General features: G+C 37.5%; 2 protein-coding genes across 4 annotated transcripts; one reads left to right on the top strand and one right to left on the bottom strand.

The window, feature by feature from the left end:
* Nucleotides 1-78,572: 78,572 nt before the first annotated feature.
* On the top strand, nt 78,573-191,860 carry SEMA3C (semaphorin 3C). The gene is made up of 18 exons (XM_021528831.3): nt 78,573-78,859; nt 81,900-82,040; nt 143,289-143,449; nt 145,803-145,865; nt 147,195-147,314; nt 151,134-151,224; nt 154,975-155,094; nt 156,856-156,998; nt 158,995-159,109; nt 161,347-161,416; nt 164,053-164,197; nt 168,864-169,086; nt 179,457-179,545; nt 181,671-181,712; nt 182,989-183,146; nt 186,442-186,509; nt 189,344-189,474; nt 191,333-191,860. The coding sequence occupies exons 2-18, from the start codon at nt 81,938-81,940 to the stop codon at nt 191,744-191,746; spliced, it is 2,256 nt and encodes a 751-aa protein (XP_021384506.1). The 5' UTR covers nt 78,573-78,859; nt 81,900-81,937; the 3' UTR covers nt 191,747-191,860.
* A 23,852-nt stretch (nt 191,861-215,712) lies between these two features.
* CD36 (CD36 molecule (CD36 blood group)) lies at nt 215,713-245,479 on the bottom strand. Of its 3 annotated transcripts, none has more exons than XM_021528833.2 (14): nt 245,394-245,479; nt 237,338-237,573; nt 229,500-229,660; nt 227,367-227,511; nt 226,045-226,227; nt 225,823-225,914; nt 225,343-225,389; nt 223,013-223,082; nt 221,209-221,396; nt 220,273-220,391; nt 218,929-219,002; nt 218,139-218,193; nt 217,769-217,933; nt 215,713-217,151 (listed from the first exon to the last, which is right to left on the bottom strand). In XM_021528833.2, the coding sequence occupies exons 2-13, from the start codon at nt 237,455-237,457 to the stop codon at nt 217,769-217,771; spliced, it is 1,419 nt and encodes a 472-aa protein (XP_021384508.1). In that variant the 5' UTR covers nt 237,458-237,573; nt 245,394-245,479; the 3' UTR covers nt 215,713-217,151. The 3 variants fall into 3 exon arrangements, with proteins under 3 accessions (XP_021384508.1, XP_021384507.1, XP_021384509.1); XM_021528832.2 differs by lacking the exon at nt 245,394-245,479 and adding an exon at nt 241,010-241,207; XM_021528834.2 differs by lacking the exon at nt 245,394-245,479 and adding an exon at nt 241,010-241,207 and having other exon boundaries at nt 237,338-237,570.
* Between the last annotated feature and the right edge of the window lie 42,879 nt (nt 245,480-288,358).

The raw sequence follows: 288,358 nt of genomic DNA, 5'->3' as shown, positions 1-288,358 counted from the left end.
ATTTGTGTGGCAGCACTCAAAGATGTTCTTTTGGTAGCAGCTCCTTTAGCTCCAGCAGAATGGTCCGCAGATGAATGAACAGAAATTTGTGACTTCTGCAGTTTCCTGACATATTTTTTTAACCATGTCTTCTTATAAACAAATGCTCAAATTGTAACTGTTGGTATGACAAATTTTACAGTAAGTCTGTTTAAAGTGTGCACTAATCAATGTAAAACAAAGGATATCTTTCTAAGTTCTTGTATATAGAACTTCATTGGTTTAATTGTATTCTAATCTTATTAGCCAAAATTATCATTTTTATAGCAGAAAACATAAAAAGAAAATTAATTGATTCAAACCTCAAGATGTTCCAATGTCTTGTCTGGTTCTCTTAATTTTTCTTTTCTTTCAGTTTAGGAAGTTGAGGTACACAAAATGCAGGATAGCAAGCAATGGATGAGACGCCTAAACACAGATAGTGCTGTGAGAATTTCAGAAAGGGCAGGCATCTAAGATCTTGAAAATTCCACTATTTAATAGTATAATTTAAATGTCTTTTGTTTCCATAGTTATGTTTTACAGGGTCATTTGGTTTTTGTCCCTAATAGTGAGGAGAGGTAGTAAAAAAAGTGGACTCAAAGGCAGGAAAATACATTTCTTATTTTTCCACTATATATTTTAATAAAAGAACAGAAACACTAATTCTATTCTGGTCCTTACTCATTCAGAATGCTACCATACTTGTTTCTTAAAATGAGATGTTTATGTGCATGTATACATATAGGTATCTGTTTCAAAAACTGTATGTGAAGTCACTTTCACCATTTTTAATACCTCTGCAGAAGTAAATGGCAAATGTAGGAAAAGGTAGAATCAATAATTTTTTGTTAACAAAGTATTACATTCGTGCTTTTCTGTTTTACCTTTACATCACCTTTCTGGATGCAAAGAACTACAAGAGACTGTCTTATCAATGCCCATAAATGGGTTTTTCTTGACTATTTTGATGTAAATTTGCTAGTAACATAAAGCTATATCTAGAACCAAAGTTAACTCTAAATTTGACTAGAATTAAGTATTTATTGATTGATTTTTAACTGTGGCAGTTGGACCTCTTGTGTAAGAATCTGTGGCTGTTTGACTCTTTTCTGGAACACTTAGTGCCTTCACTGGCCGAATGTTAAATGCCAGGAAACAGCTACAGATGTAGATCTGTGCCTCTGCAGTATGAACCATCATGTCACATGAATGAGGAGAGAAATATCAGCAATCTAGACAGCTGCTTTGTTACTTTCCTTGCCTCATTCACAGGTTACAATCCAGAGTGTGGTATCAACTCACTGAATAGCATTTTTAAACAGCACTGTGTAACTTATCCTATTTCCATGTGTGCAGCAAAAAAGTCTGGAGTCATGTTTCTTTTTTTAATTTCATGTTCCTTATGGGTTGCTTCCAACTTGGGATATCCTATGATTCTATGACTTTACAGCAATATTTTTCAGTTGAAAAAGTAATTTGAGCCTGGATAGGTTTCAAAAAGATATAGAAAACACATATAAGTTTGACATAGAACTCACAGGGGAAGGTTCTGCAGTCTGTAGCATGCAGGAGATGATATTGCACCTGTAAACATAGCACAAATAAAGCAGTCTCACTCTTCTGTCCTTGCTGCAATCACCTCTAGGCTCTAAGCTGCAGATGAAATGCAGCAGGAGTGGAGAATACATATTTTATGATGGCAACATATAATTATCTAATTTATGCTGTATCAGGTCCTCTTAGTAGGACCTGCCTTTAAAAAAATTCAGAATTAGAGTTAACTGTCAGCAAGGGAGTTAGTCAACATGCACAAATGTAAAGATCTGAATGAATGGAACATTTCCAACAGTGTGTAAAGTAAACATAAGTTCTACATATGATAACCTTTTCTCCATTCTGCATTCATGTTTGAGGAAAATAGTTGTTAAACTCCATTAAAAATTTATTTATAAAATGTAGGACATTTTTCATACCAATTAACTCTTCTGCAGCAAACGAGTAGGGAGACAACCCAGCTAATTAATAGAGACCAGAGAGAATATGCACACAGAACACATGCATGCCAGAAAGCAAACCACCCTTTTTAAACTAGGGAAAATTGCTGTCTGGACACTTAGTTTTTGACTGAAGCAGGTGTACTTTGAAAATACTAAAATAGTCTGCTTTTTTCTTTTTAAATGTCACACTGCTGCATTTTCCTTATTTTAATGATAATACTGCACACAAATTGCACCAATTAGTATCCATTAATATCCACCTCTGCTGTCACTAGTATGTGCCTTATTCATAGCCTGTGTCAGTTCTCTTGACTATTGATTGGCATAGGTTACCCTGAAAGACCTCACAAGCAGCTGAAATCAGAGTCTGTAGTTCCTTCCCTGATTTTGAATCCTTTTACTAGCCACAGAGCATATGGCCACTTTTCCAACTTGCAGCTATGTAAATCTCAAGCATACGCCAGTAATTTCTTTTGAAATTGTGTTGTCTGTAAAAAATTGGGCTAATTCAGCAATCAGGGAGCAGTGAGTCTATACTATTGCCTGTTTCTGGACCAAACTACCCATGCCTTGTGATTTTTTCTGACTGGAGCATGTCTTTTTCTCTTGCTCAATATGTTGGTTTTTCTCCCTTCTTCATCTCCCTCTCCCTGAAGCTACTGCTTCCCATTCACTTTTTCAACAGTGACTCTTTTGCCTGACCCACTTATGTTAATTCTTTAGGCATAATGTGTGTTGTACAGAACCATGGGTAATTACATCTTTACAAAGTTTTTATAATTGCAGATTTCCTTTTGTAGCAGTTTTCTGTTTATATCTTGAAACATATCAGTGATTTTATAAAGGATATTTGGGTTGGTTTTGGGGTTTTCTTGGTGTGTAATAATTACATTTACTTTATATTTGTGATCAATATAGAAAATGAGATAAAGAAATAAAAGGATGTATGTAATACTTATTTGTATGCCCTCCGAGAGCTTTGCTTTCTCTCTTCTCCAGAGCCTTTACCAATCCCAGCTTTATTTCAAGCAGGCTTCCCTGAAGTGCCATAAAGAGAGCTGCTTTTTAAATCTGGGTAGATAAAACACATAAATCATAAATGCTTCTGCAGACATTCACCCAATGAGCACGGAGTTTTGCATGGGGAAGTAATTGGAATGGAGAGCTGGCCAGGTCAAGTGGAGAGATCCCTTCCAAGTCTCTAATGACATCATCATATTAATATAGGGGACCTTGGAGAGATCCTGGCTTGAGTTTAAAGTCTGGGGGTCTTGCAAGGTTTTGGGGAGAAGACAATGATGAAATCATCAGACAAGCTCTCATTTCAAAATTTTAGCTGGAAATATGTTTTTAAGAGTCCAGCTTATTTCTCAAGGTCAAATCCTGCTGTGCATGATGTTAGATCCCTTAAAACACAGCAGCAACAAAAAATTCACTGGAGAAATTGTCCAGCCTTATTGGTAGGACAGGACATACCTATAGTGTCAGCTTTGAGCAAATGAATTGGTTAGCCAAGGTTTCATAAAAAGAGGAAAGGAAAAGCTGTTCACAGCCCTGACTCTCTCCTGACACCATCTACTCCTTCTGTCCCTTTCACATTGTCCTGGCTTGTAAGATAAGCATGTATTCTATTTGCTGTCTGTTGGAGGTTGGGCAGGTTTTTTGTCTCTTCCAAGAACAATGTCTCCCTCCGGGGAGAATCTTCTGTTAATGGCCATTAATGACTCACTGCATGACTGGTAAAGTTACATCATCCCACTGTGAGATGCTCCACCCAGAGGGAGGAGCCAAGCAGCCCTACCTGCATAAAATCAGCACTTTTTGGGACATCAGAGCAGCCCCTTTGCTGGTTTCCCAGAGGAGCAGCTTCTTCCCCGCTGGATCCCCAAGGGAAGACCAGGCCCATCTACTCCATCACCAGACCTTCAGATAAAACTCCACCCTCCTACAGATCACTCCTTCAGCAGCATTTCATCTGCCACTCCAAGAGGAGCAGACACCATTTAACTGGACTGCTACCAACACCCTGACTCCTCAGGGTGTCAGGTTTCTGACTCTATCAGTAGTTTTGTTTGTACTAATTAAATTTTTTTATTTAGTTTTTTTTTTCTCCTAGTAAAGAACTGTTATTCCCATTCCCATATCTTTGCCTGAGAGTCTTTTAATTTTGAAATTGTGGTAGTTCAGAGGGAGGAGGTTTACCTTTTCCATTTCACAGGAGGCTCTTGCCTTCCTTCACAGAATCCTGTCTTTTCAAACCAAGACACCCATCCCAAAGAAAGAGGAGAGATTTGCCTGTATTGCTGAATGAGTTTCTAAGCATCCTTCTCTGTTTTCACTACCAGCACAGTGTGTGCTGTGACTCTGCAGCTGGCCAGGCAGCTCTGATCTGGCAACAGCACATTTATGTTGTGCAGCATCCTGACAGAGGAGACTGATCCTAGCCTAGGGAAAAATGTAGGGTATAGAAACACACTTATATTTTCATATGTCTGCTGACAGCAAGACTTAATTTTTCTTTCCTGTGTGAAATCATCAGATTCATAAGCATGAAAATGAAATGCCAATATGTTTATAATTTTTAACTCTCTTCATGGTATTAGGCAATGTCTAGACACACAAAAAAACATAACACAAAACCCCTCTTTTACAGTGGCTAGTTCTGAAATTTCAGTAATAGCTTTAACAAAATGTAAGATCTAATAGCTTTTTTGAGGGCTGCACTATTAAGCTTCCACTAGCTGATGGCAAGTAAAGTTGTGCTACTGCATCTTCTAAAGGTATTAATTTACAAATCAATTGTAGCGATTTTCAGTCAGCAAGTTTAAAATTAGACACATAAATATATTGTTACAAATGCCATGTGTTTAATCTGTAGGGGAGTTAAAAAAGAAGAGCAGCTGAATGAAGCAATTACAAAGGATCTTCTAAATTGAGAGGGGGGAAGAGATGGGATGATAAAAAGGCATTTGAAATTTAATATCAGAGGGGAAATATATTTAAATCTATCTCTATATATGTGCATATATGTATCTATATAGATATAGATGATATAGCTTTAGACAGATAAAGATATAGATGGCTCGCACATTAATAATGCACACATAACAGTGCTGGAAAAACAAATCCTGAACTGAAAATGAGTCTCTGATAAATAACTATTCTCTATTGCTGTTATGAGCTTGAGAAATCTGAGGTTCAAAAATAATTTTGAATAAGGAAGGAAATCCAGTATATATTTAAACACATATTGGCTTAGAAATTACTAGTATGTGACTACTAATGAGTCCACTAAAAAAAAAAAAAAAAAAAAAATCTTGATTTCCTGGTAACCCTCTGAGGAAAGGGAAAGTCTTTAACAGAACAAGAGTATTATGAAATTATTTAGATTTAATAGAAGAGTGCTTCCATCTGCAACTGTAACATTTGTATCCATGCTACAGTGACTCAACATCTCATGGTTTTACATTAAACCTAAATTAATGTAACAGTTATAAAAAAAAAAAAAAAAAGGCAAATAAAGGAGGTGGTTTTGGCTTTTCCTTCTGCAAAATTCAGTATCTGATGAAGCATCTGATGTATATACATGAGTGAAAGTATGTCAGAGAATGAACAAATGCTACATCCAAAATTTAAAATGTTTGCTCTTTTTTCCCAAAATCATCAAGATTTTTGAAAGAGCCTGGGTTAGGGGGCTCCTTAAGGCCATCTGCTTTCCTCTAGCAGAGCCCAAAGCTGCTGTAGTCCTACCCAGCCCTGTGCTCTGAGGGATTGTGCATCAGCTGGGAGATGACAAACAGGCTCATGTACACCTTCATTTGTCTCAGTATAAAGAATGGGGAATTGGCTGGCTGCCTAGAATATCTTCATAGGGAAAAGAACATGGATAATTTTTGTTTGTAGATCTGACCATGGGAAATAAATACTCTGGGAGACGACAGAAGACATCGTATGACAAAAGACAGACTGCACAGTGTTGGAATATCACAAGATGGCCATAAATATTTCCTTTCAAAAATAAATTAAATAAAAAATAACAAACTAATTAATAAATAATAGATTAATGAAGCATTCACAGCCTACACCTTATTCAATACCACTTTTGCTTTGCATTTCCTGATATTTGCAAAGATTTAGGATAAAAGTGGTAAAATGTAAAATCATCTACACATAGTTTTTAAAATGCATTTGATTCACCACTGAGAAGTTTCACAGAGAGAGAAAATCTCATAGAATAGAGATGTCATTGGTCTTCATAATTTCTTCAAACTAAAGATGATTCTGAAACATTTACTTCTCATTATTTTTTTCCCCAGAAATGGTCCCTCTGAGCAATTAGATTTCTTTAGCCTTTCCTGAGCACAATATTATATGTAGCCATGTATAATGCAGCACTGTTTGCCTAACCTCTCCTCGTCTACTGCTCTTGCATTTTTATTGGAAAGCTTCCAAAAATTTCTGTTAAAAACTGTGCACAACGAGATCAAGAGAACACTTGAGCTTTGTTGGACTACTGGTTGGAAGGCATGCATGAATTGCATTCCCTGTATAAAAACATGTTAAATATGAAATTAAATAAAACAGAATTCACGATGACAGTACACAGTCACTCAGCTGAATCTCAAAGGTCACAAAATCACAGGAACAGAGAAATTGCCAATGCCCCAAGTACAAAAGAAACACAGAGTACTGTCAATGAGTAATTCTTGGTCCACATTTTTCTGAAGAACATTAAAGACAGAAAGATAAAAAACAGAAAGTTAGAACTTGTGTATGGACAAATATATCGAAGAAATAAAAGTTAATGTTTTAGGAAAATTGGAAAATTTAAAATTGATTACTTAGATGTTTGCTATGGGTCCGGATGGATTATTCAATGAAATGCTAGAGAGCAACATATTAAAATAAAGGTTGGGCTAGAATTATTGAATGTTGTAATAAATTTCATCTTTCATCATACTCAATCTGTTATTAAAAATAATAGATGATAGGTTATTAATCATAAATGAAAAATGAAATGTTCAGCCACTCTGAAAATATCCAAATTTACCATTTTATCGACAGATACCACTGTTCTTAGGCATCCTTGAAAAATTACAAAGTATCCACCAGAAAAGAAGAGAGAGAAGATTCTTCTGATTTAATTCAGCTGTCTAAAAGTTAAGCATCTATTCTAGTCTTGTTCAGGATCAGAGGTCCCACAGAACACTGAAACAGGCTTCCTAAAAAGGCTGACAGCCATCTAAGATTATCCATATAAATAATTATCTGGAGCTAGTCATGGAGATTATATGGTTAATTTAGCTGGCACAGTTAACTTAAATATGTCCAGAATAAAGAAATGAATGCAACCCAGCTAAATATTTGACCTCTCTGTCTCTACTAAGTCAATGAATTCAGGGTATCCTCATCTTTCATCAGAGTGTAATAAATAGGGTATTTCAGTGGCCAGTGCTGCTACATTATCTATTGTAATCTGCTAGCTCACAGAATCTGTTCCTGTTTTCTCATATAATCACAATTCAAATATAAATATTGATTCCTCACCAGGGGTATAGTTTCCTAATATGATGAGGCAAGAAAATAAACTCATCATCTTCTTGAGAACTTAGAAAAGGAAGAAATAAGCTATAGAGTTTTGTACATTTCACTTTGAAACAACAATGGTAAGAAGTTGGAAATCTGTCCAAAAGACCAATATAGTAGTCTAGACAGGAAATATTTAGGGCATGAACCAATATTTTGGCCCTTGATAAAGTAAAAATCTGAATTGTTGCTTTACTAAGCTTATTTAATGTGAATGATTTGGCAACTGGACCAGTAAGAGTAGCGACATTTAGCCTAATGTGAACTCACAGATTCTTAAAGATGAAACATGAATTAGGTGTGAAGAAATGAGTTTGAGAAACTGTCTTTGACATTGCTGGAGCCAGGATTTCCCCTGTGAGTAGAAGCAATGCCACATTCTTACAGAAGCATTATACATCTGCTTACACTCATTTTACACAGGTGTGAACTGATTAGAGTTGGATTCATAAGCATTTTCTAGGAAAAAATATACACTCAGCATTGCTTTGTAAATTTGGATTCATCTTGTTAAGAAATAAATTGTTGTTTCAATACCCTAAAATACTACTTGAAGTAATTTTCTAGCTGAGTTTCTTAGAAATTTGAGATGCTTTTAAAAGCTAGAAGTTGAAAAAAACATTTGTTCTTCCCAAACAGAATGTCTTAACATATTTTAAATTAATCTTCCATTCTTTTGCTTTGTTAGAAATCTCAAACCACCTGTTTTTTTTTTCCAGAACAAAAAGTTTGTAGAGTTTGAAACTGACTATGAATCTCCTAAACAATGTTTTTTCTTTTCCAAGAGTTATACCAGACATAAAGTATCAGAAATATCTGGCTTATAATAGAAACCTAAAATTTCCTCAACTTCTTTTCTTTATTTTTATTCTATGAACTAAATGAAGTTGCAGTTAGAAATGTATAGATTTTTTTTTTATATATGGAATTGGAACAGAATGTGCAGAAAATACCAAATGAAACTTTTGAAAGTAGTTTAACTTAACGTCATGAGCACTATTATACATTACTTATTTAGCATTTAATGTATCCTACTCACATAGGACCAAAATACATTTTCTGAGGAAAGGTCACAGTGAAAGCAGTTTCTAAACAGAGGTTTTATAGTTAAAGATTAATTGGATATTGGTCAGAAAGTTCTAAGAAAACACTCCTGTGCATGTGCATACATCTGTGCAAATAACAGCCTTGCAACAGCTACTGGAAGACCCTGCTTGACTAAAGGCCCAGAAAGTGGGTCTGGTTTCCAAGGTGGCAGATGTGGAACCGTGGCACAGATGAGCCCTCCCAGCACAGGATGTCCCTGGGTGACTGCTGAGGCACATCAGACAGGAGAGGAGGACTCTCAGCATCTCTCACCCTTAAGCCCAATACTTTCTATTAATAGTGGAGTATTTCTCTTAAAACCACAGCAAATAAGAGCAGCTCCATACTCATTGATACTCGATCTCGGCAGTGAGAGCGGCAGCGATTCCATCTCGCTGCGGTGTGAGCGTGTGGTCGAGTTTCAGTTGTGGCATGTGAGCTGTGCTAGAGCCCACCATATGGTGCTGGGGCTGCTTTTGTGGAGCTGCAGGAGAACAGATGATACTTGATCTGATCCTGAGTCTGCCAGGACAAAATTACCCTATCAAAATATTTTTAACAAATTTAAAACAGCGCTCTGAACTTGTACCAGTTCTGCACTTGATGATGTGTGGCTTCAGCTCTTTCAGTTGATTACTGGAAGCTGCAAAACCATCTTAATATTCTTTGAGGGGCTATTTCATTATTTGGAAGAGCAAACTCACTGCTGCTGGGTTTCATGTGTAAAAATGCATAAAAAGATGTTTTCATTATAGAACTGAAAATGAGAGAACACTCTTGACCTAGTTAAGCTACATTTTCATAAAAGAAAAAATCAAATGAGGACATCCCACTAGATATATAACCAAAGTGAGAAATTCAGATTTGAAACCTAGATCTCATTTCTTAAATGACATGGCTTTCAAAACTACACCAGATCTCCCAGAGATTAGAGAGGAATTTACATTTGGTTTTGGGTCTATCTCCTTGTAGAGAATTTAGGAAAAATAACCAAATTAATATTTTCTTGTTTGCCTGATGTTTCTTCTTTTTGCTTTTGTGCTTCAATAAGGATGGCAGAATGAGAATGTGGAAGCATCAAACTATACCTGCAGCCACGAAGCCCATGGATAAAATCTCCTCAACCTGGGATTTCCAGACAAAAGAGAAATTTTGATTTCTTTTGTCTGACCCCTCAAGCCCATTGAATGTTTTTTTCATTTCAAAACATTTCAATCAGTGCTCAATGGAGAATGGGAAATTATGTTGGATTTCAGATCTGTAATTCCTGAGAAACTCAGGGACAGATCACATCCAGGGTAGGTGAAATATCTTCAGAACACATCTCTTTTAAAACAGCCCAAGTCATTAAAGGTTGTTTTTTATTATTTCTAAACATATCTACTAATTTCCTTCACTCAGTTATTCTGGTGTTTGTCTATTTTATAAGAAAGCCCTTTTTAATCAGTTTCCGAAAGAACATAGCTGCCAAACCTGTATAGATGCTGATCATTTGTTTCCACTTCTTCCTCTTCTCCATCTTGTTTATTTAAATACTTTAATGAGCTTGATTTTAGGATCTACATATTTCCATGTGGGTCAGCAAGACAGAATTACTTCTCAGATCATGCACTGAAGAGTCTAGACCACTGAGTATGGTGATAATGTCTCTGAAATCTAATCCCACTTTTGTTCTGTCAAGTCTTGCATGGCTGACAGCAACTCAGCAGTGACGAAAGGTCAATGTGGAAGGCAAAGACTTAAAAATTCTAAGTCTCATTTGTCTGGAAGCCATGGAAGTCTTATTTCTTTTCCAGTATTTACAAATAAGAAGGCCTGCTAAAGAAACCTGCTTTACAAAAGATCCATATTCATTCCCCTGTAAAAATACAATTCTGGATTAAAACTGAAATAAATAAATAACTTATCAAGACATAGGTTAAAACTGACAGCCAAAAAATTTTGTTACTGTGGCCAGACATGGTTTGAGGTAAAGTCCTTGGCTCTGGGTAATGTACACATTGTACTGCACTACTGGTGGCCTCTGTGCTTATTTTGCTCTAGAGAAATAAACATGCTGTATCTTGCCTGTTCTGTAATGCATTGACAGGAAATTACAGCACTCTTAGTTGTGGGATCCATTTTGCCAGTGAGTGTCTTTTGTAGTAGTGTGGAAGCTCCTTTCATTCCCCTCTTTTTCACCCTTGTGTTGAGGAAAAATTGTGAGGTCAGAAAAATCAGAAAAATAATATTCTGCGACAGCTATGTGCAAGAAACAGATGCAAGAGACCCATAAATATGCACAGAATTCCCCTCCCTATAAAACCTAGGGCAATATTAGCTGTTTCAGGAGCAAACCTGAAACTAGACAATGTTTCAGTTTGCACCAGCAGGTATTCAGAGAGGTTTGGTAGGGTTTGTACTTGGTTCTTTAATCCTGATCATTTGTATAAGCTCTATGGAGATCCTCAGAGTTGAAGAGATACAAAAAGGGATGCACATGTTCCTTCTGCTGATTACCCTGGAAGGTGGGTACTCACCCAAGGACAGACACTGCACAGTGGTTGCTCCTGTAAGGTCTTTCATAACAGGTTTATTTTCTTTGCAGGATATGGAAGTTGGTTTGATTCCCAAGATCTCTTACAAAAGGCTTTGTCAGTGCACTCAGGCTTTTGGCAGAACGATATACTTCTAACTAACTGGAAATAAATAAATATATGAACTCGTATTTTCCTGTTACCCACAGAATAATTATTACACAGAATACTCAGATAAAATATATCCTTTCACATTTTGTTTTCATTTCTATTTCTTTCACACTATATTTTGAACCATGATGAAGACAAATAATAGAATTTTGCAAAGTGTAATAGCTGCACTAAAATCAGGATAATGTCACGGTGCATTTCAGTCATTTGTTCAGAAAAAATATTAATGTTTTTTCCTCTTCTTGTGGATGTTTAATTTGGGAATTATTTTTTTAATTGTTATAAATTATCCTGTTAAATAAAGAACATCACTGGTTCAAACAAATCATGATGGTATTACATCTTCTTAATTAGAACAAATCACTGGTCTCAATTCAAAACGAATGTGAACATCAAGAATAAACCAATCTTTTATTCCTCACTCATCTTTACGTTCCGGAACACATCTGGTCTAGTTTAAATGCATCTTCAGTGCTTAAAAGGGCGGAATCTTGTCAGTAAGGTCTTCAAGTTCCCAGCCTGTCTTTTGCTACAAAGCTTGGAGCAAGCTATGATTCTGTAATGAACTTCATGGGAGAAAGTCCTACTGAGATGCTGCTAAAGGAATCATGAGATGTTAAAGGAATCATCTGCAAGGGGCAGATATGCACGGGGTGGACACCAAGATATTGGCAAAACAAGAACATGCTGTGTCCACTGCTCTCCTGTGCAATGAGGAGACCTGCGGCTCCTGCCCCCTGTGCAGGGTCAAGAGTTGGACTTCCATCATCCTGATGGGTCCTTTCCAACTCAGCTTATTCCATGAATCTGCCATTGATTCCATGATTCTCTTCCATAGCTGGCTGGATTGGGGCTCAGTTGCTACAAGACCATGTACAAAGCAATTTGCTTTCAACCAGTTTAGTGGAGAGCCTTATGGAGCACACCTGAACAACATAGGATTTTAATTTCTTTTTAATAGAGGACTGAGGCATAAGATTAGAAGGAAAATTAAGCCTCAGAAAGACTCTTTTAACAGATAAGAGTTTAAGATGATGATGAGATGAGACACAATTGTATCAATAAGGATTTTCAGGCATCTGAGAGGTGTGGACAATGAAGTCTTCTGGAAACAGCAAGATTAATCTGCAGTGAAGAAAATGTGAAAACAACATGACATGGAGTGAGACGTGTTTTCTAAGGAGAGTAAGACAATTATTCTATAAGTAAATACATTTATACCTCCTATAAAAAACAAAGAAAGTAAAAAAAGGAGGTAAAAGAGGCAGATGTGTTCTACCTGAGAATGAATAGCAATACACAGGGTGCATTTTCAGGAGAAACAAAACATAGAAACAAAAAGAATAAACCAAAGTCAGGTAGTGGAATCTGACTAAATGCAAAATAAAGACGAAAGAAATCAAAATCAAACCTGCCACATTTTTTGGATGGGAAACTATCTGACACAAGGCTTCTGTGTAGGAACAGCAAGGCTTGAAAATTTGAGGGTAGAGAGAGTAGAGAGATAAGTAGATAAATATGTTCTTACATAGACAGAGAGACAAGTAGGCAGATGGAAGGCCTCTGTTCTTTTATTTTCAATCACTAGCAATACTGCTTCAATGGAGGGTTTGTGGAGTCACTTTCTTCATGGGAAACTATATGCCTGTAAAATGGAACAGATTAATTTAAATAAAAAGACATGCAAGATGTTTATTTAACTAAAATAGATGAAATGTGTCATTTTATTCCTTCTGCTAGTACTGAAACATATGGACTTTCCTGAATAAAACCTCCTTTGGGGCAATCAAGGTCAGCTATAAGTTCTCATATAAATACACAAATGTTTACCACAAATCATTTCCCTCAAATATTTCAAACTAAATGATTCTTCCACTAGAAACACCTATTCATCTATTACTAGTTTGATCCTAAACTTCAGTAGTGAAGACTTTATGGATGAAAGCAAGGCTTGATTAGTTAAATAGGAAAGAGGTACTATATCTATATTATATTCTGACTAGAAAAAATATTCTGTATAATATAAACAACAGGCAGGAAATATGCAGGACCACACACGTGAAAATTATGAAAATAAAATTAACAGGATAATACTTAATACTCTGCATGATATACTGTTGTTCCAGGCCACACAGCTTGATCACTTGACCTTTATAGGTGGCTCTGATTATCCAAAATAGCCAGGATTGACTACCTAGAGACTTTAGTGCAACCAAGGAGGGAGGGTGAAAACAAAGCTACACAAGGAATGCTGGTCCTGAATTGTTGCATTGCTCAATTGGGCTTTGCATGTGGTCTTGCAGCCAAACTTAAATTGAGAGTCAACGTTAAAGGCTCTGTCTATGAAGATTGCATTGTGTCTTTCATTGTTTCACTACTTTTTACGAACAGGTGAAAATTGAGAAGCCATCAGATACTGAGGAAAAAAAAAAAAACACAAATTAAAAATTAAGGAAGGTCTTACATTTTCCTGTACATGAAATTCCAGTGAAAAATAGACTTTGAAAACTGTATTGTAATTAACAAAAGTGCTATGTATCTACTGCATCTTTAATTGTTATACTGATGATCAAAGTTTCTCTTTCCCAGAGGATAAGGAGGCTTTTTGGAAGCTTTGACAAGTACAGGACATTCAGTGGACCTCATTTGACTTAGCAAAGATTATGCATATATTTATAGCTCTATTGAAATTTCATTGCAGAGCTCTATGGTGTCTATAATAAATTCCAAATACTCAGTGACAAAATGAAAAAATGTATGCACTACCTTCTTTATCCAGACAACTTCTAGCAATACTTTTTAGGCAATTGAGGATGATATATATCGGCATTTATGACAAGTTTTATTCCTTATAGACTGACATACACTGGAGGTTATAATTTGATCCAGAATTGGAAAACATAAGCTATATTAAAATTACTTAATTATTTTCTTACTGGAATGCCTGGATCTTATTTTAAACCATTTCCTTTCTGATATATTCTAGCAAATAAATAATTGATCTCCTTTCAAATTATAGACTCAGTCTCTACCATGAATAGATTCATTTACCTTAAACACTCAGTGGGCTCATGGTTGAGGAAGGAACCAATTACTCTCTGTGTTTTGCTTCTCAACATGGAAGCTGAAAAAGCCATGCTCTGATCTCTTACTAACTGTTAGTTAAAAATGGATGAGCTTTAGGCCAGAGCTTTTAGGTCTGAGATCCTTGTAACATGAAAGGCAGCTGAGTGCGCAGTTGTATTTGGATGATGTAATGTGTGCAGCCAAGTCCCTTCCATCTCCCAAAGTCAGGCTCTGGAAACCTTTTGTAGCAGCTGATCTTAATCTGAAACACTTTCATACTCAGTGGTATTACATGGGAATGTGATATTCAGAGATACTGAACCCTTTACATTCACCTTTACAGCCTCTGCATGCTGCAGCACAGAGATTATCCTGGCAAACACCTGAAGAACAGGCAGAGGACTGTAGGATAGGCATGCCTTCTTTAACCAATGCCACAGTCAATTGCCAAAACATCAAGCAGATCAATAGACTGTAACACTCTGTATCCTGCACAGATATGCTCTCAACCATTTGAAATACATTGCTTGAATTGCATCACAGATAATAATCAGCTGTTAGCCATTCATAAACAACATAAAAAATAATATAAAGCATGAGGGATTTTAAATAATAAACATAACATAAAACAGAACAAGCTCAAAATGCAACTGTAGACATATGTTGTTTTTCCCATTCAGTGTACAGAGGTATTTCTGAAATTGTCAGGATGCCAACCACCCTAAAATGAGCCACCACCAGTAGCAATGTTTAAGCACTGATGGTTTAGAGGGTTGCTTTGATCCCATCAGACTCTGTTATTTTGCTGTCCTAATATGATCCCTCATCTTGAGCTTCATTTGAATTGGTTGAGGCTTATTGATTTCTTGATAGAAATATTTTAACTTAGACACTGCTGATCCCAGCATATCAGTTGTCAGACCCACTGAGATAAAGCTCATACATTGTACTGAACTGTGGGTTGAGTGTAGGCTTTGCTTTGGAGTGGTGGTTCAGTCAGTATTGCCTTGTACGTGGTGAACCACAAAGCTGAGCTGTGTTACTCTTGCCTTCTTTTCAGTGTGTGGTTCCACATGCAGGACACATTGGGGTTGGTCTGTGTGAGGAAGACTGGCAATGTGGAAAGAATGAAAAAAACCATCTTTACTCATGGTTTAAGATGCATTCTGAAACCATTCCTAGGCATAACAGACTAATCCAAAGGAGTATGGATATTATCAAGTAAAAAAGAATGAGCATTTAAGAAGCAGTTAGAATCCTTAAACCCAGTGCTTTACAGTCTCTTCCCCCCAAGTCATTTAGGTTGAGTTATGGGGACTTTTGACCCCATAAGTTCCCAGAGTAGTGGTACAACACAGACTCTTTGCTGCCTTTGCAGCCCTACTACTTCAGGGCAAGGTTCATCACTTTTCCCTCACTCAAGTGTTAAATAAGTTCTTGGTCTAACAAGCTCCCAGTCATATGAATAGAATCACAGTATCACTGAAGTTGGAAAAGACATATAAAATCAACAAGTCCAACACTTAATCCAGCACTGACAAGTCCACTACTAGACCATGTCTCTAGAGTGTTTTTAAATATTTCAGAAAAGGGTGAATCTTCCACTTCCCTGAGTTCCAGTGCCTGACTACCCTTCCAGTGAAGACATTTTTCCTGATATCCAATCTTTGGAGCAACTTGAGGCTTTTTCCTTTTCTCATTATGAGATATGTGAGGTCAGGAAGTGAAATGGGGATGCAGCTTCCTCCAGTAAAGCCTGTGCCAAAGTCAGGCTCTGTATTCAGTTCCTGTGTGTGTACAGCTCCCAGCTGTATCCATCAAGAGTCAAATCACAAGTGTTGCCCAAATTATGGCCTTTTGACTGGGAAAGTAGATAACTAGGAAAGATACATGTTGTGCCTGAGCTGCTCCTAAAAGTCAGAATTACATCTGTCCTCTGGTGGCTGCACAGAACGGGGGGGCACAGCTTAGGAGTGATGCCAGCATGCCCCAGCACCACATGCTCCCAAGCATCACTGGCAGCACTGCAGGGGAAGCAGCACTGCAGCTTGAAACAGCAGCCTATGCAGACATGCCCAGAGGCTGACAGTAAATATTTGGAAGCACAGCTCTTAGGGAGAGCCCACAGTTTTGTGGCTGAAGTGTGAAGGGAGAAAAGTTTCCTTGAAGCAAAATCTCATTCCAGTTCTGGAAAGCTGTGAATTCCCTAGGGAAGTTACAACTGCTTTGAGGAAGCAGGCAGAAAAAAAAAAAAAAAAAAAAAAATTATGAAGTAAGAAAAACCAGATTATCAGTAGTGAAGAAATCCTTATGAGAGGTCGTTTATTAGAGAAAGAGGAAGAAACGAGATCAGAATCATGATCTTAACAAGATCCAGTCCAGGGTGGTACTTCTTAATGGAAAACTTCTGACACATCACAAGGGGAAACAGCCTGAATCTCAGCTTTCCAAAGGCCCTCATGTGATTTTGATTTTAGAGTACGAAAAGTGCTGAACCCAAATGGTAGGACATCTGCTCTGTAAAATCTATGAAAGTGTTTTCAGTCTCCACTCATCTCTCATTTGCCATGAATTTCTTCATAGTTTGTAACATTTCTTCTAATTTCTTCACCTCTATTCTCATATATTCATGTTAATGTAAAGTTCTAAAAAAATGTTTCTTTTACTAGTAGTGGTAATTATTTACTAGATAATCACAAATTTTCCATCATCTCATATCCAGGTCAACACTGTTATGAAACAATGTCTGCTGTTAACTTACACACAACATAATTCACATTTCTGAGACAAAATTTGCTATGTCCTTAAATAACATACAGCATAACAATATCTGCTGACTGGTGACCAGGCAGTTAAATTTTCATTCTTTATTGCAGATCCAAAAGTGATGACATGAAGGAGGCTCTCACATTAATTTCAGCATCCAACTTGTGTCTGAGCCCAGTCATATGCATCTGCACTCGTTATATGCTTATGTTTTTGATGCTGTAGATGAAATATGCATATGCCAAAATTTGTATCAAAATCATAAATCATGCTGCCCATATGTGCTAGCTGTATGTAGAAGTTACTAGATGCATCTTTTATCAGCAATTTTCTGATGGGATCATCAGTTTTTATTTCATAGCATGGTTGTAGTTGTGACTTTAATGGAAAAAACCCAGCATTAACCTCCACTTTAGTATCTTCCGTTGAGTTATCTTTGCAGCAGTCTCTGGGCAGATCTGAGACTTCTACCAACAGGTGGTTTTGCTCTGCAGACCCCTGGCACTGGTACAAACCCTCTCTTCTGTTCCTGTCCTGTCCTTCCCTGCCACTACATCCTCTGCTTTAGTTACTCTGGGACCAGATACCTACAGAAATGACAATTAAAAAGGTGTCATTTAACAGGACAAGCAAGCAGTGTGTGTCTGTGAGGCCAATAGATGGATATTACTTGACTCTGCAGCAGGGTAAATCAGTGATATGCCACGGGGTGAGTGGAGAAAGTGGGAATATAGGAAGCAGCAGAAGAATCCAGCCCAGAGCATCTGTGGCTGTGTTTGTGTAACAGCCAATGACTGCCAACTATAAGGGACTGTAAATTTTCTGAGACAATCTAATTAAGGCCAAGCCTCAATAAAGTCCATGAAAAACAAAACAAAAAACCCAGCTCAGTGCCTCTCAACCCTTCCCCAGGAGGAGGGGAGGGGAAAGGGAATGAAAAAGAACTGAGTGTTGTGACTGATTCTGAGCAATATCTTTCCAGCAGAGCAAAAACAGCTTTTACAGAAGGCATTGTGATATTTTTTTTGGAAAAAATTGCGAGGGCATGTCTGCCTTATAGTCAGAGACACATAACACCTTGATTGGAAGGAATACTCCCAGGATTTGCTTTGTACCTCAGGGAATTACTGTAAAATAAATGAAAAATTGCACTTTTGACACAGGGTGCTTGAAAACAACCATCAGAAATTGCACCGTAGCAATGATGGGATGGTGTAGCTTAGACAAATTGATTGTGCAGTTTCAGTTCATGGTTTTTATATGTTGTCAACTTACTTTTTCTAAGTATAATAATATATTTTTGCTGCCTAAAAATTTCATATAGAAAAATAAAGAAAACACAAGGCTGCATTTATCAGATTTCTTGCATCAACCGCAGTCAAAGTGTTTGGCCTAATTTATTCTAAACCATCAACATATAAGAAAGCATCTGTTTACCAGCTGGCTTAGTAGCTGCCCAAACTAATCAGAATGACCTCAGCTGGAATAGGCTGACCTCCATCAAGCTGAAGAATTGATTACTCTTGTGCATACATATTCTGCAGTGGTTTTGAACTATAGCCTAGAAACTGATCTTCTGCCTTCTGCACCATATTAGTTCCATACATTGTTTAGGAATGTTGCTACTTTTCTTACTTTCTAAACCTACATTTTTAAGCATAAAATAATGGTCAGTTTTCTTATTAGGAAAGTAATGTTCCTATAATATGTTCTTCTATGAAGGGGGAAAAATAGCATCTAACTTTATCCTTTAGTTATTATTGCTACAGTATAGAGATCTTTTAACTATAGTAGTAAACGTGATATTAGGCAAGGTGGAGAGAAGCTTTTGCAGCATCTGCCTTGGGATTTATAACAGCAGTGTTTTGTTCTGTCAAACTGTTCTTTCAGTAGGTGTAGAGGTTCACATTCCAGGTGTATGTTATTTCCTCCTTGATACAGAAAAGAATGGAAATAAAAGCAGGATAGAGCTCACCTTTGTGCTAACATATAAATCCTTACTTACACAGTGATAATAAATGGGAAAACAGTGACTAGTAAATTTAGAGTTTTAAATATGTCTAAGACTCTAACATCAGCTCCTATTCAGGTACCTTTTGCGTAGTGGCTGCTTCCAAACGCTGATCCAATTACTCAAAGTTGTAAAAACTTTTAGTCTTAAGGACAAGTTAGTACAGGGTCCTTTGTCCTGAAAACATTGACCAACTATATTATTAGCTTCTGGAGACTGATTCAGTTATGAGTAACCTCATACCTCCCCTCTCTCTCACCACTGCACATTTGACTGAATATTTTGCAATGTTAAATGACCTCAAAAGTTACAGAGTCACAATTTCCATCCATACATGTGAAACATACAGAGAGTTAGAAAATTTCAGTTTTGCCTTTCAGTCCCTTTAAACACATGTCTCAGTGGAAAAACATTGCAAATTTGATTGCAAAAAAAAAGCTGCAATAGAATATTTTCAACCCAGTTTAGACAGGAAACTCCTATTATATAAAGTATAAAAGAGGGGAGAGGTTCAGACTGTGCTTGTCTCAGTAACCACCATCATGTGCTTATATTGCTGAAATAAGTAAGGCCATCATATACAAGCCACTTGGGTTTCGTTTGAGATATTGGTTTTGTTTTGTTGGCTTTTTTTTTCTTTTTAATTCTTTATTTTGGGTTATACAGTTTTGGTCCTTTTTCATGGAAGAGTTGAAAAAAAGAGGAGAGGAAAAGTATAAAGGATTGAAGAGAAAATCAAGGGAAGGGAGGGAAGGAAAGAGAAAAATAAGGAAAGGGAAGGTAAAACACCTTTCAAGGAATATGTCTTGTTTCAAGCAATGCCTACTTTTATTAATTGGAAACACACTACAACAGTTAAAAGGATCCTGCAACAATGGAGACTCAAAAAAGATAACCAGCTCAAAACGTTGAAAATGAAAACCAGAAGAAAGTTCAGTATTAAAACCTTTGTTGGCTTTAGCTGGACATGAAGTGATCTCTTACACTTCTTTCAGTTAATCCTGACTCCCTAAAGATTCCTTAGGCTTTGCTGGATAGAGGTTCAGCCACTCAGTGACTTAATGCTGAATCCTGCTGTATGTAGTCATGGTTAGAAAATCTCCACTGGTGGAAATTGCTTCTAAACAAGGGCAACTCCTTTTTAATTTATTGTTTAAATCTAATCACATGGTTTCCTGCCTTGCACATCTGGTCTTAGACAGATCTGGAAATGTTAGCTTTTTACATTGTTAACCCCACCCTCTAGTGTTGTAAAGACTTGATCCAAATCCCAGTCAGCATCTTTTCTACTGACTACAGTGGAACTGGATCAGTCCCCCACTGAATTGCTGCCTCCAGTGAATTGGAGGTTAAGAAAAAAAGATTTGATGAAAAAATCTGTGCTTTTTTGTGCTGGTAAGACACCAGGCATCCTTAATCAAAGAACTAGCATTACTTTTGTCACAGAAGTCTTCATTTGTCCCTTGGTGTTCATTAACTTATCTCTGTCTTCTGAGGCTCTCAATTGCTGCTAAAATATGATTAACTTAGGATATAAACAACAGACTTGATGCTTTTATTATGTGTCATTCTATGTTTGACTTGTTTGTCTCATACACAGATTTATCTTATCAATGCATTCCCCTTTAAAGGGCTCCCGAACTCCATCATAGTTGAGTAAAGTCAGTTTATGGAAGGCAAAGAAAGAAAGAAGAATTATGTTTCCTGATGCTCTCAGTTGTATAACATGACCATAATAATACACTATTAGTTCAGGATACATTTAGATTGAAAACCTAAGTCATTTATGCTCACTCAGAAGAAGAGTGAGAGTTGTAGCGAGTGCCACAGTTTCTATGTGTTCTCCTACCATGACACCACCTTTTAAAATATGGAGTAGTCTGCTTTTAGGAACAAGCAGATCAGTATGAGCAGCATCCCACTGGATTAGGACTCATGTTTGGTTGGTTTCTAGGTAGTTTCTGTTCCTAGGGCAAGTATTCAAGGCTGAGAAAAGGAACAGGGAGAGAAAGTGCTACATCCCTACAGAATTTTTCCCATGAAAGATAGATACAGCCTGAATGAATGAATATCAGTATAGAGTTAAAACCAGAGTTAAAACCAACAAGCATAAAGTTAGCACTGCTCCCAACTCACCTGAACAGGAAAAAAAATAAAGGGAAAAAAAAAAAAAAGCAGCAAAGTCTAATTTTTCTTTTTTTTTTTTTTGTGCAATAACTTGATCATGTTTTAAAGTAAAATTCTATGTGTTCATATTGCAGAGACCACATATGTCCCATTTGTAAACCATTCAGCATGGTAGTATCTTGTACTATGGCACAAAAATTAATTTCATGTTTTCCTGGGCTAGGGTTCAGAAAGAGTTTGTCTTTGAGGCTCTATCAGTTCCAAAACTTTGTGGCCACATGACACAAAGGACTGATACAAAATAAACCCATTCTGCTGGTTTAGATTTATTCAAAACATTTTGGAGGATTAACCAGGGAGCTATCTGCTGGGCCAGAGAGCATCTGTTCTCACGCAGCCAGCGTTCTAGTTGGTTTGGTTTGCACATGTTCTGAGTCACATTTGTGTGTGGAGTGCACTGGAATTGTCCCACAGTGCAATCAAGGATTGTGGGGTTGCAGTAGTGAGCGGGCTGCTCACTATCATGGCACAGCTATCTTTGAACAGTTTTGCTTCTCCAGCACCACCAGCAAGTATTTCCTTTTTTTACTTGCCAGTAAACATTCCATGCTCACAAAGTGTATCAGAAGCATCACAGGCTGTTCACAAAGGCCTTTGAGCAAAGAGATACAGTGAGGCAAATAACAGCCACTTCTGAGATACGTGACTTCATAAATTTGCTTATTTTTACCTTTAAGACTGTCTGTGACTTGACCTTGATAAATGAACTGTACAATTTTTGATCCTAGTCCATACTATAAAATATTTAGTTTACATCATTTGCCACATATTCATTCACCCTCTTGTTATCTCTGGCTGGAACTAAGAGTTACAATTTTCTTCTACATAAAGAGGATCAGAAATATAGGATATTTTCCAAAACTCACTTAAATCATTGAACATCTTCCTACTGACATCAGTGAGCCTATAGACTCTGGAAACTAGAGAGCAGGGCAGAGGACACACAACCTTCCACACACAGACCTCAAACAGGACTGTGAGCAAGTGCAATCTCAACCAGCTGTGTCTGTGAGGGTGAAATGAGTTTTAGTTGCATGAGATTCATTTGTTTGTTTTCCTGAACTTTTTTGTTTTTCTAAAAAAATTCAGCTTGAAACTCCTCCTCAGGTGCCAAGAAAGAGCACTCAGCTGTTTTTATAACAGTACTCAAGACTTCACAGAAACTACTGACTCACATTCATACCAGTAAAAAGTTTTTAAATATTGCACCAGGGACTAAGAAGGAAAAATGTGTTGCAGTTCTGGTGATTCAAGCAAAGATTTCATAGCTACACATCATTAACACTATAAAATGATCTGTTTCATTTATTTTTTCATTTATATTTCTCTCATATCTCCTTTGTCAGATCTCTGGAGTTTTTTTCTTTCTATTCCCTATACTGTTGAAAATGGAAAAGAATAATTTTGTAATTACTTATTCACCTGAATGCAAGTTTTAGATCTTAAAGAAGTGAAAAAGCTTAAGTGAGGTTTTTTTTTTTTTTTGCTCATGCTTATCTCAGTCTATTGTATGGCAAATTTTCACAGGTATTTCAAAGCAAAGAATAAAAAATCAGTGTTAAAAAGATGACTACATGAAGGAAAACTAAGCAATTTTGAAGAAACACAGTAACATTCTAAGAAATGTATAAAATAGATTGACTATTATATGGTTTGTCTAGGATGCCAAAATTTTATTTCAGTTCTCAGGTCTTGATATTTTAGTGGATTTCCTTTATTCTTACTATTCATACATATATTTATATCATGAAGTAGTGTGTCATAGGGAAAGCAATGCAGAAATTATTACCGCAGCATTCAAACAAGGAGTGATATAAAGACACAGTTTCTAAAATAACAAGAGTCATAATTTATTAATTCAGGAAGATCTTTGGTCTCATGTAGATGTTTCTATTTTGAGACAAGATGATGCTGCTCTGGGATCTACAGTATGGTGCCCTGTGGCTTCTGCCCTACTGACTCAATTTGCTTGGGCATCCATGGAAAACACTACCTGTGTCCACAGCAGAAATTACAAGTTATATTTGCAGGAAACCTGAGGTTCTTCAATATGTTTTATCTAGGAAAAAAAAAGCCAAAACCCACTTGTGGTACACAAAGCCCCATGTAAAAAATTGCCCTTATTATCTATCAAGATAAAAAATTAGTTTTCCATGTTATTTTTCAGGTTTAGGTCACACAGATTCTTATTTCCTTGACTCTTCATATTCTGTTACAGTTTTCCCTCTACCATTTCCTTTGTGTTCTTCTACAAGGGAATTCATGCAAATGGCATGATTCCAATTGATTCCTGTAAGTTCACAGCTCTACTGGTGATGTCACAGCCTGTGCCCTGTTGAATGCCTAACAAAATTTGAAGACACTACTTTCTTTGCAAAGCAATTTTTTTTGTACTACTGGTATGTTAGCTACTATTTTATTCTCTTTGAATAATTGTTCATTTAAGCATTGATCTTAAGGCAGCAATCCTCTCCGAGTGTGGAAGGTGCACTGAACAGGAGTTACAGAACAGTCCTTTAAAAAATTCACAGAATCACAGAATCACAGAATAATGAGGTTGGAAGAGACCTCTAAGATCATCAAATCCAACCTATGCCCTAACACCTCAACTAGACTTTAGCACCAAGTGCCATGTCCAGTCTTTTTTTAAACATATCCAGAGATGGTGATTCCACCACCTCCCTAGGAAGACAATTCCAGTACTTTATTATTCTTTCAGTGAAAAATTCTTTCCTAATATCCAACCTAAACCTTCCCTGACGTAGCTTGAGGCTGCATCCTCCTATTCTGCCAGTTGCTGCCCGGTGGAAGAGACCGACCCCCACCTGTCTGCAACCTCCCTTCAGGAGTTATAGAGAGCAATAAGGTCACCTCTGAGCCTCCTCTTCTCCAGGCTAAACAACCCCAGCTCCTTCAAATGTTCCTCATAGGGCTTGTGTTCCAAGTCCCTCACCAGCCTTGTTTCCCTCCTCATATCTGAGGAGGGAGACAAGTATGGACATATCTGATCAAGAGTAATTTCCAAAAGCCTGAGATGTAACTTGTTTTAAAGTCTGGGAAATAAGCACTTCCTTCTAAGAGACTGTTGGAGCTCTTGCTTACCTAGTTGGAATTTGCCTGTCTCTCTTGCTCATTTTAGGTAAGTAGAAATCCACCTAATAGTCTCTGTTTATTGTTTCATGCCAGCTTTGGAGGCTGAATTAATGCAAATCGCTTTCTTTCCCGCCTCAAGATGCTTTTTCCAATTTTCATATCACACCTTTCCAGCTGATCCAACCAATACATAACTGTTTGTGTGGCTGTGCTGCAAATTACATTACTCCAATGATCCAGTTTAAAAACAACTTTAGCCTCAATTGTATTAAGCTTTTTTGGTACTGAAGCCAAACTATTTTGAATAGAAGCATTTTGTGAGCAATGGCTTGACCTTTGTGCTTTCCATGTGAAGTCCAGCATGTGTCTGAATTACTTTTCTGGTTAAAGAAATACATTAATAACTTACATTTTCAATACTCTGGACTTTAATTTCTTCAGATACTTGGAAAGAAAAACAAAAACTTTGTGGAAGAATAATTTGGTTCATATTGCTCTTGATGACCACATCAGAGTCGGTAGAATCATGATAAATATCTGTCCATAGCCTTCTTGAAAGGGTTGTTAATTTTCTGCATAAATCCTAATCAGAAAAAGACCCATTAATTAGTAGATTGAAAAAAACAAAATGCAGAGTAGGATGCCTTTAAATGTGTGCCAGAGTGAACATGCCCTTTAGGGGGCAAATAGTGCTGAAGCTTCAGTCACAGCACAGGGTGCAGTGGGGCTGGTAACCAGCGTGGCTGAGGCTGCACAGGCCAAGCAGGGAGACCACAGGCCTGTGCCAGCACCTCGGACATCAGAAACACCATAATCATGGATATAGTATGCTTTTCACCTTTTTGAAAAGATTAAAGCTGAAAAATCAGTGCTAGAATTCTTTATGCCCTTCTAGTCTGGCTGACAGAGAGCAGTGGGTCCTGATCACCGTGTTCCTCGAGTCTGCAATCTGCTGCCTGGCTTCTGCCATATGACTGATTTTGTGCATGTTACATGCAGCACCTGCTGCTCTCTCTAGTGCTTTGGGGAAAGCCAGGAAAACTGAACACACATTTTTTCCTCATGACTTCATATTAACTAAAATCCTGTGACATACAAAACTTGGGGTTGTTACAAGCTCTGCTTCTGAGTAATAACCTCTCCCTCTCTCAAGGGGAGATAAAAGTTTGAGCTCAAAACCAGGGCTCCAACTACATCCTAATCTGATTTTTTTGTCACTGACCTATGAAAAAAATGATGCTTGTTTGCAATATATCAGAATTGTCACATTTATGCATGGGCTTTTTTTTTTTTTAAACAGTGATTATAAGCTGCCCAACACTCATGTTAGGGTCTAGAAATAGTGTCTGGAAATACTCCATGGAAGAGCAAACATTTTGACAATCCATAAGTGTCTTGCAGATAATAAGTATATTAAATTTTTATTTTGTTTATACTGACAAAAATTGATAGTAACAGGAAATAGATAATGTAATAAACCATGGCTTTGTTATATAGACAAGAAAGAATATTATAGTTCTATTATCTGGCCTTTCAAAGACAAGACTAATACTGTTTGCAATCAGAAACGTGTGTCATCAGCATCATTGTGGTCAGATTAGAGAATCTGTGATGCCCAATTTGTAAGGCCACAAATCAGCATGGATAAGAGTTCTAGTGCAAAAGAACAGCTACAGTAGAAAAGCCTAAGGAAAAGAAAAACATACTTTGGATTCACAAAGCTTGTGTGGACTTTTATTTTTCTTCCTGTTTCTCATACATGCATAAAACCTAGTTTTCATTAGCAGTGGTTAAACCAACAGTCATGATGATAAGCTTCAATGATCTCAAGGATAAAGAGACAAAAGATTTCTTTCCACTTCTGTCCCTCATTGGCCCAAGTGTAGGGCTGATCCTGATGATTTCTGCAGTATTGTATGTAGAGTTCTGTATACATATTCTCAAACCTTGGAGCTATGAGCTCCAAATGAGTGTATGAATATTATGGGGGAGGAAGACAGATTTAATCATCACGTCTCTAAAAGTTCAGTGTGAGAACTGGATGTAAGATCACGCAATAAATCCACTGAGTTAGAAACTAGAAAAAAAAGGGATTTGCCTTTTTGACAAACATGACACTGACCCAGTGTCTTGCTTTGAAAAGACAGATGTCTGCTAAGGAAGCCACAAGCCTCCCCTGAAATGGAAAATTTAAACCCCCTCCCTCCAAATTATTAGAATTTTGAAATTAAAAGGCTCTCAGGAAAAGATATGGGAATAGGAATAACAGTTCTTTACTAGGAAAACTAAAAAATAAAAATGTAATAGTACAAATATCAACAAAAAAGCACTGCCAGAGTCAGAACAGGAGCTGACAGCCTGTGGGTCAGGGCTGCAGCAGTTCCATTGAATGGTGGCTCAGCCCTCCTGCAGTGCCAGCTGTGGCTCTGTTGAGCAGGGATCCTGTGCAAGGGTGGAGTTTTCCTCTGAAGGTCCAGTGGTGGTGCAGCTGGGCCTGGTCTTCCTCTGGGAATCCAGCGAAGAAGAAAGCTGCTCCTCTGGGAATGCAGTGGGAAAAAGGCTGCCACAGTGTCCCAAAATCTCAGATTCTATACAGTTAGGAATGCTTGGCTCCTCCCTCTGGGCACAGCATCTCCCAACGGAATTTTTATCAGCCGCAAAGTGGCACTCACTGGCCCATTAACAGCAGATGTCACCACAGAGGGAGAATTGGTTTGTGGAAGAGGTAAAGAAAACTGCCCAATTAACATAACTGCCCCACCTCTAACAGATGGCAAATAGAGTACACTCATTATCTTGCCATCCAGGACTCCCAGCTATGGGTTGAATCCATCTATTCCATGAGAAGTCTTCTTGTCAGTGAGGCCAGAGCATGGCTGGCTCAGGGGCACAATGGGGACCCTGTCTAGCTAACAGCAGCAGCCCATCCCCACCCCTCCTTGGGGACAGGAGCTGGAGCTCTTCCACTGCCAGAGGCTCAGTGAAGCTGTACCTACTGGGTGTTTGCAGTTTCCACTTCTGCTACAGCAGGTAACCTCCACTCAGCATCACTGAAATGAGCCTGTATCCCTGGGGTCTGCACTGGTAACAACATCACCTCTTGCAGCAGAATTAGGAACAAATTTTGAGTTGGAATTAGCAGCATGGTCCACCTCATAAATTGTAGTATTGACACCAAGAGATTACAACCAAATGCATAAAAAATGCAAGAAAAGGGCACAACAAATGTTCAGGAACAACTGTGTAGCTCCTCAGAGTAACAAATTCAGTGGCCAGGATGTCCTGCCTATCAGCTTTTCCCTCTCCTTTAATTCTGCACAGCATTTCTAAATGTACTCCACTACATCCCTGTGTGCACCACCATCACCATTAAAAAGTCAGCATTTCTCAGCAATGCCACCAATCTAATGCATCATATTCCTTTCTCTGGGAATGACATAATTGCTGAATGGCTGCACTAAAGTAGTTTGCTTTTTCTTTTTTTATGGCAGCTACTATAATTTCAGTTCTACCCTTGATGTGTTTTAAAAGACCTAGCAAAGACAGATATTTTATGTGTTTAGCATATTTCTAATTTACCAAGCTAATATTAAATTTCATTTATATGAAAGATAAATGAATTATTGTGTCCAAGAGACTAATAAAATCTCTTCATTTGCTTTCTAAATTACAGAATTTGCTCCAAAATAAGTTTTAATGGAAACGGATAACACCAGATTAAAACATGTTTCTATGCATGCAGATACTCAGCACCTTCCTTTGGAGTGCAGCTCATCACTGAACTGGCCATGATGCAGATTCTCTGTGCCTTCCATAAAAGTGCTTTTCTCTTGCAGAATTCAGTGTGCAGTTTTATGCCCAGGCAGTTTCACTTTTGAAAACACAGTTCTTCTAACACAAAGTCAGTGATTTGGAGTGAATTATCACACTGAAAACTACATTCAAAGATTATATCCTCTGAAAGATATTGTCATCTGTTTTCAGTAAAACTTATTTTGGAGCAAATTCTGGTAGGGAATTAAAGTACAAGCACAGTTTTCATAAATTCTGTATTTTAATGATAAATTTGCTCTTCAAAATATTTAGGGAAAGAAAGTCTGATTATAAAACTTTTTCTTTCTAGACTCTCCTGTCTTTATCTGGTTATACAGTTCATAGAATAAATAACCAACCTTTTTTCGAAACGTTTTTAATTTATAGGCTGTGGGTTTAGTTTGGAAGAATGTGTTACTTTTAGAAATCAGAAGCTGAAGTCTGCAAGACATTCTTTGTCCAGCTCTGTGTAATATGAAAGACTTAGACCTTAATGTGGTGCAAACACCAGGAGAAGAAAGAAACCCCAGTAAAGGTCCATGAAATCTACACAGAAATCCCTACACGTGCATGAAAAGGCCTCACAAATTGATGCAGATGCTTCAAGACTAAATGATTAACTGCAGAATCACATTCAAAAATAAATTACAGGCAATAGATATAGGCCCAAAAAGGCCTGCTCCACAGGGAAATAATTTTCTCTGTTCATTGTCACTTCATATTACCCATCCATCACTTGGTCACCAGTTTCAGCTATTCACTCGCTGCCAAGTCTATTTTCAAGTTTCCACATTCCTTCTGTGTCATTGCATCTTCCCTTTCTCCAGGAACACTCTGGCGCTGCGTCCGCTGCCTCTCCCGGCTCCAGGGTCAAATGTAAAATGTGTTTGGGGTCTTGAGGGAGTGGGGTGGTTTCTTGGGGCTTTTTCAAGCCATATTTTTTGTCTTTTGTGCTTGCACAGCTGCTCTATTACTTCACCCAAGAAAAGCTGGTGTCTCAAACAAGAGTGTGAAGTTTCTGTGCATCCCTTGTGGCCTTTGGGTGGGATGACACCAGCTACTGTCACCTTCTTTGGGTGCTAATTATTCCCTTTACACTGGCTCACAGTAGGATATAAGTGCTCTTTCTTTTTTTCCTTATTTTGTTATTTTTTCTCTTTTTTTTTCTTTTTTTTTTTTTTTTTCTCCCAGGAGAAGGGAATATTTTCTGTCTTATGTTTATCGTGAATTTCTGGCCAAAATCCTGTTCCAGCTTACCGTCATGCATCTGGAATTTTTCCACCATGTTGAAACGAAATGTAACTTTCTTCTCTGCCCTCTTCAGGAAGCTCCTATGAAAAACCCTGTGCAATATTATTGTATTGGTTGGGACACCATTAAATGGTTGGGAGAGCAATTTCTAGGAGAGTAATTTCTTTTGTGTTACCTGTAGTAGAAGCACAATGTAAAATTATTTTTAAATAAAATACCAAGGACTGAACTTACATCTACTGCCCTGGCCATACCCATTTCACAAAATTTTTTAAGCCTTTTTTTCTTGTGAGATTGCAGAATAAAGAGCACCCTTCTTTTTCACTGAGTACTTCCTTGACTGTTTCTGTGCTCTTCATTCTGCTTTCTTGCTGTTTGGTATCCTCAGAAAATAGGTACAGCCCTGCCCAAAAATATTCCTTCTTTTTCTATGCAGGGAAAATAATGAATCTCAAACTTTTTCTTGTTTCCCAATATATTCATACACAGATCTTCAAACACATTTTTTTCCTCTCTTCTGCAGCAGTTGGGTGGGTGAGGTTTTTCTAATTTTTTTTAATCACATTGCAATTTATTTCTGAGTCCACTTCCTGCTGCCTTTTTAAAATATATATATTTGTCAATTGTGTTGTGACATTTTGTTATTATTAACATTTGGGGGAAAAGAAACAAGATTCAAGTACATCCTCAATTAAACTTCAGCAATTATGGCGTTTTCATTAGTGTTTTCAGTGATAGCAGTCACATAAAATTTTAACTGTAAGAGGAAGTCCTGGCTGTTTCACAGCAGCATCAGTAAAAATGTAGAACAAAATCCCAGAGGATTTTTCTTTAATTCCTTTGATATCACCACTAACATTGTGGCTTGATGTAACTGATGCCTCAGGTTTTAGCTTTTCTATTTTTCAGATTCTGCACTGCTTTAGTGTGCAGTTCTGAGCTTCATGTAAGGAGATGGTGAGCTCTCTTCACAGAGCAGGGGGACAAAACAATTCCTTCTCTAGCTGGGGACCAAGGACAAATGATCCAAATCTCAGTGCTCGCCTTTGCCTTTTCCCTTCCTACCAGAGCTGAAGGGCCACAACCAAACTCCTGTGATCACACAGCCATGGACACCATCCCAGGTCAGCTGCAGTGCTCAGGACAAAGGTACTGAAAGGAAAACAGCTTGCTTTGAATTTACCCAAAATTTTCCTTTTACCTGGGATGTTCACAGACGGCCTCTTCACCCAGAAACCAGGGAACCATAAAGCCTTGCTTTTCCCACCCCTACCTGTCTGAGTAACTTTCTGCTCTGCTTTCTGCCTGACTGAGGGCTGCCTGAGAAATACACAGCTATTAGAACATGGACCCATAAAAATGAGCAAATAAAGAAAAGGAACATTGCTTCCTGTTACTGTGTTGTAGATTTTTTTCCCCTGTGCCTATAAACAATTTAATTTCCCTGTTACCAGCCCTCATACCAACCCTTTTGCTCTACAACTTGTCTCAATTTAGGACACAGCTGTCTCTAGTCTGTGGGCTAAATTCTAAACTAACAGATTTTAATAAAATAACTCACTCTGTTTCCACCAGTAAATAATCAAAAGCAGTCAAGCAACAAATCTCATGGCTTGGGCTAATTCTCTCAGTTGTCCTTGCTACCTACCATTGTCTGGTTCTTGGCTTCAGTTTTCTGTTCTGTTTGTCTTTCTTGAAGGACCACTTGTTTCCATACTTTTTTCTTGTTTTGGTCTTCTTCACTCATCACCTTTTTCCCACTACCTGTCGCTACTTTTACATCCGAGTATTGCAACCATTTATTTCAATTTCTAACCATAATAAAACCTGTCAATTCAAATCAGTCTGGATGCTTTTAAACAATTGCAACCCCACAGTGACAGATAACATTAATTAAGTCATTAAGCTATGCTAGAAATACTATCCAAGAAAATTAAGCTGTTATGGCTTCTATCTCCCTAAATATTAAAGCTGCAATTCATTTTTTTTTTCTTTGTTTGTTTTGGTTTGGTTTTGGTTGTCTAAATTGTTGGGGTTTTTTTTTCCCTTTTTTTTATGGAGAGATTATTAAATGTATAATACTCATTTGTTTGTCATGCTCTGCTACTTGAGTCATTGTACAAAGGCACTTCAGCTGTTTGATATATTCCATCCATCATTTGGACAGTGAGAAATAACCTCTCAACCCCTAAAGTGGTTGCTCCACGCAACTGGAATTCACAATGCAGGGAATGTTCATTGTATCAACTGGCCCTGATGTGGTTTACAGTATGTCAACACTTTGTGCTGTGTTTATCAATTGCATGTCAGAAGCAATTGAGGTTCAACAAAAGAGAAGAGGAATATGCAAGTTTTACAGCTGATTTATGAAATTGCATGGTCCAGGAGAAAAAAAATAAAAAAAAATAAAAATAAAAAAAAAAAAAAAAAACACCAAAAAAACACCAAAACCCCTTTGAAAAATCAGCCCAAACAGATGAGTTTTACATGAGCTGACTTCACCCTAACTGGCTTTAGAGGAGAGGAGAAAAATGTTTATCTGTATCTCCTTCTCCCTAATGGCACTTAGTGCAACCATGCTTCTCAAGCACACTGACTGGGGTAATGTGAGGTTTAAAGTAGTTTTAGTAATCCTCTGTAGCTTGAATAAAAGTAATTTTTGTTCTGACAGCCAAATTAAGAAATTTCTGATTCAAGCAGTGAGTTCTCAAGGTCCATTATTTCAAATGTAAAGAAACAAAGATGTCAGGATAGGCTGAATTTGAAATTTGTGGCCTAAATAAATTCAGACCTGACCTTACAGCACTTATTTTAATTCCTAAATATAAGGTCAGTCATGAGAAAAGACATGATGAGTGTAAGCTTGAAATAAATGGAGGAGTGACACAAAATTAATTTCAGAATTTACTTTCTGGTTTTCATTTTTGTCATAATTTTCTTTTTAAATTTCTTTGTATTTAACCTGAAAGCCTCTTTTTTCCTGTTTTAATATCTCTTTCTATGAAAGATGAAGGAGTCACATAAAGTGATTTAAATGTGTCCTTTTCTTATTTCGCCGTGCTGGTTTGAAATTCATGATGCAGCCCAGGAATTCATGTTGACATTTCACAATCACTCTTTATTGGTTTTTTTTTTTTAGTAAATGTGAAAACAATTTTTTTTCTCTGTATTTCTGTATAAATCCTCGAAATTATGTATGTAAATATGATTTTGCAAGACAATTTGTATTGTGGAACTATTTTTCAGGCATCCTGGAGAAAAATAACAGAGCAGAGGAGACTATTTATTTGAAGCACGGACCACTGAAACAGCAGAGAGAAGGAAGAGTAAGGCAACACTGAAAGCAGATAGCATGCAGTCTGCAGGCCAAAATCATGATTTGTTAACCTATAACTCAGGAAGAAGACAAAGAAAGGAACTATGGTTTATGACTAGCTGCCAAGAGACAACTGAGTATGTGCTTATGCAATAAATTCTGTATTAATTCTCTGTAGGTAGAAGACTTTTTTCCTCCTTTATTTTCTCCTCCAGCAGGAAAATTGGATAAGCACAAGCATATTAATGCTGGTGAGCCTATTACTTCTTCTGCGTTTATATAAAGCTGCTGTTCTGATCTTTGCAGGTGTATTTATTGTTTAGTAGAACAGGATCTATATGCAGAGAAATAACATCTCATATGTACATCACTGGCAAATCTCATCTACCTAAAGCTGTTTCCAATGTAAGTAAGTAATATATTATATTAGAGATGCATTTTGTTTTGTTTTCTTTAAAAAGCACCTGAAGATTAAGCTTCAAATCACGCTGTTTGTTTTCTATGTGTGAGTTTATTACAAAAAATATTTTCAAATACTTTTGCTGTGCAAAAAAACACCCTGGAGATGAGAGGTACTATAGGATCTGCCACAGCAGAAAGGATAATGAAATTAATCTCACCTGCAGGCTAAGGAGTGGAAAGTAAAAACACAACATTTTTTGAAAAGTGGGTTAAGATATCAAAATTAAATTGTAACAGTATATAAATGTATTATATGAATTAGTTCCACTAGTTGGGAAAATGTCAAAGTCTTCTTATCAGGAAAGCAAATACTTTCCTGAACCAACCCACACTTCAGGGAAAATGTTACTCAAACAGATTATCTGCCTGAGCACCATCCCTAGAGCTCCTTGAATCCTCTCGGTAAAAGGTTTTTACCTGTGGCATTTGTCCATCTCTGAAAAATTAATATTTCAACTAGATCATATACTAAAAAGAGTAAAATAATGGCTTTTACCTAATTTGATGCCAGCCAAAACCAGCATTATCTATTTTCTGATTAAATCAGAGCAATTTAGGCAGTTGGGGAGCAAGAACCAATAATCACCTTAACCACACCTCCCTGAATGGGGCATTAAAAAAGCACCAAAAAGAAGTTCCATGAAAAATATATTTTTATCTGCAAAAAGAAAAATATAATAAAATAACAGTGAAGTAATTAAATTTTCACTGGAGACAGAACAAAAATTTTAATGTCTGGGATGTTCAAAAAATTCCATTCCTCTTTCTCTGGTTTATAATTTACTATTTGAATGCTTACATTTGATATAGCAATGACAATAGCCATCCTGTGTTTAAAATAATTTGAGACTTTTTTCTTGCATCTCAACTTTTTGAAACCATCCATTCCATCAGAATGACATCTTCAGTTCCATTTCTTAGAAAAATCTTCCTAAGTTTCCTCACCATAAAAAACAGAGAAATTTAAAAATAAAGCTTAAAACTTATAAACCAATGGAAGCATTTCAGAAGAGTATTTTGGGATTTTTGGTTTTTTTCTGTTGCTGTTGTTGTTGTTGTTGCTTTTATCATGCATTTATTTATTAACAGGCCCATCTTATGATTTTAGAAGAGGAATATGTTTTCCATCAGCGTGGAATTGGGTCAGCCTGTCTGAATCTCACTGCAGGATCATGGTCTAGGGTTTGTCTATGGAGAGAAGGCACAACAGAGGGAGGCAGAGTAGAACCCCCACTACTCATTAACCCCCTACTTAGGGACTTCCTGAGTCTGGGATAAAGCTGCCATATTTTGGAGTAATTTACTGCACTCAGATGACCAGTACAAGGAAACCTGTTAACAGATCTCCTTTTCAAGACTGAGATGGAGATTTATTGAATCCCTTGCCCTCACTCACAATCCAGTGTTCTGGGCATGATAATAAGCTAATATAATTAATTTACATTATGATCATTTGTTTGAATAAAAGTTTTTTCTGGTCAGTAAGCAACCAAAAGAATTAACAATCACATTTTTCATTATTTTTCCTCTTCACTACAGTCATATTTTATATGAAATCTGTTTATACTTCATGCTTAAGGACCTGGGAGACATACTGAATGGTGTTAAAGAAAATTATTTTTAAATAATTTTCCATATTCCAATTTCCATTTTCATTCTTTCAAGCAAATTCAGTGATCATAGAAAAACAAACAAACCAATGCTGAAGGCAAGCAAAATACTGCTGCTGAAGTTGTTTTGATTTTTTGTTTTTAATTTGGCCTTTGTTACCTTGAAAATTCTTTTTACGAAATTATCGACTACATTTTAAATATTGTAAAAGAATAATATTAAATATTTGGATTCTAAATGCTGATATGAATATTGTGCAGGTTTTGTCACAGAAAGAAGCACGTATCCATGGGCCAGGAGCATTACAGCAGAATCATTAAGGTGCCACAGAACCAAAACATGTGTCATTCCAAATACTCTCCCAGCATTTCCCCTAAATATTAATGGGTCCCTTCCTGAGGAGTCAGAGGCAGCCAGACACGATGCCCTCCTAATCTTAGGAAATACCCCAATGCTGAAATTTGGCTTGAACAGCTCCTGGCCCCTGCTTAGATGGGCTTGAATCAGAACAAAGGTCCAACTGCTGCCATCCCATGGCTGCCTCACATCTTTCCACTCACAGAGCAAATTTAAGCACCTTATTCAAGGTCACAAGCAGAAATGCAGACTTGTTCTTGAAGAGAGTGTAAGTCAACCTCTTGCAAAATCAAGGGAGGGGAGGTTTGACCTTAGTTCATTTAGGTGCTTCAGGCTGTGCTCTCTGTCCAGTGGTCATTTAAAGTACATATTTTGCTTTCTACAGGGTGTATTGAATTATAGCTAATACAGCTGTTCAATATTTTGTTACTGGTTACTATAATGGAAGAAAATATTTTCACAAAAAATACATCTTTGCCTTTTAAAAATGTTTTAAGTAAGCAAAACAATGTGGTAGTTTAAGGATAAAAATACTTTTCATTTATATTTTAATTTCCTTCCTTCCTTCCTTCCTTCCTTCCTTCCTTCCTTCCTTCCTTCCTTCCTTCCTTCCTTCCTTCCTTCCCTTCCTTTAATAAGAATTCATTTTTATTTTGTTAAAGCCTAACTCTGATTACAGTCTATGTAATTTTTGCTTTCCCTTATCAATTAACCTTTGAAATCCCTGTGGAGAGATTATGGAGGGTCCTTTCCCTACTGAACTGCCTACTTGCCTCTGCCTCCTGTGCACCTGTGATGCCATAAATTAGTCACAGATGGCCTGCTAGGATATAATCACTGCCATTTGTCATGGAGTTGATAGCTGTATCACTTTCTCTTGCTCTGCAGAATCTACTTGACAGGTCAAAACTTCTACCTCTGTGGGTTCTATTAGGAAAAGAAAGAAAAAGGTTCAAAGGCCAAGCCCTACCAGGACTCCAACCCCTTGAAAAGGTGTAACAAATCTCTGATGCCCAAAATCTAATATGTGCTGGGTGTGGAAATTTTTATGCCATAACCGTGAACCCTCAGAGATTTCCAACCTACCTCTGTTCTCTAGCTACCCAGAACAAGGTAAAACACAAAAATGAATATTTTCTAAATCACATAGCCATAATGAGGAGTCTTTTGCCACATTCTCCCTTCTGTCAGGTTTGATTTTTTTTTTCTCTTCCCTGAAATAATGGCCTAGGACCACGTCAGGAGAAAAGGATTTCCTTGTCTTTGTAATAACCTATTGGTTGTGGTGTTCCCCCAAGAAGTCAGTAAGATAAGTGGTGTGTTCTCTTTTTCCTTCTCTTACTAGCACACAGGAACCTCTCTTAGCTCTTCCAGGAGGACTTAGTTAATTTTCCAGGAAAGGGCCACAAGCAGCCACCCCCTCTTATGGTGCTGATGGGTGCTGCCATGTGGGAAACACCTCAAGACAAAGAGGTGAAGAGGCAGCCTGATTGCACAGCTGCTGGTGGGCTTGTGACCCTGGCAGATCCTTTCCCTAGGTGATCGCTCTGCCATTAATGGCCTGGGGAGCAGGAAAGGAAGGAACTGAAACCTGAGAGTAGATCCTAAAAAGTCTTAGTGTGAAACAAGCTTTGTCTGTCTATCCTGAGGTACTGCAGGTCCTGTACAGACTTTCAAACAAGCTTCCTGGCTACAGCAGTTCTTTGTTCTTGGACCTACTTGTTGATTCTTTTCCGCAGTAAACCTTTTTTTATATCAGCCTAATTGTAATAGCAATTTTAAAACTAGATAAATTCTTTAGCCTTGTAATTTGCTTTTACATAAACTTGCCTAGTAAAATAAGCATTTTATAAACAGCAATAATCTAAGGGTGTTCTGCCCACCTCAGTTATTTTCATTGGAGAAGTAGCAAATGATCAGGTTTTCATATGATGCTTTAACAGCAATCAGATGAATCTTGGAACCCAAAACCAGAGACAAGCTTTTAAGGAGTGTGACAATAAACATTTGGATGCTCACCTTGGAGTATTTCCTAGGGAGCAATGTCTGAAAATCATAAAACCTTACAATCCAAGCCTGTATTTCCTGGTTTTCAGACTTTAACTGCTAGGTCATGCTTCTGATATCACCTTTGCCTCTCAATCTTGAATCTCAAACATTTTAGGAAAAAAGAATAATAAAATTCATCTTATGAAACAAATCAAATTTGCTGCACCCAAATAAACCAGTATTTGACTTAGAACTGGCACAAAACTGACATAAAGAGATTTTGGGACTTGATATCACACTTTGTCCTTACAAAGTTTATAATAATGTAAAACAATAGATAGCAGCTGCTGCTTGTTTATAGGGCAGGCTGTTCTTGGGGCAGTACTGTGTGTTGTGTAGCACAAGAACAGTCACTTCATTATTCTCCTACAGGATCCTCTACTGAAATAGCTTTGGGTTTTTTTCAGATAAATTTTCATTGATCATAAATGTTTTACTTTGCTACAGTTATACTTTGTACAAACAAACCATTTCCTTCAACTAAAGGAAGCCAGATTCCTACACACTGCATGTGTCCAAACCACCATCAAGTACCAAAACCATTATGTTACATATTTCAGTGTTCTACTGAGTATGTGAATGCTCAATAAAAAAAAAAAAAAAAAAAAAAAAGAAGGAAGAAAAAAGAAAAAACCAAAACAAAAACCCCACCAAAATCAAAACAAAAACAATAACACATCAAAACAAACAAAAACCCCCACCAAAATAAACAAAAACAAACAAACAAACAAACAATTCTGTCAGCTCTACTGCTATATATACACTGTAACATGGTAAATACAGACTTTCCTGAGGAAATAGAAGTCCATGGAAGCATTCTCAGACAAATTTAGGAATAACGTGAATATTTTGAAGTCTGACTTACACAATAACGAGGATTTTCATCTTTTCTTAGCCCTTTCCCTTTACTTCTCCTCTCCATCTTTTACTATATAAAGCTATTTTAAATTGTTTTGAAAATTATTGTGAATGGAACTGAAATAGTTTTAATCATATTTTACAGCAATTAACTTCAGGGACACAATTTAAGAATAGTCTTATTGAAATTGACAAGGAATTATTAAGCTTAGAAAATACTTTTAAAACCATTTAGTCCAAGAGTTAATCCAGCACTACCAAGTCACCACTTAATCCTATGTCCTTAGGTGCCACATCTTCGCATCCTTTAAGTATCTCCAGGATGGGAGACTCAACCACTTTCCTGGGCAGCCTGTTCCTGTGCTTGACAAACCTTTTGGTTAAGAATTTTTTCCTAATATCCCATCTAAACCTCCCCTGGTCCAACTTGAGGCCATTTCCTCTTTTTCATTGCTTGTTACTCGGGAGACAGACCCCTACCTTACTATAACTTCCTTTCAGATACTTGTAGACAGCCACAGTTTGTTGGTAACACATAAAAATACCATTGCAGCACAGTGACACACTGTCAGCCCAGTGCCATACTCCTTTTTAATTCTACCTTCATTTTGCATGTAGAAAAATTGTTGCCTATTACTTATGGTCGCTTTTTTTTTTTTTCCTTAGGAGTTTACTGGCTTGTTCTGAGAGCCACAGCTTCAAACTAAATAGAGATGATTTATTTTGGTGAGGTTCCAAGTAGGTGAATTTCATTGTCATATTTTTGGTCAACATAAACCAAAGCAGAACAGAGAGGAATCTGAGCATATTTAATCACAAAGTGCTGTCGTGCTGCTGAGGAAAGTCATAAACAGTTGACTCCAAGCTGGGAACATCGTGCCAAACATTTGGATCTGGAACAGGACTGTACGTTCCACCAGTGTGCTGCAACAGGGAGAGCATTAACACAGGCAGTTCAGTACATGTAGAAAAATGTTTCAGAAACTAAAGAGGTCAGGACAGGGAGGGTGGAATGGGCCTGGAGGGTATTGTACATCCAGAAGAGAAGAAAATACTATGTTTCCAAATGTGGGACAAAACTGAGTAAAATTATTTGCTATATAATCCATTAAGAAAAGAAGAAAGTCAAAGAATTCCCAAGGGATATTTTTTTTCCCCAGTCATACTCAAAATAAGTAGTTTTGAGTGACAGACAACTGAATCCACTACAATCAGCATATTCCTTCCTTGCTGGCAAGAAGATCAAACTGAGGACTGTTCGGGCACTGTATGCCCATCATGTTACTAAAACTTTTGCTAAGCACAGGAAGGAAATGATACTGCTTTGATGTTACTTTTGGCTTCCAGTCTCAGGATTTGGACAAAAAAGACTGAAATAATACTTTAACCTGCTTATAGGGATCCAAACCCATCTCTCTCAGCAAAGTGCCCTAATCACTCTGTGGTTTAGGGAAGGAAGCACACTCCACATGCCTACTGCTGAAATTGCTCCAGGATTCACTGGTGGAGGGAGAAGAACTAGAAGAGGCAGATGGAAAACAGATTGTATTCCTGTGGTAAGGCATTAACCTTGGAGAAACACAGTCCCTCTGCTAATGTTTGTGCTATCAGGGTGTGGGTGGAATGCATGTCTCCTTCCAGGCTGCAGTCCCAACATCTGGGATCCCAGCCCAGGTCAGCTCAGTACCATAACTGAGAGAGTTTTGTGCTGAGTTCAACTACCAAGTTTCGCACCTTAAACACTGAATCTCACTTTCTCACAAGCTGTCTGCCTTTGGCTACGTTTTGACCTTTCACTTTCAGCAGGTAAGATGAAGTCTGCTCTAAACATCACCTTTCCCATATGAACTGTCAGAGGATTTGTGCTGAGCAGACAGACAAGCCTGGATTTGAGTCTTCTGGGGATGAAGTGGGAGTGCAGCTGCAACCCTGCACTAAATAATTTCTGCTTAAGAACAAGTTCTGGGTCATCATCCTAATATCTCCAACTCTCCCCAGGCTGTGACTGGAGGGTCAGTGAGTTTAATTCAGGATTTTGTCTTGTTTGGGGGCCAGGCTGACACTCTTCAGGGCACCATGCTACCTTCCACAGAGATGCCTGTATCTGTACCCTATGCCTTGTGCTTTAATCCATCACTCATTCAGCACTTATGCATAATTCTTGATTAAACATGTTCCTGTGCCATGAATTTAATTTTTCTTAGCCTTCAGATCTTCATGAATTGATTTGTACTGCTAAATTTCACCTTATTTCTAGCTTTAAAACATGACTTTCCTTCACTTTTGCTGCTTCTGCAGCTACTCCGGTTTTGGCCAACTCTTAGTCCAATACGTTCAAATTTATGCAGGTGGCCTTAAATCTATTTAAATTAGTAAATGAATGAAATGTAAATCAAAATCAACAGACACTTCCCCTTAGCATACTGTATGTTTTCTCTTATCAGACTGTTTAAATTATAGAATGTCTGGTCTATGTCTTTTTCTATTTCTTCAGCAGCACTTAGAACAAGTAAACAGGGACATTCAGCAAAATCTAATCCAAACAGAGCACTCCTTGATTTACTCCAAAACTACATATTAGAATAAAGACAAGTCTATATTTTCTTAAATCTCTGTTTTGACTAGTAAGCAATGACTCTACAGGCCAAATTCCCCTTCCTTCAATTAGAGTTGCATATTGTTTTTTCATTCAAACGACCACACACAAATTGCTCTGGTCTAGTGCCCAGATAGCACACAGATTTCTTGTAGCAATTCATTTAAGAAAGTTGATTTCTGTATTTTATATCTTTTATATCTATATCTTGCTTATTAGCTGAGAAATTAGCTGTGCCTTTTTTCTATGTAAAATGTGTTTTTCCAAGGGTATATTGTTGTTCCAAACTTCTACATTTAAAAAAAATTTTTCCTTTTTTTTTCCTCTTAAGAGTTATTAAATATAATCTTATACTTTCAACAATTTAGATTAAGTTTTTTAGTTGCTTGATTATTTTTCACCAAATTTCTGTCCTCTTCTAAGTCAAAACCTTTGGATAGATGAAAATCATCATTTATCAGCTTAAGCAGAAACAAAATCCAGAAAATTAATGTCAAATCAGGTATGTTTTGTGATAATATCAAATTTGCTCAGTCAGAAAACTGCCTGTTAAATACTTGATAGTACATGCAAAATCTCATTTAAACTTCAGCCAATCTGTTTTGTTTGAATTGAAAATTCAAATAGTTTTATTTTGGAAAAATGGCACCACTTCATAGGAAACATATAAGTCAATGTACATTAGTGTAGGACTTGAGTTTCTTTGGTTGTTAACATCTGCATATGCTCTAGGACACAAGACTTTTAAGCCCCAGCACTGTTTCTCTTTTGCCTCTATAATCTGCATGATGCTGACTGACACCTCATGACTTTCAGCCACAGTCTAAATTTCCTCCTTAATTTGATTACTCCATAATGAACCATAGCTAGTTCAGCAGAGAACACAGAATCTCCATTCTATTTAGTGCAAATGTTAATTTATCCATCCAAATAAATGACAGAAATAATCCTCACAACTTGGAAGTATGTGTTAGTATTACATGTCTTCTTGCTAGTATTTGATTTACATGTTGTTAGTTCAGAGAAATCCTGTATCTCTCACATATAACTATAAAAACTGGGGATGTTGCCTAGGGTTTGCAGAGTAAACAATATACACAGTGTTTTCCCCTGCTGTACACACCCTGTAACTTAACTATATCCCAAACATGCTGCAATCATTTAAAGAATATGTGTCTCGGCTTTCATTCAAAAACCTTTTGAGCCTGAAAACCATACATCTGTAAATCTGAGTCAGAACCATTTCAACCTATTTTATTGAGGCCAAAGGGAAGACAGAGGAGTGACAATTATCTAATGTTGCCTTTTCTGACCCCAGCAGAATCTGTGGGAGTTTTCCCACTGAGTTCATGAAGTTGAAATTTTGACCTGGGTTAATTCCAACCTTTGAAGAGCAGAGGGTGAACAGCACCTGCAATCTCTTTTATATGATTATTAAGATATGGGGAAACAAGTATTCCTTCCCAAAATAAAAGCCCATCTCTGGCATCTTTTTGAGGCACCCTTATGACTCAGATGGAAAAAGAAATCTGAATTACCCCAAAGACAACAAAAGGAATTGTATTCTGAAAAAGTGATATGTCTAGTGTGTTTTACTTCATTTCATCTGATGTAAAACTCAACCACAGTAAGAAACATCTGTCAGCATCCCACAAATTATGACTGCTCAAAAAAAGTGAGGCAGAGTACTTTTTCTCCAAGATTTTCCATATCTTTCTTCTTCCTGAAAAAATTTGCCATGATGTAGGCAACTCAATGATATAATTGCCCAGTAAAGTCCATTGAAATTCATGGCTGTGGTTTCAGTTCATGCCCATAGGGTATGAGCTCATACTGCTATGAACAAGAGCAAATTTTAGAGGATCAATTGCAAAATAAAATTCCACTGAATTTCTAAAAATACTTACTCCTCCCTTGCCCTTTTTCTCTTTCTGTACCACAAGACAAATGTAATGGCTTTCTTATCTTTGCCTTCTGCTCCATAGGTACCAGATGCCTTTATATCCCACTGAATGAAATAATTAAATAAATCCCAGAACAGTCATTCTTAACTTTTTTCCTGCCAGTAATGAAATCTTCTCTCATTAAAAAAAATATCTCTGGCTGTGCACCTTGCTGTGATTGGTAGCATGATTTCTGTGTATTCAAAGACAATATTTCGCACAAGTATTAGCACTTGACTTTACATTTGTAAATTAGTAGGTGTTAAGTCTGCAAATATTCCTCCTGGTGTAAGTATTTTATTACTGCTCTCTTTTCTTCTCTTGAAAAAAAACCTCCAATAAAAATTATTTTATATCATTGCTGTATTTCAGCTAGTGTAATTGTTTTCACCTTTTTTTACTGTGGTATTAACCTTCACCCAAATATTTGCATAGCACTAATATTGTACGTAAACTTTAAAAAATGATAAATCTGATTTCATTCCAACCTGAGGGAATTCAAAACCATCCTTATATTTTCTGAAAAGTGTTCTAACAGACATGCTGTTAAGAATATTTGAGCTTTGGTGCTAATAGGGCTCTACAAAACCAGTGATGCAGAACCCAGGGATCCAGAAGAATGACAGCATCCTGGCAATTGCCCTGCAGGAAAATAGATATGTGGACCCCTACCTGGTCGTCAAACTATTTCTACTCTTTTTCTCATAGCTTTTTAAAGTAAAATGCACTTGACACGTAAGATGTGATGTTTGAGATAAAAAGGGAGGGGGAAATTATAAAAAAGATTATGTTCCTAGTCTATCATGTTGGGTAGCTGAGGGTGATCCCTTCAGAGATTCCTTAGTCTCATCCACATTGATTATTCTTAATTTCCTTGCTGGTTTACAACCTAGGTGCCTAGTTTCAAGAATTGTAGCTATTAGTTGTGTTATTTGGATAATTACTCTAGACCTTGATCTCAGTGTTTAATACTGAAATTATTTTAAAAACAGATCTTTCAACATTGTGTGATATATTTTAGCTACAGGTCTGATAAATAGCATGTGATTTCTATTGCCTGGCATTACTTTTAAAATAAAACAGCCTTTTCTTCTTGCAGGGGATGACGACAGATTGCCCCTCTCTAGTTCTTTTAAATTATGCATATGCCTCATTTTAATAATATGTTTATATCTCAGTGACTTTTAATAAATGGTGGCATTGAAACCTTTGTGGACTGAGAGTTTTTCTGGGCCAGAGGTGGAAGATGGACAATAAGGATTTGCTGTTTTGAAGCTGTCGTATATGGGACAGTCTCTAGATTTGCCAAGCTTCATATATTGAATAAAAATGATACATTTACTAGTTAATGTGGTATGTGCCAGGCACCAGAGTTATAAGGCATTAGGTCAGATATAAACACAGGAGTCAAACAGCAAGGCATTGTTCAGAAATAAATTGAGCTGTCTGGCCCTCTTTGGGACAGAACACATTCCCTTAATAAAATATTCAGTAGATTTTACAATTACTCCACAAGAAAATGAACAGCAAGAGAATTAAGCCTTCTGCAAAAAGTTATGCTTCTGATGCAAACTGCAGTTTAACTAGCAATTGATGCAGACATGCACCACACATATTAATCACTAATATAAAAATTAATAGAATTTCTGAAAAGCCTCTTTGGAAAAAGACATTACCACTGAGAGTTAAGTTCAAAGGAATCTAATAGAACTAACTATGCATGAGGACCAAATTTCAGCAGTAATTATGTTTACTTGCTAATTTCTACAAATATTCTCCAGTTTAAATACATCAGGAATAATGTTAGTAATATGACAACATCACCAACAGAACAACAACAATAACATTAATTATAATAACAGTTACAATATTCATTTTCATACTGATAATAATAATACAATTACTGTCTCAAATTCATAAAATAAATCTGAGCTGACTAAAATGACAACTTAATTAAAATGACAACTTAAACATAAAAGTCTCTGACCTTTTATAATTTCTGTCTTTGGTCTGCATTATCCAGTAATTACACAGGAAGAAAATATTGTCAAATAATGAAAAAAAGGTTATTTTAAAATAATTTCCAAGCTGGATTGAGGAACAGTCTTGGAAAGCTTAAGAAAGCCTATTCTCACTGTATTTGCAGTTCAGCTTTTAAATGAGAGATCTAAATAATCAAGCCACCAAAACCTTTGATTTTGTGACATCTCAGGTTGAGAATCACAGTGAAATCATAAATGTGTTAGCATTGGAATGTTATTATCAAAGGTTACTCGTGCTGAAAAAAAAAGAAAGGTACTGGGGACAGTCCAAACCAAAGTTACAATGCTTGAACTAAGAGCCACCATTCTGAAGCCAAAATATGACAATCAAAACAATGTGTTTTAGTTCTAATGCACTCTGGCAAATGCTGAACACATAAGAATTTAGCATCTTCAATTTACCACTATCAAGTTCAAGCACAAAATATTTCAAATCAGAGGAATATACTATTTGTATGTAATTCTGAAGTCAACTATGCTGATGAGCTGTGTTCAGTTTTTAATAATGTGGGTGGATCTGTTTAAATATTAAGTAAAGCCAAACAATCAAAAATTTATATTATATGTCAGCTTATTTCAAAAAGGCAGTTTGTTCTGCTATATACAAAAACAAATCTGAAGAATATGTACCACAATAACAAGTGGATCCTTTCTCTTTTATTAATTCTGACTGCTTTAATCTAACTGGGATATTCGTTTAGAACAGCTGTTCTTGCCTTCCATCTCAGTCTGAAGGCAGAAGTTTAAAGAATTCAACCAGTCCATTCTTTGTGAAGCTCCAAAAGCAGAGCTCAATGCAACTTTTCAAGATTTGAAACATTTGCATCTCTCTAAGCTTTAAAACATAAACAACAGTTACAGATAAACTGCGAGAAACAGACCAAGGGCACCAAATCAAATCTACCATTTCCACTTAGAACCAAACCATATAATCTCTTTAAAAATTTCACCCATCATACTTCTAAAAATGCTTAAACCCCTAATTTTCCTACATGCTGGATGCACAAAACATCTTGATATGGATAGAAAAACATTGCTTTTTAAAAATTCATTTACAGTTTACAGACATGTATTTTTGCATCAAGGTTATCCTTGTATTAGAGTAACTTTTATTTACTTAGAGCAATCCAGGTGGCTTGGATTTATATGTGTATAAAGATAAATATGTATAAATGTGTGTGTGTTTGTGTAGCCTCACACAGATATCCATGCACATGTGTATGTACACATCCTCACACACACCCATCCCTGCAGGTGTTCAAGGCCAGGCTGGATGGGGCTCTGAGCCACCTGGTCTGGGGAATGTCTCTGTCCATGGCACAGGGTTGGAATGAGAAAATCTTAAATGTCCCTTCCAACTCAAACCATTCTACGAGTCTATGATACACATTCATGCACATCTATACATATATCTATATATACACATATATATTTAAACTATTTTTACATATATAGTGAACATATAGAATGGCTTAGGTTGGAAAAGACCTCTAAGACCATTTAGTCCAAGATATTGTTTTATACAACAGTATTGGCACTTTGTGCACAAACATGTGTATATATTTATGGTTTATCTTGATGGTCTTAGAGGTCTTTTCCAACCTAAATGTTTCTGTGATTTTGTAATATATAAATACCCTGCTGTTGATCAGGAAAATGTGTTTTCTGTGAAGGAGAAAACAAAAGACATGGACAGATTTGCTTTCTTCCATTAGCACACATTTCAAAAAAACCAAATACTTTTGCAAATACAAACTTTGGCTTGAACTCTGAATGTCATAGAATTTTTAACAAAGTAGTCAAAACCAAGGATGGAGATGGAATATTCCTTTCCAATCACACTTTTTAAAATCCAAATACTTATTTAAATTCCCTTTTGCATTGTTTATCATTGTTAAATATTTGCACATTGACCTAGGAAAATGTATCTTCTAGATGTGCAGTTTGAATGAAACACAGAAGCTCCAGCAGCAATCTTGAAATTTCAAATTCAAACACCCCAGGGTAAAAAACACTTCCAACAATATTGGCAAGAGTTTAGTTCTCCCTTAGGCTGTCAAAGACATGGTGTGGACGTCCTTTCCCTAACACCTTTAAAAGGGGTCTGTAGCCAACTTGGTTTATATTCCAGCCACCTGAACCAATTACCTTTTTATGCCTTGAACTTTTACAGTTCAACAGTTGCAGAGAGCATTTTGCCTTCATCTCTTCTCACTTGGAGTGTCCATCCCTGCTATTTTCCCACTTCTAAACCTAAAAAAACCCACAAAATGTATTGTTTGTATTGGTACTTCAGAGTTGTTTCTCAAGTTGGCAATGAAACTCTGCTCCAAAGGTCTACAAATGGTTTACAAAAATTCAGTAGGGATGTGAATGAAAGAATTCTGCCAAAAAAAATTCTCACTGCAAAACTGTGGCATCCTTACACAGGAAGGCCAGAAGAGAGCTGCTGTTTCACTAAAACATCCCATATAGTCTTGAAAACATTGAACCCTTGAAGTCTGTTCCAGTGAGGAGGTTCTCCAGTCTGAGGTCATGACTGAGAGTTTTGAATCAGTTTTCCATATCATTCTGGTATGGATAAAAACATTGTTACCCTTTTTGCATTTTAGCAAGTATTTATTACTTCACATCCTGGCACTCAGCTGGAGGAATTAGTCTGGTTCTATTGTTTCCTCTGCTCTGAGTATAACACAGGACTGGCATTGGTCTCCTCCTTCACTGCCAAATCTATAGGCAGCTCCTACAATATTGCACAGACCGATGTATGAAGTATTTGTACTGTAAAATGACCCTTTTCTTCCTGAAACAACTGTGGGTTTTTTGGTTTTGGGTTTTTTTTTTTTTTTTTTTTGACTCCTCTTCACCTTCTTAATCCCTGGTACATAAATACACTTTTGAGGTCTGGAAATCCCATATCTGTCTCAAACTCTAATAGCTCAGACAGAATTTGGAAGATCTTTCAGCTGGCATTCAGTCTATAGGTTTCCCAAATGCTTTCACATTCAGCTCAGCATGAATACGCTTCTTCTTTAACATATTTTCATATGTCTTTCATTAATTTTATTGGAAGACAAAAATCTAAGAATTTGGAATTGAGAGTCAGAAAAAAAAAAAAAAGTCTGTATTACATTGGTTTTATATCCAGAATTCTCTGTATTTGAATCTAAACTGAAAATTAAGATCTACCACAGCTTTTAGTTATAATAGCAAAATTAGTTTATCCATTCAAAATAACTCCTATACTTAAGAGTAAAAAGAAAAATTAGATTCTGTCTCTTGAACATTTTGTGTAAATCAGATATTTTTAAATTATACTCAGATTAAAAAAACCTGAAAACCTGGAACTCAGACTTCAAGTTTATATTATTTATTCCAGCACTAAAACATTAAAACCAAAAAAACCTAGAATGGAATTTGAAATATGTGGAAATCATTTATGTAGAGTCCCCAAATAGTCACTGGAAATATAACAGCATAATTAACAGATTAATGCAAATTTAATAATTTAAATTGACATTCATCTTCTTACTTGGGCAATCTAAACCAAAATGAAGTATTTAAAAATCCAGTATATTTACCTTTTCTAAATCTTGGAAATGACAGGATAGAGTCCTCTCTTGGGAAATTGCTAAGAGGTTTTTGCAGGCCCAAAAGACCCAGTGATTCCTTAAAGTACCAAAAGCTATCTTAGCTTTCATATAAAAATCCTAGCTTTTGTGAAAAATAAAAAAAACTTTGAAGATTTTACTCCTATTAATCATGCAGAAAACAACATGTACCAACTACAAGGAAACACCGTTAATATTTTTTTCTTTCAAAGAAGGAAAACACATACAGAAATTAAATCCTTTCAGTTTTTGTGTTGCACTGTCTTTCTTGTATTCTCTCTTTTTTTAAAATAAATAAGGGTTTGATATTTTGCAATCTCTAATAATATTTGTAGAGATGTGTATGTGTGTCAGTTCTGAACTGACTCCCTGTTTGCACTCCAGCTCCTTCAGAGTGGTGCAGCCTCTGGGAAAAAAATTAAGGGTCCATTTACCAACTATTCCCCTTCTTTGCCCATTTCCAAACCAAACCCACAAAATTTTTTAACAGTTTGTAATGTTTTTAATTTCATTTAAAACATGTGCAATTTTGCTTGCTTTTTCCTCTGAAAGATCCATAAGAAAATAATTGGGAAAAGAGCCTGAAGACAGATATAGTATTGTTTTAGCTCAGCTGTAAGCAACAAAAAGCTAAAAAACTCCTGGATGTATTGGAAGACAAGGTCAGGGACAAGGACAGTGATTCATCTCACATATCTATGCAGATATGTAATAGTTTTCTACACTTTGATAGAGTCACTCTTTCTATGCAGTCAATACCAATAAACAAGGTGGGTGCAGCTCAGATGAGCTTTCTCCTTTATGAAGAGATTAAGTGTTCCTTAAGTTTCTACTCTTCAAAGATTTCAAGCAGACCTTGGTTAACTATCTCAGATGTCAGTCAGGAGGCCACAGCTGTTAGGATAAATCCCATTCAAGCTATCTTCATTTCTTTGAACATATATATTGGTTTCTGTGTCCCTGCAACAAGACTGAACCTATTACTGACAGCTTCAAAATCCCCACATTGCTCTGCAATGTGTAATATGTGTAAACAATTTCCATTAAAGCTTAATTTAAATAGCTTAGTTTAAATCAGCTTCAGTTTGGGTAATCTGTCTTTAAAGGATGGAACTGATTCACAATGTTATATTTTCATTGACCTTAGTGAGGTGAGGATGCCACCCACAGCTTACCTGAGTGATTTTTTAATATATTCCAATTGAACAACAGCTTGCAAGTATAATAAAGAAAATCAACAGTAAGTTGAAACCAACTGTGAGCAAGCAACAAGGTCAAATATTCCAGTTTTAGGGGGGTTAAATCTAAAGAGACCAATGTTTTTATTCCTACCCTCCCTCAATAGGGTCTTTCCTTTTATATGGATTATGCAATTGTTGCTTTTTTTTTCTGTCAACTGACAAGTCAGTCCTCTCCCTCCACTAAAATTAAGGTTGAAACAGGATTACTTTTGTTTGTTTAAAGCAAGGTGGGGATAGAGGTGGGGTGGGGATGGGGGCATGGTGGAGTTTGGGCTGAAATAAATATTTCCCTTGGATCTCTGTTGCATTTACCAGGGTGTCTCAGACTAATTTTTTCTTCTGAGTGTTGAGCTACATTTTCTACCTTCTAGAAAAGTGCCACAGCTGCTACATCATGGGCATTCTGTCTCAGTATTATGAATGTCTTCTTCTGACACATTTTGTCTTGCAAAAATTATGAAATATTTAGAAATAGAAACCATTCTGAGGGAATGCAGTAATGCTTAAGCCAACAAACAATTCCCCTTGGTTTTACATTCTGTTCAAAAGAAAACAGTTTAAAAATGAGAGGCAAGGGAAGAATCAGCTCAAGCAAGTGAAAAGTATAAAGGATAAGGGATTATTCTGAAAGGCTGAAAATCCCTGTTCAAATATCTGCAGGATACTGGAAATACCTGGGAGTCATGAATGAATGGCTTGTATAAAAGATAAAGCATGAAATGCACTGCCTTCAGCACCCCGCTTCCAAAGCTGGCCTTGATTTTATCCAGAAGAAAATATTTGGTAAACTCAGGGTCTGAATAGCTTTGGGACTAATGACATTACATTTTTCAAGAAATGAAGCATTTACAGATGCACAGATGCATGTTCACACTTCTACATACTGTTTCCAGCTTTCATTTGACATTCAGTTGCTGAAATGTGCTACTTAGGCAGATGCTTGACATCCAAAGCTTCCCTTGAGACCTATATTTCATAGTACATCAGATTTTGGCTGGGCCAAATGAAATTTCTGAGATCCAGTTCTTCTGAAGTTTAGAGTTCTCTTTCTAAATGCAGGTAGCCAGAATGGAGTTACCTGAATTAGATGTCTTTTATACAACCCCATCTTACATATATTACTGCTGTACTTAACTGTTCTGGAAGCTTCTGCCAGGCAGTGTTCTTTGGTGCCCCAAGCCAAGTGATGCAGCATGGCTTGAACAGGCTAATACTTTCCCTAAAGCACTCTGGTGAAACCACACTACATAGCACTTGAGGGACACTCATCTTTCTGCCTCCATATGCTCTGTCTGTTCTCCCAATACACATTTACACTACCTGTGGGTTTTCCAGTAAAGAGTGTGTGAAATGACATTAGAGCTGTGTTGCTGAAAATGTGCATGGTTGGAGGCTTGGTGGGATAGTATGAAAAGACAATGTGGCATAAAGGGAGTTGAATGTGTTGCAGCTTAATCTCTGTGGTTTATTGGAGCAGTCTTGGAGCATGTTCTCTTCATAATAAAGCAGGAAAATTGACTAACAGCTTTACAGATTTTCCTAACTCTTTCTTTCCAAATAATATATTTGATGGAATTACTTTGGATTTGTCTGATACTGTGGATCAAGTCAGTTCATTCTTAACTTTATTTAGGATAATATATAGATGACACACAGTCTTGGATTTTTTCAAAGCAACTACATAACTTCACAAATCTTATACAAATTCACATTCTTCCCTATATAGTACCCCTATATGTCTTTGAAGAAGATGTCATCTGACTGCTATTTGACACTCTTAGGTGCTCTTGGAATCATTACAGTACAATTAGTTCCCCTTTCTAACAGTGTGGTTTTGTCTGACATCTATTTCTTATAGAATTATAAACATCAGAAGGAGGTGAGCTTGATAAGAGCATCAGATACCACAGCACAGCACAGCTGTTGACACCTGTACTAAATATATAAACTGCTGTACATACCTGGGAGTTGTGTCCTGAACAATCTAAAGGACCTTGAGTTAATTTGTCCATTTCAAATTATTACCAGTTAAAGACAAAATTGATGTCAAATGAAATCAAACACAGACAGCTCTTCCACTGAGTGAATAAGTACAAATAGCCCTTAACTTCTCTTATAGCATTTTAGAATAGCAAACCACTACTGCTTGAAGTTAAAATATCAAGGAAATTAAAGTATGCGAAGAAGGCCTCCCTTCATTTCCATTTTTGCCTCCACTCTGCCCCCACCTTGTGCAAGAATGGAATAAAGATGTAGACCCAGACTGGAAGAATATCCATACACACCCTGGGAGATTTTGATCTGGCCAGACCCAACCCTTTCCCAATCTCTTGAACTATGAAGATGCAGGAGTTTGTCGTTGCAGCTCGGTGATAACTGCAGAGGCTGAGCAGAGCTCAGCAGGTTTGGTGCAGAGCTGTGCTAGCACAGCTCCCTGACAGATTGGAGCTGGCTCCCATCCACCTACCCTGGAGTACAGACAAAACAAGTTCACATCTCTCTGCACGTGTTCATAAAAGCCAACGCACAGCTGCACAGCCCAAAAGAGGAAGGGAGTGGCTCAGGCTAGAGGCTCACCCTGCTTCCTACACATTCACTGCCTAAAAAAGGAAAGGCAGCTCAATATTCCGGAGGGAAAAAAAAAAAGCTCTGGCTTGACTTGTTTGATGACACAACAGACAGAAAGTTGTGCAAGAAGTTGCATTTCAAAAAGGTATGGAGCTGCACTTCCCTGCACAGAGAGCCAAGGCTAAATGGCACAGCTTATCCTTCAGGGTATGATTCCTGCATTAGCCTTTGAGCCTCTACTAGGTCAGCCAGCTGTGAAAAGAAGGAGAAACTGCTTGGTGAGAAGGGGAAAGTAAAGAAAGGCACTGTGCACATGTATTTGTCTCCATATTTCTCCCATATGAACACTACAATTTTATTTATTTCAGGTAGGAGGGAAAATCTGTTATCAATTTGGTTTTGTGTGTCTTGTCTTTATGAATTCTATTTCATTCCCTGTAATAGTAGAATTTACAATAAAGAGATTTTATTTATTTCAGGTCACCTTCTTGGTCTCAGCTTTAAATTTTTCAGGCAATTTAAAATAAATTCAAATAAAAATAATATTATTGCTATTACTAAAAGAAACACACACAAAATGGCATCTGTGGAACAAACATACAATTTTTTTCCTTCTTGGCTTGTTTAAAAGCTGTAAGAGCTTTTAAAAGTGTGAATGGAGTGAAAATTAAGATCAGCTGCAGAGGGACAGAAAATGACTGAAAGAGCCTAATGTTCATGAGACTACAATTCAATGAAAGACTGGATCAGTGGACAAGGGAATAGCAAATTATGTGTTCTACCTAGACTTTTGTAAGGCCTTTGATAGGGTCCCCCACAGCAGTATTACTTCCAAATTGGCAAGAGAGAGGCTTAATGAATAGAATATTATCAACATAGATTAATAAGGAATTGGGTGCAGGAGCAAATTCAAAGACCTGCAGTCAATGGCTCTGTGTCCAAATGGAGATCAGTAACCAGTGGTGTTCCTTAGGGGGTAATACTGGGTCCAACACTGTTTAATATGCTTATCAGTGATCTACAGAGTGGGACCATGGGCATTCTCAGCAAGTTTGCAGTTGACACCAAGCTGAAGGTTACAGTGGATACTCTGTCATCTGAAACCTCAACAAGCTCAAAAAGGTGGCCTGTGCAAACCTCATGAACTTCAACAAGGCCATGTACAAAGTGCTGCACCTGGTTCAGGGCAATCCCCAGTGACAATATGGCTGGGAGATGGATTTGAGGGTATTGATGGATGAAAAAATTTGACATGAGTTAGCAATGGGCACTTGCAGCCCAGAAAACCAACGATATCCTGGTTTGCATTACAAAAAGTTGTCCAGCAGTTCAAAGGAGGTAATTCTGCCCCTCTATTCTGTTCTTCTGAGGTCCCACCTGAAGTACAGTGTTCAGGTCTGGTGTCCCCAGTATAAGCAACACATGGATGTGTTAAAGCAGATCCAGATGAGAGCCATAAAAATATCAGAGGACTGAAGCACCTCTGTGCTGAAGACAGGTTAAGAGAGTTGGGGTTGTTCAACCTGGAGAGCAGAAGGCTCTGGGGAGACATTAAAGCAGCCCTTAATATATGAGGGCTTATAAGAAAGATGAAGAAAGAGTTTTTACCAGGGTCTCTAGTGGCAGAATGAGGCAAAAAGGTATTTAATCTAAAAAGGGTATATTGAAGTTGGGCATAAGGAAGAAATTCTTTACTGTGAGGGTGGTGAGAAACAGGAATAGGCTGCCCAGGAAAGTTGTTTAAGGACACCTGTTAAGAGCCCATCCCTGGAAGTGTTTAAGGGCAAGTTGGGTGGGGTTTTGAGCAGCCTGACCTAGTGAAAGGTGTCCCTGCCCATTGCAGGGGAGTTGAATGAGATTACTTGTAAGGTCTCTACCAACCCAAACCAGTCTATGATTCTGTTAAAAATGCTGCTCATTAACTTAATAAGGCAGCTTTTGTTCATCAGTAAAGATTTTGTTCCCAGGAACAGGCAATTAAAGTCAGTGCAGTATCTGAGTACAAAAAATTTACTGCAACAATTGGTCATTTTTGTCTCAGTGTCCTTGCATTAATTAAAAAGGTTGTTGTAGGTTCAAAAGTTAGTCACTTGATTTCTTCACAAGATGAGAAATTTGTTTAATATTGTGACTTGATGTCAAATAACAAGGGCTATATATTCTCATCAAGTTGAAGGGGTTTGAAGTTGCAATAATTTACAAATAACTTTCCAAATTTTCTATAAATTATTACAAGATTTATCGCTTATAGTTCCAAGCAAAATGGAATTCCTTCCACTGCTGGACATAATTTATTATCCACAGAGATCTGCAAATACTGAGGAAAGAAAACTTAAAAATAAAAAATGTGCTTGTACTTCTTGAGGTTTAAAACCTCAAAAATTACCAGAAGTAGGGTAAAAAATAAATTATGGAATTTAAAATGTTTTATTGACTTTCTTTACCCATACTTTCTTAGATTTTTCTCTTCCAGTATGTGTGAATGATAATTTTTCTTTTTTTTCTTTTTTTTTTTTCTTTAAATAAAATATATTTTGGACTCTTTTTTATAAATGCGATCTCACTGGGTTTCCAAGAATGCATCATTGGAACCATATATACCACTCACTGTATAAAGGAACATTTATAAAAAAGAGAAATCAACACTATTTCTCTTTTGCCACTACTAGAAGAAAAAGCTTAAATATCCACCACAGGCACAGCACATACTTGAAAGACTTCTTTGTCAGAACAATGACTGTTTCTAAAGGTAAGTTCTTAAGAAAAAGAAATTAGCAACTCAACATTGTTCAGAAGGCTAAAAACAGATGTAGAAAAAATGTAAAAACAAATTTTCAAAGACACAGATTACACAAAGAGCTGATTGTTATTTCTTGCTGTGTCTATGATTGTTGAGGCAATTTTTGCTTGTTTTTGGTTAAGATTTCAATCAGCTATTTTTTTTTAAATTTTGTAGATCATACACCAATTATAATAAGCTCCAGATCTCTGATTTGGAAATAGTTTTCTAAACAAAACAACACAAGCAAAAGACAACACCATTGCAAGACACTCAATAAGCCTGGAGTGATTTAGATCCAGCTACTCTACTACTGTCTGGAGAACAACTGCTATGTTTTCTACTCTGAAATCTCAAAACCAGGGAACCTTTCCTGAACACTTCTTTAAAATGCACTTTTACGTGTACTTTTAGATGTACTTTTACATTAGCTGTTCTCTGCAATAGATTCTAACAACGATTCTGCATGATAAAGGTCAAAGGCTTTGACGGAGGACAACTTGTATTTAGTTTTAATCATATAGAAAATTAGCATATCATTGATAAATCCCTGTTATGTTAATACTGAGAACAGAAGAGTTTTGGAGAGTGTTTACACTAGTGCTAAAAGGTAAAAAACCAGCCAGGATTGAAATGAACCATCAGGTCAAAAAGAAAAAACCTGCTCTTTTGTTTTTATGTTCAACCACAAGGTTTTTTTCTTTCTGCCAGTGTGCATTATAGCTTCCAGACGTCTCAGTGCTGTTCTTTTTCCTCTTGTTGTAGCTCTCTCTACTTGAGTAATGACACACAAAGAAAGATTGGTTTATGGATTAATCTCATGAGACACTGAGCTTGCTATAGAAGATGTTGGGAGGTGGACACAGATTTTCTAGTGTTCATCAATATGAGCTGAGGGAGGATGTTAGATATTAAAATACTTGTGAAAAAAATGAGGGTTCTAGACACATCAGTGAAGATACAGAGAATAGTCAATATATGATCCTAAAATCATATTATGAAAGATCTTGTAACAAAAAAATCAGTTGTAGTATAGGGTTTGTTTTTCCTCGCCTTTTTTAAGTTTCCTTTTCCGTAGTGCATTGGTGCCACTAGGAAGCTCAAAGCAGCCTAGCAACAGTTAGTACACAATGTATGTGTGACAGAAGCTACAAATTCCAGTTGTTATGATTTCTGGGATAAGGCCATGAGAAAGAAAATATGCCCAGATCACTGCTGAGTGAGTATGAAGTGGCTTTTCACAGCTCGGTATGTCAAAAGAGCCAGAATAACCTCTTCAGTCTAGTCAGCTGCATTATAAAAAGGAAAAATAATCCCTATCAGCACCTTTTCCTAGCCCTTAATCACCATACATTATCTTCTACTAAAGAGGCAGCACAGTAATTCAAGCAAACTTTTAGACTTCAGCATATATTTGCATATGATAAACTAGAAATGGTAAAGATTGAGGATTAACTTTGACTAAAGCTATGGTAGCACTTCCCCAGTAAAGCTGCAGATACTGTGAAGCACAGCATTCCTCCACAGGAGAAGTCCTTGGACAGAGAAGTGCAGAGATATTCAGAGCTTCTGAGCACATCCCTGACTAGCAGAACTGTAAAGAGGAGAAGGGGAAAAGGCCCTTCCTCTATTTCAAAGATTTCTGTTTGGCAATCTGCTCAGAGGCAGACACAGCAGTGTGAAGTAGCTGGAGGGGGATGTGAACAGAGAGGCAGGAAAACCCAATCTTTCAGTCACCTACACAAGACATGATCACCAGGTGTAGGTGCAATTCCTCAGATGTCTGAGAACTGCTTCACTTGGTCCTCTGAAAAATGCCCAGATGAGCTCTTCTGCTTACACCTTGATGAGGTTAAGGTGACTTAACAAGTTAGCTTTTTGTCTTCATCTGCTGGAAGAATCATCAGGGGAATCATTCTCACCACCCCACCTGGAAAGGGTGAGGCAAAAAGGCAATTCGAGTCAAAGAGAGAAAGAAGGTACTTTCATTGCATTGCCCCAGACTTGTTAGCAGGATTAGTAGTCAGTAACAACCCAAGAAAAGCACATGGAAGAATACAGACATATGAAGAATAAATTAAAGAATAGTCTCCTAAGAGATATTTGATTCAAATTCCCTGTGCAATAATATATAAACATACTGAGATTAAGCACTTACAGTAGTAAGGATCAAATGCCAAGGTTTATAACACATTTTTGGCAGAGGAATGTGAAAACAAATCAATGCCTGGTGGCCTAAAGATGCCTAGCAGGATGGTTCTATCTTCCAGTGAAATCAGGATAATTCAGAAACTTCTGAAAATCCCATTAAGTGCTTTGGTAGTAGCTCTGTGTGTGTCTACATAGCATCTTAAAATCTCTCAGCTAAATCATCAATCAAAAACCACAAGATAGCAGACAAAATTGATTACAGTTCTCACCACAGTTTCTATTTCATCCAGGAAAAAGAAAAAATCAGAAATATGAAAAATAAAACATTACCATTTTATGAGCTTGTAATGACACAAAGACTTTCACATCTGTTTTTTACAAAAAAAATTATGTACTATACCCCCAAAGGCAAATAAAATACAAAATGGATATACAAAAGCACTGAAGCGCATTCAATATTTTTACAAGTCTGCTTAAGGTTCATTAAACTTAGCTAACATGACAAAGTTCAACAGAAACTTGTAGTGACCCTAATTATTATTAAAAAAAGAGCATGGCCTTTTTTTCTGCTATGAGTGGCAAATATCAACATAGATGTCACTGGTCTTTCCTATTTGTGTCATGGCCAGTCTCCCCACACAGTTACTGGACACCCTGTTTGATGCTGGGCTCAGTCATTTACCCTTCCAAATTCCCAGCCCCAAATAAGAGCACACCACTTGCATCATAGGATCAGTGACTCATGCCATAAAATCAGCTTCCTCTTTATCTGGACATTGAACAACTGGCTTGACCCAAGATGCAACAACTTCTGCAAAAGAAAAAAAAAAAAACAAACCAAAACCCCAGCCATTTCCCTTAAGCATAAAGAGAGCTGGTAATAACAGATGTCAGCTTAAGTGGGTTAACGGGGTCACAGAACCATTTACATTTAGTTTGGTGTGTGAATTTTTGAAGTTATTTGTAGATTTTAATGAAATGCAATTATTGTGCTAGAAAAGGAGGAGACACAATCCCATCAACATTTACACAAACAATAGGTCTCTTAGCTAAGAGAGTTCAAAAATCTCACTCCTTTATGTTGGAAACTGAATTCTTGACTACAAATAAATTTGCTTGTCAAAAGCAAAGGGAGCAAGCAATTTAGAATATGTTGTAGATGTGACCATCAATACTCATTTTAACCTGACTAGACACCAATGCTTCAAATATTCAAACTGATTTTTAATTACTGTTTTTACTTATAAAATCAATTTTATTTTAACTTGCAAAGGTCGTCATTGATGCCAAATCAAATATCCCAGCTATTTCTCCCACTTTTGTCCCCAGACTTAGGTAATGCCCTGCATGTTTTATCTGTGCTCTTCAGCAGACCCATAAATATTCAGGAAACAAATTTCTCTTTTTCTGTTACCATTATGATTTTCCTTTGCTTACACCTGAACAATCCCATTACCTTCATACACATCCTCAGACACAGTTTTGTAATGTTACTGAAGATAATGACCATGACATGCCAACTTATTTATGGAAAAGCAGAAATGTAAATCACACTCCTTTGGAAAACAAAAAGAAACAAATAAACCCCCCTGAAATTATTATTGCAAAGAGATAAGAACACAAAAATCTAATCCCAATGAAAGATAATTATAGGGCTGGACCACCACTTCCATGAAGAGAGGCTGAGAGAGCTGAGCCCATTCAGCCTGGAGAAGGCTCCAGGGAGACCTTGGAGCATCTTCCAGTATCTAAAGGGGGCCCTAAGAGAGGTGGAGAGGGATTTTTACAAGGACATGTGGTGACAGGACAAGGGGGAATGGCTTCAAACTGCAAGACAGCAGGTTCAGATTAGAACTAAGAAGGAAATACTTCACTGTGAGAGTGGGAAGACACTTGACCAAGTTGCCCAGAGAAGTTGTGGATGCTCCATAGGCCAGATGAGATGGGACATTAAACAGTCTGGTCTAGTGGCAGCTGTCCCTGCTCATTGCAGAGATTTGGAACTAGATTTTTAAGGTCCTTTCTAACTCAACCATTTTATGAATACATGATTCTAGAAATATCAAGTATTATATAATTTATTCATATCAACCCAATTCATTCAAACTATGCTCAGAACCATATAATGCTGCAGAAGGATAGTATCAAGTGACAAAGTTTTGTTCTCTATAAAGTGGAAATAAGCACAGATTACAGGTTTTAGCAGTTACTAACCTATTTCTAGAATAGAAGCGGGACTCAATGATATCCTCAGCAAAATAAAACAGGAACTACCAATAATCATTAAGCTTTAAGTTATTGTTGTGATTTTCCATAGTGAGTCAAATACAACCTCCAAAGAGAAATGGGCTTTTAGCAATTTACAGACACCTTGCTGCCAAACATTTCAAAAATTCACATGGTCAAGCATAGAGGTGCATGATAAAACATCTTGAAATATTTTTGCATCTCTACCAGACAGATAGGAATTGAGTGTATAGAACTATAATTTTTCCCCCCAAGAGTTGCCTGGTACAGAGAACTGTCTTTGTCAACAGAAAATTCCAACTTGAAAGTTCAAACCTCTATCAATGCTTGCTGCCAACACTCAAAAGTGAGAAATACAAGAGTTAGGCTCAGCAGTGGAGTAAGGGGGTATTGTAAAACTACTCTTTTTTGTTCATGTTCAACATTCCCAGCACTGGAGCCCAGACTGCCGTGGAAACCTGTGCTGAGTTAGGCAGGGGAAAGCTGCTGGTCTGCTGTCACAGTTGTGGGACAGATCCCCTTCCCCTGCACCATCAGAAATCCACATACATCCCACTGTCTTTGATGCAATTATTAGGCCTGCACCTGGACTTGCTGAGAAATTTTGGCCTGTGAGATCTTAAATGCTATTTTTGTAGTCACAAGGTTCCAGAAGTGGCTTGCATGAAAGAGTACATTTTTTTTAATAATTGTGGCCATCTCCTAATATTTTATTATATCATGGCAGTGTTTGATCTAGAAGACATTTTTTAAATATTCAGATGTTATGTGAAATATGCCTCTTTCCACAGTCCCAACAGATCTCAAAGGCTCTAAAAATCATACCCAGACTTCATTAGGAGTAAACTGACATCATCCCATGGAACTTTCAACTGTACTATCCATAGTCAAGATACTCAGAGCTGCCAATACAGGAGATACAACCCATCATCTGCTAATCTTACACATCCTCTCATGAGCATGTAGAAAAAATCAGCCACTACAAGGCAGGGGAAATGATTTAATTCTTTTTCCCATATAATTATGGGAAAGTTCAATAAATTACTTTCATTTTGATGTGAGAATTCCTACTTTATAATAGATCTTTGTTTTGGCATTCCCTTGCCAAAAACTCATACAGTTTATGAGCTGTATGAAAAAAAAATCCTTATTCGCTCTTACTCAAAATACACAATGTCTATTGTCACAGCCTCTATGCCATTCAGTGGAACCTGTTTATCTGTCTACATATTAGATATATGAGAAAAAAAGCACTGCATGTTTTGATCCCTTATACAGTCAGTGCATTACATTTAATAGTTATCTAGGAGATCTCAGTTCTGTAGCTGTGCTATCATTCTCAGGATTTCTGTTGTGTTGGAATTCAGCCACATACATGGCATGAAACATACATTTTTCTAACTTAGCACACTATTTTCCTGGGAGGAGGTCTGAAAAATATTGTATCCATACCAGACCAGAAGGAAAATGTGGGCACCACTATACACAGTACTTTCAATTAGTTGAAATTTGTCCAGGACCATAGGGCTAATTTCTCTGTTCTTGCTAATCACTAATTTGGCTAAGTGCTAAGCTCAGCAATTTTGCAAGTCTTCAGATGTTGCAGAAGTGTTTTCATTTCTCAAGATGAGACCTTAAATAAATTATATGGTACTTAATAATAGCACATGATCAACTTTATGTCTCATCCAGCTTTATGGATCATCACCAAACTACCAGAAGAGAGTATGATCAATTTAATTATTAGTTTGAAGAAGAGTTACTTATTAATCCTCATTTTCAGAGCTCCCATATGTCTGCTTGCTCTGTGAGTTAATATCTTCAGACATGTCATGCTAGCTTCTATAGCTAAATCAGTCTTCTTAAGACAATAAAATGAAATGCTAGAAAAGTGATCCCTTTCCAAATGAAAAACTTTCTGACAGACACAAGATCTTATCTTCTCTTTAAACCTCCTCTTTTTCTCTAAATTCCATTTAACTAGGAAATCCATAATCTTTCATGGGACCATCATCATGGCAGAATCCCTGTAGGGATGTACCGTTAAGACATTGTTTTCATAACATATAAAATCAGCCACACTGCCCAGTAATGCCTCCAGAAATGTCAACCTGTGGAAACAGCAGGAAAAAGAGAATCAGACCAAGCTGCTATGATATTTTACCCATAATATTCTGTTTGTTTCAATCTACTTTCAGATTTATTAATAAGTGCTCCTTCAATCTATCTGTTAATTCATATAAATGTTTTGCAAACAAAGCATCTTTTGGCAAAGAACTACACAGTCATAAAACCTGTTGCCTGAAGAATCACTGCTTTTTGTTTGTTTTGAAATTCTCTGAGATGGTACTAGACAGGGACCATCTGATGAAGCTTGTACTGGAAAAAAACATGGGTAGATCCCTATCTATCTTCTCGATGGTACTAATTATTTTGCTGATCTTTATCATACTCATAAACTTTCTCTTCTGTAGGTTGAGGAGGTCCAACCTGCTCAGCTGCTGCTTTTGTGAAAGTTGTTTTACATCTTCATTCAACCTTATTGCCCTTGTTCCTTCTTTTTTTGGGATACCAAGGTAAACACATTATAAAACAAGGAATCATGCACTAACTTAATAATGATTTTTTACTTTATTTATTTTCCTAAAAATTCTTCATATTTTATTTACCTTCTTGCCCACTGACAGACTGTGAGCTCTTGTTTCCACAGAATTTTGTATCACTGAGGTTAAAAGAATTATAGAAGTAGTTCAGTGTATTTTAAACTTGTGACTACTAGAAGTCACAATATGCTAAGCTGTCCTAGTAATAGCTGTATGACTTTATAACAGAGATTTCATTGCTGAATTTATCTGTTGTGTTTCAGAGATGGGAGAGATACACTGAGCTGACAAAGGAGTTATCACCTACAGCAGCTCAGGTACTGGAGTACTCATATCTGGCTCTATTGAGGTGTGGCCCTATGAAGAGTATAAGGTAGCATTAAATTTCCCTCTACATCCTGTCTGGTAAAAGATATTTTTCTATGACACATTTGTACAGTATATATGGCATTCCCATTTACAACTGCCTTGGCTGTATTTTCTAGGAAAAGTACCAAGAGCTGGTTTCTACCTCTTTGCCTCAAGACATCTGAGGAAAACAGCAGCACTCTCAGCAGTTTGAAATTCTAGAATGTTCATTGTCTGTTGAAATAAAAGCTCAGCCAAAAACTGTGAGAGAAGCTTAGGAGCTCAATCTAGACAATGCTTCCACATTAACAAGACAGGGGATGTCTTGATGTGACTAATTTCATGGGTGTTGCAGGACTGTGCTGGTAGTCACTGGGTTCCAATGTGCTGCAAATACTGTTTTCTTTATTAGTTGAAGAATGTACTTTTTACAGAAACTTTTTATACCTGAATTCAGAACTTCATTGAAGCAAACTGTAGCCACAGTGCCAAAATCTCCCATTCTATGCTCATATATCTTTTTCCTAGACAATGAAGGCATACATTTATGTCATTTCTCAGAGGTGATTATTCTTTTTTCCTTTCTTATATGAATTAGAATTGAGGAGAAAGAGTAGACACCTGCTCTTGCTGTAAGGGAGAATGGAGATAATTCCTGCACTATCTGAATATTTCACTACCCTGCTTTTAGTTTTTATTGATATAGCTCCTCCAAAGCTCCAAAAAGAGCTTTTGGCAGGAATTACTGTTCCCATGCACAGGGTGTGCAATGTTATCACTCCTTGTTAGGTTCTATTGATTCACTTTGGTTTAAAAGGAACTGAGGATGGATTCTGATCACTTAAAAAGAGATCAGTGACATACTTTCTGCTTTCACAGCTAATAGTGTAACTATTATAGTCAATAGTGTAAAGACTTTTATTCAGGGGCTGAGAATATAGTCCTCAGAAAATGAAATATGAACAGGCAAAATGTAGACTTTGTTTCCAAAGGAGGAAGAAGTTCTGAGTGTTGTAAAAATAAAATAGCTGCATTGAGCAATTTACATTGGCTTATTAAAGTCAGCATTTAAATTGAGGGTGAACGCTTTTAAAGCACCATAAGAAAGAGCAGGAATGCCAGTTGGATAGCTAATTTTAGCTGGAAAACCAGAATAAGGTGTAGTTTGAAGAGGAGATCAAAGAGAGAGACTTATAGAAATTGTATGGTGTACTGGCTACCAGCACAGGAAGTTACCATCAAGGCAACCAAAGTCAAAGACACAGTGCAATTACTTAAAAACACAAATGGATCCAGCATGTTCCTGCTTGGCATTCAGAGCTGCCTCTAACCCTGTAACTCAGGCTGGAAGTGAACTATTAGCAGGAAAAGTAGAGAGAGAAAAATCATAGCAAGCTTTGCAATCTGAATGTCTTTATCTTCATTAGTGAATCTTGTCAGCCTAGTAAATTTATTCCACTACATAAATGATTGAGCAAACCTTACAGTAAACAAAGAGAAAATGGGAAGAGAAGCACACAATATTGCAGAAATGGCTGACTGCTTAAGAGAGACAGGGTTTTGTTCCCCTGTCACATAAAATGTCAGTGGAAAGGTCTCTTGCATCAAGGATAATTATTTTTTCCACAATAACTTTTAGATCAGTATGATCATAGAAAAAAAAAGCCTGGAGGATTCACCCTGCCAAGCTACTCTAACCTTCTATAGGACACAGGCCTTGGGATTTTTATTTAATCACTATGTGCAGAGCCCTAACACCAGGACTACAGTTTTAATCTCACAACACATTGAAACAAAACCAGATTTTGATTATTTGTAAGCTTTATGATTGAGTTGATTGCATTTACTGGTAAACAAACATCCGAGAATGAATCATACAATCTTCAAGCAATGATACGATACTGATCAGCATATATGTGATAGTAAAGATACAGGCTGCATCTTTACCTACTTTTTTTCTGAAGTTACAATGAGTCTTGGGATGCTGGTCCATCAGTCATTCAAGGTGGCACATGTAGCGCAAGTTCTGTCTGTGATAGTTTGTACCAAAAGACATTTGCCTGGTTAGATTGCTGTCAGCAGTATTGTTCGTTTGCTGTTTATCCCAGATCTGTTTGCAAACATTGCTGAAAAAGTCAGCCAGGTTTAAAACACCATGTATTCTTGTAATGAAATAAAATAAATCATCATGGTAAGTATTTTTTTCATGTCTAATTGGCATGCCCTCAAGGGCTTTAAAATCTTCCTAGTGCTGTTAAATAACTAAAGGTTTGGTCTTTAACAACTCTTTTTCTGTTCTGGGAAGCACTTAAATGTTGTGAGCCCTCACACTGACTTCAGGAAGATTGCTGGAGTTATTAATCACAAGTCAATTTTTTATTATGGCATCTGTCATTAAATAATGGCAGTATCTGCAGGAAGGACCAAATTTTCTGCAATGGTTGTAAATAAATTGAACACAGACTTGAAGAAAATTCAACTGGCCCTTGGCAAACTGGAGCACCCTTAGGATGCCAGTGCTGTAGGTGATGCAGTTACTCATGAGTATTTTGGTCAAAGGGAGGCATGCAATTTGGGAGATTTCAGGTACACATTTTATCCTGCCCTATTTCCTTGTTTTAGGTTCCATATAGCCTCCTTTTCATTTCCTTATTTTCTCTGCCTTGGAAGAGTTCTCCTTCAGTAGGACATACAAACATTTGTTTTTTTCCAAAGGCTCAAAAAATGCCACATTCACTTCCAAACCTATGTCTCTTCTCAGACAGCAGTGCAGTGCAGTGCTGCCAAATCCAAACTTGTGGGCTAGTTTCCTTGTTTAACAAAGGTAACCTGAAACTCTGTAAATCTTGTATAAAGCTAACATCTGCATTTATTCAGCTGAAAATTACATGCACAAGGTTAGCTCCTAGCTGGTGTAAACAAGGACAGCTCTGAAGTTGCTGAGCATTGCATCCACTTACACAATCTAAACATATGGTATATATTCATCAGTTCACCTCCCTAACAAAAGTTTGGCCAGATTGCCATTGAGGTATTCATTCATGGAGTACTCATATATGCTCTTGTGCTGTGAAAAGCAGTCCTCAATTTTAAATTCAAAGACATATTTAAAAATGACTCTCAGAAAGTTTAACTATCTGCTGCAGCTGCCTTTTTGTGTACAGATTGTGCAATTCAGTTGGCTCCTTCTCTCCTGCTTCATGCCCATTTACTCTTGGATTCAGAAATCTCCCATTGCTGTTTGTATATGAAAGTGAAAATCTTGTTTCCCCTGTCCCACACACTGTCCTAAGCTTTGCTTCACAGACTCTAGCCATGATCAAAATTGATCAAAGTTTGACACCTAAATCCTGGCTTAAAGGCAAAGAGCAAACAGGACTAGAAAATAGGACAGACAAAGTGGATCAAATGGCAGGACTGACTACATAAAAGACAGTCACAAAAACAGGGGCAGATTATTCTTTCTATAGCATAGTGGAAGGACAAAGGGTGATCAAGGAAAGGATGGACTAAAACTGCAACAAGGAAACTCCAGACTTAGACATGAGGAAAAATCTTTGCTACAAGGGTGCCTATGAGAACCCCCCTGAGCAGGCTTCCAGGTGACTGAAAATCAGTCCTTGGAGATTTTCAAGAGCTGATGGCATAAGGAGCAACGTGATCCTACTTTGAGGATTTAACACTGGAGTTAGTCCCGTGTTTAAAGTGGATTGACTGAGATTAAATCCTTGCAAACCTAAATCATGCCACGACTCCACACTTTAGTTAAATTCACTTTTTATGTGACAAAAGCTGTCAACAAGACAATTCCAGTGACTGCAGATGAGTATTACTGTGCTAATTTACAAAGAAAGCCATGCACTCCTTTATCACAGATTATATTATGTATGATATAATATAGTAGGATACAATGATATAATATATAGTATAATTTTTTAATTAGAGCAATCTCTAACAGATAGACAAATGTTTACATGATGCTCTGATAAAACCTACAGCTTCGGCAGACATGAAGAAAGAAAAAACACTTTCAGCTTTTTCCTATAGAGTACAGGTTTACTAATGTAGAGCAACAGCTTTAATAGCTTTGGAGATTTTGTTTCACCCTCAGAGATAAATTTCTAAAGAAAATGTTGACCTTAAAGAAAAGGGGAATGAGACATTATTGAAAGAATTGAATGTTTTAGTGTCTGGGATTCTCTGTATATTTTAAATACCAAAGGATTTGAAATTCTTTTGATTAAAAAGGTAATTTGATCTCAATGTGCTTTTTAGATCTGCAAATGCTAATAAAACATACTTCAATTATAATTCTCTGGAGCTTGTGACGATAACTAGATATTATGTTTATAATGTTTTTCATAAAATGAACTTTTACTCTGAATTCCCTTCGATGCTGTTATTTACAGTTTACCTTTTTACAAATAGCAGCTAAGATGACATAACCTCTAAAAGGAATCTAAGTGATTAAAAAACCCCTCAAACCCAAATTTGTTTGATTCCCTTATACTAAAACGTCCCATATAAAAATGGGTTTTGCTTAGACTGTGTGTGGGTGGGGGGAGTTGCTCACTGAAAGCAGATGATCTGTATACAAATTCTCTGTTTCTGTGCCATAAAAATTACTAACTCCATTTATGGAAATCACAGGTATCTCATGTATTACAATTGGATAAAGGGAACATAAAGCCCCCTTAAAAGTTAAACCACTCTCTTTTGATTGTGACTTACATCACTCTGCACCTGTGTAAACCACCAAACAAGGTGTGAAATAGTCAGCAGAGATTTCAAAATACCTCATTAACAAAGATGCTTTAAAAGATTGTTGTCCAAAAGTAGTTTCTATGATAAGAATATAAAATTAGCATCTTTAAATATTTACAAAGTGACATGTATTTTAAAACCACCTAGGAAATCAACATCCTCCCTAAGATGCAAATAATCTGACAAACTATTCAGAATGAAATATGTATTCAGCAACTTGAGCATAATTTTCTTTTCAAGCACCTTTTGTGAATAGACTTGATTTTTGACAATGTCTTCATTATTCAAAAATATTTTAACCAGTCATCACCCAAAGATGAAGATAAGCATGAATGAGTCCTGCGGCTCTTTCAGAAGGCTCACAAATATCTATTTGCACTTTAAAAGATTTGGGGATTTTTGCATATCAGAACTGTACTTCGAATGCTTACAGACAGAGTTTGAAATATGATAGAAAATACTCTTGATAAATATTCTTTTTTTCCTTGCAGTAACCCCTTCCAAGTTTAGCCAGGTTGCTAACTTCATGTCTTCTCTGGATTTGAAAAGATGTCTCACACAAATACAGCAATGTATGACACTGTCTCTGACAAAGTAAATTTGTATGACATCAAACACACAGGTACACTCTGGTGGATGTTGCTGAAATGGCTTCTTAAAAGCTTTTCAGTTTTCCTTGAGTCATAATGAATTAACTTTCAAAAAACAACTAAAGGCAATATAGCATTAGGTGAAAAAAGCATTGAGAGATAGATCCTTTCTGTAAAGATTCCCATTCAAATAGAGAAGCTGGAGAAAACAAGTAGTGAGGGAGTCTCCTTGTCATCTTTTCTGTGGGAGGTAAAGCCAAGGCACATAGGAAGGGAGGTGAAGTTGTGACACACAGGAATTAGCCATCAAGATCACAGAAGAAATTTAAGAGTTGTACATTTGTATAAGGTTTTTGCAGGGGTGTAGGTTGGGAAAAAGTTTGTTTGCTTTTCCAGAACCACAACAGTGAATAGAAGACACTTATTTATACTCTCATTTTTTTTTACCACACCCAGACTGAATAAAACTAGTTCCATCAACCAGCTAGAAACAGGAGAATGGGACACTTGAGTACAAGTCTGAAGCTTGTAGGAGTCTTCAGCTTTCCTTCAGAACAATAACACAGAAGAGACTGAAGGAAAGTGCATCTGCTGGCCGATGGAAGACGGTGACTCTTGAAGCAATGAAAAATATTTTCTTCAAAGAAAGTAGTAACAGCTCTTTCATAAATGAAAGTTTCATACATGAAACTGCCTGTTTCTGAGACAATTTTAATAAAATGCCTAAAATAACATTTCACAAAGCAGTTGTGAGTTTAAAGGTACTGGAAAAAACCTTGAAATGTGTACCGGAAAAGCACTGAAACTCCCTGAAATCTGCAGCTAATTTGTGTTCCCAGGATGCACAATGTTTTTGATAGAGAATTAAAACTACAGAAGAGGCACACTGCCATTTTATTACAATTATTACCATTAAAAGATATGTAAACCTGCCAGCAGCATAAAGGAGATTCCCTGGCAGAAGGCTCCCTGTTCCCAAGCAGGTACAAACAACAGTGGATACCCATCTCCAGCTGAGTTCCATTTGCCATTTATTGCTTTTGATCTTCAAGTATGTAGGTAACAATTAGAATTACAGCAGTATCAACAAATATCAGAAATAAAAATACAGGAAGAATTTTGGAGGAGCAGCTGCTGGTATGTATGACAAATAAAAATCATACAATATTTTGCAGGCATGTATGGAAATCCACACAAGCAGTTCCACTAGTCATTCCACAGTAGAGGAAGGACAGCACTCCCAAAATCAGCCAGTTGTGGAGATGTATAATTTCAACCTGTTCCAAATAAAGACACCGGCTTGAATGTTGGATTTTACCTGGGCTCTCGTCCATCATTCCAAGTATTTGTTATCTGATGAATTTTACAAAACTCCTGTCATTTTCCCTAAAGCAGAAGAGAGAGAGAAATTAAAAAATCTGAGGTTGTGTAGAATGAAGAATTTAATTTATATGATTTTCATCTCTAACAGCAGGGATTCCAATATTGATATTGAGATATTATTGCCTTGGGGAGTGTATTGAGTTCTTAAAAAGATATGCAGGTGTTAACACAAGTTATTTGTAAGTTCATAACTCAGTGAACTTACTGGCTTCACCAGAATACTATTTTTTGTGCCAACTGCAGTTCTGGCTTTTCAACTCTTAATGTAATGTCCATGCAGTGATGAAGTGGATTGAAATTCAAAGCACATAAATCTTTCCCCTATAGGATTCTTTTGACAGTAATTAATAGGTCTTCATAAAACTGCACAGATGACCAAATTACCAGATTCAGTTCTCCATTTCAGCTACCAGTTTCTGCAAATAACAGATTACTTCTGGATCTCTGCACATTTCTGGTATACACCAATGGAAGAAAAGAATTGACAAGCTGGAGAATACCCAAAACATATCTGAAAGCAATTTGTATTCTGCTTGTCACATTGTTTTTCCTTATAGCTGTAAGTGAAAGGGATTTAAAGGTAGTGATCATGTGATATAGTAATTATTCCAGGAAACAGGACAATGAAATACATCCTTTGTGATGCTAAATAATATTAAATCAGAAAATTATGTTCTGAGAGACTCAGAATTTAAAGGATGCATTAGTGATTGGGTGGATGAGGATGACACAAGAAAATCCTTGTCTAGAGGCATTTTCACTACCTGATAGAAGAGGCACAGGGTGAGATGTTGACAATCTCTGCACAAGACAGCCAGTGTGTGCAGTCCTGACTCCATCTCTGTTCAAGAGCACAAATGCAGCTTGCATGGCAATAGTCTTTCAGGTCTCTGAAAGTTCCACTTAGTGTGTAACTTTTGTTTGTTTCTAATTTCAGAATTAAGATTTACTATTTTTGTGGGAAACAATCCAGCATTCATTGACATTAGCAGAAACCATTACATTTTAGTTTTGGATCTAACTTCTACTCTGAATTTTTTGGTGGGGAGTGGAGAAAAGACAATTCTTTTCCATCCCAAAGTCTTCTGAGATCCATATTTGATATGGCAGATCTCTGTATTCCTCCCATTCTCACAATTTACATCACTCATAAAAAATGTTAGAGGTTCAGGATTACCTTTTTTTTTTTTTTTTTTTTTTTTTCTCACAGCAGGAACTTAAGGATTCATGTCCTTTGTTCCTTTGTCTTATACATATTCTAACTCTTTAACTCCCATTTTACTGGAGGACGTGAAGACATGAAGTGCCTAATGCTAACCCTGCCTTGGCATAATTCCTGAATTGTATCCATAGGTTGAAACACCAACTTTTGGCTTTGTTGTCTTAGGTGGTAATTTCCAGACTGCAAAAGCAGTACTTTGCCTCTTCTTTGGTCTCTTCTTGCATCTTCAGACTATCTAGGAAAAGAACATAGGACAGTGAACTATCACTCTCTCAGTAACTTCTTTAAAGCATTCCTAATTACAGAAGTATTAATATTTTTTACTTCATTGCTTCATGAGTGTGGATAATTACTATTTCCTGTATATATATGTGTGTATACTGAGATGCATTTTCTGGTCTGAAAATGTGCATGAATAATGCCCTCTTATGGCAAAATTTAGAGATTTCCAAAAATTTATTTAGTCTAAGATCATTTACAAGCTAAATTGATGTCCAGAAAAAAACCAAACAAATAAAAAAAACCCCAACCAATCAAAAAAAAAATCCCCAACATCAACCTAGAAAGAAAAAATAATTATAAAGGAAATTACACTGTGCATGATAATACAATCATAATGTGTTACACTAAATTTTCCTTCTTTATGCTTCCTCCTGTTCTCTAATATTTGAGAGGAAAAACCTGTCTGAAAATAGCAGATTTTTAACAATTAGGATAAGGATCCCATATTTGGAACATTTTGATGGGTGATCTTTGTCAGCTGCTAAATTAAATTGGATTACATAAAACAAAGAGCAAGCATGTATTATACATATATTTATTTATATTGGCAACAAAGTATTTAACTGATTTTTGGACATGTTTTTAATATAAGTAAACAGCAAGGAATAAATAGGCAAGAGTGCACTGAAGTATTACTGAAAATATTTGTCTCCAATTTCACAATACTTTGGAAATACATTAAGATAAATTTGAAGTGGCACAAGTAAGTGTTTTAAATGTTAGCAATGGCAAAATGCCAAATAATAAAGTTTTTAATAAATATTTTGTATCAGTACAGTGTTTGTCTTTTGACTTTTTTACTCCTAATTGATTTTGAATAATGGGCAATAAATAAATTTAATTTAAGTTAAAAAGGTGTTACTTTGGAGAAGATACTCTGTACTGGCTGCCATCCAGACTATATATTTTAAATTTTTTAGTCTTTTTGGCTTAAAAAAAACGACTGCTAATTGATTCAAATAAAGATTCAATTAACAGATGTTCTGGAGACATTCATATACAAAGGATAAATATTTAGTGGAATGTTTATGTTGCTCAAGAAAAAAAATAAGCATAGGCTCACTTTAAATTGTAGTTCTCTCAATAAAAGCTAAGAACCAATTTAAAGCAATGGAAAGTTTTCAGTATGATAGCAAATTCTGAGGCTTGGTTGATAATGTGAGACGTAATACTGTATTTTGGGTGCATCAAGTGTTTCTATCAATCCTATGCTAACTTTGAGTAGGCAGCTAATAAAACAATAACAATAAAGTGTATTTCCAATCCATAACGGCCAATAAATACATAGGTCAGAGTCTATGACTGCTTCTAAGTACTTTTTTAACTAATAAAATTTGATTCTAAACTGATGATTTAATGTTATTTTAAATTAACCCATATCCTGGTTGTCCCGAGGCCTAAAAACCATACAAAGAACTGAGCAGACTCCCTTAAACCCCACTGAACACACGTTGCCTTCATCAGCTTCTATCATCCAGGCCAAGAGCTTGTTCAGACCTTTTATGCAACACGTTCTAATGAACAGTGTTCATACCATGAGGTAGCTTTCAAGAAAGGTTTTGATGACTGAGGTATGACAAGTTAATATACTGCAAAAAGCATTTTTTAGAGCCTCTCAAACATCTATTGCACTAACAGTGAGAAAAGGAAAACAGAGCTCCTGTCCCCACGATTCACAAGCATTTGGAGGCACCTGTGACAAAGGTTTGACCTTAGCACAGGCCATAATTCCTGAGACTTCACACAGTCAAGAATACAGCACAGAACAAAATCAAAAGCACAGCTTCAGTTTTATCTTCTTTAGGAGCTTAGTAGTGCAGTGCTATCTGTATAGAATAAAGGACAAAAATGTCGGCATTGCACCTAAAACTTCAGTACAACCCCAGCTGTACCATGCTGATTCCTGAGCCAAATCTTGCCTCACGGCAGACAACACAACAGTCTGTTTGAGAAATGGGGATCAGTCTGCTGGCAGCAAGAATGCATTCCTCAATGCTGTGGTAAAGAATTACGACATGAATCCTATAGAATCTCAATGTTTTCCATTTTGGGGAAGTTAAAGTGTACATTGGATTTACATTAAAATAGCCAGTGCTTCTTTGGTTTCCTCAAGAGTATGGACAAATGGTCATACTGGATTCCTTGAGAGATCTGGTTTAAAATCCCAGCTCTACTGAGAGTAAGGGGAACAAGGCAAAAGGATCAGGCTTGATTTGTAGGAGAGGAGGTATCTCTGAGGCTGATTCCATTCCTCAGCATTCTCTGGTCATATATGCACAGACCCTTGACATTTCCAGGGGACAGCAGGGATTATTCAGATTGCTTCAGTCAATGCTCTGCTTGGCACGCATGCTTCAAACGACAAACTTTTTAATTAGCTTTGCTCTTCTTTCATCTGGAGACACAAGTTCTTTTATGTCTTCTGCATGGCAAGAACTTCCTTATGGAGAGTAAATGGGACAAATGGCCAAGAGGACATGCTTAGGGAAGGACTAGACATACACAGAATAGTCCTTCTGCTCCTCTTCTAAAGGAACAGCCTGCAGATTGCAAACAATATGTAGTCAGCAATTAGATGGTGAATACCATCAGCAAAGATTAGTCTGTGCTTACAGAGAACAAAACAAATCAATGACTGTAAGGTATGCAGTCATTATTCTTGATTTGAAGATGAAGGATGGTGAGAAATAGGACTGTGCTGGCATATTATTTGGGACCAGACTGGGGGTGGTTGGTTTTCTATAAGCAGGCTTGTAGGAGTGTGTTTCAAATCTACAATGAATATGGGAAATAAATTATAAGTCTCCTTTTATTTTTTATTTATTTTTAAAAAAGCGCAGTAATTCACACAAGGCTCTACAAACACTGAAGTAGCTGAATCAATGACAAAAAGATACCTTTCCAAAACTTCCTTCCAATAGAGTGAGAGGACTCCCTTGAGTGATCCCTGTAGATGCAGTAATAGATCAAGTAGCAGACTGTAGAGTGGCATGTGCTGGGAATGGCCATGACACTCAGGGCTATGTCACTGCCCCTTCTATCCTGCAGCAATCCCTTGCCTTCGCTCCCCTCCTATTTCTATTTGTCTGTTTGGATAAAAAGCTCATAACTGCTGCTGCTTTATTTCCCTCTGTGTTTATAGAACTCCTTGCACCATATGACCTTCATTCCAAGTACTTCCAATGCACATATTACAAACTGTTGCCTCCTCTATGCATTTGTGCTTTTTACTATTTGCAGCTTGCTTGGCCTGAAGCCATCCTTGGTGCACCAACAACCCTTTCCTTTCTTTCATTCACATCTTCCTTATACATATTCTTACTCATCAACTTGCAAAATAATGATTACTTGTTTGATTTCTCAAAAACTGAAATGCAGCTTTGTGCAAGAACAGTGATCTGGTTCATTTACTGACCTCATTTAGTCATAGTGGCTAAAAAGTGGAAAATCTGACTACAACACTGTCTTTGCTGTCTACAAACAGCAATAATGTGGTTGCCATACTAAAGAGAGGAAGCTTGAAGGCCTGGTAGCATACCATGAACATGCTCACATTTTGTGTACAGGCACAGAAGCACTTATTTGATTATGACCTTGCCCAAATCACAGTCTCTTCAAGGGCAGAGTTACTATGAAGTGCTGGCTCACTGTCTTCCAGGGAAGCCACTTAGAGAAGGGTTTATTAAATGAGACAGCTGCATTTTTATTAAGCTGAGAGCATGATGCTTTCCTCTGTTCCCATCCAGGTAGTAGTACTTCATTACATGGTTACACCAATCCCGATCCTAAGCACCTCATTTTTCTTAAGCTCTGAAAAGACAAATTATCTCCTTTAAATGGACTTTCACAGAACCTTAAGCATTAAGAATAAAACTGATCACTTCAGTTTGACAGCTCATTGTTAGTTACAAGCCTGCAGTTTTATAAGGCTGTGACCTTGGTGAAGAAGCTTCACTCTTCATGACCAGTCTGACGCTGACCCACCTGAACAAGGCCATTGATAAGTTGGGGCATACTATGTCCAAGGACCTTATGCCATCTCTGATCACACAGTGGTATCACCAGGAGCTTTAACCTTATTATCTTTTAAATCTTTGAACTATTGGTTGTGAAAAAGAATGCAAATTGCTGTTCATATGAGCACACCATCAAAACAAACACCTAATAGCTTTCCCACAACAAAGTGCTGATATATTTCACACTTTCCCTAGTTCTTGTAACTGTAAGAAAGAAAATAAACAATGATGAATTAATTGGATTACCTAATGACCATGCATTTCTTTAAGGTGATTTGACACTCATAAATGAGGGCAGAGAAAATAGATGTTAATAGCATTTTCTCTCATCACTTGGAATTTGGACATTTACTGTACACAGCATTCCTTTGATTTTTAAGGAAGCAATGAATTCCATTTGATGGTTACTTTATTATGCCTTTCCTACATTTTTCTTTATAATAGCTGGCACTTGATCTTGTCTTGATCTGTGCTTGTGTTCAAAGCAGAATCTGGTTATTAAGCCTGTTGATCTTCATATTGGCTAGTTGTTGCCAATCCAGTGAAATTTTTTGATTCTATTCCACTGTGCCACCATTAACCATCCAACTGCCTCTCAGAAGGTTCCTTTCTCCTCTTTACACTTCTCAGTTTCCTGCCTTCTTTTAAACTTGCGTTCCTTCCAGTCCTAATGCCTCCTACAATATATATTCACTTATTCAGGAGCTTAAAATCTAAGGGAGGGGAAACAAATCAAATCAAAACAAAACAGAACAAAAAGGCAAACCCCCAAGCCCATATGTTAAGTAAAAATCAAAATCCACTTGTCTTTCTTATTACTGGCTACAGTTCCTGTTTAGGTCTAAAGCTAAGTTTGAGTCCATTAAGATGACTTGTTTGGGTAAGAAGCAAACACCATGTACAGATACAACAAAATCAGCTCTATTTGTTTTGGCCAGGGGGATTTGCTTGCTCAGATCACATTGCAGGAGTCAGAACTGCTCCAGCTCCGAAGCTGAGCGAGGGCCTGACTCTGTCCTCACATATGTGATGTGACCTGGAATAACTGCCCTTGGTTATAAATCTCACATGCAAGAAATCAGAACCAGAAGCAAATTGTACAACACATCATACACTTTGTGTAATAGAGGAATTATTAAAAATCAGTTGCAAAGCACAGTCCAAGTTACTTGTCCTCATCCCCATGTTAGGCTGTAAAATACACAGGCTGGAAAGCAAGTGTCTTGCATACTTTTCATTTAACTCACAAGGCTGATTCATGCCAGTTAATGCTGAAACCCCACCTCATAATTGGGAGAAGTAATTTCCATTCCATGAGTTTTGCTTGAAGCTAATGTATGCTATTACAAAACACCTAAAGTAAAACTTTAACCATTTCTCTTAGCCCAGCTGTGAAGTTCAAACTGCTTTTTAAAGTTAATTATCATGCTCTGACCTGCACATATGCACATGTTAAATACAAATAAATCAATATAGCAAGCTTGTTCTTGTTTCAATTTGCTTTTTAAAATTAGCATTCTCTGGGTTTGCCTATCAGATATGAGTGTGATGGTATCTCACAGATTAAAGTTTTGCATTTGTCTCTTTGTAGTTCATTTGCTATTTTAAAAGCCCAAAGTCCGTGAGGGAGTGTCGGAAAGCCCCATAATTTTCCTCAGTGTTCCATTTTACCTTTTTATCTCCAATGTAGCTAGTACATGTGAGGAAGTGCAGCTAGCCAGATGGCCCTGCAGTGTCCATACATTCACAAAATCCCTGACAAACACAAGTGACTTAAACTAACGGTGGTGTTGATTCATGTTTGAGCATATTCTTTTTGTTCTCTTTATTTTAAGAAGTATGTGTTTGTGCTTTTATCTAGAAAATCAATACTATAAAGGAAAAAAAAAGTAGACTTTTTCTATTAAGGGAAAAATATTTGGGGAGGACACAATCATCATAAATTCTAGTGTTTGCATTTCATGGTAACATACTTTTGTTTCTCTCTGACTGGTATTGCCATCTATTACACATCTCCCCTAAATCTCCTCAAAGAGAAAGATTTTCATATTTGTTCTGTGGTTTTCTGTGCATTTTCCTTTGAATCACCCTGTGTAGATCACAGCAAGAGGGAGAACACTGGATTGGCTGATTCACTCTGTTGCTTGGCATGACAATCTCTAATTGCACTTAGTTGTGGGGATTTTCCAAAGCAAAAAAGTGACTTCTCTTTTTGCCAGGATGCTGCTGTCCAACAGAGGCATTTGAACATCACCACAATTCAAGGATGAGCAGCATCATGTTCTCAACCACACTGCCTGCCTGTGGAGAGAACTGAGGGCTTGGTTTAAACCATTCTCTGGGACAGCAAGTGTTCACACATTTCTGTGTAGTTTCTTTGTGTTAAGGAGGAGAAGTGTAAGACCACAAATGTTTTTGAGGACTTGTGATCTCAAGAGTTTGGTTCATCTAAAGGTATCAATAAATTAATCTTCAAGACATAATCTGAAGTGGATCAAGCTTTCAAAAATTCTGGATCCATTTATTTTCTGACTTTTCATTTGAGAGGGCAGACCATCCCATATTTTGTATCCTCTGGTGTGGTAAGTGCCATACAATATTGGAATTTCTTGTTTGAAGAAAGTACTAACTGCTAGCCTGGCACTGAAGCCTGGAAATACACTATCTTTGAAATACCTGTGACCCTCCCTCATGCAAAAGAGCATTTACACAAAGTAACCAACAGACAGCTCATAAAGATACCCACATATAAAGACAAAAGTTTATTTAGTCAGGGTGCTGTATTCAGGCTACTCCCTGATCTCTGGCTATAATACCACCACTATGCTTTGGTTAGCGTGGCCAGAGCTGGAAACAAAATTCTAACTCGAGCATGTGCACATTCATTGTGAGTACTTGTTTACTTGTGAACATATTACTGGCTATGGGGGATGTCTCCAAGCGCACCACAGGATGAGCTCCCTCCAAATCCTGCTCTAACAGTGCACTGCTGAGTGACCCACACTGCCTCAACCGGATCAGAGATAATCCCTCTCTCTGCAAAAGTGAAAATCTTCATCCAAATGAAGTTTGCAGCCAGCAGGCCAGAGAAGCACAGAATATGCTTGCAAGAGAGTTTAGGAAAACCTAAGCCAAAACCCAAGTGGTGTTGCTTGGAAAATCCTCGGCTTTAACGGAGTCGACACCTTGGGTAAAATTTTCAGCGTAAGAGCAGAAATCTCACCAGATGGGAAACACTGCTCCGCGTATCTTGGGGAAAACTGAGCTTAAGTAAATGTAGCTCCCAATCTCCGCAAAAAAGCTTCTGAAAGCTGGGGTAAAACACCTGGATCAATCAGGGGGCTGAGTCTAACCACTGCTTTACCACTTCTGTTACTATTCTTCGCTTTTCAAGTTTTAGAGAGAGGAAACAGTTCGAGGGGAGCGGGGGGAAGAGCCCGCTCCGGGGGCTCTGCCTGTCACCCGGCTCCCCGCACGGCAGCCGCCCTCGCTCCCTCCTCACAGTGACACCTACCGGCTCCGGCCCTCCGCATCCCTGCGCTCCGCTGCCCGCCGGGCCGCCCTGCCCCGGCCCCGCCGCCTCCCCGCCTCTGCCCCGGCCCCAGCAGCGCTGCCAGCCCCGGCACCGCCCGCCCGGCGGGGCAGAAACTTTCCCGGCGAGTTTCGCAGCCGCGGCTCGGTGCGCGATGGGGCGGGGGCCGCGGCCGAGCCCCGCGGGCCCGGCGCGGGCGCTGCGCCCCTGCGGCTGCGGGCGGCCCCGCGGCGCTGCCCGGGGCGGGCGGACGGGCCGGGCGGCGGCCGCCGGCGCGCAGGGCGGGGTGTGGCCTCGCCATTATTTATGAGCTCCAGCCCCTATTTGCTCAGCTAATGATGCACCGGCGGCCGCCGAGCCTCGCCTCGCCTCAGCGGCGGCCAGGGCAGGGCAGCGCCTGTAACTGGAAACCAGCGCCGGCACCGCGCGGCCGCTCCATTCACTCCTAGGTGCGGGTTGCGCGCAGGGGAGAAGCGCTCCCTGAGCCTCAGGAGTCCGCTGCCAGGATTATTGACAGAGGAGGCGGGAGTATCTTTGCAACCACCACGAGGAGAGTCTTTCCTCTTTTTTTTTTTTTTAAATTTTCATTTTTTTTTTTTTAAATTTATTTTTCCCTCTACCCTGAGCCAGGTTTGGAATTAAAATGTTCTGGTAGCAGGAGTGGAGTCTATAAACTGATAGAAACCAGATAGAAATCAGTATTGCTGCTGCTTCTGATAGCCGGGTAAGCATAACTTAAAGTTCTCTTTCTTTTCTGTAATAGATGTGAAATGTCTCTGATGGTTGAAATTTGCTGCTGTTCACAGATAGGTAAACCAATGCTTTCCAGATTGGCATAGTCCGTGCTTGGCAGGGTTTTCCTGTCTTTTTTTTTCTCCTTAATTTATTTTCTTTACTTTGCCAAATGATTTTCTCTAAAGGATTTAGGGGTAGGACCCAGGCTGTAGCAGATGACACCTGCACAGCGCTTCCTACAAAGCGGTACTGTACTTTGTAGAAGCCATGCAACATGCTGCCAGCGACCTCCGTGGCAGGAAAACTTCACTATTTCACTCTCGTAGCGGTTGTCTGTTTGTTTACACTTAGACTAGAATGTAAAAACAGCAATGCAACGAGACACTGCTTTTTGTCTGTCCTGTAGGATTCTTTGAAAGTACTTGCAAAGCTTTAGGTCTGTGTGTTGTCAGCAGAGATCATGTGCACTGGACGTGCTGAATATAGTATCATGACTTACTGAGATAAATTCAGAGCTGGGATATAAGCCCAAAGCAAGAGTCAAACCTGCAATGAGCTGTCAGTTACCAGCTCTGTAAATCTCTGAAATTAAACCTATTTCCATTAGGTAACTCACATGTCAGACACCCTGAGGTACCTTTTTGGCGCTATATGCATATATTATTTATGTGTCTAACAGCTGTGTAGGAACCATGCTGTTCAGCACTTGAATCTTATATTTGCCTGTCACTTCTGTGTTAATGGTGAAGATCTGCAATTTGAGCAATGAAATGTAGCAATGTTTCACTCCTCTAACTGATTACACCAGAATTGGCAGGAGGCACGAGAGTGGGAGGGAAAGAGAACTGAAAGGGTTTTTTTTTCTATTATTGTTTCCTACAGTATTATTTAAAGGAAGAAAGCCGCACACTTGTTCTGCACTTGACTTTTTATCTATATTGCAAAGAAAGCACAGTGCTACTACTGTAAAATACTTATCCCATTGCGTCTATTAAATCACATGTTCTGTATGATTGGCTATTTATTTTGGCTTGACAAATTTTATTGGGATTTAATGGCATTTCTCTCTTAGAAGAGGAGTAAGTTAAAGGATATCCCATGGGCAAGTCACAAGGTTTTAAATTTAAAGCCCACTAAGCAGCATTAGAACTAGAGTTTGTGCAGCCTGTTAAAGAATTATTCTTGGCAAAAACTCTGCAACTATCATCTTATTAGTTAACAGACCCTTAGAGATAATTTGGAACTGGGCCAGAATGGATATGCTTTTCCTAGAGACCCGATCTGTAGCTGGCAAATTTCTGACAAGGTTGTTTTTGTCAATTAGCAGAGCTGTAGAATTACTTGATCTCCGTGCATTTCTCAGTTCTCAGAGCAAATGAAGAAGAATTTAGTTTGTGTGGGCTGCAGAGCTCTGCGCTTTCATGCACACTCTCCTTCCCACCCCCAACTTGATGTGAAGTCCTCATGCAAAGAGAATTCTTTCCAAGTGATTTCCAGTGAGTGGACAGGGAATGACAGAGGTGGTAATGGGATACGGGGCTTTTACCGCTAAGTCAGTAGTGTGGATCCAGCCCAAGCTAGTGCTGACCTAAAGTCATCCCTGCCTGACAGCTCATTCCTGCCGTGCTGGGGTGGTTGGAGCTGGTCCTGTAAGGACAGGTGTGAACCTCAGAGGGGCAGGATGAACAAGCCTGTAGAAATATTGGCTTCCACTGGAGGGACTGTAGTGCTGGAGCAGAGCTGAAGTGAAGAATGGTAAGCTGACTGCACAAGTAACAAGTCTCTTCATAAAATAAATGTACAGCCTTTAAGGATATCTTCTAGCTGTAGGGATTGTGTCTTTCAAAGTGCTTCCAGTTGGCATAAAATCAAGTGTATCACCTGAGTGATTAACTAGTAAGTGGTGTCAAGTAGAAGGGCTATTTAAATAAAAAAGAAATATATATATATATAAAAGCAGTGAAGTCAAATTGGCCTAAAATGATGGTGTTATGTATTCTCACTTTTGGAGCTGAGCTGACAAAGTTGTTACTATAGGCAAAATGAAATTTGCACTTCACAGTTTTTGGAGAGATGCAGTTTAGATGTGATACAGATATGCAGTATTCAGCTTCTAACGGTGGCTGGGTTTTTTGGATCTGGTCCAAAGTCCATTTAGAAAAGCCACTTTCATGCAGTGATTCCAGTGACCTCAAGTCCTTCCTGACCTGAGATACTGAGTTCTGGAGTTTTTTCTGATTCTTTGAGATGCTCAGGCCTCTCAGCAGTTAACTCCTCTAAAATGAAGGCTCAACAGAAGTGCAGGAGGAGTAACAGATATATCAGGTGTGGTATCACTGTCCAGCTCTGGGCTTCTTAGTGCCCTGTAGTCAATGAGAGCAGGTGGGTATCGTTAAAGGAGCTAGCCCTAAAAGCAAGCGCTGACTAACAGTTTCAAGTGTGTTGAAATACTTTTGGTTTCACAGTTTTGATGTTAATGACATAGAGTTTCTTTAAAGAAAAACTTGAGGGTGATCAGAGTGCTCAGTTTACTAAAACTTAAAGCTTATTTCCAAGCACCTTTGATTTCAGATGTTTAAATAAAAGAAAAAAAACCCAACCAACAACCCAAACCTCCCCCCTTAACATGAGAGAGAGATGTCTAAAAATATCAGCCAGATTTTTATTCGTGAAACTTTATCTCCTGTCCTTGCTTTGCTCTGCCTTGACATTTAGTATAATTATATTTCCAGCAGGTGGAATTGTCTTCATTTTAAATAAACTGAGTCTAATGCTGTAGTCTACACTAGCCAAAAGTTGGGCTCTCTTGGTTCCTACTAATAGGCAGAGAATTCCTCTTGTGCCAGCACAGAAGACTGCTGGGGAAAACCACTTTCAGATGCACAAAGAAAAAACAAAAGTGCTGTACCTCCTTCACATCAGTAATTATGGCTTCAGCTGAAAGAGGCCTCCAACACAATCTTTCCATATTTTTGTTTTTGCTCTACAAGATTGTATGAGAAGAGTAATGTGATATATCTCTCTTTCAGGTTTCATTTCTTGGATATTAATTTGCAAATCTGAAGACATGGCATTTCTTGCAGTGAACGTGTTGATTGGGATATTTATTTACTTTAGCAGTGTAAAAGGATCTTCCCAGCCTCAAGCAAGGGTGTTCCTAACATTCAATGGTAAGAAGATAAACATTCTTAAACAAATATTATGACTGAATATTTTCTTCATCTCCCTAAATTCAATAACTGAATAGAAACTGGCATTTTGATCGGTGTCCAAATTTTTGGTTTGTTGCTGAGGCACCTGTCAGCCTAAATCTGATTCTCTTACCAGAGTCTACCTATCGCTATAAATGCATAATTAATATATAATTAATAGGCTTTTCTCTTTATTTTGAGTTATTATGACTTACAAACAACTAAAGATTTATTTCTTATCTGTAATTTTGCATGGATAAAATAAAACACATTACACGTGGAGGTTATTAATGATTTGAGTTGCTTTCCTTTTCAGTCAACTGAAACACTCTATATTCTGAAAATGAGGCTGCCTGAAGTTTTACCAAAATAGTTAGCCAGGCACAGAGTCCTTTGAAAAAAATGTCATTCCTTGTGCACTTTGTGCTCTGTGTAGGATGTACATAGCCTGTAGCAATCACTGATGCCTTCATACTGTAAACGAGTGAAGAAAATTATAATTTTCAAAAGAAATTTTCTTTTACTTTTTAAGTGCTGAGCAGTACCTCATAGCTGCAATTATCCCAGTATTACTTTTAATAGTAAAGTAACTTATTCTTCTAGTCTTAAATGCTGATTTTAGCCACGACTTCAGAATGTGTGTGTTCTTCAGCTTACCGTGTCTGTTAAATCTGAGCTGAAACTTTCTGTCACTAGTTATAGAGGCACTGAGTTTCTCCAGCCCTCTGCCTTTTCTCTGATTGTCTTTGAGGCGTGAGGGCTTGCTATTTCCTGCACCAATACTGCTTGCATTGGGTTGGCTTCTGTGGTTCATTAAGGCTGGGATGCCCTGCCGCTGCCTTCGGAATATTCTCTGTGCTCTGAGCAATCTTCAAGAATTGCTTTAAAAATAGTCAGAGCTAGCAAGTATCTTAAACTTCTGCTTGCTACAATGATCAATAACTACGCAAACATGAGTGAGAGATAGCCAGGAGACTGCCAAGTTAGACCTGCAAATACCAACCAGGGTTTGAATAATTATAGTCTACAATAAGGGGCCCTTATCTGATGAGTGCAGTACCTAATAGGTGTAAAATAGCATGGGTCAAGTAAAAGAAATAGTAAGAACTGAGTTCCAAGAGGGAATTCAAATGAAGAAGTAGGGTTAGGAATTTCTTTTCCTTGTTTAAAGTCTGCACTGATTTTAGTGGAGATGGTGCTGCTTTGGCACAACTCAACACAGAAGCTAGTTTGGCTGTGGCTATGTGTTTCGTTGCAGGTTTGCCACAGTTATGTAGAACAGGCTGATTTAGATTGCCACATCATCTCCTTGGTGGCCTTGAAAGTAATCTAAACTTCCCTTGATCTCTGGTATGACCATGAAGTAGGAAGTGTTCATGTTTTGTGGTATTCAACCTTGTGAATGGGAAAGAATTATAATGAGAAGCAAATGGTTTTAACAGAAACTCACGAGCTTTTGTTTCATCACAGGTATCCTGCAAGGCTGAAACAGTGAAGCAGACATAGGGCGAAAGACCCCAAACCTAGGAATTTTAAAAAAGAATTGAATTAAAACCTTAGTTGCTGTGTCCCTGAAAAGAGGTTGTCCCTCCTTCCTTTAGAAGGGGCTATGACAGCTTTATGCTGCAGTGACCCCTTTGTCTTGGTCAGGTTCTTGGGCCCCAAGAGCTCTGTCCCCTGTGCCAGCCCTGGGGACACAGCCTTGCCTCACTAGTTCTGCTGTAGCCCTCCTTGGTTGCCTTGGTTAGAGAGCCTCGCAACACTTTCTGATTTTCCTAAAAGTGACTTTTTACTCTCCCTAATATTTAACAGCCAACCTTTAGAAAAGAAATTACATTTTTAAGTCCTAAATTTTTATTGGGTCTTTTGAAGTCCTAAAAGTAAAAAATGAATTATGTGTTTTTATAATATGAGGAATATGTCTGAAATAAAAAGCTAAGGTTTTGTGTAATATATAAACAGAAGTTTTATTTTTAAACCTGATTTCCAGATGGTAAGAAACAACTTTCATTATGTGAAAAGAGTTTGCAGGTTGTTGTGTATACCAAGGTAATGGCTCCACCTGTAGTATGAGCTTCTGTTTTACAAATATTTACTTATATGAGCAGAGATGTAATAGAAGAAGATGAAACTTTGTATTCGTCTCCATTTAAGTGTGATAAGACACTCTGTTCATAAGCAGCTTCATAACTTTCTGTTTGTAAATCATGTAGAAATACCAAGTTATTTGGCAGTCTCCTTGCCCTGAGAAGCTGTCAGGTTTTATGGAGAATTGTCACTCTTTTAAAGTGCAGCATTTGAAAATAAAACCATAATTAGGACTCCTTATGTTTAAATGACATCAGACAATAAAGACAAGTCATTCAAGCTTAGGATACTTAGTGATATGTTTCAAGTTCTGAATTGGATTTAGCTTGGTGTCTACAATTACATTGCATAAGTTTTGGGGGTAGAGTGTATACAGGAGGAGAAAGTGAGTGATGCTTTTCAAGCTAACCTGCTCCTTCAGGATCAAGTCAATTGAGCTTATTCACATTGCAGCATTTCTCATGGGAAAATCCAGCAAGTATCTTGACCTATTCTGTTTTTAATCAGGAAAGATAAAAATGTGAATAATTTGAATCATGGGCTGCTTTTCTCCTTGCCATCTACTTCATTAAGAATCAAATGTAATTAAAAAGTGCGCTTGGGTAATACCTCAAGAGCCTGATAATAGGGATTTTGCAATTAACTTCAATGGATGAAGGACTGCAACCCTAACTTCTATTTCTGAAATCAAAAGCCTGGCCCCTTGTCTAATTAAAATGTAGTTCATGACTTAGCTGAGGTTGTTAACTGTGCGTATGACGTGAGTGTGGAACTTATTGCTGTCTGCACCCTGAGTGTCTTGGAAATTGTGGTGCTGTATAGAACCCCGAGGCCTGATTGCTGTTGCCTGCAGCTTGTATAGCTGTTTACTCAGCCGAAAGGAGAGGTCAGGCTGGAGCTGAACTGCTGCTTTGCTCAGGTGATCGTGGTTATACAGGGAACTGGCCCTATGGAGAACCAGGCAAAGGGGCTCTCGGTGTGCCTGGAGCAATTTCCTGTGACATGATTGTCCTGTTCATGGTGATGGCTCAAACCACTGGTACTTGTACAGTGTCTGCACTTGAAGAGCCACTGCAGCTGAAGAATAAAAGATGGCCCCAGGCTTTTCTGATTCTGAAATTGCAAAGATGTAAAGCCTGTTGAGCAGCAGGTGCAGCAGTGTTGGGAATCATCTGCTGTGTTATTTTGAGTGTGCAGGAGTGAGGGAACCTGGGTGGGGGAAGCAAAGGAGTCAACATGTCTCCCTGCACTTAGTATACTATTCCCCCTCCTCCTGCCTGTTCTGGCTCCTTGTCCCTGGAATAGGTATTTTTAATCTACTCAAATCACCTATCACAATTTAAAGCCATAGTTTATTTTCTCTTCATAGCACAAAGCTTACCTTATCTGTTTATGAACTATCAAGTGTGGTGCCTGCTGTTTCTCAAGCTCCATGCATTCCTCCTTGTCACTGTACGTTCCTGAACAGATAATTGGGAGCTGTATCCTTCAGTCTTCACAGGGAAAAAGCCTTTGTGAAATCAGTGGGAGTATTATAAGAATAAGGAAGGAGGTACTAGACTCCAGGTTAATAGCAGACTTTGTTTTATTCCAACTCACATTTACTTTTTGGGTTTTGTTGCAGCCCTAAAATGCTGAGCCATACCATTTTAACATCAAATTCTGAATTGATTGAAGCAGATGGAGTACTTGTTTTTTTAAAACTCATTCAAACTCGCACTCACCTAAACCTTCTTTTGGATTTAAATTTATACCGTGATACACAACAAAATGATAATTGCACAATTTGCTGGGAACATTTAATGCATTCCTACCTTAAATGTCTGGTCTAGCAGATATTTCCCATGCATACTCTCCTATTGTCTGCAGTGAAAATTCCATATGAGAAGTGGATCAAGGCTAATTTGCAGACAGTTTTGTTCTTCTCTTTGTTATAAAATTACTAGAACAAGTATAGGAATTTTGAGAAAGTATCAGTCAGATTCATTAATGACAATTAAAGTGCATAAAATGTCACCAGAGCAACTGCAGCACTTATTCAACTGTCAACATATTTTAAAAGATTTAATGCAACCCCTGTGGTTACCCTCAAGGAAAAATAAAGGAACTGAGAACCATTTTCCTTGAGCTCTTGAGCAACAGCAGTACAACTTGTTTTTAAACAATCCCTCATTGTAATGTTAATGTTACCACAGTTAATAAAAGTTCATTTATTATTTGCGGGACTTTGTGCTGATGACAGTCTAGTAGGCAAAGGTTTACGCTAATATAGTTGATTGGATCTTTTTTGGTGTCCATGGAATGAAAGCTATTTACAAAATAAATTAAAGCATTAAAAGAGGGGAAAAAAAAAAAGAGAAGAGATCAATGTTTTAATTTTGTTTACATGCAGGACTTACCCTGAATGTTCATATAGTTGCTTGATTTTCAGCAAATTACGAGTAATATTTTCTCAAAATTAACTGATTTGGGGCTCTCACATCTTCATGGATCTTAAATAATGTTAATTTATAAAGTGCTGAACATCAGTGATGTGAAAATTTCTCCAGTTTGTCTCTCACTGGAGATCTAAAAAACTTTATTTTAATACATCCAACTAAAAATAATATTGTTAAAGGAAGCATTATACAAAACCCTCTGTATTCTTTCTAGAGTTCCATGGTTAAAGACTCTACATCCCAAACGACATTGAATCTGCTTATTTTCACATTCTTGTTCAGTGCCAGTGTCTTTGAGTTGGCTTGTTATTATTGTTGACATGAGTGTACAGGAGAGGATAATTTATTGTTTCTGTATTTAGTTAAATTCTGCTATGTGATTTGACTTCACTTATGAAAATGGTCTTGCAATAAAACTGAAGTCACAGGTGGTGTTTGGTCCAGTTCTGTATTTGTGCTCTAAAATTACTGTAAGTGGTACCCTCATGGGAAAGCACAGATAAGTGTGTCTTCAAGGTGGTTAATTATCAGGCAACAAAGGTGCCTGATGATTAACAAAGGTAGTTAATTACCAGGCAACAAATTATCAGCCTACAAATTTGATCCTACTCTTGGATGAAAAGCTCATCTGAATTTGAAAAAAATTGTGAAGAATTGTTTTTTTCTTGCACTCTAGTGAGTAGATCTATTATCTAAGAGGTGACTTACTTATTTTAATCTCTTTATGTTCTTGAACTCAGTCAATTTGACCTGTATCTGAACCAGCCATGGTTTTGTTTGTTTTTTTTTTAATTTTGGTATGGAAAAATCAAACTTTATCTTAGAACATTTTGACAGATTCTTCACATCTTGGCACTCTCTGCTTGTCATAGAAGAAAGCAGCTTATCTTGGCCAATGCCATTGCTTTGTCATTACAATTCTTTCTTGCATTGCCTGTCCAAGGCAAATGCTGAAGTCCCTACGTAGGCAGTTACATTGCCATTATTCTACAATACTTATTCTTTTTATGTTTAGAAAATGTGATGAGAGAAAAATGGCATAGACATTTCTAATACCCCATTTTTTTCCGGATTGTTTGGGTACCAGTAACAAGAGCCCCTCTGTGAGCCATTTCCGTACTGGATGAGCTCACAGTGCACTTTGATATGTAGAGCTGCACAGGCCTTTGTGTGTATCAGATGTAATTAGTGACGTGACTCACAATAATTACTCATTTTATTGAAGTGTGTTGACTGAGATCCTGCCATGAATAAATACATGGACCAAGAACTTACGCTGTTACTTGAACTGCCTGTTCCCTCAACATGTGTATTTTGTTCTTTTTGGTGATGACTTTTCAGAGTTCTCAGTAACACTGCCTAATAAAAAGACTAGGCACTGTTTCTCAGGGAGTGGTCTTTGTCTTAGGGACTTAGTTTACTGATGCACAGTGCAGCTCCTTAGCTCATCTTGTCTCATCTTACAGTCAGACATCACTGGCTCAGCAGACACCAGGTTAAAAGAAGGCTGTATGTTTTTCCCTGTTGAATTGATTACAGAGGTGGGTCTCAGAGATACAACTGAGTGAAACGTGCTCCATTACCTGAGTGAATCAGGGTGATGTTGTATCTCTCTTAGTGGGAATCAAGATAAATGTGTATTTCCAGGAATGAAGAGAATGACTGTGATTAACAGAGGATTTTACAATTTCTCACTTCCTTTTGTATCTCTAACCTTATTAAATGCAAATGTGGTATTTTCATCATTACTTCATCTGCCACTGACACAGCTTTTCCAGGAAGCAGAAATCCTGGTAGTGAATTAGTGGAGCTAAGACTCAGGTGTAACAATGGAAAGAAGATAGAGAGTGATTGCTCTGCCTCTCCCGTTAAACCTCTCTGGAGCTGGGACCATCATCCCTTTGGAGAGTTCAGCTCTTCATCTTATCTTCGTGAATGAAAGGCTAACTATTCCTCCTTGAGGAGAAGTTTCTTGATTCTTTTGTGTGTAAGGTTGGTGGAGGTTTTGTTTCCTGCTCCTTTGTACAGCAGTATTTGGGATATTTCCAGCTACTACTCTAACCCAGCAGATCAGTTATGCAAAAGTGAGTACTACAAAGCCTCCTCAATTACCACAACTAATACCCCAGATTATACAAAGATTTTTTTTTTTTCAGAAACACAGTACAGATAGTTTTAACTTGTAATCTTAGAAGGCTTGTATTCCAAAGCAGCATTTTGAAGATGTGTCTTACTGCCGTCTTACATCTTAACTACAAGAAGTTAGGGCATGATATTTCATCATTATTGGGAAAGAAAAAGAACAAAATCTAACTCTCCATCAAATTACCTTGATAGAAAAACGTCTCTGGAAAGTATTCCACTAGTACACAACTCCAGTCAGGGCTGACAGGGAGTTGCAGGAAATGCAGGATTTATTGGGAACTCTGTGTGTTGTTGGGAGAAGAGAATTTCAGATCTGGTGTGTGAAGGCCCTCAAATCACCATGAGCTCAGAGACTGGTCTGTGAGCAACTTTCAGGGCTGATCTCTTAATTTGTGATTTAGCCACCATCTCCCAAGTGCTTTATGTAATTTTTAATGACATTGATAATACTGAGGAAGGAAGAACAGTTTTGATTTTGAGTTTTTAAAATTTTTATTTGGGGGCTGTAAGTAAACACTTCATATGAAATACATCCTATTTTTATGAGGATGTTTTATTTCCAGTAAAAATTTCAAATGCAAATAGGATTTTGTGAAATGCAGTTTTTAGTGATAGAATGGAATGAATACACAGACTTTTGAACTGTTCTGCCTAATCTTACACACTTCTCTGGAATAAATTATTACCTCACCAATATTATCTTCTAGAATGTGCATGAGGAGACATCACAATCAGCTGGGACTGCCAAGTTTCTTCATGGAAAAATATGTATATTGGCAGTTGTTCCTATTTAAAAAAAAAAATGAACATGAAATTAAGCTGAATCCAAATTCTTTTAATTACAGGCACTGTTTTCAGCCATTAAGAAGGTCAGAATGGCATTCCAAAATTTAAAAAAAAAAAAGGTTTTAAGAATTACACAGTAAATGTGTGGTGCATTAAAATTCACTTTCAACTGTTGTTTCAACTCTTCTCTCCTTTTAGAATTGCCTTTGCAATTTCACAGTTCTGATACTGCTTTGAAATGGAACTGAAAAACACAAGGTCTAGTAAATCCCTCCCTGACAGTAATACGCTTTCTCAGTTACATGTTCTCCTTATCATTTGTTGCTTTTGTTGCTTAACAATTTTTTCCTGTTGTTTAGAAACATTTCTCCTTACCATTCTTAATGAAAATATATTTATTTTCAAAAGCTTTGAGTTGTGCAGAGTAAATCAATGTGTCAGCTCAGAACCAATTAAATTGGACTAACATTTGTCTTCTTTTAACATCTGTGTAACTCAGGCTGGGTCTCTCAGTCTCCCAGCTCAAAGGAGCTGCAGAGTTAGATTTACAGGCATAAGAGAAATATGCAAGGCAAGCATCTGATCACTTATTTAGCTCAATTGGCTGAGAATGATGAGCTCCATTTCTTTCCTTGTGATGCAAAGTTTTGAACAGCAAAAGGAGAAGTACCATGGTGGATATGCACATCACAATTGATAGTGCAACAGGAAACAGAAAGGGGAAAACAGTAGCAGTAAATGTATTCATTAACATTGAAATAATTAAATATTTTCATTGGAACCTAACACTGATACAGAAACTCCTTGAGAGCTACTGCTCTCAGGAGAGTAGATTTTCCTTATCCTCTGAGATATCCATGGAGCCATAGCCAGCCAGGGAATGAAACACTTGGGTTTTCTTTGGGTCCAGCAGTGTCACACACCTCTTTGGCCTTTCTGGTGCATTTACACATCATGGCAGGTACTTTCTGTGGCCCCCAGGAGCTCCTCCTTGTCTGGAGCAACCAGCCTGCATGCTTCTCATTGCAGTTTTCTGAGACAGTCTCTTTGTGAGTATGTTGAGTGCTCTTACAAGGGAAATATCAAATTAGAGCACAAAAAAGTGAGCCCTTGAATTTTCAGAATGGCACTTTATGGGGGTTTTTAATATCAACCAATTAAGATGTTATTTTCAAGGAGAGGCTTGGCATTTTTTCAAAAATTTACTTCTTGAGGCCTGAAAGGGATTTAGTTGGCATGGAGAAGTGATCCCAGGCTTAGACTTTGTGATGGCTTCAACGTGAACACAGCTGGAATTTGTTAAGCTGATTTGACTAAAAACCCACTTCCTGCCACTGTTGAAAATAATGCACTATTTTTTTTTTTTTTTTACCTAAAGCAGACAAACCTACAGCAAAGACAAAAGAGTTTAAAGCCCCACATGAAGTGTATTATTGTGGCTTGCATTAAGGAACTAAAACAGTGTGTACACAACTATTAAATATGAAAATTAATATGCCTGTAAAGCCATTACCTCTTATTTAGAAACTAACCATCTTTTTAGCTTTGGTAAATCCCTTTAAAATTAGAAGAGTGTCAGCCATTCATTTCTCCAGCAGTAACATTCTTTTACTTATGGATACTTGCAAATGAAAGACTTTTTAGACAAAATTTTGAAAAGTAAAGTAGATAAAGTATCATTTGTTAGTAATTTTTATTCCATGTTTTTTCAAGCTCCCTCTCTACTATTTTCTGATCTCAGGTAAATGTGTTCTTAATTTCACACTAATAGCTGAAAGGCTAAGCTGCATAAAATTGCAAAAATAATTTGAAGCTTTCAGATGCAGTCAGGTGAAAGCTTCTGAGCAGTGCTCAGAAAGTGGAGCTAGGAGAAGAAGACTTAAGAACTTGTGTGGCAGATTGGCCTGCCAGCCAGGTCCAACAAACCACTGACTTTATCTGGTGACATTCTTCCCTTTGAGACATGGGAGAATCTGCTTGCACAGTATGTGCTTCTATAGCTGATTAATTCATCCTCCCCAGTGCTCTGAAGGTGAGCAGTGGGTTCATGAAGCAGCAGCATGGTGCTTACTTACTGAAGAGAAAGCACATGAGTCTTGCTGCATTTTTGTGTATATATGCCCCTGGACTAGTTAGACCAGGCTTTGTGGAAGAAGGGCAAGCACAGGAGTTCAGCATCTCCCCAGCAGCTGGGGAGAGCAGAACGACCACCCTGATGCAGGGGCTTGGAGAAGGATTTTATAGAGGAAAGCTGTGCCAGCTGAATCAATATAGGGGCAGGTTTCATACCTACTGTGGTAATTTACAGACATGTGTTGGATGCGGGAGACAATCTCATAGAAATAATTATGAAAACCCAACCAGCCAATCTTTCTTGAGTTGGATTTTCTTTTGTTGGAGATACAGGAATCTTCCTCAAATTATGATTTATTTTCCATTTATTATTAAAAATGAAAAAGGCGTATTTTATTCCAGATTCTCAGAGTGTCATTGCCAAAGAACTTTCCTTCATAAAAACATTCCAGTTGTATGCAGCACTGCAGTCAAGTGATGAGACCCCTCACTACTATTTTTTTTTTTTAAATATTGTGCTTATATCCAGTGCATTTTTATGAGTACTGGTATTTTGGTATCGATATTAGTGTTGGTACTGGGGTCAAGCACTGAACATCGAATGCTAGTTATGAGGCAGCCTGTCCTTCTCCTTGTATGCTCACTTCCTCTCTTACCTTGTTCTTAAAGAAGTGGAAGAATTCTGCCTGATTTTTTCCAAGAGGCAAGCAGCCGAGTTTATTCTTTTCACTCTGTGTGGTGACTGTAACAGACCTTTGCTTTAAGGTTATTTTCTTTTGCACAAGGGGACAGTGGCAAGGGAAGGGGTTTATGGCTTGCTTGTGGCTATTGAAAGCTTCCCTAGCCAGCTGGAGATCACTTTCAGATTGGGCTGGATGTGAGAGAAAACATTCAACGTCTAAGATCAGCTAAACTTGAGATTGTGTGTAACATCAATAAACCACAGCACTCTGAATAAACAAGGTGGCCACTCAGTGTTTACTGTTCCCTTTGCTTATTTTTCCAGCACTGTGTGTGTGACAGCCCCAACCTGTTTGCTGAGCAGCTTAAAGTGGGTTTTGCTCAAAATAGGTCTAATTCTTAGCTGATAGGTTTAAATTGTATGTGGAAATGTGTTAGAGAGGACTAGGAGATTGTGGGACAATTTTTCTCTAAAAGGCCTTTTAAAGAAAGCAAATGTTTATCAGTGGAGAGTGTGGGAGTGACATAGGAAGCACCAGGAGGTGAAAGAGGCTTGTAGAGATTACGCACAGGCACAAAATACTGCACCCCAGATCTTTAGTATGAGAACATTCAGCCTTAATGTCTGCTCCAGAGGTAATCTCCAGTTCCTTTGAAGCTGACTTCAAATCTGATGTCAGATTTTTTGTTGAAGAAAGTACATGTGTGTTCTCTTTAGGTTGGTTTAGGAGGCAAAATACTATTTTTCACATAAAAATGGAGCATAGTTCTGAACTACTCTGTCATTTATGTGTTAAAGTTTGCTGCAGTCATAGCAATTTATTTGTTTTGATTTGTGAAGGTGGAAGATTGGGGAAAGAGGTTGTTCAGTTTTGGACCCTGCCAGCATAAAAGATTCTGGTGAAATAGGGCCACAAGGCTACAGTGGGTGCTGGAACACACGGTAGGCAGTTTCTTATGGTGGCTTCTGATAGGGAGAGTCAGACTTCTCAGCAGTACACAGTGACATCTGTTTAGTTGATAGGACTTTTTTTCTTTTCTTTATTCTGTTTTTCCTTTTTTCTTTTTTGCTTGGTTAGTTTTGTTCTGTTTTTACTGTTAGCATACTGAGACATTGATGCAGGTTGTACAAGGAGGCAACAGACTCGGTGCTTCTCCAGGTATTTGAAACTCAGCTAGGTGGGATCCTGTGCAAACCCACCTCACCTCAGTAGGTATTCTTGTTTCGAGCAGGATTTTGGCTGACACAACCTTCAGATATCTTTTCCAACCTGCATGTTTTTGTGCTTCTGTGATTTTATCAGAGATCAACAGGTGTGGGTGTTAAGACGTTGGTATCTATTTTGGCAGAGTTTCCAGTACAGCTTATCTATTAAAGTAGTTCTGAAGAAGAAATTTGGCTTCTCTCAAAAAGGTCAGAAATTTGACCCAAATGACCTTGAAAGCCATGAACACTCAGCATCAGGAATTTTTATTTAGGATTTTTTTTTCCTGCAAATTATTGTGCCTGAAGTGTGTGTTTCTAAGACTGAAGCAATTTGCACATTGTGTAAATTGTTTTCTTACAGTAAGAAATAGAATAGATTTTCCTGGTGTGGAGGGGAAAATCATGGGTTGGTCTGATTTGGTTGAATGGTAAAATATAACGATTCCTCTTCTAAGGAATGGCAAAAATCCTAGATATGCAGCATTACATGGAATTATATGAGGACAATGTCATATGATTCTATGTATATTTTCTGTAAATAATCTCCTTTTTTCTCTTGTTTAAGAAAAAGAGATTACCATATTTTTTAACTGAGCTTGTTCATAATACAATGATTAAATCAGTACATTATGATGGAGCATGAAGTATGTAGCTAAATTTATAGTTTAAATAAATTATTTATTTATTTATTTATTACATTCTATTGAACTCGTTTATTACCAAATCAGAATAAAGATAAAATTTTATAAGAAACATTTCTGACCATGTTTACAGTATATGTTTGGTCTCACAACAACTACTTGATCTTGTTCTGGTTCTAGTTTGTTCTCCAAGTTTGTATCCGTGTGTGTGTGTAATGTTACATAGAACAGATAAAGCAGATTTCTACAGTACATGCTGTGTTTGGTGAGGTATATGTGTCTAATTCTGTGAAAATTTTATGTTATCTGATGTATTGCAGGTGTATAGCAAAAAATGTTTGCTAAAATATGATAGAATGGCAAGTCCAGTTAAAAAATTCTGAATTACCTGGCCACATCCTGTTTTGAATGTGAAGCATTTTTAATTTGTCCAAGCTATTGTATTTTCTTTAATTCGAGTGGCTGAATTTACATGCTTAAGCTCTGCTCTTTAGTGGTGTGTGCTCACACATATACAAGCAGCATAGAAAAAAATTAGTAACGTGATATGTACTTCTGAGCTTAAGCTTTTCCAGTCTGCAGTTTATACTGTAATATTTTGAATATTTGACAAATTCATTAGAATTGTATTGATTATTAGCCTGTACAGACATAGGGAAGATTTCTTGAGCCTTTTTGCAAGCCTGTACTGGTCTCTGACTGGCATTATTTATCAAAGTCCCTCTGTTGTTGCTGTCTGCTATAGAATCATGGAATCTTGTGGCTTGGAAGGGACCTCCAGCCAACATCATGCTCAAAACAGATCTGATTAGATCAGGTTGCTTTGAAACAAGTCCACTTAAATTTTTAGTAACTACAGAGGTGGAAATCCCACACTTTAACATCAGTGTTTCAGTAGCATTCCAACAGGTCATTTTACACGTAAGTAAAAGAGTAATTCCCCATCTCTGAATGGTGTTCCATTCAGCAACCAGGTTTAGTGGAAGGTGTCCCTGCCTATGGCAAGGGAGTTGAAATTAGATAATCTTTAAGGTCTGTTCCAACCCAAAACCAGTCCATGGTTGATTTTAGGATTTCCTTTTTTCGTTTGCTTTTTAAAACTGGAGAAACTCAATTCTGTCATCTCTCCATGGCAGCCATGTGGTCTAGAAACTTGTATCATTTTTTTTTGGCTTATTTTTAGTCTTGGAAAGTTACCTTGTCATTCTAATGGTGAGTTGCTCACTTCACTATCTGCTCACCATCTCTTCACCCCTCTCCAAGTTCATCTCTGCATATAAAATGAACAGAATCTGGCTGTGTCTGTTACAATAATTCATAATTCAGCCACTTTAAAACTGTAAGATTCATATATCTCTCTTTGTATATGCTTTCTGACTATTATGTTATTTTGACGTCCATTTGGGAAAGGAAAAGGAGGATTTTGTTGGCCTTGATGTTGTTAAGAGTCAATTATTGAAGTTTTGTTATTTTTTTTCCAAAGAATGTGAGCAAATTGTTTTGAGTGCCTGTGGCAGTTGTTGAATGTTTCTTGAAGCTGGGTTTGATGATATTATGAGGAAATCACCTGCCAGCTGGTTATAGAGGAACTTCTCTATAATTTTCTGGGAACTCCCTTTGATTCCTTCCCATAAATCAATTTCTATATACAGCTTAAAAGGAAAAGCCTGTTTACTAGTTCCCTATTAATTTACATTTTGGGCATTAATTCTTGTCACTGAGGGAAGCCAAAGCAGTGTTTCATTTGGCAATACCAAAATCTCTTGTATTTGAAGAATAAAATAGAATAGATCTCAGTTCACTTCTTTAGATTCTCAGCAGACAAATTCATTCTCAGTGTGGTAAAGTATAGGTGGATTTTGTCTGAAAAGAGATATTAATTTCCATTTGATCTGCCTTAATCCTGAGGATATGGGTTCACATCCTAGAGCTATTGAAAACACGAACTTGATGCTTCCATCAGCTTTCGAAAGCTCTGTGATTGAAGGTCTCAGCAGCTGTTATCTACTATAATAAATGCCAATGATAAAAAAAGACTAGATAAGCTGAGGATTTTTTTTTTTTTGAAGAGCAAATAAAAGCATTTTCTTTCTAAATTAAGTTAGGAAAAAAATCCCTTGATTATTTCTTTATTGATAGAAATTACCAACAAGATTGTTCTTTTCCACAAATGCTGCTTAGGATTTGGGGGGTCACAGTTCATCGCAAAATATTCTGCCTCTGTTTGCCCAGCTGCCACACCTCCTCTGCCTTATCTCCTCCTCTGTGTGAAGAAAGAAAGTAAGGTAAAGGGAATAACAGGTTTAGTGCTGCTCTGCTTGTAGGCCATAATCAATGCAAGTGGTGTTAACAGGATTAAGACTTTTTGCGTCCATGTGTGTATCCCACCCTAGAGGATTGGTACCCTAATATTTAAGCACAGGCAAGATAGAACAATTCCTGGTGTGGTTTTGCCTATATAGTGACATGTATTGGTGATACAAATTACAGGATTTTTTTTAAAGCTTTTTTTTTTTTTTTTTTGGGTGGGTGGAAGGGGTGATGGTGGTAGTTTTTTTTTTTTGTTAGTTTGTTTGTTTTTACTGTTAAGTCAAGGTTGAAACAACTGGGAACTGCTCCTCCAGCATAACCTGGGTAGTCTAGGCAGAATGGACCCTCAGAAGCAAGCCAAAATGCCAAAACCAAAGGAAACTCTTAGGCAGAAAAAGGAAGGATGTTTCTTTACTCTTTCATTCCAACTTCAATTTTATGGATGTTACGCACAAATTAAAGTAAGATTATATTACAGAACTGTGTGTTGCAAAACCTTATGGCACAAAACCTAAAGAAAAAAAAAATCCATATTCATGTCGGATGCATTTTAATTTCAAAATGGTCCACAGAGTTTATGGCCAGAATATCATTTGTATTGCAGCAGTCTTTCTCTAGCTTACATGTTTCAGTTTGGTTTTGGCAAAACAAAAATAAACAGTTAAAAAGACATTTCTCTTTGTGGGGACAAAAAAACCCTTCTGAAGTCCAGTGATGTTACCAAATTTTGTATCACAATCATATTTTCCAGTGGTTGCAATATTTCAATTAGAAATCTACATTTAATCACTCTCCACCCTAAAAGAGGGTGTGCAGTTATGAACACAGTGATACATGCCAGTGTTCAATGATGTCTTTCATTGTAAGAGAGTATTCAGTTTTCTGATGAATGTTAGAATGAAAACAGAATAGATTAAAATCAGTTTCTATGTTTTTATTTTTTTTTATATGTCCAAACAGCATCATGAAGCATTCATCCAGCTCAGAGATTTCAGGGCCATGGATGTGGCTTTGCATTAACAAGGTGGCATTTACATGTCTTAGGACTGGCCTTGCTACTCCTCTTGGCAATGATGAAATGGACACACGTTTGCTACTGTGCCTTCCTCACTGCCCATACCAGTAATTGCCACTTTGTATTATTTATAGAGACTGAGTTGGTTTGCAGTTTTGTTTTTTTCCTGCTTTTCTCTTTAGCCACTATCCAACACAACTGCACCCAAGCCTTTTTTGAGGTTTGTCTGGTGGAAGTAGAATTAAAGATTTTGTGTACTTTGCTGTCTTATGACAACTGGCAGCAACTGAAATGAGGCATGTCAAGTGACTACCACAAAAAGAAGTTAGTAATTTACAAGTTCAGACAAAGGTTGAAGAAACAAACCTTCTCTGTAGTTGTTCTGTCTTGTACAGTCTGCTAATATTTGTGCATTTGAAAATATTTAATTTTCCTAATTGAGAGAATGTTGCACTACAGTTGAGAAGAAAAGGCAAAATCAAAAGCTGAATACTTTCATTTTCAGCAGAGCAGTGCTAATGCTTATGTTTAGTCAGTGAGAAAAACATGGGGGTGGATGAGAAACAATAATTCATTACTGTCTCTCTTGCAAGCAATTAAATATGTCTCATACGTGGCTGATTAAAGCTGCCTTTTTTCCATAATAATAAGATTCATTGGAATCAGGATGAGACTAGGGCCATTTCTCACAACATATCAAACCTTTAGTGGAAGGGAAAAAGTAAAACCCAAATGCCAGCCTTGCCGGGTTGAGTTGGATTATGCAGTCAATATCCATAGCTTGCAATAGATGCAGAGTTACTCTTTCTAGTCTGATGTTGACACCTGTTCATAGCTTGACCTGCTGAATCTTAACCAGTGCACCACATCTGAGAAGTTTCCTCGCATGACAAAAGCATGGGTCAGGAAGCTGCTGATCTGATGTCTTCACAAGTCTAACATAAAGGTTACATGTGAAATCATAGATGCTTTGTGTAACAAAGGGCCCTCCCCATCCTCAGTGTGTCTGCTTTTAAAATAGATATAGAAGGATTTTGGAAAATCAATCTCTGTAATGTCTTTCCCTTTCTATAAAACATATTATTATGTATTTCCAAGCTCCTTAAGATACTACATACTATTTTGCTAGGCTAAAATATACATCGCTCTTACAATTTTTCACACTTGCTGTCTCCTCTGATTTGATTCACATTTTCTCCCTTCTGTATCTAGTTCTCTGTCCAAGTTAAAATGTAAAACAAAGTATAAGAGATGCTTGGGCCCCTGAACACATTGCTGAAAGGTTCGATTTTCTGCACACAAGTGTTCAGAGTATTTCTCACAGAAGAATTGAATAAATTATGGAGATTCCAGTCACAGAACAGTGAATAGTATTGTCAGTTTGCTTAGGAAAAACTAATGAGGTTGTAAAGAAATACTGTCTGCTTTATAAGAGTAAAATTTGACAGCTGGAAAAACAAGGGCAATAGGCTGGTTTCCATTTTCCATTGATTTTAGCCCCCAACATTCAGAAGACTTCCTTTTCTGCAAAACCACATTCACACTGCCTACACATGAACACACAATGGTCTTTTGCTTCAAGCCAGAGGCAGATTAAACTTCATTAGGAGAGTAAGACTTGAGGAAAGTTCAAACTGTAACAGATAGTAATTTGACAAATAAAGAATTAGGGTTTGTTTTACTAAGCCAAAAATAAAGGCCAGAGCGAGGTTCCCATGGCTCTTTTGTGCCTTTAACCACTGGGTAGGAATACCATCCCTTTTCATAGTCTGGTTTACATACTGTATAAGCCTAGCAGACACACACCATGGCTGTTTCAATGCATTTAAGCACTCACTGGAAACATATATATCCTCATTAAATTAAAAAAAGAAAAACCCATAAAGTATTTCCCTTAGAGCAAGAAATGAAAACAGTAACTAGAATATGTGTTCAGAGTTTTCTTAGGTAGATGCACTAGTAGCTCAGCTTAAAATCAACAAGAATGAATGCATTCTATGTCTGAATGAATTTCATTAGCTTTCTGTAGCAACATTAAATTCTCAGCCAAGCATCCCTGTATTTACATATTTACACATGGCCAAGCCTTGTTGTTCTAGGGAAAAAAGGATGGATCATTGCAGGTGAGTGACAGATACTTATGGTAACTGATAGGCTGTGATTTGAGAAGTTTAAGTTCTTCTCACGGAAACTGTGTAGTGGCTAATGTGCAGTGGCACAATCCCATACAAAGGTCTCTGACATCATTATCTGAAAATTTTTGAGTAATATTTATTGGATGAACTTCAACAGACAATCTACCTGCTAAATATTGTACACTGGAATGCGGAATGTGGAAGTAACTGCATGCAAACAATATTACAAAGTGAGGGCTTATACAGAATGATGTGCTGAAATGCCTGGCAAAAACATTATGAGACTGTCTCCTGGACTGGAATGCAAAGGCACTGTGTCTTCGTGTCTGTTCTTGTTCTTGAGATTTTGGTACCTCAGACTGGGAGCTGAAATAACCCTGTCAAATAAACAAATGCTCCAAAAATCATCAGGCTTCTTTAAATATTACCTGGAATTATCTAGGGGAGAATCTTTGAGGACAGGAATAGGACACAAACCTTGGTATTTGTCTTATTCAGGTCTGCAGGGAGGTACAGCTATTATCCTGGAATCTGCACAGAGGAACATTGCCTGGAGAGAAATACTTACATAGTTTACATTCAAAGAACTGAGCTGGCACTATATTTTCTGCATACAATAAAGAGAGGAAAAAAAGTTTTAATTTCCATATTAATTTGGAAGCAAAAAGTTTGAAGTTCCAATTCCAGCATGTTTCTTAAGTAATGTTGTAGGTAGGAGATATAAGCTACTTAATAAACACATACATAAAATTATATATATATATGTCTCTTTTCCGGGTTAGGTAGAGGTGGCTCGTCCACCTGGTCCAGATTAGAATTTGAAGCCCAAATATGGGCAAGACGCAGTATGAAAGATGAACCCCTCCCACCCTGAACCGATTCCACTGTCCACCTAAACCTGCCGGGAAGGGGCTCGTAATCAAGAGGATACAATCGTTCTAGCTTTGCTTACAAAAATATGGACAATCTCTCAGAGGCAACAAGGACTCTGGATGTCAAGGCCTGGGCAAACCTCCCTAGCCTCGATTTAGGGAGGCCCAAGGCTAGAAGTTTCACTTTTCACTCCTCTCTTTAGTCTCTGCCATGATACACAAAAAATAATGCAGAATGAGCTGAATTTGACTGAGAATCTTAAGGGGGTCAGATTAGGTCTGAATTGTAAGTGCAATGTATTGTTTTCATAATCATTATTTTATAGGAGCTGTTAGCTCTGTAAAACAGAGAAATTGTCCTTTCGGGGCAGTTTCTGGATGGTGGAAGACTCGAGCTGTGGCCAACGACTGTTCTGTTCTTCACATACACCAAATGATTCCTGCAGCCTGCTGAAGATGCATTAGCCCCCTGCCCCCAAAATCTTCTCTTTGGTTTTGTTCTGCACAGACTAGATCTCACAGATCAGTAGTTCTCCATCTCCAAAGCTGAATGTTGGGAAACATATACTTTTGAAAGTTTGGTAACACTTTGTCCTGGATTTAGACTGGCTCACAAATGCCGTAGTTAATTTTGTGTGTGTTGCCAGAAGGTACTCCTGTGCATGGAGGTTTTAAGTTCAGTGAGTGAACAAATCTGTCAGTTGTATTGCTAGTGATCCCCAAAAGCTGCATACAGACATACAGGGATGCCTGTGTCCTGGAATGGGTTTCAGCCCTGGTGAATAACTCCTTTAAAACTTTATAAGGTTAATTAAATTGTCGTTTGGTACTTTGTAAGAACGATTTACTTTATGACTTTAAGGAAACTACTTCACTGAAAGCAACTATAAAATGATGAAAACTGAATTAAGTTTTCTAAATTCTTTTTACCAAAGTTAAGGGAAAAAAGAAATATGAGTCATAGTGAAAATTGTACATTTCTTTAAAATAAGGCCTACATTGTAGTCAATATATGTATCAGAACAATCCTGGTGATACTAATTTAAAACCTGTGAAATGCAAGGCAATATGTACTTAGAACCCAATGCTGAAGTGTGTAATTAATAGAAATTGCCTTGTGTTGCAATTAGAATTTGTGCTGACAGTGAAAAATACAGTTTGAAACCACACATTTGGACTGACTCCCTTTTCTCTCTTCGTCATTCAAGTAGACTTCTCAGCTGTGTATGTGGGGGCAGCTGCATTTACCTCTAATGAAATTACAGCAGTAGAGAATTTGGCTTTGTTTCATTAACTTCACTTGTTTCTTCGAGCTTTTATGTCTTGTTCCCTCAAGCAACAGTATAGATATCTATTCAAGATATTTGTGAATTCAGAATACTTTGCATTTTCTGCCTCAGGTAAGGAAGGTATCTAAATCTCTCTCTTTTCCTAGTGTACGCATGTACACACAATATTCTGTCCCTTTATCTACATGTGTAAACATACACACAGGCAACAAAAGGTCACTCTGAAACCCCTGACTTAAGAAATAGATCAAATAAATATTTAAATCCAGTCACAATGAAAAGATATGTTTTAAATCTAGGAAATGTGAAAAACAGAAATATTAGAAATCTTAACCCTCTGATCCACCTCATTTTATTGAAAAAGTGTTTGTTCCAGCACATTTTTGTAGTGCTTTCTCTTGTTCGGTAATGAATATCTTAAGCACAGAAACTTTTTTTCTGAGCTTTTATTTCAGGAGGAAGAATTATTTTCTAACTGTGAGCCTTTGTTTTCTATTTTGTAACTCTCTGTAACAGTGAATTATACTTTTGTGCACCATACTAATCCTATCCAGTTTGAGCACAGAGTACTCACAGAGAAACTGTTGCTGTGTTACTTTACAATATTTTTTACCTTGATGGCCATGCTTGGTTTGTTTGCTTGTTCATGATTTCTTAATGTTCCTTCATAATTCAGTCTCTTTAGTCTCTTGAATACTTACACTGATCCGACTTTGTGCCAGTTCACAATTAGTAATCAGTAATTATAATTAGTAATCAGTGTCTTCACAATTAGTAATACTGAAAAACTTGAAAAGAAAGTTCATTATTCTATGGATAAACTTAGAGTGGTAAAGGGCTGTTCTCTGATGAGATTCTTCCAGGTAGCGTTCAAAGTGATGCTAAATACAAGTCAGAGCATTTTTAATTTATTTCTTGCAGGTGCATATGCTTCCATGGTAATTTAATGTGTGCAAATCCAGACCGACTCCCTTGAAGTTGGTGAATATGCATCACCTTCCTAATTGTGTATTAAGGGATTAGATTTGAGATGGTAGAAGTTCAGTGAGCCAAGTCCATAGGCTCACTCACATATCAGCCGTGAAACAGAACTAGTGAAATAATGGAGCCAAGACTTTGGACAGCTCTATTTACATGCTTATGTGGATGCTGTTTCCTGAAACTTGTCATTTTGTTGTTGACTCACCAGCTGCACAAATGCAAAGGGCTGCACTCTCAACTTTTTAATTTATTCAGGCGCAAGTCTATTCTTGTCTTCTAAAGGACACGTGTGCTGAAGAATAGCAGCATGAATTAGAGACTGTGTTTTTCCAGAGGTTTTCAGACTAATTCATCCTAGATTTTGCCAGTCAGCTTGACTGGAGATGGAAATGCCAAGTTTTACCTGTGAAAGGAAATGATACCTGAAGGTCACTCAGACAATTTCCTAATTGCTACTTGAGACAGGATTGCCCTGTCAGATGTTGGGGGAGGCCCATGTGGAGTTGGATTGCTGGTAAGAGCAGGTGGGGATGCTTCATTAGGCTTCTTATCTCAGGAATTTGTCTCCCCACTTCCCCCAGCAGCACTTAGGTGTCAGAGCAGTCTGCTGCTCACAGAGATCCAAACATAATGCAACAATACTGGAACAGAAGCTTCATGATTTAGGAACTAGACCTGTTAGTGTGTCTCTGTGACTGATATTGTCAGTATTTTGCTGGTGTTGAAATACTGCAGTGTAAGCAGATTTCACCAGATTTATTCATAGAAAATCTGGCTGCCAGTGCTAAACCCTTTCTTTGTACATGCTTCTGCTGGAGGCTTCATTTGAAAGCATGATTTTGGCTTGCATATGAAATTGCGCTCTGAACAGCCTCACACTTAACCAAGAAGGATGTTTAGGTCTGGAATTTTGTGTGAGCCTCAGGCTTGGTTCAGCATTGTTTACTCAGACAATTGTCCCTGGTGCCAGCAGTCCTTATTACACAGCTTTGCAGTCTGCTGCCTCCTCGGCCCTCTCTCAGCATGGACATACTCTGCAGAAAGCAGCCTCAGCATGCCCTGAAAGGAGATGGAAGTGTAGTTCAGCAGTGGAGTCTCTACTGCTGTTGTGCAATATGCATGTAAAATCATCTCCTTATGCTTGTTGTTTACTGTGTAACAGAAATTCAGGAATTTTCAGTTTAAGAAGAAGTTTAGCTGACCCAATTTCTTGGGATGGAGTATAAAAGGGATGTAGAGAAACAAGGAGGCATGAGTGGGCTTTTGTTAAAGAACAGTGGAAAACAAGAAAGACTTACCATGATGCTCTGAAAAAGCTTGTAATTTCTAATATATTATTTTTATAGCAATTGTGTCCATACAAAATAGCACCCAAATATAACAAACAAAATAAGTTAGTATGGGTTGGGTGATTTGTTGTTGTTGTGGTTTTTGGTTTTTGTTTTATTTTTCAGGTGCATAAGATACCTGAAGGCAGTTTTAACTTGCATAGGATTCAAAGGATTGTAACATATGATATATGCAAAATAAGAAGAATTTCTTGTTTGTTCTCTTGCTTTCTTTATGGATAAATGTCTGTGTGCCAGGCAGTAGACAGATCTCAAGTGCAGAATTATTTACGTATGCAAGAGGCAATGGTGTTCAATTAATGATGTTTAAATAATTTGATACTACTGTTCTTTAAGTAGAGTAAATGAATGTAACAAATGTAGGCAGTGCCTTTTGAGCCCATTAGCTTTATCACTTCCTTGAAGGTATGAAAAAATTTGAAGGCAGCATCAGAAAAAATATTAAATAAAATCCAAAATGCTTATATTTTCACTGGGATCATTAGAATTTGTCCTTGGATTTTAAAGCATTTTTCATTGCCTACTTTGAAGAGGTTTTTCATACAAGCCAAAAAACCTGGATGAGAATGTTGTGCAATAATAACCATTTCAGGAGGTTCTGTGTAGGAGAGCCACTGAGTAAACTACAGAAATAGCTTCAAAATCTATGGTAGGAAAATAAGACTCTGCTATCACTTTTCCATGTGTATTAGACATCAGAACTGAAAATCAGGGAAAACAGTCCTAATCTTCAGTTGTATTTTATGTCATTTTCTCTCCTGCTGGTCCCTGTTACTACTTTACACAGTTAAATGCAGATTTTTGTGTAGCAATGCTACAGCAGCTATATTGATCATTCTTCTTGAGCCTGGTTTGATCCTGTGCTTCTCACACTTTGTGACTCAGCCATGCCTGAGCAGGGAATTGTATTTTCCTGGGCTGCTGAGTGTGTGGGTAAATCCGGCCATCCCTGTCCAACCTGCACATCTCCACGAGAGCAGCACGGCTTCCCTCGGGCTGCCACAGCCGGACACGATTCCCAGCTCTGCTCTGTGGGGCTGCTGCCCATGCCAGGCTTGAGCTCTCTTGACTCCTTGCCCAGATGACAGAGCTGCCCTGCGAGCCTCTCCAGGGTCGTGGCTGTCCACATGCAGGGAGCTGAGCAGCCTTCCCACTGCCAGCGGGCAGCTGTGTCTCAGCCGTGTATTTTTGGAAGTCTCTGAACTTTACAGTTAAAGATGTGCCAGAAGTATTTAGGAAAAGTTCAGGAGATGTTGAGCTCTTGAGTGCTTGTTTACTGAGCCTCTGTCCTGACAGAGTTAATAAAACTTAGTTTGACAGTCCTCAACTCAGTTTAAGAGGATAAAGCTTTCAGCTGCAGGTTTGTTTCAGTTACCTTATGGGCTGCAACATGCTTCATAGAAACTCTCAGCATTTAAAAAAAAAAAAATTAAAATATATTTTCAGATTGCCAATAAAGAAAAACTTTTAAGAATATAATACTTCCAGGAATTGATCCTGGAATAATGTGGGCTGAGCAAGCTTTAGCACCACCAGTGCTGCAGTGGCAAACTTTGATCAGCATCAGAGGGAGATGGAGGTTGGAGAAGAAGAGTGGGGAGTGATGGCAGGAGAAAAACAGAAGTGGGCTCTGCTTCAGAATGAGCAGAACCCATCAAGAAAGTACTGAGCTGAATTAAGATGGGAAATAACTATTTTACTTTATTTCTGTCCCCTAGAAAAGAAGTAATGAAAAGCTTTGGTTATTCTGTCATGGTGTCTAATTTAGTTAACCTCAGTAGGCCATTTGCCAGCTTCCATGGAAGGAAGAACTGTTAAATTATGTTAAAAACAAATAAAAATTTCCTGTTGCATCAAGCATTCCACCTTTCCTTTCTGTAATGCTCCTAAGTATTTCCCACGAGGGACTCATTGGCTTGTCAGGGGATTTAGCATTCATGTAACAGTCTAAAAAGATAATTGTCTCATGATTTGCTATTACAGCAGTATTTTGAAGAGATTTGTGGGGAGGGCAAGATTTTGAGGAACAGCACAGTGCCTGCTGTCTTCTCACAATAGGCTTTTTTCTCCCCTCTATGACCACTCATCCTCCTCCTGTGCAAGTTTAGCATCTGTGAAGGGCTTTGAGCGTGCTGATCTTCTACTGTGCCTCTTCCTGCTCTGCATTTCTTTTATGAGTGCTTCAGCTGGAATGTATTTGAAACATCAAACTTTGCCACTTAATGTAATTTGTAAGCCCAAACCAAAAAAGTTTCAATAAATATGACTTTTTATACTGCTAAATGTGGAAGTTTAGTACATTAAGTACTGATCTAATTAATGTGTGGAAGTATTTTGTGTGGGGAAGAGACAGAATATAACTTGAAAAATAATTTCCATTATATTCTACTCTTGTAGCTATTTTAGGGTAGACTTTTGGTGCAAGCTAAAGCAGCTTTCTTTGTGTTCTGACATAAAGCCCATTAAGCATTTCACAGGAAGGCTCTTCTAGATTGCACGGCTGTCCAGCTGTCTGGCCAGACTCTGTACAACAGGTGTTTGGTTATGATCTCACTTACATATATACCAATAGTGTCTGGTGCTGCCTTTCAATACTTGTTTTTACCTCAGAATCTAATAGTTTCAGCTTGATATCACTATTGATTGTAAGTCTAATGATCATGAATGAATGCCTGTACATAATAAACACAGTGGAAGAAGCAATTCTGAAGCTTGTTTGATTTAGAAAAAAGAGGCAGTTCTTAAGACTGAATAATTATTCCTATTTTAAGAATTAAAATCAATAATTTAAAAAATTGCAAAGGCTGCCACCTACTTTTTTCCATCCTTTTCCTTCTAGCCATCAACATGTTTTACCCAGCAGGTCTAACAAACAGCCATATGCTCTCTAGTCTCAAGGGAACTAGTTCCAGCTTGAAAATCAATATGTCACTACTAGGCTGTGGTAATAGATGCTTACAGCAGCAGGTTTATGTAAGCTAATGGTACTCTGTGCAACAGCAGCTCGTTTAGCTGAAAGGGTTGCCTAGTCTCATTCAAATGTTTGGGGCAGCAAAAGATGAATGTCTGTAAAAGCTGATCAAAATGGTAATTTGTTCACTGATGAGCAGCCTGTCTATAGTTGCTATACTGGAGATCCTACCAAGGAATACGGTGTACTCTAGTCCATGAGGTTGTTTCTGCATGGTGTTTTCATATTTGTAAAGACTATCACTACCCTATCAGCCAGAGTGAAATAATATAGCTTAAATTGTTTGGGGTTTTTTTCATGCATGAACATAACCCCTCTGGATTTGGATAAGCTGGAAGAAATCTGGAGAAAACCAAAATTGGTAATATGTTTGTAAAAATCATCAGGGCCTGGATTTAATGTATCTTTTAAAAAGAGAAAGGCCTAAAATTAGGGTTTTTTATAAAAGAATCCTGTCTTCATTTTTCTTGGTGGCTTGTTGTGGAGAACAATGTTGACAGGTCACATGGATCAAAGTTTGTTGAAGCGACTGTTTTTTCTGGTGTGTGCCATTCCAAAGCTGTTGGTGATGTCCGCTTGCTTTGTCAGAAGGGTTATTTACATCACTGTTGCTGATATGTGCTACCTGGTGTCTTTCAGAACAGTTAAAACACTCTTCCAGTGTAGTGTATCACTGCCTCTTTCAAAGCAATTGCAGGCTCAAGCAAATACAGAGGAAACTGCAGACATGTACATTGTTGTAGATGTGTACAAGCTTCCTTTTCATATGCAGTAAGGTAATACTCAGTCTCATTTCTTTATTTTTTTCACCTAAAATATGTATTTGAGTTGTCAAAGGCAGGAGCAGGGTTTTGGCTAGAAAATACAAGTTCATCAAGTCAGCCAAGACTTCTGTCCTCTCATTATGAATGGAGACCAGCAAGATATCCAGAATTCCAGACTTTATCGTGTAGTACATAGCCTATTTTATGAAACCTACTTCTCATTTCCATCAATACCTTTCCAAGATAAGTTGCCTCTCTAGATTTGCTTCCATCTAATTCCAGAAGTCTTGAGGCAGTCCTTTCCACTCATTTTCTATTATTTAGGATAAAGTGACTTGTCTGAATAATTCACATCTACAACGTTGGTTGAGTTCATCTCTTGAATGGAGTGAAATTTTGTGCAGGGGAAAGGAAAGTAACTCCTAATTGTGTTTGTTTAATTTTTGCTTGCATGGTTTGTGGGGGCTTTTTTAAAAAGAGTTGCAACACATAATGCTGTGTATTTCTTAATCTCATGTTCAGACATGGCGTTCCTAGCTTAAATAAGTAGTTAAAAAGAGCTATTTAGGAACTCTTTGTAACTTCTGGGAGCAAGAGCTTTTCTTGTTGAGCCTTTAAAATCTAACTAAGCTGTGTTTTTGTGATGTTGGGTTAACTCTTTCTATTTATTTATTTAAAACTCTTCCAAACTCTTCCAGCAGCTTGTTTTACATATATTTGTAAGCGAAGTTTCATCGAAAGGACATGCGGCCTCTTGTTTGCAAATTTACAGTGCGCATCAAAGGACATTATAAATACACTGAAAATTTCCTCTAGCAAGAAACAAAACCACCTGATTATTTGTGCACTGTGAATGTTTATAGCCTACTTCAAAGATTTTAGTTACCTTAGCTCTGAGCCGTGGAATCTCTCTTGCAATGCATGAGGAGGTCAAGAACTCCTACAGACATACAGACATCAGCCTGGCAGACTAAACCAAATGCAACAGTTCAGCTACACATTAGCACATTTCCTTTTGTCTGAACAATGGTCTGAAGCCCTCAAAAATACAGAGAAAAACCTCACTTTTGGCATATTTTAAAAATCTGATTCACTGTCTCTTAAAGTCAGTTGAAAGATTCCCATGACCTAAACAGAGCTGTGGAGTCTTTTTCCTCAGAGGGAGCCTGTCTGCATTCTCTGATAGGATCCCAGGTTGGATAAAAAGAGAAAAACTGACAAACTGTATTATCAAATATCAGAAAGCATAAGAGCTTGTGAAAGATGAAGCCTTTCCATATATTAGGTCAGCTATTCACACAGCTCCCCCTTCACATCAACCTGGAAGTAGAACTGATGGGTGAGCATGGGTGAGAATCAGACTCATTACAAAAGTCTTCAGAAAACCCAGCTGTGTGAAGAAAACATTACTGAGGGATCACGTCAATCCCTAAAAGACTAGAAAATAGCCAGTCTAAATTTAACTCAGCTGCTTTGTAACCTGTATTGTGAGATTGCCATTCCAGTTTTTTATAGCCTTTATCTTTAGAATTTATGAAGGCCTGAGATAGGATTCCTGGATCTCTCTCATCATTTGCAGAAAGTGCAAATTGGAAGAAAAACATTACAATTCAGTGTTTTTGAGGAAGTTGGGTCTTCTCCTTACCTGTTCCACAGTTTTCATTGACAATTCTAGAGCAGTCAATTAATTAGTGTTTTCAGATGGTCACTAAGTGTTTTTAGCAGGGCTGAGGTTTCTGTTTGATTGTGTAGTGCTAAACACTTAAACTTTTCATTTTCCATCTATAAGTTACTAGACATGCTATAGTAGTAATTTAGTTAAGATTTCTAAGGACACTCAGATGCTAATTTGAGCAGCATTGAAAAACTCCTTTGCAATTAAGAATATTCTTTTCAGGAGAGGTCAGATGATTTCTAGAACTGAGGAATGAAGATGGAAAAAAAGAAAAAAAATTGCTTCAAGGTTATCCAAGGCACTGAAGGAGCTAATTGGAGTACTAAGGAAAAATGTGCTGATATAATTATAGAAACATGTCACAATTCATGGTATTCACAATAACACAGGGGTCAAATTAGATTTTATTCAGGCAGTTTGCATCTCCTGAGTGTTTAAATTTGCAGCATTAGTTTTCTTTCAAAGCAAAGCTGAATTAATTAATAAAAAACTTAACAGCAGTGTTTTGAAAGCATTCTGAATGCTTCATTCCTCTTCTGCTGAAATTTTACAATCATACTCATGTTCATAAAAATCATAAACCATATATGATTTTTGAGGTCATTCAATCCTCTTTCACTGAAGTGGCAGTGGCACTGAGATGACCCTTGTTTGTGAAACCCGGAGGAGAAATCACTTTTTATCCACAGTGCAACCTCCCTCCTGGTGTTATACATTATATTTAGTGAGTGGGTGTTCCCTCCATATCCTGCCTGGCTTCATATTGAAAGGTGAGGTAGAATGTGTAAGATAATTTACTGTAAGCCTGATTCTGAATTGTGCAAGTAATGTAAAGATTTTTATTTATCCTGCAGGTCTTGAAATGAGTAAGAAATGTTGGTGAAAAGTACAATATATGTGTATATTCTGTAGCTGACTGAAAAGGGAGTAAATAAACATATTGCAGTTACAAGTTTAACAGTTTAGTGTGGAGGAAGAGAGGAGACACTGTTCTTAATTCAAGAAGAACAAGTTAAAGGATATTTATCCAAGCTAGATAATTTCAAATGTGTGGCTGATTATCCTAGACAAATTAAAGGGAAGTGTAAGTTCCTCAGTTCCAAGGCTGTGGTTGTAATAACAAATACAACTTTCTAGGAGCTTTCCTGGGTACTGATGCCATGGGGCATGAAACAGCCCAGGTCTCCACTAAAAATTACCTTTGTCTTCAAAACAGGGAATCTGCACCCAAACCATTTGCTAGTAATCATACATCATGGAAATTTCCATCCTTAACCTGGCCTCAGTATTTGGTTGGGGAAGTGCTACCAAGCAAAGGCAAGTCCCTGTTACCACTGTTCAGCACTACAGACTTGTGTCTTCAGTGCTGCTCACATAGCAGAGACTTTCTCTGACTTGCTAAGTGCAGCATGAGTGATTCTTTTCAAGAGCCCTTCAAGGATGATAAAGCCCAAGTGGGCCAGCATGGTGGATCAGCAAATGGGAGGCTGCTCTTTGCAAAGAGGTAAACAGAGGTAAATACTTTTAAAAAGTACTGATAGGTCAATAATAAGGAAACCAAAAAGCTTCCAAGTTGACTAAAATGCTGTAGAATTCAGTTTAAATGCATGGGAAGGATAGAGATGTGGATTGAATTAAACAAAGTAGATTTATAAGGACTAAAGTAGATTTTAGTCTGATCCAGATTGCTTCTTTGATAGAGTATTTGCCTTTATGGATGTAAAAAGTGCATCTGTTACAACTTGACTTGACATCGTCCCATTTCAAATTCATTAAAGTAAACTACAGAAGTAAGGTGTAGATATTAATCTAATGTATTCTTAGTGGGTGAAAAATAATTTAAGAATACTGTTTTGCTGTCAAACTGGAAAGACTTCTGTAGTGTGATTACAAAGTGTCTGTCTGGAACTATCTCTATTACACATTTTTCAGCAGCAGTTTGGATGATGTAATGGAATTTTCACATTTGAACATGAGAGTAAGCTGAGAGAAATTTCAAGATTTTGGAGGATAAGGTCAGAGCTGAAAATAATTTCACTTAATTGAAAAATAGTCTGAAATCAATACATTTAAATTCAACAAGGAAAACTGCAAAGTCTGGGTATGCAATCAAGGAGAGAAAATTAAATGGTCAAATAAAAAAAGGAAGAAAATTGTGCAGCATCACAGAATTGGAGTTAGAACTATTTATCTTGTAGACTGAAAAATAAGCAGCATAAGTATTTCAGATAAATTTGTGGAAATGTCCATATCAGGAGCAGGAGGCAGTTTCTTCACACTGATGAGTGCAGTTTTAGCACTCATTTAGCAAAGATGCAGAGAAAGTGAAGGGAGTCTGGAGGACAGCAGCAGGGCTGATAAGAGGTATAAAAGACATGACCTGCAAGGAAAGCTTGAAATAACTAAGTGTGTTTAGTCTGGAAAGAAGAAGACTCATGGTGTGGGAGAAGGAAACTTGATAAGAGTCTTCAAAACCATTACATCCACAGGGGTTATCAGTTGTTCCCTAGATCCATGGAGGACAAGACAGGCAGCTACTGACTTAATTTGTAGTATTGTAGGGATTCAAAGGAAAAACTTCACTGGGCAGACTTAAACAGAAGTTGTATTGGAAGAATGGGAGTGATGGTCTGCAGAGAATTGCACAAAAAAAAAAGCATTGTGAACCTGTCTACATGTATTGATTCTTCTTCATTTCAGCAGGATGGTATGATAACATTGTGATCCTTACCAACTCTGCTTTTCCATTTTGATTTGGTCCATTTAGCTTTCATGTCTACAGTATAATAAATAAAAAACGCAATTCTTTCCTTTTCTAAAGCATAAATTAGTCAAGTAATTTGCAGTAATCCACAACCTTTAACATTTTTTAAATGAAAACTTACTTCTCCAGTAGTTTTTAAGAAGGAAAAGATGTCAGTGTTTGGTGGTAATTAATTATATATTTTCTCTATATCAGCATTTAATAACTTAATATTTGACATTACTGGTTTATTTCACACATTTCTGTATATTTAATATATTCTATATATTTCCCTAATAGGGTTATCTTGTTTTCATGGTCTTTCCATCACAGTATGCTAGGAATTATAGACTATTTATTTAAAAATGAAATGTCTAGAGGTCAGCATCCACCCAAACTTACAAATAAACCCTTTCCTCCAAAATTGTAGTAGTGGTCATAAATTTTGGCTCCAGTACAGATTTCATTTTTCAAAATGAAAATGAGCAAATCTAAATTTACTGTCTGGGTTCCATAAAATCATACAATATTTTTCCACCAGCTTCAGTGGAAATAAGACATATTTTTAATAGGCTAAAGGTTGCTTCAAAATCCACTTTTCAGTTGCCTTTGCAAAATTGCATATTTCCTGATTCAGCTCTGGGATGGCTGCCATCTCTGATTGATGCCATCATTTGGGTTGTGGTACATAATGTTACAAGCCTGGCATTTCCCACATTTTTCATTCATGTTTCTTCTTTCATAATTTTTCAAGTTTTTTTTTTTTTTTTCTTCCATATCATGCTTTGCTAAATTGAGTCTCCTGTACTGAAGATGTCTATTTCTGGAATCCTTCAAGGGATGCCCCATGTTCCTACCCTAACTTTTACTGAGTAAGAAATTTAAGCAGAATGGTGTAGTATGCTCAAAGCAAATACGGCCCAAGCTATTGGAATGAGCCATATATACCAGAAAGGAAAAATATAAATAAAATTTATGTAAAAAAAAGGTTTTGGTTTTGACATGGCAATTCTCTTGGTTTTGTGGTTTTTTACCTTGCTTTTGTGCATTAGCGTGTTCTTTGTGATCTCAAGCGTGTGCTCACCTTTAGTTGCTGCTCGCTGCTTCTGGAGTGCCTTTGGTCATCAATATTAAATGAACTTTGGTATTGAACTACCACAGATGCATTTGTAAAAGTATGCCTGTCCACCTTCAGCACTGGAAACGAGGTAAAGTGACCTGGGAGCTCTCTGGGCACATTCAGCAAAGGCACCGTGAGGGAAAAGGAAGGAAGCAGAGGCTGGTGAGGATGGAGCCACAGGGCTTTGGGAGGGAATAAAAGTGAGGTAACAAAGGGCAGGAGAGGAAGAGAGTGCAGCATATAAAGGAAGAAATAGAAATTTTGCACCCTGGCTTCTTCTGAAGTTCATTAATTCTGTGGATTCTTTAATCCTTCCTAAAATGAGTAATATTATCAGATTTTAGATCCTAGCAGTATGTATTAGTATTCTGCAAATTAATAAAACAAGCAGCCTCATTTTGCTACATAGTGAATATGATCTTCTGTAAAGTTTGCCATGAATTAAGTAGATGGATCACATTTTCCATCTGGGAAGTGCAAAGGAAAATAGCTTAATTTTGTGTTATTCATCCCTGTTCATCCTTAACTGGGATTAATTAGCTTTGCTGTAGTGGCATTTTGGTAGTCTTTCAAAGCATTTCACTTTTATAAAAAACAAGTCAGCAATAGTTATAAATAGTTTTATTATACAACGATTTGTGAAACTATACTACACATTTGCATCAAACATGAATGTACAACAAAATTTTTAATTGTTTGGTTCAGTGAAGTTGTCTTGAAAGGCCATATAAATATGGCTGGTATTTACCAACTGGTTGCATTTGACTTCTTTGCACATGCAGGTAGTGCCCAGGTGACCTCCCCTGCCAAGAGCTGAGCTAGCCTAGCCTAGATCTGCCAATATTTGAAGAGAGATGTTATAATAATACAAGAGGCATTTAGCCAACCTAAGTCACATATATACAGGATATATTTGTGTGAAAGTGTTGCTGCACCCATATGTCAAACTGAAAAATTACAACTTTTTTGGGCAAGATTGGTTTGAATTAGGGATTTCCACACAGGATGCAGAGGACTGAATAAACAACTGATGAAGCTGATTTTGAAAGAATGAGCCAGGGTGAGCCACCATTCCTCATTGAGGAGCAGTAAAAAGGAAAGACAGGAAAGATTTGAGAGCTTTTGAGAGCTTTCAGGTCAGAACTTGATCTTTTGACAGTTTGTAGTTAGGGTTTGTTTGCTTTTGTTTGGACTGAGCTGTCCCTGCTCACACCTGTGGTAAGCACAGCAGAACTAGAAGCTAGATGTGTTTATCATGTTGGACTGATGTGATTCTCTATGTTGATAAAGAAAAGGAAAGGGCACAGGGAACTAATAATAATTATGTGGCTTTAGCTAGTAGAGGTATAAGGTAAGTGCTACATGTGGTTAAAACATTAGTGAGTTTAAAACAGTGCTGGATCTGCATGAAGGGGAGGCATCCCCAGTGTAAGCTCTAAATGCATTTTTTTGATCAATCACATTTGTGAAGGTCAACCTTACCTCATATGCATGACAAACCCACTTGCCTATTAGCATTTCTTACCAACTATTCCCACAAGGAAAGATGAATATTTGATATGTTGAATGTATGAAGTATCTGCTTTCTGGTGAGATTCCAGCTGTAAAATAATATTTCCGTGGTTAAATATTGGGAACCTAGGAGGAATGCATTTATTAAACTGTTTGAAACAGAAGCTGTAGTTCTGATAACATTATGATGTTCCAGGATGCATCCCTGGAACTGAGAATTGAATGCACTGCTGAAAAGCACTGAAATGTAGGGAAGCTCTGAAGCCTTGCAATTATGAGTGTAGGTGCCAGACTGAAGTTACCCATTATGACTAAACAGGAGAATCTGTAATCCAGAGGCTTCTGTATTGAGAGTGTTCAAGCTCTGTAAAGCACCATCATTTTTTAGTATCTCAGTCCTCTGCTGTGCTCCAGAAAAATCTCAAGGTTTTCACATCAGTAGTGGAAGATTTCTAGATTATGTCAAAAATGATTGTTGCATCAGAAATGCAGCAGGTTAGAGGCCGTGTACTTCCAGGTGGGTTGATGCTTTTAAAAACAGCATAAACATCATAATATAGTGATCTGCATACTATACTCTTAGGGATGGGATGAGTGTTGATTTCTGTCTTCCTGACTTTTAAGCATAGAGGTATGTTGAAACTCCATCAACACAGAATTTAAGGTATTGGCATAATTTTTTGGAAAGGAAAATCACTTGGCAGTAATACAGAATATATGAGGAGGTAGTGCAGCAGGCATGTAAAGACATAGAACTAACTGATAATCTTGGTTGTGCAAGTATTTGAAACTGATTTACTGGAAGGCAGCAATGCCCCTTAGGATTCATGGTTGTTTTCATTACAGCAGGGTTGAATCAAATATGTCTTCAACATTGTTGTGCATAACTTTCTGTTCTCTAGCTGTAAGGTGAAATCTTTCTAAAATGTCCCCATGACTGCAGATGTGCTTTCTGCTCTGCCACACCAGCTCCTCCGCTGTCTAGATTACTTGATACAGGTTTGTAAGTGTTCACTTTTCATACCACTTAACAAAAAAATTGTTCCTTTAAATAACAGTGCCTCATTTGGCTTGTAATTGAAATTGTAGGTAACTATGAGATTACCACCTCCTGAGACAGTAAAATTTTTGATGGCACAGTGTCTCAGTAGACTGGGGAGGTGGGGAGAATGTTTGCTGCACTTCAGAGATGATGGTTTTGTTCACAGCCTGCTGGTTTGGATTAGAGTCAGAGATGAGTTTCCAAGTCAGCATGCATAGCACCCTGCCAGAAAGTTGTTCTTGGAGCTGCTGCTTCTTCGTAAAATGCAGAGGAAACAAAAAAGAAAAAAAAAAAATAGGAAAGGAAAGGAGGAATAGCTACTGGCAGCTTTTAACTCCTACATTTAAGGATGTTGTAGAGACAACAACCAACACTGTCTGGACTTTGATGCATTGAGTCCTGGGTGGGCAGTGCATTTTCTCACTTCTGATTGATTTTGTTGTTAGCACAGCAGTGTTAGAAAAGAAAGGAGAGTTTTCATTGAGACTAGCAGTATAAGCAGTATATTTTTAATATGTGAATGAAGCAGTAGTTCTAGCTTTTATATAAAACATAGTGGAAAGATTATTATATATTTTATAATTTTATAGTTACCTTCAAAAGGAAAAAAAAACTGGTATGGAAATTAAAAAATGTATTTTCCTGCAAGCAGATGAACATTTTTCTGTTTTCTATAAAGAAGGGTGTACAAAACTGTTACACTTACAGGGATTTAGTCAGCCTACACAACACAAGTATGTAAAGAATTTCAACACAGTGGTTGTTTGTAAGATGTTTAAACCTGTTCTACTGACTCAAAAATTTGTATGGTAGCAAGTAATAGTATTTAGCTAATAATATTGCTAATGATACTTAGTAATTATATTTTAATGATGTTTTTCAAGAAGAAAGCATCAAAAGCTTTTCAAGGTACATGATCCAATAGGTAAACTGAAGGATAGAGAAGTTGTCTTGATTGTCCAAGTCCAAGAGATCTATATCATTCCTTTACACATGCCTTTAGGCATGAGCAGGATACAGCACCCCCACTGCTTTTTTGAAAGTGTTACATACCCTAATCAAGATTTTAGTACTTAACCAAGCAAAATTACATTTCTGCTAATTTTGCCTAAATCTGTTTTGGCAGAAGGTTGACCAAGCAGCTGGGGTGCCTCCTGCAGATGGAAGTTCACCTTCCTTCTGCCTAACAAGCTGTGACCAAGTACCCTGTCTTCTGTCTGTGGTTTCTCATCAGTGGGTCAGCATTGACGCCATGTCGCAGACACATTATGAGAATAAAGGCACTGAAAAATTTCACTTGTATTATGATAACCATAAGCATGTAAGGCAGAACAAGAACATCATTTATTATTGTGTATGCCTGGACTTAGAGTAATTTCAGCAGGGATTCAGTAGTGCAAAGTCTGGGTTGGTGCAGTCCACAGAGAGTGCATCATAAAAACTTCATTACCATTATTTGCTTTCATCCTAAGGCTGATGCAGTTATGTTTTATATAAACATCTAAAGGGAATTCAGTTCTAAATTTCACTTTGCTGATAGCTTATCAAATGAGTTCTTGTATACTTGTGCAAAACTTGTTTAGAGCAGCACAGCATGTATTGGAAGAGAGGGAACAGTTTTCAGTTTATTTACTTAGTATTTCATATAGTTCTAACAAAATTTTTAGAGAAAGAATTCTAGAAAATTACCAATTGTAAGGTAACCATATTGATACTGTCCCTGTATCCTTTGTTGTGGAGTTGCACTTTGTCATTTAAAAACTCTACCCTAAGAAATGAAAAAGCATGAAAAGATGATCTTACTCATCCAGATTTTTTACTATTGTGCTTTTTATGAGTTCTACTTCCTCAGTTTGCAACCTTAAATGGAATTACTGTGTTTCCTAATTGTAAACATTTGGCATTACTTCTTATTTTTTTATTTTGTAAATTTTGGCAAAGACTACAGGACCATATATATTTGTGAAATACAGTATACTGTATGCCTGTATTTTGAAATTGCATTTTTTTTTCTAAAAGTACTAGAGGGTGGGGCTCTCAGAAGCAATTACAGCCTGACAGGACAAATCTTACTGAAAGTACGTGTATTGCTAAACCTTTTAGATGGAAAATTCCTTTCATACTTTTCACATTACAACTGTGAAATCTGTGTAATTATTTCAATCAGCAGATATGCAATGTGAATCACAAAGAAAACAAGATCAGAGTAATTTAAGAAAAGCTATAAACATATTCAAAGGGGAACTTTAGCATCTTTTTGATTACAGCAAACATTTTTTTCTTGGAAGCAGCAGAAAGAAAACTAGTGGGGGTTGTTGATGTCAGCAAGTGTGCTCTTTGAAGACTTTGGAGGTGCAAAGCAATGAAAAAAATAAATTCCAATTTAATATAAGAAAGAGAAAGGTAATGTTCCAGAAAACAAAACCTTTTTCTTTCCCACCTGGGTGACAAAGCTACCTATAAAAATGTTCTCTCATGCATTTTGGGTGAGATCTCTTCTCTTGTAGAATGGAGTTTGTGCCATGAGCCAGTGCTGGAGGTGCCCTCTGAACAGAGGAGCCCTGGTGTCCCTGCTTGGAGCTCTGTGATAAGCCTCTGCATCACGGGGAGCCTTGGAGGAGGATAAACTTAGTGCACAGCCATGCTTTGTTTATAAAAATGAGTTGTCCTGGCAGAGAGTGTTAGCAGCCTTAGAACAGAGGCTGTCAGATCTTTTGGTATCTTATTAGCTTTTATCTTCTGTCTGGGGGTTGCGGTGCCTTCTGCTGTGTCCTGGTGTGTACAACACTTAGTTCAGGCATTGTCATAGCTAGAGAGAGGCTTTTGCTATTGTAACATTGGATTTCTTGACTTGGTTAACTTAACCTGGTAATGAAGCCTTTCATGCCATCTGCATCATGTCAGCAAAGTAATCTTCATCTTAGACAGCAGCTGGGCATGGTTTTTCCTGACAGATGGTATCCTGTCATCTCTTTAGCAGCTGTTTGGACGTGGCTGTGTGTCAACGCCACCATGATATAATCATTGTATCCTGTGAAGCAAGCCCAATGTGACCCCTAAGGCACTTGGCATCGTGCTGTTGGTGGCATATTTTGCAAGAATATTTTGAAGAAAGGGTACGGAAACAAGAAATGTGAGCACGTGTCACATATGTCCTTCCTTTGCACACTTATATGGGAAGCGACAAATGTGTTCCAGCACTTTAACAGTAAGTCTTTTGCTGGTTGCAAACCTAAATTTTGGATTTAGAAAGCTATATTGAGTTACTATGAAACCATGCCAGTTTTGCAGTAATGTTACATTGTTCTGGCTTTATTCCACTGATATTGAAGAGAGTCTTTTACATTTAGCATTTAATTGGAGTTCTAGATGGTGTCAACCAGAAAATTTTAAAATCAGTGAGAGAATATTTGTGCAACTGGTGGAAAGCTGTTTTAAGAACATACTTTCTCGCCATTGATATATGTGGTCGTGGTAATTATGATTCAAGGAGGGGATACAAGAATTAACAAAATCAATGCTCTGAAGAAAAATAGCAACAGGATAAATTTTCATGTTGGAATTCAAATGCTTAACCTGGTGGCTACAAGGAGATTCTTTACATTTTTAAACCCCTGTATTGTAAATTCTTAGCCTTAGCCATATGTTATCCATCTGAAAGCTCAGTTCTCTTCTCTGTTTAATGTGCTCTCAATGATAGAGTGTCCTCTTTTTTTTTATTTTTGTTTCCACATATGCATCTTCCACCTAATCACATTACATGCCTTCAGTCTGCCTGTGGCTGAAGTCCCAAGTGTAGCACTAACAGCTGTGACACAGTTCCTCCTATGGCTTGGTGGCTCTCCCTGCAGAAAACTGGGTTGGCAGCCTGAGTCGTGTGTACACACCAAGTGGGCTTCCAAGCCACTTTGGCTACTATCTCAGAGTTTAAAGAATCTCCAGCATGAGTGTTAATTTTGTCCAGATGTAAGTTCTTTTGGTCAAACTGAGTTGTATGTAGGACCTCACCACAGGAATCTCATTTCTGATGCTTCCTTCTTTAACTTTTTCTATGCAGTTAATTGCAAGTATTCTGAATTACCAGTGAGGACTGGCAGGTGACAATTAAGTTTTCTATTTCTGCAGGCCAGTTATATGTGATTTTACTGCCAGGCAATACAGCTTTAGTTAGCTACATGGATGTGACAGAAAAAAACTCATGTGGTCGTTAAATCATTCAATGTTCCTCTGTGTTGATGAAGCATTAAAGAAGCTCAACATATGAATGGAGCACATTTTCAATATAATCAAGTGCACAACAATAGACTTCTAGCTTCCTTGTGCAGTTTTCTCTTTGTTTTTGCTTACACTGAGAAATAATATTCCCAAGATAATTGTGGGCTCTCTGTGCTCAGTAGTTGGGGAGGTTTAATTTGCTATTTTCTGTCTAATTCTTTACAAAGGAGAAGTGAATAATAACAAATATGTCTCTCTGTCATCATTGTTTCCAGTAGATGGTTTAAAAAGGTTTTCAAGACTGATGAGTATGCTTTGTTTTACTTAACTACAGCTTTGAAAGAGCAAAAAAACCTTTTCTAAACATTTAGGTTTCTGACTTTGTGAGGATTCAACTTTTCTTTTGAGCACATTTTGACACATCACTGCCCCTAGATTTTGCAGCTGCTCTGGTTTGCCCAGGGATCCTGCCAGCTGTTGAGACTGTGAAGTTAATGGGAGCTGGACTGGTACCCAGGCACACCCAGCTACATTTTGGCTGGTGGTTCAGTGACTGACCATCAGTACAACCAGATTACAGTTGGATTTTTTGTGCTTTTGGAGGGGCTGTCTCTTATGTGAAATGTTAAACAGAAATCAAGTTACTAAAGTTTGAAGACTCAGACATAAAATGTGAGTCCATATACAGCTGTGTAAAGTCTAAGCCTCTGACTTTTGTGTTTGACCTACCATCTTTTTTTGATTTCAGTATCACTTTAATTCTTATCCTCAAGCTTGAGTGTTGTTTGCTATGTGGTGTGAAAGAGCTGTTCCCTTTAACCTGGAGCTGGTTGTTGAGAGATGTGTTGTCTATACTGTGTTCAGTCTTCTCTGGGCTGTGGTTTAAGGGTTAGGTAAAGTGGTTTGAGATCCTTGGGGCAGTGTTACTGAATGTTTAGTCTTCTTCTACCTTCTGATACCTACTATTTTTGAAATTGCTTTTTATACATGACCTAAAGTTGTAAATCTAATATTCAAAATGGTGTGTTAGAAGGTTGAGAGTATAAACCTGTTTATTTGGAGACATGGTTTATTATGGTCCAGTTTCTGACCTTCCACCAGATTTCCTCATAGAACTATACTAAAGGTAAATTAATAGTGTCCAAATAAATAGTTCACATCCTAGTCTCCTCCTACGTGAGAGTCAAAAGAAAGGATACAAAGTTTCATGCCAAAGCAGTTGACCTAGTCACGGAAAGGTCCTTCTGTCTGATCAAATGGGCCACTCCTACTCAAGATGAAAACTATCAAAAAGTAAGCAATTCCCTTGCTTTTTCCCTGGATATGTGTAGCAAGCAGAAGTAGAGGTGTGATGCTGTGTGCTTACCTTGAGGGAGAAGGAAATAATTTTTTGAGAAAAGAAATTTATTTACCAAATGCAATAATACATATATTTTTTATTTTTATATGCTATATTCTACCACCTTTTTTTTCACCATGAACACTTGATTTATTATTCTAAACATATTAACTAATTGCTATGTGTACATTTTGAAATTTGAATGCTTGCATTGTCTCATAGCTAGATCTGCTGTTAGGCAATTACTGGTATCCAGTCAGACTGGATGAATAGAACTGTTGTACTTAGAAAGCTAAATACTTTATATGTCTTAAAAAATGAATTAAAACTGCTACTATTTAGCCTGCAGGTATAGCTTGTATGACTTAATCCTAGTTGTAACAGATACAAATATATTATGAGTCCATAAACACTGGTGTATTTCTAACTAGGATTTATTATTTCCCTGTGTTAGGCAACAAATGAAGCTTCTGTGAAACATTTGTGCTGGGAAACTTTTATCACAGTTCAGTCAGTTACAGGGATGAGAAGAGCCTCAGTAAAGTCAAGATATAATTTGCCAGTGATAAACACAAGAAGTTTGAAGGCCAACTCTCATGCTGACCGTACTCAGTCGTTTCTGACTGATTTCTTCTTTCTGGACTTAGTTTAATTAAATGTGCATCATTTCACAGTCTTTATGACTTCTTGGAAACAAAGTCTTCTATTGAGTTGCGTTTTTATGCATATAATTTTTCTGTTGTCATTTTTACTATACCTGATAAGGCAGATGCTTTATACAGATGATCCATTCATGTGGCCATCTATTCCTTGGATGTCACAGTTTTCTGGAACAGTGTGTGCCAGGACACACTGGCTGGCTGCTGCACTGGGAAAATAGGCTCTAGGGGCAGAGAGATCAGGCTAGAAGGAGCTCAGGAGTACATTCTGGAAAGCATGCTCCCTTGCAGAAGTCCTTGGCTGCAGCCCCAGCCAGCACATCATGCCTGCCCTCTGCGAGTGCCCTGAGGTGGGAGATGCACCCGTTCACACGACCCCGCCTGTGGAGCCTGCAGTGTCCAGGAACAGAAACTTGGGAGGTCTCTGATGGGCTTGGACCAAGCCCTGTGTCAGACTCAGTGCTGATAATTGACTATCTCTGTGTCTGACATCATGCTTAAGTTCATGTCAAAGAGAGAATCTGAAAAAGTAACTCAGAAAGTTACAGGGCTTCAGGAAGTATAGAACCACTTACAAACAAACTGGAGGTGCTGCCACATTTCCCATGAGACTTCAGCTCTTCTTCTATCAGAATGGTGGAAATCAACATTCAGTAAGATTTGAAGGAAGAAATTCAGTTTTCTTGGAATCTTAGTAACTGGCCTTGTTTTAGAAGAATAGTGAAATTTGTATTTTATTTCATACAGAATGATCTGCTATTATAAGACAAAAATAGGTTGCTAATTTTCATGATTGCTTTATGATTTCTGTATTACCAGTGACTTTGTTTTCTTAAATCGTCAACTCCTGAGCGCCTTTAGCAGAAATTGTCATGAACCAGGTTTAGTTATACTCCTGCTATGTAGGCCAATGTTTTACAAAAATGATTGTATTTGTCTTACTATTTAGATTTCTCCAAGCACTTTTCTGACAACTGTATTTGTTTATTTGTTAAAAAAATTATGTCTCTGAACTTTCGACTTGTGTAATGTTCCTCAAGGCAGTGATATTTGTAAGAGTAATGAAAATTTGCACCTTCCTTTGATGACATGGAAGAGGATAGCAGGGTTAAGTGGAGACCAGCATGTCCTGCTGCTTTCTTCTGATCACATGGCAGCAAACATACATTCCTTTTCACGCTCTGAATTTGCTTTGAAGCACATCTCTGCAATTGGATGTGTCACTGGCTGTTTCAAAAGTTCTTCTACTTTTTGGACCAAAGCCCTTACATTTGGGACATTGGCTCGCCAAGATACTTCTACATGGCCAAAACATATATTTTTTTAGGGAACTTTAGAACTTTTTTCTCTCCGGTTGTTCATCTGGGTTTTTTTTTTTTTCTTCCTATTCTCCCTGTTTTATTTGTTTTCAGGGTGGTGATGAGTTTATTCATTGCAATAGCATTCTAATGCAGTGACATAAATCCCTTGCTAGTAGGAAACAGAAATAACAAATAGCTTCAGTACAAAGCACAGGAAGCATAGAGTAACAAATGTCAAATAAGACAAGTTGGAAGAGTTGTCTGTGCACTTGGATGTTGGTGAAAAGGTGTGGAAGTAAAAAGCCTTTGCTGTTTCATATGCCCTACTTGGAGGCTGTTGTGTGCTGAAAAGTCCATTGCTAGATTGCATGCTTATTTATCTCTAAATATCTCTGTTTGGGAATTTTATTTTCCTTTAAGTTTACAGGAGGAAAGATACTTCTTTTAGCCTACATAAAACTTCATATTGTTCCTCAAAAATTGTCATTAGTAGCAGTTAACTAAGTGAAATATATACCATTAAAACCCAAGGGAGGCATGTTTAGGAGGTAGGAGAAGCAGATGGTCTGAATGATCTCTTAACTCAATTTTCTGTATGTGGGAGGCTAGGAGTGAAGTTTATTAGCGTGGGCTTTATAATAAAAACTTCCTTCTGACAAGTTTTCCAGAGATGAACAACCAGCCCATCCTCCCAGGCCAGTAAAATGTGAACCTCATGGGACTCAATCTCATTAAATGTCTTGGTCACCACACAGCAGAATTTGAACCTGTAAAGAAAAAACAAATTCAGATTGTGTTTGCAGCCATTGTTCTTTCTAGTTAAGCCACAAACCATTAATGGCTGTTTAAAGTAGGGGGTTCTGCATTTTTCTCCTCAAGCATGTGCTGCTTACTTCCTACCCATGCAAATACACAGCCAGAACACTTGGTTCCTCCAGGGCCACTGGAAAGGCTTCAGAGTAGTCAAGTTGCACTGAAGCTCTAAGAAGGGATCCTGTCTCTGCCTCATACAACCTCCTTGGGGATGCCTGTTCCCAAATGATTTGTTCCTCTGAGTAATGAAAGGCCAAGATGCTTCCTTTGATCTAGCAGGATATGAAAGTGAGCCTTGGCAGTAGGTGCCCTTCCCAGTTATGGTCTTGGATGACTTTTGGCGAGTTGCTATCACTGCTCACATTTCTGATTTCTCTTTCAGTTGCTTACAAAGGTCCAGCTGTTTCTGACAGATGTTTGTGTTCAGCCCTATGTTTCTGCTGTGCAGAGTTGCAATTTTACTTTCAATCTGAGGTAAATTGATGCTGACAAATAAATTATCTGATAGATACATTAGCATCTTTGGTTTATGATAAGTATCTTCCCACAATCCCTCTTTGTATCCCTAACCTAGAGGGATTCTTGAGGTCAGCTGCTATTAAACATGTCAAAGCATGGACATGTATTGAGGCAGGAAGAAGAAAAATGTGTGCAATCCAATTTTCAGCTGTATTGAAAATCTTCTTTCTGGAATGGTATTCTCTTCTTGCTCTCTTTCTGGTTTGGTGGGTTTTTTTGGTTTTTTTTTCTCCCATAACTTTCTTATTTCTTGTTGATTATTTCCTCTGCTGGGATAGCAGTACATTATTGTGGCAGCCCAGTGTTTCTGTACAACTAGATAAAATTTATCTTCCTATCTTCCAATAAGACACTGCTCTGTATTTTAAAACATTGAAATAAATATTTTTTATTTGTAATAAATAACCCAATATTTTAGTTTCCTTGCTTTCTCTTTTCACTCGAAAGTGATTGTCATTCTTCACTTTCTTTTTTACCTGAAATTAAAAATTGGTCCAACAGAGCATTTAAAGATGCTTAGTTTGCATTCCTGAGATGTCCTAGTGGAATTTCTTGTATGTTTTCAGTTAAACTCTTAAGTGCTTAATATTTTCCAGAGGAGACCACATTGCAACTGTATCAGGTTAAAACTTGCCCCTATTTTGTTCTTGTACACTTTTTCAATTTTTAGAGATTCCTGCTTTATTTCAATCTTTTAGCCTTGCCCTATGGAAAATCTGGCCACCAGTCTTTCAGTGGAATCTTGTGAATTCCATTGACTGCGAATGATGTAGGGCAGAGGGAAAGATCTAGAAAGGAGGGATCATCTCTCAAAGTGATTATCTCTTTGAAAGGGCACAAAAGGAAGCTGGAAGAAGGAAGTTTTATTAACTGTAGTTACAGTTTGTTACCTTTATATTGCCAATGATTCCTGAAAGAGACATGGATGACCCTGCAGCATTTTCAAATACTTGCAAGAAAATATACATAACCACTGACCTATGGGCCTGGTGTTTGAAGAATGCCCATGATGTTTAGTTCAAGGAATTACAGTTTCCACCTGTTCTGAGATTTCATGGGGAATTGTCACTGTTAGGTGTGACCTTAAGCAGATCAAGCAAACTGACAGCTATTTGTGAACTGGAGTTATCTCTTTGGGTTTTGCTTCACCTCAATAAATCATGGCAGGTTACTTCACATGGAGCTTTAGAGAATCTAAGCTACTCCCCTTCTCGTTTTAACCCTCTGATTTTCCCTCTCAGACTGTTTAGATCTTCTACAAACTAGTGTCCTAAATTCAGTACTTCAGATGCCTACAGCAGAGTGTATGACTCTGCCCAACCTGCCCAATCATCTAATGTACAAACTCACACCTCTTTGGAATTCAGCTTTATTAATGCAAATGGGAGACTAGTGCAAGCCATGCCCCTGCCTTCAGATAACCTGGAATTCTTAACATGGAACTCCTGAGCCACCCTTAATTGCTTATGTTTCCCTGAGTCAGAAAGGGTGATGGAGCCATTTGTTTTTGGAGAATACCCTTGTTTGCCTCCTCCTAGAATGTTTGCAGGTCTGTTGTAACTTTGTGGCATTCCTGACTTTGGGCCTGTGGTGTATGCTGCCATACAAGGTATTTCTGACTTTCTACTGACATTCCTTGCTTAATCATTAGTATTCAAAGCCAGTTGTTACATATCACTTTCCTGTGTTTTGCTTGCCTGCTGATTTGCTCCAGAAGATGATGCTTAGATTACTTGCAATTCCAACAGCCTGAGAGGATTTGGCCTTGGCTTGGGCTGTTACTGTGGTTGAGTGACTCAACAGCAGTGATAAGGTATTTACCCTGCACCTCCCAAGAGATGAAGCAGACTGGAGGCAGCCGAAGTTTACAGTAAAAGCATTGCTCAGTCAGTTCAAAATGCAAACTGAGGACATAAAATCATTCTGCCAGAAGCACTTTTAAAAAACTAATTAAAAAGGAGGTGGTCTTTATATGTACCCCTTTCCAAAGTATTTAAGCCACTATAAAACTTTTTTTTTTTAAATCAATATTGCAGTAAACTGAAGTTACATAATATGCCACACTTGTCCTTTTGCACAGGTATTCAGAGGCTTCTGTCTGTGGCCCCATATTAAGAAGTTGATAATCCAAATAAACAAGACAGACCAAAGCCAGAAGGAGAAGTAGACAGATGTAATGAGGCATTTATGGTTCTTCATCTGTCCAGTAGCAGAGCTCAAGTTAATCTAAGAGGTGTTTGTTACAAGAAATGTGTTGCTTCAATAAGAACCTGGTTGATGCCAGCTACAGGCTGAGTCAATTGACTTTTATGAACTGCTCCCTAAAATTTCAGAGGCAAGACATAGGAAAAATGTGTTGATTTAATAAATTCACAAACTGAGACAAAATAAGTAAGAGCATCATCATCTCTGTCATGAAATGGAATCAGAAATAACACAGCCCTTAGCAAAGTGGGATTTGCTGACATACACACCCACAATAATTGAGTGCTCTTTACCTTGACATAGTGTTGCCTTTTGCCCAACCTGGAAATGACACTGGAGATAATTTTAGTGAGGAGGTAATATAAAAGGTGGTCTTTATTTGAAGGCCTTCAGGAGCAGTTGTGGAAAGATGTCCACAAAAGCCCACCCCTGCCCAGGGGTGAGTATATTTTTTATAGGTTCAGGAAATTAGGGTAACTGATAAAAAGCACCAATTAGGAGGACAAGTGGTGATGCAATTCCCCCCCATGTCGAGCTCCTTCTCTGGAGTGCCCCTTTTGGTACTAGTTGTACTTTTTCCATGAGAATGTCTCTGGAAGAGTTGTTCTCAGCTTTGGTTCCCAGGAAGAACCAGGATAGCACAGAGCCTTGTACCTCCCTGGGCTTGGAGCTCTGGAATTTGTTTTGTCTTTCTGCTTAAGAAAAGACCATGGAAGAATACTGAAAAACTAGTCACTTTTACAATAGACTACAAAGCTACAAATATATGTATGAAGAACACAGAGAACATATAAAAGAAAAAAGGCAAAACCTAAACAGCATCAATATAGCAAAAGAGATGAGATTCTGGGAATATTTTAATATTTGATCTATTCCAGATTGGTAGTGCATATCTTTATGCCCTCATACCTAATCATCATTTATATTCTTATTTTTTCTTCAGTACGGAGGCAAGCTTGTTTAACTACTTGCTTATTTCTGATTAGAATTTTTCCCCAAGGCCATTGACATAGTTTTCTTTGTTCAATTAAATCTAGCTAAGTATTAATATTTCCTGAGTAACAGTATCATTGCAAGCAGAGAAAACAGTTCAAATAAATTGCACTCTATACTCACTTGCTAGGCAGACATCCACACACTAACGTTATTAATTAATGTAATTGATAGGTCTTATTTTAATTACAGTACTACAATAGTTATAAATAACTCTGCAAGAGATTTAAAATGCCCTATGTGAACAACTAAAGGGATTTTTGTTATCAGCTACTTGAAGCAGAATGAAGGAGGGTATGAATAATTTGGGGGCCAAGACACAGAACAAAAGCTGTCTTTCAGCAGCAGCATTTTATAATTTTGAAAAAGAAATGTTATCACTTGGACCTGGGCTCTCTACCATCTCACTTGGTATGCATAAGTTGTTACTAGCTGAAATGATAGTCCTTTACCTTATTAGAGAGCAGGAGAAGGAGAAGCAGAACTAAACCAGTATTAATCACATGATCTGGACAATGATCATTTATCTGTGAGCAGCATCTAAATATGTGCAGCCTGACAGAACCTGCAGACATTTATAATGCAATAATCATTGTATGATTTTTTTTTAACATCTATGAAAAGTCACCTTCTGATTGCTTCTATGAGTAGTTTTTAGGACAAATAATGCAGGTTTGCTTTGGCTTAGTGTATAAAGGGCAGGGGGATACAGAAGACAGTACCTAATATTATAAAAAAATTAATGCAAATTTTAATGCAAATGTATTCAAAGTACAGATATTTTATTGCCCTCCCTTTCTTGCTCTCCTCATATTTCACTTTCTAAGATGATAAATCCAAGAAGTTAATTTGTCACACTCCTGTCTGTGTGATTTTTGTCCCATTTGGAGGTTTTTGATACAATTACATTTGAGTTCACTACAGTTAAAGAGAGTTAACTTTAAATTTAGAATCTTTTTTATTTCAGTGGCCCAAAATCAATAATTGAAACAAACAAACCCTTTACTGTTTTCAGATTTATTTTTTTTTACTGTCTGTCACACTTGTCTCTTGAGGTACCAGGTTGTATTTTAATCATATTGAGGAAGTTCAAATTTGTTATATTCAGGAAATTCTTATGTCATCATGTAAATACTTGATATCCAGTCTGAGTTAATCATCCAGGCTTCTTTTGCAGTCATTAAAGAGAAACAACAACAACAAAAAAAAACAGGAACCTACAGAAAAAGGTTGAAATCAGTAAGAAAGGAGAAAATATTGTTGGTTTGGATGACTTAGGTTCTTGTGTTACTTTCTTTCTCCCTCATTCACCAGAATGTTTCTCCCCAGAGTAGCAATTGATTGTTAAGGTTTCCTTTTTCTCATGGCCAAGGCTGAAGTACTCTGCCTTCATCCTCTTGTCATGTTTCATGTTTTAAGCCTGAAGTAGTTCCTGCATTTGCTGGCACTGCAGGATTTGTGACCATTTCGATTGGTACAAGGAGCACCGAAGGTTGGACTTCTCTGTGTGTACTTTAACTCAAAAGCTGTAAATCATTAATCATTGGCTCTGCATGGTTCTATTTCTAGACAAGCATGCACTGATTTGTCATGATAAAGGGGCAGGCTATCGATAGGCAGTGACAAGTGTGGGACAGCCCACTTTTGAGTAGACTCAGGAATTAGACCTGAGCACTCTCATGTGTGCTTGATCTCTTTCTTGTGGCGCATGGGAAACAGAATGGAGTACTAAAGGGACTATAGTTCCCCAGATTCCAGCATGTTTCCTTTGTTATGAAATGTGTTCAGAATTCTTTTGGAGGACCTATTTTGGAACATAAAATGGCATTGATCTACAGAATTTAACTGTAGAAGAAAGACATGAAAGTAGTTATGACATGACCAAAGCTAGGGTAAAGGAAGTGCAGTGTGGCAGGGAAGTATAACCACAAATTTAATACACCAGTTATGCACCTAAGCTAGCATCTAGGTGGGAATGAAGAGCCTAAATTCAGAATATTAATTCAGGAAAATTCAGCCAATCTCATATTCCGATATTTTCACAGATGTAAACTGTAATATATAAAGAACACTTTTCTTAGTTTCTCTTTGCATTGGCTTGGCTGCCTAAGGTGTATTGGCATGTGGAGCAAAATAATTTCTCTGCCTAAGTTCTTTGGTGAGCATGATATGCATGGTCAGGCCTTACCAACCTGAACCAAATTGTGTCATGGCTGTAAAAAAAACCACAGAAGGATAATTCCTGAAATATTCTCAAAAGTAGATGGATATTTGTGCTTTCCTCAGTTCTGCCTTAGGGTTTCTGTACCAGGAGAGTCTGACTGGTGTTGCCAAACGGAGGATGACATTTCTGAAGATGATTGTCTGTGCTCTAGGTTAGTTTATAATACTAGGACTAGAGCCCAAGCATCTGAACTTCTAGGCAATTTCTCACCCTGAGCTAATATTTTAACTTTTTTTTTTAATTATACCTGCAGCCAACTGGTGAATATGATAAATTTGGAGACATCATTTTTGATAGTTGTTTGGAAAGTTGAGAATTGATTCTTAATGCTTTAATACTATATTTTATGCTAGTGGTTCTGTGTTTGTTTTATTGGTGTTGGGACTTGAAAATTCAGACCGATGCAGTGAAAAATCAGGTCAACAGACACTGGTCAGTGACAATAAAATCCAGTGTTGTGTATAGTGCTTTAATTATCAGGCTAATGATACTCACATAGCAAGAGTCAATTTGATAACTTTTGTAGCACAAATGGAAAAGATCAGTATCACTAGATTTTAGTGTCTTCATTGATAATATTTAGGCATTATAATAGATTGCCATCAAAAATACATAAAAATAAGTTTAAAGTATTTATTCTACACTAAATATACATCTGATGTAAGAGACCCTTTCTTCTTGAAACTTGCAGTGCCAGTAAACCACCCAGTAACCCAGCATAGAACAGAACAGAGCCGAGCAAGAGGAGCAGCTGAGAGATCATTTAACAAAGCTAAAAGTTATTAGAATAAATGTTAGTTTTCATAACCGAGAAGAAGTTTGTAAAAATATAAATATAAAAATATACTGTGAAATTCTATGAAGTTGAAGCTATTTAAGGGAACTAGTCAAAATATGTCTTATATAATAGTGAAAGCCCTATTTAATAAACACCAGCTAAACAACTTAAACCTGTTGAAAATATTTTTCATTCAGTGTGAGTTCAAAAGGTCACTATTTGCATTCCTCCTCACAGCCAAATCTATTCAAGTTAGCATGCCTTTAGTAAACAAATTCTGATTAAAAGCTATTCAGTACTGTCTCTATTTGCTTTGTTACAATCACATTGTAGATATTTTCTTTCTACAGCAATCAAATTCATGACATCTATTTAATGGAGCTAAAATGGATTGTGCATTAGGCAGCATTGTTTTATACAAAAGAGAAAAACTAAAATATATGTACCTGTAAAAAACAGTGATTTAAGTATATTATGCAATAAGCCTAAATTAGCAGGAACTTGAATTAGAATACTACCTTGAACATAAAAATGCCTTTAATTTGTTGGGTTTTTTTTAACAAACACACATTAACTGAACTTAGTAGTAATTCTGAAAGACAGGTAAGTTTTGTTACAAACATATAGCAGATGGTTAAACTGACATAAATGGAGGGCGAGAGATTTGTTCAAGGTCAGAGAGCAAGTGCCCAGGAGTTCATACATATAGTTAGTCCCCTGTTCTGATCATGAAACAAATCTCCTTTGTTCTACATATTTGCACATTACACTTTAAATGAATAGCCATATTATTTTGCTTGTGCTTCCAAAAGTACAGGACATACAGAAGAGACAACAATCTATGATTTTTGCCTTTAAATTAATGCAAATTTTGTTAAAGGATTAAAGGCATGAAGTTATATACTGAGGATATTTGCATCATCCTCTGCTACAGTGAGTAGTTTGCTGTAGAGATGAGGTGATGACTCTGGTTGATTTCTATCCTGTTGCCACTTCCTGTCCTGTACCTGCAGTGTGCTAATTTTAATCTGTTAGGAATCTAAATACCCTTCAGGTTTGGTTTGCTGATTGAATCCTTCCTTCCTAGAACCTCCAGTTTCTATACTGGACCTGTAGGAGACTGACACAGTATTTTATCGAGTACATTGCTCATCTTGACTTCTTTGCCTTTTTATCTGGAAGCAAAGATTTGTCTATTTTTTTCTCTTTGCTGTTGTCCAGCATATCCAAATACATTAATTGCTCAGTTCTGTTAGAGCCTCACATTATCTGAAAGAGCTAGTGTTGTAATCATGAGATGTTTCATAACTGAATGTTGAATATAAACAAGTAGGTTTTATCTATTTTTTTTTCCTATCTGTGTGAATGCAAACAAGAGAATTCTTATATTTTTTTCCCACTTTTGGCCAAGTTCTAAATGGCCATCTTGATGAATAAATATGGCAAGTCTAGTTTAAACATGGAGTGAGTGACAGCAGAAGGTTTATTTATTTTAATGGCTTTCCATTCAAATTAAATATATACAGAAAAGCATAAAAGTTATCTCTTAAATCCAAACCAGAGTTTTGGCTGAGCTTATTAAGTCTGAAGCATCTGGACTTCAAACAAACAAACAAAAAATAAAACTTTTTGCATATGAAATACTTTTGAAATAACTTCATCCAGCTATTTTATTTTCATTTCAAAGGGTTTTTTGTGCATTACAAAGTGCAGTCCAAAAAACAACATGGTCAAATAAGTACCAAACTGCTACCTTCACTTACATATGTAAATCAGAGTTTATGTGACATTTCTAAAGTCAAAAAGGCAGAATACCACAGAACAGGATTTAAAGCTGAGAAGACTCTAATCCACCAGGCTGTGCTCAGCCCACTGAACATGACTTTTATTGTGCACCCAAATACCAGCTGGTGATCACTTGAAGATTGATGGTAGCATGCAGCTCTGGAATGTGCTCCTAAATTCACTCTTTGTGTCAGTCTTCATGGTGCAAAAAAGAGTGAAAAACGTTTGTGTTCTGTCTGTTTAAACAGTACTTGTGCTGCCCACTGAGCATGGCTGCCTGCAGGCTTGGACCACTCCTGCGCCCAGGAGCCAAGAGTAGGGACAGCCACATCCTGTAAATGACAGTGACAGAGCCAAATCCATAGAGAAAAAAACTAAGTTTAAATAAAATAATTTTCATTGCACAAATGCTTGGAAATACTTTATTTTTAAAGTTGACATTTAAACAAAACATACCCCGTGTCTTAATTAATATTGAAAAAATATTGTATTTAATATGAAACTCTTAAGAGTCCATGATGTTCAGCAACATAAGCAGAAAACACTGATGATGAAATTAATAATTTCCAGTTGTGCCCAACCACTGAAGTCCTCTGGGGGATGTGGCCAAATCCCATATTCAATGAAGCAGGTTGGGTCATAACAGTAATTTGGAAAAAAAAAACCCAAAAACACTTAATGTGCAATCTGATGAAACCAAATGGCTGTTCCTCCAATAGGATTGAATGCTTTTAATATACCAGAAAAATCTATTTCAAGAGAAAAAAAGTATTTAAAGATAGGCTTGATCTTTGCTTTTCTCCCAAACCAAACTTTCCTTGGCTTCAGAAAGCATCCCAAACACCCACGTCCAGAAAGCAGCTTGCTTCCTGTCAATGGAAAAGGTTGGGTGGCCTTGCAGCTGCAAAATAAAATTAAATCCAAGAGCTCAAATTAGGCTGCAAGGGGTAGTACACTGGGTACTCTACTAAAGCATACAGAACAACAAATAAATAAAGGCATTAAGAATATTGTGGAAAAGTATTCTACTACTCTAAGATTTCTGTAAATAGAAATAACAATGGAAGATTTGGATAAATGCAGTTGTGACATGACTGTGGAATCGAGCATGGCTGTTGCTTTTGGTGAAATTTGTTATCTCTGATATAATGACCCTTCTGGCATCGTGTTGAACTAGGGGTTCATGGAAGGTTCACTGAGCAGGGGATGCCATTTGTTGACCTCCAGCTGCTTTGTTTTCTCACATAGTCGAGTGAGAATAAGTGTTTCTTTTATCCTTCCCAGATGCAAAGCAGAGCTTGCTAAATAGCTTGACTTGGTATATAGAGATGATTATCTGATATATAGACAAGAATATTTAGACACCAGGTATATGCATCCCACTGACATACAAGAAAACACATCAAAAAAGAAACATTGGTTACCTATTTGTGTGTGATACCCACTATGCCACATACTGCTTTGCTTGATTTTGCTATGGGCAACTTGGCTGTTTTTATGAATATCCCACTAAATTAATTTTTTTTTTAAATATATAAAAATGCTACCATTTAGTTCAGCAGTCAACTGAAACAAATTTATTACTGTAATTGTTTTGAATGGGAAATACTGCCTTCCAAAGTTTCTTCAGCTCATAACTGGGTAAATTTTATATTATTTTAATGAAGAATGAATGAAAGCTAAGCACTGGAATTTAGCTTGATCTCTTAATGCCTGATGTTTGCCGGATAGCTAATCCTAATTTGATTAAATTGATAATAATAATAATGAAAGTGTAACCAAGCCTGCATATACTGAATTGCCATATTTTGTACAGAGTAGTGGTGAGAAGTGACTAGTGAAGATAGGAACAATATGTTCTAAGGAGATCTGTGGATAAAGTAGCATGGTTAAAGTTGCAGTACAGTTGGTAACATCAATAAAGGCAAGGATTATTGCAGCAAGGGCAATAATACCAATTGTAGACATAGAGAGATTTGCTGAATCTCTGGGGAGGTTGCTCTTTGAGAGAGAGAGAAAGGAATATAATGGAAAGGATTCCTGTGCCTTGCCAGAGTGAAGTAGGTTCTTACTTTATTACAGAAACCATAATGAAATTTTTCAGTGGATGAGCTGTGTTTTCTCAATGAGTTTTTATTAGCTCCGGTAACAAATAATTCGGCAGCTTAGTGAAAATGTTCTCAGAGAGAAAATGACTGTATGTGAGCTGATATTAAGAGCTTTTTCAGTCTGAAAAGAAGTTGGGAGACTGCTATCATACTTTCATTATTTCAGGTGTTGATTATTTTGAAACATTTGATAGATTTTCACTACAGATGGCATCACAGCATCAGAGAAAATGTATTAACATCTCAAAACTGCACACTGCTACTCCCCCGTAGCTGTCAGTTTTGCAAAAGCCAAATTCTGTCTTTACTGTCTAAAGACTACCTCGATCTGTCTGCAAAGTACTCACTTAGATTGAACAGAAAGATAAATTTGCAAAGACAGACAATTCTAGTAGTAAATCAACCTACCTTTGACCTAACTTTACTTACACTCTCCCTGTTCCTCTCTTTTCCTTCCCCATAGTCAAAGATGCCTCAGCTGACATCATCTGACCTGTTTGTGGGGAGTAAATAGTCAGGTACTTAAACCTAAGCCTTAAAAGGTTTGCTTTTATCACAAAAGCCTGAATGAGATGCAAAACTAAAGAGAAGTCAGCTCAGACCTTGTTCTACCAGTGGCCAACCCATTAGTGGCAAATAGGATGAAGATGTATGATTTGGAAAAACAGTTCCCAGATCTCATGTTGTTGCCCAGTTCTGATTTGGAGACTATCTCAAGCTTCAATCTTAATTATTTTTTTGGGCAGACAATTACAATAATTCACTTTCTTACATTTTTCATATCTCTCTATAAATTTGTATCAAAGAGTTTCAGTGTCTGCATACAATCAGGGGTTTAGCCGTCCAGTTAGTTTGATCACTACTTGGAACATTTCTGTGTGTGCCTGAGCATCACAGGAAGAAGTACTGCCATTCTTCCAATGCTGTGATTGGTGGCTCACAAGAAAAAAAGAGAAGAGAGAAAAACACAAGAGTTTACAATGAAGAGATATACTTCTCCCATAAGAAGTAAAACTATGTGGAATCTGTCTGACTTCTCCAGGGGTGCGGCTTTTTTTCCTCACTCTGTCTCAAAAATAATGTAATTCTTGGCAACCAAAAGCTTCTCAGTCCTTCATCTGGGAAACAAAATCATCCCTAGTGGCAATGGTAAAGCCACTGTATGCACCCAGGCTGAGCTTCTGCAGCCTTTGGGCAGTGTGGCAAAGGGCCCTTTCTCTCCATGGGTTTTGGAAAGCAACCAGCGGGTAATTCTGTGTAACTGTGTGACTTTGAAGTATGCAGCTCTTGGAGAGCAGCTTTCAAGCTGCAGAGCTGTTGTACACAAGCTTGTTACACACAAGGTTTGGAGGAGACTGGCTCCCATCTGACGTGGATAACTCGGCTGCAGTAATCTTAAAACCAGTTGGCCTGTCTTCATGGCTCTCCATGCTTGCCAAAGTTGTCCGTTTTGTTTTGGGACCAAAAATGAGAACAAGGCCTGGACAGGATAATAATGAGCAGAAAAAAACAAGGTAAGACTTGAAAAATAGGATATCTTCTGCAAAGTTCTGTAGAATGGCAGTATTTGTAGCATCTTCTGAAATAAAGCATGCAAATTGCATTTATATAAAATTATAACTGTACACTACTTGCTAAAAAAAGGAAGTTTAGTTTTCAATGTTACCTATACAGATTTCAGAGGAGTTATTCGAGGTTTACAGTGAGTAAATGGAGGAATAACGTGATGTTATTGTGCCTAGAAGTATCTACAGCCTAGTGAGACTAGATGGCTGGAGGGTGTGGGTGGTCTTGCATAATGCTCAACGAAGGAATCTCAGTACTGGAATATTTGGCAAGACTTAGGATAGCTGTGTAACTGCAGTTTGAAAAACATTGACACATTTTTCCTCTTTGTTTTGGAGTGGGTTTTCTGTTGTGGAATGCGGTATGATTTCACATGACAATATCTGTGAAAATGAAATCATACCCCTTCTTCATAATTTGAAACTTCAATAAAGAGGCATGGAATGTCGTGGGGTGTCTCGGGTTGATAAGTGTGCCACAAAGCCATGTTAATACATTTTGCCACACACGAGTAAGTGGCTTTCTCTTTTCATATGTTTGCTTTTGCTTAGAAAGCACATTCCTTCTGCACAAAACTGGCAGCTGCCCACACCTCAGAGGATCTGCCCCTCCTTTTTCCTTCGAAGTACTAAATAAAAGATGAAAAATTCTGTTACAGATTTCGGTAATTTTAATAAAACAGAATTCTGTCATTAATTATTTCCCTTTTGGTACAACTTTTTTAAAGGCACTGTTAAAAGCCAGTTAATATTCAATTGTGATTTTTTAAAGTCTGTAAGTTACCAGGATTTCAGGAGTTTTGTCTATCTTGCAAATTGTGAAGAAAAAAAAAAAAAGAAAAACCCATCTACTGACATATGTGAATGCTCTGCTTAAGGTCAACTGTTAACTGGTATGTCTTTTCCTATCAACACATGGTCCCCTTCACAAAGAGCTATTGAGTGTTTTACTGCTCCTAATGTATATGTTGAGCTGCTCAAGGTGACAAATTGTTCTTCAGACATGCTAGAGCCACCTCTGGGCCTGATTCTCTGAAGACTTCACCTTGGTGCTCTGATTTCCCTTTATAAAAGACTTCACTATCTCAGTCCAGTAATGTTTAAATTTCACTCTCAACTCACGTAGCAAATAACACCCACAAGTATTCAAGGTGTATATTTAAACCAGATCATATTTAGATATCATTGACATTTCCTTGTTATTTACTCTCATTCCAAATGCAGCAATTAAGTTCCCTTCAAACAGATTATACATTTTAGCTCTGGGCAAAAAAAGGGGTCTGTTTCAGCCTGTACAATCTGAACTCCATTCTTCTCTCTTGTTCAAATGATCTTGTTAATTAGCATGTGATTTTATGAGCACTTGTAAATCTATTTTCTCCCCTTTCACTTTTTTTTAAAAATAAAAATACAATTAAACCCCTTTCAGATGAATTCAGAAGCAAGCAAGTGTGCAAATCTCTGATTTCTAGTTCTTATGAAGTTATTACCTCTTACATAAAAAGCCAGATTTCATTGTAACAGCATTAAAGAAAACAGTAAAAAACTCTCATGCATGAAGAAGAGATAAAGAGATAAAGAAAAGGTCAGAGGTCCATCTGAGCCTTTTTGGGCCCTGTGTGGTTAAGGCACACAGGGGACTGACCAGTAGCACATGTGGCTACTTACGGCTCTTCTGTGAGATGTGTCTCCATTCACAGTGGGATCCGCTTGAGAATGGATGAGGGATGGGTTTTAGTTCGAACACTGCGTGAGCAGTGGCAAAAGGCTTCAGCAGCTCCCTTATCTCAACCCCTTAAGCAGAAGGAATCAATACATATATCTTCAAAGAAAAGGAATATTGACAGTGCAAAGGTGACTCATTCTGAAGTTTTGGAAAGAAATACCCTCGCTTTACTTACTCTCTTTCCATACATGAAATTGAAAAAGTAGTCACTGGTGTTCTCAGACTTGCAGTATTATATCAGGCTATTTCCACAAGTACTGTGTAAACTATGAAAATTATGTATTTATTTCTTCCATGTCTTTACACTAAAAAACCTAAAAATAATGCCACAAAACCAATAATTAAAATTGTTTCATTCTTATGAAATCTGATATTGTTTAACTAAATCTTTTCCAATCATTTCAGCTAAAATGTTACAAAACTGAGAGATTTGTAAATACAAAGTAGAAAGAAAAATATTTAAACTAAAATAAAGTAGACTTTTTCTTCTGGCTGAAGTTTTTTGGGTTTGGGATTTTTTTAAAAGATTTTTTGGTAACTTTGCAAATATGTCAGATATCACATTCTTAAAATGCATAACCATTCCATTCAATGGTAGCAACATTATGCATAGTCTATATATCCAAATTACTTTTTCACCTGTTTAAACATGACCTGTGGGCAAAAGGGGACCATTTCCATTTGATGGTATAAGCAAAAACATTGTTCTACTTAAATACTTGTATTAAAAAAAAAAAAAAAAAGAAGAAAAAAGAAAAGAAAAATAAAAAGAAAATTGTTTTCATTCCAGTTCCTAGAAGGTGAGATTTTACATTGCTGTCTCACATTTGGCATGGGCTGGCATATTTGTTGGCACAAACTCAAGGTTTAATGAGGCTTAAGAGTTTTACAGCCTCTATAATCAGAGGCTAACATTGAGCTTGCTGCTAGATATACACAAGGCATGTGATTTGTGCACCTCACACCCTATGAGAACGTAAAGTAAAACAAATTGCTGACTTCCACATCACTAGGGCTACATAAAATCCATGCCACTTTGGGTGGCAGAGTTTCCCTGGGGAGATGGAGCCCATATTCCTGAGAAGCTGTGTTTGTGCCCATCTCTGAGGTGCTGTGTGTGAATGGGTTGCTATGCTTTACTCCCTGCTTGTTTCTGAAGCACAGACACCAAATCTCTGCTTTTGCTCTGAACTTCCCCATAAACAGGCTTCTGAGATTGAATCCTTATGCCAGCAGGAAAAAGGAAAGCATATTATTTCTTGCACTCTCCCACAGGGGATCCTAAATTAAAAGCTTGACAGACCATCCTAGTCTTGCTGAAAGAAGCCCTGCTAGGCTGAAAATCCAGGGAAGGTAGAGTGCAAGCATGACTGCATGCAGTCTCTCACGTGTCATGGTTTATCCACAGTTTATCAGTGGATTAATTCAGTGCTTTGAACTCAGGCTAGGGGTGCTTGCATACCATAGCTATAGCTTACCAAACCCTGCAACATGAAGGTAATTCTTGATTATATTGATATCATTCTTGATTATGTTGAATATTCAGTAATAAGTGGTTATGCGAGTCTGCAAGAAGGAAGTTATATTTTGGGAAGGTCCTTCTAAAAATTTCATTCATTTCAGTAACAAGTGCATCAAACATCCTTATAAGATGTCAACCAAGGAAGTCACTTAGGATCTTGCCTCTACATGTTAGAGATTATTATATTCCTTAGTTTTGGAGAGTCAGGCTGTTTTCAACATTGTGCTTCTAGTGAATTTGAATTAAGGAGTGAAGAAAGTTTGAGGCTGAGTGATTAAATAAGACATTCATGGGACTACCTGATGGATCTAGCTCATTTAGCTTTATGTAGGCTAGACAATTGGGTTATAATGGGCTGTGTGAGATAACTACACCTCCCTGGATACTGTAATTGTTTTGTTCGGGCAAGAATATTTAGGTTTGTTACAATGGCTTTTGTGATGTCAGTAATAGATATTACACAAATATTTTGTTATTTCTTCTGTGAGAACATGGCTTTAAAAAAAAGAATACTCTTTTTGTGGTGGATTAGAAAGATAATTAAAGAGTAGGACTTAAACTGTCTAATTGTCAGTAAGCTGTGCACTGTGTACAGAGAAAACTCCCAGTCCTTGGGATCTTCCAAATGTGCAGTTCAATAATAAGCATAATTCTGGAAAGGGATTTCACTGAAGCATTTGTTTCTTCATTAAAGCAACCTGTCCTTTAAGATCAGATTTCTTACAGTAGGGATCAAGTTGGTATTGGTTTTATCCCTGAGGAAAGGCAAAATTCACCAACTGATGAAGAAAAACTACAAGCAAAGATTATTTTTGTATCATTAAGGATGAAAGTTGCTTGTATATTGTTTTATTGTCAAATTAAATTTTTAATATTTAGAGACCTGTCTGTAGCATCTTTCTCTATATAGGTTTTTCTGCTTTCAATGTTTAGTTAAGTTCTCAAGGTATGGAATAGAATTTCCCTGAATGTCAGTAAATGTCTACTTCACTTTTTGCCAAAAACTTTTATTTGAGAGAGATGAAAGGGAATGTGAAAGAACTTACAGCATCTTTGCAACCACTGCTTTTTCTAAGCAACAACAACCATGTATTAAATCTTTAAAAAAATCAAATTTTCTTGGGTGATTGTGTGGTAAATTTTGTTGAATGAAAGTAAAATTTAATTAAATTCCCTCCCTACTTGCTTGAGTAGCCCAGAGAGTGTAATAAGCTGTAAGGTTCAGCATTAAAAGAAATAAAACTAATAAATCATTGTGAGAATATTTGTTTCACAGCTTTCCTTCCCCTTATGAGTGGTGTTGAGTTTCCATAGTCTAGTAACCTGACATAAGGTGTTCTTTGCATCAGTAACTTGATGGAGGCAGATTATCTTTCAGGAGCCTTGGAAAGAATAATACCATTTCAAAGTAGTTAAAATTCCAAGAAAATAATGGATTTTGAAAAATTAAAGTTGTGGTTGTTTGAAAGCAGTCATCATGATGATGATGATGATGATGATGATGATGATGATGACCTTTTACATCAGCCATGGTGTTCTCACAGTTAACCACTGTCAGTCAGTGGGGCAGTAAGGAGGGACATCCTGTTGTGCAGTCACTGTGCTCACATTTACCCGTGCTGGGTGGGAAACCATCCCAGTTTATCTGGGCTTTCCTGGTGTATCCAATGTACAGTTAGGAGAAGGTTCAGTTTCACCTTACAGCCTCCAAGGGTTATGGTAAAGTTAATAATGCCCCAGGAAAAGGGATGAGCACGAGTGCCTGAGACTGGTTGGGAGAATTTCAGAGGGCCAAAGGTACTGGTGTTAATGGCACTGTGCTGGTGAGTCTCCCAGGGGCCTGGGACCATCCTAGCTAAAGCTTACAGCGAGGAGTTTTTTAAAGTGAAGAAAAACAGTTTATTTCTCAAGCACTAAAAAAAGACTTCTGAAAGTCCTGTGAACAATTGTCAAATATACTTAAGTTCTTTTTCAGTTTTTTAGGCACAGATTGTAAATCTTGATCGTGTATCTGTTGTGAAGGCACAAGATAAATACTACTTGGGTTTTTTTTCATAAATAAGTGTATGTAGGAAACTCAGCTCCTGAAACCTGTCTCACATCTAAATTAATCAAAACACAATTATCTTTCAGTAACTGGAGATATTTTTCATCTTCCCATGAAAGTAGTTAATTAATTGGAGTTATGTATCATATTTATCAATGCACATTATATTCTGATAAGTGTTCTTTCAGTCATTAGTTCTCTACTAGACAGGTATGAATCCTAGGACTTCAACTTTTGCCTGCTATTAAAAATGGCTCTCCAAGTAATAAAAAAAATAAAATTGCCTTCAACTAAATATGTGTTTTGCAGAAGGTGCATACTTTAGGCACACTTGTTTTTTTTTAATAGAGGACATATCAGAAATTTTTCTGTTTTGAGAGTTTTGTTTTATAAAACATCAGTGTATATATATATATACATATATATATATATATATATATATTTATATATATCAGTATACATTTGTATAAGACATTTACTGTTTTCCATGGGGAATGAGTGAGCAAAAAACTTTGCTTTTAAAAAACCTTTACCAACAGTGACAAGCCATATTGTCCCAGACAAAGTTTGGAACTGAGAACTGTGGGCTCAGATCGTACATTTATGAATATCCATTATAGCAGAGCTCATTTTCATAGAGTCACAAGGAACGCAATTCAATCCTAATATTCATGAAGAAATAAAGCATAATTATATGTTAAATATTTTAACAAAGACAAATTGATTATTAAGTTTTTATTTTTCCACTCTCAGCTCTTGAGAAGTCTCCCTTCTGTAATTACAGAAAAGTAAAATGATCTGACTGGGGCCCAAAATATATTGGCTAAGCAAAGATGGGAAGGCTGAGCTTTCTTGAAGTTAGCAAATATTACTTATATTGCAATTGCTTAAGCTATTCCTGTAACAGGCTTGATCCTGCACTGCTGAGATCAAAGGATGTTTTCACTTCACTTTGTAGAAAAAGGTTTTATGTAGAAAAATAGCTCTCCTCTACAGTTCTGTAAGTTTGGTCCAAGCCCATAAACAAACAACAGAATGAACAGACACATTTAGGCTTGACCAAATAATTTTGTTTTTCTTTTGAGTAAGCCACACATGATGATGAAGAGCAAAGTAAAATTTGACCTTGAAAATGATAAAAACCTATTCTTAGTGAAGCCCCCTGTTAGGAAAAGGAAGTAAAAGGTTCTTATGTAGTTCTCATTGATCTTGTGGGTTTTCTGCAGTCATAAACTTCAGAATGTATTGAATACATTGATCAATTTAATAAATTATGTTCCTTAAAAAGCAAAGCTGTAAATAATAATATCCATTAAAATAAGAATTAATTAGGTGAATGAATAAGAGCACTGCCTGATTTTTATGAGCTATATCTATCTACTTAATGTACAAAATAATTGTATTCAAACTGGTAAAAGAAACTTTGTTTTACCTCAGTCATTGTGTTATTATCTAGTGTTCTAATGAGGCTTTTTCTTCCCTCTCTGGCCCCATTTGTGCCAAAGATGTCTTTATTTAGAAAGAATTGCAGCTGAGAAGCAAAAAAACGTAAGTGAACTTCTTTACTATGCTACTGTTTTTACTATTTCAGAGCTGCAAGAAACTAAGACTTCTGAGTATCACAGGATATCCCACAGCCCCCTGGATTACAGGATATTATTGATGGATGAAGATCAGGATCGGATCTATGTGGGGAGTAAAGATCATATTCTGTCTCTGAATATTAACAATATAAGCCAAGACCCCCTCAGTGTAAGTTCAAGTTTTATTTTGAGAATCTTTGAGATTGCTTTACTCCGTGCCTTTCTTTGTAAGACAAAAAAAATAGCATTTGATTATTTTGCACAGAAGTACATGCCCACACCTTATGGAATTTTTAGTCCTTGTTTTATGTGTAATGTAGATGAAGCTATATGCTGTTCCTCAAGCACTGTTTAAAACTGACCTATGTACTCATTTTGAAGCAATATTTTCTGCTTGGCCTGGCCTCACAAGGAAAATCTGTGTGGTTTGCCACTTTCCATCTCTCTCCAAGATAAGATGGTTCAGAGAATCCTCAAGGTCTCAGGCCACATAGAAAAAAAAACAAGGACAGCATTGTCCTTAACTACATTTTTTTTTTTTTAATGTTTTTTGTCCTAATTACTGAATTATTTTCCAATCTCCTGTTATGTCTGTGTCAGCTCTTGCCCTTTAGTTGGGTAGCTGAGACACTTTATTTGGGGTTTTTGGACACCATGACTCACATCTGCCCCTTGACACCACCTGTTTTCTGGCTTCTCTCACTTACTGAGATGGTGTTTCCCAAGGACTTTGTGTTCCCTCACCAAACAGTAGTAGACAACCTCTGTGTGAAAATAATAATATTATCAAATGCTTACAGATTCCTCTCTTGTCTCCAAAGCCAGTTGAAATTCAGCCTGTCTGCTTTTGAAATAGGTGACCTGCAGAAGTTCTTATGTGCCCGGAAGCTTGGCTGTTGAGCTATTACCTGTCTACAGACTTTGTCTTGCCTGTGTTTAGACAGTCACAGCTACTGCCCTGCCTGAAGGTGTACCATAAAGACCTTGTTCCACCAAATCCATCCAGTCCTTTCATCTGTGAGCTTTATTACTGTACCTCAGAAGGACTGAGGGGCAGCGATACCTGGCTTGCAGCAGGGAAGATAAATGCCTTCCTTAAGAGACAAGGCTTTTAATGTGTCAGGGGAGAGAGGGGGGCCCTGCCAGAGAGTGATTGAGCACAGTTAAATTAGGCTTTGCTCTGAATCGCCCTCTGGACATGCCTGTCCACCTGAATTGATTGTTCAGGGAGCCCGGGGAAGCTCATTCTAACTTACGCATTTAAATTAAATGCCTCTCCTTCAGTGGTGTGAATGCATCCTTCCCTCCTCCTAAAGGTACCCAAATCTCCCTCTGAAATGGGGCTGCCTTCTAGGATCTGAAATACCTTCTGTGACCTTTTTGCTAATTTCCATCTCACAGTGATCCTGCCTTCCTGCTCTGGCAGGAGCTGTGCCCCAGCATGGCACTGTCCCTCCTGTCCTTGGCAGGTTGGGTTAACGCTGTGCTGAGTTTGGTTAGATGAGAGGGCCTCTGTTGCATGAAATATTTTCTGCACTATAAAGCTGTGAGGCATTTCAACAGCTTATGTAGGCCTGGAGAATAAAGAATTAAAAAAATCAACAGAAAGGAAAAACACACAAAGCTTTCTGGCAGTAAATGTGATCACCCAGTATTAGGCTCAGAATGAATCTCTGCAATTCCACAGAGTCTTTCCATTTGTTTATTTAACAACAGATTCACATTGCTGATCTTATATATCTGTAGAAATCCTATATACATATACATTCAAATCCATAATTCTACATATATATATGTGTACATATATACACAGAGCTCTTTTAATGATATTGTTTATATTATCTTGAGGCTAAATGTTATCAGGCTCTGTCACTTACTAGATTTCTGGGGATAAATTTGTAATGGATGTCTTTCCTATTTCAAAATCAAAATAAATAATGGAAGAAGCTCAAAATATTTACAATTTGAGATAAACAGATAAACACTCAGAGATTGAGATATTTCTTGAAAATCTGTCTGAAAGAAATCAATGGGAAATCTTGAGATTTCAGGTAGGTTTTTCCATTATCTAGCCAAACCTTTGATGGTAAAATTGAAAAAATTAAAAAAGAACCTTTCTTTCAATATTTTAGTCTTCTTATTTCTAGTGTGAATAATTTCTACAAGTTCAGTAAAAGTAAAAAAGTAAAGTTGGGTAGCAACTTAGGCAATAGTGGTGGAAAATCCCTCTTACTTAGAAAAAAAAATCTAAATAAATTGATTAATTTGCCTCAAAATTTTGTAATAAGCTTAATATATATCAACCAAAGACCTGGACTTTGATTTTGTTTAGTGCATGCTAAGACCAAGATAGTTTTATTTATCAACAAAAATCCTTTTTTTTTTCTTATAATCAAAGTATAAATTTTATCTAGATATTAATCCATTAGTGTAATTAATCTATTAATCTATTAGGCAGTGAAATTAATTTTTTTAAATTACGTAATAAATATACTACTTGAACAATACTTCTTTCCTTACAGATTTTCTGGCCAGCATCAGCAAACAAGGTTGAAGAGTGCAAAATGGCTGGCAAGGATCCTACAGTAAGTAATATTCCACATGCACACATACACACAAATTAGGTATTTGGCCATAAAGTAAGAGCACCTTGAGTGCAGCCAAAGCAAAATGAAAGAAGTGTTTGATTTTCTTTTGAAATGCTTTACAAGCCAGTCTATAAAGTGAAATTCTGGAAAATCAGGCGATGTAAACAGATTGCACCTCCAGCCTCTGACAGATGGGAGAAGCCATGCAGTGTCTATTTCCTTATCTTTTTTGGTTGTTACTAATCTAACTAGGTAATAGTGCTTTTCCAGATATGTCCTGGGGTGATGCTGCACAGCCTGTTGAGCTGCTCTTTGCAGTGTGGAAGTTCTCTGGCTGGCTGCACCCCCCAGGAGCACACTGTGAGGGTGGGTGGCACCCACTGCCTGCAGTCTGAAGACCCCAGTTGTGCACCAGATATCAGATGATACTGTATGGTGCTGACTCCTGCTGAACCAAAAACGTGACTGCCTTTAAAAGTAAATAAACCTGTGCAGTCTGCTAAACAAGGATTAACTCTACTGGTTTTCATGAAGATGACTGATGGCACAGTTTCCAGCCCTGTGCTCACAAAGCATACGCAGTTCTCACTGTCTTGGATGGGGTTTGCATGATTGAATACGAAAGCAGTTCTGAGATCTGGGTAAGAAAAAACATTCATTTAAAAAATCTGTTTTCAACCTAAAGTGCATTAATACTTGATCACAGTAAAAAATGGAAGAGTTAGATACAAAAGGGAAGGAAAAAACTGTAAATCCAGTACTGTGAACCGTGTGGCCCTTAACATTCTGGTTTGATTTTCATGCTGATTTGAAGATGTTTGTCTTCCATACAAAGCAACAATTGACTGCAAACTTCAGTTTAAAGTTCTGGAAATAAATTGTTTATACAAATAGCAAAATCTGATATTTATACTTGCTTTCTTTTTAATTATCTCCATCTGTGTTGAACAAATCAGGGGGAAAAAGTGACTGTTTCAGAGGTGTCCTTAAGGAAACTTCCTAAGGTTACGCCTTGGTTTCCCATAGAGGTCTTGCTTTTTCTCATGCAAGAGAAACACGTGAATGAAAATTGGCTTGCTGTGTGGAAGTGGGAACACTACGTGGAGTCCTCTATAACTCATCTGTGGTGCTCAATCAGAGAGAGCCCAGTTCCCAGGGCAGGCAAAATGACATGAAAAGAAACAGCTGTCCAAAGCCAGAGACCAACAAACTCAGTAGCTGTTTTCATGATGCTATTAAAATTACACGTCATGTCTGTACTCTCGAGCTCCCAACATCTCCTGACATTTTCCACTGTGGAGTGACTGTTCTCTGTGTTTCCTGCAGCACGGCTGTGGGAACTTTGTGCGCGTGATCCAGTCGTACAACCGCACCCACCTGTACGTCTGCGGCAGCGGCGCCTTCAGCCCCGTCTGCGTCTACGTCAACAGGGGACGCAGGTCTGAGGTAACTCTCTTCTCCTTCTGGCCACTCACTTTGGGGTCCACCTTGCTGGTGTGAAGCAAAATCTCAAGGTTTTGAAAATGCGAGACTCAGTGGTCCCAGCAGAATCAGTGGTTCCTTCACCGATGTTAAGTAGCAGAAGAGCAAAGGTCCATAGTTTTCTGACCTGATACCAGCTGGAAACAAAGCCATGATCAAAAGCCATGCCTCAAATATAATGGCTGTCCAAAATATGATATATTTGTTCAATATATGGACAATATTTGTCCTCTATATATATATATATATGTCCAATATATGATGGTTGTCCACAGTCATACGAAATGCTGGGATACATTTGATAGTACTTTTTATTTGACATTGTCTGGTGAATTAATTCCTGCCATTTGGTGGAAAAATGCCCAAGAAATACTTGAAAGGAAATAGCCAGCAAGATGAAAAGTAAAATACAAAGTCCACTTTTTATAACTTCCATGTGTTACTGGTTCCCTGGAGAAGCCCTTAATTTGGCTAACTATTCAGGTTAGGTTTGCTGGAATTCAGTCTAACACCATTTAGTTGCAATCCCAGTACAGGAACTCTATCTACTGCACAAGTTTTGACCCACTAGATGGTGCCCAGATGAAGCTGGTAAGTTCCTCTTCACTGTAAGATCATACTTTTTCTAGGTAGGTCTCCAGTTTTTCTATATTCAGTTTCATTTAGTATATTTACTGTATAAGTACCAGATGTCTCAGAAGTATATGGTCCAAGTTTCCTGATCTGAAAGTGAAATGTTTGTTTATGTACAAATGTAATAGGCAATAAATTAGGCAACCAGAAGGAAAAAGTCAGGCACTTAAGCAGGAGGCAGCACCTCAATAGCTTTTGGGTCAGATTCATGTCTGCAGGCACAGGGGTGTGCAGTATATTTTCCAGAACAATGTGGAAGCAGATGTGTTGGGAGGGAAGATCAGAGTGTGCTACCTGGAGCTTTTCCATGTGAGGGCAGCTTTAAAAGCTGGGCTGACTTCTTGGGAAGACACTGAGAAATTCATCACTGATTTAATTAGGAGTGGGATGGGAATTCTGGCCGGGACTCAAGATTGCTGCAGGGGTTGCCAGGGAGGTGATTAGTCAATGTTCCTCCAGGTCAGTGTGCATGGTATGAGATCAGTGACTTTTGGTAGATCCCTACCTGGCCCCAGCTTCCTTAACAGAGCATGCACTCAGAATCATTGCACTTTCAGTACTACTAAATTGTCTAAAAGTAGAGATTATAGGCCTGGATTTAAAAGCAGAAGCAAGCAGAACTAAGTAAGTGAATCCACCCTTCTGGTTAAAAAAATTCAGCATTAACTTATTTTGATGTATTATGAAACAAGGATCACCTTTCCCCAGCATTATTCTATTTCTTGAAAAATCATTTAAAGCATGAACGGTGATCTCATTTGTCTTTAATTAATGTAATACTCTTTATCATCTTAAGCTATTGCAGCCCAGAGAAGTTTGAATCTCATTATTTTAGACGGTTTGTAAATGAGATTGGGACAGAGGGGAGGGCAGTAAATGACATCTCCAGATGATGCAAGATGTTAAATTTCTTAAATGAAAAGTAAAGATACATGATTTGGAAAAGCAGAACCTGCTGCACTTAGCCTGTCTGTATAGCTGCATGCCTATGATCAATTGATTAAATAAACTGCTGTTTCAGACGTCTGGAGTCTGAGACACTTGACTGTAGGCACTTCATGCTCAAAACCATTACTGTACAGGCCAACAATAGCATAACAGTTTAAACCCAAGAATTTCCTTCTGAACTCATTGCATATATCTGTGCATGACTAATTGATAGAGCAGAATGAGGAACTATGTAATGCTGATGGGACTAGTGAAAATTCATTTTTTCCTCTGCTTGTGTCATTTCACCTACAATTTGGTACAGTTTTCCATGCACAAAATGTTGTTTTTGCACGTGCAAAATGAGTATTTTACAAAACACATCTGTTTTTCTCTAGAAGCTACAAAGCCTGACAGAGTCATATCCAACAATCATAAGAACTGGGCCTGCTTTACTCTGTTTCCAGGATCCCACATAAGCTCACAAAAATGGGGGTTTCATTGATGAGGCAAAATTTTGTCCCTTCCCCTGAAATAGAGGTTATAAAACAATTAATTTTCTTCTTTGGCACACTTAACACTTTGGTCTTTGGTAATTACTCCCTTAGTCATCCAGATATATTCTAATGTCAATGTAAATGCAAACAGAAGGATGTGTAATCCCTGTGCAAAATAATTATAGACTAAATAGAAGTTTAATATATATGAAAATCAAGTGTAATCCTGGAGCTAGTTTAGTAGAGGAGTAATGGGCATTTTGAATTGGTAAATAGTGGTTTAATATAGTAAACATGGATTAGAATCAAACTGCATAAAATCTAGAAGTGAAAAAGAAACAACAAAGAAACCACCCAAGAAACTTCATACTTATATTTTAGCAATGTTTAGAGAGTTTATTACTGAAACAATAGATAAGATCTCTGAGATTAAATTAGGCAAAACAGAAGAGGGGGGGAAAGAGAGGGAACAATCATATGAAAACTTCCTGCTGCAGCTGTGCATTTGAACTTGGTGTAATCTTCTATTCACTGGTGCCAAACGGCTGCTTCAGGACTTGTGTGGCATCCCCACTCCCCTGTGATTTACATCAACTCTTAAAGGGAATATAAGAAATTGCTGTCCTTTCTCAAATAACTAATTGTTGGCATCTATCTCACAGAAGCCTTTCTTTGGAATTTTTGTCAGCTATGTTTTTCTTTTGAAATGTTTAAGTTCAGTTATTTGTTGTTGTTTTTTTTTTTTCTTGTAATTGTGTCTCTTGGCTTTTTATTGAAGGTTGGAAATTTGTTGTAGGAGCCTAAGAATAAGCTGTTTGGTATCTAGTGTGTGGGAGTCAGTGTGTGTTGGGTCAGCTTCTATCTGCCATTACTGACTGCAGTTTTTAAGGAATGAGCTTGGGCCTGAGCCATTTCTTGCTGAGCACACTGTGCTGGTATTGCTGGGACCAAGAAATGAAGACTTGCACCAAAATGGACAAATTTTCTAAAGATATTCAGATTGTTCGTATTTTAAGCTGTAGTCCAAATAGCTTCTACTTTGCTAAATGTATTCCCTGTTCCCCTGTTCATACCGTACATAACATATAAACAAATCCCTGTACCATGATTTCTTAAAAAAAAAAAAAAAAATAGGAGATTTCAGGCTATGGTAAGAGGTATAGATAAATAATTGATCATTGTGGATTTGGAGGTCTACATGTAATCCAAGAGATGTTATTAAAGAAAATAAGTGTCATTTGGGGAATTTTTTGAGGTCTGAAAGCTCAGTAAAGGCCAAATGATTTATGCTATAATCTAATGACAGTTGTCATAAGATTTATTTTATATGTATTATAGTTCTAGTAGCTTTATTATAATGTCCTAGACAGTTATAAGTACACTAATATATACAGAAAATAAATGATTAATAACTTCAAAGCCACAGAAGCAATCTCCATGGGTATTATTGCAGAGATCAGTCAACCTATCCTTAACAGAGAGAACATTTTTTTGATTCAGTGTCTTGAATTTATAACAAGAGTCTTGGTAATAACCGTGTGTCAGTGTTATCTAACAAGATGATGGAATTCTGAATCGAAGAGTTAAACTGCCAACAATACAGTGAAAGTGCCCAGTGGAGCACTGTTAATAGAGCATTGCTAATGCTGCGAACAGCCAGGCATAAAAACCAGCTTAGATGTAATGGTTTCTGACATGAGAAGTGACACACAAATCTCCTTTGCAGGAACAAATCTTCAAGATCGACTCCAAGTGTGAATCAGGAAAGGGACGCTGTTCTTTCAACCCTAACGTGAATACGGTGTCTGTTATGATCAGTAAGTAAAGAGCCTTAGTAAGTAAGGATACTCCAGGGTGCTGGGGTCTAAACCCATATGGTCATGTGTAGGGTGGGTTGATGGAATGCCCCAAGGGAGCAGAATTCAGCCTCCCAGGACCAGTGCCTTTTGTCCGGCTGATGGGCACAAGGGGTGGGTCCATCCATGTTTCAAGGATTGTGTGTTGAAGTTTAAGGTGTGTGGACAAATGAAATGCAGGAATAAGTTACTGAAAGCGGGAGAGAGACACAAGAAACAAAAGGTTGTCCCTTTTCCAGATGACACATTTTTTCCCAGGAATAGTTTCAGCTTTTCATTACCCTGTCTAGCATTTATGTTTGAATGGTTTCTGACCTTATTCATCCTAAACAGCATTTGTGTCTTATTTAATTATTTTTAAAATCTCAAAGTACCCAGGGAAAGCCTGAAGATTTCAGATGCTTTGAATTTAATTTTTGTTGTCATCACTGCTGTAGAGCCCACCAGCTCTTCATTCTTCAACTGGCTTTATACCCAACCAATTTTTCCATTTCCTTCCATCTGAAAGGCCAGAAAGTGAAACAATAAAGGATTTCTGCTGTGCTTGTTGAGCACCTATGAGAAAATTCAAAGGGGGAATACACTTTGTGCAGCCTAAGTCATCTGTAAAAGATTCTTCTCGTTTTTTCAACCAGGAAGAGCTGAAAATATATACTCAGTGCAACCTGACCTTTACATTTGCAGTATGTTCACACACTTCTAGTGTCAAAGCCCTGATTTTTCAATATGTGTCTGCTCCTTGCTGTACTTTTGGCTATGAAGGGAACAGCAGTTGTGCAGACTTTTGAGACTTTCTTAGTAAATAAAACTTGCTGCACACTGGTACTGTGTATTTCACCCAAGGCTTACAAGAGAACAACATGCCATGTTTCTGCCATTCAGCTTCCTCTGAAATCAATTATATCAATTACATATTGTGTGAGATACTTCCTTTAAAGTCTTTTAGCTATTAAGGAAAACATAATACAGTCTGTCCTACATGGCCTTTTCAAAATATAAATAGCTTTTTTTTTTTTTATTTCTCATTGCATATATATTTAGTACAAAGGATAAGTATATCTATTCACAGAGATGTGAACTGAACACCTTTAGAGAACACATAAATGCTATCTAGACATCTCTCTGAACCTTGGCTGCACTTAACACCTTTATCTCAACTGTGATCTAGGGACACTGTTTACAGACACTCACTGTGTAAAGAAAATGTTTGTTCAAAGTCAGTGATAGATGAGTCCACTGCTACTCATTGCCATTCTGGTATTATTAAGTGAAGTGACTGTTTCCTTTCCTTGTTCCTACTGGATTTTATATAGCAACATTAAAGAAAATTGTTTCTGAAGTATTGTTTATACAGTAAGCTGATTTTTTTTCTACAGTAAATCTGTGGCAGCTTTGTTCATCTTAATAGACTTTTCGTTATCTTCCTTGATCTATGCTATGTCACTAAAGAGACCTTCCCTACAGTTTGACTTCTCTTTTATGGCATAGTCCATCTACGAAGTCTAAATTATTCCACAAAGGTCAAATTCCTTTTAAAAAGAGTCCCCAGGCTGAGTTTTATAGTTTCTGTTGCAAAGTCCAGTCACTTCAAAAACATTAAGATCTAATGAATTAAGGCCTCAGTATCCATGCCAGAAACATGAACATTTTCTAAGTCTCAGCTCATGTTGTAATGAGGGGACTGAGCCAATGTACTGGACTCACCTTTGGGCTGTCTGCAGGAGGAATTCCCTCCTGTTGCTTCAGAAGATAATAAATACCACCATACCAATTAACTTTTCCACAATAAAAGAACCCTTTTTAAATATAGATGCAATTTCTTGACCACTTTGGACATCACTGGCCTAGAATACAGCAGGGAAGCTGATTCACCCTTCAGAAGAAAGTGGGTGCTATAAAAATAAGTTTGAACTTTGTGCAGTTTGCCATCATACAGAGATGCATTTGCACAAAGCAATGAAAAATGTGCTTTGAAGCAGGTTGGCATTACTAGTGTGCAGGATGCTCTCCCCACCAAGACTACAAGATATTTATAAAAGCAGACATACCTTATCAATCCAGTAATTCCTTCCAGTAACAAAGTGAACTCATTGTGCTGTGCAGACCAAATACTGTGTGGAATTTAAGGATTTTACAAGAAGGAAGTGGAACTGATGGATCTCCTCTGATACATGATTAGCAGATAGACAGTAGGAATGCTTAAGATGTAATACCACTGATACGTAATAGGATTAAAATTACATAGTATAGTACTGATGCTGAAATGTGTATATGCACAGGACTGTACATAACATTTAGTGAGAACCATAAACCTGATCTCTTTCAGCCAATTTGTTTCGTAATAGGAAAAAAGTTCTGATGGATTGAGGTGAGGAGGCAAATATACAAAATCACTTACAAATTTGTCCAGATCTAACATCATTCTGTCAATACCTGCTCCAGAAGTAAATGCTTCAGCAACATGGAGCAAATGTATTGCTTAAATCCCCTGTGTAGGAATCTTGTCATCACAGGGAGAGGTGAGAGCAGAAGAGTGGCTGCTGGATGCCCAACCAGGGGTCAGCTCAGGCTCCAGTTAGCAGCAGAAAAGCAAAGGCTGCAGAGTTTTGATCCTCTCATGAGCTTCTCAATACTCTTCCATGCTGATTAGGAACACATACACACACACACACACACACACACACACACACACAGAGCATGAAAATAGCCTCAAGTATTTCTGAGCCTGTGACTCTTGCCAGCTTGACCACACTCCCTGGGTAGTCCAGGACTACAGACAAAAACATCAATCAAAGGACCCAGCTGTACTGGAATGTATTCAGCCACCACTCCCACTCTGAGAGTTAGAGTTTATTTTAGCTACTGTTTTCTACTCTGGGGTTTCATTGTCATTAGTCAGTGGAAATTGCTTGGTTATTCACAGAGAAAATGATAGTATATGTAATTATAATTGTAATTATATATACATATGTTTAGGCACACACACAGACTCAAACAAGCAGAGATAGACATCCTGACTGACGGGCTGAGTTTTAAGCCCTGCACAGGGAGTGGGAGCTCATAGTTCTGTTAATGTAGGAGTTGCATGTCTCATTTTGCTCAAGCATAATGTTCCTATACTTAGAACCAAGTGCACAACAGGCGACAACTGTTGCTCCATGTTACTCTGAGTAAAGTTCAATAATATGATTGTCTGGCCTCTGCAATACTCAAGTCTGCTTGAGGCTGCCTGAGGCAGCCATAACAATGCTGCTGGTAAAAATTGGCACCGATCCACTGACTGCAATAGATGTTGTGCCAGTTTACAGCAGCAATAAATTCAACCCAGTCACTTAAACTACTTTCGTAACAAAAAAAAAAAGTTCTTTGAAGTGCATACTTAAGATATTGAATGAAATACTTTTTGATAACTCTAGCCTTGTGCCAGTGGTCCTTAGCAGTGCAAATGGGGCAACTAAACTTCCTGTCAAGAATAGTTTCCTGTGTATGCAGCTCTGCTATGACATTTAATGGTACAGTTCCATAAAGAAAAATATGATTACTCTCATGCATTCTAGTTTGAGTCTTTGTAAATCAGAGAAAACCTCATTCCCATGACCCACTATTTATATGTATAGATTCCTGTGTAAATAAAGAGCTGATGAATTTAAAATAAACTTTTTTTTTCTCCCAAAAGCCATAACAATTCTCCCTTCATTTCATTCCTTACAGATGAAGAGCTTTTTTCAGGAATGTATATTGATTTCATGGGGACAGATGCAGCCATTTTTCGCAGTCTGACCAGGAGGAATGCAGTGAGAACTGACCAGCACAACTCCAAGTGGCTGAGTGGTGAGATGCCTTTAATTTATCAGAGTTTTAATGGGTGTCACAGAGATTCTGCTTTCCTTTTCCTGCTTAAAACAAAGACCGTATCCTTCAAAGAGCTTGTCTCTGAAGTTAATTTATGAAGAAGACCATGAAGAAATGTGTGTAAATAAAAACTGTAGACAGTGCAGATGTGGAGGGATCCCTGCATGAAGCAAGCTCCTAGATCACCCCACCTGATGGCCTTTTTTGCATTAAGACTGAACCAAGCTTTTTGAGGGCAAGTGTATGAAAACCTTTCTAATGGCAATTGGAGACAGTCTGATTTCTAGAAAAGTGCCTTCACCTCTGATGAATCAGATATTGCCTTAAATCCATGTTTGATTCTAGACCACAACTTCAATTAAGATTCACCACCATTGCATTCAAAATGAGTGCATAACAGTGTCTCACTGTCAGAGAAGTCAATGTGGATCATTGCCACTTATTTCAGTGGTAAGGAATTTGTTATCTAAACACAGTAGAAAAACTAATTTCTGAGTGGAATCACCTCTTTGATTTACTGACATCATTCTCCATCTTTACTGGTAAGAAGACTTCTTCCAGTGAAACAAATTTAAATTAAAATGGTAGTCAACCCTCTGAGAGGAGGTAGCTGTGAAAGGTTATAGACCAAATAACACAGCAGTTACAGTTTTAAAAAGCCTTCAGGTATGTTGAAGTAAAGTTTTGTCTTGATATTTTTTTATGGTGACTTATTCATGTCTGGCTGTGACTACAATGAAGTCACAAGATTTCATTCACAAATTCATTTCACTATGAAAGGGAAACTATGTCTGCTCTCTAATTTTTTTTCTGTTTGTTATACATTCTTACACTTACCTGTGCACCCTAACATGTGCATCCTATAATGAATTAGAGGAAAATTAAATTTTAAAATGCCTAATTTCTGGAAGATCTATGTGTTCAAAACAGGTACTTGAAAGTACCATTTATCTCCATGTTCTTTTAGAGCCAGAGTCATGGCATTTGTTATATTAATTGAGAATAGACTTAGGTGAACAGAACAATGCTGCAGTCCAAAATGAGTTTTCTGTCAGACATTCAACCTTTGTGTCAGATTGTTTCAAACTTTGTACTGCACTTCAGCTGAACAAGCAATCTTGCATGATCATTGAAAAGACAAAGCCTTCATGCAGGAAGAAGGGACACTTCTTCCTTCAGTCAAAGGAGATATTCTGAGGGCTCCTGCACTGTCCATTATATGTTTGCTGTTAAGGTTATAAATTATTTTGTTCTCTCCCTAATTCTCCTTTGTAGTGTTTTGCACGTACATTTGACTATGTTTACCAGCCTCTGATATGAAGTCAGATGCTGCTCAAGCATTTGCCTACCCTCCTCTCCTTTTCTGGGTTACACAAATTGATTTTCTCTCTTACTTGTGAACCTTGTTTGTTACATTCCTAAGCTCTTCCAGCTTACTTTTATATTTTGTCTCAATGAGACTTTCCTTAGGTGGCCCAGGTAACACACTGATTCTTCCTTCTTCTTCAAAGTCTTTGAGTCTCTGCAGTAATCTAATACCATTGCTTCTAGACTGCTCCTCTAAAAATTTGCTCTGTAATAAAGTTTGGCGTTGCAAGCACAAGTGGCTGGCAGCATGGAGCCATTTGCCTGTTGATATTTGGTATATTTAGCACTTCCTTGAAGCAGTCAGTAAATCATTTGTTGCTTATACTGATACATCTTTTGGTTTCATCCTTTTGGTAAACTTTTTCATTTCAGAGCCTATTTTTGTGGATGCTCATGTTATCCCAGATGGCACTGACCCCAATGATGCCAAAATCTACTTCTTCTTCAAAGAAAGACTCACAGACAACAGCGGCAGCACAAAGCAAATTCATTCAATGATTGCAAGAGTATGCCCAGTAAGAACTATTTTGTTTACCAGGTTGCTGGGATAAGCTGCTAGTGTGACATGATGATCTAAAAGACTAAATGTTTGAAAAGCCTTTGATTTGACAAAATTTCCTGTTTCTCTGTCAACACTCATAATTAAGAAGAGCAGTTACTGAACTCACAGCTTATATATATCTCACTATATGTGTAAGAATATGGAAATGTAGAGGTTCAGGGATTTGTGTATTTCTTTGACTGAGTCAAAATAGTTGCCAGTGTTGAATTTTTAGACTTGCTGTCCTTAGCACAAATAAGGCACATTATTTTCTCAATAAAAATGAACTTTAGGCAGTGAAGGCCTACTTCATACACACACAAAATACACATACACTCAAAATGTACACATACACACTCAAAACATTTAAAGCACATCAGAAGTATCAAGCTTTTAAATTGGTGGATTTAACTTTCAAATGCTGTTTTCATTTTGACATCAAAATTTGTCTTTCTGCTTGCTTGTATAGATGCGTGTGTGAGCCTAACTTTAAAAATGTGCACAGGAAATTTAAATTCAGGAGTTGTGGCTATTCCTGGGCAATAATTAATTTTTTTCACAGCACTCCTCATTGTCTCTATTTTGGGTTTTTTTGTATTTCTAATCAACTGTACATGAAAAATGATTGAAACAGCTATTAATATCTCTGGTGAAATATTTTTTTGTTTAAAAAGAGAAAAAATATAATTGCACAATTGCTGCTAGTCTATTCATTCCTTCTTTTAGAAGGCTTCAGGAAGTTCATTATGAGTGTTTATATATTCCCTGTCTTTAATTTGGGTTTTCTTTAGAATTTGATGCTTTGTGATGTTGTGCCTGGGTGTAAAGGTGTTTGTCTTTCTCTGGCAATATGATGAGGCATGTGATTACTTTTATAATCTCCATTCTCTGTATTTTAGTGAGAGTGCCTAAAGGCCTTATTGGGTGTTTTGCAAGAAGACATTTCACACAATTACAGCTGTATTAGGTTTTTTACTGTTATAATGAAGCTCAGATGGTTTTTGAAAGGCTTAAGACTTTTTAGACTTACAGTGAAACCAGTGGCAGAATCCTAAGACCAATTAAAATAAATCTGAGCCAGTCATATTTGTATACGTACCACCATATTCATGTATCAACACCTTTGAGAGTGACAGAATATACTGCCCCCTGAAAAGTCTCCTTATAAGTCACCCTAAATTTTGGATTACCAACTCCAACAGCATCAGTGAAACATGCACAGCACTTACTGAAATCCCATTTCAATAGCTTCTGCATTTTGGTTTTTCTCTTTCCTTGGGTAACATCATGTTAAGCAGCTGGGAGGGCACTGCTCTTACGTAAGGCATTCACCAGCACATTTGGTCAGGATCTGTCACCTCAGGGCTGCATCACCTGGTTTGGCAGTTACAGTTCCCACCCTGAACCATGGAAATTTGTAAAGATCCATGAGTGAGCTGTGAACAAGCCATCTCTGCACCAAGCTAGCTGGACTTGCAACAGTGCATAACCTGCTTACCCACACTAGCCATCATTTTTGAATAGTTTTTAGAGTATCCACCTCATGTGCTAGTGTGCCTTACTAGGTCAGGTGCAGCTATGCTGCTGTCAGGACTAGAAGAAACATCCCTCTATAGAAACATGAGACCTTTTAGAGATAGAATGGACTTTGTCCTGGGTGTCAGTGAGTGATGCAGAGCTCCACAGTTACTTCCAGTCACAACAGCATACACTGCTGATGCACAAAATCTACTGCCCAAGCCCCCAACCCTGCTAGCTCAGCAGAGAAAGTCCACTCAGAAAAGTAGTTTTTGGTTTGTTGTGCATATAGAATGCTTAGATGAGGGGATTTGGCTTAGGTCTATCTATTTTTAATAAATTTACATGTAATTATATAGATAGTGAATTAACCTGACAAAAATGTGGGAAAGTCCAGTAAAATGTTAGTTGTGTTTTATTTCCTATTTTCTGAAAATAATATTCCTTTCCAGAATGACACAGGTGGTCAACGCAGTCTCGTGAACAAGTGGACAACATTCTTGAAAGCAAGACTTGTGTGCTCAGTAATGGATGAAGATGGAACAGAAACATACTTTGATGAATTAGGTATCATTAAAAGCATTCCTTAAAATTTCATCTAAATGTAAAATTGTGTATTTGTGTATTTCTTTGACTGAGTCAGAATAATTTCCAGTGTTGAATTTTCAAACTTGCTGTCCTTAGCACAAGTAAGACACATACCTTGTGCATATGTAATGACTGATTTTCATTCAGTTTCTTAGTCAAGTTGTTAACAGTGAAATCATAGCACTAGAAGTTCATGACAAAATTCCCCTTGCAGTTTTATGACAGCAAAAGAAAAAAATTCTTTGTAAGTCTTTCTGTGTAATTATAAGGTAATTAACGTAATTAATCTTGAATATGTAAACAAATGATAGATGTAAAGAACTAATACTTGGAAGGAAACATCTAAGTTACTCTCTTACTGTTTTGCTACTAGTTTTTTGCAATAGATTACAAATAGAGAGTTTGCAATACAGGGTTTTAACATCCCTTTGAAACTGTTTCTTATACCACTGTGTAACATGCAGCTTTCCATAATGCATTTTTTTCATAATGCATTTTTTCTATTTTTTGATCACAGGGTAGAGTTCTCAGTTTAGTAATTCAAGATAATGCTAATAAATCCTGTTACTGGCACCAGCAATAGCACTATTCATAAGTATAATTTTTCAGGAATCATTCAGTCACATATATTTTTGTTTCAACATGTGAAATACTGTAAATATTCAATGCACAATCTGTACAGCAATCACAAGAGGTTTCTTTTCAAAGTAATTAATAGATGCATATCTTGATGCCTACTTGCCAAACAACATTACCAGAAAGTTTCAAATTCTGTATTGTCCATAGCTGAGGTGCACAAAATCATAGTTCTAAATTCATGTATTGGAAAATTTGGTATGTGCTTTACTATAAATATAAATAATATGAGCAGCTAATGTGCACTGCTACTAGGTCTGCATCTGGTTCTGATATTCCCTCCATTGTATCCTCTCTTGCTATTCTTGATTATTATTCCTGATGCCCACCATAGCAAATGGGGTTTTGAGTCTTTCTGAGTTTATATATTTACAACTTGCTTTAGTTCAAGGTTTCAGTGGAACCTGATTTGGCCTGGGAGCAGATCCTGACTTGCTCTAGCTCAGAATGTGCAAGGTGCTTGGAGGACTGATTTTCTGAAGCTTGCAGTGCCTCAGCAGCTCATCTTTGAGAACTGTGATTAACCAACCCCGTCCTCTTCAACAAGCTGTAGGATAACTGCTTTTAGTTTCTTGTATGACAATATGTAGGGCCATAGTGAATAGGAGACAATGCTCTCAGCATGGGTTCCCAGCACAATTCCCTAGCAAAGAGGAAGAATACAGTCACAGCTGGAAATTCAGAAAACGGGAGAGAGCAAACACATGCTTCTGTTCATGTATAATTCAGGAGACTATAACACTTCCAGTTCTGCATGGCAAAGTCTTTTGCTTTTGACATATTGAAAAGAATATCTAAAAAATTCAGTGGGTTAAATGAAAGAGCCACATGAATTAATGGAAAGCTAAAGAACATATTCTGTGATAAAAAGCTCACACAGTTCAGTCTTTTTTGAGTTGTAAATTAAGTTTAAGAGGTAGCATGATTATAGTTATTAAAAACATTTGTAAGGAGAAACTGTCAGAGATTAAAATAGTTTTCACTGAAGTGAAAAAAAAAATCAGCAGATTGGAGGTAATAGTGGGTAAATTAATTTCATTGACTGGGTGCAGTTTTGCACAGTGCTGTCAATAAATCCCTACACAACAGGAGGCAGGAGGTTTACTTCTCTCTCTTTACTGCAAAGCTGTCTGACATTTGTATCATGTTGAAAATGCTCTAGTGAGGGCACTCCAGTGCATTCTGGACAATAAAACACCTAATTTACCCGTTTTTGATTACATCCATCTATGGGAACTCTTTGTCGTTAGCCTACTGCAACTTTAATGTTTTCCTACTGCTAAACAACCTGCTGAAACAAGATACAGCTGAGAAAAATGTGTGACATAGATCCTGAATGTATTTGAAAATCTTTGCCTTCTGTCTCTATAAGGCTAGAGGGCATGGAGTTAATTTCCAAATTTGCTTCTGAATGTTTAAGTGCTAGATTTATGCATATATGATCTGTTCATGTAGTAAGTCTCCTTTTTCCCATTCAAGTCTGAGATAAAACTACTGTTGAGTTTAGGAGGAATAAAATCATCAATTAAACTGGAAAATAATGTTTTTCTTGCTATTCAAAATGTTTTTCTTTCTTACAGAGGATGTGTTTCTCCTAGAGACAGATAACCCCAGAACAACACTTGTGTATGGAATTTTTACAACATCAAGGTAAACATGGAAATTTGAAAAAGATTACCTGAACTGCCTGATTTTCTGTATGAAAACTGAAACTAATACTTCGTGGATAAGGCTGTGCTGGGAAGTTTTGTTTGTCTGCTGTGGCTGTGGTTTGCATGCAGGATTCTCAGTATTATTGTTGTTGGTATCTATGTCAGAGCTGTGCTTCTTGGACCAAACTGCTTCCTGACATACTGTCAGCTGCCACTGGCAAAACATTTCCTTGGAGGGCCACTTGTCACTGCTCAGCAGTGGAAAGCTAAATGACTTCAATGCTGTGAGCTCATGTGGCATCTGAGAGCACTTAACACCTCCTGAAGGACATCCAGCACCCTGAAGGATCAAACTAGGATATCTTACATGAATTCATACAAATCATTTCCAGTCTCTCAGCTGGCTGATGGTCACAGAGATGGCAAATAACCATACTGGTTTCAGTTGGCTACAAAAGGACACGCTCACGTGGCGTTTGGTCACCTCCTTGCTGCTCCCTGTTTCCAGTTTCCAGTTACTGTGTGGTTTAGAAAGCACTTGCTCAGCTCCCAGGGGTGGTGGAAGTACTAGATATGGCTTACTAGGCTGAAACCCTCCACAAAGACAGACTGACAGGTGGACCAACAGGTTCTTCCACCTCTACCTTTACCTTTTTATTTTTCCTCTTGCCCTCATTATATAGTATTAACAAAGAGTAAAATTGGTTGCTATCCCCTGATTTCTGATATGCTACCCTTTATAATTTAGCTGTTATTTCTTGTGTTCAAAGAAGTCTTCTACATTTTTAAAATTTTAAATTATTTTATTAAAATAGAAAATTATGTAATTTATTATTAATAATTATTTTAATGGCAATTTTTAATTAAAAAAAGTACATTCAGATTTTTTTTTTTCTCCAGGATTTTTTCACTGGGATATAGGGCTCTACTTACTCAAATGTGTAAATATGATAGGAGAATTTAACTGGGAAAAAAAAGCTTCACATAACTTGTAAACTTAGGTGCTGTATATAATTCCTACTTTACAGAAAGAGAAAAGGATGAGCTTATGTTCAGTAGTAAAACCACACTTATCATTAGGTCGGGGGTGCAATATGACTGAACTGGAAACACTTCTGCCTAATTCTGGTAGAATTCTTTTCTCAGTGGAAATAAGATTTGAATCACATGAACATATAATGTGACAAAAAAGAGAAAGCTTCACTTTTTCCTGGCTCTCAAGTTATTTTCTCTCTCTACTGAAGTTTTTGCACATGTATTTCTGTTATTGTGAACCACATGGTCTATTCTTGCTTTGTTTTTGTTCAACTATAGATTGAATATGTTATCTAGTTAAATACAGAAACCATGAAGATTTTTACTCCTTAATAATTCTTGTATCTTCATCTCTGTAGACTTTCAACTCATAACAGTAGCAAGAGAGAAACATCACAGGAAGCAATAATTAGTAGTATTTTTATCTTAATCATACAGAAGGAAACCAATTAATACTGAGATAAATTATTCTAGTGTCATAATATGCTGTAAATCTAACATAAAACATCTGGAAAGAATAAATGCATTTCTCAAAATCTATTAATACCTAGTAAAATTTCCACAAATACCATAATCCATCTAAAAGGTTCATTCTGCTAATCTGTATATAGCTGAGAGCAATATGGATTTCACTTTTACTGTTTAGACACTATGTGTAATGTTTCAGGCTTTTTTTTCTGGAGTGTTTTTTCTTCTTCAATTGAAAACAGTTACTTGGATTATCTTCATCCCACAGTTAACATTAGGCAGATCTCAGACTGTCTGGAGTTTCCACTTTCTAAAATTAAATACCGCAAATCTTGCATGCAGCAAGAGGAAAAATGAGGGAGTATCAATCTGGAAATCTTTCCCCTAGTGCTCTTCATCATGGGGTGATGGAGACCATTCAGGGCTTGTGCTGCCTGGACCTGTGGCTGAATCTAGAACAGTGGGAACAGCACTACTTTGCCTTTTTCTTAGGCAAATCCTCGGGTTCCCCTTAGGAGGCTTCAAACTTGGATCTTCATGAGTCCAGTTTTATGGGTGGATTTGAGGACTGTATAGGAGTAATTCCTTTACAGCTACATCTTTTCCCCATTTTTTGCAAAAAAGCTGGAAACCTATTATAATAATCCAAGCAATTGTAATTGCTCTGGATGTTTTGATTAATATTTTAGCCATGTATTTTAAGAGGCTCATGGAGATCTTGTGGTTATTATACTGGTAGGAGTTCTGGAAACCTGTGCTGAGCTTGGCAGTACAAAGTTTATAAAACTCCTGCCTCACTGAAGTCAGCAATATTTTTGCCACTGATTTAACTGGAGCCAGATTATATTTCCTGTATTTAGCATTAGGAAATCTTCTTATTGCACCAGTAGGGTAGTGCCTGCCTCTCTCTTTTTTGAGTTCACTGTTCAGAAATTTGCTAAATCCTAAGAAGTAGTGGTGTATATTGGTCAGCTAGATTAGTTAATTTAAAACATTTTAAATCCATATAAAAGCAATAAATTGTATAAAATATTACATTAGAGATCTCTTTCATCATTGGACCATGCAAAATTATGGAAAAGCTGTAAAATAGTTGGTAGATTGTAATGCTAACTTCTTCTTGTCTTCTAGCTCCATATTTAAAGGCTCAGCTGTGTGTGTGTATCATCTGTCTGACATCCAGACTGTGTTCAATGGGCCTTTTGCACACAAGGAGGGCCCAAACCACCAGCTGATTCCATATCAGGGCAGAATTCCGTACCCACGGCCTGGCACCGTAAGTACAAAGATGTTTATTCAGTCTTGCCAATGGCTTGTCTTTGTTTAATGCATAAATAAATATTATTTATTCCAGGAGAAAAGTCTGTATGTGACTGTGGCAGTTACAATCCAGGACTATTTTGTTTGCTTTTCAGTTGCCTGCAAATCCAACTGCAAATCATGTAGTGTCTGGAAAGCTTCTAGAAAGAATTAAAAGTCATGTAAAATGTTTGTTGTTTTAAAGGTGATATAAATTTATTCATTAGGTGATAGTCTTGTTTGCATGTGCTTTTCCATTTTGTGTACATTTGAGCAAAATGTAGCTAAATAAACAAGTATGCAAGTGAAACACTGTTAGTATGTTCCACAGCCTGGATCCAAATGTCTGTAAGTCTGTCTTCTGTCTCTGTGAATTTTCTTTAGTTCTCCAGAGTCTTGCATCTTTACTCAGATACTTAGGAGATGTATTAAAAGATTTAGAGTACAAGGTTTCTCGGACTTGTCACTTGACTAAAGTATACCCTGCCAAGTTCTGAATCTTAGATGAGAGACCTAGATATAAAAGCATTTTCTCGCCATTCAGTTCACCATCACCTTCTTTGTGAGAAGGCTTTTTGTATACCTTGCTTTCAGGAATTTATCTTCCAATAAATTCTGTACACAATTAGAGATAGCTCAATTTCCAAGTTGTGTAAAACTATCTCATGAAATATTTTAAATAAAATTGTTGTTTCTTCTTATTTTTCAAATTTATCACATATACAAATTGCTGTTAATGCCCTTTTTTCTTTATTTATTTACTTACTTATTTTAGCTATTCTTAATTTATATTTAGCAGAAATTTAACACCTGGTATTTCAAGCTTTAATAAGGAATGTATGGACTTTCTCTGGAATTGTCTCTGAATCCATATTTGCTAGATGCAGTATTGTCAGTATGGTAGTGTGGGTGTATATTGACTCCTACAGTTTGTCAAGTATGAGAATGAAATAAATATTCAGAGAATCATAAATTATCTCTCAACAACACAGTTATATTTTTTTAGATTAACACTTCGGTGCTTTTCCATTCATCACAGGAAATTAACTTTTGTTTTAATTTTGCCAGTCCCTATGAGAACCTTTAACCATATCACTCTTTCAGTCTGATTTGTCTTTATGCTGAAAAATCTTATTCTTTTTCTCTCTTTTTCTCTCAAACTTGGAATAGCTCAGATACATGGAATAGCTCTCCTTATTCACACAGTTCTTCATGACATTTTAGTGCAGTTTTTGGTGGCTGTAAGAGTTAGGACTTTACATTCTCAGAGCTCTAGAATTAACTAATCAATACCTGACATTTCACTGAGGTCTAATGCTAGCATTAGTCTTTTCTTGCAATTAATTCATAGAGTTCTAATCTCAAGAGTGCATTGAGGCTTTATAAAAATGACCTATTTAAACAGGAAGTTTCACACTCTTGTGATTAGTCACAATTCAAAGTTTCTTGCTGCTTCAGAATGTTTTGTTTGTATGTGTTTCCTCAACCACTGCCATGTTTTTCTTGGTTCACTTCATAGAGGCTTCTGAGGTATTCCAGACGGGCCTAAAGAATTTGGGCAACACAACAAAAAGGGGAAAAAAAATCAGATTTGAATTTAACATGGTGACAGAAATTTTGTACACTTTCCAGATATGGTGGTGAGCTCTGAAACTGAAGATAAATTCTTAGATCATAGCTCACAGAGATTCCTTTAGATGACCATTTCTCATTTTTGGATCGCTGGCATTTGTGCTTCCTCATGATTCAGCCACAACACAGTATCCCTAAGTCATATTTTCTAAGATGAAGTTCCTTTGGCATTGCTTTTATTTCACTGCCAAAGAAACCTCCACTTTTCAATGTGTGCCACGAACTTTATTTTGCACTTATGTCAAAGTATTTGCAAAAATTGGGACATGGGGATTTTTCGCTGCTCAGAATTTGTACTCAAAGAGTTAGCGTGATTAGCCATGTTTGCAGTCTGTGGGGTTTGATCTTCTGTTCTCTAGAATGTACTTTTTTTGTACCTTCTGGGATGCTGGACTAGACAGGGATGCCTTTTTATATGACATGGAAAATCCTACTTTGCAGTTGCCTAAAGAGATATTCATACTAAACCTCTGCCTAGAAATGAATGTTCATCATGTTGCAGTACACTGGATAAACAATGGAAAGGCTTCAGTGTAGCTTCAGTAGGATTAAATGAAGCAATACATTCTTTTGGCCATGATCAACTCAACAGTGTTTGGCTGGCCTTCACTAAATACCAGTGGTTTCTCATTTCTCCACAAGCAAAACTTACTTACGGAAAAAGAAATACATAATTGGCAGGTTGCTACTAAACTCAGTGATGTTTGAGGGTAGTTTCCATTTTTCAGAGTTTACAGAAATAGTTTTTGTACCTACAGCATATTGGACAATATGCTGTAAATAAAAGAATTCTGATAATCAAGTGTAAACGTAAAATTGTGTAGACAAGTTCTTTAATGAGCTGTGAAGGATGCCCATTCAATCCCTTCAGGAAAAGGAGAGTTTATAGGCTTCTTCAATATCATCTTCTGCTTGTCACTGGTTTAGCAAAAACATTAATTGATTAAAGATGTTTGTTAAGGCTTTGCTTGGAACAATGATATAATGTGAGTATTTAGGGTCATGCTGGTGTGAATCATAGCACAGACATTTTTGCAAGAAGTCACAGACAAAAGTCTTATGACTCCAAGTCAATAATGGAAGGGTTGAAAGTATCAGAGAAAGACTTCTAATTGAGCTATGTGAGACAGGAAAGTTTAAGTTGAACTGTTTGTGAAACAGAATCCCTCTTGAAAGGAGCTGGGGTCTGGCAGAGCACTACCAAGTAGAATAATCTTGCTAATGATGAATGCAGTTCTTTTTTAAGTATTTATTGCTAATCTTAACAGATAGTTCCATACATTTTCCAGAATGTGGATGAAGAGAGGATAGAGCAAGCAAGATAATAAGAATTCAACTTTGTGAACAATCCTAGAGCATTAACGTAGAGCATAATTTCTAATGAGAGCCAAAACAAAATCCTTAGGATAAATATGAGCCCAGAAAAATAAATCGGCAAGGATGTCAGATGAGAGAAACAACCCGTGTCTGAGCTGAGTTCTGGTTCTTCTTCCTGGAGGGAACTGACACTATAGCAATTTCTTTTAAAGAGTTCCTACCAGAGCTGTTCTACTTTGTATAAATAATTAACTCCTAATTGAGCCAGAAGATGACTCTAAAGCCTGGGATTCAGCTGAAGTCCCCTCTCTGCTTGTTTCCTGGTATGCCCAATGAATAGTTTACTGGGTGCACAATATGAAATAGCTTTTAGCAGTGAGGGCAGAACAGGCACTCCTGCCTGTGGTTACGGGGATGCCCAGGGAAGTGAAAACCCAAATTCTAACATTGCATCTCATCAGGTAGGTTGAACACATGACTCACATATCCCCAGACAGATTCCAAATCTCTCAGAATATGATTCATTTGATGTAATTTTAGCCATCTAAAAGCAGGGTGCTCAGTCTGAATTACTGACTACAGAGGAAACCTAAGAATAAATGCCGGCCTTTAAGAGTAGAAGTCAGGTGAGGTAAATCTCTCTCCAAGCAACTGGCTATTTTGTGTCTGTGGTTTTGATCAGAAATTCCATCCTAGATGTAAGAATGGCCCTCATCAAAATAAACAAATTTCCATCAAGTGCTTTTTATTGAACAAATCATTTTCCAATTGGGAAAATACTGAGTTGAAACACTTCTGAATATCTCCAATACTCTGAGGAGAGTTTCACTGCTCAAAAATATTGTAAGAGGAAAAAATTAAAGCTCAGTAACAGCAATAAGAAATGAGGTAGTGGTAGCTGAAAAATAAAACCAAGTAAATTAACATAAGTACATGGAGAACTGACATAGCTCTGATTTCTTCACAGTTTCCTTTTAGTTTCAAACTCAGTAGAGTTGAGTTTTCTAAGATGGCTTTTATTTTCTCATGAGGCCCAGAATGCCTCAGGGATGATTATTTAGACGGTTCTTCATTATATTTAAAGAAGCATCCAAAGTATTCATGGACTTCAGTTACTTCTAAGGCATAGAGGATTGTATAGACAACCTTTTTAGATACAAATAAGTTGTTATGGGACTCCCTCAGCAGCTCCATATTATTTCTCTTTCAAATGAAGATGAGTTGCAGGCCCTTTCATCATCTTATAATCAACAAAATGACAAGAGGGATATTGGCCAAATTGCAATTAAGTATCAGATTTTGTCTTCTGCCTTTGTACTAATTCTGTAAAAAAACAGATGACAAAGTTTGTTATCTTCCCATAGCAATCTCTTGGATTTTTTTTTTTTTTTCAGCAGGCAGTTTAGAAGCAAAAAACATTCAGAAATAGGTCCAGAAGCACAGATATTTGCCATCAAGCTGGATTTTGAAAGTGCAAAAACACAGTTTGGTTTATTTTATCAGAAGTGATAAGTGTAGCTATTCAATACTTCATTCCCCTTACTGGAATATACAAAATTTTGGTCAAGTCTGAAGTGGTTTTTTTGAGAATTTCCTTTGTTAATTATCAGTGCATATTTGTAAAAGATCTGGAGATGAAAACTCTCTGAAAGATGGTAAGTCCTGTTCATCATGACTGTGCATGTTTCTTACAGTGTCCAGGAGGAGCCTTCACACCCAATGTGCGGACAACCAAAGAGTTTCCTGATGATGTTGTGACCTTCATTAGGAATCACCCATTGATGTTTAATCCCATTTACCCCATCCACAAGAGGCCATTAATCATCCGGATAGGAGCTGACTACAAGTATACAAAGATTGCTGTGGATCGAGTGAACGCTGCTGATGGGAGATACCACGTCTTGTTTCTTGGAACAGGTAGGACAAATTTGGCAGCATTCATTTTCCTCTGTTGCAATGTTGCAATCAATTCTGATTTTTACAATTTATAGCTTTCAAAAATACTCGTTTAAATGTTTGCAATCTACAGAAATATTATTGAAATCCATGAATTATGCTCTCTTTACTTTCTGTATATTTTTCTTTTTACCATAGACATCATTATGTGCAAGAGGAACAATGTATTGATCTTAATTTTGAGATAAAAAACAACACTGGTATATATTTTATTGGATCTAAATTATAATATTTCTCTTGAATGTGGTTGTCTGCAATATGATTCAAAATTAGATTTTGATGATCTGTAACACAAGAAAAAAAATACCAAAATCTGGCTTTACATTTTTTTTATACTCTCATAATCATTATTTAATATATGCTGTGTAAGCTGCATCTGAAGAAAAGCACAACCTGATCAAGATGTTGCAAAGGCAGAAACAACTCCTTCAGAAAACAGTAGTAATATGGAAATACTTAACAGAGAAAAACAAACAAATGGTTGGAGTCCTAGCAGTAGTGGACACAGAGAGCTTGATGCAAGTATTCTAAAATAATTTCTGTCTAAGGTAACTTGTATTTTGTTTTTACTTACATCAAATTTGAATCAGGTGTTACATGTCTGAAGTCTGCAGGGAACAGGTTGAGTGATTCGTGTGCTGATGAATATTTTTTAAAATATTCTGATATGAATCACACACTTTAGATTGAAGCAGACAAGTAGAGTGGTACTCTGACTAGACCCTAGGACTCACTCACATCTGAAACTCCCACTGGTTTAACAGAGCATTAGAGGTCAATAGGCACAAAGGCTAATCTTTTTTACTTTTTTTACTTTCAAGTAGAACAAAATAAAAGAACTCTAGGAGAACAAATATATGTCTGAACATCAGAAAATGATTACAGAGATGACTTGCATTGCTTTTATGGTTCACATATTATTGGGGCCCTGATTATTTTCTGCTTGTAGAATAACTGTGTCTGCCAACAAACTCACATGAGGCTGGGAATAACCATATCGTTATATTAGATTTAGGAAGTGGGTGCTAAAAAATCTCTTAAGAATGTCAGGCTTCTATAGGGAAAGGATTAAAAGTAACTCTCTTCACTCAGAAAAATCTCTTCAACTATCAAAATCAGCACAGTGCCTATGTGCCAGAGGAGGCCAACTGCACACTGTGCTGTATGTGCAGAAGTGTATCCAGCAAACAGGTTGATGGAAATTATTTTTTTCCTGTATTTGGCTCCTGTTGGAAGTACTGTGCCCTACTGTGGGCTCACCAGTACAAAGAAAACATTGACCTAATGGAGCAAGATCTGTTGAGATCAGACTATGTGATGTGATGTATGAGAAAAAGCTGAAAAAAATGGGTTTATTCAGGGAAAGCTAAGGGGAGACTTTAATGCTGTTAACAGCTATCATATGGGTGGGTACCTAGTGGGAAAAAAACAGATGGGGACTCTTCTCAAGGTGCTCAGTGCCGAGGTGAGGGATTTCACACAAGTTGACATGTGAAACAATGCTAAAATATATAAAGGAAAAGGTTTTTTTGCCATCAGCATGATCAAATAATGGAAAAAGATCCAGAGAGGTTATGAATTCTCCATCTTCAGAGGCTCAAAAGGTTCAAAACCCAACAAACACAGCACTGAGCAGCTGCTCGAATAGGACTTGCTTTGAGTGTGGGATTGCAGCAGATTATCCTACAGGCTACAGGTTTCTGCAGTTCAGTGAAAGGAAAACAAAGCTACTTAGTTCCTGTGAGGTTATGGATGGAGAAAATGAGGAGGGCTAAAGCCCAGCAAGAACTCAGTCTTTTTACTGTTGTAAATGGCAATGTTTCTATAAATACATTAGCACCAAAAAGAGAGTTAAGGACAATTTCCATCCTTTACTGGAAACAGTGAAAAGGCTGAAGTACTTTGCCTCAGTCTTTAGTAGCAAGACCAGTTCTGCAGGCTCCCATCTCCTGAGTTGGAAGACAGGAATAAGAAGCAGAACGAAGCTTCCATAATCCAAGAAGCAGGGGTCAGTGACCTGCTACACCCCTTAGACACCAACGAGTCCTTGGGGCTGGATGGGATCCACCCAAGGTCACTGAGGGAGCTGGCAGAGTGCTCTCCAAACCACTTCCCTTCATTTAGCAGCAGTCCCAGCTAACTGGGGAGGACCCAGCTGATTGAAAGTTATGTGATGCCCATCCACAAGAAGGGCCACAGGGAGGCTGTGGGGAACTACAGACCTGTCAGTCAGACCTCAAGGCTGCAGAAGGTTGTCTCTAAACCTTCTGATCATCTTGAGTACCATCACATGGTGTGTGCAGGACAACCATCAGACCCCGCCAACATGGGTTTGTGAAAGGCAGGTCCTGCCTGACCAGCCTGTGACCTTCTGTGACCAGGTGATCCACACAGTGGGTGAGGGAAAGGCTCTGGCTGTTGTCTGCCTGGACTTCAGGAAAGCCTTTGACACCATTTCCCACAGCATTCTCCTGGAGAAACCGGCTGATCATGGCCTGGATGGGAGCACTGCTCACTGGGGATAAAACTGGCTGGACAGCTGGGCCCAGGGAGTGGAGAGGAGTGGAGCTACATCCAGCTGCTACCTGGTCCCAGCTGGTGTTCCTTCAGGTCTTTCCCAAGCCTAAATGATTCTATGATTCCATGTTTTTCCACCAAACCTTTACCAAGTCTCCATCTGATGCAGAGTGAATAGTTAGTATATGATAAGGCATAGTCAGGGCAATGAATTATTCAAAGAATTTAATAACATTTTGATCTGGGTATTTTTGTTTTCTTGTCTGGAAACTGATAAATGAGCTTTAAGGTATTCTTGACTCTTTCCTAGCTGCAGCTGTTGGAAAATACTAAATTAACCTAAATAGGATAGGGCTTTCTATAAGGTGGGTTCTTCCTCTCCTTTCCCTCTCCCCACCACTAACATAAACCCACAATTTCTGTTTAGTTTAATTAATGCAGATACAATTTTTGACTTTGTGAGCTGTTTGGATATTTTTTCTCCTTTCCTGCAGAAGTCTTCTTCCACTATATAAATATTGAAAGTGTTGATAGAGAGCATCCCTACTCTTGTTATACAACTGCACAAGAAAACTTGGCAAAAGAGAGGTTTTGCTTTACTGTTAGTTTTCTTCTTTGACAAACCACTATGTTTAGTCAAAGTAATAGATTGGTAGACTAGTGCAGATCTTTCAAATGAACATTTTTTTTTTCAATATAGTGCTGCCATTGTTTTAAAATGCTTTGTAAGCAACTAATGTTATTTAGAAGCAAATTCTACTGAAGCTTAGTGGAAAAGATTGAGACATAAGTTCCCAGACCATATAGATTATTAATGTAGCAATGATAGTTAAAGCTAGAAACTATTGAAAAGCTGAAATGTCCTTGAAATCACAAATTGATAGTAAGCATTTTAATAACTCTGCAAGAGGTAAACATTTAGGTAATAGGTAATTTCATTTTATCTTTGATGATCATCTGACTTTTTTTGGGTGATCAATGTGGCCTCATACACCCACACGAGTTGTTGAAAAAGTAAACATATCTCAGGTTGTTCTTATGTTAATCTCCTCTGTGTACCAGCTCAGGACCCCTTATGGATCAGATACAGAAAGTGCAGCTCTTGATACTTTATATATTCATTGCTTTATCTTCTTCATTACACTGGAGACAAGGATCATTTTCTGCTTTCTAGTGAGATGGAGGGCAGGCATTATTCTTCCTGAACAGGGCACAGGACATTAATACCTTCCAAGGTCTTCTTCCAAAGAAATCATTGCAATGCAAGTTACTGCATTTCTTGGCCCTTTAAAATAAAAGTGATCAAGTTTCAGCCACTGAGAGGAGAAACTTGTTTTCTTTATTCTCTGATTTCTGTGAGACTCGGGAGGATTTGATAGAGATATTAAGTGTCAAAAGGAATGTAGAGGGGATTTGCTTTGGTGTCAGTTCATCCCAGCAAATGCAAAAACCACATTGTATAGGAGAATTTCATGTGATAATTTCCTTGGGAGCCTGGAGCCCCACAGCCAGAGATAATGGGACTTGACACCTGGTGACAATTACCCTCAGCTCAAATGATGAGTTACTGCTGCTGAACTGAGATGTTTCCAGCCATGTCTGTCACTGTCAGTGACCTGTCTCATGCTTGAAATCAGAGTGTTTTATGTCTTGCCAGATGCAAAGCACACAAAATGTTTAGCTCTTCCTCTCTTCCTCCTCTATAGCCTTAGTAATAAATCAGTTCCTGAATGCAAGTGAAGAATAACAGAAGTACAGAGCTCCGACAACCCCAGTGGTTTTCATCATGTAGCTGTGGCACAGGAGGGTATAGGCAGCTCTGTAATTTTTTCACCTTGGTGTGAACTAAATGGAGTGTTCCCTTTGCTCCCCCAGACAGAAGTGCTGTGCTCCCAGGGGCTGCTCCATACCCAGAGTTAATGCACTGCTTTTCTCCCTTGCTTACCTGCATAGCAAACAAAACTAAATCCCAGGGACAGACATTGTTCATGTGGCATTCCATGCTTTTCAAATGATTACAATCTCCTGTTTTTCCTATGCTTTTAAACAAAGACTCACAAAGTGCTTCACAAAACTCACTGGTTTTGTTAGGACTTCCCTAAGGGATCTCAGCCCTGTCTGGCGTGAGCTGACTTGGAGTAAGGAGTCTAGACTGGTAGTAAGCAGTGCTGCAAGAGAAAAGTGCTGTCTACCTACCTTGTCTTCCCAAACAGAAACCCAAGATATCATTTATTTGGAAAGAATATAATCACTCATTTGCATATTTGACTAGATCAATGCTGATGGTATTTTTCCTTATGCAATGAGAAATAACATATTCAGTTCAAGAACTTGGGATTAAAGTTCTGTTTCAATTATTCCCTTTCTGTGATGGGGCAGAGTTCTACTGTGATTTGTTTACTTGTTTCAGTTACATCTAAAGAACCTGAGCTTTCAATATTTTGTGTTTATCTTCTGGTAGATTGTTTTCTATGGATTTTAAGACAGCAGTAAAACACCATGTGAACATATTCGTGAGATTAATATTCATTTAATAAGCATGCCACCTACTGCTTGCAGCACAAAATCCTTTGGTCAAAGTACACACAAATTGCACAATCAAAGGATTATTCACAGGGGGTTTTTATTGCTCTTGGTGCTACGAAAATATTTAAATGTCTGGGTCAAACTTGGGTACATTAAGCAGCTATGGGCACCAGTGGGATTTTTTTCAGCTCTTTGCTATCAAGATATGATGTGTTTTTCTGGAAAGAGATCTAAGTTACTGTCATAAAAAGATACTACAGACTGCAGTGTGGCTTATTGAGATGATTAATGTCAGCCACATGCATCTGATGTGGCATGAGGCTGATCAATGTTTCTCATTATCTTTTCTTCTCTGATGAAACATTTGTTTTCAAAGTCTGGATTCAGTAAGTGCCTCCAGAGCATAAGTTTTTAATACTCATTTTCATAGTGTTGTATGATGGCTGTCCTTTTGGAAAACCAACCCTTGCTGACAACAGTAGCCTCCAGTAATGCAATGATCTACAGATTCTAACAGAGATAATCTGGTCAGAAGAGCAGGCTTGCCTCCCATAGTTTTCCTGGCAGCAGCTTTTGAGACTGAGGTGGGGAAGATGATGTTACACAACAGTGGCACAACAGGCATCAGACACAATTTCCTTCTTCCTCTTGGTCACAGTGCCTGAGTCATTCATAACCTTTTGCTGACCTGTTCATCCAAAGCTTTTTCATAGGCTTTTAAGGTGATATGTAAGTTAAGAGGGCATACCTCCACCTGCTTCATTTCCCTTGTTCAGGTTTTATTCAAGAAAGATCTTGAATAAAAAAGCTTGGGCACGCTGTGCCCCAAAAGGTTGACCGAGTGGAGGCTATACAGAAATTTCACACCCAAGTGTGAGCATTTGTATTTGTCTCTTTGTTCTTTGATGCAGCTTGAATTTTATGAAGTTTCACAGAGATATTATGAGCTGGAAAAAAATTGCCCCCATTTGACAGATGAGTGAACTAAGCACAGAGAGGTTAGTGGCCGTGGTGGGAGCTTTGAGTTACAGCAGACACAGAGCGTGGGAACATTGCTGTCAGCCCTGACTGCTAACCTGCCACCCTCTCAGGTGCTCTGCTGAGCCTCAACATTTTCTCAAACAGACAGATTTCAAACATTCTATGAACTTTTTGCTTTCTTTTTTCTTCGTAAGGTTATTTGTATACATCAGGTTCAACTCAGATAAGAGACCAGAAATAATTAGCTGCCATTAGGCTGACAGGTAAAACATGGAGAAAAAGTTTTTAGAGGGTCTCCAGCAGTGTCAGACCCATCAGGGGTGGGGATTACTGAAGGAAGCCTCTCAAAACTCATATCAGAGTAGAAGATGGTGCCTATTGCAGTCATTTTTTTTATTATGTGGAAAATTTTGGGGTTTTATTTGTAGTTCAGTTTGTCCATGTGATGTGGCTCAGGGGTAAATGGGTCCTGGCTCTCTTTGAGGCTCACATTACTGACAGCTGCAGTGTTCACTTAGAACTGGGAAAATAAAAGCTGGTCAAAATTCAGAGAATGAGATTTATACTCAGACTTTCTGATTCAGCCAAAAACCTCTGCATTTTTCATGTCTTTTCATTAAGCTTTGCTTTTTCCATTGCCCATGGAATTAATGTAATCAGGCACAGTCTAACTGGTATTGATGAAATTTAGCTGATTGATATAAATCCAAAATCATGCCTTGCATTATCATAAATATTATTATAATTATGATGATGATGATTTGCCTCTTATGCTTCCATTCCATTTATTGGAATGCCTTCCTTCTTCATTTATTTCCCACTCTGAATACATTCTACACCTTTTTTTTAGCCTGCACTTTCCTCTCTTGATGTTCCCAGTCTCTCAGTCCTGTCAGAGGGAATGTGATCTCAGTGTCATTGTCTCTAATGTCCAGCTGGGACACCTGCATTTGTTAAGCAGATTTAAATGGAAAAGCATTTTGAGTCACTCCTGTCCTCTTGCTGTCAGCTTGAGGAAGAGTCCCTTTTGTTTGTCCATCTCTCCTTGATTTACAGACTGCTGAGCTGATGCAAGGCTGCAGCAAACAGCTCCCAGTGAAGAAATGGGAAAGTGGGAGCAAAAATCTGCCTCTTCATTGCTAGTGGAAGATTGATATTCTAGAGACATAGTAGTTTTTTCATGACTGTGCAAAATCATAGCAATGGAGAACTGTTTTCAAGTGGATTTCAGGAAGAAACAAGTAAATAGTGAAGAAAACCATGTTCATATTTATGAATTTTAGAGGATTACCTTCTAATTCTGTACATTGACCAAACTTGAAAAAATTTCACCTGCACTTGTTTGAAGATCTCTTATGCCTGATTCGCAGCATAAAATCCTATCTGTTGTGAAATGCACTCAGAAACAGCTCAGACACTGCTTTGCACAGTGTCCTGAAGTGCACAGTGCTTCATCCTTTCCTCTGACCCAGGGAATTTAGTTCACTTTTTTGCCATTAGCAGAAATAATCAAACAAGATTTTCAACAAAACTCAAGTATACCATAAGCTTTCTATGTGAACACATGTACATGATTTGATTTGTGTTTGTAGTGGAGACAGCTGCTGAGAAAGAAATAAAAAGTGGGGTTCAGGGACAAATACTTGCTTTTCATTTATTAAGGAAAAGGCTGAGCAGCAGTAGCAAGACTATTTTTAGAAGTAATGGGAGAACTATAGCCTATAAGCTGTGCATTATTGGAAGTGTTTATATATAGGTGTACATATATATATATATATAATTGTATATATATATATACAGATTAATAGAATTCCTTTCTTTAAAAAGAATTATTTAATCATCAGCTTTCTACTGCCTACTTGAGTATTTACTTTAAACATTGTATTAAGTCTTCTTTAAGACAATGGAACATTCCTTTCTACAAGGATTTGTCCATCATGGTACAATACTGAGTCAAAGTAAATGGTAAAATACTGAGTCAAAGGGAATGAATAGGAAAGTAAACAGTCCTTCACTCTGTGTGTTCTTCTGGGGTGTGACAAAAGGGTAGATAGGAACCTGCTTTACAAATAGGAGAGGTTATTAGGACACAAGGACTTGGCGTCAGGCATTATCAGTATTTTCTGTGCCCATGCCCAGGATAAAAATCTCCCCTCAGGTTCTAATTTCAGTTTGGGGCAATGTTTGAGGACTCAAGACAATGTAGGAATTTTAAATGTGTGGCATGTGCTAATGGATCATTGACATAAACCGGTTCTTCAGAGGCCCAGCAGCCTTACATTCCTTTGCAGGTAAGGTCACTGTCAACATGCTTAGTGCCCTGTATATCAGGGTTACAGGTACTTGACACTTTGCAGGCAGCTTCAAAAAAAAAAAAAAAAAAAAAAGCCACAAAAGGCCTGAAATTCCTTCCTGCACTTCTGATTATTTTGTAAGGTGGAGTCTAATGCTAGAGAGAGAGAATTGATAAAAGAATGCAAAGAAGCAGAGGTAGACTGAAGCCATGTACATGTGTGAGTGGGTTTTCCCTAAGTAGGAGAACAAATACACATAAGCCCTTTCTCCTTTCCTCTGAGGGAGGCATCTGCAGCAGTTTAACACTTCAGTGGGTCCTGGCAGTTAGTAAATCTCTCTCAGGTTCTCATAGCTTAGCTAATACTGGCACCCAGGCTAGACCACAGCTGTGCTATAACAAGATTTGGTTTCAGTGAAATTTCTTCAGAAGGAACTATTTTATCATGCCATTGTATAATGAGAATAAATGTCTCAGTGGAAAATTCTCATGCAAAATTCATTCCTAACATGCCCTGAGCATGTACTCTTGATAGCTACACATTTTTAAGTCTTGTCAGCTTTCAGTTTCTCTTTTCCTTATTTTTTTTTAAGACAAAATACTGCAATGTGCTATCTGTGTGTGGTCAAGTGATTAAATATCAATATTCTGGCTTTAAACCTTTTTTTTTTTTGTAGTAATAACAGCAGTAACAACAACAACTAGTGGTAGTAGAAATAGTAATAGTAGTAGTAGTAGTAGTAGTGATGGTGGTGGTGGTGGTGTCTGGCTTCCTTGAGTGAAATAAGAAGATGTAAATTACTTACAGTAATCATCTTACCCTGCAGCTCTACCTATAGAATTTAGTCACTGAGCTTAAAGCAAAAATAAAATTGAACTTTTTCAGCTTACATTGTCTTCATTATGAATTGCCAAACAGGAAACTGAAATTTCCTAATAAATGTAGATACTTGCCTATTTTGTGTTATGCTAATGTTCTATCAACTGCACAACTCTACAGTGCTCTTAAAACTTTTGAAGGCTGAACAGAACCTGTACCATGTGTTCCCATTCCTCAGAATCAGTATGGAGCACATAGATTTATTCTACTCAGTCTAGTTTCTAGGTCTTTTAGTTAAGAGGTATCCTATGTGCTTTTTCCAAGTTAAAATGCTCATTCTTGTGATTATTCCACAGTCTGCCTTTTCTGCCACATCAGAAATACTCCAGTGGCTGTCCCAGCCTGTAAGAGCCTTCACAGATGGACCCCTTCATCACACGTATTCTTTCCACATAAGAAATTTGGAAAACTAATCACAAATTCCCTTTGGGTCTCACTCATCACATCTACCCTGCAAAAATACTGTCATTGCCACATATTTCTACTTACTCCTTTGTTCTGAGTGGATTTGTGAGGCTTGGAACTGTATTTTGAGAGGGAAACCATGCTAAAATATTTTCACCTTGATTTTTCTTTTTATCTTACAGAGCAAAATATTAACTCCTACCAATATATAATGTACTTGATTATTGGTTTTATTTCATTAAAAAAAGCTTTTATCTTAGTGTGTTCTAGGTAGAGTTATTCTTTGGGAGGTTTACCATTCATGTTATCAGTTATCCTAGCATTTTATTATAAGATATGAATATATCATGTCCTGTAGTAGCTTCCTTTTACCTGTTCTTATTGTGTTTTAGTTTAAGATCATTAGGATAAATTCTGCCTCTGTGTGTCTGTACAGGAACAGAATATACTGATTTTGATTGATCTTTTTGTATAGAATGGTAACAGTAATGTTAATAACTCCAATCTTATCATGACATGTTCATATATGAGACTAATACTGTGATAGTATTCCTGTATAAGGAATCATCTCATCATTCTTACTGACTCCAAACCATAGAAATTACTGAACATTTCTTACCTTCCTCTTTGTCATAGTGTTTGCTTAGATGGTTTCCTTTTATAATTTACAAAGGTTAACCTGCTTTTTTATTTCTCCCTGTCTGTATTACATGCTCTCCCCTATTGCAGATCAAGGAACTGTACAGAAAGTTGTTGTTCTACCCACCAACTTCTCTGCAAGTGGAGAACTCATTTTGGAAGAGATGGAGGTTTTTCAGGTTTGGCTTTCTCCTCCTTTTGTTTTTCCAGTGTGTATGTTCACACAAACACTTTGTTCTAACAGACTTTGGCAAGGGCAACTGCGATTTGGTAAAAGATCAAGTAACTGTGCATGCTGTCACTTTGAAAACCACATAAAGATTACAAAACGTTGACTGTTACGAAGGCTAGAGCTAGCTGAAGCCTTTTACATCTCCTGTATTTCAGTTGCCTATTTTTTATGTTGATACACTGACTAGAAGGATTTTGATAATCAGTTTTTTAGGAGATCAGGTTATAATGGCTTCCAGAAGGAGACTTTTATCGTTGGCATCACTTTAGAGGCTGTAGCTGTGTATGGTTGGAATTTCACATTTCTGTACTTTGATTATCTGAAGATCTTCCTAGTTCTCATTTGCAAAATGAAATCAAATTAGCGTTGTTTTTGCTTAACTCCTGTTCTTCAAAGTCACATGCCTCTGGAGTCAAGAAAGCTACAAGTTTAAAAGAACATAAGCTGAAAAGAAACACAAAAACTACAGGGATATAAAGGAATAGGCTCTGTCAATCACTCTGCCATGTAACAATTGTAATAACCTAAACAAAATGTTCTCCCCTCTCAAATATTTGGATGGGCTATTCATTAAACAGTAGTCTTGGGGCAAGTGGTAATATGTGTCTATAAACTTAGTTAAAGATTTTGTCATGGTCTTTATTTTATTAACATAATACAAAAAGGAAAATTTAAGCTTATTTATTGAGGCAGCATTAACAGTTTCCTTAAGAAAAGAAACACTCATAAAGGCATCTGTGTTAACACTCATAAAGGCATAGCTAGTCTTCCTAGGCTTTCATTGAAGACTTCCTGATGAAAAAGATATATGTGATTGATATTATATAAAACACATTCTTCACCAGAAAGTGCAGATTCAATTTACTGAAACATAAATTAATGTTTCAGCATGAAAATAGGTGGGTTAAGAGGAATCTCAGCCTAAGCATAGTTTCTGGGCCTCTATGGACAGACCTTTTTAACCTGAACCCTAAAAACCATGATATCATAACTTCTGCTGTTACAATCTGTGTGGCATCTTGATGCTAGAGACTCTCCAAGAGAGCAGGAATAAAGTCATGGGGCCTGTGCTAGTTAATATCTAGGGTAGCAAAGAGAGATCCTCTTCCAGGGTAAACAAGGAAAGGAGCATGTGGCATCAGGTCCAATGTTGCATTTGACCTGCAGACTCCAAACAGCTCTAAAGCAGCTCTAAAACTTCTCCAAATCTTTGCCAATTCACATGATTCACAGCCAGATTTTCTAGTCCTGACCTCCCTGCTGTGTTGTGGTCATCTGCAATTAATCCTAGCCCACTATTATGGCTTTCCTTTGTGACTGAGCAAATGTTGAATCGTAAAAAAATGCTGAACATTTTTATTGCCATCGATTTTATCACTTGTTTGGATGAACATAACCACTTAAGGCAAGAAAAGTAACAATTCCTTTGCCAGCTCTTTAATATTTGATTTGGACACAGACGTTAATAGACTGCTATGATGACACACAGTAGTATACAGTACTGTCTCTGGGAAAGAAATGTTCAAGAACACTCAGGCCATTTTAAAATAATCTAGTCATTGACAATCTGAATGTATATGTTGCATGGTAACCAAACCATATGCACTGTAGATAATTTGTAAGAAAAGGATTTTTTATTCTTATCTGGATCATGTGGTAAATATTCATGAGCTATTTTATTTATGAGCTATTTTATTTTTTTTTATTTTATTCATGAGCTATTTGATTTTTCCTTATCATCATCATTAAAGAAAAAATGTTTCTTATTACAAAGGTAAAGTAATGACTCCTCTATTTCTGAGATAGCACAGATGCAGGTTAATTGTAAGTGTACAAAAACCTTTTAGATACATGTAATAATAATGTGGTTGAGTTTCAGCAATATATTTTGTGAGACATTGTTTAAATGTCATTTGTTTAGTTCTGAAAATAGCAGTACTTAGTAGGAGTGAGTGCTCCCTTTCCAGGATATAAATATGTATAGTTTTCTTAGATATGACTTAGGTTTTGGTGACTTATAAATATTAATTTTTGGACAGTGTTTGACAGTAGTTTGTAACTCTGTCTTTCAGAGTAATTCTCCTATAACAACAATGAAGATTTCATCTAAAAAGGTAAGGCAAAGTAGAATGCCTGCTTAGTGCTTATTAACTGAGAAGTAAATTGGCTTAGATGTTAGAATATCAGTTCTTGTGGAGCACACTAAATTGTAGGTGAATTTTCCATAACAAGTACAGAAAAAGAGTACAGCACACTGACATTTGCAGGAGCTGTTTATATACCCTTGTACTAAAATAAACCAATTTCTATTCATTAAATATAATTTCTAATTAACTGAAAGTGTTGGGTCTCTTGTTATTTTGATTTACAGTTAAGGAATCAAAAATAAATTCTAAGAGAGGCAATTCACCCTCCCTGTCTTTTTCTCTAAAGTCCCAAATAGAAATTTTTCCTTGGAAGTCTGTCTGATCAGTTAAAAAAGGCAGTGTTGGCTGTTGGGTCCATGGTGCAATTGTGCATGTTTGTTTAGTAGTAATAAACAATAGCAGTAAGAATTATGAAAACAGCTGAGAGGATTTCTGCTGCAATACTTAACACGAAAGCTAAAAATGTGTATTCTATGGTTTTGCAAGAAAGATGTTGCTCAATATTTTACAAAGCTACCACTAAGTAAATATTATTCAATAACTCAATTTCAGTATGCTTTTTCATTTTTGTGACAAGAAGATCAAAGAAATTTCAAGGGGTTTTGTTCAATATTAATTTATATTTTTAGAATGATTAATTGTTTTTTGAGTAAAACAGTCATTTTGGCCCAGATTTTGGTATTGATCTACTCCCTTTGAACTTCTCTTGCAAAAGCTGTGATGTATTGTGAAAGTTCTCTTGGCTTATTTTTCCAGGTATATAAGGCTATCTGAATCTGGCCATAAGCCTCAACATAATCTCTAGGTTTTACATCTTGGAAATGTGCGCACTGGAGGATCAAACCAGGAACTCTGCATAATATTTATTAAAGTGACTGTGTGCAGAGAAAATACTTAGTTCAAAGGCTTGAGCCAATAATCCTCACTGAATAAGAACCAAGTTCCCAAATCTGAGCAATATTAAGCAGCCTGTCTGCCCCAAAACAGAACAATGACACTCAATGTCCAAAAAAACATTAACATTCCCCAGTGTTTCTAGGTGTTTTCTAGCAGGAAGGTGAAAATAATATATGCCTGATCACCTGGGAGATTTCTGTTGATCTTGACTTTATGTGTATTTTTGGCTCCCCTCTTAGTCTTGAGTTAATTCCAAAATTAATTGAAAGGCTTTTTGGTTGTGTTAGCCAGGTCTTGGGTGAAACTCCTCCACATGTGAGCTAAATCTTCCCATTTCCTCCTGCAGCAACAGTTGTATGTGAGCTCAGATGAAGGGGTCACCCAGGTCTCCTTGCATCGCTGCCACATCTACGGGACTGCCTGTGCTGACTGCTGCCTGGCCCGAGACCCATACTGCGCCTGGGATGGCAACTCCTGCTCCAGGTTTTATCCCACAGGAAAAAGGTGAGCAGTAGTAAGCAGCCCAGTGAAGTTCGCAAGGGAAGATGGCTTTTGTTCTGAGTGTTATGATGGGATGGAGAAGTGGGATGTCATTCCTTTCACTAGCATGTACAAATAATACCCCCATAGCTGTTGTGCTTGGAGTTATTCATCACCTAGGACTGTATGCTGCAAGAGTGTATGGTAAAGAGCTTCTTTTCATATTTAAAGTAATTGATGGAAGAAGAAAGAAAAGGAAAAAAAATGGTTCTTAATCATAAATATTAATCTTTCTGTCTCACACACACAAAATCAGTGAGACATTTGTTCCCTTCATTTAAATTCAATTACTTACTATGGATGCAATTATGATAGCCCTAAATACAGCAAAAGATCTCTCAGGCTGTCTGAGGAATAAACTCATTTATATTTTTTTGTTCCTCATTTGCTCCTAAGTGAGAAGAATTATTTTCAGGAAAATTTTAGGCAAATGTGATTTCCATGTAATGCCTGTGGATTTGGGTTTTTTGACATGAGGTTTATTAAAGCAGACAGGGAAAGCAATTTCTGTTTAATTTGCAGCAGAACTAATAGTCCATCTCATAATCTTATGCAAAACAAGAGTCCCTTCCTTCCTCCCAGGGGAAATATTTAATAGCAGAAGGCTGTAGTGAACTCTTGTCTTAATAAGATTTCACTCATATGCAAACAAAGCTACAGAATACACAATGAAGTGTTACTGCAAAGGGAACAATCCTTTCAGATATATGCTTTCTACAACTACCTGGAAGGAGGTTGTAGCCAGCAGGGGTTGGACTCTTCTCTCAGGTGACAAGCAAAAGGACAGGAGGAAACAGCCTCAAGTTTTTCCAGAAGAAATTTAGATTGCATTTTCTAGAATCATAGAATCATGAAATATGCTGGGATGGAAAGGACCATCAGGACCACTGAGTGCAACTCCTGGCCCTGCACAGGACACTCCAGGAATCATACCATGTCCCTGAAAGCATTACCCAAACACTTCTTCAAGGTTTGGTGGTGTGAGCACTTCCCTGGGGAGCCTGTTCCAGTGCCCAGCCACTTTCTGGATGAAGAACTTTTCTTGATATCCAGCCTAAACCTGTGACTGTACTCAGTGTCTGCACCTGAGCTGCAGGTGCAGAAGGCCACACACAGTCACTGGGTTTTACTCCTGTTCCCTCATAGAAGGAGACAGTTGACAGAAACAGGCAAAGCTTAGATCTGCTGATAATAATGTCATGCCCTGGACAATTGTTTTTGTTATTGTAAAGTTTTCTTGATTCATTCTTTGCCTGAGATTACAAGGTAAAGCCCAAACTGGCGACATAGCAATGGGTAGAGTACATGGGGTTGCTAACTGCTTTCCCTGAGAATATTCAGCCACCAGTCTGCAAACTCATTGTTTACTTCCATGGAACAAAGGTCAGAATATGGGGGAGGAAAGAAAAGGAAAATCCCCAAGTCTCAGGCCACCTAACTCCTACAGTAACACAGCTGCTGAAAGGTAAAAGGAGCAGTCAGGTACACCTAGCCTGTGCAGTTTCCAGTTTACTATCCCCTTTATATACACCCACCCAGGGCTATTTCCACTGGGGCTTGCTTTCATGCTGATATTTTGTTTGCAATTTGCTCCTTATGTCAAACCAAAACAAACACCTCTAACTGTATGGAAAAAGATCTGGTTTTCATATGTGAAGGAAATGAGTTGTCTCTTTGTCTAACAAGGGCAAATTATGAAGGAGAAAACATTGGTAATTAGAGCCAAATCCCATTGTCTAGACAGTAGTTTCTGCTGTATGTATTTGCTTATTTGCTTCTTTTGACACTTCTGTCTCCTGTGAATTACTGTAGTTCCTCATGCAACATCAATTTACCCCAAAACACCTTATGGTATTATTTTATCTTCTAACTACCACTTTAAAAAAAAAAAACAATATCTAAATTCTAAGTTTACATTCTCAGAACTGCTTCATGCAAGCAACGTGCTGTCTCTGACAGTGTGGAACAGCTCATGGTAGCACAAAAACTCTGACATTAACTCAGAAATTCTTCATGGCCTCCCTTGACTCATGTATATAGTTCACAAGGGTTAAGACTCCAAGGCATAAAATGAAATATTTTTGATGGTAAACATAAAAACTACTCTTAAAATTTCAGTAATTACTCCTTTGAAACATCACCTTTCAAATATTTCCTTTTCAAACGATGCAGTGAGGGATCAGGTGACAGGGGATTATGGGCTCTCTCTCTTTGTTTGTGCATTACCTGGTATAATGTGGTCATAGATGTGTCACCCTTCACTCAGTTGTACTGGAGCTCCAGGGGATTTTTGTAGTTTTTGATCCTCAGGTGCTTAGTGCATGGTTCAGAATACAGCTGAATATGCCAGCAGTGTCCACTTGCAGCAATCTATCACCAGTGCATTTTTTCTTGAACTTGATAAATACCTTACACAATATTTAGCAATGAAAATAGTATGTCTTAATAATAAAAAATTAATAATAAAAAAAATTTGTGCACCAGCTTTTCATGCACTGAATTCTGTGAGCTGTGACTTGCTAGCTGAGGAGGACTGAAATGCCAGTATTCCCAGTAAGCTCCCCAGGCAGTTTGCTACAGAATCATGATTTTACATCTGTCATCCAGATTATATACTAAATTCTCTATTAAGAAGTATCCTGGTACTTGGTAAGTTTTATTATATTTTGGAAATCGTCACGTCTCTTCAAGTAGAAGACAGAACAGAATCTTTACTCTCCACCATTCTGTATGAGTACTTTAGTCACTCTGCTGTGAAGGTGGCTATAGGCACCAAAAATAAAGTACTTACTAAAATGGAGGTGGGAACATGCCTTTTATCATAATTTTGTGCTGATGTGTCAGATATGAGCAGTATGAATCTTATGCATCTCATTGTTAGCTGCTTGCCTTCATGAAGAGTTCTAGCTGGGGTTTTTGGCTTTGAATGCTAAATATTGTGAGTGAACAGAGGTCTCTTTCATGTATCACCTCCCATCCTTCCATCCTTAAACCTCCACAGCAAAACTGCTTTACCTGCAAAACCTGCACCTGTTTTATAAGCTTCAAGAGATGCTTCACCTAAGCAATATCTTCACACCAACAAGCTTGCCAAGAGTAAAGCATACTCACAGTAGGTCATGAACTATCCCTAACATTTGATCTAGTTAAAAAAAAAAAAAACAAAAAAAAAAAACCACAACAAATCTACAAATTAAAAAGTGGTTATTTTCAGTGTAGCTATCTTGGAATAATATTTTGTTTTTACAAAATATTTCAGGAGGAGCCGTAGACAAGACGTGAGACATGGAAATCCTCTGACTCAGTGCCGAGGTTTCAACCTGAAAGGTACTGTAATTTAGAGATACTCATGCTATATAAAGCACACATGGTTTTCCTTTATATGATTCATTATAACTGACATTATCAGTATGGTTTACTGGAAAAGCATAATTATTTTCCGAGTTTTGTTTTGATTTGGTTTTAGCATCTTTCCTTGCAATTATATGAAACTTGCACATATATGATAAAATGTTGAGCCATGAAATACATAGTTCAGCATATTTGAATTGAGAAGCTGATAGTGTTGGCTAGAAAAAGGTAAAGTTAATTTGAGGACTTTTCTACCTCTGTTTCCCATCAGTCTTTATTAATGCCTTTTCATTTATTTAAGCTTTGGACCTCCAATTTTTTCTGAATATTTGATCCCATACTGAGTTTTGGAGCACACCCTTGAGCAAACAGCAGGATCTAGTTTGACCTGTCTTTTGATTTATATTTGTTCCCTTCTTGTGGGGAAAAAAAATAAATTCCAAATTTCTTTATAGAGTCTGTTATTTCCAGCTCTTTAGTCAGCCTGGCATGGTGAGTATGGCCAGGGGAGCCAAGGCTTTGCCCTCCCAGCCATCACTTTCTCCAGATAGATGGACACCAGTCAAATATGCTCAAAGTCATAGGAGTAAACACGTATATAAAGGAAGCTCAATCTTCTTCAGCCCCATGCATGTCTGAGCTAGGCAATGGCAATGTATGCCATCAGACCAAGTGCACACAGAGAATTATGCTCCTTTCACTTCTATTATGAGCCTGAATTTTGTGGTATATTCTCATCTGTACCACCTGGTGACCAAGTAATAGAGCTGATTGTAAATGTTTTTATTGATGTTTTTCTAATCAGAGAACAATGCCTTAAGAGTTACATGTGAAAGGTTCTGTTAATAAAAATTCTACTGAAATAGTCTCCACTAGTTGTTGGAAGAATCTCCTGAATCAGAAAAGACTACAGAAGTCAGTTGGATGTAGATCACTACTTAAATGAGCCTTTCCCTATGAGTCAGTATTAAGTCATTTATGTGAAGCTGAAGAGATTGAACAGGTAATTCCAAGAGATGGCCCTAGTGTTAGAAAATACACCTGAGCTCTGAGAGAGCCATGTTGAAGCAAGTGAGCTACATGTCTTCCCCTGCAGGCATCTGCTGAGACCTCCCACCCATTGTCTGTCCCAAGGGTGGGTGTCTGCTCCTTCCATGCGGAAAATATGAGAATGCCAACTGTCTGCATTCTGGCCTGAGGGGGGATAATTGTTTCAACCTTGACAGTCTTGTGAAACAGGTTTCTTGTTTTCCAGCCACTTTCGTAATGTAGATATATTTTTAGGTTTATGTATTTTAGCATCTTTGAAAAGGAAGTTTCAGTGGCAGCAGTGGGATATAAGGTAGGTAGATGACAGTTGTTTTCCAGAAAAAAAAAAAAAAAAAGATGAAAGAGCAATTTAGACACTTGCAAAATATAATTAGAGCCATTTATAGCAAAATGACTGTGTTTGGGGAAAAAAATGAAATCTACCTAAAGGACAAAAGAGCAGAGAGCCAAGCAAAGCCAAGGAATCTTCCAAGCTCATAAAGAACCATAATGCTGAATCCAAGTCTTTAAACATGGTAGACCTCTAAGCACATATAAACTTAACATTTTTTGGCACATCGTTATTTTAAAATAAATCATCAAGAACTAAGCAATCTTGTATGTTTCCATTTCAGAACTGTTTAATATTGTTATGTTTGTGTTAGCCCTTATAGCCATTACAGAAATGCATTTTGAATGTTAAGTATTTCCTCATTGTTCTCCTAAAAGTTAGAATTGTTTTTGTACAGCTTCCTAAATGTGCTGAAGGACTAGAACCAGGTAAAGTCTCCTTCCTTCAGAAGAATGGATTTCAATTTCACATATCAGTTGATGAAAGAAACAGAAAACAGTAGGAGATAAAACAGTCTGAGAAAAGCCAGTCTTAGGACTGTGCAAAAACTGAGTCAGATTTTAGACATGCAGGTATTTGCAGTTCTCATATTATTTCAATTAATTTCTATTGCTCCTTTCTCAAAAAAAAAATGTATTTCATATGTGAGAGAAGTTTTTAAATCTGGAGGTGCTTTGTTTTGAGGACAAATATTATGATTTGGACCAAGCAATAAGCATCCAGAAGTTCCTACTGGTGACTGCCAATTATTCATCTGTGGAGACTATAAAGGAACACAACAAGTCTAAGCGATGACATATGCTCAGCACTTGCCCAGGTGTTGCTGGAGTGTTATAAATCTGTCTTTCTCTCTGTTGCTGGCCTGTCTACATATTCATCACATTTCAGGTTGAGAGCCAAGTCCCTTCCTTGTGTTGGAAGAGAAGCAGAGGAGCAGGAGCCCAGCCTGCCCTCTCTCTCCTCCCTGGGATGCTGTGCTCAGCTGGAGTAGCTGGAGCCTCCTTTAAGTTGTGATGCTTTATATAGGTCATACTACCATATTCCCCCAACTCATAAATGGTGAAGTGTGAAGAAATACATTAAATGCTTTATTCTCTTTTGGAGTAGTAGAGAATGAGATAATTTCACAAAAAAAAAAAATATCCCTGAGTTCAGTTAACCCATCAGCAAAGTTTATCAGCCCATAGGTGTCCTAATTTCTCGGAACAGACCATGTCACTCTGAAAACATTGGTATTTAAACCTGAATGTTCTTCTTCACATTTCATTTAATTTTCTTGAAAAAAAGTTCCCCAAAATTACTTCTCTTTGGCCAATATCAGAATCAGTCAGAATTAATTTAATCTATATTGCAAGGAATTCATGTTTTCTTGATCAAATAACCATTCACAGTATCCTGACCTGTTTTCTTTTTCTTTCTTTCTTTCTAGCATACAGAAATGCTGCAGAAATAGTGCAGTATGGAGTAAAAAACAACACCACCTTTCTGGAATGCACACCTAAATCTCCTCAGGCTTCCATTAAATGGCTGCTACAGAAAGACAACGACAGGAGGAAAGAGGTGAGTGATGTGAACAGGAGCTCTGGGAGGATCCTCAGTCAGCGTCACACTCCCTCCCCAGACAAAGGGAGGGAACAGTTTGTGTTTTTATCAGGCAGTCTGGCTACAGTGAAGCTGGAGAATTTGTGTGGATGCAGGACAGTGGCCATCATTTAGTCATAAGAGCACACTCAGTAAAGCTGAGACTTCATCCTCAGCCCCACTGACTTCTGTCAGATCAGAACAGCTACCAGAAAATTAAAGAATCTTTGCTCTGCACCTTACTGATTGCAAACTGAAGGTTTGCAGCACTCAGAAGGTCTTATTGATCTAAGGGAATGGGCACAAAAGGAAGAACTTGTATAAATTTCAGGAAGAAGTCAGCATGCAGTAGCTCCTCTGTGCTATTGAAGAGATAAAAGGCAAAAGTGGGAGAAATGTGAAAGGTTTCTTTAGCAAGAAACTAGTCCAGGCAAAGAACACGTATTGACAAAAGCATTTCCTCACCATGGTGCAATCACATTTTCCATTACTGCACTCTCTGAGGCTCTCAAGTTTCAGCACTGTAATATACAGTATGATTGTTTATGGGGAATGTGCCTTCCTTAAGTAATATAAAAGGGGAAAATCCATTTCAAATCCAAGGCACTTACTATATGAATAAAAAGAAACATCTTTCAAAAGGAACTTTTAAGTAATGTGGTGTCTGTTGATAGGTTATAAATACTGTAAAGTATTATTCTCCTATCAGGTCATTTTATAAAAACAGAGGGGAATTACAAATGTCTCACTGAGTTTTCTAACTATTCAAAGCCATGTCCTGGCAATATGTGCAGTTATTTAACCCATTGCCTCAGCAGAATATCTCCCTTTTTTTTGTTCTTATGTTCAGTAAATATATTAGAATCAATGCAGTTTCATGGTACAACAGGCTGAATAAAGCAATCAAAGTGTTAATTAATTTTCAAGCTCTCAGATGTCTGGAAATCTTCCACAATGTCTACAAAAGTTTACAATAGCAGAATACCATAATAAGTAAATTAGTTCCCAAGAGAACCAAGTATAATGCAAAGTACAGTAGCAAAATAGAAAAACCATTCAGAAAAATACCAGCAGTGGTTTCCATTTATAATGGATTGAACAAGCAATTTTTACTTCATACTGATATGCAAAGGGACATCTGCACATTCATTTATAATTGGATGATAAGAAGCTCTGGTAACTTGCTTTCAGATGATGTGACCATCTCCTGGGATAGTGCAGAGTCTGAAGCCAGAAAGGAAATAGGAGAGTACCTGTGCTCCTGGTTTACATTGAGCCAAGTCCCACTTGAGACCACTGTGGTGATAATTTTTATAGGCTACAGACTCTGCAGAGCAGATAGAGTTGTTCAGCAGGAACCTGCTCAAAGTCAAAATACTTAATGAGAAGCCACCCTAAGTTCAATGCCAAATTAGTCTCCCTGGTCCTGCACCTTTCTTCCACTGAGTCTCAGTAGCAAGTTCTTGATTCTGAAAGAGTGCACTCTCAGGAGTGCAACAGGGCAAATAAAAGTTCAGTTCTTCAACTCTACTATTTGAACATTATGAAAACTTCTATTTCATGTGGTTTTCAGATTTTCATCTTTGTCTACATCCTGATCAAATTTATTCTAACATAAAAAAAAAAATATTTAAGTCATTTTCTTTAGCAAGATTTGCCTTCCTTTAGATAAGCTCCCTTCTAAAGGTAGCAATATTGGTGGTCTCTTGAAGATAATTATATAAAAATGTAGTAACTTTGAGAAAGTCGTGTTTGAAGTGAAGCTTACCAGAAGGTCCAATAGTCTGTTGTTCCATAACCTTCCCTAAAAGGTTCCTTCTGCCTTTTTGCTCTCCAGGTCAAGCTGAACGAGAGGATCATAGCTACCGAGCACGGGCTGCTGATCCGCTCTGTGCAGGACAGCGACCGGGGCCTTTACCACTGCATCGCAACAGAGAACAGCTTCAAGCAGACCTTGGCAAAGATCAATTTCAAGGTGCTGGATTCGGAGGTGGTGGCTGTCATGACTGACAAGTGGTCCCCTTGGACCTGGGCCAGCTCGGTGCGAGCACTGCAGTTCCACCCCAAGGACTTTGTGGGGGCTTTCAGCCACTCCGAGATGCAGATGATTAACCAGTACTGCAAAGACAGCAGGCAGGCAGGTCAGCAGAGGGAAGAATCCCACAAGATGAGAGGGGACTACAGCAAGCTAAAGGCCCTTATCAATAGCCGAAAAAGTAGAAATAGAAGAAATCAATTACCTGGATCTTAATTTTATTTTATAGTAATAGATATTTTTGTCCTCAGTGTAGGGGGCTTATATTTGTCTATTGTGAACAAATTTGTGCAAATCTGATAAAAAATTAAATTAAAATCCAGTAAGCCTCATGAAAGATCTGTCTCCCAATTAAATGCAGTGTAACCTAAGAAAATAACTCAGAGCATTTTCTTTCCTAGATGCTTAGTGACTCTAGGTTGAGCTCTGTCCTAGAAGCAGCACTGGGTATTCATCTTAATCCAGATTCACCTTTAACATCTCAGTATTTAATTACAGCTGAATAGAATTTTTTACAAAATCAGTGCATTGTCTTGCAACTCTGGAACTCTACCAAGTACTCATGGTGAAAGAATCTGGGTTAAGATGCATACTTAGAGTAGGATGGTACTAAGATTTCCTTGCACTGTGTTTAAGAACATGAGTTTCTTCTTGTTTACTGCTCAACATTGGGTTTACAGCTTTCAGTCATCGATCAAATCACGTGAATGCATGCGGATAGGAAGCAAGTAAAGTGTAGTAGAAATGTTTCATTTCCTCAGAGGTCAAATGAAGGAACAAGCAGAAGAAAAACAAAGAATTTATACTTTATCAGAGTAAGCACTGATTATTGTGCATAGTACGAGTTGTAATAAATTAATGAGTTCTGGTATGTAACTTAATATCTCTGCTCATATTGATTTTTATTAAAATAGGGAGTCCTATAACGCTACATAGCTTTATAAGTCGCACAAAGGTAACATGAGAATGTTCACTATACATAAAAATTTGAAAAACACCTAAGTGACTTAGGTATTTTAGCTATTTTTCAAAGGATTACACTCCAATTTCTTTTTGAAGGACAGAATGTAGATATACAGTATAGTGCTTGTTCAGAAATGAAAACTATAGATTATCTTTATTCTGTTCTATGATTAAATTGGAGCTGGTCTGCAATGTGGAAACAAGTCATAAGTGTCTTTGAAAATTTTAAAATATTATTTTTTCAACTGTTTTCTCAAAGTTGCAAATATTTAAACTATAATTTTCTAATTAAACCATTCCCATTTTCCAGTCTTTGTACCCTTATTCTTTTCCATCTTATTTTCCCAATTTGCTCCTATTTTCACTTCTCTGCTAAAAAGAGATGAGGAAAAGAAAAGAAGAAATAAAAAGGAATGAGGGAAAAATAAAACTGAAAAATGGGTTTGGGCCAGAAACCAAAAACTCTAACTTGAGAGGCATGTTCAAGCAGAAATCTGTTGTTTAAGAAGCAGCTGTCAGGTCTACGGAAGCAAGTTTTGTTGAAAATTGGGTGAGTGTGCACCAAGCCATCCTGGGAAATGCAATCACTTTTTATTTTTGAGAAACCCAAATGCCATAAAGAGGGACAGATCATCCACCCTTTGACTATGTAAGAGTGTTCTGGAAGCCACTGAGTCTGTTCAAACAGGGATTAAAAATGTATGAGTACCCTAGAAAAATCATAATTATTTATGCCATTATACAAAAATATAAACTGATGTTCAGCTCAAAACTGAGCTGTGTTTAAATTTTGCTTTTATTATAATAGTGTTGGGGTAACTCTACAGGGCATGGGGAAATACTTCTGGGTGTGTGCCTGTGTGAATTCAGTTTAATGCAATGAAGGTAGCACTGGTATTTATCTGCCATTAGCCGGATTGTCACTTTATCACCACCTCATGAAAGAAAACTGGGAAATTAGCCCTGATCACACCATTTAAACAGTCTCTAAATGCCTTTGATGCTGGTGGGATCTCTTTGAATTTAATTTGTGTGCTTACTGCTAGCATGGCAGTGCCAACCTGCTCATATTTTGCCATCTAGTTAAGTGCTCCCCTTACTCAATGTGTATTTCTGCAATATTTAACCATTAATAACTAAAGCCCTTCTTATGGAAAAGTCAGGAAACTTTCTCTGACCTCCATGAGATTGAATTTTACTCCAAGATCTGGCAAAGTAGGTTCTGGAGAAATCTGGATTTTTTGTTGTTGTCGTTGTTGTTGGGTTTTTTTGGGGTTTTTTTTTTTTTTTTTCCTTTTTTCTTTTTCTTTTTTTTTTTCTTTTTCCCCCAATATGACTGACTTCTGAAGTGTGTAAGTGGCAAACCAAACATCAAGTGCCATGAAATAGATCCACCTCCTGGAATGACACTAGTGCATATTCTCTGTATGCTGCCATGCTCTTCCTATCTCCCCAGCAGATTCACTGTTAGTGTGATACTAATGTGTATTGTGAGGATCATAATTGCTTTCAGATGGAATACAGTGATTAATAGATATTTCAGGGTACAAATTGCCCTTTAAGTGGTTAGGTACAGCGATATTTTAATAGGCCCCCATTAGGCCTCAGAAATTACAGTTACACTGTTTTCTACTAGAATATTGGCAATAAGGGTTTCCATTAAAACAATCAGCATAGCTCAGAGTTTCATATGATTATAAAATAATATTTTTAAAGCTGCTTCATATACCATTGTTATGGTATGACTGTTTAAGGGATTATACTTAAACTAACATTTTTCCTGCTGCATGAGAACTCCAATATATAAATATAATAAGCTTCTGTCAGTGCATAACTGGTCCAAGCTTCCATGCTTTTGGAGCCTTCCCGCATGTATAGAGAAATCAGGAACCAGATGCTCAGCTCCTTGCTGTCCTTACGGCTACTGGGGTTGATATCAGCTGAGTGTTTGGCCTTAAATGTACAGAATAGACAAACTGAAATTTTTGTTTAAGGTAGCCCCTCTACTGTAGGTAACAACAAAACTTAAGACTGTAATATTATTTGTGCTATTTAATACTTCCTATTTTGAGGATTTCTAAATAATGTATATAATTTTATTCCTTAAAAAAATGCAAAAGCAAACTGACTTCTAGGCATAACTTCACCAAATGTAAAGGTATGTTCTCTGCCAAGAACTTCGCTGTGTACTGGTATTTTTTTTTGCCTTTTTATTTTGTGTAGTTTGTAAAGTTTGCTGAAATCTTGACCTAACAATGTGTTCTTTGCAATTGTTGTTACTGTAGATATGCGTGTTTTATTAAGAGAATCTTGGTTTTAAAATTATAGGTATGTGTATAAGTTCCTAGCATGATGAAACTGTCATGACAGTGAATATGCATCATATAGTGTGTAAGAAAGAACAAAATGTAGTTTAACATAGTACTATTTAATTGAATATCTAAAATTCCCAACAAAATAAAGTGTGTTGCAACAATTAAAAATTTGTTGGTTCCCCTTTATGGATGTGCACTAAAAAAAGGAACTTCTTTTTTAAATTAAGAACAGAGCCTGAAAAGCAATTCTGTAGGTTTTCCAAATAAGTACAAGAAAATATTTGGAGCATCAGGTATTGTAGCTGGTCAGTTCCAAGCCCTGCTCTGGACTGAAGCCCCAGACACAGAGGTAACAAGGAACTCAGGAGGAGTCAGAGATTAATTCTTCCAGAGATTATCCCATATAAGCATCTTGCATAAAAGCTTTATTCATTGTTTAAAAAGAGAATAAAAAAATGTGTTTCCTCCTGGGAGTATAAAAGAGGGGAGTGAAGTGTAAATGCTTTTTTCTTTTATTACACTTGGTGAGGGGGGTGAAGTATGTTCTGTGAAATCCTGATTCTTTCTGGCATTCTCCAGGCATCTCTGCAGGGAGGACAGGCTACTGGGGCTGCACCACAGGGAGTCACAGCTCTCTCCCAGTTTCCTGGCTTGTTCTTGGAGTGAAATAACCTGCCTGACACCTACAGTATGCTCCTTTTCCTGCAGTTATCATCTGAGCAGTTATTGCTACTCTTCCTACTGGCCATTTTTCCGGATGGATTTTAACAAGAAAGCACAGGTCCTCATCAGTTCTTTGGGATGATAATTGAAAATTAAATGTCACAAATACTGACCTTCACAACAAGGTTCTGTATGGTTAAACCTGGATTTTGATTTCCCAGAGAGATAGGTTGCTGCAAGGCTTTATGAGGTGTGAGTGGATGACCTCACTCCAGGATTTCCTTCCTGGCTGGTTCCTAGATGTGCTGATATTGGATAGTTACCTGCTCAGCACTCAGACCAGTCTGGGTCAGAAGCTGAGTTTTCAAGCACTCCCACATGCTGTAGGAAATGTTTGGATAAGGCTCCAAACAGATGGACATTTACAGAGTTTTACACTCTGAGAAACTTTTCCCCCGTCTAATCCTCTGTTTTGTCCTGCTCAGTTTTTTTTAGTGTTCTTCTTCCCTGACTCTTTTTTGCCCACTCCTGCAGGGTTCAGCACTTAAGGTTTTCATCCCTTGGCCCCAACCCGTGGCAAAACAAGACATAGGGAGTTCTCTGGACGTCAGATGTGAGAACTCTAGGGATCTGACACTTCTCCCTTGACTTTTTAATGTCTGTTAGATCACTTTTCTTCCTCTTTTATTGGGAGACACTGCTTTTTCTAAGGGTTCCCTTCTGGTGGCAAGACCATTCTAAGGTTTCCCTTCGAGTAAGTGCAGGATGCAGAACTCAGGCACTTCCTCATGGGGCTGAGCAGTGTCAAGCACAGCCTCCTCCAGGCAGGAGGAGGAGATGACCAGTGAAAAATGTTGCCTGCACAGGAGGGGCTGCCAGCACTGGTGTAGCTCCCAGTGCTACCAGATTATTGTTGCCTCTGGAATTAATTGTTGCCTCCAGAATGAAGTCAGCAGATGTAATTCTGTTGTGCAGGCCATAAAAAATAAGGTTGTGGCATTGTGGCTTTTGCCTTATGCAATGGACTAGGTCTCAGGAAAGCAGTGGTTCTTTATCCTTTGCATTGCAAGTGGCTTGCTGAGCCCTTCTCCTGCTCCCCAAATGAGTCCAAGTGCTCTGAGCCCAAGTACAGCCACACACAGATACCAGTAGGTCCCAGATTTACATGCATACACACACCTGCCTGCATACAGAGGAGCTTTGCTTTCCATGCAGTACTTAACTTTCTTTAACATAAATGTCCTCTTCTATTTCCACATGGGCAGAATCAGTCCTCACAGTCCCAAAACACCAACAGCGCGTAGGTATTGCCATCACCATCTCTGAGAGCATTTTAAAGACAAGAAATTAGTCGACAAAAGCTCTTCTATTCATTCTCCTTTCTAACTTACCTTGTTCTGTACTGTCTCAACAAGAATTTCCCTTTAGCATCAGCAGACTAGCACAGTGTAACTAATAAAAAATGTGCTGCCATTTAACATGTCTAATCTAAACTAAAGACTGAGATTTAAAGATGCTTTGGCATTCTGAACACACCAAGAAGCAAATTCAACACAGCTGGCTCAGCAGTCAACAAATAATTACTCTACAGTGATAGACTGTCCTATATCCCAGGGTTCATTATTGAATTCCATATACAGCTTTACAAAGCAAACAGCATTTGTGTATTCTTAGCACTTTATCAGCTTCATTATTCCTGATTTGAATGCCTGATAAATGAACAGCCTCATATGCTGGCCTTATAAATGAATCTGAATGTTTGCTGAGCTCCACATTCAAGACAGTTTAGGCAAAGGGATTTCAACATATCCAACATTTTATAGAGCCATATATTTTTTTCCAAAGGATTTTTAGGAAACAAAAGCTAAATTAAAAAATGGTCATTATTGTTGTCTGTGGTAAATGAGCATTGATAAAAAAGATTGTTTTCTAGCTTGTACAGCAACATGCAGTGTGGGGAAGGAGTAAGAAAAATGCATTTGCTTAACCTTGGGTTCACAACCCTTTGGATAGTTGCTGTTCCTTGGCTCTTTGCAGTAGTCCTTTTTCCAGTATTTGCTCTCCCTGTCTGCATTTCAAGGCCCCTAAGAGCCATGCAGTTTTTGCTTTTTTTCAAGCTGGCAACTTAGGACATAATGTCCAGGGCATCCTTTCAGGCTTTTTGTATAATAAGACCTCAGTAAAAGCTTTTGCCTATGATATCTGCCTGAGAAATTTCATTATTTGATTCAATATTTGGAAAAAACTTGTGATATTTGTAAAGCGTTGCTGAAAATGTCACAGAGAGAAGGAGAGGACCCCAGAAATAAAGAGAGCAATGGAACATGCCATGGTACTTACCAGAACACTGTGAACATTTCCTCACTGCTTCATGTTGTTCTATGATAGACAAATATTATTTTCATATTAACCTTGAAAGCTCAATTTTCACATAGGTTAAAGCTCACCAAGACTAAGGTCTTTTCACTGCTCATAATGAGATTCTGGTTGAGACCTTTGAAGAGCTTTTATGCCCCTCTTAATTTTGTTTAAAAATTAAGCCATTTCCTCCTTCAAAAGCTCTTCTTCCTCTAGGGTTCTATTCCTCCTTCTCTCTATGGGCTCTTCTTTATTCCTTTAACCTTTCCTCAGCTAAACCCATGCCAATAGTCCCACTTTCATTTAACTCTTCACATTATGACACTTTCTTACACCAATACTCAAAAATATAATACCTTTTATAATGTTTAAAAGATGCTGCACTTTATGTGTTTCATCAAGTTTTTTTGGCTTTGTAGTGTCAGCAAACAAGATATAAAAAATATGAAACCCCTCCAAGGTGTTTGTAGCCTTTGAGCTTAAGAAGAAAGATTGGAACTAAACTACTGGCTACATGTATATGTTCACACTCAAGAAACATTAAAATAATATTTTGTTCTATTATTTTCAGCACTACATTAATGTTGCAGAGTGTTCTTTATTCCATACCTGACACTAAAACTATCCTAGCTAAAGGACTTTGTTTTGGGGAACTTGAAATATAGTTAAGGATATAGATTTAAAATATAGTTAAGGATATAGATTTAAAATATCAATAGATTATATTATACAGATCTTTTTGTCAGATTACCAGTCTTAAACACCTTCAGTTAAATTACCTGTAGGACAAATTATTTTGCAAATCAGATTAATAATGAAAATAATTAGTCCAGGCTATCCAAACCAGTGAGCACAAAAATTGTTCCTGAGACTGTGTTCTTTGGAGGGCAAAAGCTTTTGCGACAGAAGAGAAAGGTCATTTTTATTATTACAGTAAAAAATCCAGGTGCCTCCTTCACATATATGAGACAATAAGAAGCTTACAAGTTTTCTTCCTTTTGCAAGTTTTTTAAGGACTAGAAAGATTAATGGTATTTACCTGTATATGGGTTTTTTCCTTAAGAATGGATCTGTCCTCTGCTGTACCTTCCATCTAGAAATGTCTGAGCTATGAGGAAATGGTTAAAGCAGATCATACCATGCCTGCTGAGCTATCCAGGGCTCCACAAGTTAGGAATAATGTTTGGTGCCATTTGGTAACCACCTGGCTCTCTGGAGAATGCTAGTCATCCCCCTCCCTGCAGAGGGGCTGTTGGGGTGCAGCACGCACAGGCCAAGGAGCCCCACATGGAGTCAGAGACAGTTCATGTCCTAGTGTTGCTGGAGACCAGCTAGGGATTAACAAAGAAAGAATTGCTTTGCCAGTTTATTCATTCCTGTCAAGAAGGCAAGCTGTTATTTTGAAAGGAGCTAACGACACGATGGCGAAAACCATATAAGCTGAACAGAAACTTCCCCTGTATCCTCCAGCCAACTGTAAATTCAGCCAGCAGAAATCTTGGAAATGGTACAAGCTTTCCTGCTTTGAGAGCACTCAGGTTGGGGTGCCAAGAATAAATGTCCCTCTGAGGGAAACCTCTGAAGTAACTGCTGCTGGCTGAGCTGTTCCTGGCTGTGAAGGCAGAGCTGAGTGTGGCAGACAGTGCCATGCCATGCCAGATGCTGCATCCCCCCGGCTCTCTCTACACCAGATTTTGCCTTATTTGTCAGTGTGGGAAGAGAAGGAAATGCTGCACATCCCCTTCCTTTGCCTTGACTGGCAACTCTGGGCCTCTTCTATTTACTCCAGATACTCTTTGCTGTCCCAGAAAGCTGAGACAGTCATAAACACCATTTAACTGGTTGATTTAGTCAATTCACAGCTGCTTTTCATCACCAGAATATTGCAAAGCAACCATTTGGCCTACACCATTATTTTGAGTCCTTCTATGAGGACAGAGCATTAAATTGCACAGATTTGGGTTGTACCAGCATCCCAAAGAAGGGCATGAGAAGAACCAGGAACTCTGACTTGCAAATAATTCTTGGCAGTGCCTTTTTCAGATGTAAGATGGGAGAATAGTTTCTTAAATGTTTACAGCATGTTGCACACTTGTATTTAACTAAATAAGGTACTATATACTTTCAACTTGAAATTTAGATACTGATAAAAAAAGCAGAAAATATATAATTCATGAAAGAACTAGAATTTAATTCAAGGCAGTTCATGCAGAAATACCCTGTGTCTTAAGCAATGTCATAAACTCCTTGGCTAATGCATTCATAATCTTGCAATTTCTATCCACAGATCCTAGGAAAGATCCAGGGAGCAGTTCCTTGAAGATTTATTAAATTGCAGCCCAGTCCAATGCAGTCCCTTTCTCAGTTCCTTGAGCCTCCAAGTGAAAACTCCTCCTGACGTTACTCAGCTTGGATGAGTGAGGGCTGAAAAAGGCCAGTGGGATTTAGCTTTCTAAGAACCATGCTCAGTCTCCTCTTCCAGTGTCCAGGGTCTTCTGAATTGGAAATCTTTCTCACCACCTGGTCAAGGGTGATCTTATAAACTCTCTTCATAAATTCATTCCAAATCACTGAGAAGAACATTTATTTTCTGTGTTATTTATTTTAGGTTACTATGGTCATAGTTACCATATACAAATTTAGATTATTGCAAACATACAGTAATAAGAAAATGTTCAGAATATATGGAAAAGAAAAAAAAAAAGGAGAAAAATTGTCTCAGTTACATTAAGAAAAAATCAAACTCCAAAATTAAAATTAAATAATCTCCTACATATTCTGGCATTATGTAGAAATTAAAATGCACTCTGATGCTGATTTTATTTGACAAATCTCTGTCATACTGCAATAATTTTATTCCTCTCTATCATCTCCACACCCCAAAGCCTGGATTATTTCCTCTCCTCTGGATCATTAGTAAGGTTGCTAAAGAGTTTCTTCACTGGATGTTCTCCCTTGCAGGAAGAACCAGGTTTTTTCAGGAGCGAATGCAGTCCTAAACCAAACAGAGACACGTGGACAAATTTGTAACCCCGGCTGTCCTGTGTCTGTGCTGTTTAGCCCATCAGCTCTAACACCACCATCACTGCCAGTCTGATGAATTGTGGCATTTGGGACCTGTTTGCTGCCTTGGAGTTGCCTTTAAAGCTGGCTAGGTGGTGCTAGAACACGCTGCATCACATTAACGAGCATATGGCTCACGTCCTTCTTACTGCTGATCAGAGACTGCTTAAAACCTGGGTTTACAATGTGCCTCCTCACTTAAAAATTGTAAAGTGAGACAGTTCTACAGTTCAGTCCTGGACTAGAAACTATTAACAGTGCACTGCTAACTAAATAGTGTTTTGGTTTTAAGGATGAAATTTTTTGAAATGTAAATTTAAAAATCACTTCCACTGCCGTGGGTAACAGCTACTTGACCATGTAATAGGGCTTTGTAGCTCTAGAGGTTTGTCTTCATTAATAAAGGCATTTCTACCAGTTGTGCAGCTTAATTTGCCGTGCTGCCACAATTCTTGACCCTTGATCTCTCTAACTGTCTTTGCAGGGTGGTTCTGTGTTTTTCTTTGCTTGTTTGCCTGTAACTCACTTGGGTCCATATGTAATTTAATTAATATGGCAGAGCTGCAGATACAGTTGAGCAAAGCCTGAATTTATATTTTCATTTGGCTGGTCAGAAAATTGGTTGCAATTCAAAAGCAGTATGTCATTCCAGATCTCACACTCTGGTCTGTGGACAGCTACACATACATAGCAACAGCTGAAATGAAAATGCAACTCTGAAAGGACATTTAACCTCCAATATTTTCAGCTTCTCTTATCACCACTGACCCCACATTGCATACTGGCCTTTCCACAAAGATAAAAATGGGTTCAAGCTGATGAAAAAGGAGTTACAGCAAATAAACACAATGTATACAATACAGTCCTCATATTCTGCTTGTAAGCAAACAATTGCTGATATTTTATAGCTAGCCTTGGAAAGGTGATTTGGACCTTTGCTGGTGTGTGCTAGCTGAGTGCTGTAAAGCCTGCAGGAGCATCCTACCCCTGCACAGTGATTTCCAGGCACATGAGCAAGCCGACCACAGCTCAGCCACTGCCATGGAGGAAGCTCCATGTTTGTAAAATAGCAGCAGGTTCCCTTTCACCTTCAGTTTTAAATCTGAATTTACAAAGAGATTTTTTTTTTTTTTTTTTTTTTTTTTTTTTCTTTTTTGCAACCCATGTTCTGGAGAAAAGACACAGAAAAAGGAGAGAACTGACACAGAGAAAACACTTTTCTGTTAAGGTAATATTGATACAGCTGTTTATTGCCCAACACACTGAGGAAAACAATACCTCAACGAGGTCAAAGGGCTTTCAAATAAACACTGACACACTTTCTGCAGGAGTAAATTCAAATTATTGCAGAAGGGAGTGTCACATGAATTCAGATCTCATTGATTCATTCACTCAGGATTTGCTGCTGTCAGTCTCCCTTCCTGAGCAAGAGGTGTTGAGCCTCACCACACCTTTGGGCTGCTCTGTGCAGAAGGAAGCTCTGGGCTGCATTTCAGTGCAATCAGAACAAGAGGGAGGTTTAAATGCTCAAAGAGAACAGAGTGTTGGTTTGTCTGTCAGGTGGCAGACCTGAACAATGTGCTACTGAGGCTTGTGAAGTTTCTTTTCTCCTTTCTTTTTTTTCCATGCAAAGCCAAACAACAATGCTTAGATACTCCTGCTCAAGATGCAGCAAGAGAGCTAATCTCAAACTGGTTGAGAGAAGCAAATAAAATCTCTTCTGGTTGGGGAGCAATTGACATTTGAGTTAGGCATTTTCAATCAACCTATGATTGAAATCAGAGAGGAATTCTTCCTCTGGAGGTGTTTATCTGGGCTTGTACATAATCTGAGAACAGCTGAAGATTCATAATTTTTAATCAGAATAATACTTGTTGTGGAAGGCCTCAAAACTTCTAAGAGCTTATCTGACTTCTGTGCTCACCTGTGGGCACTTAACCTGATTGTGGCCAGAAAGCAGGTCAAGTGGGAGCTTTGATTTAGGCACCCAGAGAGAGATGCAATATATTGAAGAGACAGTTCTCCTGAAAATAGGTCCCATGGTCAATGCAAACGATTAATTCCAAAACTTTCCCTCTAGTGCTGGGCAGCCCTAAACACAGCAAATATTGTGAATGGAGCTACATCTTTCATGTTGCACTGTGACAGTCCCAGGCCTCTGCTCTTGGCCCTGGTCAGATAACAAAAGTGATGGCCTTTTCTGGGTCAGCAAGGCAGGAGTCACGGGGCAGGACAGCTGAAAGGCTCAGCAATAACTAATCTTGCTTGGTAGATACACATGAATGATCATTGAGCCCTCTGTTGCTGAGGATCTGCTCCCAGGAGCTGCTTCCTCCACCTTATCCAACTTCCAGACCACTACAACAGCAGAGATACACAAACTTAATGTTCTTTCTCCAGAGTAACTAAGACTACCCAGCACACCTCTGTGACCACAGCACCTGATCAAACTTGATTCTAAATTACCTAATTTAATTGTAGGAAATGGCCTTTGGCCTTATGCCACTGCTTTTAAAAGAATTGCTTCAGCTCCAGTCATTATATTTATGCATGAACCACCCACTTTGATATGGAAATTGTTCAGCCCAAGGGGATTTCATTAAGTAATTAGGGAGGAGAGCATATAATGTCATTTGCTGTAACTGGATCTACAGAGTTAATCAATAAGTGACCATATGTGCATGAGCCTGGAGCATTTCAATACCCTTAGCATCCTTGTGAAAAAGAAAAACAATGCAAGAGGGATCTCCTTTATCTATGACACAATCTTGCAGTAGAGGGCATATTTTCATTGCTTAAAAGAATTGCACGAGCCATGCTGTCATATCAAACTGCACAAATCAACCAGATTTATTGTCTGCCTGGAAATGCTCTGCAAGCAAAGAGCTTTGTGGTTCCAAGTCCAAGGCTTGACAAGCACTGTAAGAATAAAGCCTGCTTTCTATCAGAGCTTTCAGAATCAGGCCATGTTTTGCATTTATATTCCAAGTTTGCTACTCTTAAAGGTCAGTTTTGTTCTTGAGTCTGAAAGAAATTCATGTTATTAAGTGTTAATACAGCTGTAAATACAGCTTTCTAGCTTTTTTTAAAAATCATTATTTGTTCTCCTGTTCTGTTGGCTAAAACCCTAGACAGCTGGTGTTTGCTAGATTGCATTCTTAGGGTGAAGAGTTTGTCCTACATACACAGAATGTGTTCATTCCTCAGGAATCAAGTGACCACACCAGAGCTAAACAATACATAAAGCATACAATTTATTTTGGACTATGATTTCTCCAGATGCTTAAAGCTGGTACATTTATTAACTTTTGACTACAAACCACTGATTTTCAGTAGAAAAATGCATAAAAGAAAGAGCAAAATCTTTTACTGGGAGGCATTACTTGGAACTTTGCTAAATTCTTGCTGCTTCTCATTTGCAGCAAAATCTCTGGACACAGAAACAAGATAAAGTGATGAATTTTCATTTGCAGGAAACCCATCAGTGAGGTCAAATGTCTTGAACTGATGCTGACTGCACTAAAGGAAAAATTCCCATTGGAGTTTTGGGAGCTGGGGTGGGCCATCTACTTGAAGGCCGAGTAGGTCATCATGTGCAGCAGTTCATGTCTGGTTTGCCATTCAAGCCTGTGCTGCTTAAATGGCAACCATTAAATGGCAACCTTAAATGGCAGGTTTGGGTTCTACTCCTCAGCTGCTCTTTGGACTGGGAGGGTGTCTGTAGGCATTATGGTCCATTGCCTTGGGCTCACATTTTCATGGCTCAGTACAGCAGAGCACCCTGTGCCTTGGCCCAAGCTCCAGGGGTAGCTGACTAACTGTGGTTTAAGATCCACTGAAGCTGTTAGGAGTCATAAATGTAAGCAGTGCTGCAGTGGTTGGATCTGTGAACATTTGGGTGTGAATGCCCTGCCCATGGAGGTTAAAGCTGCAGAAGACAGAACTGCTGCCCGAGGGAAGTCCTTCCCTGAGTCCCACCTGCAGCCACCAAGAGCAGGCACCATGGCCTAGAAAAGGTTTTTATCCTTTCGTAGCACAGTTATAAAATGCCTCGGTCCTGCCAAGAAAGCTGTGACTCTTTTCCAATCATTTTCCTAACCCTGTAATGTTCAGAAATTGATGACACCAGGAAATGGCTGTGCTTTTTGCAGACTGCCAGCACGAGCCTGCCCACCTCAGCGCTCTGTGCCAAAATGTAGGTACACTGTTGGCATACACTGAATAAATCCCTAATACTCCATGTGGAAAAGCCCTGGACACACATATTTTCACTGAAACCAAGGTTTCTTTAAGCAGAGGGGCTGGTGGGTACTTAAAGACATTATCAGTCTTGTCTATGGAGCTGCATTATGCAGGGAAAATATCGATCATGTCCAAAGACCTGTTTGTGCATATTTTCCCCTGTTGCATTCAGTTTAATTTTGTTTCTTTATGACAGTAAAATTGCTCAGGTGTGTGACACTATACATAACTAAAGAGACATAATACATTTTTTCTTTCCAAATGTGTTTCTGTTATCTCACTGCCATCTGACTTTGAATGCTCAAGCCTGATTATTTGGGGATTCCAGGTAAGGTTGTGCAAGGAGCTGGAGTCATTATCAAACCAATGGGTGGTTATCAATTCAAAGAAATGGGTCAGGAGAGTGTGATGTAGCACAGGATGTCATGGGTGTGTTTGCAGATGGTGTAATGGAGAGCTCCAGCCTCGTGCAAGGTGAAGCAATTTTACTTCTTTTTCTTGTTTATGTGGGTATGCAGTAATGATGTCATGTGTGCAGTGACCTCTGCTTCACAGTATTTCTTATTTTGCTGGTTTTCAATGCCTGGCTGGAGGACCCCATGGCAGCCACTGCTGAGGCTGGAGGAAGCAGAGTGGCGGGACAGAAGCAGCAAAGAGTGTTTTGTACATCAGCAGCTGTGTGCTCCCGCGGGAGGCAGAACTGGAGCTGAATTCACACTGCAGCAGCTGCCCATGAAATCTCCTTTGGCAAAGGCAATAATGGAGAAAGTTGAATGTACATTGTAAGTCTGTAGTTTTAAAACACTTCCACCACCTCCTCAGACCTGGGAACACTCTCCCTGCCCTCCAGGCACCCACACTGAGCTTAGTCTTCATCAGGGAGATAAACTACCTTGTGCTGAGCTTCCATCAGGGCAGACTTGCTGGAAAGCCCATTTGTGGAGCTAATTTGGATAATGGATACAAGTTTTTAAATAATTTAAAGCACAACAACTCAAAATCCTTCACTACAGTTGGTACCAGGTCTCCACAGGATTATCTCTGTGCCAAGTTCAGCTTGTACAGGTAAAGATGTTTAAAATTCATTTTTCTTCAGTGAAAGACAGGTGTGCCAAAAACTAATTTCAGTTAGTAGTCAAAGGAAGAGGTTTATTGTTTAAAATTTATTAAAGAACCAATACGGTAGTAATATATATGAAAAGACCGTAGGAGACATTTTATACTAGATTACAGTAAAATTTAGTATTAAATTTTCATCTTAAAATTGTTACCTGAAACCTCCATGGCATAGTGACAAGTGGTCACACTTACATTCAATATGCTGCTCGTACCAGTTGTAGGCCAGCCAACAGAAACCATAACTTGAGGACATCCACATATGCATGTTGCAAATACAAACAGAGAAGGAAATCAGAATAAGTCCAGCATTTGGCACCTTGTCTGTTTAGCAGCACAGACAACTTCTGATGTAACATCTTGGTCTTTATTTCTCTGCAAAATTACTTTGACTCTACCTCTGACTCTCTGTATATATAATTCAAGCTATTCACTTTTGAAAAATAAACCAATGTTCGGTAATTTAAAGCATCTTTCAAGTGTTACAAGTAGTTTCACCTGGGTATTAGGATGTCATCCCACTGGTATGAGACATCATAGCCCATGATTTCTCAAGCAGTGACTCCAACATTTCTCTTTGTGTTGGCAATTATATGTAAAAATCACAAACAGATCTAAGTATCATCCCTCCATACATCCACAAAAAATCACTCCTGGAAATCAAGGAGGTTAAACTCAACAAAAACTCATTTTTTCCTTCTTTGATGATATCTTCAATTTTAACATGATAAAATTTCAGGGAGGACTCAAAATTTCTCATGTTTTCCCTGAATTGTATCAATACCAAAAAATTACTTAAAATAAATACATTAAAATTGTTATTCTGAGGCAAGCAAATTTTTGAGCGATCCTTTCAATATCTTCTCAAAAACCTTACAAATATTTTCAATAATTTTGTTACCAAAAAAAAAAAAAAAATTTATAAGTTTGATTTTCTAAATAAAGGAGACTGGTACCCTATCTCCACAACTCTGTGAAATACATATATGTTAGGTTTAAAAAAATGCACAAAGAGGGATAGATAAATTCATTATTTCCATAAATAATGGACACAGGTGAATCATAATTTCAACTGTACAGCTTGCTGAGGTGTTGCTTCTCACCAGGGCTTTACTGTTGCTTTTAAAACAAGGGTCAGAAATGACTGATAGACTTCTTACTCTGAAAACTCTACAGAACATTCTCTAGACACATTTTTGAAGGCAGACTAAAAGTCAAGTTTGCAATGGACATGTTTCTTTGGGTTTTTTTTTATTACAGTTATTCATGACTGCTATCATGGGCATCTTATTAATTGGATATTGTTATCATATGTTTTCCCAACCTATAACTATCTAGCCATTTATTTTTTTTTGTCAATACGATTGTTCTTGCCATATACAAAAAATAGAAACATAACCTCCTTTCTCTGCATCCAAACATGTCCTGAACTAAAGGCAATATATCATTTAATGGTTAGAGTCTTGATTTACAACAGAGTATCTGAGAGGGATATTGTATCCATATTTAAGCAAATATCTTGAATACAAAATTACATAAATCCATACAGAACTGTTTCCAGACACCAGCATTTCTAGCAAAACTGAGATAAAATGTTTGTGATCGTGGTCAGGTATCCTTATAGCTTCAGGAAGCAGGGAAAATCACAGCAGATAGTATTTGGCTGGAGAAAATAAGGAAAAGTGAGAGGTGATGCTCTGATGGTACAACAAGGGCTCCATAATATCTGTTATATATGGAAATGCTGTTTCGTGTGGAAATGCTGCAACCATCCACACTGTGCAAGGCAGTGATGTGATGCGTATTTTTTATGCTCTGGATTAATTGAAATAAAAGGGTCCTCAGCTGAAGGCTCAGCAGACCCAAGTGTATCCACCCAAAAGCCAATGCAGGGTGAGCTGTTCTGGACAGGATATTCCAGGCTATTTGGAGAATTTGAGGCTGCCTGGATACTGCATTGCCATCTAGTGAACGTCGCTGAAGCTGCAGAGTGAAGCCGGGAAGTTGAGATTCCCAGCGCTAAACAAATGGAAAAAGAAGCCGAGGCTTCAGAAATGTTCGGCTGGATGACCATTGTGCAATGGCAGAAGGAAAGTCTTATTAGAATTCCCCAGTCTCCTTTCTTCTTTTTCTGCATCAATTTGTGAGGGCACAGTAGGAGAAATCTGAAACTCTCAGCTCTTTACTTTTCCTTTCCTGGCTGTAGGAGAACTCAGGGAAGAGTCCTCGGTACTCTCTCCCTGTAAATAGAGAAAGGACACGCTGCAGGTGTTGTACATTTGCACAGTTTCCTCTTTCAGCTCAGTATTTGTTTAAAAATAGGATGCAAATATGGATGTCTCATTTCTCATTCAAAATTTGTCACTGTTTGCCTTTGGGAGTGCTCCACAGTTTGCACAGAGAGTTGTACAGCATTGGTCTCTGCCACTCCTGCTGCGGCTGTGGCATTCCCAGGCTTTGCTGCATGGATGCATGTGGACCATCCTGGCTGGACATCAGATGCCACCAAAGCCAGTCTATCCCTACCCTCTCCAGCAGGGCAGGAGAGAGGGAAATACAATGAAAGGCTTGAGGGTCAATGTAAGGACAGGGAGAGATCAGTCAGCAGTTACTATCCTGGGCAAAACAAACCCAACTTGGGGAAACATGTTTAATGTATTACCAGTTAAATCAGAGTAGGGAAATGCCTGTCCCCCACCCCTCCCCTCTTACTGACCATATCTTTATTCCCAACTCTCTACTTCCATCCTGCAACAGGGAGTGGAGGCTGTGGTCAGTTCCACACACATTGCCTCTGCTGCCTCTTCCTCCTTGGGGGAAGGATTCCACACAGTGTTCTCCTGCTCCAGGGTGGGCTCCATCCCATGGGAGACAACCCTCCACAAAGTTCTCCAATGTGGGTCCTTCCCACAGGCTGCAGCACTTCATGGACTACTCCAGCGTGTATCCCTTCCATGGTCTGAAGTCCTTAGGAACACAATGCTGCACCATGGCACAGCTCACAAGGGCTGCCAGCAAACCTGCTCCACCCTGGGCTCCCCACAATGGCACAGCCTCCCTTGGGCTTCCACCATGGACCTCCCTGGGCTGCAGGGGCACGGCTGCCTCACCAGGGGCTGCCCCAGGGGAATCTGCTCCAGCACCTGGAGCACCTCCTGCCCCTCCTTCTGCCCTGACCTGGGTGTCTGCAGGGCTGTTTTTCTCAGATATTCTCACTCCTCTCTCCAGCTGCAATTTTTTTTTCTGCACAGCAACTTTTCCCCTTCTTTAATATGTTATGCTAGAGGTACTACCACTATTGCTGATGGCCTGGGCCTTGGCCAGCAGTGGGTCCACCTATCTCTGTCTCTGTCTGACATGGGGGACAAAAATACTCAAGAATTCAAAACAGTAAAATGTGCCTTTTTGTATCTAATCATGACACTCAGGGTTTCAGGCTGCAAGAGAGTATTTCTTCCAAAACACTGTTTTGGAATATCCAAGAAGTGACTTGAAAAAAAAAAAAAAATAGAAGATATTAGCAAGTTAATAGAAAACTGGTCCTGAATTACTTATTTGGGTATTCTTACAATTCATTTATTCTGCTTAGAAAGAGGTTTATGTGAGGTACAATATAAGGGCTAAGGTGTGATTAAAGAACAGGAAAGGATTTAAATTTTAAATACCTGGTCCCATATCAGTGAATAATGTAACTTAGCTGCTCATCAAGGGAGGACTGGGCCAGTTGTCTCAGAGGGACTCTGCCAAAGCTAGACATATAGTCTCAGGGACTAGCCTCCTACATGACTTGTGTGGCTTCCTGCACTCATGACCTCTCTTTCTGCCTGGTTTTCAGCTCAGTAACTGTGTTTAAAAGCCCAGTCCTGAAACATGCAGGTGTAGAGAAAGATTGTAAAATTACCTAGCAAGACTTCTCACAGGATGTCCTCAGGGATATTTGAGGTATCCATGAGTGACAAGTGGTATGATATGAACTCGATGGGAGACCCATGACTTCCTAAACCAGATACTAACAAAAAAATGATACATCCTGAGATATATTGCATTTATATTGATAGGCAATGTAGACTGTTCTGAACATTCCTGCTTTCCCTGGTTGGTTTGCACATGTTAGGCACACACTTCGTAGAGTATCAGTAGTGAGCAGTTTGGGGCTGATGTGCTGCAAACCCACCAGTGATAGAAGGTTAATGATGTCCCAACCTGTGCAGTGCTCAAGACTTTCTGTGATCAGCCTTCTCCTTGTGAAGCTCTTCACCCTACCTTTCACTTTATAGGTATCAGCCTACAGATCCCTACCTACATCTGCAGCTGTTGTCCCTATCCTAGTCTTTCAGAGTGCTGCTGTCCTCATTACTTTGCAAGGGGATACTCAAGAATTGCTGATGTGGCTGTCCAGTTGGGTTTTGTCAAAAGTCATTGCCATCACCATTTGAGATGCCCTTCATTCTCCCCTACTTCTGCATTTCATTCCTACTTTGCAATTTTTACTTCAAAGCCATACATTAGGGAGAAGGTAGAGGACAGTAGATGAGTTGCTGAAATAGACAATTAGCATTTCCCCGTAATCTACACACACAAGACTCAGTAACCAATTAGAGCAAACTGAAGTACATCTCAGCCAGCTCTTTTAGCACAACGAGGGGGTGAAAGCAATGGCACAAAAGCAAGATAACTTATAACAGCAGTTACTTGGAAAATAGTATTTACAGGCAATACTTTACTGGAAAAGATGTCCTGAAAACTATATCCATCTGAAAGGAGCCCTGTCATTTCTTGTAATCCCACCACCTCCTGTACGTCTTTAGGTTTTGTTTCAGAAGTGTTGCTGTATACCGTGAGCTGTGGACACCACAAATATATCTTTGTGCCTGTAAACATATTTCATCATCCTTGGTGGAATACTGAGAACTTCTGGTCATCTAGAGTTGATGACCAGATAGGTGAATTTAACCCCTTTTCAAAAATTTAAGCACTAATAAAACTATGTAAGAGATCTCAGTGAATTCTGATTGATCAGAAGTAGTTGCCTAAATTGTCTCCTCTGTATGCTAAGAGAGATGGAAACACAAAGTCAAATGTACTAATTCAAATGTACTAATTCAAATGTACTAATTCAAGGTAGAACCCTCATAAATGGTTTAAACTCAGATATCTGTTATATTTGTTGTGTCTCATTCCTTTGTGAGAATGTTAATAAGATTCAAAATTCAGCTTTTAGTACATAATGAGATTTTAGACATTATGGAATAATGGCTTTAATTTGCTATCTGGGAGGCTTTGATGTGGTGTGATCTAGCCTGTACCACCACAGCTAGAGTGACTAACCATTCATGTTCCTGAAGCTGTGAAGTCTCGCAGGACTCCTTACCAGATAAGTTTGAGTTAAATACACTCTTGAAAGTTTTCACAGTGGCATGAGGCATTGTGCCATGCTAAACCATCTGTGTATATTTGCCTTTATCTATTTTTGTGTAAAATTTCAGGGACCACCAGTCTCTTCACTCAGGAATTCCAGACAGAACACCCCCTTTAACAGAAGTACTTAAATGTTTTGATAGTTGGTTCTCCAATGCCTAGGGAGTGCTTAGCTCCAAGAAGGAATTCAGGTGAAACACAGGGTAAAATCTGGCTCTTCATGCGGACTCATAAAATCCAGTGTTCTAAGAAATAGATCATCTAAACTACAAAAACTGATCCACCTTTCTCCTTCCTTGAGGAGAAGATGCATTTAGCACTTGTGTTAAGAAGTTCTGCACCAGAATAGAAAAGGAGAGTTTCTGGCTCTAGGTTTTTGACTACTTCTGATTCTAACCCAGTAAGAATTAAAACTAGCAAAAAGAGTCCTCTATCTCTCAACCAATATCCAGACAGAGCTAAAACCCCCTTCATCTTTGTGGATTACAAATCAAATTCCTCTAGGATTTTAGCTTCATGTGAAGGAGTTAGTGCCACCATAGCATATTCTTCATCTGAGTAAGTATAATACATATGGATTCACATCAGAATAGGAGCTTTTGGAATGCACATATTCCACATTCTGGCTGAAACCTCTGGCCATTAACTTATTCTTACTGCTAGAACAATCATCTAAGTCTATTACAATTGTTCAGGATTGTACCAAGATGACATGTATGTGCATCCATCCAGCAAAGCAGGTGATGCTCCTGGGTGCTCAGGGAAGTCTTTGTTGCCTGGAAGATTAGATGCCTACTGGAATAGATTTCCTGAATTAAGCTCTTAACTGCACTGACTTGTCATTGAATTAAAGTATATGCTTTGCCAAAAGTTCTTTCTTAATGCATTCCCACTACTCATTGAAAAAATAGAAATAATTAGTGGCTTCTGGTAACCTTTTTCTCTTTGTTTTCTGTCAGAGTGACTCTATTAAAGTCAATAGTGTTCTTCATTTTCTCCTGCTGAAGACAACCAGGCTGAGCTTGTCAAGACTGCAGAATAAAATGTAGCTCCCACCACAACACAGTGTGTGTTTGTGGAGGGGGTGCTTTCATTGTAGTGATAACTTCTGATTTTAGGAAACAGACCTGGTGTATGACCAGCATAAAGATAATCACACCTGTGGGGTGAATACATGGAAAAGGAGATGCTTCCTCATTTCTAATAAAAACACAGGAAATATCTGTACCCAAGAGTACCACACCTCCAGCAGGCTTTTACCTTCTGCTGCTGGGTTTAGCTCCTATCATGAATGTATCAGTCAAGAAATTTAACTTCAGAAGCATTCACATGGGGGCTTTTCAGTTGGAAAAATTATGAGGGCAAAGTAAGGGCAAAAATGTGAATTTTCCAGTCCTAATCACATATTTTCTGGTAAAGTTAAAATTGCAAATCTAAGTCACATGAAAGAGCACACACAGAGCTCTGTGTAATTCCTGGTTATTTCTGATTTTTCCACACATCCTTGGTGCTACACAAAGGATGCTGGGCAAGACATAGAGTCCTGGAAACTTTGGGTGGGCTTACTTATATCAACCATATATTTTGTAAAAACAGCAATTCATAGAACTTAAAGGAAACCATGGTCCTAGTGAAGCATTACAGAGTATTAATGGTCATTAAAATCTGTCTTAGAGATGCATTCAACAATCTGTCATCGAGCAGACACTTATTATGGGCTTTTTTTTGAAGTGCTTTAAATATTTTATAATTGAATCTGGTGATGTTAACTCGCAGAGGTAGCAAAACTTTATTATAGCCAGCATAATTTTTGACTGCCTGTGCTGAGGTGTAGCAAGAGCACTTGTGAAAACCTGGATGTCCTTTGGGTGGCGCCTGCTGCAAAGCATTTGGTTTCTCTTCTTACAAAATAACAGTAAAAAAGGTCCCAGCCTGGTGTTGCCGGGGTGGACTGTAAATCCCCTCCTGCTTCGGGTACTGCTGGGAGAGGGTCAAACCACTGAGCATCAGGGCCAGCTGATAGGCAAAGAGGGAACAGAGAATGGAAAATGAATAGCATTTATTTATAAATGCAGGTTGCATTTGATATGTGCAAGTCATTTGTCTTTCTGGTTTCTGTTTTCATACGGCTATGAGAAAAAAAGAAGCTGTAAGCATAAATTACTAGTTATTAAATTTACTTTTTTATTATGCTGATGTGTACACCCATGAATAAAACAAGCCCTTCTCTACTTTCACAGTTAAAATAACACAGAAGGCATAATTTTTCTTTCATTTTCAGGGTATAGTAGTATGTTTATATTACCTTAACAGACAGTGGTAGGCTAGGTGGGAAGAACAGGTTTTAACACATGCTTTGAATGCATAATTACAATTAGAGATCAAGAGCGGGCACACCTGCTCCGGGGTGCAAGTATGTGGGCTGTTAGATCTTCAGTCAGATCTGATTTTCACGAGCAATTTTCACTTATAAGGACCTGGGGTGGGTGGGGAACGTGAGGCATGGGCATAGCCAGTCTTGCCTGACACCCAACCTGCTGGGCCAGCAGAGCCAGGAAATGGTGTTGTAATATACAACTGGATGTGCTAACACCATCCTGCCAACAGGTCCAGCTCACGGGATTTAAAAACAAGCCTCTCTCCCAGCTTGGATTCCTGGGTTTGGTATAGAATTGCTTCAGTTTAGATGTGCTGGTGCTTACCTTGTTCCACAAAGTCTTCTCCTTTATGTGATCCAAAACATAAATCACAGAATCAGAATATTCTGAGGTGGAAGGGACCTACAAGGATCATTGAATCCAGCTCTTAAGTGAATTGCCCACACGAGGATCAAATGCACAATGTTGGTGTTATTAGCATTGGGTTCTGACCAACAGAGATAATGAATGTTGTATGCCACTGATATTTCTAATGTATCATGCAGCAACATGCCCTTCTAGGAAGCTGCAGTGTGCCAGAGTAAAATAATTTAACAAGGTTAGCCATAGCCCCTCAGTTATTTATCGATTTCCAAAAGTAGTTTTCTAGAAAAAGAAAACATACCCCAAAATACCAAGAGAAGAGACACAAGAACACCTCATTATTCAACACAGAAGGCTTTATTTACAATTAAACATAATGATATCAGAAAAAATATTTGAGCTTTATTTGTATTTTTATTAACATTTCTAATAAAAGTTTACCCTGCACTGTTTGAAAAAATGTAAATACTTAACATTAGCCTTAGTATCATGAATTAACTGTAACTGATGCTTTGGATAAAGTAACTACAAATTACAATTCAAGTGCAATCTAGGTGCTGGACATTTAAAAGCCCAAACCTGCATTGAGATCAATGAGATTATGCATATGGACAAAGATTTAGTTCTGTCCCTATAAAATTTGGCCATGAGACATTTAAAATCATGGCCTGACTTGCTGGATCCCTGCTGCTGGAGCACCACATAGCACTAAATAACACTAGTAAAGCAAACACTAACTTACTGACAATGTACTTGAAGTGAAATAAAATGCAGTTGAAATGTTAACATATCAAAAACTACAGGAGCACTGCTGTTGTTCCTTTCATGTTGGATCCTGACACAAAAGACATTTCATTATAAAAAGATGGTGTCAGATCTTGAACCACAGCAGAGCTGTGTTTATCTCAGAGGAGATGTGGCTTAACGACTTCAGCTGTCCTCATACATTTTTGACCAGTCCATAGGACTCTAGGGATGGCTTCAGTTGTGTTAAATTGTCCCCAGACTAATACGGGAACAGAGCATCACACATGATACCAGCAACAAAGTGGATATGAGAGCAAGGTGTTTTTCACTGGGTAGCCAGCACCAGGAGTAATCAAACAGACGGGCTGAAGCAGCCCTTCCCTGCAGTCACACCATCTGCCCTGGCCGCTGGCAGCTCCAGCTCGCAGCGGGAAGGAGCCCTGGACCTCCCAGACCTCACCTGCAAAAATAATGTCTTGGGATTTCTGTGACTCATCAGCTCTACTGATAGCTACAAAACTTTGCCCACAAGGAACAACGGAATAAAACACCAGCATTACAATCAGTTGGATTTTCCCTTTATTTCCAAAGGTAAGAACACCTTACTAAAGATACCCAGCCAAAGACTTTATTAGCAAGATAAACCTTTCTGGTTTAATGTCCATTGTAACATTTTTTCCAAACAGCAGGATGTGAGAGGCTGGCCATGCTTGACTTCCCTTTTTCTTTGCAGCTCTTAAATAAGGGGGTAAAGATCCAAAAAGAAATCTTAGAAAATGCTGAACATAGGCTCTTGTTCTGAATGTATTGAATACATGGAAAGAGACCCAGCAACACTCTGTATTTGCCCCATTTACTCTCAGAATAAAATACAGCATTCAGATAAAATTAAAATGCCAACTATTTATGGAGATGTCAGTGTTTGCTACCTATCTACAAGATGATGCACCTCATTAAACAAATGGTTGCACCAATTTCCTTGTGGCAGATGGTTTATCAGTAATTAATTGAGGCAACTTGTTTTCATTTATGTGCTTCTATAGCAATTGGAAGCCTCTGATCAAAAATCATTATCTCAGTCTTTCCTGTCTCTGAAGCAAATTTGGAATATTTTCTCTTGGCCTGTCAGGTGACATACCAGATCATTCTCCAGGGGAGGCCTTGGGCCAAGTGGGCTTAGGGCAGTGCAGAGGCTGGTGTTCAAACAAGAGCCAGAAATAAATCTCACAGGAGACAACAGGAAGAGCAGTGGAGCAGGTTGGGAGTTATGGAGTGGTTAGGATTAATAAACAGCTGTGAAGCCAAATGCTGATGAGCTCCATCAGCAGATGGATGACTGTGGTGCATCTACGAGCCATCTCCATATAAAATGTATGAACCACGTATTTTAATAAGTCTTTTATAAACTTCATGTATTACAGTTAGTAACTTTACATAATAAACTTCACATTCAATGCGAGTCACATCCCTGAATAGAGGACAGAGAGCAGTTCTATTGCAGCAGCTTCCATTCCTTGAAGGAACAGAGAGAAATATTGCAATGAGAGCAGCTAGAGCACAGCATGAGCTCCAAATTGTTGTCATTCCCAACCCGTGCTCAGAGACGGAACATCAACAAGCGGCTTTCATTTTTCTTGCAAATCCAGAAGAAAATGAGTAGCAAGTTGCATAAATGGCAGAAGGTGGACTAAAATCCAACTGCACCTCAACTTCAGTCTGCTTGAATGCAATTTAAAATGTGTAACAAGTTTCAAATAAAGTCTTTTGATAGTGTAGTTTCCACAGTGGCCTCTTTAGTGATGTCAGAAGTGTGGACCTTCAAAAACATCAGCTTATTTGGGTTAGTAAGCTGGTCTTCTCAAAATGGAAAAACATGTTGAATTCCATAGCACATGGATTGACTGTGCCTTGAATCATAACTTTTGTCTGTGAATTTTAATAAGCTGCTTAGATGAAATTTCAATTAAGCATTGACTGCCTCTGAAGTCTTTTCACCTGTTGTGAAATAAAATCAGAATTCAGCATATGGTAAAGCAAGTCTTCATCTTAAGAATATCTCTTTAGTACAACATACTTTCCACCATAATGTTCATGTATCCGCACTTCTTTTAAATAACTCCAAAAATGTGTTTGCTTCCTCAGGTATCAGGACATTAATCCACCACTTGGTCAGTCTGCCCTGATGGGAATACATTTGCCTCTGTGGGCTAGGTATGTCCAGGAGGTGCTCAGACTAACATTACAGTGATGCACCACTGAGAGAAAGAAGTGAGAAATCAGCATTCAATAGAAAGTGTAATTTACAGCGTGTTCTCTGAACCTCAGACAGGGGGATGTCCTGGGAGAGCACAGCAATCTGCAGCTGTGTGGCCTCTCAGAAAGGTGCTAGAGGACAATTTTCAGCAGTGTAACAGTCTTGGACAAAACGTCGATTTTAAAGATATCACAACAAAACAAAAATGTTGCTCTTCTGATGTAGTTCCCGATGCCCTCCCCTGAGTTAAGAGCATCCCGTAAATAAATAAGAACAGCAAAATAGGTAATGACTCTGAACTCTTGAAACCCTGAGAAAAAGTCACTGCTGAGGACTGAGCTGTTAAGGGCTTACTTACTTATTTTAGTTTCTTTGACCTGCATATGAAATAGGAGCCCATGAAGGCCAGGAACAGCACGGAGCCTCCGATCATTAACGCCATCTGCAGCATGCTCAGCAGCTCGAGCCGGCTGGAGATTTTGGTTCTGAACATTTCTGCTTTCTCATCCCCAATAACAGCAGACTGAAACAGTGGAAGAAAAACATCCGTGAAAGGTACAGATGCAAGATCTCACTTCCTGAATATACTCTTGGTGTGGTGCAAATCACAGCATAAGTTTAATTGCTGAGTTTCAGGGCACCAAGATGAAAAAGCTAGGTAGATTTTTTTGTTTCTTTGTTTGTTTAGTTCAAAACAGAGAATATTAATAGACACAAAATATACTAACCTCATTTAGCCAAAGAATAGGGAAGACATAAGGTTTTTTAACTTTTTTTAAAGGTCTGAAATGAGAATAAAAGTAGAGCACGTTACTTTCAGTTTGCTACATAAGCCCACTCTCTTAAATTAAACATTTTTCTTCTCCTCTAATTATATTTCTGGCTTCCAGATATACCTTTAAAATATACTTTTGTAGTGAAAAACAAAACCAAACTAAACCAAAACTGCAATTAATAACAGCCATTTTACATATGGGGCAACCATAATTTCCTGTCTAATCTTCTGTATTTGTGCAGTCAGACACAGAGAGGTTTGAAGACCTGTATGGTGTTCATATGTACAAGATGCCAAAGTCATGTTTATCCATTTACACTTGGACCAATGAAGAGGGGAAAAAACCCAACTAGAGACCCATTTACCCATGTGATAAAACAGTCTAGTGACAGGGAATACATAAATTCTCTTTCTCATTGGATTTATCACGGAAAATATAGTTTGTCTTTTTGTTCATCCTCATGGCCCCATTTGAGTTATATAAGAACGTTCTTTTTAATAACATTTAAAGAACATTTTGCCTTGTAAGCTTCTGTAGGGAAATCAAATGTGTTTAATCAAACGTGTGTTTAAATACGTGGGCACAGTCCTTCTCAGGAAGATTTACTCTGAACAAGCATTGGGGAAGCATTTTTATTCCTTCTTCTCCAAGACATTTCTACTGATGCTCTCATAGACCAATCAGCCCACTTTAAAAAGACTTTAAAAAGTCTTTAAAAATAAAATAAAGAAGTAGAACTTACTCAATTCTTGTTGAAGGCCTCACAAGGAGGTTTACTTGCAGCCTTTTTGCAAATCGTAATGTAAAACCAGTCACCTAAAACCAGTGAAAAAATCCAACAAGACATTAATTTAAATTTCTTAATTATGCCAATATCTATAAATGGACTGTGTCAAAAAGCACTTTGGGATTATTTTATCCTTATGTTTTGAAGGATTAATTTTTATGGAATGGTATCTGAGAATTTCTCATTTCTCACAGAAGTTCTAATTTTGTGGCATTATCATAGTTACTTTTGTAATTTACATTTAAACCTGAAGACAAAGTAAAACTACTAAATCAGTCATGTCATATTTCATATAAAGTTATGAAAAAATCTCTATTTCAGAGATTTTTTTTCTACCAAAAATCAACTAAGTTTTCTTTTTCAAAATGAAGGATATTTAATTTGCATAAGGCAGAAAACAAACCTTTTATATAAGAACAAACAGATGCATACAAAGGTCAAATCTTTTTTTCATATCTTTCTTCTACTTTCTGTCTTTCACTAAAAAAGGCTGTGATTCTTGAAAAAATTGTGCAATATTTAGGAAAATCTGATTGAGTTCTCTATTCCAAATAAGGTGAAACAAAGGTTTAACTTCATTTCTTCTCATTGAAGTTATGTAGCTAAATTGCTTAATTTTAGTGAGAAATAATTAATTTTAGTTTTTCTTTCACAGTTAGAGAAAAATAGAATTTTGGAATCTTTGATTTCATCATACTTTTCAGAAAACTTTGGTAAGTACACTTAAAGATCTGAATCACTGAAACAAAAATAGAGGTAAATTTTTAAGAAGTCAAATTAATTCTGTTTGTGAGGTCTGCTGGACAATTCAAGTCACAAAGACTTAAATTAGATCTTTTTTAATCAGACTCTTCAGAGATCTAGGAATAGGAAATAAACTCATCTATATTTTTTAGTTTCAATTGAGATAGTAATTATCCAAAAAATGGCTAGTTGTAGAATTTTTTTTAAAAATTAAGTATAGAGGAAACAGAAGTTTCATAGAATATAATTTTCTCAAAGTACCTGGAGGTCATAGAAAAACTATTAAGTACTTCACAGTTTGCAGAATCTATTCAATCCCATGTTCCCACTATGTAAAAATTAAAACAGGTTTTCCAAACTTTGAAGGTCAGAATGAGATAAAGTTCTGCTCTAAATTTCCCCTGCTGAAACCACACCAGTTTGAGACCAGACCTTAGAAAAGCAAGCATGAAAATATTGCATCTTCTGCTTGTCCCTCTGGTAAAAGGCCAACTCTACTACTGTTAAATTTAAACATTGCACGTTTCCCAAGGTACAAGTATTAAATGGACTTACAGGTTCTATGTCTAGATATGTCTCATGCTCCTTTTCATTTGGGCTCATGCCTTCCACACTATGCAATACAGATTCACTTGCATGAAGAAAATGAGGAAGAGAGATATATACTGGTCTTTCTATTAAAACAAAAACAAAAACAAAAACAAAAACAAAAACAAAACAAAACAAAAAAAAAAAAAAAAAACAAACTCTTTTGAATCATTAAGCCTTGCTTTGGCACTCATGTTCACAGATTGTTTTCCCAACTTAGTTTTCCTATGTAGATGTACAATCCTGATAAAATTTTTAATAGTCTAGCCCCACCACCCAAGAAAACCCCAAAAGCCCCAACACAAACCAAAAAAAAAGCCCCAAAATTAGAGCATTTTTGTGATTTATTTGTTGTCATGAGGAAAATTTGCATAATGAAATAAAGTGGAGTTACAAATCCTGCTTGTCTTGTGTCTACACTGTGGGGCTGGCAGTGCTCCCATTTAAATGTTGAGGTGAGGACATGACTCTCACTGCTCCTGCCCAGCTTCATAATCTTGTTTTAGCCTGAAGAGACCTCTCACAGTTTACTCTGCACCAAATGCAGACTCAGTATATATTTATTTTACCAACACTACACTAAGCCAGTATTATCTGTGTACATACACAAAACTGTGTGTGTGTGAATTGCCTCAGACACAAGGTGCAGAAACACCTCTGGCCTTCACACAGTGTCCCTCCTTTCCTTTCTCTGCACACATTCTTGCAGTTTCAGTGCACAATTAAGAAATATCTGAGTCCTCATTTTGGGCAATGAGGCTGCAGAAATGTGAGGGGCCTCACAAGCAACCTGTGGAAGAATTCACAGGAAAACATCCTGGATATCAGAGTAACACAGCTACAGGACAAGGGTCTTGTCCCCAGTTAAATGGCTTGTTTGGCAGTACTGTGTCACCACCATACTTGCTTTGCAGGCACTGATGTCCAGGAGTCCAGCTATGGTGCAGTTGTCTGATATTTCTGGATCCGTACAGAAGCAATAATTGTCTCTGACTTCAGCTGGTGCTGCAAATGCTTCCCGAGGAACTACGAAACGATACAGTGTGATTCCCTTCACAAGCTGCTTGCTGTGGAAAACTGCGTAGATTGATCTGAACACAAAAGAGGAGAAATGTGTCTCAGCCTTTTGGATTAAAAGTCTAAACTCGTGACAATGCTCCTGAAGGATCTTCCCAATTGCATATCTCTTAAAGGAAACAACCCCCACAGGGACAAAATGTCCAGGCTCCTGCCACACTGTTCAGAGAGGTGTAGGGGTGTTTCTCTGTAATGGAGAATATTCCACACCTTTACTACAGGATATACAAGCTCAGTGGTGAACATCACAATACACAAAACAACAGACAAAATTTCAAATACTAATGATAAACAATATAGACAAAACTAATGAATTAATTGAGATCTCTTTTGCCTATGCATAGATACACCCACAGTCGTAATGGAGTTTTTGAAAATTTCTGGACTACAGTAGAGATGCTTATCCGTATAAAGCATCTCTGATATCATTTTTTTGCTGACCTTACGGTAATCTAAGCTTTATGATGCAGATAGCATCTTGCATGTAACCTTATTCTGTTGCATATGAATCAGAATACTACTTAAGCTTCTTTTTGCTAATTCAGTATCAGCTGATACAGAGGTTGCTACACAGTAATGTAACCAGGACACCAACACTTTGCATTGCAGCCAAAAAAAAGAAGGGTTTTGCAACATGGACAGAATAAGTTTTCCTGACCCTGCTTCTGCAAGACTTTTGGACAACTGTTATTGTCCCTTACTGTTCATGAATTGTGAGACTTAAATGGCCTGAGGGGTCTCTCAAACTGTGTGTGCAATCAATCCAAAGAATTTTATCATTTCTCCTCTGAATAGAATTCAGTTTTCTATGAATTGGGAAATGTTTTCCAATTTATGGATAAAATTGCTTAAAAAAAAAATCCCTTTAACTTCATGTTAAAACACTGATCTTTAAAAAAAAACATTGTGCAAAGCAAATTACCCACTTTAAACTTAGTAAAAAGGAAGCATCTGTTTCCTGGCAGCAAAATAAATAAAGGGTTTTAACCTCCCAAAGTAAATACACTGTGATGCCCTTTAAATTTTTAACATTTCTTTCAGTGATCCCACTGGAGAACCTGGGGATGCTGGAAAACCCAGCAGAAGCAGCAGGCTTAAAAGTCATCAGCACAGGATGTATTAAGCAGGCTTAGTTTTGAAAATACATAAAAATAAAAAAAGTAAAAATATCCTGTGAGAAAACAATTTTGAGTATCTATTGAATGACAGTAAACACTGTTCTGCATAAATTATTTTTTCCAGACATGATGGACCTAACTGTACCCTGCTGTACTTGTCTTCTCAGACCAAACAAGACTGTGTCCTGATCTTAGAAGAAGTTCATGACTTTGAATCCTGTGGCCCTCAGTGCCTTTTAAAGATCTCTTAACAGCTCACAATGTCATATTTTCCTGAATATACATCTGTAACTGGCTGAAATAAAGCACATTGTATTAGCTTGCTACTTGACCTAAAAATGGTAGAATCAGGCTCTGAATCATGAGCACAGCTCACAACTTTACTCGTTTTTGAGATGAAAAGTTTCTGTTGCGCTGCCTGGTTGACCTGAGCCCAAGCACAGCCACTGCAGCTGCCCTCTGCAAACAAAGAGCACCCAGAGACACCCTGGTGGAACACAGGAGCAGCCTACCTGCAAATGTCAGCGGAGAAGAAGCGTAGCACCTGATCCTTCTTAACAAATGGTGGGAAGGATGCTCCATCTGTGAATAAAATAAAACAAGAGCTTGAAAGAAATTCTACTTAGAAGACATGATGTAATTTCTAGGTCAATACTCAGTTGTTATGTTCCTGCAAAGCTGTGATGAAAGTAAACTATATGAGTCATTTGTGGGGAAAATATTTATGTAAGTTATTGCACATTGACAGGCATTCACAGATAACATGTATTTGTTTTTGAAAGTAAGCCAAGATATAGCAGCTTCCTTTTTTGCCCCAAGATTTGAAGCTACATGATCAAGGCCATGTAAAACAGAGGATATAAAAAAAAACTAAAACACAAACAAACAAAAAAAACCTGCTTAATATGAAGCCAAAAGCCTGTTGTCACTGCTTCAAGGTTTATGCACCTAGGTTTATAGATCTAAACCTTCCTGGAGATGTTTGAGTCACCTGCAGTTATGACACTCTTCTTGTAAGAAATACAACTTTAGACTTCAACACTATTTAATAACCAATGCTAAACCTTTTCCACTAGAGATTGCTCGAGTGGGTCTCTAAGCTGAGGTCTTTCTAGAACTAATGGAGAGGAGGAAGCCACTTCTAGAGAACAATACACCTCACCCCATGTAAAATAAGTCAGTGGAGTAGCAATTTGGTGTTGCTTTGCTTCACTTGCTCTAAAAGAGTGCAGACACTCAGATTTGTATTTCTGCATTGCAAGCACCCAGAGTTATGTAAGAGGAGCCTCTGCCATTTTCCCAATTATGGTGTTGTAACAAACCTTTAACCAGTACATTTGTTAGTTTTTGCAACAATTTCTGTTTAGTTTCCTAGGCAGCAGCCATAACCAAACAATTGCAAACGTGTGATGTCTTTGAATACAGTTGGCAAAAGCTCAAAGCCTAAATTACATACTGCCACTTGCCCACTGCTGACAGAACTTTTCTTTCAAACATTCAAGATCATCCTAAACACATACTCCGTTTCTAAATCTTGGCTTTTTTGTAAGGTTGGCAAACATGAAGTCATGTCAAACCCTATACAATGATATTGTTTTATATTTTTTATCTATGTATTTTCTAATACCATACATGTTATGGTTTCATGTGAAAGCTTACAAAATAAGGTAGAATTCTCACTGACAAAACTTTTTAAACCTGTTGCATCTCCAGATACAGCAGCCACACTGAATGACCTTGTAAATTGTGCTCACAAGTAAAAGCTCATTTTCACTGTACTGCAGCACTTAATTAGTTAGCAGCATATTTTATGCCATCAATTACAGAAGAAGAATAAACAAAAAGCTGACCTTGGCTAAAAAAAAAAGGTGCCAGGCCCCATAAGAAAGAGGAGAAGTCCTAGAATGTAAGAAAATATTGTTTCTTATAAAATTACTTACATGGTTTAATAAGGAACTAATCCTTCATGGCTCACGGAGTTTTGGAAAATCAGATTCTTGTGATGTATTTCAAATACTTCAAAATATCATGTTGCACAGTCTGGGTTATAAGGAAAATTATCTATGCCAGGTAAAGCAGAATTGAAAATGGAGGGGAAAAAACCCAAACAAAACAACCTAACACAAAAGCCTTCATTAACTGGAGGTCTGAAGCTTTCTACAAAAGTCTCCACCAAGACACCTGCCAGCCTCAGCTCTACAGGTTGCGGTGTCCCCACAGCAACGCTTTCACTAATCAAAAAGAAAAATATCACCTTGAACAAATTCAGCTGTTTATCTATGCATTTCAAGGAAAATTCAAAAATATTTGTCTATAGTCTATTTATCCCGGTCTAAACTACTTTTCTTCTTCATTCCTTTTCATCTGCAAGCCAGTTATCTGACAGCCTCCTTCTTTGTTGCCTCAATTTCTTTTCATATAACAGGATGTCCATTCTTGTGCATTTAATTAAATTTTCACCAGTGTAAATGAATGTGCATTATTAAAATGCCAAGATAATTTTCAACTACTATAGCAAAGAAAAGGAATCTTAATTATATTGTTCTATGAAAATAACAAGAGAACTGGATAATTTTCTTTCTCTTCCATATTTACTCTAGATCTAGAGGCTGTGTGCATGTGTATATATAATGATATGCAATAATAAATAATTCATATATTTTAATAGATACACACATACGCATATATCATATTAGTAGTATGACTGCATATATATAGATACTTAATATACAGAATACAGAACTGACAAAGCCTTGGGTTGTTAATTTAAATATTGTATCTCATTATTCCCTTGAAATATCAAGAAAAGTGTTGAAATTTTAAAAAGCTTTATTAGGCTCACCTGTACCATTAACCATATCACAGTGACCTTTCCAGTATGAAAGAGTCCTGTAAGGTAAAAAAAAAGTCATGCTGCATGAAGTAAATTCTACCATGTAAGTACTTTGATTGCCTGTATTACCAAATAAAACTGTTCCTGGATGTCCTGACCCTTTAGCAAAGGCAAAGGATAGAGATATTCTTTAATTCAGATAAATTACAGGATCCATTAGAAGAGGTTAAAAGAAATCTATCTACTTAAGAATGCAAAACAGAAGTAAATACTTGTATCAAAGAATCAATAACTGTCTTAAGCCCAAGCTCCTAAGAGAACTATTGATCTCTGAAAGAAAGTGATGATTTTGCTAAGACCAAGGCTTGATCCTGTTTCCTTTGAATCACTGAAGTTTTTTTCCCATTTATCTATAGCTCCTAGTGAATCAAGTTTTAAGTCATACCTTGAAAATGAATATTTTTTTTTTACTCTACAATGTTATGATACCTTTTATTTTTATAGCTTTCAATAACTGCTGTTTTTGTAATATCTTCTGCCCCAGTATACACACTGTAAGGTCCATCACTTGTCCCATTATACTGTAACAGATGCAACAAAAAGGAATAACAGTTAGAAATATTGAACAAATTTATAGCATTTTCTTCCTCAGAGCAGCTTTATTCACAGAATAATAACTGAAGGCATTACCTCCTCATTGGTTTCACTTACCGGGTAGAAGACTCCCACAAATGACTTCACGTTAGGGAAGGGGATGCTGTCTAAGAAGGGATCTGTGTATCCCCACAGTATTTCTTTGACTGTTCTGTTCTGCAGTATGGCTGCTTTGGATGATTTCACCCAAGTGTTTATGACTGATTGCATTAGAGTGCTTGGGTACACAGAAGGTACAGCCTACAATGGCAATAAAATCAGTGTTTAGTATAAAATTCTGCATGTGCTTTGAATTAAAATCACAGAGTCTGACTCCAAGAAATGTCTGCCAAAGCCAGTTCCCATATTTACAACTCCCTTGAAGTTAAGTTTCTACATAAAACTGACACTTCTTAACAAAACAATTACTGGCCATAAGTTACACAAAAGCAGAACATTTTTCTTGACTGATTACATGAGTTCACTAGATCAGCCCTAGTCACAGATGACAGAACAGCTGAAGCTTGCAGGGAGCCCTGGAGGCTCTGGTCCAACCTGTCTGGTCCAACCCCTGCTCAAGCAGGACCATTGAAAGCCAGTTGCCCAGGACCATGGCCAGATGGGCTTCTGAACAGCTGCAAAAGCTATGATCAGATGATCTTCTGAAGTGCCTTCCAGCATGGGCTCTTCTGTGATTCTGTGACTGCTGGTATGGTTCTATTTTGTATTTGCACCAACAATCTTCATACTCTGCCCCTTGCAGACACCTTCTCACAGCAATCCTGAGCACTCATGCACACACCGGAAAGTTGGTGCAACACAACCAGGACTGAATATAAGTGTGAAAACTGTAAATATTGGTCAAAGGCAAGCGTTCTCAGCTTGTGATAAGGAAAAAACACCTGGACTAAAAAGGCTGTAGTACTACTCTAGGTGAAGATCCTTGTGTTCTTATTTGAATAACTAATGCTCAGTAGGACAGGAGAGCTCCAGGATTATACCACATGGCCCAGGCTCTGTATGGTGAGGCCATGCAGACACTGGGTGTGGGAATCAATGCAGCATCCCCTGCCAAGCAGAACTGAGGGAATTATGGAAAATGCATGGCAAATCCACCCTGCACTGTTCATGCTGTACATGAACACGTACATTCATGTTCACACACAAAGGGAACCCATCCACAAACTCTTGATTTATTCCCATGTTCAAATTGACTAGGAGGATGTTTTCTGAGCTTTTTACACACTGTGGTGAAAGGTGTCCTTGCCCATGACAGGAGGGCTGGAACTAGATGATCTTTGAGGTTCCTTCCAACCTAAACCATTCCATGATTCTGTGAACTTCTCCCCTATTCCCTCAATATTTCTATCTGGATACTTTGGCTTTTTTTCTTTACTTACCACAACAGCAAGATTGAGGATGGTCAGGGTGTCATCTTCTGTCCCAACAGACATAGCAGGTTCAAAATTAGCAGAATTTGGCAACATGTAGGTTATTGTGTCATTCTCTCCTTCCGTGACATTTTCTTTGGGTAAATATCTCACCCTGAAAATACAAAACACAAACAGAGAATGTTTTTAATCTTTAACTTTTGAGAAATAACCATACCTGACTGAAGGTTTTTGAAAAGTTGATAAACATTTTAGTAAAATGAATGTTGAACACTTTGTAAACACTAAGAGGTTTATAAACTTTTCATGTAAAAATTCCGTTTTCTGCAAATATTGTTCTTTTGGAAATAATTCCTTATTGATAAACTGAATAGCCCTTCTTGATACTAAAGTGAAAGCAAGTATTTCCTTTGCATTTTTATGTCATTAATGGACCTTATATTTTTTAATATATTTTTTAAATGAATTATGATTTGTCACATTTCATAAGCTGTCTCATGGCTGCATGTAATTAGAAGGGAGTGACACAGACATAAAACCTCAGGTATTTAATCTGATAGACGTGTTGCAATGAAACAGGTCAAACCCATAATGTTACTTTGATAATATTTAATATGCATGTAGAGGTTTATAAGCAATATTTCAGTCCCACTGATGTTCTGCCAGTCATGCCCTGTCAGCATATCTCTAAGGTACAAATTTCTGCTGCAGTTCTAGCTTTAGCTCCAGTCCCACCCTCTTGCTGACCCCTCTGTGGGGACAGCAGCCAGCAGGGATCAAACAGCAGTCTATGCTGCAGGTCCAGAGAACTTATCACAGCTCCATCCCAGAAGGGATTTTCAGGGCACTTCAGGATCAGACCTTCCAGCATGAGTGTAGGGGGATGCAAAAGGTACACGGAACATTTCCCCATGGTATAGATGTAGCCAGTGCAGGTGGGTCTTATCTGAAGAGCACCTGGATATTGGCTTCCCAAAATTGGTTTGTATATATGTAATTTTAATTATTGGCCTAATGTGTAGAGCATCTACCTGAAAGCTGGGAGAATTTCTTTTTCTAATTAATGTGGTTTCAAGTTGCTCTACTCTGTAATAAATTATTAACTATTTAAAGGGTTATTGAGAGAGAGAGAGAGACCCAATGTCACAGTTACACAGGTAGACCAAATATCCTAGGAAGGCTTGAGTGCAGCAGTGAAAAGAGCCTTCATTTTATAGTCATTTCTTACTTAGTCTTATTTAGGCTTACAGCTGAGAGATTTGTCCCTGAGAAAAAAAGGCATCATCATCAGCACCAGAGTAAAGTGTTTCTGTTTGGTGGGAATTCACCTCCTGCAGTATTTTTTAACTGTCCTTTTCCTCATTCCTATGTAAACCTTTCCTCTGTCTTCCCAGGTACTCTGTGAAACAAAAGTTACCTCTTTCCATTGAGAAATAAGTATCTAGGCATAAAGGCACTTTGGCTGAAATGGAAAACTACCTTGTGAATATAATATACATCCCTAAAGTTATCAAGAAAGAAATATCATATCATCATAGGCAAGCAATTTCCTAACAAGGGTGCCAGTGATTGCAAATATTTGGCTTAATAACTCAGGAAGCAACATCTAATCCTATGTCAACATCACATTTAACATTAAATAAATAATAAAACCTTCCTGCACCTATGTCCTAGCTAGTCCACTCAGAAAAAGGAATGCTTTTCCAAGCAAAACTTGAAAAAAAGAAAAACTATTGATTAAAAAAGTCATAAAGGAGAAAAAAACAAAACCAAATCACATTATTAAAATAAGTCATTAGTGATGCATGGATGACAAGATAATCTCTTGGCTTTGGGGCATCTGGCACATTTTCTCCTATTATAAAGCTGGTGAAAACTGAACAGGAAGTAATACAACCATCTCTGTGATATTGTGGTTAATGAATTATTATGTTTCTCAAGAGCAAGCAGCTTCACATCCTGTTACATATCTCTATTTTGATTTCCTTATATTAGACACAATTCAGAAAATGTTTGGGATTGCTGTGTGTAGCCACAATTTAGGCATTCTTCTCATGTCTAACTGAAGTATGATGCTGGAATTTCAAAAATAAATTTTACCTCAGCAGATATGATGTCACATATTAAAGGGTCTTTTCTTACCTGTATGTGTAAGGTCCTCTTTGTTCAAGTTTTGGTTGAGCCCCATCCTCCATAACCTCTGAAGGATTTAACACATGAAAAATCCAAAATTCCCTGTAAACTGAGCTTCCTGGCACAAGCCAATTTTTAAAAGCAGTGGTACCATTGACAATGACAGCTTCCTAAAAGTAAAAAAAAAAAAAAAATCAAAGTTAAAATTATCCACAAAAGAAACAAGTGAGAAGTTGCGTTTACTTTTTAGGTGATTGTTAAAGATTTCAAAGCAAACAGGCAAAAACCACCTTTTCATCATCAGTATGAGATGCACAACTCAGTTGGCCAACATCTGGAAACAGCATGACATTCCCGTTCAGTGAGAGCAAAAGTGAGACCCCCTAAAACAAATGAGCACAAAGCTGGTACAATTGCTGATGCAGCCAGGAGCAAAGATTTCCTATTTTTCCTATCTCCTCCTAGCTGTGGAGGGGCATTCCCTTAGTTCTCAAACACTTGCCAAGACCACTGATCATTTATAAAGGGAAAACCTTTGCTGGCTGAATGATACCCAGCAGGTTACAGAACCCATAAACTGCTTCTCACATTTGCAAATAGCCCAAGGGAGGAAATGAGAGTTTTGTCTGAACACTTGTCAGGCTCTAGATAACTTTTCACCCAGAGAAATCACATAGTGCTCATGAAGGTCTGCTTCTGTCACAGAAAGCTTTTGTCACCAAAACTGAGACTTTCTAAGAAATCTCTCTAATTCTGATAATATTTTATTAGGTAATTTTCCCAGATCTAAGGAAGAAGGACAAAACAGTACATTCTAGCGGAATAAACAGCTTTAAGTCTGTCCCACTCAGCCATATGGCAAATGGCAATTCAGGCCTCAGGACTGTACAGTGAGAAGGAGAGTTTTAAAGTATGTTACCTGTGTAGTCAGGGGAATGCCTGCTTTGCCTGGTCTGTAATCAGGCTTCTTTTATAGGATTTTCCCAAACCTCGGGATAATGTAATTTTTGGTGATAAAGATTCATTAAAGTGTTTTTCAATAAGAAGAAAAATCTAGGCTGCGTGTCTCCAACATAAAAGATGCTTTTCTTTATTAGAGTGATTGAAGATGAATTAGCTAATTTGCACTCATAAAGTCCAGAAATTAAAAGGCTCTAATTTCTCTGGAGAGCAAGGAAAGACATTTTAAATCAAAGGTTGCTAAATTTTTTTTCTAGCTTAAGTTTGTGCCTATAAAGTTCACTTAGCAATCACCAGGTAAACAAAATAGATACTGCCAGTTACTGGCTCCTGCAGTTAGAAACAAATATCACATCTTGGAGAACTCATAACACAGTCAGGGTTCTGCCTGTGAAAAGCATTTGCATGGTGGAGTCGGAAACACCTTGCTGGTGGTGTAAAGCACTGGGCTTGCTGCCTGAATGTCTGCTATAATTTATGTGCATTTTGTAAGAGGGGAAGGAAACCTTGCTACAGCAAGTGTGATACCATCTTGAGGCCTTGCACTCAAACCTTACAAGGTCAAAGATTGTCCCAGCTGTAGCCCAGCATGGACAGATCACCTCTTGGATGAAGAGGGAAAAGCTTACATGGTTCAGAAAGCACCTTCCCAGTTTTCACAGAGAATTGCTCCAAGAATCTGGGAGAAACAGGATGATATAAAAAGTGCAACTCAGTCTGACCAGTCTACCTGTGATCTGTACTCAGCAAACATGGGGACAGATGCCAGGATTTGACTTCCTAACTGTGTAAATGGAGTGGGCAAATTGTTAAATTTCTAGCACAAATAGGGTCATGAAGACAAACTAATCTCTTTAGAAGACAATACTCAAGAACAGAGAATAGAGTAGTGTCAACCTTGTGACAACAGATCTATTTCACAGATCTTAAAGTGGTATTACTTACATTTTAAAATTCTTCCCCTCCATCCATTCCCCTTCTCCTTGTAGCCCTCTGCCAGGGGTTGGTTGGGAGTGCAGATGATCTGCCAGCTCTGCCAGGTCATGAAGGGTGATTTGCAGCCCACCCTTCTCTGTGAGCTAATCTCTCTGTGGACACCCTTGGGGAACTCTTCAAGGGCACAGCTGATCTAACCTGGCAGGCAAAGGGGCAACTGGCTCCAGCAGTCCCCAGTTCCTGATCTATGACACCCTCTTCCTTTGGACCAGCTCTTATGCCTCAGGGAGCTGTTTCTACCTGCCAGACAGGAGGAACATAATTCCCTTTTTTTTTTTTTTTTTTTTTTTTTTTTTTTTTTTTTTTTGCATTCTGTATTACCTTTCTACCCATTAGCCATTTGGCTCAGGGGTCTGTGTAGGAGGAATCAGCATTAGAACATGGAAGCAGCAGGACAAAAGAAGGAGGGGGAAGGAAGATAACCAGACCATTATATTCAGTGGCATTTAGCCATTATTGTTAATAGTATTTCTCCCACAAAAGAGGTGTGTATGATTCTTTGTCCCATTGTTTGAGAGTGCAAATTGTGGGTTAAAGTGAAATAAAAATCTGGAGCTCTTTTTCATGTCTTCAAACTAATACCATCACACCAGCAAGCCCTTTGTTTTTACTGTTGGATCACTGCTGATCTCTCACTAAATATTACCCACCATCTCTGGCTGGGCAATTACGTTTCCCTAATAACGCTGCTGTGCTTTGGGATGTTATGAGAGGAGGAATAATTTTGGAAGCTAGCATGCAACTGGTAGTACAAAACACTTTTCAGCTCCCTAGTCCTTCTGCACAGGCTCTAATATCTCACACAATAGTTAACTACTGTCAGCAAAAGCATCTACACAAATGTGGTTGCTGCATAGCCAAGTCCATACCACCACCCAGCTGAGCAAGACTGAATGAACCAGGGGGAACTTTGACCCTTCTTTCTGACAATTTTCCCTCTCTAGAGGTGGGTCAGCTAGCAATGCATAAATTCAAGAAATGCTGAGCAGTCAGCAATTGAAACTTGCTGTACTTTGTTGATGCAAAGTAAATGAAGCCAAAAAAAAAAAAGACAAAGTTTCTGTCTTGACAAAGAATCTGGCCAGATGGACAAAAGATACCATTTGCAGGGAACTGAGAAGTGTCACAAATACTTTGGACGATAACAAAATTGTGTATGTTACACTGCCTACATAAACTGGAGGAAACAAACAATACAATTCTGTAAAACTGAAAAAGTAAAGCTCAAGAAAAGCAAATAATCTCCTCCCATTTTGCAGCTGGAAGAATGACTCTTATTACTTGTTAAATGATGATTATTAGCTTGTTACTAGCCTTTCTACTCATAATTTTGGATCATAGCTTTTATTTATTTCAGTCCTTGGTAACTGAATTCTGGGACTCAATAAAGCTTAAAATTGATAATGTGGGAATATATGTGGTTAGATCATTTGTGTTCTGCTGAGAGCCAGCAGTTGCTTTAGCTTCATTAGTTTGTATAAAGAAGGCATATGAATGTCACAAAGACAGTTTTAATTTAGAGGCGTTTCCAATGCCTCCAGTGGCTGAGGAGATATAATCTGGCCAATCACAGATCACAGATATGTAAAGACAAATGAATAAACATAATAATAGCTACAGTTGAAGGCCTTATTCCTAAAAATAACTGAGACTAACCCAGTCAGCACTGAGGCATTGTGGCAAGTCATTCACCTATTTGTATTATCAATTCATCAGGAATTAAATATATTATGTATTATTATGTGGCTTCTGTTCAGCCCCTGAGCTTATGCACTCAGGCAGAAAGCAGAAAATCTTAGTAAAGTAGTGATAAAGATTTTTTTTCTAGCAAAAGGATCCACTACCAATAGCTTTGAGTGGTTAAACCTAGCTGAGAAAAAAACCTATAACTGAAGCAGTGGGACTTTTGCCTAAAAAGATAATATTGTTTTACAGAGGGAAAGGCACAAAGTAAAAATTGAGTCATGTCATATCTTTTTCCAACAATCTCAGATAAAATCTTTCTGATTTGTTGTTTTCAATACTACTTTCCTTTTTTTTTTAATTTGAGTCATGATTTTATCTAGTATTGACAACAGAAATTATAATGTTCAACTTAAATGTGTAGAGTCAGTTAAAAAGGTAAATTTTTATAATCTCAAGCAAAGTATTTCTTTGTAGAGAACTCTGAAAATTCCATTTCACTCATAACTCTACTAAAATCAATTTTCCAAACCCCTAAGACCTTAATGGAAAGTTCTCTCCCCACTGGACAGATTCAGTGTTCGTAGAAATTAGGACAGGACTTCTGCCCTTTGGTCCTGAAACCAAAGGCACCTTTCCATTAATAGTATCAGAGCTGAAATATTTTAGGACTAATCTCCTTGGGTGGATCTCTGCCAAGGTGGTGCTGCTGTTGGTGTCATTTTAAGTGCACTCTTCAAGTCACAGTTTCTTTAAAGAGCCTTGAAAATAATTCAGAACATATATATATATATATATATATATATATATATATATACAGACACACACATATATATACACACACACACATATACACACACACACATATATATATACATAGATATATATTTTTTTTTTAACTCTGTCCTCTGTTGGAGGTTAGAGTTGAAACAACTCATCCAAATTTTTGGAGGCTCAGGTAAAGCAGGCTGGGACTAGGAAACATACCATGTTTTCTGATTTGAAGCAGAGATGTCTGATAATAAATTGGAACAAATGAAGATGTGACATCTGGGTGTTTTATGTGACATGGATTTTGTTTGGTTTGTCTACTCATGGACTGCTGCTCATGGGTGGAGCACAGCACCCACCCACCCACCAGGAGATAACAGCCAAGAGACTCAGAGTCTCTGTCCAATTCCTAAGGACACCTCAGATTTTCTGTACACTTGCAGATGCTTTCATTTTGCTTCAAAAATAGTTTGCAGCCTTCCAGCACAATAAACTCTGACGTTTACTCCGGCTAATCTCCAAGTGACTGCAGTAAAGGAGATATGAAGCTGGTAAAGTGTAAAGATGTGTGCTTAAGGGAAGCTTAAGAGAAGCATGGTTAGACTACTGCTGCTAGCAGAAAAGGACAAAAAAACCTATTGATTGCATCGATTTTTGAAATTAAAATTCCTCCAATTCATTGGGAGGTGCTAAGAATTCATCTGGACTTGATTAATCTTGCTTTAGAGTAAATGGATAATAATGTTATTTGACTAAGCCTTGATAACAAGTTAATTTAGGGCAGTTTGTCTTGCTATAGTATGGAGTGTCCTAAAACTATTCAACATTTGTTATCCTAATCCAGCAATAACATTTGATAGCAACATACATTTCCTCCAAAAATATAGAATTGGTCCTAGTACCGTGCAATAGACAAGAATTTATTCTGAGATAGGACAGCCAGAGGAAAACCTAGTGGTTTTTGTTCAAGCTTTGATTGTCAAGAATTTAAGAGAAGATTTTACCTTTACTGGTTGTGTCTTAAAGAGTTTTTACCTTTCATTAGAAATATGGTGTACTGAGTTTTGTTTTCACCCAGTGGGTGAGGACATCTTTTGTATTTTTCCTCATACGAGTACAAATGGAAATAACACAGATTCCATAAGCTGGAAAAGACCTCCAAGATCATCCAGTTTGATTGAAGTGCTTACTAAACCACATCTTGAAGTGCCATATCTACTACACTTCCAGGGCTGGTGACTGCAACACCTCCCTAGGCAATCTGCTCATATAAATGCTTACAGGCCATACCTGAAAGAACATCTCACTCTTGGCTCTTCTCCTGTCCTACAGTCACTATTGTTAAGAAATTCCAAACAAATCTGTCATGGAAGCTGATCTGTTTCTACCAAAGGTTTTTCATAAAAATTACATTTCCAAAAGTGAAATATTTCCAAAAAAAATGTATTTTGAACACCCTCTGCTTGGCAGATCTGTTTCTTTTGCAGTCAGCTCTATATTATCTTAAATGTAACTGCAATGAGTAACAAATTTGTTTTTATTAACAGACCTTTCATCAACACAGCAAAATAAGAATTAATTAAATTCAAGTCCTTCCGGAGCATCTGCTGAACTGATCACTTATTTCAGCAGTTGTACCTGGGCCCATCTTGTCTGAAATGGAATTGTCTCAAAGTCATATTGTGTCATGGAATAGTCAGCACATTAAACAGAAAGACAATAGTCTGGTATGACTTGTGCTTAGGAAAACAACATATCTATTTACTTAAGTAAATAAAGCCTCTACAAATGTACTCTTTTATGTTTTATGTGATTACTGGTACATTTTTTTTATATATACACATCAAACAAGTTGCCTTGAAATAGGTACAAACATATGAAACATGATCACAATGAAGAAAATTAAAAAGTGGTTGAGCAGAAAATTACTCCCTCTAATGCTTTTCCACTACAGACTCATGCAGGTATAATTGAGTATGTAGACATTTGCAAACCATGCTGTATAACTGGTTCATTACTGTTAGTAAATGGATGAACACATAACACTGCCAGTATTTCTAATTTGCTTTCAAAATATTGAATGGTCAGGACTAATTTAAGTAAGTATTCAATATAAGGAGATTAAAATTTTTAAATTTATGTGTTTTTTAGAAAACACATCATTTCCTCAAGATGGCAAACAAAATTGTGACTTTTTTGTAAAATGTTGCAAGGTGGTTGAGACATTAACTAGTGAGATTTTTTTTTAATTTTTCTATAAACCTTAAAATTCTTTAAATTCTTGAAAAATACAATAAAAATTGCAAAATTCCTCTACAGGTTGGTTTTAATTAGATTGCCTCAAAAAAAATGATGATGTTTTATAGGAGCCATTTAAATTTTTTTTTTAAATGATACTATAATATAGCCAGGGTCTCAACAGGCCCTGTTCAACAATGTCAGTTTAACATTTCCTGACAGTTCATGTATCCACCTCCTCAACTGACTACAATAGCTATTGAGTTAAGGCTACTCCTCCAGAAGAGCCTTTGGATAAGTGTCTCCAGGATGTCCACAGTCTTCAGCACCACAGCAGGTAAATAGCAGAACTAAACAATAGCCAAAGATCATAAGATTTTCAGATTTTTAACCATCAGAGAACCATCCTTGGATGCAGCGACTCCAAGGAGATTTCATGTCACCATTGTGGACACGCCAGGGCATTCCACTCCAGATTATTTAAACCCCCAGTTATGTACACTTTTCAGCAAAGATCTAACAGATTTTTCTTTTCTAGTTTCTTTACATAAAAATCTAGATTTTAGGGACAGAAAATAATCTAAAAAATCAGAGAAAACTGTGTCTGCCAGGTCTAAAATGTTCTACTTCAATCAATCTTCACACTCAAAATGGACAGATGCATTTTATTAGATCCTCCAGTCATGTGGAGAACATCCACTTGGATCATACAGTCACAGAATGTGAGGTAAATACACAAAGTGTAGGATTCAATTCTGCAGCAGAAGACTGTTTACATTATTTGCAGTATATAAATATAACTGCATAGAGTGAGTACCAAAGTATGAAAATAAAATTTAAAAAATAAAAATAATATTTAAAAAAGAAAAAAATAAGGAAAAATGAAAAAATCATAAATACAATAAAAATAAAACCGACTTCTAAATTTCATTCTGAAAACACAATATTTTTAGCTTCTAATATGAAGCACATTAAGAGAGAGCAAACAAGTGAATGTGGAAATATAATTATTATATTTATAAAAATTTTGCTGTTGCATGTATTTCCAGGGAAGTTTGGAACACCTAATTTATAAAAACTATGTTTAACAAATAAAAAAAAATAAGAAAGAAACAGACCCAGAACATAAGATTTAAAAATAATGAATATTCAATAATGACAAACCATATGCCCTAGGGAGGTGGAAAAAAAAAAAGTACCTTTTGTACTGCTTTGCCTATAAGATTATCTCCAACTGGTATTAGAACTCCTCCGAAGATAGCCAGTACAGCACCGATGATGGCCCCAGTGAGGAGCCCACAGTTTCTGTTACAGCCCATTCTTCTTTTTTGTTAGGGTACAGGTAAGCAGTGTACAAATATCCTTGCTGTAAGGCTTGATGTTTTTCCTCTCTTCCTGGTCCCAACAGACACACTGATCTTCCTCAGAGAAGCTGCTAATATAAGCAGAAAGTGAACAAAAATCAAATTCCAAAGCTCGAAGTACAAAGTACATGACATGAAGCAGGTAGGAAGATAACGAGACAAAAACAGCCAGCCAGAAGCCAGCCCCTGGCAAAAAAATAAACAAAACAAAACAAAACAAAAACCAACCAAACAAAAAAAATCAAACAAAAAAACCCCCAAAACAAACAAAAAACCAACAAAAAAGCCAAAAAAACCCTAAAACCAAACTAAACAAACCAACAAACTTGCAGGTACTTTTGATTTATTGCCAATTGCTTATTACATATGATTATCTTTCTTCACTCCAGTTGCCAAAACAAACTGGTAAGGTTTTTTTTTCATAAGTCTTTTTTTTTTTTGTTGTTGGCTCTGTTGCATTAGGGCAAGCTGTCACTGTAATTATTCATATGACATTCTTCCTGATGTAGACATCTTCAAATCCCCCTCTGCCAAAGGAGGAGGCTATAGATAGCTCTGCTTTTGTCTCAGCCTGCCATGGCCATGGATCCCACTCCAGGCAGAAGCAGGAGTTACCCTGCTCTGGCATCAGCTCCCCTGGCTGTTTCTGCCTTGTGCCAGTAAAAAAAGTCCTCAAGGCCCATCAGCACCTTGGTGGAAATTGCTGCCTCTAAAGGGAGGCACCCACAAGAAGCCTCTTTCAGATCTCTATCAGTCCTCTACTGAACTGGTAGATGTTGCAGCAACATCACAACAAAGGCACGACTGGATTTTCCTTTTGGAGCTGATTCTTAGCACCAGCAAATTTCATCAAGCCCAGTTGCTTTATGGAACATCAGAGTTTTTAAAGCAAGACTCAAACTTGATCTTTGAAAGAGGTAATTTCGAGATTATTCAGTCTCAGAAGAAAAATGTCTGTGATTAGTCATTGGAAAATAAGATCTGCTAGTAATATATGTTAATATGTCTTACAAACGGTCCCTAGTGAAAGGGATTGTAAAGAAAATCAGAATGATGTTCATGCTGAAGTGGTAAAATATAAACTCACAGTGATTTTCAGGTTTTTTTATTGTTTATGAATAACTGAGACAATGAGCTGCTTAAGTTTCAATTTTTTCTTTATCATTATGAATTAATCAAATACACAGAATTTGCAAGTTGGTTATTTGCTTTAGACCTCCAGTTAACAGAAAATCTGCCCTTTTCTGTTTTAGATGTCACTGTCCATGTCTTTTTTATTCTTACTAATTTATGTTTGTTGACATGTTGTGAACACCTCTAAGTCAATTTGTAAGCAGATTAATTAAGAGTTAATTACACATTCAAGGTAAAACGCAGAGAGAAAGAAAACAGAAAAGTTAAGTGGAAGAACAGCACAACCAGTTTGCTCATGAGGACTTAAGGGACCAGAAGGACTTCATTAATTTCTAAATAGTAAAGCAGCTGTAGGAACAGTGTGTGTTCTTTTTCCTTAATCAGTTATGTGATCCTTTTATCACATACAGGATGTACAACATGGCCTAGCAGATTAGGTACCATGGTCAGCGGGCCACTGAAGTGTCCTTCCTTGCCATCCCAAACTCACAGTTATGTCACATCCCTACCTGGCACCAGACACCTCCCTGTAACTGCATTGGATTCCCACCTTCTGCCTGCTCTTGTGTTAGCAGCAGGTTATGGCTCCCTAGCCTTTAACAATGTCTATTTCTGTACGTTTGAGATTGTTTGGTATGTTAAGAATTTCTCCTTGGATATTTTCAAGCAGGATGACCAAAGGACTGTTTGCAGTCTTTGGAAAATATCCCTACTATCCTTACAATAAAAGTCAGCCTGTCTGTCTACCTACCACCAAGTCATTCCATGTGGTTCCCACTCCAAAGCCATTAAAGGCTCTTTGATGTAGTGGATGTGTTTAATCACAAATTTCAAAGCGTATTTAAGTTAGAAATTTATTAGACTTGAGGAACTTTGAAGTGAAAATCACTAGGACCAAATCTCTCATTGCTGTGGTTAGGTGAGATCAGGATCTTCAGTTTGGCAAAGGCAGATCTGTAAAAGGCAACTAATTGGGCAGGTGGCATGGGCATTTGAAAATCTGATTGCTGTTACACATTGTAGTAAATCTAAGGAAAAGCAGACATCCTCACTTAAATCAAATTCTGAAAAGTTACTACGTCTACCTGAAATTTTCCCCAGTACAATCAGACTGTGTGGTAACACACACTTTAAAAATTTAAAATGAAAATTAGTTATTTCAGAAATGTTTAAGGTGATATTTTAGATATCATCAGACTTTTTTTTCTTGACTTACATACTGAAGATTTTCAAATTCCACGCTAACACACTTTACACCAAAATACATTTCCATCTAAGTTTCTATGAGCTTTTCCAGTGATTTTATCTTGTTTTTGGTGGACTAGGCATCTCTCACGAGCACTAACAGTAAACAACTAGAAAGCAAGTGACTGCTAAAAACTTGTGTCTATTCCAAGCTTCTGCAAATTGAAAAATATTCACCCTTCTCCCACCAAAAACAATGCAATAGCAGTCTAGACATCCCAATTTATGCAATTCAAATTATAAATTACACAACTGCAAGTTAAGAGCACTCGCACTATAACACTCAATTCAGATAGAAGTCAACACACTATTCTCATTTATCAGAACTGAATTTAAAATATGAAGATTAAGGTAGAAATTTCCAATGAAAATGCACTTTCTGGAAATTTATATTCAAGTGAAAATTATATACCTTAAGCAGAATAGAAAGTGCCATAATGAAATTAGCTGTGGTTTATGATGCTATTGTATCATTAGACTCAGATTTGACTACAGGATTAATAAGATTATTCATCCCATTCTAGAGTGTTTGGTATGTACTTTTAAATACTGTTTCAAAGATCCTTAACAGAATATTAATTAATAACAATTAAAATGGTCCATTCAAATCTCTGAAAGACAATTTATAAGCAACTGTATAGAAGGAAAGATGAAAAATGTTATTAAATTCTTTCTTCACTATTTAACTTAGACTTCTGTGCATGTCAGCTTAAAGCAAGCCCTTATACAATACAAATTATCTCATCATATATTTGATGTTCTTTGAAATTATAGTTTCATGCTTTTTAACTGCCACAGTGAATGCCATAAAATTTTCTTTAAAATATGCATTTTTTTAAGAAATTCACATGACTCCAGGACTGTATTTTCAAGAATATTAAATAACGAAATACAGATTGCAATTGGAAAAGCCAGCCATGCTGAACATAAAATACTGCTGTTATCATAGTAACAAAGCATTTCACTAATCCATGTAAAATGTCTCTTTTTCTTGCAAGCAGCTTTGTAAAATCCTTCCCTTTTATTTTGCATTAAAAAGAAATATTTTCAAGATCTTCCACCCAACTGACTTTAAAAATGTTCCTGAGGAAAACCCTCTGATTTTAAATGTTGTAGTATATGACTCACCTTGAATAAGGGCGACTGATTTTTCAGCTGAACACACAAGTACTTAGCACATGACTTGCATCAAGTTACCAGCAGACAAGAATCTAAACCTCCCCACCAAGCACATAGGCTGTGAACTAGGAGGGAGTGTTTATATATTACAAGAGACGTCAGTTCCCTCTTTTATCTTTTTTTGCCAGAAGAAAAAGTTAAGTTGTTCTGCTGCTGGGGGAAGGGGTTATTTTTGCAGCCTGACTAAAAGCCACTACCTACATCTCGTGGTAGGACACTTAGCAACTGCAATCTTTATCCAAGTTTGAGCCAAGTGAGTCAAAGGTCAAGGAGACAAAAGGGTAACTTACTTACTTGATTTCTGGCCACTTCTTCTTTCATAACATATTTGCATTTTACTCATCATGATAGTGTATTTTCAATTAAGAAAAATCAGGAAATTTCAGAATATTTTTAATAGGATTTTTTTCAGGTATCAGATACAATATTTCCTTGCCAAGTGCTAAGGCTCTTCCTATTTTACTGTAAGTTAAATGAACATTATCCCAAAAAAGCTTCCTTTTCTGAATGTATCTAAAAACCATTTATTTTTACACTAACTTCTCTATCAATCAATGTGTTACTCCTTCACATTTTCTACTACTGAATAATAACAGTTTGACAAGCTTTTGCAGAGATATTTTATAAATACCTCTTTATCTCAGGGGAATTCAATGAATGGATTATTTTAAAATATTCTTCTGGCAGCAGAAAGAGAAAATTACTTTTTTTTTTGTTTAATTATGAGACAGAAAAAATATTCCTAAAAATAGGTTCTTAGGTCCAGGCTTTCATGTTACAGCACTGAATAGTTTGCAATTCACAGGTTTAGTATTTTCTATCTGTTTTGACTGACTGCTGTTCTGTAATTTTATGTTGCTCTACTTGGAAGCTTAGCTTTTGTGGGAAAATCTGCCTTTTTCAAATCTATTTCTGCTAAGTAAATCTAAGGTGGATGAAAATTAATAAATGTGAGGTTTTCACCTCCTAGTAGTGAAGGCAAGGCTGAAAGTGAGACTGGTCATTTGAAAACAACTTTTTGTGCAGTTTTCAATAAAAGGCTTGCTGCCAGGGCAAGCTCAGGACCCTGAATAACTCCAGTTTCTCATCCTTGAAAAGTGCAGAAATCTTGTTTTCCTCTATTTTCTGATTAAAAAGGGAAGTTTAACTACTGAAAGTTAAGCATTGCTCCACACTGTGCTCACCATGAACTACTTTTATTGTCAGTAATTGTTTCTATTGTACATGTCGTCCTTGGATGGTTTCCTGAGGATGTTCTTTTTTGGGATCACTACTGCCCTGTGGAGAGGTTCCCTACCATGCTCATTTTCTCTGTTTGCAGTGTGTGGAAGTCAGTGATATTTTCCTTCATGAGGAAAATATCTACTGGGATTTTTTGTTGGAATATGCTACTGTTGACGTAATGATGTTCAGTTTTCAACATATGCATGCTCAGCTGTACCACCCAATGTTATGATTTACAATATCCTACTGTCATCCTGCATAAGCAAAATCTCTTCCAGCAGCAGTGCTTGGCAGTGAAATGAGGAATGAAATGAGGACTGCCTGGTTCTACTGCAGAAACCAGCTAAAAGGATGGAAATCTGGAAGGGAAGATGTAAACTTTTGGATGTCAGTCATTCCTGTTTCTTAAAAACAAACTGAAATAAACCATAAGTATTTAATGGTCCTATGTCCTTTGACTTCATATTAGAGTTCAGAGGTTGCAGAGGAGAAAGTAGAGACACACAGCAACAGAAGGAGGACACAGAAACCAAACAGCTGTGTAGTTCATGATAGTCCCTAGTGGTGCAACCACAAACAAACTGCTCCACAAGGAAAAGTCAAAAAGAAGAAACAGAGTACATGACACTCACATGCCTCATGAAGACACAGAAAACTGCAGAATGCAAAAATGGGAAGTGATATTTTTATTTCCAAATGAAGTCCACATACATTTTCTGGAGGAAACATACTACTTACAAGAAAATGCTGAAGAGATGAGGGTTATTTATAGTTTTTGTATATATCTCATAGTAGGCCCTTTGGAAAACAGTTTCTTTGGGGTGCTATCCTACATGCCTTCAGACTCCTAAATAGGTTGTCTCCCCCTTTCTCTTTCTTTTTCTTTTCCATTTTTTTTTTTTTAATATTAAGATCTATTCTATCAGACATACATTTATGGTATACATACAATTTGAATTTTCAAGATGATTACATAAACATTCCCACATTCCTGTAGGAATTCTTTGTTGCACAGTGTAGCACATCATGAGTTTATATTCCTGTGTTTCCCAGTTATTACACTTAGAATTTTTCTTCCACTGCCTATTATGAATCTTATAAAAACTAGTGTTAACATTAATTCTTTTTCAGATGTGGAAATGTTAGCATATGTTAGGTGACATTAGAAAGCAAATTAGAAAGCTCCAAGAAAATCCTGTCTCTACTTTTGCACCCTCTGAACTTTTTAAAGACATTAACTGTTAAAAAACATCCAACAAAACCTACTCTGTTATTGTTAGGTAAAATGCCAATCCCTGGGGCAAAAGATTAGGCTAATATTTTCAGTATCTAAAACACGATTTTCTATAAGCTTTTGGGTACTCTCCCTGGTTTTGAGACAAATTATATTAACCTGCTTTCCATGGTAAATTAATGCACAAATGTATTGCTTATCCAGGTTATACTATTAGCATCATTTTATGATGCTAATAGTGGTTTCTATTATTTCTACTGAAAATCCTGTTGTCACCACTCAGTAACCCTCTGGCTTCTTCACAGGAAGTGGGAAAGTCCCACAGGAAGGGTTGTATCTTGCTCAGTAGTGAAAGATTAAATAATTAAACCTGCCCCCCTCAAAAGGAGACAAACTTTTCACGTGCACAAAAAAAAAAAGAAATAACCTATGGCTTCTGTCCCCAAATAAGTTATTTCTGATTCACACAGTCGTGTTCACCCATGTGCCCTTAGTTCTACTGAGAAGGAGAATGATGCAAATGAAACATTGGGAGGAGAAAAAAGAAAAGTGTGCAATATGCCACGAGCTGGGTGAGACTTTTGTCTTATTGTGTGTACTGGAGATACTAAGAGGTATTTCTTTATAGGGATACTTTAATCGATATTTTGTATCCATTAAAGTTAATTTGATTTCCTAAAGAAATTAAAACCTTCTGTATATCACATCATCACATAGTACATGAGAAAATTCAACAATTCACTGCACTTCTACTTCAAAAGAGCCATTCTAGAGTGGACGTGTATCTTCAGGTATTGCAAGTAAAGAACATGAATAAAAAACACACAAAATAATAAAATAATAATACAGAACTAATATCATTCCTGAATTCCACATTCACTATTTCTGTCTCATCTGTTCTCACAGTGACTGTTCTTTTGTGTGACCTGATTTTCCAAAAGCCATAGGATAGAACAGAGTTTTATAAGTCAGGTCACTTTACATAAATAAAGGAAGAACAAAGATATCTTAGTTGTTTCAGTATTCCTTTTACTATCTTATCTATACAGCTCTAAAATAAAAGAAGGGCATAGTTTCATGTTGTTTTCTTTTCTTGTTTAAGTTAGTTCCAAATACTTGTTACCGATAAACTTACCCAGCTAAAAGTAGGCATCTGGAGAAAAATTTATTTTCTTTCCTCTCACTAGAGATGAATGTACTTGAAATATTTTCTTAGACAAGACTATATAGAATCATACAATCATACAATCATTAGGCCTGGAAAATACTGCCAACCTTTGACCATGTACCACCATGTTCACTAAACCATAAGTGCTACAGCTATTTATTTTTGAACAGTTCCAGGGAGTGCATATCTTTTAGAGGTACTGCAGTTAAAGGCTCCCCTTTAACTGCAAAGCATCTAAACAATGGACTTAAGTTAGGCATCTAATGATTCGAATGTTAAAGTTAGAGCAATTCCACTCAAAGTCCCCAGACAGGTCTTTCATTTCCTCTCCTCATCAGTGCACCATACTGATGGTACCAGAATAGCTCTACAAGGTTCTGCTAAATGCATACAAGTTATGAAACAAAGAAAATTCAAGAAGAAAACTCCAAAATATTTACCAGTTGGCATTAATGGAAAGTTTGGACAAAGACTGCAGACATGTTATTACGGTTTTTTGCTCAGCTCACATCACAGATTTTACCACTGCTGTGTTGGCCTTCAAGGATTGCCAATGCATGCCCTGAGTCATACTCCAACCACTCATATCAGCCATTCTTCAACCTCCTGAAAAAAGTATCCTCCACAACATGCATTAATATCTTATTTTCTTCACAAGAGCTTGGAAGACTCTTATCAAACTGTTGTGTAGCTCCTTCATTACCCACCAGAGACTCCCAGACGTATCTTTCCCAGCTCTGTTAAGTGTTAGGATCTAAGGTCCTGTCCCTTGTGGTTCCCAATGTGTCCTGACGATATGGAAAAACATCCTAAAATACCAGTGGCTCAAGCCAGCTTGGCAGCAGTACACTGGAAACAGTGTGATATATTTGGCTCCTGCCACTGATGAGTTCCTCTGTCAAACTGTAATGAAACTCTTTAAGGGGAAAATGGGTGATAGAAAACCCAGAAATTGCTTAAGTTGTTTTTTCCCCTAGATATATTGCTTCTGGGCTCTTCACTGTTTTTGGCATGCATAAGCTACTGCCTTTCTCAGTCCTCAAAATCACTTTTAAAATTTGTTTTCAAGTGATTCTAGCAGGGGGATTAGGTGAAGAAATCCCAAGAGCAGCAGGGATAGACCAGACTGATTCTTCCAGTCCTGTGGGTTTATGTCAGACTAACTCAGCAGATAGATAGGAGGGAACTTATTAAAACAGAATCAAATACAGAAACTGTAATATTATAATAAAAGTTTCTTGTGAGTATCAAACCGTGAATGTCTATGAAAATCTCTTACTGAAAGGGTTGTGTTGGTCTATTAATGTTTTTGAAACATAAGTGTTGCCCCAAAAATTATAATTCATCACCCAGTGTGCAGTGAGCCAATCACACACAGAGCCAAGGGATTTCAAATTTCATATTTGCACAAAGATGGGTATTGTGTGGTGAATTCACAAAGTTATCAGCCCAAGTAAAAAGGATAAGGATTCTTTATATGCTGTTAATTTTTATATGTTCTGCTTATCTAATATATTCAGTGTTTAGTATTTGACTATTTCTCAGTTGTGCTGAGATGACTTCTTATCTTGGATGGCCTGGTGCTCATCAGTGTTACAATCCTATTATTGTTAGGCTGGCTTTCTTAATTTCTTCTTATCTTTGGTGTCCTGCAATAGCAGATTCTTCTTCGCAATCTTTGTTACTTCCCTGTGTCTATGACATTTGCAACAAGTCAGGCCCTGAAATGTAATATGGTAATGCTACTGAGAAAAAAATTTGTCTTAGACAACACAAGGAGGGCACAGAGAGGAGGCTCCAATGGCAAGAGACAAAAATTTTAAAGCAAACATCTTCTGAAAGCCAGGAGAAATTTAACAAATCTTGTCCCTAGTTGGATATATTCCACTTCTTGCAAAACTCTTCTCCTTAGATCAGAAGTCATTTAATAATGGAGTAATTCTAAAATCTTTCACTAGTGCAATACCTGGTTGAGAAATAGTCACCATAATGAATCATCCCAGACAATGTCACTGGTTTTGAATGGGTAGTCCTTATGTTAATTTTTGCCTACCAGCTACACTGTAATTTTGTCTCTGTAATAATTAGGAACAACATATGTACAGGGGATTTTTCCAGTTGTAAAGACCTAAGTTTAAGGTCAACTTCTTGGTGATTTCTCAAGTACTGAAGACCTGTCAAATGACTGACACCCTTACCTTTCAGTTTACATGTTCCAGACCTGGAGCATGTCCTTGGTCTGAACAACTTACAGAAGCTCTTCCCTGGGCCTTCAGTCCAGCCTCAAACACCAAAGCCAAGCCATCAGCTTACTGCTAGGAAAAGCCCTGCTCCTCATCAGGCACAAGAAGAAAGTTTGACTGAAGCTACCCTGGGGCAGCTGCCAATTCCACTTAGGGAATCAGAAGTGATGGCTGGAATAGAGAAAAATTTATTGTGATACAAAAAAGGACTTTTTTTCCTTTTCTCCATATTTTTCTTGAGAAGATATTTAATTACCACAATAAAAGATTCAAACATAATTCACACACAGACACAAAACAAAAACCCCAACACTGAAAAATAAAATTACCCTTGCCACAGGAGATCCCTTGGCAGCAGCTGAAAATCTACAGAGATTATGAAAAATTGTGTAATATCACAGTTTACTGAGAAATATTAACACTATGAAGAACAGAGCAGTAGAAAAAGTACTAGAAGTGATTTCTGTGCACTAGCAGTAAATTAATGAAGGAATTAATAGATATCCTGAACTTCTCAGATCATGTAATTTTTAGTCTTAAATATGGCATTATTCTTTCAGATGAAGACATGTTACAGAAATATGCATATAACTATCAGTTACAGAAAAAAAATGTAGTTGCAAAATACAGCAATTTAACCCAAACCCCTTACATTTCTGATCATTTTCCTGGTTGTGCCAATTATATACATGTTTTTGAAGTCTCACTTGAGCACAGAAAAAAACCCAACCTAAGCAACTACAGACTGCACGTTTTTTTATGAGTAGGATATTTTTGCCAAATTAAAAAATTCACTGAGTAATTATAGCCATTTTGTCAGTTGTCAAGAAAATAAATAATTAAAATAGCATATGATTATGCTATATTTATTGGGTTGATCTCAGGACTTCCATATATAAATGAAATTATATTACATCAGCATATTTATTATACATTATATATTATTTTATATTTGTACATATGCACATAAATTAAAGTCTTAAAACTACACTGAAATGCATATATATGCTTTTTCCTCTAATTAATAATGATACAATTTCCATAATGAATAATTATTACAGTATTTTTCATTTATTGCTTTATATCACAGTTATTAAATGTATACAGCCACAAACTTGATATCTCATCTCATATTTTTATAATGTATGCATTTAGTTGTTTATATAATATACTTTCATATACAAGATAATGATTAACAGGCAAATTATTAATACATTTTTTGCTGTTAGTTTCATTACATTTATTTCTAATTGCAATGTACAGTGAAATATTAGCAATATATGCAACATTATCAAGATAGCAAGTTAAATAATTTGATTACCAGTATACTTATTCTTTATAAATTTTAGTGAATGGACTTTTGTTGGATTTATAGACAGTCAAGAAATAGAGTCAATAACATCTCTCTTTGCTTTCAATAACTAGCAGTTAGGAGCACTTTGTAAGTTATAGGATGCAACAATACACTTACAAGAAGTTTTTACAACTTCCAGCTGTGTGCTCAGTCTGCCTCTAGCTCAGGAGCAGAATCACGTACCTGTATGGAGGGAGAGCTGCTCTCACAACTCTTGCCACAAGGAACTGCAGAGGTGCAGAAGAGCCTGCAAATTTACCTCCTAATTTACAGTAAATTAGAGCTGCTGTATCAGCCCCAAGCAGCCCTGCTGCCCCGTGCCCCACCACCCCGCTGAACTTGTATCAGCCACAACAGAAAGTTGCACAGGCCTTTTAAACTCCCTTGTAGGTAAGCTGTCTCAAGTTATAAGGACTTGTGAAACCTCTGAGCCCGAGATAATACCTTCTCAACACTTTTGCTTTACAAGACCAATACTAAGAAATCCTTTCAAGACCAGCCTTTGCCTCTGGTCCCTTCAGACTCTGCAATAGCCCAGAACTTGGAGGCAATGGACTGGGTCCTGTTGCCAACCCAGAGCAAGTTCCATTGACTCTTTGCAGTAACTCTTTGCAAACACAGACTAATCCCATTTAATCCCCACAAAGTCCTGGAAGCCAGATAATACATGTCGTATTGAGGTAATTCTTCAGATTTGGGCTTACTATGTTTATTTACACCAAGCAGAGAGACAGGTCAGGATGAGGGATCCCAGCTGTGAGTACAGCTGTTAAAATTCATGGGGCTCTATAATATTTCCACAGGCTTTCCTTCAGAATTTGGTTGTCTAAATAAACATCTAGGACAAGTGGCAGGGCTATTGCCTCCTCTGCCTGTCTTTTTGGATCTTTGCTAAATCCTTTTATCATAGCAGGGCTGATACTTTTCTAAAATTATTAAATTATTATTAATTAAGCATGGTATTATTATTTTTTTATTTGAACAGCCTATTGACGACCTCCTTCCAGAAAGTTACAGCAAAAAGCAAGTTATCAGCCTGTCTGCCAAGTGCTTTCATATTTAAGATAACAGCTGCCCCAGAGGATTATCAGGGACCTGGAGGTGAGTCATTACGACAGGTGCTATAAAACTCCATATGTAGTAACTCAAGGGGCACAGCATGACATAAACCTCTTAGCCGATGAAATTTCTGCTTCTCTAAAGTTAGACAAAAAAATAAGTGACGAGGAAAATTTAAGAATTAAAAAAAATATTCCTGAAATTTGCATTCAACTGGATATTTTCTGACCTGTCCTCATATGCTGTAAATGTTGTTCTACCTTTGGTCTTCTTGGAGTCCTGTTGATTGCTTCCTGTGTGCCTTTCACAGCTGCAGCCTCCAGCTTGTTGCCAGACTTCTGCCTTCCTTTCTACATGTGCTTCCTTTTTACCCCTGTTTTCTTCTCCAAGAATCTCCTCCCACCTCCAGCTCTATGTAGGTCTCTCACCTTCCACCCTGTCATCTCAGCAGTCACTCCACCACCAAGCATCTCCCCTAGTTTGTCTCCTCCCTCCTTGGATTAGCCCCTAGGTTTTTTTCCTGCTCTTCCAGAATTGACTGCTTTCCATAAATACTGTCCTTGTCCTTTTTCTTTCTTCTATTTATCTTCTTATCCCTTTGTATGAAGTTCTGGCATATAAACTTCTCACACCATCAGTTAATCAAAAGGCTGGTTGCAAATGAAAACTATATTTATTAATGCTCTTTGGTACACTGAAAAGTCACACCTGAAAAGGCTAATTATAAATTATAATTTAAGTTTGATAACAATACTGTATTCTTGTTTGTGTTCCTTTCTAAATCCTCAGAAGAGCAAAGCCCAAAGTATTTCTACCCATTATCTATTTTCTGCCCAGATGTCATTCAACACTCTTTTTGAAGTCCTCCCACTTCTAAGAAAATGAATACTGAGCAGCTTCAGCCATACAGGAAGAAGAGATGGAAAAAGAAAAGAAGAAAAAGAAAAAGAAAAGAAAAAGAAAAAGGAAAAAGAAAAAGAAAAAGAAAAAGAAAAAGAAAAAGAAAAAGAAAAAGAAAAAGAAAAAGAAAAAGAAAAAGAAAAAGAATAAAAATTTCCCCCACTCTTACCTGTACCAGACCTGGGAGAGGATCTGAGATGAATCTGGGAAGAACTCAGAGCTTTCTGAATATAGTGCCAGGCAGGTTCAGTGGCAAAGGAGGCATACTGTGCTACCAAAGCCAGTGCTGTGCCCTTCCTTCCAACCCACCACAGCTAGAAAGGAAATGGGATGTATCATTCATCGCTTTCTTATGATTTGAGAAGTCAGAGCACTCGTTAGTCTTTAGCATAAAAAAAAAAATCCTTAAAATTATATAGGATAAAGATTACAGAATTGTAAACATGCCGTCACAACATTAAACACCCCAGGCATGTTTGTGGCAAAGCACACACCCTCTGTATAATTATACTCAGGCTTCTCTGTTTTAGGCAAAAAGTAACAATAGTCACTTATCAAATTCTCAAAATGGTATTGGAGAGGATTCAGCAGGACACTCCCAACACTTTCTGGGTAGTAGCAGCCATACTACTGCATACACATAAATGCAAGTTTCTGGAAACTATTTCTTCCATGCTGCACTCTGCTCTATTAGTGGTTTTCTAGTTGTTTTTCGCCAGTCTGTCTCTCACAATTCCTTTTCTCACTCTGCAGTTCTAGGTCAGAGTTTTCCTCCTTTCCCCAAATCTCACTGCCAGGCTGTCTACCCACCTCTTCTCAGAGGATAAATCTTGACCATATCAGAATAGTCTTCTGTGCTCAGTTCAGCATTGCACATTCATGCAACAGGGAAGCTTTTTTTGCTGCTGCACTTCTGCATGTGAGATTGTTTTAGCAGAAGTTACACATTCTAGGTCTTACTGAACATTTTATTTTCCAAAGTCTGTGTGCCCAAGGGAGCATTCTAGTTTCTTGGTCAAACAAACACCATGGACACCTGATCAGGTATCAGCTAATATCTGTCAGGATTTCTGATGCCTCTGACTACAGTTTAGTGTGCCTGTGGTTCTAATGCACACATGCCTAAATAATGTGTGCACATTCCAGTAACATGTATGGATCTCCTTAAAAGAGACAGACACAACTGCAGTGGGGATGATTTTTCACAACTTCCCAACACCATTCATGGCAGACAGCTTCCATCCATTGGTCTTATAAAAAACCTACTAAAAGATACTTAGACTCAGCGGATCCTAGTATTTTGATTCTTCATATGCATGTAATATGAAGAAATTTTTGTCTTGGCATGACAGGCTAATGTTGACTCATGAGCTAGTGAGGCTTGTGAGAAGATATTTTCTTGAAGAGTAAACATGAGGGAATATTTTCCCAGATTTTTACTTTCCTTTGCCCTAGTAAAATGTGAAGGCCCTCCTCTGTGAGGTCAATAATATTCCATTTTCGACCAAATGAATACTTTACACATGCTTTAATGTACACATGAACATATATGCTGGTGCCTTGTTTCAATTTCAAAGAATCTACCTGAAACTTAGTGGCAAGCTGAGCTTTTTTTTGCCTCTTGCAACCTTCCTATTTTCCACCATGAAAGCAACCTGCAAAATACTACCTTTTTCCTTGGAAAAATCCATGTGTGCCTCACTGAAATGCATGTGGCTTGGGAGGATTTGTGCCTACCTTTGGAACTGTGTTGTGATTCCTTGAAGAGCCATACTTTTCATACCATCCGGGTTCCTCACCGGAAGAACACGGCAGGAATACAGACCTAATTCTTTGGCGTGTTGCCATGTACTGATTATAGTGAGGTGCTTTCTGAGGTGCTACAGATGTTTTTGATGTGGCTACTGAATTTCTGTGTAATCTTCCCTGTCTTAGGATCAAATTCATCCATGAACAGACTCCCACTTTTACAGCTATCCCTCCTCTAAATGCCACTTCCATACTTCATGTTTAGGTCACTTTGTGTACCAGCTGTGTATCGAGTGAATCCAAAGCTTTTGAAGGAATTTCATGATTTCAGAAATATTTCCTACTCAAACTCACAAGGCCTCAGAAGGGAGCAGAAACAAAATTATAATATAAGTTTTTCTGACTTGTTCTAATCCTCATTTTGTAATTCAACTTATTTGATTTGGGGATTTATTTCTCTGAAAAATTTTTAGTCCTGAAAAAGTGACTGTAGTGAGGAAGACTTGATACAATGACTAGAATTTAAGCAACCTATGAGCATTGTCCCAGGGTTTTACTCAGGGTGAATTTCATCACAGTTAAACAACTCATATGGCCCTTTATTAAATAATCACAGCATAAATTGTTATATTCTACCTAAATCATTAAGTTTTTAGTCTCATTAATTTTATGTTCTTGATTTCATTGTGTTGCAACTATTAAAATCAATTTAATACACTATTGATTAAAAATTAGAACTTCTCGAACATTCTGTGCTTCCAATACATGAAACCTAAGCTTCATGGAGTGCAGCACAGAGTGCAAATGGAATGCCAATCAGTGGTTTGTGTCAGGTGGTTTAATGGAGCCATCAGATAAATTAGACATTTATGAGTCAAAATCAATTAGTGACTAAGATATAAATTAGTTTACTATTAAGGTTTAGGAAGGAGAATGCTAACATAGACAGACCATGCAATGATGAGTGATATTAATGAAGAAATATTACAGTAACAAATATTTGACATTTATATATGTCATAACATATCTCTAATTATGTGAGTAATTGGTACTTCAGGTAAAACAGTGTGATAGTAGAATTATTTTTCCAAGGGAAAAATCAAAATAGTTCATGAAAAGTTCAATGGGTCACTCTCTGACATGACAAATAGATTTTTATAGTTTATCAAGTTCGTAGCCCTTGGAAGTAGTGCTCCACCCCCATTTCTTGCCAACAGAGAACCTAACAAAGTAATGAATAAAAATGTAAAAAGTTTATGCACTGTTACACCTTTTATATATGCTGCAAAGTTAAAAGTTAGTTTGAGCTTAGAAACTACCAAGTGATGCACTTCTTTGTTTAAAGACAGCCGGTCCCTGCCGGATTTACTTGGGTAATTGAGTGTTGCCAGAGTCCCTGCAGAGCCTGGGGGCAGCCGGTGCCAAGAGGAGGTGGCGAGACTGGAAACTCCAGTGGCACAAGGCAAAATGTCACAGGAGGATTTGAACTCGTCCTGTTGCCTGCTGCCTACACGCCTGGAATTAGTGACAGCTGCTGTCCCTCTGACCGAGTCTGGACATACTCAGAGCCATTCAGATGTAGAAGCCAGGCCAAGAGACGGGTCACAGGAATCCAGAAGTATTTACATTATTGAAATAATGAAGTTACATAAATCTAAGGCAGTGGAAAAGCAGAACCTCCATTGTTTTATTTAAATTTTCAGAGATAAACCCTGTTAATTTCCATGCATTGGTTTAGTCCCAGCATGTGTGAAAAGAATATTTCTGCTCTGTTTCTGAAAACCAAACACTGCAATATGCTAATGGACATAAATCCAAAAATTGTTATTTTCAGAAGTCACAAATTGTACTGGATGCCTTGAAATATTGCTGATTTAAGAAGGTTGATGTTTGTCCTTTGAAAAATCTGATACCTTGCAATTAAAACTTCCATGTTCCTTAAAACAGAGAAATTAGATTTGCCAAAAAACTTTTAAAATAAAAATTGCTGGTTACTTAAATAATGAGAGCGTTGTGTTTTTGTATACAGTGTTCACACAGTGAAAAATAAAGTTGCTTTAGATTTTTTTAGTCTTGCCAAGTAGCAATTGCTGTAGTCATTAAAAAAAATAAAACAAAAAAAAAAAAACAGATCCCTTTGATCTAGATTGCTCAGGTGGATAATTCTCTGCTATTTCTTAAAACATAAGTAAGAAAACTTTCTTTCTGTCTGGTTTTTAGCCACATAACTCAGAATTTTTTACACCAGAATCAGCTGGATTTTTCCCAGCAGAACATTCACAGTGCCTAGATCCTTTCCATCTGCAAAGATTCTTAAGATTTGTTTTTCTTCTCAGGAGGCTTTAATTAGCTTTCATTTCTTTGGCCTCTCACTTGTATTTTCCAAACAAAGGTGCTGTGTCTGTAAAACACCTTCTGATGAAAATGTAAGACTGAACATGCCTTATGTCTTTTGAAGAAGTATTGGTTTCCTGTTTAGCCCAAGTGTTTTTCAGCACAGCTTCCTGGGAACACTTTTTTGGGAGTTCTTAAAAATCAGGCCACAGGTCTATCATCAGAGGATACTATTAACATTAATTCCTTAATTCATGCATTTATTATTTAAAACTCTTAAGCTTTTATATAAAGGCTGTCAGCTTCTCCAATCTGGTTGTTACACTTCTGAAATAAAGGATCCTGTATTAAGGTGCTTGAATGCCTGGATTGATCTTGCTTCCTTCCCCTGTGAATTGAGCAGTGGTAAGAATTTGATCTACCTTGAATAAACTTTAAAAAAAATCTTTTGTTTCAGCATTTTCAAACTTGTATAAGCGAACTTTTTTCTATGCCAAATGCAGTCTTTCTAATTAATAAGTGAAATGATTCTAAGTATAAACCTCTGTTCAAAATCAACTGATGCTTGCTTGTATTATTATCAAGATCATAATGCAGTATATTGTGTGAAGACTGAGACTGTATCTTGTGCTCAAGGATCCCCTGAGCAGTTGTAACAAAAACCTCATTGCTGTTAAGTTAGGAAGGTAGTGAACAAAATGTCACAAGAATGTTTCTTGCACTTTGTGAGGACTTGGAATCACACATGCACTCTGGGTCTCTAATGGCTCTGGCAGTAATTGTGGGAAGAATAGCAGCTTTGCCAGAAAGTAAGAACACAAGAGCAAGAAACATATTGGGGCTGAGACAGATCTTGCACAAGTCATACTTAGATGAGTGCCAAGAATGACTACTCAGAGGCCAGTAGCCCAAAGATACTTGGCTTCTCTTTCCACTTTTAATCATTCTGTTTCAGACACGTAAAAACAATAACTAATTGTAGGAAAGCTGGAAGGCAATTTTTAAATCCAAAGAGTATGTAAAAGGGCAAAGGAAACTCTGATGTCAATAAAGGAGAACAAAACTTAAGAAGTACTATCTGAACAGCCTCAAGGGACTTGACAGCAAATTGACTAACAACTCTCAAGCATGAGTATGCTGTGGAGCAAGAGTAGGAGAAAAGTAAAGGGTCAAAAGAGATGCTAAAAATAACTAAGGAAAAAAAAAAAGCTAGAGAAGTGTGCTAGGTTGACTCCAGCTGGACACTTTGTGCCCACCAAGTTGCTCTATCAGTCCCCTCCTCAACTGGACAGGAGAAGAAAATGTGTTGAAAAGCTCATGCTTTGAGAGAAGGACAGGGAAAGATCATTCACCAGTTACTGTCACAAGCAAAATAGATTCATCTTAGGGAAATTAATTCACTTTATTGCCAATTAGGCAGAGTAGGATAATGAGAAACAATAACACATCTAAAACCAACTTCCTACACACACCTTTCTTCTTGACTCTGCTTCACTCCAAACTCTTCCTCCTCCTCCTCAGTGGCACAGGGGGATGTGTTCATCACGTGCTGTCTCTCCAACTCCTTCCTCTGCAAGAGGACTCCTCACACTCTTCCCCTGCTCCAGCATGGGATCCCTCCCATGGCAGACAGCCCGCCATGAACTTCTCCAACATGAAGGTGGAAATCCTGCCTCACCATGGTCTTCATCACAGGCTGCAGGCAAATCTCTTCTCCATCATTTGGAGGACTTCCTCACCCTTTTCCATGCTGGCGTCAGTGTCTGCAGAGTTCCTCTCACATATTCTCACTGCTGTTCCTCCCATCTGTTGCACAGGTATGATGTTGCACCATCACTGATGGGCTTGGCTTTGGCCAGGTGACAGTGACAGGGCCCTCTTGGAGCCAGAGAAGCTACACTTGCAGCCTTCACCCCCTGGTTAACAAAATCTTGCCATATAATCTCAATATAGGAAGGGAAGAAAAGTAGTATTGTGGACTCATGAAATAATAAAACATCAGGAATACTTCAAGAGGCTCTGACTCTTACAAAATCAGCATTACCCAACAGGCTTATAATTTCCCTGTTAAGCTTACAGTATTTGGGATGATATGACTAAAGTGTAGAGTCAACTTTATCAAGAACACCTCAGTTTTAATTTCTGAGGAAGTTTCTCACTGATGGATCTATAGCAAAAAACTGGAGAAAAAAAAATGCAGTGAATCCAGTCTCCTAATTCTAACAAGGTTAATTTAGGTTTCCCAAGGGTTGTGGTGGGCTTGTGCATGTTGAAAATTTCCAATTTTTGCAAAAATTTATCATCATTTTGTAAGAATTCTAATGGCTGCATTTTAAATATTGGAATACATCATTACTTCAAAATTCTGGAGGGCAAATAATATTTTTAAAATATATTTTCTCTTTCATTAATTCTGGCACATTGGTAATAATTTAAGAACTATACTCAGGAATCCAATCTTTACAGCTTTTTCATAAAGAAATAAAAAGGAAATTACAAGAGTCAGTGCTGTCTCAGGAGTTTTCAAATAAGGCATATATTTTTACTTAAAATACATTATTACAGACTTCAAAAAAGTGCCTGGAGAGGCAGATTTCCTCCTTTGGTTTTGTTAATGATCTGTTACATTTCAGCAGCGGGTTTCAACTCTTTTTTTTAAACCCAGAATACATTTAAAGACCACTTCTGAATGTCCTCAAAAATCAAGTCCTTTTCCTACAGTTTCTAAACACACAAATGCAGGAAATTGGTATAAGACATGTTCTATAAACAACATTGTTTAAATGGATGAACATTTCTGATTCTTCTAACCCTGCACTGATTTTCAGGCAATAATCTAACAGAAAAAGTAAGGAAATGTTCTGGAATATGAAGCTGTACCAGTAGCATCTAAGGAACCAGTTATTCTTTTAAAATAATCTGAATTAAAAAATTTAAGTTAATTAAGTGAAAAAACCCCTATTGCTTACAAGGAAAACGTCCTGTGTTGATTCCCCAGTGTCTCAGGGTATCTCTGCACAGAACACTATGTGAACAAAACAAGGAAGACAACCCTTAATCATGAATCTAACAAGCCTGACCTTGCATGCGTGGTTAGGATGAGGTCAAGTCCAAGAGAGGATTTCTCAATTGCTTTGTTTCATGCATTGCTATTTTGGTGTCTCATCATTCATCCATCCATCTAGCAATTAAAAATTCTGTCACTTACAATGATGCTTAAATGAATAATTACTTCATACCACATAGGTGCTTTAATACTGGCCTATTTAAAAATAATAATTCAACAGCAACTGAAGGCTTGATAGAAAAACAAATCTATAAATGCAATAGTTGCAGTGGAGTAGTATAGTGTAGTACATTAGACTTTCTAATAGCAATAAAACTGCTTTCAACAAGTATTTAATTATACTTTATTAAGCAAGAGCATAGATGTATTACCACAAGGCAGTTCATAATTTTTCTGACAATACAATGGATTGCAGGCTCTTGAAAAGGTGAGGTTGCATTCATGTGTGATAAATAGATTAATGTAGATTTTCATTATAAATCCTGAGGTTTTTTGGTGGGTTTTTTTTTGGTTGGTTTTGTGTTGTTGTTTTTTTTTTTGTTGTTTTTTTGTTTTTGTTTTTTTTTTTTTGCTAAGGGACAAGGCAATCAACAGGATTTTGAGGTTAAATTTTGCCATATCATGAGATTTTCCAAGAGTATCTGTTTTCGTGACATGCCACAGCCATCCTCACTTTTTCTAGGCTTTCTATTATATTTGTTTAATAAAAATAAGGCTTATCTGAACTTCTTAATGGTATTAAATATCTCACTCTGCTCTAAGGTTACCACATTGGTCATTTTTCCTTTTATCCCAAGTCATGCCTTCATTTAAACAGAAAAGTTTGGCTGAACTGACTGATTGATGACTGCAGAGCCCAATCTTCCTTCCTTGCCTCCCACTTCAGCACACCTGCTTTCAGTGATTGATTTCCTGATAGCTGCTGTGAATAAAACACTGGAGTAAGTGAGGCTGAGCTGATGGGAATGAAAGCTGACTTAATAAGACTGTTTTGCTATTCTGTGTACTTTATTAATATTTGAAAAAAGCTGAAAGCTCAGTTACATGATGGTTGAAGAGTCTGTTCTGTGTTCAGATGTGATTGGTAAAGAGAAGCAGAGGTACTTTTTTACTTCAGCAAGAACTTTGGGCAATTGCTGAAATTAAATTTTTTATCTGGGGTTTTAAGTTGCAATTGCTATGCTAAATTCTAAAAAACAATTCCAAGCCCTGTTTATATAGATCAAAACTAATACAATAAATGCAATCATCTTTTGAGAAGTATATGTCTTTCTCTGTAGGAAATTATCTTATTTTTTAGCTGAGATAGAAGTTTCAATCTACAATAGTAAGTCCAACACTCAGTGCAGCTGGTTGGGATTTTTCCAATTAAATCAGCATACCAAATGAATACACTTGCACACATCCTCACTTTATTTGTTTAAAAGAATCAATTGTAAGGCAAAGTCCTGAAATTCTCTCTGGTGCCAGGAATTTATCTGAGAGAGGATACAATAAAAACTGTTCAAAGTCTGTCCGAATTGAAGCATAGCCTGCAAAAACATAATCACAAATGATTAAACGAAAAATTCCTTATCAGAGGCAGGACAGGTAGATGCCATCCTATAGTATTCCATGTAATTGTGAAGACCTTTTAGCTTATTCTGCTTTACATGGAGTGTTAAAAATGCAATACAAAGATCTTTTTATTATAGCTGTGGTCTTAGAAATAAATCAAAACAGTAGAGGATTAATCCATTGCTTAGAATCCAGTCCAAATTATTAAGGTAGATGATTAAGATAATATTGTCCTACTTTAAAAAGTGAGAAAAAAATCTATAGTAATTTTATCAAGAACTGAAAGCAAATTATAACATTAGACCTGCAGTTAGAATCATTGAGCAGATCTCTTCTAGCTGGTGCTGTCTGCTGGGTTCCCTGGTGGAGATGAGTAACAATCAAGGAAATTGAATGAGCAACACTGACAATATAGGACATATTTCAACAATAATTAAGTTCTGCTGTGTGCAGGTGGAAGGGAGTTAAAAAAAAAAGAGAAATATGCAGAGGAGATACCCAGCTACAAAGCAAGATATAACAAATTCAATGGGAAACTACTGAACTTTGACACTATTAGATTAATATGTACACACAAACATGGATCTTTAAAGAACCTTAACTAAACAAAAAGTAAAAGAATGCTCAAGTTTTACACATAAGCTCAATAGTTTTTCAGTGAAAGAAGATAGCTGCTATGAGCAGAGATCTGGGAGGGAAGAGGTCCACAAAAAAAATCAAGAGGGAAGGAAATGCACAGCAATGTGAAAGTGGAAAAGGGTTGATAAGATGGTAAAAATAGTCAGTATTCTGTTAGTAACCACATCATCTTCTGCCAAGGTGAAGTCCTTCACAGCTATTCTAAAACCTGCATTCCTGTCTTCAATACAATTTGAGTTGGATGAATGATGGTTAAGTCCTGTCTTCCCCTCTGCTGTTCCTCTGCACAGTGTTCTGAGCAGAAAGGAGTGAAATGAGACTGGATGGGAGAGAATCTGAGCCCTGCTCTCCAGCCCCTAGCTCTGCATTCCTAACCACCAGACTCCTGCACAAAATGAAAGTACTTTTGCCAAGAGTGCATCACCCATCACCTGTGCTTAGGTTCATCCTAGTCAGTAAAGGTGCATATGCCAGCGTAATGAATCCCACTCCTACAGCCTGTTCTGGAGCCTGGAAACATCAACTTTTTTTTATAATCTGGTCCTATGTCAGAATATGAGGAACTGCTTCTCAGACTACTTATGTTTCTTAATTTCTCACGTGAAATATAAGGAGCTGAAGTAGAGAAGAACTGTATTCCCATTGTTAAATAGTTTGAATTTTTTAGAAGTATGAACATGTTTTTGTATATCCAGTCTTCCAGGTCCACATGCAAACATTAACCCCATAGTCTGAAATCAGTCTTGGCACACAGAAAATATCTGTGTTAATTTGAAGTTGGGAGGTGATATGAACTCTGTCCTGACATAACTCAAGGAAATAGGTAAGTCTCAGGGAAAAAATAATAAACACCTCTCTTTTGTCAAGGAAAGTCATGCCTCAGAGTTTTCTTTGAAGAAGGAAGCAAGAGTGGGCTTGGGAAACCTGCATGTCAGTTACTTTGATTTGAAAATGTTGTTCAAATCAGCCATCCACCAAATACTTTTGAAGAATCTAAAGTGGAAAAGCACAAGAAGAAAAATCTGTAAGTAACAAAGAACTGTACAAAAGATGGGCAACAGAGCTTAAGTAGAAGTAATCAGGTTTTTTTGTTTGTTTGGTGTCATCCTTTAATTTTTACATCCTCATGAAAATTAGTCATTTCATGTAATACCAAGGAATCTGACTGATTATGGCCCCTGAAATTAAACTGAACAAAATGAGCTTTCAGTTCCTCAATTATGTTCCTCTTCCAGCTATTTTGAGTGAAATGGCATGGTTCTAGGGGTAGACATGAGACAGTTAATAGCAAGATGATCTTTCTAAATGCTTGACCCTTTTGCTCACTTCTTCCACTGTAGACAATTTGTTTCTTCTAAAGATATATATTTTTTTCTTTTGTTATTTCAACTCATTTCACTTTGGGGCAGTCTGAAGAGTAGTTTGACTAGCCAAAATTGTGAGCTACAAATATTTGGCAGGCTAGATCTTTTATGCAGATGTTCTTATTGCTGCTAGCTGTTTGGCACTGTGATGTTGATTTGTTGTGTAGGTGTACTTTCCTTCATACATATAATGAATAAGGAATCTCTATACCCAGAGGTTGTGTCAGAGATATTCAAACTGAGTGGATTAATTAAAGGAGTCACAAAGAGTTTCTTCATGAACACAGTTGAGTGAAAGTTGAGTATCCTCCTTGTTTGAATATCTACTTGAATTTGAATTACAAAGCAAGCTGCAGGAGTATCTTAATAGTGGAATAATTTTTTTCACTTTTATACGTTTTTTTTTAAAGGGACACACAATTATAATTAGTCAACAATCTTGAAGCACTAAGAGTGTGGCTTTTGTGATGAATTTTACATTTTATTTCCTATTTATACTTTCTTAGAAGGGGAAGAGAAAAATAATACAAAAAAGAGTGAAGTATTCAGAAAATATTCTGTCAGCATTCCAACAACCATTAGGATTTATAAATAACTCCCAGTAATTTATTTTCCAATCTATTGTTCTATTTTCTACTACTATTTTACCCTTTAAGAGTGAAAAGATTTTTAATTTAAAATAGATCACTCATTTTATGCAACTAGTAGTTCTCTTCCTATACCCAACTCTTAGTTTTCTCTCTCACTAATAACCATTCATAATGTCTTTTCTATCAGCCCTGAGTTTTCAGATTTCTTTCTAAAAAAAATAAAAAAAAATAAATCATCTGTGTTTCCCCAAGGTAATTCTTATTTTCTGCTCAACAGAATGTTTTTCTAATATTTTACATATCCTCTTTTGTACTGCAGTACTAGTCCCCTTGTCCTCTTTGTCTCCTTGCTGGTATGGTATTTTGTTACCTGTTTACACTGACCTCAGCAAATCACTGAGTTCCCACAGTCATGCTTCCCTTAGTTTTAATTCTCCCTAAAAAAAGAAAGATTGCAGGATTTCTGACTGAGATATCAACTTTTGGAATTAAGAGTTCAGATAATTCAGCATGGACATCAAAAATGCAGTGTGATGACTGGATCACCAGAAGATCTTTCTGACCCTGGTTGTGTAAAAATCCTCTGGACCTTTCCCACTAGAACATCTTCCCCCACTTTTCATCCTCCTGCCTTTGTGCTACCTGTTGCCCAATACTCTAATTCTTAATCTGATCCCAGAAGTGTCAGAGAAGCATCAGAAGGATCAAAGAGAGAAAGACACACTGAAGAAGGGAGTGGCAGTGTGAGGTGCATAAGAAGGTACAAAATTAGCTTCGTTTTAGGAGAGGCTTCCCTATGCTGTGGAAGATCCAATTAAGTTCCAGATTTTTCACTGATTTCTTAATTGTCACTTTTAAGTTACTTAACCCCATGCCTTCATAACTCCCCTAAGTATTGCAAGGCTTTGAAATAATTTTTAACATCTCACATAGTTCCTAGTGTGAACTATGCATCCTTCATACAAAACACAAACAAGAAAACAGCATAACTTACCAGAGAGGAAAAGCAAGGTAAGGGTCTATATGTTAGATACATTCCTCATTCATCTCAGGATGTTTAGCTAAAGATAGACTCCTTAATGGGAAGTTCAGCCTAAGTGGGATTATTGGACAGATCCACCCCCATTTCAATATTTGAATTAATTCACGTTTCCTCACCTGCCTCTGAATGACAGATCTTTCACCATAATGCTGCTCAGGGGACACTGAAAGGATCAAGGTGTTGATGGTTTTTTCCTACCTGATTCAGCAAGCACGGCTCCACCTTTATATCTCAGCAGTTTTCAGTATGTTCACTGACAGCCTGTGTGTCTGTTTAGAGAAGCAAGGGTAGCCTGGGTTGCCATGAGTGTGAGCACTGACTGTCCAAGTGTAGCACTTCACAGTTCCTTTTTCATTTTGAACCACTCCAACTCTAGCACTGTGGATATAGGAGAATCAGTGCTCTCAGCCTCAGCATTCCTCACTTGGCTATTGTACCTTTTAATTTTGCTGCATCAACAGAGCCCTAGAATTAGGTGAATGGCATTTTTTAGGATGCTTGTAATGTTTAAATAGTGGTTAAAGGTACCTAAAGTATCTCTAGCTTAGCTAAATTTTCTCTTTGCTCTTTGAAAAAAGTCAGGAGAAATAATTCAGATCATTGGAAATTAGTCCTCTTCTGCTTTCTATATATTCCAGTGGGAAGCTGAACTGACTACCCTCCTAATCTCACTGAATCTGCTAAATAACTGGATTTGTTCCCCAAATCCTCCTGGGTGTTATTTCTAGCTCACAGTAGCACTGAGGATAAATGTATATGTAGATATAACAAGCAGAGTGACTGGGACCAGAGCAAAGAGTGAGTGCTGTGTGTGTAGGTAAGGATGGGATTGCTGCTGGAACTGCTGGCAGTGAGGCCAGGGCTCTTGCTCTGTGCCTTCACCAAGGGGAAAAGCCACTGGGATCTTCTTGTGGGGGCCTCATCATAATACTCCTGTTTCAAGTCTTCCATTTAATTTATTTAAATGCTGAAACCATCTCTTTCCTTTCACAGAACTGGAACACAAGACCCTCTTTTTTCTCTTAAATCATGCATGACCTAGATGGTTCTTACAACCTATATTAATAATAGTTAAAAACAAAAGAAAAGAAAAAGCAGTGTAATCCTTCTAATTAAAAATATCTACTTACTATAATTATTCCTTGAGAAAAAACCCTTAAATGTTCCTAGTTTGCACAAATGCTGGTTGCACCATGTTTGCACAAAATATTCTTTAATTAGCACAATGCTCTCTAATCCAGAACTGCAGGGTGTGGACCAAATATTCCACACTGCCCAGGCTGCATATTCTGGACCTTCACCACCTTCAAAGCACCATCTTGGCAAATGGTGCAGAATCTGCAGTCATGATTCATCTCTTTGGAGGAGTGTGGTGAATATCTCCACTGTTTTGTTGGGGGTTTTTGGTTTGTTTTAATTTCTTAGATTTTTTTTCTTTGCATGTTTTATAAACTAACCAATGCCTACAGCTAAAGACACAAATGGGAACCTGCAACCTGGCACTTTATAAGGCAATGCTTAAGCCTTGGAAGTCTTGGAAGAACATAATAATCACCCTTGTCATGATTTCCAAGGAAGTGGCATCCTTAAGACCTCTTGTATGGAATGACATTTTATAAAGTTTCATGAATTTTGTCATTCTGACACAGAGTATTAAAAAGTTGCATAAACCACAGACCAATATTTAACCACTGAGGCTGAAAATCTACTTCCTGCAAAAGTGCCAATTATTCTAATTTTGCTTGACTTATGATATTCAAAAGTATTTCTACCTAAAATTGACTGATATTTATAAACAAAACAACTATATTTTCAGGAGGGTCAGAAAAGTTCACTGGCTTGACATAAACAGTATGTGAATTGCTTTGTTTCATAATTAGTTATCTGTTATTACCCATATATATAAACTATAATATTTGTGATCCCCCAAAATACTTCAAATCATAACCAATATAAATTATTTTGCTTTGCCTGATTTAAAATATACTTTGACTGGATCATCCCAGAGTTACTGCTAGATTAAACAGATAAAACATTTAAATCCTGTGCACTGCTGACATGACTGTTTCACCTGTGCTGTTAGCAAATATGGAACTTAAGTTCCAAAGCTAAAGAATAGCAATTCCAATATTGATAGCACAGCAAGCATACAGCATGGCTTAAGCAACATTCAAATCCTGTTTTCAGGACACATGGACTTTCTCCTAAGTCACCACAACAGCCTGTGGCTTTCCAAATTTTACTTACAATATCACAAAGACTTGAAGCACAGGAGATAAGCTGTACCAACCACATCATGGGGATCCTCAGGAGACAGATTTGAGGTTAATCTTTAGAGGCACATATAAGGAAAACTGGTCCAATTAAACAGTCGCTATGGTAAATGAACAAAGAATTATTTGCAAGAGGAAGTATGGGAAAAGACACAAAAATAGCTTGTGCATTATGAGTAGGAGTCATGACAGGAAAGCCACAATGTAGACTCACACGAAAAATCTACTTACATACACAGTCAAGGAAATCCTTCACCCAGAGATGATAATTTAGATGTCCTGGCTTAACCACTGAAAGAATATAAGCTTAAACCAAGCAAAAATTGCTTTTGGAGATCAAGGTATACCTAGTGTTGCCTTTTTGATGGGACATGGCAGAAAGTACCCAAATGACCACAGTGGTGGTTTAGTTGTCTATCACTACAGAGATAGTGAACCAGAGAAGAGCAAACCCCCTCTGGAACTTGTGCATGACAGCTAATTAAAACAAAGAAAAGTTTTAATTCAGGAGTCCTTTAAGTGTTAGCAGGACCAGAAATCTTGTTATACAGTACATTCCTGACAGCAGAAATGGTCAAATTTTTCTAAAGTGCTAAATTTACATTTGTAGATAACATTGCAGTCAGCATTTTCTCATGAGGAACTTGTTCTCTGTATATTGTTAGATTCGCTCAAAATTCACTTGAAGGAAGAACCACCCTAAATAGGATTATAATTTTTGGCTTTGTATAATTCTACAGCTTTGTGCATTGCACAGTTCTACAGCTATCTGTACTGAGCAAGACTCTAGCCCACAGAGAAAGACTTGAATGCATCTTTCCAATTCTTCATCTAGTTTACTGAAAAGTTATGGTCAAATTATGAAGTCAGCTACACTATGTTTACTGAACTCACCCTACTAAATTAATTTTTATTGATATGAGCACCAAATGGTTTCAATCATTGATTCTAGTTGAACTCCAAAACTGTAGTCAGCCAAAATTTGTTGTTGGACCTTAGACAAGGGGTTGATTCAAAAAATTTGATATTTTTAAATAAAAAAATATACATCTTCCCTCAGTTACAGTGATGTTCTAAGGATAAATTTCTTAAAAGCTCCTGTAACCTTCTGTCATGCAAGGAGATCTTTAGAAAATACATACTTAATTAATTGCTGTTATTATCATATATTGTCCTGAAGGCTCAGTGGAGAATTTGTGCTTTTCAAAATAACCAGTTTCTTTGAAGGGAATAAAATAAGAATGTTAACTTTTAATTATGGAGTCTGAGGGCTGACAGATGTAAAGAGGCCACAGGACAAAGGATTGGTCTAAGCAGCGAGTGGTAACACTCATTACGTAATTGTGTGTTACAGGCATTTAGATGGTGATGGCCACACATTTTTAATTAAGTGGTGAGACAATTTACGTCAGATGGTCAGCTTGGACACTATTCCTGCCTGATGAGAGTGTCCCTTCAGCAGAGGTACAGCCTACTGACCACTGCAAGTCAGAACTGAAAAATGAGCTCCTGGGAAGGAAAGGGTTTCTACACAGGGAAGAGACTCTTGAGCTATCTCTTTTGTAAGAGAAGATCTCTTAGAAAAGCAGTTCAGCACTACAAAAGACTTGAATATTCATTTCTTCTTTTGCTGTGTTATTTTAAGCATTCCTCATTAAACACCAGGTTGTTGATCTCAGCCCTTGATCTGTTCTTTCTTCTTGACCATTACAACTAAGCCCCTTTTTATTCCTTGATTAGTTTCCAGCTGGATATGTTCCCTAATACAGCAAACCTGAAGCAATACAAGCAGAGGGATTAAATAGAATGGCAAAAGTGTAGGAGTTGCCTAATTATTTTAAATACATATTTATGCCAAATATGTAAACATGGCCGCTGGAAGGCATAACCCCCTCCTCATAGTTAACATAATCCAAACACTAGTGGGGCTTCTTTAGCATCAAACAGAATTGATAAGGAGTTCCTAGAAATCTCCTGGAAGGAAATCATTTTCTAAAAATGCATGTTTAATGGCTTCATCACTCACTGTTGATTAAAATGTAGTTTTTATCCCAGCTCATACAAAGGTCAGCATTTTATTGCTGTGCTAGGGATCAGATCTAGAAAGAGATTTAAATCCAAAGTATCCCACCCAGGGGAAAAAAAAAAAAAACCAAACAAAACAAACAAACAACCCATACCTGTATATGTTGTAGATGGTTGTCTGAAGGATCATTTTCACAAAGCCAAACTCCTACTCATGGTGCCATGGTTAATCTCCCAGCTCAAATTTCTCAGTCCAAGTATGCCAGAATTCAGGATTCAACTGACTCAGCAGTAATTAGTCAGGTGAATTACAGCTGTATAATGAAGGCAAAGTTTGATTTAGTAAAAATGAGAGTCCAAAAGACTCTTAAAACTCTTATCTGAAAGTAAGAGCATTTAGAGAAAAAAAAAAAAGAAAAAAAGAAAAAAAACCCAAACCTAAAGTGAAATAAGTAAAAATATATAAAAACACAATTCGTAATCATGCACTTTGTTTCTTCCACACAAGCATTAGGCATGTGAAACTGTCTTAGGTTTGAACAGGGAGAGGTTGCCACTGTGAATTTGTAGTACCTTCTCACTACTGTTGAAGCCTTAAATTTGCATGTACAAGTGCAAGTCTGTTCTTGGGTCACATTGCAAAGTGCATAAAACAGCGACAAGCTAAAGTCAGACACAAGTCATAGGACAATCTTGTAATACTTGAAGTGAATTCCTACTCCTTTTCTTTGGTGTAACATCTTTAGATAAATCAAGTAAATGGGTATTCATTTGAATTTGAGCTGAATGAATATCTACTAGAGAAACTATTCACAGAAGTGTCAGCTGAAAATGGTATGTACAGAGGTCTCAGATCCAACTTCCTGTTTAAACTAAGTTTCACCAGCTGCTGCTCTCATTAGCTATACTTTTAAAGTATCAAAGGACAGATTCTCCATAGTCTTCCTGCACACACTACATTATCCTGCACCCACTAAATAAAGAAGGTTTTTCTATTGTTCAAAACTGTTTAGCCTCTGGCTCTCTTCTCATAGATCTGCCACTATTGATAATATTTTGGTTTTCACTTTACAATTTTGTCTCAAGTAATTTTAGATTGCAGTTACATTTCCTCTTAGTCTCTAAAAACACATTTACCAGCAGTTTTTTTTGGGAAAAAAAGTCAAAAGAAAAGGAAGTCAAAGCTAATACAATTTCATACTATTAAGGAAGTTCATGCAATTTCATAGTATAAAGACTAATTGATTCTGTGTTTAGGGAATGAAATTTTCTTTACATGGAATTCTCTGGACTCTAACTTTTCAAAGAAAACAGTGCACTGGAACTAGAACATTTTGACCAACAGAATCTAAAGATTTTTTAGATTGTGTGTACAAGCTAACTTCCCCTCCTACTAAAAACCTCCTAGGGGAGCATGAGATTGTGATTAGGATTTCTGCACTAATTTTGATGCTGTTTGCCCACATTTAATTTCAAATTTGAAGCTTATGGGACTCCCACCTTAGGAGCATCTAATTCTGTCAGAATTGTATTAGAAAGGGCATAGATTATACAGACAGACTAAAAACTTTCAGTTTGGTGTTGTCTCAACAGAGGCTCTTGGTGGGGAACACCCAGCGTGCCAAAACTGTCAACTGCACAACTGTGCTGTGACAGTGAGTGCAGGGGAGCCTTGAAAACCAGTCAGAGCTTTGTGGATGGAACCAGACCTGTTTCTAACTCTCTCCCTTTCTTGTAGGGTTTTGGGAAAAATTCCTTTGTCTTACAGTGTGTTTGCCACTTTGTGGGTAGTGAAGTGTGATTACACATTTAGTTCAGTTCACATGAGTGCATATATCTGCTGGCTAAATTGGTCTCCCTGTGTTGACATAATCTCATCACCCTTCATTCCTTTCTGTTTCATGTATCACCTCAGCCCTCTGCTGTGAATTTGTCCTATCTTAGAGCAACTCTGCAAAAAGTGATTATCCTTCACTGGTGCCCTTGCACTGGATTGCTTCAAAACTGGCATCTAGCCAAGGCCGTGTCAGCTCCAAATGCCACTGGATTTTCACTTCTGTGCTAATCCAGCAGCCCACATTTGAAGATAACATTTGTAATGAAAACCAAGTATGTTTTAGTGAAGCCCAAATTATTGTTCTGTCCCTGAGAACAGTGACATTGAATTCTGCATCTTGCAGCGTGCTGAGGGTCGGGTAGTTGGTTGGTTAATCACAGCTCAGCCTCACCGGGGTGTTCACAGCTCCAACCAGGATTTCCTAATCCAGAGCCCAAACTTCTGGTGCCAGAATTGACAGCAAATCTCCAAACTCCCTCCCTCTGCTGTGTGACAAGTGGTCCCCCAACTTTTCCAGAGAGATGACACTAAGCATATTGTGACATGAAGGAAAAGTAGGTATTGTTAAATTTTACAGAGGCACAGAGAACATGCTGTCTGTGCCTTTCTTTTATCTCAGGTCAGAAGAAACTAACCTAGCAAGGAGAAGCTAAAATAAATATTTATTAATATTTAACTAAGCTTATCAAGAATAATGGAACTGGTATTCAATAAGGTGCACATCTAATGTCGCCTGTTTTTATAACATAATCCCTATTACTTTATCATATAAATGGCAAAAATAAACATAAAATATAAATATATATGTAAATATATAAAATATATATGTAATATGTATATTATATATACATATACATATATACATGTACATATATATACATGTAATATATATATGTATATATGTACATATATAAAATATATATGTAAATATAAAATAGATTTTGATTATATAAAATAAAAATAAACCACTAAAGCTGTATATAAATGCAAAATATATTTTTATTACATAAATATAAGATAAAATAAGTATTCAATATAAGTAAAAATAACAAAAATCTAATTGGAATATGCAAGTGAGACCATTTATGAGGAAAAAAGCTATTTATATTCTACTATTGAATATTATCTGAAAATCACATTTTATATGTATTCACAATGTAGGGGGCATGAATTCTGGTTTATGTTCATCAAAAACCAAAAAGAAAGATAACTGTTTCTTATTCTTGGTCAATAACTGCACATCTGGCAGGGAATTCTGAGATTTTTTTGACAGGCTACTATGAAAAATGTGTATGCACAACTTTTGTTCAAAATAATGTATTTACAAATACTTATAATATATTTTCATTAAAAATACTTATATTTTCATTATTGAAGTGAATTATTAAATATATATAGAATTCAATTTTATATATATAATTCAACTATCAACATCATACAATTTTGAGAAATTTCATATGGCAAAAATGAGCACAAAGTGTTGCCAGAAAAAGTCAGGCTGAGAGCAGGACACCAACAGGATGAGCAGCCTGGAGCTGTTCTCCTAATTGATAGCAAACGGGAGAGCTTTTAATTTTTTAGCATCAGCATTTCCCAGTTTTCTGCTACAGCAGAAAATTATCAGCTGCTCTAACAGGTCCTTTAAATTATTAATCCAGTGTACTGTTTTCTTTGCAAAGTGACACAGTTAGAGTACGCAAAGGTTTGATTTTAGATATCTTGTTTGCCACAGTGGAACACTGCCATAAAGATCCCTTTGCATTAAGGAGGGCAGGGTTGATTATATTCTGCTACATACACTGAAATACTCTAAACCAAAGTTTAAGTGAATTATTTAATATCAAATGTGAGCTCCCCAAACAGGGGAGGATGAATTTCCTTCTGCAATTGGTGAAGGCTTTTTACAGATCCAGAGATATGTCCATGAATTTTTCAGTGGCTGTGGTGGGTCACTACAGTAGGCACTGTTTGCAGGGAGCTGAGGGGACATAAAATGAGTTTACTGCTGAGTCAGACATTTTGAAATGTGTAACACAGCAATTGCACAAGTAGCCTTTATTCAAAAATTAGGATTTTTTTAAGGAATGCTGACATTTTCAACAAAATGGAACTATAGTTATCAGTTTCAAGAAAACATGATAGGTGAGTGCTGTGACCTTTAAAGCAGCAGGCTGTCTGTGAAGTGCTTGGTGGAAACATGTTTTACAATGTCTGTAGCTGCCTCTGGGAGAGGCACAGAACTGCCAGTGACCAGCTGCATTTTGTGTAGTGCTGCTGAGAACAACATGTCAATATTTGTATAAACAGTTTGTCCTTGTTCTTTTACTGAGTGGGGAAAAAAGTGCCATTTCCAGCTGTGTCTAAATTTGAGCCTTCCTGCATCTTGAAGCTAATTACATTTTTGAGTTTAGTAGGCAGGAAGTGGCTTCTAATCACTGAGCAATCAGGGGAAGGACCTGTGCTCTAGTAATGTGCCTGGGGTTTGTTGAACCATAGCTGTGGGAAATGCAGGGCTATCAAGATAGCTGCTCCTCTGAAGCACTATATATGAGACTATGTGATAGCAAGAATTAACTACAAAGAATTTAAACGCCCTTATATCCACCTATAGCCTAATAAGTGCATCAGATTCATTGTTGCATTTAGTTACAGAGAATGAGGGAGAAAACAGAAACAATCGAGTGTTTTGTGACTGTGTTCATTACATATACATGAGCATGTTAAGGATCATTAAATACCTTCTGTTACTCTTGCAGTTCCATCATGGAAGCAACCCCACTGATATTCTTGCTCCTTAACAGTTATGGGCACAGAAGGATATTCCATGCTTACACAGAGCAGATTTGCAAGAAATTCCCTGGAGTGAGTAGAATAATATAGTGTAGCAGGCTCCCATTTTCTTATTTTAGGAAAGTGCTGATATGTTTTCCTTTTGTATTTTTTCAGACTTTGCATTCCTGACTTGGATCGTTTTGTTTTTGTTACAGGTCACAGGAATTCTTGAATTCTTCTTTTCTTTTTTATTTTTTGGGGTGGTTTTTTTTTGGTGTTTTTTTTTTGGTTTGGTTCAGTTTGGTTTGGTTTGGTTTGTTGTTTTTTTTTGTTTTTTTTTTTTTTTTTGTATAAGGCTGCTTTCAATGGTCACAATTAAATGACAAAGCATAAGAATCAGCCTCTGTCTCAGTTTTGAGAAAGTATCTAAAAAACCCAAAACAATAATATATCCCCTTCCCCAAGCTTTGTATTCCCCTGGAAAAGTTCCATATTCCCTCCTTCTACAGAGAAAACCAAATTTTTAAATGTATTTTTGACCCATTTGATTTTGGTCTTTAATAGGGAATGTTGTGCAAATGACAAAAAGCAGTGAGAACAGAGAAGCTGCTGGTTATGCTGGACAGAGGACACGGACAGCAAAAGGCTGAGTCAGAGGGGCTGAGTGTAAGGAGGAATGACCACATGAATCTGTCACATTTACAGAGAGCAGCTCCACTAAGCAGCACTCTGTAAACTGAAGGCTCAACATCCCATACAGGTACCAGCAAAACAAAACTGGCAAGTCCCTTTACAGCTAGAAATGGATTTAGGGGTTTGTTGTTTTGAAGTGGGTCTCCTGGGGCTTTCTTTCTTTTTTCAACAAATCATAGCATCTACATGCTGATACAATGCAGCAGAAGAAAAATTCACAGGCACAGTAAAGAAAAGTCATTCAATTTAATTTGGTAACTTAAAGGGGTAAAAAAATACAACCTTACATTCTCCAATATCTGCTACTCCTAAGAAGGTTTCAAAACGTCAGTGCTGTGAGAATTAAAAGACTAAAATACAGGAATTGTAACCTGAAACGTGAAAATTAAAATGTTCCTAAACAATCTATTCAAAAGAAGACAGTTTAACAAGCCTGCCTGTCAATAGTTACAATCATTCCAGTTACAGAATTATTTTGAAGATAAACACAAATATACATTTTTCATTCAAAAAAGTATATGGATAAGAAATTAAATTCTCACAGAAAGTATCTGTGTTTTCCAGGATCTTCTCATTACTTCACTGATTTTCATGGTACAAATCTATGCAAATAAATCAGAAGTGACCTGATATGAAGTATTAGCCTGTATTAGTTAAAATCCGGTTTCTATACAACTAGAAAATTAAAGCTTGCTAGAAATTATACATACACATAATTTAAACAGAGTTAATTAATTTCTTTTGTCATTTTTATGGTGTTTGTAGTAACATGATACAGCAGTTCCTCCAAATAAAAACATCAGGGCAACTGTGTTTCTCTAAAAGCCATGTAGCCTCTCTCAAAAATACTTAAAGACCTAAACATGAAATTATATTGCTAGCAGAAGATGTAGCCACTGCTTAGGTGAAGCAGTAGTATAAACAATTAAGACAAGTAGCATTTGAAATGATGACTTTCACAAAGCATCTCAGAAAGTACATAAAAATATGTACTATGTCAACTATGTTAACTAGAAAATACTAATAAGAAGGAATAGCCAGAGATACTGTTTAATCTATTAAAGGAAATTTCCTCAACACATTCCTTTTTAGAGAGCAATCTCTAACAGTTGTGCATAATGGGCAAAGGAGTTTTATAAGCAGCATCACTGATAAAGCAAATCACCACCAAGGCAGCAGATAATCACCTGTGGGAAGTGGAAGTCCTTGACTTTATTTACAGCCTCCAAGAATCAAGGTCAGTATGTAAAGAATATTCAATATTTATAAAGACTTTTAAACATTTCTGAAAGTGTGAGTGGATGCCAGCCATGAAAGAATGGCTATGGACACCAACCATGTCTGTGACAGTGGCCATGAATACATTACTCAGACTTACTAAAATCCACTTAAGTTTTAAAAGAGTGGGGTGTATGTGTATCCTTACTGAAAATATGCAGTGGTGTTTTATTTCATTGGCAGCAATGAATCATCAACACAGGACATAAGTTTGCCTATGAAATAGGGCCCTTCTGACTATTCCTGGGTACCAACTTCTGCAGTCAGAGGCATGTGCCTGTGCTCTAGGGCAAACACCAATAAACTTTTTATCTTACCTCTGTTAATCTTTATATCTCTTTCTTATAACATAAACATATCTCAAACTCAGCTACTGGACCTGAAGATCCAATAAGATAAAAAGAGTAAAAAGTAAAAAAAAAAAAAAAAAAAAAAAGGAGAAAAATGGGAAAAAAATGAAAAAATATATAATTTGCACAGCCAAAAAAAGAGAAGGTGTCTGGGCATTTTGGGAGGCAGTTGCTAAGAGGTGTAGCAGAGACAAGTTCTAGGCAGGATCTCCACTGTACAAAATGTTCCAAATAGAACAACACAATGGTTTGCAGTTTTTATAGAAATACCTGATGAGTTTCCCAAAAGGCAACTCCCAACAGACTGGACTATTGTCAATAAACTTTGACATAAAGAAGGCTAAATTAGCTCAAATAGAGGCTTGTCTTGCCAGAAATATATTGTACTTGAGATAAATTGATGATAGCTTGAGAGGCTGCCCACAGCCATGTCTCTCAATGTTGTTCTGAGAAACCAGATTGCCTTGTCCTACTCTCTAACAGGCAGTGTCAGAAATCACATTTCAGCTGTAGAGGATATTAAGTCCTACTGATGATTGATTTGCCCATGGGAAATGTGGGCATCTGCTTAGAAAAGCAGACAGAAGAAAAAAACCCCAAACATCTGTACCACTCCCCTGCCATGGTTTCTGATAACTGCAGCTTTGCAAAGGCATTTTTCCTCTCTCTGGTGAGTGGGCTGGTGCATAGGGCTGGGGAGAGGGGGAAGAGCAGCTCCCTCCAGCACCAGGCATCAGACACCATCTGCTTTCTGACATCTATTTCCCTGTCTCCTGGGAGTGGGCAGCAGCAGCAGCAAGTCCAGCTTGGCACATTTTCCCACCACTTCCTCTTCCCTCTTGTAGGGGGAGATGTTCAGCCCCAGCCAACCTCTCCTCCCAGTTCTACTTCTTGGAGTAGCAAAATTGAGTATTAGTCCCAAGGCTTGCTCTGTCTTTGGTGCATATATTCAAGGATGGGAATTGCTGTGCCAGGGAAGGCTAGAATCTAGGAAGACACTGAGAGAAAACATGAAGGAAAAATGTGACTCCAGAACAAATAAAGATTAATTTTATGGTCACATTTCATTTCCTATGAAATGCTTTATAGAACATAGAAAAGGGAAGATGCAGCACAGCACGAGATGAGGAGAGCGTAATCTCATTTTCTCTGAAATCTCCCCTAGAGGATTGAATTATACTTACCTGTGTAATGGTAGCTTCCGACTTTTCATTTAATTTCAGGTTTCCATTGGAGGACATTACTCTTTTCTTCTTTGGAAGGCTACTTCTAAAACTCACTCTAACTTAAAACTTTGTTTATAAAGGTATTTATTATACAAGTGTTTTTGTATGTCTGTTTCAGTACTTTTCCAGAGTGAAAAAACTTGGTTTGGGGATTTCTCTAGTTCCTTCCCAGTCTGCATACAGAATTTGCTATCCCATCTCTTTCTATCTTTTTATGAACTGTGTGTTTTTATTTTAGCACTATTTTTATTTTAGCGCTTCAGTCATATATGTTATAAAGTCTAGCAAAATTCTGATTTCAGCTTTAAAAAATACTAACAAACACCTTTTTCAGTTTTGCTTCAAATCTCACATCTAAGGCAAAAAATCCTAAGAGGCAAAATGGGGAAAGAAAAAGGGTTTGTAGGAGAAAGGGAGCAAGACAAACTTGATCAGTTTAGGGATGGAGGCTGGGTTGTGGCTTGAGGTGTGGTCGTATATTTACGTCATATTATTATTAAGAGGACCTGAATGGTGTATCCTGACAAGAATTTAGCCACCTTTGTCCTCATCATTGTCCCTGACTGGGAGGGGCCCACACTGATTACAGCTGAACAAACCATTAGGGAGGATGTGGAGAATCCAGAACCAGCATGATGATAGAATCCCAAACTCTGCTGCTGCTGCTGCATTGGAGCTCTCTAGTGGAATACATGTTGCAGAGCTGACTTCTGTTTTGGCTGCCTAACAAACCACACCAAAATATTGGACTTGATTGCTATTCTGAGGTCCTGTGAAGTGGTGTACAAAAAAAAAGAAGAAATATCCTGGTATTCTTTTTTTCAATACCTAGTATGATTCTAAACTCCATGAATTCCTCAACAGCATCATCTGGCAGAGGAGTAATTCTTCTGTGATTGAAGGTAGGCTTTCTAGACTGCCAGCACATCATGTAATTTGACTTACATTTTTAGAATTGCCTCTATCTGAACACAGATTATCATCAAAACCACAGGATCAGACTGTGCTTGACTCTCTGTTAACCACATATTTTTTTTGGTTACTTGAATGTTCAAATAATTTGAATGGGTATGAGAAGTGATCCAGCAGAAGTGGGATGGGACTGCTGTGATTTGAGTAACTGAGATAAACAGGAGGTGGCCAGCATTCTCTGTTATCCATCCATGGGTACTGTAATCTAAAACTCTTATCTTTCCTTCTGCTTCTTCTTCTTCTTCAGGAAACTCACATAAGTGGCACTGCTGAGGGAGTTCTAGCCTGCAGACGGTGGACTGACTCATTCTCTATCTTATTTCCTTTTTACACTGCGCTTCAGCCTCATGTTATATGGATGCTTGTAAGCACAGGTCTCCCATTTCAGAGCCAGTATCAGTACAGGGCTTCAGGAAGCCCGTCCTATCCTGTTTTATCTCTGGATCCCTCCTTTTCCTGGTGTAATACCATGAAATTGAAGGAGAGAAGCTGAGGAAAATATATAGAGAAGGAAGAAATGCATACAAAATTAGAACCAAGCAGTGTGTCCATCTAAGCACTCGTGAAGAAAAAAAAAGGGCAAAGGATTCTGGTTGGTGGAAGCAGCATGCAAGGCTGAACAGAAAAGGTGTACAGAGATACACTTTCTAAACATTGCCAGAGGAATTAATGAGAGCTTTTATAGAAAGAAGGCATGCATTTATGCTTATAAATGTCTTGCTGATCAGTTAGTTGCCATCAATGTAAGGCAGCAGCTCCTACAATCCCTGAGGTTTTAGGAACCTTGCTTTTACATCACTAACCATGCTTTTACAACTGGTGTTACCATAGCATTGAAATGCACCAAGTAGGTGTTGGGCCTCTTTCTATGTAGACTCAACAGCAATGCAGCACAAGCCAGTCCAAAACTAGAAAATCTAGTTTTGAACTATTATTAAAATTTCTGACTGGATAACACAAAACATAAGACTTCCCTGATATTGTTTGAACAGCTCCACTCTTGCAAAACTCCCTCTGCAGGAGCTCTGTAATCATCAATCAGTGCAACAATAAAAGATGGAGGGGAAGAAAGATCAGGAACAATAAAATGGGCATATCTCCCTAATATGAGGAGGTTTCAGCCCAAGACCTGTGTTTTCTGTCACCACCTAAGCAATGTTCTAGCTTTTATTAAATGCTTAACAAAAGAAGGAAACAGGTAGTAGTTAAAGTAGCTCAAAGTAGTTAAACAATTTCCTTACTTTAATTGCTGTTTTCAAGTCTTGACAAAAAACTTGAAAAAAACCCAAAATATTCTAGGATTTTCTGAAGTAAAGATCCATTCATAGTTTCTAAGGTAATAAGGCTCACACAAATTTATATGCTCCTATTGTGAAAAATGCACAAGATAAATTTCAGATCACCTACTTTGTTGCCAGTGAGAATCCCTAGGAACAATTAAGAATCTTGAGATGAATTAAGAGAATCCCAGTATTCACTGTCTGGCATGATACAACCCTGAATGTGGTCAGGTTCAGATTTATATTTTATGCCATAAAGTCCTTCAAATAAAGTCCTTAAAATAATCATTATCAAAACAGCCACGGCTATTTCCACCTGCCTCTCATCCTCAATCAGACTTTAAAAGGCAAGTTTAACTGTCTAAAAAGAGGGGAGAAAATCCTTAATGTGGTTTTACCAGTTGTTAAGTTCAAGATATGAAGAAAAAATATGTACATTCTTGAATGCCTATCCACTACAGAGAACTGAACCACTAGCCTACAGAGCCATCTTAATTTATTATTTCCTTCTTAGCATTTTCTGTTGTTGGTCTAAACTAAATTTCACACTCGACACCTCTTTGGAGAGTTCAGGCACTCTCCTGGAGGTGACAGGCTCCTACCACTGATTGCACCAGGAGCCTTGCTGCCCAGACTGAGCACTCTGACTCACCTCACAGGCCCAGGTCAGCCCTACTGCGTGCTGGGGTGGCTAATTCAGATGGTCAGAGTAATTCTGAATGGTCATTTTGAATCTGTGTGAAATCAGCAACTGTGTACTGAGGTAACCAGAACTCCTCAGTTAATCTGGACTATTTTAATGCACAGCTTTTTCTTTTTTGTCCTTTTTTTTAAATACTGTTTTGTTTACTCTGGACTCCCCTTTGAGTCCTGGAATCCTGTCAAAAGCAATGAATGACCATGTATTTGGAGGCTCTAGAAAAAAAATCCTCAGCCTGGTAATGTATGTGCACACAACATTTTTATGTAGAATGCACCTGACATTTTTAATCAGAAAATGTGTAACAAGGAGAAAAGACTTTTGCCTCCATTATGAGCTTCTGCACTTGGCTCTAAGAAGCTTCTCTAAGAATATGATGAAACCAAGCACCTTCCCTTGTATTATGAAACTCCTCTTGTATTCCAGCCATGTAATGTTATTTCTAGGGAGAACTCTCCTTGACGATGTTGACTTGGATATTATCAGCTATAATTCCTTTCAGGTATGCCTGTTATGACAGATCTGTAAGTCTAAGACAGGCATCATATTCAGAAGATATCTGTATATCACTTTCCTCTTGCCCTTAGTATATATGAAGAAATGAGGCTTTCAACATTTTCCTCTTCCTAAAGCCTTGTCTCTTTTTTTTCCAGTATGATTTCCATGTACACCCACACAGACTCAAAGCAATTCATAACTCAGCCTGTAGTAAAACAGAGATTTTTCTGTAGTGGATCATAATTCATTGTGGTCAGATACATGGTAACCATTTTTTCTTTGCATGTGCAGTTCATTTATATTTCTTTTTCTGCCAGAGAAAACTGTTCTGCTTTGTTTCTGTTTCTGGGTTTGGGTTTGTTTTGTTTCTTTTTCATTCTGAAAGATGTGCATTCTGAACAAATGTTTATTATTTTGACTGCAAGATAAAGAAGTGGGTAGAATTCATCCCAGAGATGGATTCCATTCCTGGTTACAAATTATATATAACATGTGACATAAAACTGTCCTTGTAGAAGTGACATCTAGATGAATGGTTAAACTACACAATTAATCTGGTATAATGGGAAATTAAATGTGTTATCTTGCATGAAGAATGGGGGGAAAACACAACCACCCTACACACAAAGAATCTCTTGTAAACCCAAAGATGAATGGATGAATGTAGTTGTCAACACAGGGATATTCCCTGTGTCCCATTGCCCTTGATCACCATTTCAGTTTGTGTTCATAGATCAACCGCTGGACTATTTTAACAAAATAACTGATTTTATCAATAAAATTACTACGTCTATTCATCTCTATTACAACATGTTGGAAATCATCACTGGCTTTGGCCATTTTTACAACTTTTTCTCAATTTTCCAGACTTTTTTTTGGAGTACTCATGAATTTCACATGGACCCTTTGCCCAGCAGGTCTTGGAGTTTATCAGGATGTCTCTGGTGTGGCTGCCACTAACCACTGCAGGCAGCCTCCAATAACCTCTGCAGGCAGCTGCCAGTAATGAGGCAGATGTGTTCATGCACTGAAGTCTGGAAAAGTTCCTAACTTCAAGGTTTTTACAGTGTTTTCCTAAAATGGGAAGCTGACCTTTGTCTCTTGGAGTCCTTCTGGACATTGCTGACATTGTCAGTTGTCCAACAACGTTGAGAAAATCAGTTCATCCATAGCTTCTGCAGCAGCTCCATGCATGGGGGAGGGACACTATTAAAATTCTCCCAGGAGAGCTGCTGAATTTAGAACAGTGAGAAAAAAAACAGGAGGGTTCTGAGGCAAAGGATTTTGTTCTGGTGAGAAACATGCTCAGAAGAACCTTTGTGACAATGTGAGACAAAAAGATTTTAGTATTCTTGCTGAAGATTTTTGGCAACAAAAGATGAGACCTCTGCACTGCATACTTCAAGTATGAGAGGAAACTGAACTGTGGAAGTGTCTATTGTTTTTTATTGCCTATAAAAATGACTGAAGGTGACTTGTCAGATGCAAGCTTGTACACTGTAGGCATCTGCAGACAGTTGCAACTCATGTTAAAATATACACTTCAAGGACAAAAAAAATTTATTAACCATTCATTATTTTAATTAGATATTAATAATGAGTATACGCAATATAAAAATGAACAATAAATTGCTACATATACACAAAACCTACAAAACCTCTCAGTTTATCAGTAAGTGACACTTGGCATGGAAATTGGTATGTTAGTCCCTGGCCTACTGTATAAGCACACAACAGCATGTTTTGGATAAAGGGGTAGAGTGAAAGACAAGAGAGAAAGGAAGGATGAATTAAAGAGAGAGAGGGAGAGGGAGAGAGAGAGGAAATTTACATTCTGTTATTGAATAATCTCATATATGTGTGTATTTGCCATGTGAGGTGTTTGAATTCTATTTAATGTTCATCAAGAACCAAAACAATAACTTGTTCATTATTGTTTGTCAATAAGTACACATATGGTGTACTTATTGATGGTAGAGAATTCTGAGATTTGTTTGACAGCATACTGGGTGTGCAATATTTTTGTTCCAAGTCATGTATTCAGAAACACTTACAAACACATTTCTCATTATTGAAGGGAATGACTAAAGATATATAGAATTCAAATTTAAATACACCTTTTCTGAGTTGAGATGATTTACAGTTTATATGACACACATATAAACCCCCACAGTGCAGTGTGAAGTCATTTTCTCTTGTTCTGACACTTTTTGCCTGGGAGAAGAGACTGAACTCCTGTTTACAACTTCCTTTCAGGCAGTTGTAGGTAGTGATAATGTCCCCCCTGAGCCTCCTTTTCTCCAGAGTAATCACCCCCAGTTCCATCAGTAGACTTGTGCCCCAGACCCTTCCCCAGCTCCGTTTCCCTTCTTTGGCAAGACAATTTCACAATTTACCTTTACTGTGTAGGATCATATTCCCCAAGATAACGATACAGGGAGGATGCTGATCAGAGCCTTGAGCAAAAAATGCTGGTTCTGGATACAGGCTACAGGCCAACAGTTTGAACAGATTAGCAGGGAGCAAGTCATTGCATGTTCTCTTCTGAGCACAGGACTTTCCAGCTGTTAACCTTAAGGAGTCTCCACATGACAGAGAAGAATAACAAACTGGTGGGAAAAATGGGAAAATAGGCTGCTCTGCTTTTCTCTTAGTAATACTTAGAGTTTTAGCAGGAGTGGAAGGGAGTTGGCAGATGCCCACAGAACACTGAAGGAGCATTTTGCTGAATAGGTTTGTGTTCTTGAGTCACATGAGTGACTCAACGTGTGGCTCACACCTATAGGAACTGAGAACAATTATCCCAGTCCAGCTCAAGTCTATTAATAAACTGCTACTCTTCAAACCAAACAGGTTGTAAGTGATCTGCCTTCAGCTGTGCCAATTTTGTCTGGCCAAGTGTATAAGCTGTTCAGGGAATGTCATGAACACATCAAATGCTTTATTGGGGCTGTCCTAGGACATATAAGCACAGAGAATCGAGTTCCAGGAAAATTGCCAGGCATTCTTCAGTTTACTAATATAGCTGATGCCTATAAATTCAACATATAACTGAGGGTAGGGGGCAAATACTAAGTAAGAAGACATGTTTCTTTCTGTCACATGCCACCAGATAATTCATGAGAGCAGGTCACGTGGAAAAGCAGCACACACTGCTTACATGTCTGTAAGGAACGGTTTAACTGCACAGTAGGAATCTGAACAGAGTGTGGGATTGAATTCTTACATATGAGAAGTTTGATCACACACACAGGAGTCCAGCCCTGAGGCATCTGTGCTTCAGGGAGATCTAAAAACTGAGCAGGTACAAATGAAATGTAAGACCCAAGCAGAGCAGCACACTGAAGCATGAGTCCTGCTAAGCCAGCAGGACTGTGGCAGCTATGTGAGCTGGAATCACACAGGGCAGTGCCTGGCATCCGACCAGCAACTCAACCCAGAGGTGACTTTTCATCAGGGTGACTCTGGGGTAGCAGAGGGCACACAGACAAACAGCCTCCCAGAGTTGTGTGAGATACCAGTAACACAGCTTGCCAACTGCACAGCACATAAAATAAGAGACAGGCACTGCAGTGACTTCTGAAGAAATGTCATCCTGCGTCCCATGAAAGTGCTACCACCACAGATTTAGTAATAAATACAAAAACACAACATCAATTGCCAGAACAAACAAAACGTTTCAGACATTGAACACTACCATAGGGTAACTCAAGTTATCCTACACAGTGTCTTAAATACCTGCAGCCTTACCTTGCAGAATCTCTAATGAGAAAATTACTCAAACAAGAAAATATGAAAACAGCCAATGTACAAAGAACTGGCAGATTCTGCTCCACATTTCAGTTAGAAGACTCAGATAAAGCTAACTTTGAGACATGAAAGATGCTAGAAAGGGAAGAAATTAGAGACATTTTCACAAAACATCTGTAGCTGCCAAGAAAACAAGATCTCAAAAGACTAGAAAGTAAGTCCACCTAAATTTCTAACCTTGAAAATATAACAGGAAGGATATTTAATTCTAGAAAAGATTGTCTGATTTTGAGGAGCAAAAAACATCATCCCTGAAGGCATAGACTAATATGATGTCTGAAGGTAGGGTGGTGTTCCCCATCTCAACGTGTCATTTTATAATTATCCAATTACATTTCTTTTTACCCTTTGTTGAGGGCATAGACTCACTCCTGTCAGTGATTTCTTAAGGAACAACACTTAGACACTCCTGGCATTCATGAAATGTTTGTCTAGTCTTGTAGGCTCTTCCCTTTCCTTTGTACCTAAGTCCTGACCTCAATTCTTATGAGAGCTGAGGTTTCAGAGGTTTACATTTTCCCCATCAACTTGTTGAATGTGGGTGGAGCTCTTAACATAATGCTTAGGATTTCCCTTCCCAAATACCCAGGGAGACTGATCTGTGTTCAATACATCCAGGAGAGTAATAAAAACATTTTGTTTTTGTTTTACTTTCCCTAAGAATGGAACATTTTGGGGTGGAGTTCAGCCTATCTATCTCAGGAGGAAATGCTCAGCTGTTTAAAATTTCTGTAAAGGGAGTGGGAACTGAGAAGAATGAGATCATTTCCCTTTTCCCTTGAATTCTTCCCAGGACAATGCATATATTTTTAGGGAAAGGTGTCAGCTAGAGTTGTATTAATTAGAACACTGTTTCATAATTAGAATGGAAGAATACAAAAAACGTCATTAATCCTTAAAATTCCCAATATTACCTCCATATCCTGCATGGTTTGGGATGAGGTTTGTAGAGTCACCATCTCACAGTATTGCAGGATACCATCAAGAGAGAAAGCACTTTAGGTATTTAGTTAAAGACCTTTACAAGTTAGGGAGATCTGATCATGTAGAAAGACAATGTATAAGATTAAATCAGAGGTTAAAATGGTTACAAAACACAAGGATAATAGGAGACAACTTTGCTTCTCTGGAGAAATTACTTTCAGAAGTTACACTGAACAAGACAGACGAGTTTTTCCAGAATAATTTCAAATTTCAATATTATGGATTCCTAGGAAATCTCTCTCTTCTGCCTTACCACATTTAGCTATCATGCTCCATCCTATTAAATATTTAACATAGGGTTACAATTAAATGAATCTTTAAAAAATGTAGGTATTTTTAAAATTTGTTTAAAAAATCCTCACTAAAAATCTATCAAAATAAGGATCTTACTTAGTTATTATGTCCTGGAGTGTGAATGAAAGAACAAATATAATGCAGCAGATGTCAGCCAGCTTCCATAAGTATGTAATATGAGAATCCATGCAGAAAAAAAAACAGATCTCTTCAGATGAAGCACATTAGTTCAGCAGCAGAACAATCTCTTCTACATTAATTTCTATAGGTATGCAATATGGCAACAGCTCTTATGGAAATTTTGTGGACACCCTCAATGAAAAATAGTTCAATCCAGCTAACATCCTGGAAGTCACTTCAAGCTCTGAAACTACACACTTACATCCTTGTCAGCATCCAGAAATCAGAATTTATCCAGGCACTACACAGCTGTGTCAGTGCAGAGTTGCATGCATTCTGATGAGGGGACCACCATCACAAGTTTTCTTAGCTGGAAAAGTCTGCCAAATAAAAGAGAAGGAATGTTAGTCTGCTGGTAAAAAAAATGTCTTTATTTTTTCTATAATTTGTGTTGCATGTTTGTTTGACACTAAGAGAAAAGGTTAAAATATTTGTTATTAAAAGGGTTCTACAAGTCAAGTCAGAATTGTGTTTGCTTTTACTCTTCATTAATTTCTGGTTTTCAAGGAACAATGGGACTTGATGAGTCAATATATGGCTCTAGTGGGAATTGGAATTGTTCAGAGTGGGAAGTGGACAAAATATTTCCCCATTGTTTTAAGCTCTTTTTTTTTTATGTACTGTGTTGACTGTTCACCTTGTACTAGAAACTTAATCCTTTCTTCAGAGATAGCAGGCATCACCCATTTCCTATTAAGATTCCTGGGTTTTTTTTAACTTTTTCTCCCCCTGCAAAAAATACCAGATGGATATCTTACAGGAGTCAGCAGGGGAGAACCTTAGACAGTCCAGTGGGAAACACATGAGTTCAAAGACCTCACACCATTTTATAATGCACTATCTCCTGACTGCTCTTTTCCATTTTCTTGGAAATTTTTCACAAGAGAAATTGAACTTATCACAGCAGAGAGATCATTTGTTAATCTCTGTAGAAAGATCAGAGCCTGAAATATTTGCTGCTCTTATGTGAGAAGTCTGGGGATATTGCCAAGCTCATTGCAGCTCTGTCAAACACATCCCAGGCACTCCTGGAATAGGAGTGTTGGTTCAAGAGACACTGAAGGGTTTGGGCTTTAATAGCTTTGCACTGGATGCTGCTACGGTTTTTTTTTTTTTGTTTCTTTGGGGTTTTTTTGTTTTGTTTTGGGTTTTTTGGGGGGTTTTTAGTTTGTCTTTTTGTTTTTTTTTTTTTTTTTTTGCATTGGTCAGACAAATATATATATATATATATATATATATATATATATATATATATCAAGTTTCAGACTGTTGGAATGGCCAGTTCTTAATCTGAACACAGCAATTCAGCCACACACCTACTGTCAAAATTGGCATAGGTTCCCTGATAACACAGATAATGTTTCAGGTAAAGTACTGGCAAACTTCAAAAACAGAACTCAGTGGGTCTTACCTGACAAATACTCAGCCAGTGAGTCCCCCTAGTGCTCAATAATCTTTTCTCACACAATGTTACATTCCACTGAACCAACATGAGCTGAAATCATAGAAGGAAGGATAATGAAGCCAGAACAGCTCACCTATGCCATAGTGGGACTAAGATTTTCACAAAAAAAAAAAGGAAAAGTATTGCTGCTTATATCAGTACTTGAGGAAAAAATGCTTGACGGGATTGAAAATGCAGGAAGTGTTTACTGTTTTTTGAAATATTTTCATTGATCTGTAATATTGCTTCTATCCTTCTTCTTTTTTTTTCCACCTCTGTAAGCAATAAAAATGAATGATCACATCATAATTTTTACCTTTCTTACAGAACTAAATGGCTTTGCAAATATTACAATATCGTCCCTGTATTAATATAGAGCTAAGGGCCAGGATTTCCTTTATTCTTCTGATATTTGGTAAAGTTTCCTAGAGAGAAGATGACAAACTGGGGAGTGAGAGGCTGAAATGATACAAAAACCTTAGATTTCACTTAGATTTTCACATTTATATTCTGTTTAGAAAAGAGAAAGCCTAGGTAGAGACAGAGCAAATAAAAAGAAAATAATCAAGGTTTATATTTTTGTTAATATTGAGGGTAAAAAAAAATAATCAAAACTAAGGCCTTTGTGGCTTGTAGACTAGCTTTATAAATTAAAGCTAAGGTAAAAGTATTTGAAATTTATCTAACAAAGCAATATAACTATTTTTGTTGGGAGGGACCTCCTTTGGTCTCTAGTCCAACCCTCAGTTCTAAGTAGAAATAAGTTCAAACTTCAAGTTTCCCAGGGCTTTTCATTGCTGAATTGTGAAGCTTGTGGCTCCATCTTACATTCTTGTGCAAAGGAGGAACTGTCGCCGTTGAGGCAGGATGGGAATGAGAAGACTCTGACTCAGAAGCTGCTGAGAGTAAAACTCCAGTTTATTCAAAATACACTGAACTCCAGTTTATTCAAAATACACTGCTCTTTTATACAGAGCTTCGTGAGGACCAACTCCATTGGTTCTGAAGTGAGAACAACCCACAGCATCGGTGCAAAGTGCTTGATGCACAGTGATAGAACTTAACTATAAACAATGTGAAAAACAAGAGAGATAAAGAATTATTTACATTCTTCTCAGGCTCTTTCCCAGGCTTCTGCCTGGGTAGAAACTTTCAGTTTCTCTCTTTGACTGAACCTGAGACCCACAGGACCAACATTCCCGTGGCCCTTGGCTTGCAGGAGTCAGGCAGGGCCAGTGCCCTGCCCTGTGCAGGTGACAATCCATCCTGGACAGGTGACACAGCAGCACAGCCCTGCATGGGGACACTGCCCCAGCTCCACAGACACTTTGACCCCGTGGCCCAGTGCCAGAGATAAAGCTCTTAACAGGTCTCAAAAGCTAAAATATGTGTCATTGAGCAGGTATCTTTGCACATCGGTAATTAGCAAATTACTGGATGGGTTTGTCAGTATTTCAGTGGGTCTTTTCCCCATTGAAATGTTGCCAGTGTGTAACACTGCAAGGCACATTGCAAGGAATTCATTCCCCAGACAAGAGATGAATGGTTTCCTCTGATTGTAAATGGCATTGTACTGAAGATTTTTCAAGTTTCCTTTATTTAGAGGCATACTGAAAGATTTGTATAAAAAGTTTCTAAATTTAGAGAAATCTACTATTTCTAAAACTTCCTCCTTTTTTTATCCATCTCATTCTGTTCAATTTTATCAGGGAAAAGGCAAAATATTCATTTTAGTGGAAAAGGTTACCAAATTCCAATCTGAACAAATTGTAAATGCAAAGACCAAGAGAGAAATAAAGAGACAAAACTTAAAACGTATGGATTTCCTAAGTTACTCCTCTTTCTTTGACAGGACATGTTTAGCACTTTCAGAAAAAATTGAAAATTAAAATGAAAACCTAAGAACTTGAGAATCCTATTACCAGGACAATCTATATTATTTGCCAAAAAAAATCCCACACCAGTACAACTTTAATATAAAATAAAAATTTGCAACTGGAATCCGAAATGGCCCATCCATGAATTCTGAAGAGATCACTTGAAGCAGCTTCTCACAGTCTGAGAGCTCATACAGCTGCAGAATGCTTTAGTGAGCACTCTATATTATCAGCACCACCTAGAGTGAATCTCCAGAAACAACTCCAGCCCCAAAACTCATATTCTTTAAAAAAGTATAACTTCATTTCAAAGGAGCATTTTCCAGACTTACCTTGAAAGACTTTCATTCAAATAGAAGGCAGTTAAAACAATAGAATAGAAGCACGGTAAGACCATAATTTTATTATTGCACCTAGAAGAGGTCAAGAAAAGATATCAAAAAGCATTTTAGAATCAACTGGACTCTGTAAGGCATTTTCTATTAGTTCTGGCTTAATCATCAGCAGAAATTTTCTCAATCAAAACATTCTTAGTGATGATGATGAGAAAGATGTCTAAAGTAAAATAGAATCCTGTTTACTCATTAAAGAAATAGAAACAGATTGTTGTGGGGTCTTTTATCAGTAAACTATTAAGAGTTTGAAGGTAGAACTGAGTAAATAAAATGGATAATATAGACACTGCATGTTTATGAAATAGTTTGTTTTATCTTTATTTATGCACATTCTCTTAAGAGTCTACTTGATTTGGACACCTACTTTTTTAAAGCCGATTCCTGTACAGAGTCATAATAACAGAGAATGTTAGGAAATTTCTATTATGGTATGAACATTGATTTTCCATTATTTTCCATCTAGGAAAATAATTATGTAAAGGAGGATCTATTTACACCCATCCTGTAAGCTGAATGGTTTATATCGCAAAAAATAAATGCAAAATTAATAGAATTATACTAGTAAATGTGTAGAACAACTCAGTAGTGAAGTGGGCCTGTAATTTGGAAATTATTTTCATCTCCATGATTTGTGATATCTGTTACTGTTTAGTTCTGTTAGTTTTCAGAAATGCCTACTTTTCAACTCCCCTGAAATCCATTAGAACACTGTACTTGCCTACAGTTCTGATAAACAGACACCTGGCACTGATGTCACACTTCCAAAGTTCCTTATTTTCATTTTTTAAACAAATCAGTTACTACTATGGCTGTGTAAAGACCTTATGGTGGCCTATTTTAAACAATAAACAAAGCAGTTATATAACCTTAACAAAACAGAGAATTT

Source organism: Lonchura striata, chromosome 5 (assembly GCF_046129695.1).
Source record: "Lonchura striata isolate bLonStr1 chromosome 5, bLonStr1.mat, whole genome shotgun sequence".
Taxonomy (NCBI): domain Eukaryota; kingdom Metazoa; phylum Chordata; class Aves; order Passeriformes; family Estrildidae; genus Lonchura; species Lonchura striata.
Note: the sequence above shows the minus strand (reverse complement) of the source record. Positions and strands in the feature narration are given on the sequence as shown.

Bases quoted from the DNA above. Each gene is read 5' to 3' on its own strand.
- SEMA3C (XM_021528831.3), top strand. From the start codon at position 81,938: ATGGCATTTCTTGCAGTGAACGTGTTGATTGGGATATTTATTTACTTT. The intron at 155,095-156,855 runs GTGAGATGCCTT...TTTTCATTTCAG, and splicing joins CAACTCCAAGTGGCTGAGTG to AGCCTATTTTTGTGGATGCT. The intron at 159,110-161,346 runs GTATCATTAAAA...TCTTTCTTACAG, and splicing joins AACATACTTTGATGAATTAG to AGGATGTGTTTCTCCTAGAG.
- CD36 (XM_021528833.2), bottom strand. From the start codon at position 237,457: ATGGGCTGTAACAGAAACTGTGGGCTCCTCACTGGGGCCATCATCGGT. The intron at 223,083-225,342 runs GTGAGCCTAATA...TTTTATTCACAG, and splicing joins TGATATGGTTAATGGTACAG to ATGGAGCATCCTTCCCACCA. The intron at 220,392-221,208 runs GTATGGTGGTGA...TTGTTTTAATAG, and splicing joins CATCAGTGCCTGCAAAGCAA to AAAGACCAGTATATATCTCT.